The 266071-nt window shown below is 41.3% G+C and overlaps 1 protein-coding gene, 1 non-coding gene and 1 pseudogene across 2 annotated transcripts; 1 reads left to right on the top strand and 2 right to left on the bottom strand.

The window, feature by feature from the left end:
• Positions 1–62060: 62060 nt before the first annotated feature.
• On the bottom strand, positions 62061–62238 carry LOC127691899 (40S ribosomal protein S29-like; annotated as a pseudogene).
• A 48355-nt stretch (positions 62239–110593) lies between these two features.
• Adam23 (ADAM metallopeptidase domain 23) lies at positions 110594–264207 on the top strand. Its single transcript, XM_052193578.1, has 26 exons — positions 110594–110795; positions 112056–112276; positions 142669–142745; positions 182204–182267; positions 195786–195868; positions 197443–197506; positions 201574–201646; positions 202368–202441; positions 204232–204297; positions 210230–210301; positions 212527–212690; positions 213515–213599; positions 214450–214540; positions 216458–216506; positions 218470–218569; positions 221997–222068; positions 222656–222745; positions 224039–224119; positions 230356–230406; positions 231109–231172; positions 233600–233705; positions 234831–234950; positions 237862–238030; positions 240753–240864; positions 253343–253433; positions 260587–264207. Exons 1-26 carry the CDS (start codon positions 110594–110596, stop codon positions 260633–260635), a joined length of 2490 nt encoding a protein of 829 aa, XP_052049538.1. The 3' UTR covers positions 260636–264207.
• On the bottom strand, positions 243371–243477 carry LOC127693095 (U6 spliceosomal RNA). The gene has a single exon (XR_007979577.1). It is a non-coding gene; the product is annotated as a U6 spliceosomal RNA (small nuclear RNA).
• Positions 264208–266071: the final 1864 nt, after the last annotated feature.

Here is a 266071-nt window from a genome sequence, read left to right as displayed (position 1 = left end):
GGCTGGCCTCGAACTCAGAAATCCACCTGCCTCTGCCTCCCAAGTGCTGGGACTAAAGGTGTACGCCACCACCGCCCAGCTGATATCTTTTCTTGATCTCTGGACTTTCCAGTGAGATTTCCAGTGAATACAGAGTTGATCACAAGCATTTTTTAAAGCTAGTTGGTTGTTAGATTGTCCAGTTTACTTAGACAACCTTTTCTAAGATTTTTCTCCCATTCACAGCAGATGTGATGCAGCTGTTGCATCTGTGTTCATAAGAGTCCACAAAGCCAAGCAGATCTTTAGTTGTATGGCACAGTCTTCAGTTGTTGTCTATCAAGGCGGGAGTGACAACGACAGACAAAGGGAAGGGCAAGGCTGGGGTGCATCAGCTGGAAAGAGAGACAAGGCCTCACTTGACGTTATGTCAGATCCATAGGCTAGCATCTATGCGGGGCCTGTAGGGGAACAGCTCGACTCCAACACACCAGCAGCTTTCACATAGTTCCATGTGATATGTAAGCATGCAGACAAAGGCTTGAACCAAAGGGAATCACAGCCTTGGCAGAAGTTTTTATTCTACCAGAATACAAGAAGATGACCAGCTCTCCTGGCTATCATCCATGAGTTTCCTCCTTCTTTAAAAAAAGATAAAAGTGTTTTCATTTATTCTTTGAGAAAATACAGTAAATGTTGGGCATATTCTTCCCTCACCCAGATCCCGCCTAACCTTCCTGCCCATCGAACTTCATGTTCTTTTTCTTAAAAAACAAAAACAAAAAAATGCAGACTCCAATTGTTGCTGGCCAACTACTTCTAAGCATGGAGCCTGCCATGATCCACGAGGTTTTTGTTGCCTCCTAGGATACTGATGAAGTGTGAAGTTTTCTATCTCATGCATTTATTTGTAATAGACAGACTTTATAAGCAGCCTTAGCAATCTAGAATTAGTTTCCCATGAACAAGTTGTCCCAGGGCTTGTGTAGTCAGTCAGCCCTTTTGTTTTTGAGTCACCCATTTTGTTGTATGGGAAAATGACCCCATGAAACTGGAGCTTACATCAACCCTCCATATATGTAAGTAATAAACTGTCTAAATCTCAAAAGACCCGTGTTTATCCTGATTGAATCAGGCAACTGGGCCTTAGTCATGCCTCATTTGCTTCCGAGTATTGTACACAACTCCCAGAATGGGAGTCCCGTCAATCCAGACTCCTCTCTTTCATCTGGATGTCACTATCCTTAAAACCTACAGAGTTTGAAATCCAGATGTTACTTCTTTTTCCTTTCTGATACACCTTCAGAGAAATGTACATAGAAATAGAGAATTTCAATTTATATATGATAAAATTTAAATATTATACACTGGGATTCTGGAAGGGTTAATCTCTTGCCAATTCCCACACAGGTTTTGCCTTCTTAATATGCAGAAGAGGATTTTTTTCACTGAATTTCAGGGGATTAATTCATGCCCATCATGACAGGGATCATGGCAGTAGGTGGGAAAACATGGTGCTGGAGCAGTAACCAACCCCCAGTGACACACCTATTCCAAAAAGGCCACACCTTCTAATTCTTCTTAAACAGTCTACCAACTGGAAAACACATTTAAATGTATGAGTCTACTGGGGCTAGTCTCATTCAAACTACCACAGAGAATGTCATACAATCAGTGTGGGTTGTCACCTGTGAAAAGATTGGTCACAGACTGCCATACAAGTTTGAGAAAAATTCAACTTGCCTCCCAGGAGTTTCAGTATAATAATTGTCCATCTATTGTTTGGCTGTGGGTCTCTGCATCTCTTTCCATTGACTGCTGGATGGAGCCTTTCAGAGTCAGTTATGCTAGGTTCCTGTCTGCAAGCATAACAGACTATCATTAATAATGTCAAGGATTGATTCTTTTCTTAAAAATATTTTATTTATTTATTGTATATGAGTACACTGTAGCTATCTTCAGATGCACCAGAAGAGGGTGTTAGATCTCATTACGGATGGTTGTGAGCCACCATGTGGTTGCTGGGAGTTGAACTCAGGACCTTCGGAAGATCAGTCAGTGCTCTTAAGTGCTGAGCCATCTCTCCAGCCCCCAAGGATTGATTCTTGACCATGAGTTTGTATTTCAATTTGGGACAGTCATTGGTTAGTCATTCCCTTAATATCAGCTGAATTGTCCCTGCACATCTTATAGGCAGGATACATTTTGGATTGAAGGTTTTGTGGCTGGGTTGATGCTGTTATCTCTTTACTGGGAGTCCTTCCTGACTACAGGAAGTGGCCAATTAAGGACCCATATCCCCCAATGCTAGGAATCTTTACTTAGCTAGAGTTGACCCCCCCTCATAGACCTCCTGAGGCTTGCCCCCCATCCCAGGTCTCTGACACATCCTAGAGATTGCCACCCCCATACTGATTTCCCTTCTCTCTTCCCTGCTATCCCTATATTTGATGTCCCCCACTCTCCTCCTCGTCCCCCTCCCCTCCATCTACCTTCAATATCTATTTTATTTTCCCTTCTGAGAAAGATTCAATCATCTTCCCTCGGGCTTTCCTTGTTGTTTGGCTTCTTTGGGTCTGTTGATTATAGCACGGTTATATCCTGTACTTTATGGCTAATATCCACTTATAAGTGAGTACATACCATGCATGTCTTTTGGATCTGGGTTACCTCACTCAGGATATTTTCTAGTTCTACCCATTTGCCTGCAAAATTCATGATTTTCTTGTTTTCTTTAATAGCTGACTAGTATCCCATTGTATAAATGAACCACATTTTCTTTATCCATTTTTCAGTTGAGGGACATCTAGGTTGTTTCCAGTTTCTGACTATTATGAACATTGTTGACTAAGTGTCCTTGTGGGTTGGTGGAGCATCTTTTGATTATATGCCCAGGAGTTGTACAGCTGGGTTTTGAGGTAGAACAGTTCCTAACAAAGAGAAAAATAATACAAAGAATCAATGAAACTAAGAGCTGGTTCTTTGAGAAAATCAACAAGATGGAGAGAACCTTAGTCAAACTAACTAGAGGGCAGAGAGATAGCACCCAAATTAACAAAATCATGAATGAAAAGGGAGACATGGGTGTAGGGAGTGTTTCTGATGCTAAGGTCCTGTTCCCCAATTGGTTCTTAATCCTTCAGTAAAGAAAGCCATGGGCAGAAGGTACAGTCAGGAATTCCAGGTCCTGAGAGAAAATGGGGACAAAAGAAAAGAGAAGGAAGGTCACCATGCTTTGGAGAGAGAACTAAGAGCCATGTGAGATCTCAAGAAGGCGTGGCCACACAGACTGCTCCTATAGGCAGGTGTTGGTGGTGCGGGGCGGGGGGGGGGGGGGAGTTTATCAATTGAAGTTTAGGGCAGGTGGGAGAGATGGAGTTAAGAAATTGGTAAGGGCATGCCTTTCTAGGTGGGAGATAGTAGTGCCCAGCAAGTATGCCAAGAAAGCAAGTTGAAAAGAAACAACTGTGTGTGTGTGTCTTTTATTTGAGCATTCAAAAGAAGCCAGGTGGGGGCTGGTGGCGTGGTCTGATTCTAAGAGCAAAGGAGGTAGATCAAAACTATATGCCACACATACAAAAAGACACTGGGTAATCTCAAAGAATCGTTAGGTCTGACTTCAAAAGCCTGAACTCCATAAAATTGGAAAATCTAAATGAAATGGGTCATTTTCTAGACAGAAACCAAATTACCAAATTTTAATCAAGATCAGCTAAACTATCTGAATAGCCCTGTATTAGTCAGGGTTCTCTAGAGTCACAGAACATATAGGAATTTGTTGATGACTTATAGTCTGCAGTCCAACTCCTCAACAAAGGTCAGCAGAAGCTGTGAATGGATGTCCAAGGATCTAGCAGTTGTTCAGTCCTACAAGGCAAGCAGGAGAAGAAGAGAGAGAATAATTCTTCCTTCTTCCAAGGTCCTTATGTAGGTCTCCAGCAGAGGGTGTGGCCCAGATTAAAGATATGTGCTATCATGCCTTTAATCCCAGATGAACTCAGAGATCTCCCTGACTTAATCTTCTGGAATTCATAGCTACTATGCTTCAAGATCTCCATGCCGGAAATCCAGATCAGAAACTTGTATCTCAGAGTCTCTAGATTAGGATGATAGGTGAGCCTTCCAATTCTGGATTGTAGTTGTTTCCAGATATAGTCAATTGACAACTAGGAATAGCACTACAATCCACCCCTTGTCGACTTGACACAAATAATATCTCATGCCCACATGAAACAATAACAATGTCATAAATATGCCCAATATGATATAATTATTCCTCCTACAATTTCAAACGCATTTGTAAATTTACAATGGGGCAATGCCCCTTGGGAACATTCTTTTAGTATATCAGCTTAAATACCAATTGATATTTAAGATACTGGAAGACAAATGTATTCTTAACAAAATAAGACAGAAACATTCATATTACTTTGTAATCCTCATTTCTGCAACTGGTTCGTTCTGTGGCCTTAGCTAGTATTGTAACTACCTTCCTCTACTACCCATTCTGTATTTCCTTCACCCTCAGCAAGCACCTCAGCAGGTCTTGGCTCTTTTCCTGGAGGATTGACCCATACCTTCATTCCTGGAGGGTCTGCATCCTTTGTCATCCTGCTTGGATTAGGCTGTTGTAGTTTCCCATTGAATTTAATCACAGGACATAGTAGTACTAAGAGACGCCCTAAGGGATCTCCTACACTCCAGACATAATCCTGTTTACCTCCATTGTAGAGAGGCAATCCAATTTCCCCATGGTAATCTGGATCTATCACCCCTCCTAACATTGTTACTCCTTTTTTAGCCTATTGGTTTAAGGGCATTAGAAGCCCAAAATGGCCAGGGGGAAGTCTGAGCTTCCAGTTCAATGAAATGTTTGTTGTGGCTCCTGGTAGGAACACTCCCCTCCTCTGGAACCAAAACTTCTAGGCCAGTGGAACCTAGAGTTGTTGGGATAAGAAGAAAAAATATTTCTAGAGGGTCACTAGAAGTGATAGTGAGTGGAACTATTCCCTTTCCCACTGCTTGATTCCTGGATCCATGGATTCTGGCTATAGGAGAAACTGTACCATATATCAGATGCTGATTCAAAGCATATACTGCTTTCTGAAGAACTCTGCCCCAGCCCTCCATGCTGTTGTCACCTAATTGGCACTGTAACTGTGTCTTCAAAAGGCCATTCCATCTTTCTATCAGACCAGCTGCTTCAGGATGATGGGGAACATGGTAAGACCAGTGAACTCCATGATCATGGGCCCACTGTTGCACTTCTCTGGCTGTGAAATGAGTTCCTTGGTCAGAAGCAATACTGTGTGGAATATCATGATGATAGATAAGGCATTCTGTGAGTCCACAGATTGTGGGTTTGGCAGAAACATCATGTATAGGAAAGGCAAATCCATAACCAGAATAAGTATCTACTCCAGTAAGAACAAAACATTGTCCTTTCCACGGAGGAAGTGGTCCAATGTAGTCAACCTGCCACTGGGTTGCTGCCTGGTCACCTTGAGGAATGGTGCCATATCTGGGGCTCAGTATTGGTTTCTGCTATTGGTAGATCTGGCATTCAGCAGCAACTGTAGCCAGGTCAGTCTTGGTGAGTGGAAGTCTGTGTTGCTGAGCCCAAGCATAAGCTCCGTCTTGGCCATCATGGCCACTTTGTTCATGTGCCCATTGGGCAATGACATGGATGACTGGGGAAAGAGGCTGACTGTTCACAGAACGGGTCATCCTATCCACTTGATTACTGAACTCCTCCTCAGCTGGTGCACATTTACATGGGACACAAATATGTTCGCACCCTTTGTCCATTTGGAGGGATCTATCTACATACTTCTTTCCCAGATGTCTTTCTCACCAATTTTCCAATTGTGATCTTTCCAAGTCCCTGTTCATCCAGTCAATCCATTGGTTACAACCCAGGAGTCAGTGAACAATCATACATCTGGCCATTTCTTCTTCTAAACAAACTGCAGTACCATATGTACTGCCCAAAGTTTTGCCCACTGTGAAGATTTTCCTTCACCTCTATCTTTCAGAGTTGTCCCAAAAGGGGTTATAATGCTGCAGCTGTCCACTTTTGGGTGGTGCCTTCATAACTTGCAGAGACATCAGTAAACCAGGTCCTAGTCTTCTCTTCTTCTGTTAGCCTATTGCAGAGAAACCCCATGAGGTTATAGGCACATGCTTGGCAGCAAATGGCATTGTAACAAGAATAGAAACCACAGGCATTTGAGCAACTTCTTCATATAACTTGCTTGTGCCTTCATGACCTGCTCTGGCCCGATCATGTATATACCACTTCCATTTGATAATAGACTGCTGCTGTATATGTCCTACTTTATGACTTGGAGGGTCTGATAACACTCAGCTCATGATGAGTAGTTCAGGTCACATAGTAACTTGGTGTCCTATTGTCAAATGTTCAGTTTCCACTAAGGCCCAATAGCAGGCCAAGAGCTGTTTTTCAAAGGGAGAATAGTTGTCTGCAGATGATGGTAGAGCTTTGCTCCAAAATCCCAAAGGTCTTTTCTGTGATTCATCTACAGGGAACTGCCAGAGGCTACAAACAGCATCTCTATCTGCCACTGACACCTCAAGTATCATTGGGTCTGCTGGATCACATGTTCCAAGTGGTAGAGCAGCCTGCACAGCCTGGATCTGTTGAAGAGCCTTGTCCTGTTCCAGGCCCCACACAAAGCTAGCAGCTTTCTGAGTCACTTGGTAAACAGGCCTGAGTAACACACCCAAGCAAGGAATGTGTTGTCTCCAGAATCCAAATAGACCCACTAAACTTTGGCTTCTTTCTTGGTGGTGGGACACAACAAAGCCACTCTAGCATTGCAATTTCCCTAAGCCTTAAAGTTCCTTCATCAATACTAAGCCAAGGGATATTAGGCATCTCCAACTCCTTTTCAGTAGGCCATCTTTTGATAAATACTTCAGTCAGCCATTCAAACTTCTGACACATTTTTTTTTAACTGTGTGAGCTTCCATATTTAACCTAAAATCTCCACTCAGAGGGCCCATGTCAATAAATTCAGCCTGCTCTAGTTTTGTGTTCCTTCTACCATTATCTGATACCCTTAAAATCCATTCCCACACATGTTCCCCAGACTTCTGCTTGAATGAATTAGCAAACTCATTAAGCTCCTTAGTAGTTTCCTCATGGACTACACTTTCTACCTTCCCTCTAGGGGTCTGTTTTGCCTTGAGTCTGGTAATAGGTCTAGAAGAAACTATTGGTGGGCCTTGAGAAACAGCAGTATTGTATTGTCTGGCATTTTCTTCAGTGAAAGTCACTGCTGGTTTATCAGGCTCTGAGGGATTAATTTCTTCATGTGGGGCAATCATTATTTCAAGGGGTTGGGCTGAGGGTACTACTTCCTTGGGTGAGGCAAAGCCTTGAGAATCTGAAGATTCAAAATTCTCAGCTTCAACAGATTCTTCCCACGCACCCCATCCCAAGTTATAAGATCCCATTCTTTGCCAATTAATTCCCTTATTTAACTACTGACACCCTCTGAGGCCGAGACTTGGTTTTTCTCTGTAAATCAGCCAACCTTATAATGAGGGCTTCAATTAGATCTTCTGCAACTTGAGCTCTATGGCTGCTGGAAAGAAGATCCTCTTCAAGGACACACTTAACAACTTTTAGATTGTTCACTTGCGTCTGGAGCCATTCTCCTTTTTCTTCACTGTTTTTTTCCCAAGATGCTAAGAACAACCAGCCAACAAAATCATTTTCCATTTTTCCCCAACTTGTAGAAAGTTTTGTACACCGAGTCACCTAATTCACCAAGAGAATCAAAGGCATTAGCTTCTTTAAGCTTGAAATATAGTTTCAACCATGGGTCTTTAATATTCTCCAAGCTCCCAGGAGGGAGAGAATCTGGAGAGGTTTCAGTAGTTGAAGGTGCTGGTGAATTATCAAACCAACTTCAGATTTTTTTAAAAGATTCATCCTTATACTTCTGCTCATCTAGAACCACTTCCAGTACCAACTTCTGTATTAGTCAGGGTTCTCTAGAGTCATAGAATGCATGGGTAGTCTCTAAATAGTAAGGGGATTTGTTGATGACTTATGGTCTGTAGTCCAACTATGTTCAGCAGCAGCTGTGGATGGAAGTCCAAGGATCTAACATTTGCTCAGTACCACAAGGCAAGCAGGAGAAAAAGAGAGAGAGCAAATCTTCCTTTTTCTAATGTCTTCTTCCAATGTAGGTCTCAAATAGAGGGTGTGGCCCATATTAAAGGTGTGTGTCACCATGCCTTTAATCCCAGATGACCTTGAACTCAGAGATCTCTCTGTCTTAATCTTCTGGAATTCATAGCCACTATGCCTCAAGATCTCTATGCTGAGATCCAGGTCAGAAATTTGTATCTCTGAGCCTCCAGATTAGGATCACAAGTAGACCTTCCAATTCTGGATTGTAGTTCATTCCAGATATAGTCAAGTTGACAACCAAGAATAGTTACTACAAGTCCTATAACCATTAGATAAATAGAAACAGTCATTAAAAGTCTCCCAACCCCCTCCTCCCCAAAAAAAGTCCAGGACCAGATTGTTTTAGCACAGAATTCTACCAGACTTTCAAAGAAGAGCTAATTCAAATTCTCCTCAAACTATTTCACAAAATAGAAACAAAGAAATGCTGCCAAACTCATTCTATAAGGCCACAGTCACCCCGATACCTAAATCATATAAAGTATCAACAAAGAGAATTTCAGACCAATTTTTAAATGAACATTGATGTAATACTCAATAAAATACTCATAAATAGACCCCAAGAACCCTTTTGAGATCATCTACCATGATCAAATAGGCTTCATTTCAGTGATGCAATGGTTCAATTTCTATCAATGTAATCTACCATATAAACAAACTAAAAGGAAAAAATACACATTAGATGCTGAAAAAGCCTTTGACAAAATTTAACAGCGGTTCATATTAAAAGTCTTGGAGATATCATGAATACAAGCCCATATTTAAACATAATCAAAGTGATATACAGCAAGACAATAGCCAACATAAAATTAAATGGAGTGAAATTTAAAGCAGTTTCACTAAAATTGGGAACAAGATAAGGCTGTCCATTCTCTTCCTACCTCTCCAATATAGTACTTGATGTTCTAGCTAGAACAATAAGACAAGTAAAGGAGATCTAGGGGATACATATTGGAAAGGAAGAAGTCAAAGGATTGCTATTTGCAGATGATATGATAGTATATGTAAGTGACTCAAAAAATTCTACCAGAGAACTCGTACAGCTGATAAACACCTTCAGCAAAATGGCTGGATTTAAAATTAACTCTAGCTGGGCAGTGGTGGCATATGTCTGTAATCCCAGCACTTATGGAGGCAGAGGCAGGCAGATCTTTGAGTTTGAAGCCAGCCTGGTCTACAGAGTGACTTACAGGACAGCCAGGGCTACACAGAGAAACACAGTCTTGAAAAAAAAATTAACTCTAAGAAATGAGTAGTCCTCCTGTATACAAACAAAAAACAGGCTGAGAAAGAAGTTAGAGAGGCAATACTCCTCACAATAGTCACAAATACTATAAAATATCTTGGTGCGACTCTGATCAAGCAAGTGAGGGACCCGTATGACAAGAACTTCAAGAAAGAAAGAAACTGAGGAAGATCTCAGAAGATGGACAGACCTCCTATTGTTATAGATTGGTAGGATAAACATAGCGAGAATGGCCATATTACCCAAAGCCATCTACAGATTCAATAGCAGGGCATTCATTGTTGGTCACGATTGAACATAAAATATATTTTTCTTTTATTACTTAGTCTTCTCATTGCTGTGACAAAATATGTGAGATAAGAAACTTAGGGAAGGGAAGGCTCGTTTTGGTGTACAGTTAATTGCTATAGTTCATTATTGTGAGGAAGGCATGATAGACTCTAGCTTGAGCAACATTTAATTTAGTTCAGGACTCTAATTCTTAAGGCATTGGTTCCTCCATTCAGCATGCATCTTCCCTCATTTAAGCTCTTTGGAAATCTAGATATGCCAAGATATATACCTGCTAGATGATTCTTAACCCAATAAAGCTGACAATGATGATCAATATCAGATTTCACCCCTTATTAATTTGACACCCAAACACATAATTTTTAAATAAAAATCTTCCACCCTTGGCCATTTAAATGTATATGTTTGCCCGCATATATGTATACCATGTGTTTGCCTGGTGCCCATAGAGGCTGCAAGTCAGATCATCTGGCATTGGAATTAACAGATGGTTGTGAGACATTTAGGTGCTTGGAATTGAACTCAGGCCCTCTGCAAGAAGAGCAATTGCTCTTAAGTGCAGAGCTATCTCTCCTGATTCATCTGGACAAATTCTTAGCTGTGAGCCCTTATAAACATTTTAAATGTTATATACTACTACTATGTAATAATACAGAGTAAGTACCTCATTCCAAGAGGAAGGACTAGAGGTGTAGTAAGGAAAGATAGGGCCAACATAAGACCTAAATCCAGCATAGAAAACACCAAACCCTGCAAGTACATGTCCAATATCTGGGGTTTGTGGAATGATCACCTGGGCTCCAACAGAGTTGGGTTACCATACTCTATAACTCTGCCTCCTGTAGCAGCTGTGACCTCTCTCTTGGGCCAACTCGATTCTTCATCTTAAGCCGTCCTTGGCAGATATTGCATGGTCTGGAATCTCCAACATTCTTGGGTATCTATTACAACTTAGCTTGACCTTCACAACTCTACATGTTTGTCTCTTAGGATCTCCTTTTTAGGGAAACCAACCTTGCCATATCTATCTAGTGAAGAGGAAACTTAAGGGTTTTTTGGAGAGTCAGTTGTGTTGGATGGTGTTTTACTGGGGCAAACACCCCAGTAAAGGAAGTGTTTTCCTGAAATGGACACAGGTAAAAGACTAAGACAGAATGATGAAGGAATATTTTACTGAAACAGATACAGGAGAGAGGATGTTCTGCTAAAGCAAGCACGTGAAAGGACGAGTGATAAGGGATTCTTTGCTAACAACACACATGTATTGGTCTGCTTTACATTTCGTAGTTGAGTTCCATTTGTCGGGACTCCTTGGACTCAGGCTGATTGGATGAATGTGCTGAAGCAGGACCATGCTGAGGCAAGACTTGTGGAAGACACAGATGTTTATTGGGTATAAATAGGACTCAATGGAGGGACAGAGACGGAGCTTGTCTTGCTGGTCCAGCTAGCTGTGCAACACTTGTGGGTCTCAGAGTCTTCACTCATCTTTGCTTCCCCGAGAGAGGCACAGCTGCGAACTTCTCCTGGTGTTCCTGCTGGTCCCTTCTGCTGACTTGAGCTGAGGCTGAGGCCTGGCTGTCTTTGCTATGTCATGTCACCACTGTTGCTAACCTGACTATAACAAACTGGGCTGCTGGTGTATCTGTGAAGTGCTTGTGCACGGGTCGAGCTGCAGCCACCTGCTAACCTGTGAACTAAACTGCCAATTTCCAGACAACACAGATGGGAGTTACTCAAAGAACCTTTCTGAACAGGTCTACTTCCCTCATATCCTTTCTTTCCCACTACCTCTGGTGGATGATGGGCTGCTACAAAGGAGGTTAAAGTATTTAAGAACTATCATTAAAAATAGGATTTGAAAAAAATTAAAGTTACAATCTAGCCTTAGAGGCTTTCTCTACTCTTGATGGATGCCCCCAGAATCCTGTATCAGTTTTGCTTTTCATGCCCACAAAACAAGTATGTGGACAATATGGTCAAGTTCTGCTGCCAGCTCAGGATAGTCCTGATGCCTTCTACAACAGTCATAATGGCTTTTGTATGCTATTGTGGCTGAGCCTGGGAAAACTTCCCTGTACAGTTATTTTGAGCAGGGAATCTTTTCAGTGACATTCCCAGTTTGGTGTCTGTCTGTTCAAATGTGTGTCTTTTTATGAATGGCAGCCTTTGATAAGCAGGGTCTCACCCTTGGGGAACCTTTGCTATTAGCCCAGTGAAGAGCCCAGGTGCTATTGTGGTTTGAATGGGAAATGTCTCTCATAGGCTCATGCATTTAAATACCTGCCCCCCACTACCTGGTGGCAATGTTTCAGAGCATTGTAGAACCTTTAAGATTTGGAGACTTGCTGGAGGAGGTCAGTCCCTAGAAGTGGGTTTTAAAGTTTGATAGTTCGTCCCACTTTCTGTTTGTTTTATTTCCTGACCACAGATGCAATGTGGCCAGTGCCTTATGCTCTTGCTGTCATGACACAATAGGTTGTATCTGTTCTTAAATTCTGTGCCAGAACAACTCCTTTCTCTTTAAGATTTTTGCCTTCTGATATTTGGAGACATCGATGGAAAAAGGAATATAGGTGCTGATCTCATTAATAATTACAGCTGCTTTCTCTGTGCTTGACTTGTCTGTGATCAAGAACTCCCTCGCATGCTTCTCCTTGCCAGACTGTGCATTCTTTATGTATTTCTGCTCTCTTTCACTATAGACCTGACCAAGAGCAGTAAGCAATTACCATGCCACAGCCTAGAAGTTATGCTGTCTGTAAAGTTTCTTTGCCAAATTAGTCCACTACCTCTGAATTCAACCTCAGTAAAGTTTTCAGAACCCAGGTAGGAAGCAATCAGAGTTATTTATTTATTATTTATTTATTTATTTATTTATTTATTTATTTATTTATTTATTATTTATCCTTTGCTGGAATGTAACAACATGGACTCTGGGCTAGTTCTGAAAGCTTGTGAGCACAGTCTTTGTTTTCTGCCTTTCTATTGCCATTCTGGTCCTCCATCGTTCTAAGGTACTGCTTGTCTTCCACCAGAACAGACTATTAAGTTCGACCTACAGCATCCTATGCTTTCTCTAACCCCAGGTTTCAAACCATCCCACTTTCTTCTTAAGACCCAGTCCCACAGACTGTCACACAGAACATGCAGTCAGGACAAACCCACTTCTTGGTATCAATTTTCAGTATTTAATTACTTTTCTCTTGCTGGAAAAAATGTGACAAAAGCAGGTTCAGGAGGGCAGGAGAGCTTATCTGAGTTCTTCGTTCCAGTGTCCAGTTCATCCCAGCAGTAAAGGCTTTGTGCAAGCCACGCAGAAGCATGAAGCTCACGGCCATCCTGCCTTCGCAGCGAGCAGGCAGAGAAGGAGGAACGTTGGTCTTGCAGTCAGGTCTCCAGCATACATTCATGCAAAAAATAATCAAATTGCTCCTTCCGGCCACTCATTCCTAACAATACTGACTCTGAGACTAATTATTTAGGAATAAGCTTCAGCTTATTCTCTGGCTTGCTCTTTTTTTTTTTTTAATTTTTTTATTCGATGTATTCTTTATTTACATTTCAAATGATTTTCCCTTTTCTGGGTCCCCACCCCGCAAGTCCCATAAGCCCTCTTCCTCCCCCTGTTCCTCCATCAACTCCTTCCCACTTCCCTGTTCTGGTATTCCCCTATACTGTTGCATTGAGTCTTTCCAGAACCAGGGGCCACTCCTCTGTTCTTTTTGGACATCATTTAATATGTGGATTATGTCTTGGGTATTCAAAGTTTCTAGGTTATTATCCACTTATCAGTGAGTGCATACCATGACTGATCTTTTGAGACTGGGTTACCTCACTTAGTATGATGTTCTCCAGCTCCATCCATTTGTCTACGAATTTCATGAATTCATTGCTTCTAATGGCTGAATAGTACTCCATTGTGTAAATATATCACATTTTTTGTACCCATTCCTCTGTTGAGGGACATCCTGGGTTGTTTCCAGCTTCTGGCTACTACAAATAGGGCTGCTATGAACATAGTGGAGCATGTGTTCTTATTACATGCTGGGGAATCCTCTGGGTATATGCCCAGGAGTGGTATAGCAGGGTCCTCCAGAAGTGCCATGCCCAGTTTTCTGAGGAGCCGTCTGGCTTGCTCTTAACTTCCTTCCTTTATTTGAACCCGAGTTCAGCTAGGTGCTGGTTTATGTCTGTCTGCTCAGCGTTCCAGCTTGAATCTCTCATGCCTGCCACTATTTCCCAGAATACTCTCTCTTCCTGCCGGATGTCCCACCTCCTTTTTTTTTTTTTTTTTTTTTTTTTTTTTTTTTTTTTTTTTTTTTTTGCTTCAGCTCCTTGGCCATAAGCGTTTTTATTGACAGGTGTTACTTATGTGAGATTCTTTCTATACATTCAGGAGGTATCTTTCCTCCTCGGTTAAACCTCTGGAAAAGCCCTTACTCATTTGCTTGGGCAAGTTGTATGTTCCCTAGATGATCAACCATCACGGTCACCTTGATCATGTCTTTCCTACGAAACCAATGTCTACGTGTACTGGTTGGTAGAAGCTCCCGATGCCTTTAATACTCAAGGTCACCTCTGACTGGAGTTATGATACAGTCACCATTTATTTCTTGCTTTGACACACAGAGCTAAATCATTTATAAATGGAGTTTAGTTTTTCTCCTCTTGTTTCAGCTGGTTATGTAGAAATCTCTAGGTGGACAGTAAGGAGAAATATTAAAATAGGACTCTTTACCTCCTCCTTCTCATGTTGCTTATGTGTTCTGTCCAGTGCTGCCTGAGCTGAAGCCCAGTTGCACCTTCTCCAGTTTCTGAGGGACTTCTACAGGACAGTTATCCATTACAACGAAGCTCCTAGTACTTCAGCGACCCATAGAAATATTACTATTAGTGAGTCACTGTGTGATGGCCTCTCCTCCTGTCAGCCTGAGCTTGCGGTGGAGGACTGCCTTGAATTCTTTAGTGATGCTGGTTTTTACTGCCATTCCAATGTTCTCCATGACTAGAGTGTCACTTTTGTAGTATAATGTTCTGATTAATCTGATGGTCTAAACAATGTATCAATCCCAGAATGCTTCATTCCTCAAATCTTTTAATTATTTTCTTCACTGCCTCCTAAGACAACTCTTGCATTTCAAGCTTACCCAGCAAAGGCTATTGTTTCCTCTAAGGTTTTAAAGACACTCTACCCTGTCTGTCTGTGTCCTTGCCAGAGTGTTAAATCCTGTGTTCTGAAAGAGTGGCTTTACGTCAGTAAACCTATGCTTGGACAGGACTTGATGGAGCATACTTGAAATTCAATCCTCTGTGTCTTCTGCTAGAACATCCTATCTAATCTCCCCTTATCATTTTTAGCATGCACACACAGTTGTGTTGGGTTGGGCTTTAGACCCTAGTAATTGATTTGGCAGATGAGAAGTGGGGGTAAGCTTCTGGGAGCAGAGACAGTTGCCTTGCAAGGGAGCTGTCTTTGTAGCATTTATCGCTTGGGGGAAGTGCAAAAGCCAAGCGGTTAATTTGGAAGGGTAGGTGGTTCAAGGCTGTTCCAGACCCCTAAGAGCCTTAGCAGTTGGGAATCTATCCCGGTCTCATGCTTCAGAGTCCTGTACTTTTTAGACAGAGTATGGGTCTTCACATACGGCTAGTCTATGAGTAGTCAATCATTTGGGAAGTTTGGCAATCCAGGATTTGTTTCACAGCTGCGTTTGTTCTCTCACTACAAGAGATAAAGCTTCTCTGGAAGCTGCCAGAGAGGCCCTTTGGTCCTCACATTTGGGTTTCAAATGTTTGCTAACTGCCTTCATTTCCCCATTATCTGTTGTCTGGCCTCAATTGTTCAGTAAAACCCAGCGGGTTCCATTGCCTTTGTATGCATTTGTTCACTCTCACACACCTGAATTCTTACACTGGCCAGAAAAGTGGCCTTTCTCCTGATCCATCCATCACAAACAAATTTAGCATCAAGGTCTCCACCTTGTGCCTAGTTGCCTGGAGGTTATCTATATCACTGGGGCAAGGAGTGGGGTCATTATTTTCTGCTGATAAGGGAGTAACCTAATCCTAGTTCATCCTGCTACTTCCTGCCTGGGATCACTCTCAGTATCAACAGGCAGAGTCACAGTCACCTGGGAGGAAGATGCCAAGCTGAAGTTGGCAAAGCAAAAGCTTCCAGGGGCATAGCCCTGTGAAGTGAGAAGGAAGAACAGTAGAGATATCAACTGAATTGAGCAGGAAGTGCTAATTTTTCCAGTGGGAGCTATGGCACAAAGGATACTGGTAAAATGGCGCTAGGGTGAGCAAATGTCTAATCCCTTAAGTACCTCGATACTCTATTATTGGTTTGAAGCTGCCCAGAAAACTTATAGCTTCAATTAAAATAGAGTGGCATAGCCTAAAAGTGCTGTGCTAGGGCCTGTCAGCCAAGCACACATCTTAATGCTGTCTTGACGGGAAGCCCAGGTGCATACATCTCTAGCCAAGAAGGCACATTAGTTACTTGTTAATAAACTTGCCAGTGATAGGTCAGGAGGATCTAGTGATCACTTCTCCTGCAGTGTGACTATTTAGTCATGTGAGAGAACAGTGTGTGTAGGGGCAAAGGCATTGCCTGGGTTTCATTGAATGATATTGATGCCAATCAAATGGATAACAAAAAAATGAGCACAGCCAGTAAGCTGTAAACCTGCTGTGCTAGGTTGATGATTCTCAAGGATATGTCCTCTTCTCCTCTGCATAGCCTGCAAATGCTACCTTATCTATAAAATGGATCTTTTTTAGATATAATTAAGGACACTGAGATGGTCTGGTGAGCTCTATATGTCACCATAAAAGTTCTTATTACAAAAAGGTAGAGAGATGGGGGATTGGGGCAGAGGAAAGAGGGTAGTGAAAGGAAGATCTGGCAGAACTGAAGAAGCTCTAAAGAGAGAGCAGTCTTTCTAAATCTGACCATCTTACTATTGAAACAATGGACCCCAAAGACAAGGGAATTCCTCCAGGAGTCTCATGCAGGGAGAAGGAGACCATTCCAGTCAGAGGGGAGCTTGCACTTCTAACAACTTGTCAGACCACCTCTATTTTTGTTTCAAGTCTTGAGAGAAACCGTGAAGATATGGGCAGAGATTAAAGTGCCCTGACCTTGGGTGCTAGTCTATGTTCTTAGTGTCTCCAGAAGGAGTGGAGCCCTGTTAATGCAATGACATCAGACTTTTGGTCTACAGAAGTACAAGGAAATAAATACCCGGTGTCTTTTTTGGGATGCGTATGTATGTATGGGCTAATATATTTTCTTTTAAAAACTTTTTACTTTTCACTTTTATTGAAAATAGATTTGTTTGCCTGGTGGTGATGACATACTCTTTAATCCCAGCACTGGGGAGGTAGGCAGAGGCAGAAAGGGCAGGGGGCAGGAGGCAGGGGGCTTGGGGCAGAGGGAAGGGGTACAGGGGATATAGGGGATATGGGGGAAGTGGGGAGGAGGCAGGAGGCAGAAGGCAGGAGGCAGGAGGCAGAAGGCAGGATCTCTGAGTTCAAGGCCAGCCTGGTCTATTGAGTGAGCTCCAGGCCAGTCAAGAATTTGCCCTGTTTTGGGAAAAGGCAAACAAACAAAACAAACCAAGAACAACAACAACAAAAAGGGAAGAAAACAGACTTTTCCTCATAAAACATTCAGATTACCATCTCCCCACCCTCTACACCTCCCAGTTCATACCCACCTCCTCTCCCATCCAGATCTACTTCCTTTCTGTCTCTCATTAGAAAACAAACATGCCTCTAAGAGGTAATGATATAATATAATATAACAGGGTAAAAACTAACACAACAGAATTGGATAAAACACACAGAAGGAAAAGAGCCCAAGAGAAGGCACCAGAAACCGAGACCCGCTCATTCACCCAGGAATCCCATGAAAACACTAAACCAGAAGCCATAATACAAATGCTAGGGAATTATAGGGTAGAAATAGAGAAGGAAGCCGGGCTGTGGTGGTACACGCCTGTAATCCCAGCACTCTGGGAGGCAGAGGCGGGTCTACAGAGTGAGTTCCAGGACAGCTAGGGCTATACAGAGAAACCCTGTCTCGAAAAAAACTAAATCCAAAAAACCAAGAAGCAAACAAACAAACAAAACCAACCAACCAAACAAAAAGAAATAGAGAAGGAAAAACAAAACAGCAATAAGATAAAAAAAACGAAAAGGAAAGGCCCAATGTAGGCACCAACTTGACATATCTATGCTCAATGAATTGCATATGCGTTTTCAGCAACAGGGCCTTGCTGTCAGTTTGTGGAGAGCAAACTATATAGCCCTGGCAACAGCCTGGGTTGTTTGGGGGGGGGGTCCCCACGGGACTTTTTTTAGCCAAAAACTCAATGGCATGTTATTCAATCATGTAACTGGAAGTTTTATTTGGTGACAAGAGATAGCCAGTGTGGACTCCCCGATTATTTGACACTTTCATTTAGATTGCCTTTATAAGTGTATATTTTTTATGAAGCCTCTACTATATTAAGTTTTTATACTACCCCTTCACATGCCCCTTAATATTAGTTGTCTCTCCCCATATTCCCTCCCTTGTGCCCTCTTCCCTTCTCCTCTCTACTTGATCCTTGCATTTCAGCCTGCCCTCCTCAGTCCATAACTATCTATTCTATTTCCCTTTCTTGGGGAGAGCTATTTGACTCCCACTAGCTTCTTACTCTACCCCAATATCTGTGGTTCTACAGATTGTGACTATCCTGGATTTTTTGTGTTTCCATAGACAGGGATTGCATTACATCTGTAGAGTGCTTTTGGAAGGCTGGCATTTTACTAATCCTGCTGATCTGTGAGCATGGAAGATCTCTCCATCTTCTGATATCTTTAATTTCTTTCTTAGATGTCTTAGACACTTTATCATACAAGTCTTTCACTTGGTGGTTTAGAGTTACTCCAAGATATTTTACATTTTTTGAGGCTGTGGTGAAGGGTGTTGTTTTCCTGATTTCTTTCTCAGTCCATTTGTCATTTGTATATAGGAGAGCTACTCATTTTTGTGAGTTAATTTTGTATCCTGATACTTTACTGAAGGTTTTTATCAGCTATAGAAGTTTCCCTACTGAATTTTTTGGTTCACTACATATACTACACTATCAAATCATCTGTAAAGATTCCCTGACTTCTTCCTTTCCTGTCTGTATCCCTTTTATCTCCTTCAGTTGCCACTATCAGTTGCCTATATTTTGCTAAGACTTCAAGTATTATATTGAATAGGTATGGAGAGAGTGGACAACCATTTTTTGCTCCTGATTTTAGTGGAATTGCATTGAGTTTCCCTCTATTTAAGTTGATGTTGGCTATGGACTTGCTGTAAATAGCCTTTATTATGTTGAGTTATATTCCTTGTATCCCTAATCTCTCCAGAACTTGTATCATTAAGGAGTATTGGGTTTTGTCAAAGATTTTTTTCTGCATCTAGTGAGATGATCATCTGATTTTTGTCTTTTGGTTTGTTTATATGGTGGATTATGTTTATTAATTTACATATGTTGAGCCATTCCTGCATCTCTGGGATGAAGCTCACTTGATCAGAGTTGATGATCTCTTTGATGTGTTCTTGGATTCAGTTTGCAAGTATTTTGTTGAGAATTTTTGCCTCTATGTTCATAAAGAAAATTGGTCTTAGATTCTCTTTCTTTGTTGGATCTTTATATGCCTTAGATATTAGGGTAACTGTGGTCTCAGAAAATGTTCCTTCTGTTTGTATTTTGTGAAATAATTTGAGGAGTATTGGCATTAACTCTTTTTTGAAAGTCTGATGGATTCTATGCTAAAACCATATGGCCCTGAGCTTTTAATTTGATTTTATTTTTGGTTGGAAGAATTTTAATTACTTCTTTCATTGCACTAGGGGTTATATGCATCTGCTTAAATTGCTTATATTATCTTGATTTAATTTTGATAAGTGGTACCTATCAAGAAAATCCTCTATTTCTTTTAGATTTTCCAATTTGGTGGAGTAATGGCTTTTAAAGTATGTCCTCAAAATTCTCTGGATTTCCTTGGTGTTTGTTACTGTGTCCTCCTTCTCATGTCTAATTTTGTTAATTTGGATATTCTTTTTCTGACCTTAGTGAATTTTGAAAAGGGGGTTGCCAATCTTATTGATTTTTTTAAAGAGCCAACTTTTTGTTTCATTGATTCTTTATATTGTTTTTGCTTATTTTATTCTATTTTGTTGATTTCAGCTCTGAGTTTGATTATTTCTTGCCGTCTACTTCTTTTGGGTGTGATTTCCTCTTTGTGTTTTAGAGCTTTTAGGTGTGTTGCTAAATTAGTAAGAGATCTCTCCCTTTTTTTATTTAGTGCTATAAACTTTTATTATGTCAAGTAAGTTTGGATTTGCTGTGGGTAAGTTGTCATTTTCATGCAATTTGGTTTCATTTTAAATTTCTGTCTTGACACATTTTTCATTCAGTAGAAGTTGTTCAGTTTCCATGAGATTGGAAGCTTTCTGTTGTTCCTGTTGTTGCGATCCAAATTTAATCCACAGTGGTCAGATAGTATGCAGGATAGTATTTCAATTTTTTTTTGTATTTTTGAGACTTGCTTTGCATCCAAGTATGTGGTCAGTTCTTGAGAAAGTTCTATGAGGTACTGAGAAGAAGGTATATCTTTCTGTGTTTAGGTGAAATGTTCTGTAAATATCTGTTAGGCCAGCCAGCTTAACTTTAACTAGCAAGCCTCAGATCAGTGAAAGACACTACCTTAAAAACTAAATAAAAAAATTAAAAAAAAAACAAAAAAAACCAAAATAAAATAAAATAAAGATGAATAGCATCCAAGGTTGACCTATGGCTTCTACATGCATGTGCATACACACACAGAGATTACTCTGCACACACATGTGCTCTTGTACAAATGCACTTCCTAGCGTGTGTGTGTGCGTGCGTGCACACACACACACACACACACAAATAAAGTAAATCATTTTTTTAAGTAAAATCATAAAAACATGAAGATGATACAGAGTAATGTAGTCCCATGATATTTTATTAGGTAGACATGAGGTATAATATTTAGGTCAATTTGAATAGGACTGGCGATATAGCTCAATGTCAGAGTGCAACAGAAAAGTAACTATGACTCATGTCCATATAAAAATTAAAATGTAAAATTTGCATATGAGATAGAATGCACAACATTTGTTCTTTGCTGTTTGTTTTACCTCTTTTAATACAATTATTTCCAGACCCATCCATTTTCCAGCAAATTTCATTCATCTATATAGATATATAAAATTCTCCAGTGTGTATGGACCCCATTGTCATTATCTATAAATCTATCAATGAATATCTAGACTGGTTCTATACCATGCTACTGTGAATAAATGAGCATCTCTGTTGAAGTATTTATAGTCCTTTGAGGAAATAACCAGGAGTTCCATAGCAGGGTAATCTGCTCTTCTACTTTTCGTTGTTTGAGAGCCTTCCATATTCAGCCCCACAATGGCTACCCCAGTTTGCACTCATACTAGCAAGGAGTAAGGCTCCCTCTTTCTCTGCATCCTCATTTACTAGCCTATGTTTTCTCGATGACAGCCATTCCAACTGGGATTAGATGTAATTTAAAAGAAGTTTTAGTTAGTTTGCTTTTCCCTAATGACTAAAGCTATCAATGCTTTAAAGAGAATTTTGAAGACCTTTTTGTTTGTTTGTGATTTTTTCCCCCTTACTGGTCTTTTGCTTGTATACTCTGTGTTTCTGATTTTGAGTTTTTATGGTGTGTGTGTGTGTGTAAGTTTAGACATTTATCCATTTTTCTAGGTTTTGTATGTCTGAGAACATAAATTTTATTTCTATTTTTTCCAAAAAGATTTATTTATTTATGTTATGTATATGAGTGCTCTACATGCATGAATACCTGCATGTCAGAAGAGGGCATTAGATCCCATTGTAAATGGTTGTGAGCCACCATGTAGTTGCTGGGAACTGAATTCAGGACCTCTGAAAGAGCAGCCAATCCTTTTAACCCATGAACCATCTCTTTAGCCCAGAACATAAAATTTCAAACTGTTCCCTACTGTTCTCTAGATTTCATAAGACTCCAGTGTAACAATTCTCTTCATGTTTACACTTGCTAGTTTATCTTTCTTTTGGATAGTTTGGATAGGAGTTTGTCAATCTTGTTAATCATTTCAAAGAACTGACTCCTTGATTGATTGTATGTTTTGTTCTTTTATTTTCTATTTTATTAATTTCTTTCTAATCGATATTTACAGGTATTAACATTGACCTTCCCTCGTGTTTTCGGTATTTGATGCTGTTAGGCAGTGGTTCTCTGATCATGTCCATTTGGGTTCTAAAATGTCTCTATATTTGGATGTCCACTTCTTTTTCTGGGCCTGGAGCTCTTCTGTAGTCATTTCATCACATAAATTGTCTCTCTCTGCCTTCCACCATTGTCTCACATCCTCCTTCTGTACCAGAGATTCCTAGGTTTGGTCTCTAGAATGTATCCCAGAGTTTTTGGAAATTTGGTTATGTTCATTTATTTTTTTCTTTATATATTCTGAGTGTATGATTGTTTCAGCCTTGTCTTCCATGTCTGACATTTGTTCTGCTAGGTGTTGATGTCTGATAGAGCTGTCCACTATGAGGGTGTGTGCATGTGGTGCGTGCATGTGTGTGCGTGTGCATGTGGTGCGTGCATGTGTGCGTGTGTGCATGTGCGTGCGTGTGCATGTGTGTGTGTGTGTTTTAAATTTCTAAAATTTCAGTATGCAGTATGGTTCTTTTTCAGATCTCAGTTTCCTTATTTTTTCTCTGTGTATTGGGACCTCTCTAACTTGCTGATTGTTTTTTTCTACTTTGATGCCTTTCTTGTCTAGGTCTTCAATTGATTTCCTTACCTTATTCACCTTCTTTGAATCGTCTATGTGATCATCGATTTTTTTTTAAAAAATAGGACTCTCTTTTCTTTTTCTGGCTTTCCAGCTTCCTTGTTGCCCCGAGTAGTTGTGAGCATGTGGAACTGTCGTAATGGCTTGCGCCTATCATATTTTTGGCATTTCTTTGTTGCGCTTGGTACATCTGTCGGAATAGATGTGCCTTTCGGCTTTTGTTTGTTTCTCTTCTCTTACATGCATCCTCCCAGTCATGACTTTCACTTGGTACTGTGTTTCCTGCTGCTATTTAGAGAGGAGGTTGCTGCAGTTTCTTCTAACGATTTCCCAACGTTCTTGTGTTTGAAGGAGACACTTTTATATTTATTTGTGTCCCCAAAAAGGTTCAGAGACTGGTACTTCAATACTGGTCAGGGAAAATGTAGTTTATATAGTTTTAGAGGTATCAATTTTTGAGTAGCTAAATAAGTAATAGCAAAGGGGGGGGGGGACAAAGGGGCCAGGTATAAACGAGAACTGAAAGTATATGGGCTGGAGGTATGAGGGGGTAATGGAGAGGCTTTTTTTTTTTTGACACATGGACTCACTATGTAGCCTTGACTGGCCTGCAACTCACTATATAGACCAGGATGGCTTTCAACTCAGAACTCTGCTTGCTTCTGTGTCCTGAGCAATGGGATCAAAGGTGTGTTGCCACCACATCTGGCCAGGAAGACTTTTATAGATATAGAAATGTAGAAAAGAGGTGAATAAAAAAGAATGGACAGTCATTAAAACCTTTCTTTTTTTATTTATTCAATATATTTTTTATTTACATTTCAAACGATTTCCCCTTTTCTGGCCCCCCCACTCCCCGAAAGTCCCATAAGCCCCCTTCCCTCCCCCTGTTCTCCCACCCACCTCTTCCCACTTCCCTGTTCTGGTTTTGTCCTATACTGCCAAATTTGTCTTTCCAGAACAAGGGACCACTCCTTCGTTCTTCTTGAACCTCATTTGATGTGTGGATTATGTTTTCATAAAACCCTTTCTTAGTGAGACAGACACAAGTCAAAACATAATAATTTTAACAAAATATAAAATCACAAATAACAATCAAAAGCACTAAACAATAAAAAGTTTAAAAATTAAAATAATTAATAACACTAACAGAAGGTATTATGGCCTCTATTAGTATTTTTCTTCTTTTGAGAGACTGTGGTTTCTCCCTGTTCTCGGACTGTCATCTGTATCAGTGCCAATGGGTGGGACAAGGACGACTGGTCTCAGTAAGGCAGGTTAAGTCAGTGTATTCCTCCAGATGGCAAGGGTGTCTGTTACTGACATATACCTTTGGCTGGAACCCATCTCACTTGCTATTGTCCATGGTACATGTCCACCTGTGCAGCCTCTGCTTGCTTTTCAACAACCTGAACTTTCTTTGGCACTTGTAGTAGCAATTTGAGGTGGTTACAGATAATGCTAGTTAGAGGGCCAAGGGGTAGGTAGGAGCCTCTTCTAGCTAGTTAAAATATTCAGTCCACAGCTGTCTCTAGTTGTTCTACTGTGCAACAGCATGCCAGACCTTCTGATTCCTACAGCTTAGTGCACTTTCAACAGCCTGTCCCTCTCCTTCCTTCCTTCCTTCTTGGGTCCTCAGCCTCTGATAACCCCTGTTCTGCTTCCAACTTAGCTAGTATTTGTCTTTCTGTTACTAAGACAACTCCCAGACAAACCCTTTAGCTTCATTTGATCTGGGTGATTTAGAGGTCACTAGTTTTGGAGGTGACACAGCTGAGCAGCGTCTTATTAACTTCCCAACAGCTTTGCTTCCCAACACACATGATTGCCTGGGACTTGATGGCAGTTTTTGTGGACAGCAATGTCTCTTCCTTTAGGCCTACAGATGTCTGATAGGGTGGCTGGAATGGTTGCAATTACATTTAAGCAAGTACCCCTTGTTGAGTGCTTTATGACATTTCAAAGAACTAAATTCACAATGGCTTGGAAAGGCTATTAAAACACATTCAAATGTATAGCTTTGTGAAGCCAAATTTTCTTCATAGTTCAACCAAATCCATATATTGTATTCTGTGGAACACAGAAAATAAGAGAATCTAACAGTGAAACAATGCCAGTCTCTTCACTGATTTTTTTTTGTTTTCTTAAGTATAACTATCTTTCATCAAAATGTATCATTTATCTTAACATATAATGAGATTGTTACTGCTATATTTAATCGAATTAATAAAAAATAATTTTAAATTTCAATATAATTGATGTAGATACATGTTATCTATGGATATGGATAGATACATACCCATATGAACAAAAGGAGTTTGGAGTATGAATTTTCAATAATTTTTAAGAAAATGAAGAAGAACCAGATTTAATGGTGTATAGCTGGGATCTCAGGAACCTGAATAAGGAGTTCAAGCCTCACCTGCACTATGTAGTGAGTTAGAAGTCAGCCTGGCTACATAGTGAAATTCTGTCTCAAAAATAAAAGGGAAAGGTCCCTAAGCACCCAAAGCTTGAGGGCAATCTCAAGGTGATGACATATCTACTTTCTATAACCTAGCTTGAGTTTGGGTTTTGTCACATACAAATAAAGTTGGAGGTTATGTAGGAAAAAAGGAGTTGACTCCAAGACTGGAGCCATGGGAACACAAGGCTCGAGGATGAGCAGTAGCATTCAGAGCAAGGACAGCCATCAGCAACGCAGGCACAGGAACAAGGTGACTGACGCTGTAAGTCTCCTTCATGCTCCCCCTTAACACCCTGTAGAAGTCAATGGGCATTCTAGAGTTTCCACCAGTTTCAAAATGGGATTTGTTCAGAATATTAAAAAGAGATGATTCAAATTAAATTCTGGGTAACACAAGACTAAAATAGAGATTTTGTCCTATACAGTTTGATTTCAAGATGCCCTTGGATATACAACTATCCATAAATATATTAAAAGTGATCGATATCATGAATTTTCAAGGAAATGAAAGCAACACCAAAACGAGATGCCATTTAGAAAGAGCAGCTACTATCAAAACCACAGGAAATAGCAAACACAGGTACAATGTGGACAAAAGAGAATTCTTGCACTCTCGTTGTTTTACATTAGTAGGAAAATCCATTCTAGAAAATGGAATGGACGGCTCCTCAAAAATTGAACTGCTTTGTGATATGGGACCCTAACTGCTGAATATATACCCAAAGAAAATAACATCGATATGTCAAAAATACATCAAAGTCATCTGCACTCCTATTTATTGAAGCACTATTCACAGAAGCCCAGAAAGTAGAAATGATATAGGCAGATAAAGAAAATGTGCTCCCGTGGAAAACTATCCAGTCATTGAAAAGACTACCACTGTGATAGCATGAATGGAACTGAAGATCATTATGTTAGGTAAAATAAGCAAGTTGTCAGAGTACAACTGAGAAAGGCTTGGATTCTGCTGCCTAGTGATAAGGTAGATGATTCATCAGATGGTTGATGGAGGAAAATGCTGCATAGTGGCCAAGGAAGAAAGAAAGGACCCTCTGCTTGAAATCAGTCCCTCAGCTCCAAGGGACAAAGAGTGATGGTGAGTGGAGCCGAGAGGAGATAGGCTAATGGAGAAGAGACACATTGCCTCCTTTCCTCTTGTCACTACCTTCTGGAGTCTCAGTCGTAGTCATGTGGCTAGTAACTGTCCTTAGCCAAAGGCGAAGACTCCATATTTTTATTTTTTGTATTTCAGTTTCTCTTCCTGTTGTGATAAAATATTCTGACAAAAGCAACCTTTCCTCTGCATAACACATTGGTTTATCTTTATTTTTATATTTTTATTTTTATTTATCTTATTTTTTTTGTTGTTGTTGGGTTTTTTTTTTTTTTTTTTAATTTGGTTTTTTGAGACAGGGTTTCTCTGTATAGCCCTGGCTGTCCTGGAGCTCACTCTGTAGCCCAGGCTGGCCTGAAACTCAGAAATCCACCTGCCTCTGCCTCCTAGAGTGCTGGGATTACAGGTGTGCACCCACCACCACGCCAGCTTTGATTTATCTTTAAATTCAACTTTACTCAAATTCTCAGGACAGGAGCATAAAGAAACCAGGTCTTTTGTATCATAGGAATGAGCCATATTCCAGTCCCTCATAGATTCTTTGTTCTCCTCTGGAATGTCATGACCTGTGTGTACTCTCTATTTCTTTAATATTCTTGTCCTCCAAGTACTTGCCATAGCGGTTCCAGTAAACTCTGCTTCCACCATGCTAGGGCTTTTCTAGCCCAAAGTTACAGACTCTTCCACATGGTCAGACTTATCACAGTGAAGGTGTCGTTTCTCAGTATCAGTGTATATACCTGTATGTGAGTGTGTGTGTGTGTGTGTGTGTCCACAGGACTAAAAGGGAGGGACCTTATATGAAATGCCTGACAGTAGGGAGAGGGAACTTCTAGAGCCTACCTTCAGCAGGAAGACAGGGCTTCAAATGAGGGAGAGGGGGGCCATCCCACAGTCATAACTCTGACCCATAATTGTTTCTGTCTGAAAGAATTACAGGGCTGGAAATGGAGAGGAACCTGAGGAAAAGAAGATCCAGCAACAGGACCAAATCCAGCTCAAGGAGAGGTCCCAAGGCCTGACACTATTACTGAGGCTATGGGGCACTCAAAAAAGGGACCTAACATCACAGCACTCCGGAAGAACCGACAAGCAGCTGAAAGAGTCAGATAAAGATATTTGCACCCAACCAATGGACAGAAGCAGCTAACCCCTCTGTTAAATTAGGGAAGGCTGAATGAAGCTGAGGGTGACCCTGTAGGAGGACCAGCAGTCTCAATTAATCTGGACCCCGGGGACTCTCAAACACTGGACCACCAACCAGGCAGCATACACCAGCTGACATGAGGCCCCTAGCACACAGAGAGGACTGCCGGGTCTGTGTTCATTCAGAGATGATGCACCTAACCCTTGAGAGACTGGAGGCCCCAGGGAGTTTAGAGGTCAGGTGGGTGGGTGGGGGGTAGGGACATCCATGTGGAGACAGGGGAAGGGGAGTAGGTATGAAGTGTGGAACAGTCTGAGGGTGGACAGGTGTTGGCAGGGTGGGGAATAAAATATGGAGTGCATAAAAATAATTAATAAAAAATTCTCGCAAAAAAAGCAAAGATAGACAAGCTGATTATTTACTGCTTTACTAAAGGCATTTAGTGAACTCCTCCCAGTTACATTTCTGTGAAGAATATAATGACCACAAATGCATTTTGGTGCTATTTTCTCAATATGTGTTTAGGTATAAGCAGTTTTATTCATTACCATTTTATACTATCAACAGAAATGATTCCCCCAAATGATATCATAGTAATATTTGGAAATTAATTTCCTATCTCTTGTGTTTTTGGTTGTGAGACTAGCCTTTAACGGCAGAGCCACCTCTCTAGCCCTTAATTTCTTATCTCATTGATCTCCTGAGAAAGTCTCTCAGATGCCAGCGGTCTGTGGACTGTGCTTTCATGGTTGTAGGGCATCTTTGTCTTTATATGCTAAATCCTTCAGGGCAGGCATCCTTGGGGAGGCTCTGAGAGTAGAAGTAGGGCTTCAGACAAAACAGTTTGTCACTGAAGCTAGCCACAGACAAAGAGGCTTTGATGTAACCTACAGTCATCTATCATTGGACTGTTTACTTATTTACACCATTTGGTTCATACACTTTGTAAGTCACAGTAATGAACTTACATCTATGGAAATTCAGATATATTTTATAGTTGATGTGCGATTGATGACATAGGAGGCCATACTTCAGCTTTACAAAGAAAGTTGTTTGGGCTCTGAAGAGCTCTAGCTTAGTCAAGGACAAAAGTCATTTATGAGAACAGGAAAAAGAGCCAAAATCAATTTTAGTGTCTCTGCAGAGAAAGCACATTTTCACGTCCTAAGTTTAATTATCGTTAGAGCAGGAGCTAAGAGGAGAGCGCCATCAATATGAACACTCATGAGTTCCTGTTAAAATTGGGTGGCATTCACTGACAAGCAAATTCACAGGACACAAGCGTCTCTAGTGTTTAAGCACACATTTCAATTTAGGCCACTTTTATGACAAGCAAATTCACACAACACGAGAGTCCCGATTTTTTTGTAAGCACACATTTCAGTTTAGGCCATTTTCAGGCTAATAACAGGATGAAGAAGCTGCCCAGTGGGTAGAGAGTTATACTGAAAAGGTTTCCAGAACGACCATGGGAATGTGTAAGAAGAAAACGTCACCCAGCAATTAGAAACAATGAATTCACAAAATTTTTAGGCAAATGGTTTGATCTGGAAAATATCATCCTAAGTGAGGTAACCCAATCACAAAAGAATACACATGGAATGCAATCTCTGATAAGTGAATATTAATTAGCCCAGAAGCCCTGAATACCCAAGGCACAAATCGCATAACAAATGACTCCCATGAAGAAGTATGGAGAGGGTCCTGATCCTGGAAAGGATTGATCTAGCATTGGAGGGGAATATAAGGACAGAGAAAAAGGAGGGAGGTGATTGGAGAATGGATGGAGAGAAGAAGGTTTATCGGACATATGGGGAGGGGGGATCCAGGAAAGGGGAAATCATTTGGAATGTAAACAAAGACTATAGAAAATAAAAATATTTAAAAAAAAAAGAAGAAAACATAACTGCCTTTCTGGAAGCAAAAGGACTTGCTTCATTCATTAGTAGACAATGAGAAAAAAATATCAGAAATTGTAGATACTGTTTTTTCAAGAGACCCAAGATACTCAATATGCAGAATAAGTGGAACATCTGATCAAATCCCTGTTAGACAAAATGCCTTGCTATAAGGGTGACCTAGTACATTTAGCCAAGTGTCTCCCTGAAATTTGAAAATGGAGGACCTAATTTTATTCTAGGCACAAGTGAAAATCGCATGTATGTTTCCTACATACTTGTAGGAATCAATCAAAAGTTTAGTGATAGTTTAGGACACAGAGGTACACTCTGTGAGAATGGAGCCATGGCCTGAAGTTGTGTGTACATACACAAGCTTGTCGCTGTCTTCTGACCTTCATCAGCTTCGCTAGCTTACCCTTCATCCTCCTCTGTATTTTAGCCTTTGCCTGCCGCCAAGGCATTCCATCCCTTTCCCTTTTCCCTTTTCCTCACTTATTCCACGAATGTTTCTTGGGCATTGCTCAGAACCAGCCTTTTGCTAAGCACCAAGGACACCACCAAGTCACATAGCTCCATTGGACGCTTACACTCTAGTTCACCAAACAGCCATTCAACAAGTATTTGCAAACAAACAATTACAGTTGTGGTAAGTCGTACAAAGAGGGAGCGAGGAATAGAAGCTGATTTACTCAAGTCTAGGGGGTGGGGACTTAGATTTTGCTAAGTTTTCAAAGGACACAGTCCAATTTCTCAGGTCAATGAGCAATTGTGGAAGCCCAAGAGACCAGGGGACAGAGAAAACCACACCAGGGTAGTTAACCACTCAGCTTCATCTGGAACTGGTGTCCCAGGTGTCCCAGGTGTCCCAGGAGGCCCTAGGATTTTTTACTTTCAGATACATTTACTAATTCTCTGAAGGTTTCATACAATGTATTTTGAGACTCTCCAACCCACATGCTCCAGCTCCAACAGGATGCATCCTTTCTTCCCTGTCTGGAACCTGGGATGTCTGAGTGTTAACAGTGGTGAGGTCCTGGGTAAGCTATGTCAATTAACCTTGTAAGCCCCTGCCAGGACATTTTCTATTCAGGGAGAGGCTCTATATTTCTATGGACTTGAACTTGGAGTCATACAGAATGTGTCCTCCTTATAGGACTACAGGACTGATCACAAAAATCTATGCATTTGGCCCTAGCAGGTCTCTGTCAGAACAAGAAGTTGGTTTGTTATAGCACTGGAAATTTCTGGTGGCCCAAAGCTTAGTAAGTTTTTTTCCCCCTTTTTTCAATTACAGCAGGAGCTATGGTTAAGTGACTCCTCTATTCACATCTCCAGCTTGAAAGCAGCGATGATGCAGGTCTGGTTTCCTTGGCAACAGACTCTGAGAGGGAGACTCTGTGGCAGATGATTTATTAGGACTTGCTTTTAGCAGCGAGGAAAGCAGAATTAGTGGAGAGAAGTGGAATGGCGGAGCAGCCTCAGCCTGGGAGCAAAAACTCAGATGAACCTGCAGCCATGGAAACAGAGTCTATTAGTCACCCACTGCACACAGGTTACCTTGGAGGAAAAGGCATAACCTTTTAGCTGTGGACATTTTCATGAAGCCGAGACATTGAGTATATTTGCCTCTCTGTATCTATGGAGGATTGATTCTAGGATGGCCCAAGGATACCAAACTCTGTGATGTTCAGGTTCCATATATATATATATATATTTACATATACATCTACACAATTCATAATATATATGTTAAAATTTGGAGCAGTGTCTCATTTATCCTGAACTGGACTTGAATCTGTTATGTTGTTGAGTGTCACATTGGACTCCTGATCCTCCAGGTTTCCCTACCATGTGCTGGGATCTCAGATGTATGCCATCATGCCTGAATCTCCTGTATACTTAACCTCTAGATTATTTGAAATACTTAATATAATGTAAATTCTATGCAAATAGTTTGTATGTTGTATCTGCTTAGGCATGAAAGATAATCTTTACATGCTCAGTATGAACCCAGATTTTTTAATTATAGAAAAAGTATGTAATTAAAAATTAATACTTTAAATTCATGATTGACTGAACGCATGGATGTGCAATCTGTGGATATAAAGGCCACCTGTATTAAGTCCTTAAGGGGGGGGGTCTCTGAATAGCATACGGTCTAGCACACTAGGCCATCAGGTTTCAGCTCAATGTTTTCGATTAAACCATGTGCTACCACTTATCACGAATTGCCTGTAGACATCTGCAAGCTTTTAATTTAGCATGTAATTGAAAATTTTTCCTGGCTCCAGAAAGATGCTGATCAATAATATAAATCCCCAGAGCTGTTAATAATGAATGCGTCTGTGGATGCAGATGGCGTGTAATCACTGGGTAGTGCTTTCATTGAACAGGCATTGATTATCTCAGGTGGAAGTTGATTTTCAAAATGTAAATCATGTGCCCATGAGTAGGAAGTCAAGCATTCCTAGAAGACTAGTGTTGGCCACGATAACAGAGGGCAGACGTCTTTGCTAGTCAAGCAAGTAAGTTTTTCTACAGATATTCAAGAAATTTTTAACACAACATTCGTAAGAATTGAGTTATATTTAATAGCATAGTTTAACTGATAGCCTCACACCTACATTTCATTATATAAAATTAGTCTTTTAAGGACTGAGTCATTGCAAACAAAAAAGTGAATAATTGTTTTTTGGCTTGTAAATTCTGAGTGGTAAAATTACAGGGTACTGCAGCCTGCTTTGAAGGCCTCAGGAACATAAGGACATTCTTAAGTTAGAAGCTTGATGAGGGAGAGCCTCAGTGTTTGAGCCAAGCTCCCCAAATAACCTTTGTGCAGCCTTCCAAGCCTGGCTTAGTGCCCTCCTTTACTGACACAGAGAACAGCTTCAGTCATGCGCTCTCACATGTTGTTGTAGTTGACTTTTCAGTTTTTACTGTGATAAAATATAACACACAAATGAACATACTAGTCAATATATGTTTGCTGCTCAGGGGCGTCAGGCAGTTCCAGCACTACACCCATCATTACCTCCACTGTCCCTCTTTGGGACTTTTTCATCTTCCCAGATGGGCTTCCTCTCTATTTAAGCAACTCTGTGGTTTCACCTTCCTCTCATACTCCAATATTGACCGTTTTGTTTTCTGTCTACTTAGTCCATTCTAGCTTCCATGTGTAGGTGGAGTCACTCAGCATGTGTTCTTCTGTGACTGGCTCATACCTCTTGCTCTAACGTCCTCAAGGGTCAGCCATGTTGCTGCTTGCCAGAAGTTTCTTCGCCTTTTGAGGTAGTTCTATTGCATACCTATGGCGGATTGTAAATGACATTTGATTTGATTTCCACCAGGATATTGGGGGTATGGCTACCTGAGTCCTTGCTTCTTGTTCATATAGTATCTGTAGCGGTAGTTTTGGCTACATCACTTTGGCTCCCAGGGGGGTTGCATGTACATATCTGCCCAGGAGCTATCTGGACACACACACACACACTATGCTAATTAATTTAAAATGCTCCCTCCTACCTCCTTCCCTCCTTCCTTCTCTCCCTCCTTCTCTTCTTTCTTCCAATATCTGTTTTGACATAAACTCACTCTACAGCTCAGGCTGGATTCAAACTTGTGATCCTCTTGTTTCAGCTTCCTGGGTGCTGACCTCACATTTTTTTTCACAGTTGTCCTAATACATATGGAATGACAACCAGTAGTTTTAGTTGGTATTTTCCAAATGATTAGAGATTCTGAGTATTTTTGCATTGGCTTTTGACTATTTGTTTTATCTGGGTGAGATTATATTTAAGCCATTTGCCCATTATTTTAGTTAACTATAACTGCAAGAAGACACCATGGCCAAGGCAACCTACAGAGGGAAGAGTTTATTTGGGGCTTGCAGTTGTTAAGAGGTAGAATTTATGGTGGCGGTGCAAAGGCATGGCAGCCGAGACAGCTGAGAGCTCACATCTTCATACTTAAGCATGAGGCAGAGATGGAGACACCGGGCACTTCAAAACCTAGCTCCAACCTCTTCAGAAATGGTCACACCTCCTAATCCTTCCCAAACAGTTCCACGACCTGTGCACCAGACCAAGTATTCAAATAACCGAGTCTATGAGGGACCATTTTTTTTTTTTTAAAACTATACATTTAAGAAAGTGTATAGTTTGTTTCCCATTTGGAGTCAGAAATTCTTTGTGTCCTGAATATCTATCTATTAGAGGCACGATATCCATTTCTTCCCATGCCAGTTTGTTTCCAGTGTTAGCAATGTCCTGTGAGATGCAAGTGTTTTATGTTCATCTCTATCTTTTCTTTTGTCTTATATGTAAATGTATATATACATACATATACATAGATTTCTATTTCTATTGCTAACATTTTCATGTCAGATCCAGCAAATGACTTTTGAATTTGATATCATAAAAGTTACATATTTACTTATATATGTATATATCCATTTCTTCAATTAATTTAAGATATAATATATATATCTTAATTAATTGATTTTGAGACAGAGTCTCTATACAGTCTTGACAGTTCTGGAACTTGCCATGTAGACCAGGCTGTTCTTAAATTCACAGAGATCTGCCTGCCTTTGACTCCCAAGTATGCCACCATGCCTGGCCTCACTTTGAAATAACTTTTGGTAATTCAGTCTGTCTCTGTCTCTCTGTCTCTGTCTCCCTGTGTCTCTGTCTCTGTGTCTCTGTCTCTGTGTCTCTGTCTCTGTTTCTCTGTGTCTCTGTCTCTGTCTCTTCCTCTCTGTCTCTCTGTCTCTTGCTCTCCCTCTGTCTCCCATCCCTCCTTTCCATCTGCGTCTTTCTCATTTTGGTCCACTTGCCTCAGCCTCTCAAGAAACTGAGATTACAGGCACCCACCACTGTGCCTGACACTTTAAATATTTGTATCTATAAAGATATACATATTTAACCCAATGCATATCAACATAGTATAGAGATTTATAGAGGCAGACGCTGTAGGTATTAAAAATTTAATCAGCTGTAGTGTCAGTAGAAGGATATCTAAGCAGTCTGATAACAAGGTTCCAGGCACCAGGCACTAGCCAGAAGTGCCAAGTTTATACATTTTCTAGACAATAATCAAATTAATGAAAGGATTGTAACACCGAGGATTTCAGGTGTATGTCTGGTTGTAAGTGTAAAAATGAGGGGTGGGGATGGGCAAAATGGATCACCTGGTATCCTTTGAATAGCACTATATATGACCATTAAAATGTGCATTTCTGAACAACTGAGCGTGAACAAGCACTATCTCAATAGGAGCCAGGAATTCATTTGCTTCTATTTCGTTTTGTTTTTCAAGACAGAGTTTCCCTGTGCAGCCCTGGCTATTCTGGAATTCACTCACTCTGTAAACCAGGCTGGTCTTGAACTCAAGAGATCCGCCTGCCTCTGCCTCTGCCTCTGCCTCTCGAGTGCTGGGATTAAAGGGGCGAGTTTAGGAGTTCTTGCTTTAGGAAACTCAATCGAGTTGCTTGTGTCAGGGCACTGGCATGGAGGCCTCCTTCACACTCCGGTCCACAACGCCCTCCCCCCCCTGCCGTCGCCCCTCCCCCCGCCCTTCCCCCCCTCGGCTTCACGCTCTGGTCTCCCCCCCTCCACCCACCTTTGCTAGCTCTCCGTCTCTTCTTCATCCTCTTTTTCTCCATTTGCCTCCACATCTGTTGGAACTATTTTCAGAATTCTTTGTTCAAGCCAAGTCAGTTTGACATAACTGGCAGGTTGACTCCTGTGACTGGTTAAATTAATCACGGGTTAGAATCTATCATTATGGCGCCAGGTTGAAGCTATCATACCGGAAATGTGTCTTTTGAACTAATTCTCCTCCCCTTGTTCCCAGCTTAACATCTCATTTGCATTTTAAATGAGAGCTCCCTGAAGCTGTCTTTTTGACATTGTTCACAATCCAGGTTTAATTCACGAACTTCTTTGCTGAGCTGAACGGAGTTGGACTAGTTCCTCTGTTTTGGAAGTGATAGAGAATGGTGAGATGTGATTCAGAATTAGAGTAAGCTTTGGCAGGATGTGCCTGGTGTACAGTAAATGAGATGATTAAAATCGTCGTGTGGACTCACAAGCTGTTCAGATACTGATTGGACCCTTGTGTGGGCAAGGATGCCCGGTCTTTGAGCATCTGTGGATTCTCTGGTCTCTCTGCCTGTCATCTTACCGTTCCAGTGGTAAGAAGCACACCAGGATTACAGATGCATGCTACAGCAGCTGGCCTTACATAGGGTCTTGGGATTTGAACTCAGGTCCTCATGCTCGAGCAGCAAGCTCTTTACCCACTGAGCTATCTCCGTAGCTTTGTTCAACTTCGAAAGCCGGAGGAGCTTTTCTTATCAATACCCTTTTATTTATCAGTGATTGGTGTATGTAGTGTGACTTAAGGTTTTTTTTTTTTTTTTTTTTTTTTTTTTGGCCCTGAACCTCAGTTTTTGCCTTTCCAGTTTGGTACAGGATCTGAAATCCTCAGCAGGATAACCACCTCATAGCATATTTACTTAGAAAAGCACAAGAACCCTGGCCTAGCACTTCTGCCAGGACCTGCTACTGTTTATCTGCCCATCCACACTTCCTCATACCTAACCACACGGCGGTGGCCACTCTGTGGGGCAACAATTGCACAAACCTCGAAGCAGGGTCGAATGCTTCTCCTCACGTCACTCTATGCAGATAAGGGATTGTAGGTATTCATATTTTAGGTCCCCCTACAGAGCTCTTGCTTGAACATCCTGTCCTCTCCAGGGTTTCCAGCCCCTCTTGTGGGTAGCACTCCTACTTTGGTGGCTCTATGAATGCTAAGATGATTCTGTTGCCTCCTGTGCTTTGACACACCTTAGCCTCTGCTTCAGTGGAATCAGGCTCTCGCAGAAAGGATCTATCTTCATGGAAGTCAACTAGACTCAAAAATTAGACTAGAATTCCAAGGGCATCTGCCGGTGTAAAAGCTAGACGCAGGCTGAAATCTCAGTGTTAGGACATGAGAGGCACTCTAATATCTCTGACTCCCTCCCTCGCAAAACAGAGCATGGCTAGACATTATGGCTACTAGATTGACAGTGACTTCTCTAGATGAAAGTAAAGAAAATACAATGGTTGACACAGTGATCGGTCCATGTGGTCACCTCTGGGAGACTCGACATGCTGCCGCCATGTCCCTGGGCTTCCAGGCTGGACCTTCTATTAGACAGTACCATTTGAGATGGTCCCACTGCTGCTGCTATGTGCTTGTGTTGTGTGCTATCACCTAGGCTGCCAAGCCTTCCTTTCCTAAATCGGATAGGTCCTAGAGAGTCCAGATCCATTTTAGCATCTACCAACTGCCAGTCAGTAGGGCAAGAGGGCAAACATTTGCTCTGGCTGTGGGTCCCTGGAACAGAAAGTCCTGGTCAGATTTAAACTGCCTTCACCATGAAAGCCATGCTCAGCCTAAAGAGCTTGTTACCAAGGCAGAAGCAGGCAATTCTGACCAGAGTTCTCAAGTAGATATGGGGTCAGCACAAGGCTGTGCTGTGTGTGTGTGTGTGTGTGTGTGTGTGTGTGTAGCCCATGTCATGCTGCACATCTGGAGGTTAGAGGAGAGTTTCCATAGTTGATTTTTCTCTTCCTACTGTGGGTTTCTGGGCATAAATTCTGGTTTAGCTCTCTTACCTGCTGAGCCATCTTACCACTTTTGTTATATTGTAGTGAAGAAAAAAAGAGACTTTCCCCCCTTAGGATAGAAATAAATGCCCACGTGGTTAGTCAGCTATCAAAAAGCCTAGGTACAATCTTAAAAGCGTAATTTTCCCGAGTCCTTTTGCAAACCTCAAGTAACCCCACCATCCCAGTGGAAGGCCAGGAAGCCATAAAGCCTGTGCTCTGAAGCAGTGTCTACTTAGTGCTACTAAGTCTGCTCCTCACTGGGGCTCACTAATACCACCCCCAAAGGGGAATCATCTCTTTAGGATAGGGAGCTGAAGAAAAATAGTTTTCTTAGCAATTTCCAAAATTTAGCAGAAGAGCAAGATTCAAGGAAAGAGAGACCTGGTCGGACGTTAGTTTTTTATGGTTGCTGTCTGCTCCAACCAGAGAACTCTTCCTTGCTGTGACACTGCCGACTTCATCATTGCTGACAATGATGACTTTTAGCTTTGGGAAACAGGGCCATGAGGATATACTTGTCTGTCTGTCTGTCTGTCTGTCTGTATGTCTGTATGAGTGAATGATGTCTCTATCTGTATATAGCTATGTATGTGAGGTAAGTCATTACCAGAGCCTGGCATATAGCATAGTGCCAGTTAGAAAGTTAGCTGCTTTCAATAAATGGACTTTTAATATTGGTCTTTAAATTAATAGAACGTGGGAAATAAGTCTTATTTCTTCTCAGTACTTGGAAACATTCAGGAAATGCTGGGTCTGAGGAAGAGACCACAACTCATCTTGTGTCAGTGGATGTGCAGGGCTCTTGAGTGTCCCCGATGCTGTGGAGTGTCAAGAGTGACAGGTTTGAATGAGAGGCCATTGCGCTCTCTTAGCACTTCTGTGACACCAGCATCACCGGTTCACGCCTCAGGTAAGAGCTCTTACCACGGTTCTGCCTCGGTGTGTCCACAGTTCACACACACAGCTCCAGTCACCTCTGCCACTTGAACGCACCGTTCTCAGTCCTGCATGTGTCTGCCGTTTCTGTTTAGATGGCAAAGCGTGATCAATCACCAGCTTCCTGATCCTTCCATACGGTTGACTAAAGTTCTCTTATAACTTCTGTTTTCAATGTCTCTGTGGATGGTTACAGTATTTAAATTGTTTCTTTTTTGATTATATTATTTTCCTCAACTTTCCTTAGATTCTTCCCACCTCCCTAATCACTGAACTTCATGTTCTCTCTCTCTCTCTCTCTCTCTCTCTCTCTCTCTCTCTTCCTCTCTGTCTCTCTCTCTCTCTCTCTCTGGAAAAAAACCCTTAAAAGTAAAGGCTAAAACAAATAATCAATTAGACAGAAAACCAAACCAAAAACCAAACCAAAAACCAAAACAAAAACCAAACCAAAAACAAAACCAAACCAAACCAAAACCCAAACCAACAAACCGAAAGCATACACACAAAAACATTGAGTCTGTTTGTGTTGGCTAACTACTCCTGGGCTTGGGGCCTAACCTGGAGTGTGGTTGATATACCTAGTGACATTTTATTGGGGAAAACACCTTGATTCCCCCTCCACACATAGCAGATATTCAATGTCAATAGCTTGTTGGTTAGAGGTGGGACTTCTGTGCCCACTTTCCCATTTCTGTGCGTGGATTTTGTCTAGTTTGGATTTGGGCGGGTCTCCAAGGCTTCCAAGGTTTCCATGAGCTATGGCCTGCAGTGTCTGGAAGACTCTGTTTCTTTGTGTTACTCATCCCTATGGCTCTTACAGTCTTCCCACCTCCAATTCTGAATAGATTCAGAAGTTTCTGTTTGTTAGAACACAAGACTTCATGCATTCTGGTTGAGTGCTTTATCACTGAGCTACACCTCTCAGTGGTATAACTTTTCTTCTCAAAGAACGACAAACAAACAAACAAAAGAAAACTAACAAACCAAAAAAGAAATATGTGACTTTAAGCTTTAATGAGGCGTGTATGTGAGTGTGCGTGTGTGTGTGTGTGTGTGTGTGTGTGTATGTGTGTGTATGTGTGTATGTTTGTGTATGTGTGTGTGTGTGATCATGAGGGGCTACACTCCCAGTTGATAGCTAAACTACTGATGAATCTTTCTGGGAATAAAAACATGCTAGTGGCTTTTTATGGGACACTAGCTCTTCCATCATTGTGAGGATCAGACCTCTCCACTTCATCTCCAGGAATACCGACTGCATTTCCAGCCTGCATACAATTGAAGTGGGAAAGATGACAGGGACCAAAGTGATGCATTTTGACAGATGGCATCACACTGGAGACTGGCAGAAACCCATGGGGACATTTTTTTCAGAAAATCAGATTTGTGAGATAAAATGTAAAAGAGTCAAACAGAGAAATCATGCATAAGCTTTAGCACTACGGGAAGATCCCTATGCACTGATAGTAGACCAAAAATCTGAGGATAGGCTGGAGAGATGTCTCAGTGGGTAAACGCTAGTATGAAGGCTCCAGTTTGATCCCAGAACCCAGGTAAGAGCCAGATATGGCAGTGTACGTCTGCGATCCCAGTGCTTCTGCAGAGAGGTTGGAGGGAGGGAAAGGAGAATCCTGGAGAGTAGGATAGCTAGCTGGCGTGTGAAGCAGCCATCAACAAAGATTTTGTCTCAAACAAGGTAGACAGAGAACCAACATCCGAGTTGTCCTTTGACCCCCACAGGTGCATCTTAGCATGCATATATGAACACCTCCCCCCCCCCACACATGCACATGTGCATGCACACACACACACATACACATACACACACACATACATACACACAAACACACCATTCTTGGGATAGAACTGTACTCATTGAAAGCTTGTAACTGCAAACAGACTTTTTCGATTGTCATGCTGGGTAGCTCCTGTTCCCATTGATACATTTAGAACTCTCTTCAAGAATTATGCAGCGAGAGAGTAATTTTACTCCAAACAACGGGACTTTTTCATTTATTATTCATTAACAATAATTTGATAGAGAAATGCAGGAACAATGAGGTTAGCAACTGTGTGCTTAACCAGGCATTTGTTCAGTATTTGAAATTTGAAGTTCCCAAACCCACTGTTTTTTTTTTTTTTGCAGTTTTCTGTTTTCTTTTTTTCTTTTTCTTTCTTTCTTTTTTTTTTTTTTTAGGAATTTAGCCACCGGAAGTTTTTGGGTCTTGGTTTCTGTGTCTATTCCCAAAGAAGGCAATATCTCATGGGGGAAGTGGAGTGCATTTGGATTGCAGCTCCTCCCTGGCTGCCTGAACATAGAACCACCAGCCCCATGCCCTTCTTTTCTCTTTTCTCCTTTCTCCTTTCTTTCTTTCTTTCTTTCTTTCTTTCTTTCTTTCTTTCTTTCTTTCTTTCTTTCTTTCTTTCTTTCTTTCTTTCTTTCATTCTTTCTATAAAATGTTGTAGAATGGTTCACAGTTCAAGATGGCTAAAATTTGATTTCCTTCTCTTTGGATGTTATCTAATAAGTTCCTATTGGCTTGCAGAGACCTTGTGACTAGTGGTTAGAGTCTGGGCCAAATGCCTCCAGGTCAGGTTCTTGGTCTTTTATTCAAGGGATTCAAATAAGGTTCTCACAGATTTATACAAGTAGCAAGGTAACGTTATCCAAAGGAAAATGGTAGTACAGATCAGAAAGACACTGTTAACAGTGACAGCATGGTTCAGGGAGGAACTTAAGGGTCCTGGTAATTGTCTGAGGCTTTCTTTTATGCCTTAGGGGAGGGGTTTGGTTGCCAGGGTATGTAGTGTTGTGGTTCCCCATCTTGATTGACAGATTAAGTTACATAATCATCTCTCTACTGCTCATGTCCATTCCCACAACACATCTGATTTTAGTCATGCCCATGCCTAACTATGTGTAGGCATAAGATGGCAAATAGGGAATTTTCCTTAAAAGTTCATTCTTGAGGACATAGTTTGTCTTATTGCACACGCACACAAAACTAGTGCAGGCTAGATGGGCTCATGGTCCGTAGCCTTCAGATGTATTAAAATGTATTGGGAATATATTAAATAGAAAGTGTCCAAGTTTGATGGTCATTAAGGGGAGGAAAATTTATTCCATATTTATTCCATTGTCCAGAGTGGAATACATACACACACACACACACACACACACACACACACACACACATATAGCTTGCAGCTGGATACAGTGGGGGGCTCTATGTTACAAATGGCTGCTAGGTGCATTGTTCAAAGAGAAGTGTGTATGCACATCATTCGTACAGATAATGGTCTCTGACTATTAAATACATTATTAGAAGGCATGTATATCCCAAACCAAGTGAAGTCCCAGGTTTCTAAGCTATTTCCTAGGCTTTCCTGCTTCAGCTTTGATTCTGAACTCCCTGAGTGGTTCCCACATAAGCAGGCATATACCTCTTTTGGGGTCATTGACCTCCCCTAGGTTCAGATCTGCTCCCACAGGCAAATCACTAGGAAAGTTAAGTGCCAAGGCCTGACTTTACTGCTGTAGTTTGATGCTGAATTGCCTGGCTTAGAAGAGCATAGGCATGTGACATAGGCCATTTCTTCCTCCTCTTCCTCTTTCTCTTCTTCTTCCTCCTCCTCTTCCTCTTCCTTTTTCTCCTCTTCCTCCTTTTTCTTCTTTGATTTTTAAAGACAGATTTTCCTTTGTAGCCTTGGTTGTCCTGGAACTCACTGCACATCAAGGCTGGCCTTGAACTCACAGAGACCCACTTGCTTCTGCCTCCCAAGTGCTGTGATTTTTGGCTAGTTTTTACTTCTTAGGCAGTTTCTAACCTTTTTGTGAAGAGAATTGGAAGAGGATGTTTGTGAATCATTGAGTCCCCTGTGTCGGTGTGCTCTTGGCAGACACTGAAGAAGCTCCAAGACTGCAGGACAAGAAGTGACAGAAAACAAGAAGGTAGAAACAGGGATGACAGACCCCTTCTGCCAGCAAGAAGCTTCCCTGGAACTCAGCGCAGTGGAAGGAAGTATGGTCAAGACACCTTAGAGTATTCATAAGGCTGGGTCAGGAGGATCTTGAGTTCAAGGCTAACCTGAACTGTATATTACCAAAGGCTGGGTATATAGCTCAGTGGTAGAGGACTTGTCTAGTATATCCTAGGTTTGACATCCACCTGTCAAGAAACAAGCAAGTAAGCAAGCAAGCAAGCGAAGAAACCAAGGTGATTCCTTGGTGCAATGAATACAGTAGGAAACATTAGAGGAGGCATGGTCATAGGTTAGAAAAATAGGCTAGTAAAATTGTTTTGGAAGGTGTTCCACATTTGGTAGTTTTACATGAGACTTAGGATCTTTAACACGGGTAGGATCAGAGGTGAGCAGGATACAACATCTGTCCCAACACTGGGAATTACTGGGACCAGTGGGATCCAGGCGAGTTCTGCTCAATCAGTGGCATGGGTTCCTTGTGGTCTGTCTGGGCCAGTGCCCTGAGGAGACCTTGGGCGGAATCCCTGCAGCCAGTCCCACAGCACCCGAGGAAGCTTTTACAAACCCAGGATCATAGGATCCCAGGATCCCAGGAACTTGGTCACACCAGGATCTCAGGGTCCTAGAGGCGGCTTGACTCCCAGGAGCTTGGACACACCCAGGATTGCAGGATCACAGGATCACAGGATCACAGGATCACAGGATCATAGAGACAGCTTGACTCTGTGGAGTTCTGACACAACCAGGATCACAGGAAGGACAGGTACCAGTCAGATAAAGGGAGGGCAGGTAGCACTAGAGATAACCAGATGGCAAGAGGCAAGCATAAGAACATAAGCAACAGAAACCACTTGGCATCATCAGAGCTCAATCCTTCCACCATAGCAAGTCCTTGATACACCATCATACTGGAAAAGCAAGATTCGAATAAAAAGAAAAACTTCTCATAATGATGATAGAGGACTTTAAGAAGGACATTAATAAGCCCCTTAAAGAAATACAGGAGAACACAGGTAAACAGCTAGAAGCCCTTAAAGAGGAAACACAAAAATTCCTTAAAGAATTACAGAAAAACACAATCAAACAGGTGAAGGAAATGAGCAAAACCACCCAGGATCTTAAAATGGAGCTAGAAACTCTACAGAAATCACAAAGTGAGACAACCCTGGAGCTAGAAAACCTAGGACAGAGATCAGGTGTCACCAACAGAATACAAGAGGTAGAAGAGAGAATCTCGGGTACAGAAGATACCATAGAAAACATTGACACGACAGTCAAAGAAAACACAAAAAGCAAAAAGCTCCTAACCCAAAACATCCAGGAAATCCAGGACACAATGAGAAGACCAAACCTAAGGATAATAGGTATAGAAGAGAGTGAAGGCTCCCAATTTAAAGGGGCAATAAATATCGTCAACAAAATTATAGAAGAAAACTTCCCTAACCTAAAGAGATGCCCATGAACATACAAGAAGCCTATAGAACTCCAAACAGACTGGACCAGAAAAGAAATTCCTCTTGTCTCATAATAATCAAAACACCAAATGCACTAAATAAAGAAAGTATTTTAAGATCTCCAGGTCCTGCAAGAGGCAAGAGGGGCTTCCGGGCGGCCAGCGGGGAGAAGTCGGTGTGCTCTGGTGAATCCAGCGGGCCCCAGGGGGAGCCTTCGGGTGTCTGCTTCGGGATCTGAACATCCTGGGCAACAGCACCCTGTCTCCAGGCAGTGCAGGAGGTCAGCTGTGCACCGGAGGCCACCTGGGAAGGGGCAGCTTGCACTGGTGAGTCCAGCACTGACAAGACCAACTAACACCAGTGAGAACTAGATGGCAAAAGGCAAACACAGGAACATCACTAACAGAAATCAAGGCAATATGGCAACATCTGAACCCAATTCTCCTTTACCAGCATGTCCTGGATACCCCATCACACCAGTAAAACAAGATTTGGATTTAAAATCACTGGTCATGATGCTGGTACAGGAACACATGAAGGACATACTTAAAGAAATTCAGGAGAAAATGGATCAAAAGTTAGAAGCCCTTGCAAGGGAAACATAAAAATCATTGAAAGAAATCCAGGAGAATACAAAAACCAATAATGAGGAAATGCAAAAAATACTTAAAGAGATATAGGAGAACTTTGATCAACAGGCTGAGGTCATGAAAGAGGAAACACAAAAATCCCTTAAAGAATTACAGGAAAGCACAAACAAGCAAGTGAAGGAGCTAAGCAAAACCATCCAGTATCTAAAATCAGAAGTAGAAACAACTAAGAAAACTCAAAGGGAGACAACTTTGGAGATAGAAAGCCTTGAGAAGAAATCAGGGGACAGAGATGCAAATATCAACAACAGAATACAAGAGATAGAAGAAAGAATCTCAGATGCTGAAGATTCCATAGAAACCATGGACTCAACAGTTAAAGAAAATGCAAAATGCAAAAAGTTTGTAACCCAAAATATCCAGGAAATCCAGGACACAATGAGAAGACCAAACCTAAGGATTATAGGCATAGATGAGAGTGAAGATTTACAACTTAAAGGGCCAGCAAATATCTTCAATAAAATTATGGAAGAAAACTTCCCTAACCTAAAGAGAGAGATACCCATGAATATACAAGAAGCCTACAGAACTCCAAACAGACTGGACCAGAACAGAAATACTTCCCGTCACATAATAATCAAAACCCCAAATGTACTAAACAAAGAAAGAATATTAAAGGCAGTAAGAGAAAAAGGGTAAGTAACATATAAAGGAAGACCTATCAGAATCACAGCAGACTTTTCACCTGAGACTATGAAGGCTGGAAGGTCCTGGGCAGATCTCATGCAGACTCTAAGAGAACACAAATGCCAGCCAAAACTACTATATCCAGCAAAACTCTCAATCACCGTAGATGGAGAAACTAAGATATTCCATGACAAAACCAAGTTTACCCAATATCTATCCACAAACCCAGCCCTACAAAGGATAATAGGAGGAAAACACCAATACAAGGAGGGAAACTTCACCCTGGAAAAAGCAAGATAGTAACCTTTCATCAAACCCAAAAGAAGTTAACCAATCAAATTTAAAAAATAATGTCAAAAATGACAGGAAGTAACAATCACTATTCCTTAATATCTCTTAACATCAATGGACTTAATGCCCCAATAAAAAGACACAGACTAACTGACTGGATACGTAAACAGGACCCTACATTTTGCTGCTTACAGGAAACACACCTCAGGGTCAAAGACAAACACTACCTTAGAGTAAAAGGCTGGAAGACAATTTTACAAGCAAATGGTCTCAGGAAACAAGCTGGAGTAGCCATTTTAATATCAGATAAAATTGACTTTCAACCCAAAGTCATCAAAAGAGACTCTGAGGGACACTTCTTGCTGGTCAAAGGAAAAATACAACAAGAAGAACTCTCAATCCTGAATATCTATGCTCCAAATGCAAAAGCACCCTCTTTCGTAAAAGAAACTTTATTAAAGCTCAAAGCACACATTGCACCTAACACAATAATTGTGGGCGACTTCAACACTGCACTTTCCTCAATAGACCAATTAGGAAAACAGAAACTAAACAGGGACACAATGAAACTAATTGAAGCTTTGGACCAATTAGATTTAACAGATATATATAGAACATTCTATCCTAAAGCAAAAGAATATACCTTTTTCTCAACACCTCATGGTACCTTCTCCAAAATCAACCATATAATTGGTCACAAGACAGATCTCAACAAATATAAGAAGATCGAACTAATCCCATGCCTCCTATCAAATCACTATGGAGTAAAAGTGGTCTTCAATAGCAACAAAAACCCACATACACGTGGAAACTGAACAATATTCTACTCAATGATACCTTGGTCAAGGAAGAAATAAAGAAAGAAATTAAAGACATTTTAGAACACAATGAAAATGAAGACACAACATACCCAAATCTATGGGACACAATGAAAGCAGTGCTAAGAGGAAAACTCATAGCCCTGAGTGCCTCCAAAAAGAAAATGGAGAGAGCATACATTACCAGCTTAATGACACACCTGAAAGCCCTGGAACAAAAAGAAGCTATTTCACCCAGGAGGAGCAGAAGGCAGGAAATCATCAAACTCAGGGCCGAAATCAATCAAGTAGAAACAAAGAGAACCATATAAAGAATCAACAAAGCCAGGAGCTGGTTCTTTGAGAAAATCAACAAGATAGATAAACCCTTAGTCAGACTGACCAAAGGGCACAGAGAAAGTATCCAAATTAACAAACTTAGAAATGAAAAGGGAGAAATAACAACGGAAACTGAGGAAATCCAAAAAATCATCAGATCCTACTACAAGAGCCTGTACTCAACACAACTGGAGAATCTGGAGGAAATGGACAATTTCCTTGACAGATACCAAATACCAAAATTAAATCTGGACCAAATAGATCATCTAAACAGTCCCATAACACCTAAAGAAATAGAAGGAGTCATAGAAAGTCTTCCAACCAAAAAAAGCACAGGACCAGATGGTTTCAGTGCAGAATTCTACCAGACCTTCAAAGAAGAGTTAACACCAATACTCTTCAAACTATTCCACAAAATAGAAACAGAAGGAACACTACCCAATTCCTTCTACGAAGCCACAATTACGCTGATACCAAAGCCACACAAAGATCCAACAAAGAAAGAGAACTTCAGACCAATTTCCCTTATGAACATCGATGCAAAAATACTCAATAAAATTCTTGCCAACCGAATCCAAGAACACATCAAAACGATCATCCACCATGATCAAGTAGGCTTTATCCCGGGAATGCAGGGTTGGTTCAATATACGGAAATCCATCAATACAATCCACTACATAAACAAACTCAAAGAACAAAACCACATGGTCATTTCATTGGATGCTGAAAAAGCATTTGACAAAATTCAGCATCCTTTCATGCTTAAAGTCTTGGAGAGAACAGGAATTCAAGGCCCATACCTAAACATAGTAAAAGCAATATACAGCAAACCGGTAGCCAGCATCAAACTAAACGGAGAGAAACTTGAAGCAATCCCACTGAAATCAGGGACCAGACAAGGCTGCCCCCTTTCTCCTTATCTTTTCAATATTGTACTTGAGGTACTAGCTCGGGCAATTCGACAACATAAGGAGGTCAAAGGGATACAAATTGGAAAGGAGGAAGTCAAACTATCATTATTTGCAGACGACATGATCGTCTACCTAAGTGACCCAAAGAACTCCACTAGAGAGCTCCTACAGCTGATAAACAACTTCAGCAAAGTGGCAGGTTATAAAATCAACTCAAGCAAATCAGTGGCCTTCCTATACTCAAAGGATAAGCAGGCTGAGAAAGAAATTAGGGAAATGACCCCCTTCACAATAGCCACAAACAGTATAAAGTATCTTGGGGTGACTCTTACCAAACATGCGAAAGATCTGTATGACAAGAACTTCAAGACTCTGAAGAAGGAAATGGAAGAAGACCTCAAAAAATGGGAAAAACTCCCATGCTCATGGATCGGTAGAATCAATATAGTTAAAATGGCCATTTTGCCTAAAGCACTATACAGATTCAATGCAATACCCATCAAAATCCCAACTCAATTCTTCACAGAGTTAGAAAGAGCAATTCTCAAATTCATCTGGAACAACAAAAAACCCAGGATAGCTAAAACTATTCTCAGCAACAAAAGAAAATCTGGGGGAATCAGTATCCCTGACCTCAAGCAATACTACAGAGCAATAGTGTTAAAAACTGCATGGTATTGGTACAGTGACAGGCAGGAGGATCAGTGGAACAGGATTGAAGATCCAGAAATGAACCCACACACCTATGGCCACTTGATCCTCGACAAAGAGGCTGAAAACATCCAATGGAAAAAAGATAGCCTTTTCAACAAATGGTGCTGGTTCAACTGGAGGTCAGCATGCAGAAGAATGCGAATTGATCCATCCTTGTCTCCTTGTACTAAGCTCAAATCCAAATGGATCAAGGACCTCCACATAAAGCCAGACACTCTGAAGCTAATAGAAAAGAAACTGGGGAAGACCCTTGAGGACATCGGTACAGGGAGAAAGTTTCTGAACAGAACACCAATAGCGTATGCTCTAAGAGCAAGAATTGACAAATGGGACCTCATAAGGTTACAGAGTTTCTGTAAGGCAAAGGACACCATCAAGAGGACAGATCGGCAACCAACAAATTGGGAAAAGATCTTCACCAATCCTACATCAGATAGAGGGCTAATATCCAATATATATAAAGAACTCAAGAAGTTAGACTCCAGAAAACCGAACAACCCTATTAAAAAATGGGGTACAGAGTTAAACAAAGAATTCTCACCTGAAGAACTTCGGATGGCGGAGAAGCATCTTAAAAAATGCTCAACTTCATTAGTCATTAGGGAAATGCAAATCAAAACAACCCTAAGATTTCATCTTACACCAGTCAGAATGGCTAAGATTAAAAATTCAGGAGACAGCAGGTGTTGGAGAGGGTGCGGAGAAAGAGGAACACTCCTCCACTGCTGGTGGGGTTGCAAATTGGTACAACCACTCTGGAAAGCAGTCTGGCGGTTCCTCCGAAAACTGGGCACCTCACTTCCAGAAGATCCTGCTATACCACTCCTGGGCATATACCCAGAGGATTCCCCACCATGTAATAAGGATACATGCTCTACTATGTTCATAGCAGCCCTATTTATAATTGCCAGATGCTGGAAAGAACCCAGGTATCCCTCAACAGAAGAGTGGATACAAAAAATGTGGTATATCTACACAATGGAGTACTATTCAGCCATTAGAAACAATGAATTCATGAAATTCTTAGGCAAATGGATGGAGCTAGAGAACATCATACTAAGTGAGGTAACCCAGACTCAAAAGGTGAATCATGGTATGCACTCACTAATAAGTGGTTATTAACCTAGAAAACTGGAATACCCAAAACATAATCCACACATCAAGTGAGATACAAGAAGAAAGCAGGAGTGGTCCCTGGTTCTGGAAAGACTCAGTGAAACAGTATTTGGCAAAACCAGAACGGGGAACTGGGAAGGGGTGGGAGGGAGGACAGGGGAAGAGAAGGGGGCTTACGGGACTTTCGGGGAGTGGGGGGGGCTAGAAAAGGGGAAATCATTTGAAATGTAAATAAATTATATCGAATAAAAAAAAAGAATGGAAAAAAAAAAAAGAAAGGCAGAGTGGCCCCTTGTTCTGGAAAGACTCAGTGAAGCAGTATTCGGCAAAACCAGAACGGGGAAGTGGGAAGGGGTGGGTGGGAGGACAGGGGGAGAGAAGGGGGCTTATGGGACTTTCGGGGAGTAGGGGGCTAGAAAAGGGGAAATCATTTGAAATGTAAATAAAAATATATTGAATAAAAAAAGAAAAACAAACAAACAAACAAAAAAAAAAACAAAGAAAGTATTTTTAAAGCAGTAAGGGAAAAAGGTCAAGTAACATATAAAGGCAGGCCTATCAGAATTATACCAGACTTCTCACCAGAGACTATGAAAGCTAGAAGATCCTGGGCAGATGTCATACAGACCCTAAGAAAACACAAATCCCAGTCCAGGATACTATACCCAGCAAAACTTTCAATGACCATAGATGTAGAAACCAAGATATTCCATGATAAAACCAAATTTACACAATATCTTTCCACAAATCCAGCCCTAAAAGACAGAAAACACCAACACAAGGAGGAAAATGACAGCCTAGAAAAAGCAAGAAGCTGGGCAGTGGTGGTGCACTCCTTTAATCCCAGCACTTGGGAGGTAGAGGCAGGTGGATTTCTTGAGTTCGAGGCCAGCCCGGTCTAGAGTGAGTTCCAGGATAGCCAGGGCTACACAGAGAAACCCCATCTCAAAAAAAGCAAAAACAAAAACAAAAACAAAAACAAAAAACAGAAAAAGCAAGAAAGTAATCTCTCAACAAACCCACACAAACATAATTCCACCTCTAACAACAAAAATAACAGGAAGTAACAATCATTTTTCCTTAATATCTCTTAATATGAAAATTAATATTAATTTTCCTAATCGATTGAAATTCAAAAACATGAGGAATTAGAAATTTGTTGGCTGTCACCCAGTGATCTCTCTAATTTGGTAATTGGAGAAATATGTCCAATATTGTATAATCCATATATACTTTCTTCATGTTTGTATGTGACAGTGTCTTGTTGTGTACCACATAATGGTCTTGAAATCATGCTTCTCCTATCTCAGCTTCTTTATTAGTAGGATTGTTTATTTGATGTTTTTACCCTATACTATGATTTTCAGAACAGCTTACATATTTCAAAATTATTTATTCCGCCAAAAGAAATATAGACAATGTGTGAGGTGGCTTGTAAGAGAACAACAAAGAGTGAGACTGAATATTTTGCTTGATATTTATAATTATTGTATTAATTTTGAAGATGACCTTCTAAGTTACTCTTTTTCTGAGATGAATGCTTTTCAAAATCATCACAGCCAATGAATCAGAATCTTACCCTTACCTAATGTCTTTGCCACCCTCCAAGTAGAACCATTGTTCATTGAAACAGTTGATGAGGGAGGCACAAGCAGGTGGATTTCTGAGTTCGAGGCCAGCCTGATCTACAGAGTGAGTTCCAGGACAGCCAGGGCTACACAGAGAAACCCTGTCTTGAAAAAAAAAAAAAACAAAAAAAACAAAAAAACAAATCCATAAAACCAAAAAAAGAAAGAAAGAAAGAAAAAAAAAACAGTTGATGAATGACTTCACGGATAGACCATCTTAATACACACACCATTTCTTAAACAATGTAAGTTCCCTGTAGGCTGAGAATTATGACAATCATTCAAGTCAAATAGCTTTGACCATAACAGAAAATCTATATCCAAATAATTGTGCCTACAATTCATTCCTTGGTGCAACATAACTGTCAACCCTTAGCTTATTGTGGAGGTAAAATCCTTTGGTGATATTAGGGACATTGAAGTACAGCCTTATTACAATGAACTACAATGGCTAAAAATTGTTTTTATTTTGGGTTTGTACCACAGTAAGAGCCAAGATTTTAAGCTCTACTAAAACCAAACCAAACCTAACGAACGAACAAACTAAAAACTAAAAAAACCCCGCAGTTATGTTATGGGGATGTGTTTCTGTTTTAAGCCCAAGTATAGGATATGGGACTGCTTCAGATATGAAAAGGAATCTGTGGAGGGGGCTAGTGATTAAACTACAAAACTGTCTAACAATGAAAAAAAATAGAATCTTTAATACCTGGGGCAGACTCTGCAGCAGCTGAATTAAGGCAAGAATACAGGAGCTAGTTGTGAAAATAAGCATTTCTAATATTCAGGAGAACATCATCGGAGGAAAGCAGTTCAGACGGACATGTGAGGCGCGCAGGAAGTGTGCTTCCATTTATCTTGATGAATTCTCATTCCTGCCTTATCCCCAAACAGCCACAATACTTTAGCTCTTGGCAAATTTCCACAGATATGAAGGATAAACCAAATTAGGCAAAACTACATGAAATAAACTGCCTCTCCTCTTCAGCTCAGTCCCCTTGCGTGGTTATTACTCCCATTGGCTGAGTAAATTGTTGCTATGGAAGATAATTAGAGTTAATATAGCCAACCATCAGAGTTTAAGTCAATATATTTGTGCATTTGGATTTCAAAGGCAAGCCTTAATGATTTTAAAATAGATATTCGCCTTCTAGTTAGTTATAAATGGACAATTTAAAACAATGTCTAAAAATTACCTTTTTTTTTTTTTTTTTTTACTTAAATGAGAGGGAGTTCTAGTGCAACAGCTATTATTTTTAGGCCTGAAAACGGTCTTAAAGGAAATTTAATCTAAAGCTGTATGAACTATAAAAAGGCATTAGAGCTCTCTAGAAGGTGGGCGAATAGCATGACAATTAGCCATAGAAAAGCAAGCATGGCCCATTTTTTTGCAACCAGAAATGAAGCAAGGAAAATGTTTTACTTTGCAGAATGAAAGCTTAGATGTAAATATCTTCTGGGCATTCCAAGCTTTTCCTTTTACTTGAGGATTTATGCACACGACTCTTGTGCATCCTGTAGCAAGAGGTAAATAGAAAATCACCTCCTTGGGCCCTCTGTTGCTATAGCAACCTCCAGGCAAACATAGTGGAAAATGTATGGTGCCTTTTAAGTGAGAGGCAGAGGGACAATCTTCACAGACATGCATTTGTTTCCTGTGTCTGTGCTTCATTCCTGGTGGTCAGGGGGTCAGGACGCCTCCCTTCTAGTTTTCAGCAGATCCTTAGAGTGGGCTCTTAGATCACTATGAACCCTGTCTAGCTAGATCTAGGTAGGAAGACAGGTCCAACTTTGCAGACACAGTACAGTTCTGATTATGTCCGTGTGTGTGTGTGTGTATGTGTGTGTGTGTGTGTGTGTGTGTGTATGTGTGTGTGTGTCTGTGTGTGTGTATAAACAGACTCCACATTTGCTCTCATCTACCCCTGGTAAAAATGTATATTTGAGAATGACCTTTCAAAATTTTGCTAATTACATTCTAAATGCTTAGTATTTCTTTTAGTAATGACTCACATATATTGGTGGCTTTTCTGCAGGTATTTATGCTTGCAATGGAGCAAGGTGTATGTGACATCAGTTAGTCTTGTATGAATGTTTTCAAGACAGTGGAGGACAGTGGGCTCTACCAGTGGCTTTGCAGGGAAAGAGCTAGAAAAACCAAGACATTTGGGATGCTTTTAGGAAAGCTGCATGGTTGAGTCTCTTGGGAAATATAACAGCTCTGGAATCAGTCTTTGTGAGCTCAAATCTCAGGAGAAATATTTACAAATGACTTGGAGGAATAGGGCTGTGTGGTGGTTAATATTGTCAACTTAATAACATCTAGGTCACCTAGGAGACAGGCCTGTAGGCATACCTGTGATGAATTGTCTAGATAGGATTAATTGAAGTGGAAAGAGCTGCCTTAATTGTGAATGATAGCATCCAATGGGCAGAGGTCCTGGACCATAGAGAAAGAGGAGAGATTGAGCAGATTCCCAAGACTTATCTCTCTCTTCTTCCCGACTACAGATGCAATGTGACCACCGGCCTCTCGATTCTGGTGCCATGACTTCTGAACCACAATGAACTTTATTTACCCTCAAATTGTAAGCCCAAATCAGTCCTTTCTCTATCAAGTTGCTTTTGCAGCATATATATTACGGCAATGAGAAAAATAACTTAAGATGGGCAGCACATGGAGCTCCCTGTGGTGCGGCGTCTTTTTGTAAACCCAGGATTGTAGCAATGAAAGCAATAATCAAACACAGTGATCACAAAGCATCAAGCTTCAATAGACACCAGAGCCCAGACAGTCGTGCATACTTGTTTTACCTCTGTAGTAAGGAAGAAGGCCAGTGCTCATCTTAATATATGTCTGACTTGGTCTCTATACTTAAAAACAGGAGATAATCCTTATTCATTGACAGAGATGAGGCAGTCTACAAAAAGGATATAGCATGTTACTAGCAAAGACTAGGTTAAAACATGGTAGTTATTATTATTATTATTGTTGTTGTTGTTGTTATTATTATTTTGGAGTTGTGCCAGGTACTTTTAAAATTCTCATCTCATTTGAACTTTTAGAGACCCCCCCTGTTCTTTTCAGTAGGTACCCATCTATAGCTGAAATGTTCATGATTTGTCCATAAGTTGTGGGGCTGCCTCAGGTCTGTCTTTCCATACTCTGGATTGTTCTTACTCCCTGCTAAGCTAATACCATTTGATGTTATTAATAGACATTGATAGTCTCATGTTATCCTTCCAAGATGACATTCACATTTTAACAAGAGTTCTCAAGGCCTTGACTCAAAGGAGTGAGTAATGTGGTTATTTTGGGCCTCCTGGCAAAGGGAGCTAGGCCTTGGGCTGGGAGAGATTTCCTAAACACTAAATTTACGAGTCGGCAGCTGTCCGCTCTACTTTACTCAGGGTATGATGTGGGAGTTATATTGGTGATAAGGGAGTAATTTAAATCAATTAACTAATAATTTTGTCACCAGGAAGTGTATTAAGTAGAGTGGGAAAGACTATGAAGATTAATCTTTGTTTCAAGGAATCTATAATCGAGTTGAAGAAATTAGGCGTGATAAATGAAAGGGCATCCTCATTGCCTCCACCAAGGTAGACCCGAGAGTGTCGCTTACCTGTCAGCATCCTCTGTGAGGCCATGAGGGTGGAACTGGAGGGAGGTTACTCAGATATGTGCTGTTATGATTGCATCACTCCAGAGTTCAAACAGGACCAAATGCTCAGATATGGCGCAGACTCCTTGGCAGAAGGAAATGATGCAGAGATTGTGTGAACATTGAGGAACTAAGAGCTGAGTGCCTGGGTCCATGATGGGTGCTTGGCAGGTCTAGATGGGATGATGGGACTTGGTAGAGGAATCTCTTATGTAACTTCTTGTGTGCCATTTGTCTTCTTTAAAAAAAAATATTGAGGGCTGGAGAGATGGTTCAGTGGTTAAGAGCACTGACTGCTCTTCCAGAGATCCTGAGTTCAGGTCCCAGCAACCACATGGTGGTTCACAACCTTCTGTAATGGGATCTGGTGCCCTCTTCTGATGTGTCTGAAGACAACTACAGTGTACTCATATACATAAGATAAATGAATAATTCTTTAAAAAATTATTGGTTCTTTGTGAATTTCACATCATATACCTCAATTCCACTCATCTTCCCCTACTCTCATACCTGCTCTCCATCCTTGTAACCTTCTCTCAACAGGGAAAAATCTTGTTTTGTTACCTGTAGTGTGTAACATTGTGTCCCATAGTATAACCTTCTGTCCACACTTCTTTATTTGCAAATGTTCATTGCAATTACTTGTTTTCTGGTATGAGGCCTTTGGCATCTGCTATTCTATCAATACTGGAACCTCACTGGGATTCCTCTGCTGTTTCCTGTGTCGTGGAGATGCTGTAGTTTTGGATCTGTAGAGCTCACCCCTTCATGCACTCCAGCAGTTTATTGATGGGGTAAATGTTGGGGTGAACCAATTCAAAGCCCTGGATATGGGACTGAGAAATAGCTTATCTGGGCAGTTCAATGGCTCTTCAGTCCTCACACTCTCTGGGGCTGGCTCACCAGCAACCCCTGAAACCAGGGCCAGAGTACTCTGTTGCCCAGGTGAGGTGCAGGATCTGCTCTCCCCATGTCGCAGTTGGTGAGAGGCAGGGACAGTTCTCCTGCTCTCATGACCCCAGGGCTAACTCTCTGTCCTGCTATGAATAGTGAGGAACAAGGGAGGGTAGGAGGGAATCTCTTCTTCATCCATGCCATTGTCCAGCAGACAAGAGGCAGGACAGGCTCTCCTGTGCTCAAGCCCTCAGGGCCAGCTCACCTGCAACCCCCACATCCAGGGCCAGCTCTACTGTGCTGTCCAGGCGAGGTGCAGGGCCTGCTCAGCAGGTGAGGGACAGGGCCAGCTCTCCTGCTCTTACAGCCCTGTAGGGGCCAGCTCTCCCACCAGCTGCCACTGCTATTGGTGAGGGCAAAGGGAGAGGATCTGTTTCATTGTCTTAAAGACAAGCAGCTGTGATATGTATACATATACATGTATAAATATGTGTATATGTTTTTGAGACAAGGTTTCACTACATAGCCTCGGCTGCCCTGGAACTCACTATGTAGACCAGGTTGTCCTCAAACTGACAGAGATCTACTTTTCTCTGCTTCTGGGATGCTGTGATTAAAGTTGAGTACCACCACAGCCGGCCTGATCTTCCATGACTTAGATCTTACTTTGCTTCTTGTTCCATCTCAAAATAAGATCATGAAGCATTTATCCACAGAACGTTACATCTCAGAGAGAGTCAGTGTCTATTAGCCCCTTAGCTATCTCAGTGGTCTCCCAATTGTTGTTAGGCCTGAAGGGGTCCAAGGCTCTTGTCTGCTGTGATTTGTGTTTTTGGTCTCTCTGACTTAGTCAGACCCATGGACTCTTCTTGTATGACTGGGAACATGTTCTGATCCCAATTCTGTGGAAACTTCTTGAGGAAAGGTTAGATTCTCATTTGGCTCTGATCTGAGGAGTCTACCCCTGAAGTACCTGCTTCCCTGACTAGCACTTTTTCTTCTACGCACCCCCCCCTTAGGTGTTCATCTCTAATGGACTCTTCTCCAGGCCTGTGCTCCAAACTCTGCTCATCTCCTGGTTTGCTTTGAGAAGACTTTGGCTCTAGTGGGTAGTGGCCCCCAACCAAGAAATGGCATTTCAGATACTCAATACAAAGACTAACAAAAGCTTTGATCACAGAGGCCTTTGATTTATCCAGGTGTTATTAAGCTCTTTTAGCTTCTTTCAGTAACTGTATCCTGGGAGTCTTCCATTGATAACTTTGCTAAATGACGGTGACTTAGTGGTGAATGGCCCAGACACTCCCCAGTCCTGCAGTTTATAGAGTAATGAAAGGCTCATGACAAAGAGGTCAGTGACAGAGTAAGTGGATGTGCTATGGGTTAAATAAGTTTCCAAAATGTTCATGTGCTGGGAACTTGGTCTCTAAAGTCACGTGTATGGTATTTGGAGGTAGGACCCTTGGAGGTGGTTGAGGTTAGATCAGTCATAAATGTCGATGCTCACAATGGTACTAAGTGACTCTCTAACAAGAGACAGAAATACACGCTCCCTTCTCCTTACATATGCTACTCTGGAACACTGCCAGCAAGACAAATCCTCCACTATAAAATGCTGGAGATGGAATGGCGGGCAGAGGGTGGGAAGATAATGCCTTGAATCTATACCATGCTCGGTGGCTATCATCCTTTGAGTTAAGTGCATCTCTCAGTATCACTCCAGGCTTCCATAGTGATACTGCTGTGTATTTCCACTTTACATAAATTTTGGGTTTTCACTGTGCCTAGTAAGCTTTGGTATATTATATATTTCACTCACTTCTCAGCATTTAAACATTTTGTCTTGTGATTTTTCCTTGGATACATAGATCAAGTCGTTTTTCAATTCCACAAGTTGATGAATTTTATTAGTTTCTGATGTCTTACTTTATCTCAGTGTGGTAGGAGATACTTAGTTTGTTGTTTGTCTTTTAAAATCTGTTGAGAATGTGCGGCCTCATATAAGGTATATCTTGGATAATAGCTCATATGGTGATGGTGTTTTAGCTATAGATGCTGGTTAGATCTAGTTAATGAATTGTGTTGTTCATCTCCTCCTCTATTTCCTTAGTTATCTTCTGTCTGGCTACTCTGTTCATTATTGAGAGCAGGCTACTGCCGGCTCCAACTGATACTGTGTTGCTATCTGCCTCTTCCATCCTGTCACCACCTCAGCTTTATTATGTTATGATCAACAAATGAAGATTGTATATACTTATGCTGTACGACAGGATATTCACACCTACACAACCACATTTTCTTTATCCATTTATCTCTTAAGCGACACCAGAGTTGTTTCCATATCTTGGTTATTGTGAATGATGAATGCTTCTCTCTAACATAGCAGTGCAGATAACTTCTGAGGTGTGGCTTTCATTTCCTTTGGATTTATGCTGGGGGATGGGATTGCTGGATCACATGGTATGTGTACTGTGCTTTCTGAGGACGCTCCGTGCTGTCCTCCATAAGCCCACAGTAATTTACATTTTTATCACCTGCAGACAAGGGCTCTATTCTCTCTGCACATCCTCATCACCACTATTTCTGTTGTCATTTTTATAACAGCTATTTTCACAGGTATAAGATGATATCTGGGGTTTAATACCATTTCCCTGATGATTTGTGGTGCTGAATATCATTTTTCATATACCCACCTGCAATGCGTGCTTCTTCTTTTGATATGCCTTTTGCCCATTTTAAAATATGAGTATTTGTTTTCTCCTTGAGTCAAACGCTTTGCGTATTTTGGATATTAACACCAACCTTATCGGGTGCACGGTTTGTGGAAGTTTTCTCACATACATATCGTATCACGTAGAGCACAGCTTTTAAATGACAATGTAATCGTCTTTGTCTATTTTTTAATTTTGTTGCATGTCATTTTAGTTTCACACCCAAACAAAATCAATGTGTGGACGACGAACAAGAATCTTTCCCCAGGGGCCCTCATAGGATGTTGGTAGGAATGTAAATTAGTTCAGTGACTGAGGAAATCTGTATGGTGGCTTTAGAAGGAACTAAGAATAGAGCTACCGTGTGGCTAAGCTGTTATACTACTCTTGGGTACAAATCTGGAGAAATCTAAGTCAGGACATGAGGCAGGGACCTGCTGTCCTGGTTACCTCCCGTTGTCAATGTGGCACAGCCCAGAGTCATCTGAGACAGGAGCTTCCACTGAGGAATTACCTGGATGACACTGGCCTGTGGGGAGATCCTCTTGATCATTAGTTGGTGCAGGAGGGCCCAGCCCACTGGAAGTCACCCACCCTTAACAGGTGGTCCTGAGCAGTGTAGATCACTGAGCTTGGGCCGTTGAGGGAGCCTAAGCGAGCCAGGAGGCAGCATTCCTCCACAGAGCTAGCAGTTCCTGCTCAAGTTCTGTTCCCGACTCCCCTCAAATGATGGGCCCTGACTTAGAAATGTGAAACAAATAAATCCTTGCTTCTTGTCAGGGTTTTCTCACAGCGGCAGAAAGAAAATGAGAACATCTGCACACACATTTATCGTGGCTCTATTCTTAGGAGAAAGCCGATGAAAGCAGCCTAGGTGCCCATTAATGGCTGAATAAAGAAAATGTAGTGCATAAACACAATGGAGTTTTATTAGGCCATAAAGAAGAATGAAATTATGTTATTTTCAGGAAAATAGGTGCAGCTGGAGATCATCATATTAAATGAAACAAGCCCAGATTCAGGAAGAAAAAAAATGTCACGCTGTCATACATTGAATACAAAAAGAAAAGATAAGAAAGAAAGACTATTTGGGAAAGTCAGGCTGAGTGTGTCGGGGAGCGGGAACATGTGCAGGGGAGTAATGGAGGGGCAGCTACATCAAAGTATATTATGTTCTATCCATGCATGAAAATATTATGATGAAATACATTGTTTTGTATAATTAATATGTGCTAATAAAAAGCTTCTATTTGAAAACCACAAGCGAGTTCCCGTTTTTCTCCTAGTAGCTTTTCTGCTTTGTTCCTTTCATGCATTTTGGATTGATTTTCGTACCTGGCATATGATCATTTCACCCCTCTGCACACAGATGCTCTATTTTCCCCACATCACTATTGAAGATCCTGTCTGTGGTGGTTGGTTTAGTGCCAACTTGTCACAAGTCAGAGTCACTGGAATAGGGGCCTCGCCTGAAGCAATAACCAGATTACTTAGTTAGTAGTGGAAGACCCAGTCCAAGTGTGAATGGTACTTTCTTGAAGCATCCCAGATGGAAAAGGACTTGAAGGTCTGGAGAGATCACTCAGCAGTGAAAGAATGCTGGATGCTCTTCCAAAAGATGCAGGCTCTACTCCAGAGCCCACATCTCTGTAACTCCAGTTCTAGGGGATGTGGCCTCTTTGGGCAACGTATGCATAGAAATACATGCAGGCGAAACACCCATGCACATTAAAAAAAAAATCTAAGTCTTCAACAAAAGGGCCCAGTAGAAGGAAGACTATTCACCATGCTGACCTTCCTCTTGCCTGTCCAGCCTTCTCTTTTGCCTCCAAGTTGATCGATTTCTCCCGTGCTGTTGTTGCCAGTCTCCCACTGACATCAGAAGCTGTGTTTCCAGGCTTCCACCACTCAGGATCAGTGGCTCTCCAGGAACTTTCCAGGTTCCTGGTGCCAGACTGGAACTGCTGGGGCACTCAGTCTATGGACCCAGCAACTACCAGGTTCTTGGCCTCTTAGGTGTGTGCCAACTTGTGGCTATTTTAATGGCAAGCAGATTTAATAAACAGTACAAACACACACACACACACAAACGTGTGTGTGTGTGTATATATATATATATATGTATATATATATATATACACTGTATCTGTTCTGTTCATCTAGAGAACTAATAAACTATTCTTTTCCAATTGTTTATTACTGGCACCTTCATCAATGGTCCTCTGACTATATAAATGCACAGATTTATTTCTGTGTTCCCTATTCTTGTGTATGTCTGGGTTTTGTTTGTTTAGCTAGCACCATACTGTATTAATTGCTAGCTTATAGTATATTGTGAAATTAGGTAGTCTAATATCTAGGGTTTTTCCTCTCTCCTTTGCACTTTCCTTTTTCTTTCTGTCTCTGTCTCGTGTCTGTCTCTGTCCGTCTGTCTTGCTTCCTGTTGTGCTGGGGATTGGACTGAGGGCCTCTTGAATGCCAGACAAGAGCTCTACCCTGAGATACAGCCTCAGCTGGTTGTTTATTTTTACTCAAGTTTCCCAGGCTACTGAGGGTCTGTTATGGTTCCACAACAATTTTAAGATTGTTTTTATTATTTTGGCAAAAGCCGCAATTGAAATTTAACACCCTAAGAGTGTAATAGTCAAATTTGAACTTTTCAGTTTGACACCAAAATTACAAATAACATCTGCTCCTTTATATCTTCGTCCCCAAATCTTTCAGTTGCTCCTATGAAAAAATTGTATATTTATAGGCTGTATCACAAATCTTAGGCTAATGCTTAAAAACCATATACCTCAAATTAGAGAGAAAATAAGAACAAGGATTTAAATGGGACCTAGACTAATAATTTTCTAATTTACTAGTGGGAAAACAAGTGTAAAACAGCAGCAGTGGAATCAAAATATAGCTGCAAACATTCTGCTTTTTATTATTGCCTGTTTACCTTAACTGTCATTTATATTTCTTTAATTTGTATGGTTTCAAGTCTTTCCCTGGTAGAACCTTTTTTTTTTTTTAAATATTTACTTATATATTATATGCAAGTACACTGTAGCTGTCTTCAGACACCAGAAGAGGGCATCAGATCTCTTTAAGGATGGTTGTGAGCCACCATGTGGGTGCTGGGATTTGAACTCACGACCTTCGGAAGAGCAGTCTGTGCTCTTACTCGCTGAGCCATCTCTCCAGCCCTGGTAGAACCTTTCTTAAAGCACTTCTTTCAGGGCCTGCCTACAATGGTAACAGATTCCTTTAGCCTTTGTTTATTTTAGGATATCTCTCTTCTTCTGGGCGTGTATGCGCAGGTGTGTGTATATGTGGTGTACGTATGTGTGTGCACATGGGGATACCAGAGGTCGATAGTGGGTATCTTCTGCCCTTCTCCACTTTATTTTTAATTACACTTATCTATCTGTCTGTCTGTCTCTCTGTCTGTCTGTCTATCTTTTCTCATATATTACATTCACACAGGCTTCACACATGCTTCTTTTATTGTTTATTTTTCTCTCATATATTACATTCCAACTGAAGCTTCTGTCCCTCCCTTCCTTCTTGTTCCTCCCTCTACCTCCCCTCTCCTCCAGATCCACTCCTCCTCTGTTTCCCTTAAAAAAAAAAAAAAAAAAGAAGCAGGCCTCCCAGGGATATCAGCCAAACATGGCATGCATGGCATAATAAAATACAGTAAATCTGGGTGGTGGTGGCGCACACCTTTAATCCCAACACTTGGGAGGCAGAGGCAGGTGGATTTCTGAGTTCAAGGCCAGCCTGGTCTACAGAGTGAGTTCCAGGACAGCCAGGGCTACAGAGAGAAACCCTGTCTCGGAAAACAAAACAAAACAAAAAAAAAAACCCCAAAAAACCAAAAACCAAAAACCAAAAACCAAAAACCAAAAACCAAAAACCAAAAACCAAAAACCAAAAAACCAAAAAAGCCAACCAGCCAACCAAACAAACAAAAAACCCAAAAAACAAAATACAGTAAGACTAGGCACAAACCCTCATACCAAGGCTGGACAGAGCAACCCAGTAGGAGGAAAAGGGTCCCAAGAGAGAGCAAACGGGTCAGAGATACTCCCTACCGGGAGTCTCATAGAACACTAAGCTGCACAGCCAAGGCTATGTGCAGAGGGCTAGCTCAGACCCATACATGGTCTGTGATTGTCGCTTCAGTCTCTGTGAACCATAATTAGGTGCAAACACAGGTTCTTATGTTGGTACCACGAGCACTTTACCCACTGAGCTATCTCTTCAGCTCCCACTGTTTTCATTTGTAAAGGACATATCATCAAATATAAGATTCTTGTTCAATAATGTTCTTGTTTCATTTTTTTTAAAGGTCTTCACATTTTTAGTCTTTGTGCACAAAGACTACCATGATTGGTTCCACTTGGTAGACAGCCCAATAATCTATTCAAGGTCGCTTAGTACAACTTAATGAAGCCGATGTCCTTCGTGTACTGACAGAAGCCCTGATGACACATGTTCAGCCCGTATTTACGGATCAGACCATGGCGGTTAGAGCACACGGCAAGAGTGAGAACTCTGGCCGAACCTTTGTGGGTGACTTCAGTAGAGCTGCTGGTGACTCATCTTGCTTTCAGATGCCCAATGAGGAAAAAAGGCTTGTTTCATTTTTTGCATTTCTAATATATCAGGTCCTTGCCTTCTGGCATCTAAAAGTAATATTTTTTTATCATCTTAATTTAAAATATTTTGTAAATTTATTTGTTTAGTGTGTGTGTGTGTGTGTGTTTATGTGTGGTGTAGTGTGGAGTATGTGTGAGTGTGAAAGTCTGTGGTGTGTATGAGTGTGTGTGTGTGTGTGGTGTGGTGCATGTTTTAGTGTGTGTGTGTGGTGTGTGGTGTGTGCGTACATGTGTGTGTACATGTGTGTTGTATGTGTATGTGGTATGGTGTGTGATATGTGATGTGGTGTGTGTGTTAGTGTGTGTAAGTATATGTAGTGTGTGTGTACATGTGTGTTGTATGTGTATGTGGTATGGTGTGTGATATGTGATGTGGTCTGTGTGTTAGTGTGTGTAAGTATATGTAGTGTGTGAGTACATGTAAGTGTTGTGTGTGTGTGTGTGTGGTGTGTGATTGTATATGTATGTGGTATGTTGTATGTGTATGTGGTGTGTTGTATGTGTATGTAGTGTGGTGTGAGATATGTGGTGTGGTGTGTGGTGGTGTGGTATGAGCTAGTGTGTGTTAGTGTGTATGTTTGTGAGTGTTATGTGATGTGGTATGTGTGTGTGGTGTGATTGTGTGTGTGTACATGTGTGTTGTGAGTGTGTGTGCACTCTCTTGAGTGCAGATCCCATGCTGTGCATTTAGAGGTCAGAATATCTTTTGGGAGTTGGGTCTCTTTTGTACCATCTACCAGATCATCAGCCTGGAGCAATGGTGCTTAGGCCCTGAGCCCCCTCACCGGCCCTGCAGAAGTTCTTAGGAAAACTAATGTTTAAGACTGTAAGATTATTGTATAGTTTTGAGCATCATTTGTATGTGATAAGCTGTTTCCCTGTTGTGACTTTCAGGGTTCTCTTGGGTTTGGGCTTTCAGTAAGTTGTTTAGAATGCTTCTCCACATATGTTCTTTTGAGTTCACCCCACACAGATGTGTGTGTGCACATCTCACCATATCTGAGAAGTCTGAGCAGTATCTGATAAGTTTTTAGTCAGTTTCTTACCCTCCTCCTGTCTCTTCCTTGTGTGGCTTGTATGATATGTCCCAGGTTCCCTAGGCTCTGCTCACCTTCCTTTAATCTTATTTCTTATTTCTTTCTGTTTGTGGTTTCAATAACTTCTGCCTGATGGAACATGCATTCAATTCTCTCGAGTGGTTTTATTTTTGTGATTATTTTTTGTCACAGTGTTTTTTACTCTCAGACTTTCTTCTTGGCTTAGTGTTAGGTGTCCTATCTGTTGACATTTCTACTTTATGCATCCACTAACTCCCCAATTTTCTCCCTTTTCCTTTGGTTTTCTGGGTGTCTTAATTTTGTTTAGTTGTTTGCTTTGTTGCATTTGGAGAAAAGTATGTATCTTATGCTGGCTTGGAACTTGCTGTGTGTCCTAGACAGGCAATGACCTCATGAGCTTCGCACCTCTACCCAGTGTGCTCTGATCCTAGGTTTGTACCACCATCCCGGGCCAACTTGTTCAAGAAGCCTTGACTGGCATATCTGTCTTTACATGTCTTTCAGGGACAGTTTCTATTCTTTAACTTTTTATCTTTGCATGACCATACATTCCTGTCTCTTTGTGCAGTTTCAAGTGCATGTGGTAGCTCTAGAACCCAGAATTTTCTTCTTCTAAATCTTCTGCTTCTTATTTTATTTTGTGTTTGTTTGATATAGGCTCCCTCTGTGCCAGTTACCCAGCTTTGATTGAATAAGTTTGTCTTCATTTTTTGTTGTTGTTTTTTTGTTTTTGTTTTTTTGTTTTTTTCTGAGCCTGGCCTTTCCTTGAGCATGTGTGGTGGTTTTTTTCCTTTCATCCATGGATATGGTTGCTTTTGAACATTGTCATGTAAAATGTTTGGCTCTCCATAGATAAAAGGACAGAGTTAAAATGTGTGTGTAAAAGAGAGAGGGGAAGAGGTTGGAGTGTAATATGCACACTCAAAAACTCCCTTCAGTTATGGGAGAAGAGGTTACCACAGTGGAAGGGAAGAGAGGGTAACCATGGAAACCTGCCTCTTTCTCTGCAGTTTCTATGATCCGAAGCATGGCACATGGGCACCAGATACGACTCCGTGGGTTGATTTGGAAAGGTTTTACGTAGGGTAGAAGGATCGTATAGAGAGACTCATTCCGTTTCCCTCGTTGTTCAGTCTCACTACCTGGAAGCAGTCTGACTCGGGCCCATCTGTGACTCACAGGACTGACAAGGAGTAGACACTTTGAACCCAAGCAGCAGGCAGTGTGTAGGGGTGCTGAGAGTCACAGAGCTATAAGCCAAGCCTTTCAGGCCGCTGACAGAGCTGGAGACAGCCTGGACAGGCAGTGCTTAAGAGTCACTGTTGCTATGGTCTCACATAGGCTCAGGAGCAGTGAGAAGGTTTTTGTGGTATTTTAAAGGTGGAAGTAGAGAATGTCAGTCACTTTATTACTTTCCTGTCCACCCACATTACTCATCGGCTTCCTACATTCGCCTCCATGAGTTGGATCCTAAGGTCAAGATTTTCTCATCAAGGCAGCTGTCAAAATGGTAGGAAGGCCTCGTGACAGGCCTGATGCCACGTCCCATTTTTTCTAGGCTGCTGAACTACCTAGAAACCCTGAGGTATCCCTTATACTGGAAACTTGGCCAACTTCCCGGAGAAGCAAGGCCCAAGGAAAGCCATAGCCTTGATCCTGGCTGTCTGTCTGCAACCATATTTAGCAATTGCGATCCTTCACTGGTTATCTCTGGGCAGAGCAGCTGTAGCACCAGCTCCTTGACTCTGCATGTGTGCCCAGAGATGAGCCACCTGTCTCCATATCTATATTTTCTTCCCGAAGAGCTGAGTGATTGCCTATAACAGCTGTGGATATTTCTGTCTTATTTTTAAAAGCCCTAAGCAACCAAGTGAAAACCGAAGCTGATTATGTCATTGAGTCCTTTAATATGTATGAACAGGGAAGCAGAAAACTGAATTAGCCATACCAAGCACAAGGCTTACATTAGCTGCTGGATTATATTGGGGGGGGGGGGGGAAATCTATGAACAAGAAGGCACAATGTTTGAGTTTTGGAGGAAAGATGATTTTAATTTTCTGCATGTTAATTCAGGTACATTATCTTTACACAGCAGCTCTTGAAATCTTGTAAGTAACGGTTTACTGTCATAAGACATGTGGAGGGCAGGCTACCTATAAATCTGGAAAACCATACAGGTTTCCCTCCAGCTTCTCCCACACATTTGTTTGTTCTTTACGGTTTAATGAAACTTCCTTTCTTTCTTTGAATTCCATGGATGTCCGATGCTAGTGGAAAAAGTTCGCTGTCTACTCTGAATTTTATTTGTAGCATCAAAGCATTAAGCTAAGCATCTAGACAGCTAGGGCCAAATTTCTGGCACCCATGCCAGATGCCACAGGGTCTTTGGCTAATGACTGTCATTGAAGAGTGGTTAGGTCAGTGTGAGAAGGTAGTCTTATTTAGTAGTGTGCGTATCAGGTTTGAAATAGCAAGTCTTTTGAATTCCAAATATTACGTTTTAGTGGTGGTGATGGGATTGAATTTAGTTAAGAGGAATTTCTAATATTTATATAAAAATGAATAAGACCACACCAAAAAATTGTCACAAAATTTAGGACATTTTTTTTTCTGGTATTCTCCCTTCGTTTCACTTCTTATTTTGAAGATAATCTAGTTTATCTCAGTTACATCTTTTGTCTTTCATTATATAATATTGTTTTAAAAATTCAAAAATAGTTAGACCAGGGAGATGGCTCAGGGAAAGGCACCTGTCCCCAAAGCTGATGGCCTATGTTCAGTCTCTGCGATCCACATGCTAGAAGGAAAAAATTGACTCTCAACACACATCCTCTGAACTCACCCTAACCACACAAAATAAATTCATTAACATCTAAAAAAAAAAAACAACCTTTGAAAATACGGAAAGTTTAAGAAAAATAGTTCACTCAAGGGCAAATGTTTTTTAATGCTATTTTTGTTAATTCTTTGAGAATTCATACAATGTATTTTGATACTATTCCCCAAACTCCTATCAGATTCACTCCCACCTCCACCTATATCCCCACCCCATTTCATGGTCTCTCTCTCTAATCTACTAATCCCAGTCAGTGTTGTGTGTGGGACCTTCCCTGCAGTGTTGTTGCTAGACCAGAGGTCACATCAAAGAAAACGGACTCTCCCTTTCCTAGCAGCTATCAAATGCCAATAGCCTCTCAGCTAGGATTTCAGGCTCACCTCCCTGACTCCATGCTGTGGTTTTGTCTGGCTGGAGCTTGTGATTGCTGTCATAACACCGTAAGATCATCTGTACAGCTGCCCTGTCATATCCAGGAAAGACTGTTTCCTTGAGTCATCTACCACCTCTGACTCTGGTAATCTTTCTGTTCCCCACTTCCCTGAAGAGCCCTGAGCCTTGAGGGGAGGGGTGTGATCTAGATGTACTGTTTATCAATGAGCAGTCTGAAATCTCCTATTATCTGCACATTGCCCAGCAGTGAGTTTCTGTCTTAGTTTCCATCTACTGAAATAAGAAGCTTCTCAGATGAGGGGCGAGTGATACTCATATCACAAAGATATCAGGAGTCATTTTACTGATGTGTCTATTTAGCAGAATAATGCTAGTAGGTTCTCCTTTAGGGACTAAGACTTATCTAGCCACCAGTTCTTGCCTCATTAACAGTGACAGGTAGGGGTTCCATCTTGTGGAGTGGACTTTAAATCTAAGCAGACAGTGGCTGGTCACTCCCATAACATTTGTGCCACTAATGCGTCAGTGGGCATATTTTGTGAGGTTATTCATTTACTGTAACTTGAAGAGTTCGCATCTTGGTGACACTGATGGTTACCCCTCCCACCTCAGCAGTGTGCATAGAACCTTCCAGAGCTATGAAAGCTAGCCAGGAAGGATGACTCTTCCGAGGCCATACGCACAAGATGTCTTCAAGCTTTTGACTCAAGTGCATGCTGTCTATAGCAAGAGGGTCTTACCATGAAGTTCTAGAGGGTCACCAAGAACATTAGCAGTAGCCTATAATGTATGGGAGTAGATGGGATCCATTGGCCACCAACTCAAAAAGAAGTAACCCGTTCCTGGTACTGGGATTTTTAATTTGGTAGTGTGTGGTATCTAGTTGAATATCATGCCCTCCCAAAATAAGGTAATTCCATTTTGATATATGTATGTGTTTTTAGAAAGAGTCTACAATAGTCGGTTTCCATATGGCTTTTTCCAAGGACTTTAGTGTTAGTTATCCCAGTCCATATTTCCTCCTCCAGCTTGCCTCCTATCTTCTATCTCATTTCATCCTTTGTATTCCATTGTCTGCCCTCCCAGCTATAACTCTGTATTCTACCCACCCTTTCTTGAATGATCCTGTCTTCCTAGAACTGCCCTCATCATGTCCCATAGATTTTTGGTATGCTGTATTTTTATTTTCATTCAATTCTAGGAATTAAAGTTTTTCCTTCCTGACTTTTCTCTTGACCCAGTTCCATTCAGTGGTGAGCTGTTCAGTTTGCTCAAGTTTGTGCGCCATCTGGGGTTTTTCTTGTTGCGATACAGCCTTATTTCATTGTGGCCTCACAGAGTTCAGGGTGTTATTTAAATTTTCCTATATTTATTGAGAGTTTGTGTCTTCATATGTGGTTACGTGTGAAGAAGGTTCCATGGGCTGATGAGAAGAAAGTGTATTCTTTAGCCTTTGGGTGGAGTATTCTGTAATGTCTTCTGGATTCATTTGATTTATGGTGTTTAAAAACGTCTGTTTAGTTTTCGTCGATGATATGTCTATTGGTAAGAATGAGATATTTAAGTCACCAAATATAACTGTGTGGAGGGTCAATCTGTTCAATTTTTAGTTCTTATAGTATTTCTTTTATAAAATTAGGAAGGGAAACATTTTAAATCTCTCTCTCAGTCTGGCCTGGAACATTTTCCTGCCTCTACTTCCTACCCATGTTAGGGGGCTCAAAACTCTCTGTGACTCCAACTCTAACAGATAATATGATGCTTTCATCTGGCCTCCAAGGACACCTGCATACACATCACACACACATACACACATACACACAGACACACAGACATACAAACACAAATGGAGAGAGAGAGAGAGAGAGAGAGAGAGAGAGAGAGAGAGAGAGAGAGAGAGCTTAAATAAATAAAAATTAAGTCTATTGGAGAATAAGTGACAAAAGATTGATTCTATCAGGAAGTCTGAGCTTGGCAATAATCACAAGGATAATGAACATGAATGGTGAAAGTGAATGAGTAGAACTTTATGGAGAATATATATATATGATTTTATAATATTGATGAATTGTAAAAGGAGAACATTCATGATTTAGGGATTTTGCAGATGCTGTCTTGGCAACAAGGGGCTTTTGCAGATGTGGCATATTCCCACTGTCCCCATGGTTTCAAATGTCAAGGCTGATATCGCCAAACATGGAGAAAATGAGATTTAGTGTTCTCAGACTGAGATTTTCTGAGGAGAGGGTGGCAGGACCCTAGGGGGTCTGTGAATGGCCGAGAGAGCATGGGGATGGTGGGATTTAACTGTTTGCTTGCTTTTGAGACAGGCTTGGCTGGCTTGGAACTTGTTATGTAGACCACTTGGGCTCTGAACTGGCAGTGGTCCTCCTCCATCTGTCGCTTGAGTGGAGGGACTGCAGGGGTTTGCTGCCAGCCTTGGCTGGCTTTCAGCGATTATTGTGTTTGATGGGATGGGATGGAAGAGGGGTTCCAATTGTGGGCCAGGCCTGTGTAGCTCGGACTTCCCACCAGCACTCAAAAAAAAAGAACACCTGGGCTTTCTTATTAGCTTGTTCAAATGTGTGGCCGAGGATGAAGTGAAAGGAGGAAGGACTGAGAGCTGTGAGGTATTAGCAGTCACATTAACAAAACAAAACAAAACAAAACAAAACAAAAAAAAATGGACTAAGAGTAGCCACCATTAGCTGTCATGTTCCATCCCACAATGGCAATGAGAAGAATACATCTGCGAGAGTCTGGAAGAAAGCGCATTACCTGGGTCTGATTATGAGATTCATCAAACGAATCAGGCTGGGAGGTAAGAGCTGTTTTTCTCAGCAGGCCTGGGGCTGTCTTTAGAAAGACGGCTGCCAAGACTGGATCTTGGTTGGCAGCTGGGAAGTTGGTTACAGGAAAGCTCTTACCATAATAACCAAAACGAGCCGCCCACCGTGCTTAGATAATTTCTCCAAGGAATGTATCCTTTGCTGAATACCCGCTTTCTTTTCCAGAGACTGGAATTTTGGCATTCATTAGACAAAGTGCATATGATCACTTCTGGTGAAAGTCTCAGCATGGGCATCGAGTCTTTAGAAAGTTTTCCCTGGCAGGCAGCATTTCACAGATATTCTTAAAGTTTTGAGCTGGGGGAGTTAGGCAGGAGTTAGGCTGGTCTGGTAGACTTCACTAGAGAGGGCTCTCAGGAGTTTGCACTTGGGGCTCTCTGGAGTTTTACCCATCATGCTCTGCCCTTTCGCTGATTTCTGCTTTGTCTTCCCTGTCTGTAATGAACTTAGCCAAGAATACAACTATCCAGAGAACCAGAAGAATCCTCCCAGCAAATCATCAAATCTAAGGATGGCCTTGGGGACTCTGACATCCCACAGTGAAATACGTTCTCTAAAAATGATTGTCCCATAATCTTCAAAGGTTAAGGACATGAAAGTCAGAGAATCTAACAACTGGGAACAATGTGTAATCTTGAACTGGATGGGTCCTTCACTTCTGAAAAGGCTTTTACTGGGACAATTGGCCAACCTTGAATATAGTCTCTGATGATGGATTTGAAGGAGTCCTTTGTGTCTTGCAACTTTTGATTTTATGTGTGTGTGTGTGTGTGTGTGTGTGTGCTGGGATTAAACTGAGGGCTCCCCATATGCTAGGCAAGTGCTTTACCTCTGAGCTATATTCTCAGATAAAAACACTGCTTCAATTGACTGCATAATCACTACTGCATAGTAATCAGTCACAACGTCCTTAGTCTAGTAGCCCTAGACTCTGCTTCACATGAGAACTCCTGGTGTAGTGTTAAATACAATATTCGGCCAGGTTTTACTTCCTATGAGATTTTGTTTTTTGTTTTTTCATAGATTTTGATGTGAAACCCAAAGGGAGAACCATTAAGCCAAGGAAAACAATGGCAGTAATTCATCCCTGACTGTTCCTTATTTAGGTGGGCTCTAGTCTATCTGTAATATTGCAGTAAAAATCTTTGTGCATAAACCTCCCCGATTTGAAAACTAAGCTCTGACATGATTTTTTTTTCTTTTAAAAAAGACCAGAGGGTATTTTTTCAAACTGTTTTCAAAAGTAAGTTGTTCAGTATTTATTTATTTATTTATTTATTTATTTATTTATTTATTTATTTATTTATTTATTTCTGCATATCCAGGCAATATTTAAGTCCTTAAAACCTCTTTTTTAAATTTTTTTTTAATTTTCTATATTCTTTGTTTACATTCCGAATGCTTTCCCCTTTCCAGGTTCCCTCCTCCCCATCAGTCTCATAAGCCCTCTTCTCTCCACCCATTCACCAATCACCTCCCTCCTTTTTCTCTGTCCTGGTACTACCCTACAATGCTGGATCAAGTCTTTTCAGAACCAGGGCCCTCTCCTTCCCTCTTCTTGGGTATCATTTGATATGCTAATTGTGTCTTGAGAAATCAGAGCTTCTGGCTAATTAATATCCACTTATCAGTGATTGCATTCCATGTGCATTCTTTTGTGATTGGGTTACCTCACTTAGGATGATATTTTCCAGTTCCAACCATTTGCCTAAGAATTTCATGAATTCATTGTTTTTAATTGCTGAGTAGTATTTCATTGTGTAAATATACCACATTTTCTGTATCCATTCCTCCATTGAGGGACATCTGGGTTTTTTCCCAGCTTCTGGCTATTATAAATACGGCTGCTATAAACATAGTGGAGCATGTGTCCTTATTGTACGCCTGGGAATCCTCTGGGTATATGCCCAGGAGAGGTATAGCAGAGTCCTCCAAAAGTGTCATGCCCAGATTTCTGAGGAACCGCCAGACTGATTTCTAAAGTGGTTGTACCATCTTGCTGTCCCACCAGCAGTGGAGTGTTCTTCTTTCTCCACATCCTCGCCAATACTTGCTGTCTCCTGAGTTTTTAACCTTAGCCATGCTGACTGGTGCAAGGTGAAATCTCAGGGTTGTTTTGATTTGCATTTCCCTAATGAATAATGACGTTGAACATTTCTTAGGTGCTTCTCAGCCATCCGAAGTTCTTCAGACGAAAATTATTTGTTTAGCTCTGTACCCCATTTTTCAATAGGGTTATTTGGTTCTCTGGGGTCCAACTTCTTGAGTTCTTTGTATATATTGAATATTAGTCCTCTGTCGGATTTAGAGTTGGTGAAGATCCTTTCCCAATTTGTTGATTGCTGTTTTGTCCTTTACTTTACAGAAACTTTGTAATTTTATGAGGTCCCATTTGTCAATTCTTGATCTTAGAGCATAAGCTATTGGTGTTCTGTTCAGGAACTTTCCCCCTGTGCCCATGTCCTCCAGGGGAAACCTCTTTTTAAATAGGATGGGCAGAAGACATTGTTTTGCTTTAATTAATATTGAAAAGATCTCACTGGAGAGTGAAGGAACTCCAGTGTTGGGAAATAAGCTGACGGCTTCAGATAATCGTCATCACACTTATGAGGAGCACTTGTAATTCGTCTTTGCATTTTGGTCATTTTATTCTCTGAGAAAGAAGTGTGTGTGTGTGTGTGTGTGTGTGTGTGTGTGTGTGCTGTTGTTGCCCCAAGAACAGCTACCAAATTAAATTAAAGGCTTGTTCTATACCTGGCCAGGGTCTTCAACCAGGGGAAGAAGGAAATACTGCAAGCTATGGAGAAGTGGATGTACGTTTTGTGTTCCTAAGACAACTAGAGGTTTTGGGAAGAAATGGGATTAGTTCTGTTCTGAGTCATAGGACTAAGTGCACTTGTTCAAGGGCTGCATCCACAGCCAAAGATAGACACTAGAGTTATTTGTCTCCTTGGTCATAGGGATATTTGGAAAACCAGATAAAACTAAATAAAAACTGGTTCAATCGGTCTGCATAAGAAGCTTAGTGTGGGTTGACAAATACAGGCACAAGTAAGCACATTGAACTGTCTATTATTGAGAAAACATTGCAGGCTAACCTCAGCCACAATTACTCTGGTATTCAATGTTTATAGCACTCAAAAACTCTTGTGTCAAAATGTTACTACCGAGATGCTATAAAAAGCATATCCATAGAGGATAAGTCCATATCCATAGACTTGAGGAACTAGCCGGAGAAAACTTATTAGCCCCATCAGGGTTTGTGAAAAGTTTCCGCCACATGGGGGCGCTCCCATCTCACTTCAACTGTTACCCCACCCACAAAGGGTTTGCCCTCTGATGGTAGATTGGTCAAGTCTAAGAATATAGCTTGGGTCTGGAATTTGTGCTAAAGGAAAGATTGACCTTGGTTCCTGGCGCACATTTCTTTGTAACTTATGTGGGCTTCTCTCATTGATTAGCTTTTTAGAAATGGGCTTCAAGCCTGTTCTATAACTGTAAGGAGTTCATCTTTCTCTTTTATCAAAGCAAAATAGCAGAATGACCGAGGACCAGGCAAACCCTCAGGTAATGACAGAGAACTGTGTGTTGTGTGTTAGGAATTAATTCCAAGGGCAAAGGAGAAATTCTTTCAAAACACAAGGCTCTTCTCTGAGGTCCTTGTGGGTCAGAGATGTTGTGCGACAGGAGAATGACCTTTAGTTTTGCCTTCCTTTTTATCTATATCTCCCTTCCTTTCAGCGTTCACCAAGATGAAAGTCTGGCATGGATTTTGGAGGGCTGTAATGTTCCATTAGTCAGGGTTGTGAAATTTATCACAAAGCGGGTGAAGAGGGGACAAGCATATCTCCTTTTCCCCCTCCATTCTCAGTCCTTCCTTATGTCCCTCTGTCCCTCCATCCATCCATATTTCCCGCCGATCCTCTGTCCATCCGCCCCTTTCTCCCTCTTGTCAACTCATTATTCTTTTCATTTTGGATGTCTAAGATAGGTAGTGATACTAATTTTCCCATTGATGATTAATCCCTAGTTATCTGAGTAATTCTAGAACCTTCCTCCTGGGTAACTTAGACATTAGAATAGAGTAGTTTCGGAGCCACAGGAGCCCAATTTCCTAGGAACAAATTTTCCTTTACTGCTGATTCACTGGCTGGGCAATGCTAGGCAAGTTACTTGACATTTATATGCCTAGGTTTCCTTATCTGGTGAATAAATGTTAACACCTATGTCGTGGAGTTTTTTAAGGATTGCACTTAGTAATGTATTTGCAGTACCTGTGGTGGTATGAATAGGTATGGCTCCCATAGCTTTATGTGTTTGAATGTTTGGCCCATAGGGTATGTGACACCATGAGGAGATGTGACCTTGTTGGAGTAGGTGTGGCCTTGTTGGAGTAGGTGTAGCCTTGTTGCAGGAAGTGTGTCACTGTGGGGTGGGATTTGAGATCTCTCTTTTTTTTTTCCTTTTGTTTTTCTGAGACAGGGTTTCTCTGTATAGTCCTGTCTGTCCTGGAACTCACTCTGTAGACCAGGCTGGTCTTGAACTCAGAAATCTGCCTGCCTCTGCCTCCCAAGGGCTGGGATTAAAGGCGTGCGCCACCACCGCCCGGCGGGATTCAAGATCTTATATGCTCAAGCTACACACAGTATGGCCCACAGTCCTCTATTGATGTCTGCGGATGAAGATGTAGAACTCTCAGCTCCTTCTCTAGCACCATGTCTACCTGCCTACTGCTATGCTTCCCACCATGATGATAATGGACTAAACCTCTGAAACTGTAAACCAGCCCCAATTAAAAGTTTCCTTATAAGAGTTTCCCTGGTCATGGTGTCTTTTCACAGCAATGGAAACCCCAAGACAGTACCTAAACACCGTAAGGCACCACAAAGCACTTTAGCAATGATGACTATCTATGTTATTTGGCTTTCCACTGTGACAGACTCTTCTCAGCCCCTACAGGTAACCCCTGTTATGTTTTCACAATATCATTTTAGTGTTGCTTGTGTGTGAGTGGCAACATGCATGTGTGTTTAACAATAGTACAATGTATTATTATTATTTTGGAACTTTCTTCAACCATATTGTCCATGTATGTACATCCATTGTAGAATATACCTTTCAAAACAATTTATTCAATTTTATTTTATGGGCATTGGTGTGAGGATGTCACATACCTTGGTACTGGAGTTACAGACAGTTGTGAGCTGCTGAGTGGATCCTGGCAGTTGAACCCAGATCCTCTGCAAGAGCCAGTGCTCTGAACTGCTGAGCCATCTTCCAGTCCCTAGCATGTACCTTTCAACTGTTAGGCAATATACTACTGTGCATACATAACATTTCTTGATCTGTTTCCTTGGTGATAGTTGGTGTGATTTTGTTCCTTTTACACTATCTGCACAGAAGTTTCACACACACACACACACACACACACACACACACATCTTATGTGTATACGCTAGCATTTTTTTATGAGTAGAAATCCATGTGGAACAACTGCTAGGTTTCAGGGAATGGACAATTTCCTTTATCAGTTTATACCTCAAAGTATCCTGTATCTTAAAACCTTGAAAAAAAAACACTTCATAACTCCCTTGAGGCCAATCTCATGGAGACACAGTTGGAGTGGGACATTAAAGGTTTAACTTGTATTTCCCTGCCTTAGTCATACAGGGCATCTTTTCAAATCTATTAGCTATTTGCATTTTCCCTTCTGGGACTGTCTGTTCATAATTTCTGTTCACACTTTCTCTATATCACTTGTCTTACGGATCTGTGAGATATGCTGCCTGGATTCCCTCTTCCAGTTGGTTTTGCTCTGCAATTTCAACTCTATTTCTGGAATCTTCTGTTATACAGGCTTAAATGTATTAGGATGGCATGCTTATCAGTGTTTCCTCTGGTTTCTTTTGTTTGTGTGTTTTTCATTTTGTTTTCAACACCTAAGAGAAACCTCTTTACTACATGGTTTTACAGATTCTCTTCTGCCTCTCTTCCTCCATGCTCCCCACCTCCTTCGTCCCACAATGTAGATATTTACAAGACCTGAGCATATGTCTTCTTGGAAAATAGCAAAGGTTCGTACCAGAACCAGAATGCTGTGGAATAGCTTTAAAAATAGATTTTTTTCTCTTGAGATCAAGTGGAATCAGAGCATAGCAGGAAGTATGACATTAGTCAGAGCGACAGTGTAAGCCTACATGCTGCGGAGGAGGACTGAGGCCACCTTAGGAACAGGTGGAATTTTGAGGACGAATGAAATCTACCTGCAAGAGATAGGAATTCCTTAGGGAGAAGTCGGAATGGATTATGCCGTTGGAGTTAGGCTGTGCAGCTACGGAACATGGGCAAGACAGGGATGCTTTTGTTGGTGCGAGAGACAGCTAGAGACTGTGTGAGAGATGACATGTTGCTTTTTTTCCCCCTGTACCACTCAGGACTTGAGAAGTGTCACCCACAGTTACTCTAGTTCAGAAATGTGTTGATGGGTGGATTCTCAGCCTGGAACAAATGTCAAGGCAGAAGGGAAATCGAACATAGGAAGTGTGGTTGTTGTGAGAGAAAATCTGCAAAGTTTGAAAGGGCAGGGTTCTTAGCATATATGACATCATTGGGCTTCACAAAAACAAATTAAACTGGAGAGATAGGGTGGGAGGGTGGGGCAGGAAGTTAAGCCTCTTAGGAGTTAAGCAAAGTCCTGTCCTGAAGTGGGTATGCCACTCCCTTTGGCATGTGGACACAGATAAATGCAAATGAAGACATTTTAAATATGCAGAATGAACACAATCAGGGACAAAAATACCTGAGAGAGCCCCAAAGACTAGTGAGTTACTTGAGACAGATCTCTGCATCATGCAGGAAGAGGCTTCTAGACCGTCTACAGCAGTGATGAGGTTTTAGTGAAAAATTGATTTTAGCACCAAGTTGATCTCTCGGTTACTGTCTTAGGGTTTTATTGCTGTGAAGAGACACCATGACCATGACAACTCTTATCAAGGATAACATTTAATTGGGGCTGGCTTGCAGTTTCAGAGGTTTAGTCCATTTTCATTGTGGTAGAAAGCATGGCAGTGTACAGGCCGGCATGGTTCTGGAGACAGAACTGCAAACTCTACATCTTGATCTGCAAGCCACAGAAGGAGATTGCATTACACTGGCATAGTTTGAGCATATATCATCTCAAAGTCCACTGACGGTGACACACTTCCTTCAACAAGGCTGAGTATGAGTCTGATCTGGGCTGCAAAACCCCAAATCTTATCAAGTTGGTAAGACCAATCATGGCAACCAAGCTTGAGAAATGTACAACTAAAGATATATTAAAAAACAAAAACAAACAAACAAGCAAACAAATAAACAAAAAAAAAAACCCACCAGTCAGGAGACAAACAACCTTAGTGAGAAAAAAAATAATGGAAAAGAATCAGATTTTCAATTTTTAGAGAAATAAAAAATAAGACATGATTGTACAGATCTCGGCAACAAAGGTGATTGGTTTCTATGATTTCTAACTTTAAAAGCCACAGAGGGCTGGGGAGAGGCTCAGGGGATAAAGTGGGCGCTGGGGTGGAGTCCCAGCACCTGCATAAGAAGCTCGGCAGCAGCTTCCATTGCAGTCCCAGCGCTTGGGGACAGAGGTGGGGCGACCTTTGTAACTTCTGGCTGGACAACCTAGCTGAGTGGGTAAGTCTCAGGAGGAGGGAGGGAGGGATGGAGGGAGGGAAGGAGGGAAAGAGAGAGAGAGGGAGGGAGGGAGAGAGAGAGGGAGGGAGGAAGGGAGAGAGAAACAGACAGAGACAGACAAAGACAGAGAAACAGACAGAGACAGACTTAAGACAGAGACAAAGAGACAGAGAAACAGAAAGAGAGACAGAGAAGCAGAGAGAGACAGAGACAGAAACAGAAAGAAAGAAAGAGAGGGAAAGGGAGGGAGGGAGAGAGTCAGAGATAGAGACAGACAGAGACAGAGAGATAGAGAACAGAGATAGACAGACAAGACAGACTAAGACAGACTAAGAGACAGACTAAGACAAAGAGATAGAGACAGAGAACAGAGACAGACTAAGACAAAGAGACAGAGACAGAGAAACAGAGAGAGAAAGAGAGGGAAAGGGAGAGAGAGGAGAGAGAGAGAGAACGAGAGAGAGAGACCCTGTCTCAAAACACTGAGGTGGGCAGCTCCCGAGGAATGACAGTCAAGGTTGACTGCTGCTCTGCACACACATACAGGAAATGGAAAAAATAAATCAGACCTTTCGGTTTTTGTATATATTTAATTTACTCATTCAATAAATTCTGGTTCTGATCTTTAGTGTTCCAAACACTGTTCTAGGTGTGTGTGCTAGACCAGTGAATAACACAGATTCTCATGCCTGTTGAAGTCGCAGGTAGGGTCTGCAGTTTCCTCAAAATGGTGAAATCATCAAAGTGGTAGACGTGGAGGAAGGAGGAAGACAAGTGGGGTAAAAGCAGCAGGCTCTGGAGTGAGGAGCAGCAGAAGCCGTGCTCATCAAAGCATCCTAAAGAACCGTAGCTCACAAACCCTCAGGCTCAATTTAAGTCACTATATGTATGTTGAAAGGAAAACATTTCGTTTAAGAAGGAATTCCATATTTTCACTCTCCATGTGGGCTGGGCTTAATTTGCCTGACTGATGTGGTTTCAACGTTTACTCACTTTTCAGCTGAGAAAAGTTCGTTGGAATAATTTTTGACTCCAGAAAAGCACGTATGTTGCTTACTAATGTACACTTGCGTTTCTTAGCTCTTTAGACTTGTTCAAGCTGCTTAAACAAGATCAACTCATAAGGGAAGCTACAAGGCAGTGTTCTAAAAAATGACTAACGAAGCTGATGTTCTCCCTAGTTGGTGACTCGAGGAGACAGGATGGAGGGCGGAGACCCGTGTGCAGCACCCATGAGCTGGATGTAGAACACTGGATTTAGATGCAAGGGTTCTGGGTGTGAGAAAGGGTAAGAGAATGAGGGCAAAATCGTGATCGGATCCTCTGGTCTTGGGTTTTGGAAAGGGAAGAACGTCTATGAGCTTCTTCTTTAGTCTGGATGCTATATTTATAGCCTACAAAAACAATTTATTAGCCAGGTGAGGTGGCTCATGCCTTTAAACCCAGTACTCAGGAGTCAGAGGCAGGCAGTCTCTGTGAGTTCAAGGCCAGCCTGATCTACATAGAAAGTTTCAGGTCAGCCAGTACTACATAGTGAGCATGTGCCTCCAAAAATAACACCAAACAGTTCATAATGCTCTCTTCGATGCAAATTGAATGTGAGAATTTTAAACAGAGCAATTCTTCTTCTTATTTTTTATTAATTATTTTTATACACTCCATATTTTATTCCCCACCCTGCCAACACCTGTTCACCTTCCCACTGTTCCACATCCCATACCTCCTCCTCTCCCCATGTCTCCACATAGCTGTACCTAACCCCCACCCTACCTGACCTATAAACTCCCTGGGGCCTCCAGTCTCTTGAGGGTGTATCATCTCTGAGTGAACACAGACCCAGCAGTCCTCTATTGTATATGTGCTAGGGGACTCATATCAGCTGGTGTATGCTGCCTGTTTAGTAGTCCAATGTTTGAGAGATCCCAGGGGTCCAGATTAATTGAGGCTGCTGGTCCTCCTACAGGGTCGCCCTCAGCTTCATTCAGCCTTCCCTAATTCAACAGCAGGGGTCAGCGGCTTCTGTCCATTGGTTGGGTGCAAATCCCACAGTCATAACTCTGACCCATAATTGTTCCTGTCTGAAAGAATTACAGGGATGGAAATGGAGATGAGCCTGAGGAAAAGAAGGTCGAGAGTCAGGCCCAATGTGGGATCCAGTGCAAGGGGAGGTCCTAAGGCCTGCCACTATTACTGAGGCTAAGGAACGCTCACAAAAAGGGACTTAATATGACAGCACTCCGGGAGACCCACAAGCAGCTGAAAGAGTCAGATGCAGATATTTGTACAGAGCACATTCTAATCTGCAGTGGGATAGGAGACTCTGGGGGTGGGGTGGGTAGGCGGGGCAGGGCTGAATGATCCTGCTGTGGGCAGTTGCTTGCTTTCCTGCTAGAATTTGATCAACATTATATCCTAAGGGTGAGGGTGACAGGAACTCATTTGCTTCTGGGATGTGTCAAGTGTTGGGCACCCTCATGGCATCTTGGGGTCAAAGATGTTTCCTCATTAATTTCCATTTTGTCTGAAATTGCCATTTGTTTAGGTTCCAACATTTTTTTTTTCTTGGAAAGTCTATGTTAAAATGCAGCCATTTAAGTAAGAATCCATCTACGGGATAATTTAGAGGATAAAACACGGGATCTAATGAGGTCAGGATCCTGAGCAGGAAAGGACAGAGACAGGTAGGGAGAAGAAAATCCCTAGGCAAATCCTAAAGAGATTGCCAGGATAATGGCTCTCTGCAGGGTTGGAGTGAAACTTTACGACCCATAAGGGGATGTGGACAACTACACAAAAGGGACATTTAAGGCTAATTTTTCTAACATTGTACGTGCATAGATAACATTGTCTTAGTCTGTTTTTCTTGCTTCAGTAACAAAGTACCATAGATTGGGTAACTTAGAAACAATATGAGTTTATTTGGCTTATAATACTGGGAGCTCACAATGGAGGGTTTCGTCACCGAGAGTATATCTTTCTACTTGCTGTCAGAGTCAAGAGTTGGTAAGAAGTAAATGGGTTTATTCAAAAGCCATTGAGAATATATATATGAATATATATTCTCAATATATATACCTTTAAAATCATCTCTCAGACAGTGACCATCTTAGGGGTGTCAGGTATATGAAAGGTCTCTTTTTATGCATAGACGAGGCAGCATCCGGGACAGCAGACAGGAAGGCCATGTGCTGTGCAGAATCCTTATCACCCAGGGCTGGTGTTCTCTCTTTTCTTTTGCCAGAAAATCCTTGAGATTAACTTTCGTCTCCTCGGCCAGTCTCTATAATTCTTTATATAAATACATTGTTTTCCTGAAAGTTAAAGATCATCTTACTTTTAACTAAAGAGCAAGGTTAGCAAGTCCTTATCTCCTACTTTGATGTTAACAAAAGATCATCAGATGGCTCTGAAAACCATAAACAAACAAACAAATTATAAGATGACTTGTAAGGGGGTCTTGGGACCAGTATTTATCTATTTTTGCAGACATATTCTGGTGGAAGAGAGGATATGTTGCAACTATTTTATCTGCCAAAATTGTGCATTTTTCAAAGGATCTATTAAAAAGATGAATAAAGTCAGATATCATAAAAGTGAGAATATATTTCTTCAGTTTTAATATCCTTTCTTACTTCTGGCTGCTGAGCTTTTCAGACCCCAGGGAAGCCTTGCCTGCTTTCTGGTTAAATCCAGTCTCAGCGTCTCACCAGAGCTGTTTGTGTTACTTATGGTGTGTTTAGATCTGTTCAACTTTACACCAGAAAGCTCCCTTATTGCTAAGTAGCTATGCGTGCTTTTTAAAATTTTTATTTATTTTTTATTTTATTTTTCATGGTCAGCTTGACACAAACTAGAGACATCTAGGAAACAGGAACTTTAACAGAGAAAATACCTCTGGGTCGATAGCTATGTCTGTGAGACATTCTCTTGATGAGTGCTTGTTATGGAAGGGCCCAGATAATTATGGACAGTGCCACCACTGGGCAGGTGGGTCTGAGTTGTGTGAAGAAGCCAACAGGACAAGCCAATAAGTGGCGTTCTTCTTGGTCTCTGCTTCAGTTGCAGCTTCCAGGTTCCTGCCTTGACTTCCCTTTTACGATGGACTATAAACTGTAGGCTGAAACAAACCTTTTCTTCAAGTTTTTTTTTTTGTTGTTGTTTTAATCCCAGCACCAAAAAGCAGACTAAGACACCATGCCAGCAATTGACTAGATGTCATTTTTCATTCGTGACAGATCAAATAGTTGTAAGAGTTACTACAGACACTGGGGAAGGATAAGAAACAAGAGGTACAGAGAGGGCATGTCCATATTCTATATTAGAAAATGACACTTCTGTATTTTATAATATAGCAAGGAAATGACACACATGGGCTAATTGTTTGCTTTGAGTTAACCTTTAACCTAAGTGACAATTTAAGAGGAACATAAGGTTCAGTGGCCTTGGGAGAATGTGAATTTCTGCCACACAAAGAAATCTGATTATAAAGGAAAGTGCAAGAGGAGAAACACTGCTAACACCAGGAGCTCCAGCCAAGGTGGACTGCCTGCCTGAGGGATGGAGGGATGTGGGGCTGGAGTGATTGATCGATCTCTTTGATCTCCACTCTCTGCACACTGTGCCAGCTGGAGAGGAGAGAGGAGAGCAGATTTGGGGTGTCAGATCTCTGTCCTTCCAGATGGGTGGCTCTGTGAATAAAACACAGCTTGAAGAGTTAATTCCTGTCTCTGCTCATTGGTGTTTGTGGTGACAGGTAATAAGGATGATGGGACTCTGGTTAACTATTTCTTTTTCTGCAGTATTAAAGTATAGCAATAACCTCTCAATCAGTCATGGTGAGTTTTCTTTAGAACTTAGTACCTCAGACAAAGAGACTTAAAACAAAGCAGAATAATTTTTTCAAGAGACAACTGGCAAGGTTCAGGTACTCTAAAACATGGTGGTGTAAGTTACAACAATGTTGCCTTTGTTGCCCTCGACAGCACAGTCTATGTGCAAAATTCCTGTCTTCTCCTTTCGCTTGCTCCACCCACCCCCTCCCTCTTTTTGAGACAGCCTCCATAAATAGCCTTTGGCCTGGAATTCTTTATGTAGATCAGGCTAGCTTCAAAATGTCTGCCTCCCGATTGCTGAGATGGGGAGCATGAACCACTAGGCCCAGATTCTTGAATGTTTCTTGGACCCACATAAAGGAAATTTACATATCAGATGATTGCTAGGGGATGTAGGTGTTGGAAACTTGAGAGTGATTAGGAAACGGGGATGATCAATTCTTTCCTTAGACTTTCGGTTGAAATATTAGTGGGCTTGTCAGCCCTTAGCGTGATGGAGGACTGTGAGTCAGCCGAGCATGAGTAGACCAGGCAGCAATCAGAGGCTGGCCATTTGCGCAAGAATAATAGATGTCATCATGTGCTTTCAGAAAGGCAATTTTTTACTTTGGAGTTTGTAGAATGCTGCAGCAGAGAGTCAATAAATTGTTGAAGTAAATATCCATAGCTGCTTTAAAGTGACTTTTAAAAATTTAAAGCGAAAGTTCTACGCATGTTTTGATGCAACTTACCCCTCTTCTTATGACTCCTTTGATTTGATAGATGAAAGGCAGAGGGAAGAATGATGGGTTTGGGGGGCTTTTCTGGGAACCAGAGCAGCTACCCCAGCTTTCATCTTCTTCTCTTTGTCCTCCTTTGGGAGGAAAAGAATTTTTATTCTATCCTTGTATCGTCCATGATGGGGACTTGCAAATCGATGTGAGACAAATGAACAAGAGGGAAGAGGTTTGCTCCTGTGCTTACCGAGTTAACAAAAGAAGTAGTTGACAAATGGCTGAAAGTCGAAATTTAAATACCTAAGCTAGCAAGGGCGAGGGCAAGGACAAGGGGAGAGACAGCTGATGTGCAATGAGAAGAAGTCATACATTTCTTTATAGAAAGACAAATTGATTTTTAAGGACAATAAGGGTAAGATAAGAAAGTTTGTGATGCTTACTTGCGAAGGTTCTTCATGGCCGTGAAACTCCCAGACAGGAAATTGATGCAGCCTCCTTCCCCAGAAATTGCTGCTTTCAGTCAGATATTTTGAGAGCCCATTTCTACATCTGCTGAACCTCAAGTGCTTTTATGTGAAAGCAATCTTCACGTCAATTCTGGGGTTCTAAGTGGGTCCCCAAATCCTTTCAAATCTTTGTCCAACCTATAGTGACAACTACATTTTCTTATACGTTAGAATGTTTTAAAATATTTTCATAACAGGGTTTTAATTATAATTACATAAAAGCCAACACCAAAACCAGTAAGTGTAAGAGAAAATTTATTGATCTAAAAAGTAGATGCTTATCACCACATTCTCTTTGTCTATCAGCTCCGCTCCCTTTGTTGGCTTCTTTTTCAAATAAGTTCTCCTTTCTTAGTAGGATGATGGACAGGGATCTTTTTTCTCATATGCTCTAGAAAATATCCAGAATTAGCCTTAATTGCTTTAATTGGATGGCAGACCTACCTTTGGACTGATCATGGCTAGTAGGGATATTCCTATTGGCTAATCCTATTAGTCCACTTCTGAACCAAGTAGTAAGCTCAGCTTCATCAAGCATCTAAAGTAGTTAAAATGTGGTTCCAGAATAACGTGCTTACCAGAAGGTAACAACTGATTTTAGCATTGCAAAGCAACAGATTCCCCATATGATTAAAAAGAGCACTTTGGTATATGGCAATGCTAAGGTTCATGGTAAAGTTAGTACTGGCTGGATATTGGAGATGCAACATTGTTCAGTGCCAAGCTGTGAAAGAATATAGTTGACAGTATCAGAATACCCCCGAGAAAGAGAACAATAGATACCAGAAGATAAACACATGGAGTAAGAAGGGGAATTAGTTCTGGAGAATGAATACAGAGTGTGGGGCTATAGTTAATACTACTGCATTGTGCACTTAAAACCTACTAAGGAAACACATCTGCAATGACCCTGCCAAAACAAAACAAAAACAAACAAACAAACAAACAAAAACAACTGTGAGTGAGTGATATGTAATCAGGCTGATTACAATAATTATTACAAAATATATACATGATCAAGCATCGTATACACTCTAAGTATATAGAATTTGTATTTGTTACCTATGCCCCAATCAGGCTAGAGAAATGGAGCTATATTCCCTGAATATTATCCCCTCTAACCCTGCAAACCCAACTGAATGAACTTCTATTTACATTCACTTGTGTCATCTGCCCTGATAACAGCTTTCCTAGTTATTACTTGGCATTAAATGGGTTAACTGATGGAAGGGAGAAACCGATCTGAGCAGAAATTGTGAACTATATTGGGATGTGGGCAGGGACCCACTTCCTAACGCCTTATCAACGTTGAGTCCTGGTGTTGGGCATTGTGAGATCAATAAGGTTTTATGGACCTCTGCATGTCAAGCTGGGTGTTATGCCAGCAACCCCAGGGAGCTCATTAAGGGAGGTCTCAGGAGAAGTCACATAATTAACAAGACCTTTCTGAACTTAGCAAACTGGCTCTCGATGTGTTTGTGTTTGTTGTCATGATCTGTCACTTGGATAAGGTGACGGTGTTCTGCTTAGCTTTCTGTGTATGGAAGGTAATTGAAGAGATGAATTGATGCCTGTAGCCACCCAGGACCCTTTGCCACACTTTTCCATCATTGATTAAGCGTTTTACTGGACACACTCCCTCCTCTGGTTCGAGAAATAACTTTAATTAATGAAAATAAGACTACTTCTCTGCACAAAATCAGATCTAATTTCAGCTGAGATGACTCATATTTTTAGCCTTAGTATTTATTAATGACTGTTTTCATCTGGCATACAGCAATTCAGTGTGACTTAACCATAAAGAGCTAGTCTAAATAATGGCACATAAATCTATTTAATGCACATCTGACTCCAGTTGCAGTCATTATAACTTATTCATTTATCTCTGATTGTCATCGTATTTCTAAGCAAGTGCTTAATGACCTGCTGTGTACGGTGCACAGTCCTAGGAACCACAGATACAAAGATGATTAAGATGTGGTCTTTGCTTGCTGTGATAAGTCTTAGAAGAAGATTTGTATATGCATCCCGAATGTCTGCAACAAGCTTGTGGCTGCTAGATAAGATAATTTCAACCATTTGTATGTGTAGATTAACAGCCTGTCTCACCTTATTTCAACCTTTCTTCTCTTTCATATCTTCAAATATGAGTACTTTTCTTCTCTTATAATTTATGTCAACAGCCACTCTTCGTCTCCCTTCTGTTTTGCTGCCTTCCCTCATTTATCACAAGAACTATATCTTTTGGCTTGACTGTGTTGATGTCACCGAATGTCTCTTGCTTGTCAGGCTTGCATATCCAAGGGTACTAACCTGTACCCACCTTTAGCGATCACTTCATTCTGTGGTGTGTTGATACCTTCTTTGCCTTACTCTTCTGCAGGATGGTGATGTGGGATGGAAGTATGGGAAGGGAAGAAAGAGGGTATCTGCCAGTAGAATGGCTGGGGTCCATGGTAGTGTTATTGTTATACTTTTTCTTAGTAATCTTTAGTTTTTGACAGTCTTCTCTTTTTGCCCTCTTATATAGAGATATATAGTTGGGTTAAGATGGTTAAAATTGAGTCTCATTTGATCCCAGAACCAATGCTTGCTTTTATTGGACATTAATGAATTCATGATTGTGGCTCACTACAAACAACTAGCTTCTCCCTTCTAGGGTTTGGCCTATAGGCTGACATAGATTCTCTCAATGAGACATAATCTATACAAATGTGTCTTTATATACAAATATCTATATGTATATCTTTATTCTATAGAACTATGTAGTCTCTCTTCTCTCTCTTTAGATATATACATATATATTCATATATAATGCATACTGATACCAGTGCATGGCTCAGTCTAAGTCTGAAAGTCTCTGCACCCCAGAGGCTGTTGGTTTGAGTTCTGTTTTTATGCCAGGTAGTCCCTGGAGTTCTAATGTCTGGGACAGGAGAATGTCCGTGAAGACAGTGTCTCTGGTTTCTCTTCCTCTTTGTGTCTTCCTGGCTGCTCTGAGGGGAACAGCTTTTCTGCATTGTGCCATTCCACTGAGATTTGGTTGTCTCGTTACTCTCCTGAAAACCATGAACCCCACCAGCCGAGGACTAAAATCTCTGAAACAGTGGCCCAAATAAGGCCATCCTCCTCTTGGATATCTTTCTCCCTGCGACAGTGATGGGGAGCTGGCAAACACAAACCACAGGATGTAGTCCACTCAGAGTCACATGCTAATTAGATTTGTCTCCTAGGCCCTACTTCCCAAAGTTTCTATGACCTCCTAGAACCACCTTGCGGACCAAGCCTTTAGTTCATGGGCCTTTGGAGAAAGACAGTATTTATATTCAGACCATAGAGACACATATATTGAGGGTTATGAAGCAATAGGGTCCATCTTTGGACAGCACCTACTGAAGCTCCTACTTGATTTTGAGGATGGAATCTTAGAATATCTGGGCCTTTCCTTCTTATTCATGTTGGCTCAGGCCTATGCAGTTGACATGTTCCCCTATCTAGTCTCTCTACCTGGGTATCTGTTTCTCATATTATGTGACTTTGGATGTCCAAATGGAATGTCTCAAGAGGAAGGAACCAGAACCAGCTAGTTATTTTAAAGGCTGCAATCAGTATTGTATCATTTTGGCCACATTTGACTGGAAATCCAAATGTATTAAGGCTGTTGCAAACTGGGAACTGGAGGCCCCACAGCAAGCAAACTCACTTGGTCAGTTGAAGACACACTAATAATAATAAAAAGCAGAGGAAGATTAATTCAATATGAGCATATTGGCAAAGGAACAAATGGAGAGGGCCAGTGACCCTTATGCCCATCTTCAGAGGTCTGGTATGAAGTTGGGTTTAGAAGGCAAAGACAAGGTGTATGCATAACCAAATATTCCTGTCAGGGTGTGGGCCCCTATCATTTACCTGTTATTAACATTGCATTGTGTCTAGTTCTAGCTCCCCATCTGTCCCACGAGTTGTCAGCACATATAAAATCTGTTCCTGGGGAATCAACATCCTTTCAGTTTATCACCAGGGCCCCAGCCTTTTCCTTCCCAACATGAGACTCCTGGAGAAGTGTCAGTTCTTTGTGGCTCAGTTCTTGTGGCCTTAAGAGTTTGGCAGCTAAAGGAATGGGCACAGGAGTCTCCTTAGAAACTCCCTCTGGTGAAGTCCTGTTGAGAAGGTTACAAGGTTGGAAGGCGACCATGCAAGGAAACAATGCCATGTATGGAAGCCATCACTGAGGATTAACTATTATTTAGGATAATGGCAATTTGGAGAGAGCAAAGAGAGGATAATAATGCTTAAAAATTCCTAAATATGAAAATGCCTACATAGAAAACTCTCCTCCAATCATCTAGGAGCCTCCCTGCATTTATTTAAGACTACTTGTAAATGTGTGGTGAGACTAGGTGTTTGGAAATCTGAGCATGCGTGTAGTCATTGTCTTCTGAGGAAAATTAAGAGAGTGCTTACTCTTTGCTAGGTGCAGGAATGAGGGGACCATGGAAAGTATAGGAAAAACGAGATTCTCCATCTCTCTCAAGGAGGGCTATAGCATAGTTGTGTGACCTTGAACAGGTTCCATCTACTCTGGCTTTTAGTGTCCCACCTGTAAGAGCTCTTTCTTATTTAAAAGAAGTGTCCTAGGACACTGGTCACATTATTTTATTCTTAGGCGATTTTCAAGACTGAATTGAAATGTTACCTTCTCATGCAATAATTTGATATGGATATTATTGGATGAATGGTTGCCAGGTGATTTTACTTCATCATTGTTTGTGTCCCCCTCTACTTATCTCTATCCTCTCTCCTCCTTATGCATGTATGTATGTATGCATGTATGTATATATTATGCATATGTATGTATGCATGTGTACATATGTATGTATATATAATTATTTATTAAAGAATGTATCTTATTGTGTAGTCCAAGCGTGCTTAGAACTCACAATGCAGTCCTAGCTGGCTCCAAACTTACAGTAGTTTTCCTGCCTCAGTTTACCGAGTGTTGCAATTGTTGGACTAAGCTGCCACATCTAGAGATTTAAAAAAAATAATCCTGGAGTGCTTCTCCATTTGATTGGAAAATAAAGTGAGAATTGCAGTATTGTTCACAAGACATTTTTGAAGTCCAGATTTAAAACCAATGCTCATTTTCCCCCATGCATTTTATTGGTCAGAACTCAGCCATGTGCCCTCTCGTAATTGGAAATGTAGTCACAGAGAAGGGATGTTGGATATTTTTGAGTAATTAGTTCTTTGTCTTTAGCGACAATGTCTTTTCTCCTGTTTATCATATTTTGCTGCCTTTGATGTCTACATATCCATGTGTTCTTTCTGTTTTTGTATTTTAATGTTTATTTTATTTACCTATTTATAATTCTGGTTTTCATTTTAAGTTTAAAATATGTGAGTAGAAATAACCGAGACAAGTGTTGAGACAAACTTGAAAGACTCCCTCAACATGTCAAAGAACCTTTGTATGTGTGGTAAAGTCGCTCAGGGTTACAGCCTCAGGGTAGGAGGCAAAAAGAGGCCTTTTGGTAAATACTTCTCTCATGTACTCAATGCTTTATTAGAAAAGATCAAGCAATAGTTTAAAACCTGTTATCGCCAGATATAATACTGTTTGATAGAGATTGCTTCCTTTTCTCTCTCGTCATATTTAAACCCAAAATGACTTGCAGGCTGTGTTCTGGAAATGAGAATATCCTCATTTTGAGAATATTTGAATGCTTTTTGCGGCTTGCTAGTCCCCTTGTTTTCATTATGTTTCCCTGCCGAGTAGCTGGTCATTAGGAAACACAGCTGCCTATCCCGGAGCTTACTCCGGGCAGTTCCTGATAGCTTTAGGGCTTTCTGATGGCCGCGCTGTCAGACTAAAGGTGCTGAAGGAAGGTACTGCAGAGATGAGAGCACCAAGGTACTGCAGAGACGAGACAAAACTCATTTCCAGGGAGGAAACAGCAGGCACATCGCCAGATTGTGTCAGCTTGGTGGAGAAAGACGGTCTCCCTGACCGTGCGCTGGGGCTGTACCCTGCTAGACTAAGCTCTCCCATCTGTCGCTGTTTGATAAATGATTTTTAGTAAAACACATGAGGATAGAAAGGGCCAGGAGACACCAGAGTTTAATAAAACTTTCTGTCTATCAGACTGTGTCTTGTTTCTGGAAAAGCTTTGGGTTTAATAATTGGCTTAACTGTGAGTTATTGTGATGAAGAGGAAAGCAACTGTCTATAACAGAGGAGTAAATGTCAGAGTTGAACTGGAATCTTAAGCCCAACTGTGATCGCAGACTTAGATTATGAAATGGAGTTGAAAGGGGTCTTTTCAAGAGTACAATGAGGCTGTTTTAGTCCGAAGGATGGTTTCTGTCAAAGATTTCTCCCAACACGATAATTTGATCTCCTCTAATTTAGTCTTACTTAATCTTTCACTTAAAAATCTCTTCCAAGATTAGCTAACAAGCTGAATTCTGAATTAAAAGCTACAGCATTTTAGCCATTATCATAAAAATCAATATATTCTTATTGTGTAAAATTGTATAATGCTGAAAAACAGGAAAGCAAATAAGAATGATTCAGTGTTGCCATGGATAGTCAGTCACCATTTTGGACTTCGCCTTTCTTAATACAGATTCAAATTATATCAAAGTTAAGCAGTTACAGCTACACTATATATACAGTTACATTTTTCTTTTCTATTACAAACATTTTTATTGCTACACAATTAAGTCCTGAATTTCACTACCAAGAGTCCAGAACACTTTAAATCTCTCTACAGAGTCCACTGACATGATTTGAAATAATATTTTATGACTTTAAAACTAAAGCACTGTGCCGGGCAGTGGTGATGCATAACTTTAATCCCAGCACTTGGAAGGCAGAGATAGGCGAATCTCTGAATTTGAGGCTAGCCTGGTCTACAGAACAAGTTCTAAGATAGCCAGGACCACACAGAGAAACTCTGTTTTGAAAAAAACAATCAATCAATTAATCAGTCAGTCAATCAAACAAAAAGACTATTTCTGTAGAGAATGCAGACATTATAGAAATACAAAGGGAAGGGACACTGACAGCCTATGATTTCATTATTCCCTTCCATTTAATTGTTTTTTTTAAATATGGATGAGTGTAAATTTTTAATGGGTAAATTTGTAACTAATATACTGATTTGTATTTGTTTCTAGCACCTAATAATGCAAGGGTGAGACTTCCCTATACTATATAAAAAACTCCATAAATAGGGCTGGAGAGATAGCTCAGTGGTTAAGAGCACTGGCTGCTGTTCAGAAGACCTCAGTTTGAGTCCCAGCACCCAGATAACAGCTCAAAGGCACTGTACACCCTCTTCCAGGGTGTACAGTTCCAGGGTATACCCTCTTCTGGCTGTACTGGCCACACTGGAATACACACAGTGAACAGACACATATGCAGGTAACACTTATGTACATGAAAAACAATCTGTAAATGAAATAAAAAAGTTATACAATTTTATCATGTAATAATTTACCCAATGTTCTGTTGTATAAAGTAATACAATATTTGGATTCAAGTATATATATGAATATGTATAATATATATCCATATATGTTCATATGTAGCAACCTAAGAGTCCAAATATATGAGTCCAAAAATTATATATAATACATCATATATTTTATATATTGTATATAAATATTAAAACATTTACACATAAATATTATATATATATATATACACACACACACACACACACACATATATTTGCAAGAGTCCAAATACATGAAAATATGGTTCACATTCTAGAATACTGGCACTTGTTTGCCCTTTTATTCTTTTCTTTTCTTTCCTTTTTTTTCTAACTCCAGTAATGAAGGCGTGCTTGGTTCACACTGTTGTCCTGCATTATATTACTTTAAAAAAAGGTCTCCTGTAGATGAGAATCAATGTTAAGTTGTTCGGATCAGGCTGATTTAGTTAAGTCAGTCCAGTATCCTGTCAATTTCAGTTCCTTGAATCCTCTGCCCTCTGCCCTCTGAGGTCAGAAGAATGCTGCACGATCTTGTCTATCATTCAATAAACATCTCTTCCTGTGACAATGCTCTACTGGGACTAGGAAAATAAATATAAATAAATTATGTCTTCTGAATTTGAGGCAGAATTTTATTAACAGGCATATCACTCTCATATGCATGTATATGTATGTGGTCATGTTAGGTTTTTGAGTTCTTGGCCTTGGGTGATCATGACCTAAACTGATGAATTACTGGGCTAGCTACCTCTGGCCAGGAACTTAGTTAAAACCACATTATTTTTATGCAGTCATTTCAAGGAGACTTTAAAAATGAGAGTATCCATTGACATGCTAAATGAGAAATGGGCAAAATCTCTCAGCATCCTACCTCTAGATAAGAACTGCTCAGTGAGGGAGAATTATTCTGTCCCTAAGTGCTAAGTTGGTTACCCAATGCAGAGTTGTTAGCCCTGAATCCACATATACACAACAACAAAAACAGACCCAGCAGATTGTATTTATATATTTGTGATTATATATATATATTAATATATAATAAATATATATTAATAATATTAATATAATATTATTATATTATTATATATAATAATCAAAGAAAATGAGACTATCAATTTGGGAGTGGGGGGCATGGGAGGGGTTGGAGGGAGGGAAGGGGAATTGATCTAACTATATTTTGATTAAAAATATATACAAAATAAAAATAAAAAGAGGACATAAAATTGGTTGTGAGTTGTGATGGGGAACTGGGGAAATTAGAGAGAGGTTGTGGTGGAGGGAGCAAAATATGAGCAAAATACAGTATACAAGTCTCTGAAACTTTCAGAGAGTAAAAATACTATTAAAAACAACCCAAAACACATAGTATTCAAGCTGTGAGAACAGTACATAGTATTTCATGACCTCATATCCCCTTCTAAGGAAGGGCAGAACACTTGCCAGCTATATATAAGATGGTTGTATTATGTTTTGTGGAGCTGCAGCCTTTCTTTGGAGAGCAGTATGACTTGAAGGTATTTGTATGTGTAGCAACTTGACAAGAGGTGGGCTTGTGATGGCTAATTTTATAGGTCAACTTGATTAGGCCATGAGTTGAGTTGCGTAGATAATTTTGGCTGAGCACCATTCTGATGTGTCCATGATGGTATTTCTAGATGAGTCTAAATTGAATAGGTAGACTGAGTCAAGCAAAGTACCTTCCCTTTAGACCTCACATTACTCTATTGCTGGACTCTGCCGTGAAGAAGGACTCACATCTGCTTGTCTACCTGAGCTGGCACAATGGTCTTTCAAGGCTTCAAATTTGATCACAACACTGGTTTTTCTGGTCTTGAGGCTGCTGCATTCCAGATAGTACAGCGCCACTGGCTCTGCTGGCTTTCAGTCTTTTGACCTCTACTGGACCCATATGTTGGTTCTCCTGGCTCTCCAGTTTACTAGCTACAGATCACCTCCATAATCATGTGAGATGACTCCTTAACCATGGTTCTGTGTCTCTGAAGAACCTTGACTCTACCACAGTTCTTTTTTTTTGAGTAATGAAAATTGCCAAAGCAGGAGGAACACAGGTTAGAAGCCAGCCAGAGTGACACAGTGGGACCCAGTTTCAGAAAACAATTCCCGAACCAAGCCAAATCAAACTAATCAAACATGCCAGTAACAAAATGGGCAGAATGCCAGGCCATGAGACCACCTTTATAAAGCAAATGAGTTAGAGGTTAGGTTCTTTTTGTGTATGTGTATATGTGTGTGTGAAAGCACAGGAAAGCGCGTGTGCATGCATCTCGAGGCCAGATGATAAGCATGGCTGATGTTCTCCAGGTGGCATCTATTTTTGTTTTTGAGAGTTTTGTACACTGCCTTTAGATCATATTTACTTTCTCACCCCAACTTCTCTCAGATATATCCCCTTTCCTATCCACCCAACTTGTGCACTTTTGGGGGGCATCAAGCCTAATTTGTGCTATCTATATATTCTTGGATGTGTGGCTTTTCAGTCGATGTACCTGGGACCACACCCTTAAAGACAGTGACGTTCTCTTTCCAGCAGCTACCGATTGCCAATAATTTCTCAGTTAGGAGTGGATTTTATGTCCCCCTCTCCTCTCTATCCTGGAATAATTTGGCTTGTGCTTGCACGGGTCTTGTGCATGCTGTGACTACTGCTGGGAGTTCATATGTGCAACTACCCTGCTTTACCCAGAATACCCTGCTTCCTTATAGTCATGCCCTGCTTCTGACTCAGTTAATCTCTACCCCTTCATTGGCTTTGAACCCAAGTAGGCTAGACTGGTTGGCTGGCAAGCCACAATCTACCTGTTTCTATCTCCCCAATGTTGGGATTACAGGCAGTGGGTACCATTCTACACTAGACTTTATTTTTAAATTCGGAACCCAGGTTCTCAATCTTGCAGGCAAACACTCCTGCCAACCAAGCTATTTCTCCAGACCAAACTTAGATTTTTTTTTTAAATTTTAGTTTTCAATGAGTAATAAGAATATATAACTTTCATAGCAAAACATACAATTGGTAATTCTGAATCCATGATGAGAGTTGTGAATTTTGTCTCTCATCAACGAAACCATTTAATGATTAGTTTCATTGGAGATAAATGATTTAAAGAATTTCAAGAGTTAAAGAAAATTAGTCTAAAATTGGTAGTAACAGGTAATTTAGGGACAAGTAACTTAAATTTCTGGGACCCACTTTTCCTATCTGCGATTCATGGAGAGATTGTAAGAAATGTTTTCTAAGGGTACTTTTGGTTAGTGGTCAGCAGTCTTTCAGAATCTCTTGAATGAGGAGAAATATGTGGATTACATCCTTCAGAGGACTCAATAAACAGCTCCCTAGTTCTGCAACCACATTCTGTGCAAGTTGAGAGACAGATGGTGGCCAAAAACATCACCCTATTATGGTTGGAGATTTTGCTCCATCTGATCTCGGTGGGGAGCACAATGCTGTAGAAAAGAGGAAGTCGCAAAACAAGGGGGGACACTGATGTGAGCATGCTCAGTTTGTGCTTCTCCAATTTAGCCACCAGATAAATCATCTCTGTACCCCAGAGGTGTGAAAAGCAAGGGGACGGAGAAAATCTTGATGTAGAATGTAATAGATTTTTCCCCCTTGGAAAGAAATGCTAGGGACGGAGGAATCATTTCTGCTAACAAGTTGTTAGAGCAAAAGGAAGAAACTGGGAGATTTAAATGGGCAACTGGAGGCGAGTCCCACATACACTGTAAATGAAAATCAATAGTTCTGTAGGTTCTTGAGAAGCAGTAAGGTGGAAATAGTTGAAAGAAAATCATAACCAGGAGATCAGTAAATTAAAAGAAGATAATGTGAAGCGAATTGATGGGTTAGAAAAACAAGGTGTAACAAAGGCTTAGACACTGCTTTGAACACTATTTCTCTTTTTTAAATGTAGAATTACATTTATGACTTTCTAATTAATTGTCTCTTAAGCATCAGTTTTTGAGGACAAAGGCCTCAATTACTAAATCTTATAGATCTCTCTTGTGCTCTAATCATGTGCTTGTCTGCAAACCACTTTTTGAAAAGAAACCCTGGTGTAGGAAGAGAGTTTAATTGGACAACAGTTCTGTGACAATCTGTGGAGCATTTTTCTGTAGTGTAGGCCATCACTTGTTCCTATATTCATCATTTCTAAGAACCAATGAGATAGATTAGAAATGACTTTACTCTGTATACTTTGTATAGCTTTTGTATTTATTCCTCTTTTTACTACAACCTACTTTTATTATACTTAGCCATTTATGATAAAATAAAATATATTTACATCATTTACACCTTTCCTTCCGTTAGCCTCTCCCATGTTTTCCCTGCATTCTCAAATTAATAGCCTCCTTTTTTTTTTTTTTTACTTATAATTGCTACACACACATACATATACAAATATATAAATACAACCTGCTGGATCCCATTTGTTGTTTGTGTGTGTATGGTTTCAGCAGTGACTCAGCTTTGTTGACAGCTTTTGTAGTACTTTCTGGTACTTTGGAAGCTAGACTTCAGGAGGATTTTGGCTTAGATCTAGCTTAAATCACCTGAGTCCTGTGTCCAGAGTGTGATGTCTTCACAAATAGGGACTTAACCTTCAGATTCTGAGAATCATCCTAGGGCAGTGGCAGTAGCTTATATTGCTTTAGAAATTGCCTGGATTGCCCTGAACATCAATTCGAAAGGAGATGTGCTGGTCTGAATAGGTAGACTCCTGTGCTCCTGTGTTTGAATGCTTGGCCCATAGGAAATGGCACTATTAGGAAGTGTGGCCTTATTGGAGTAGGTGTGGCCTCGTTGGAGTAGGTGTGGCCTCATTAGAGGAGGTGTGGCCTCATTGGAGTAGGTGTGGCCTCGTTGGAGTAGGTGTGGCCTCGTTGGAGTAGGTGTGGCCTTGTTGTAGTAGGTGTGGCCTTGTTAGAGTAGGTGTGGCCTTGTTAGAGTAGGTGTGGCCTCGCTGGAGTAGGTGTGGCCTCGTTGGAGTAGGTGTGATCTTTTTGGAGTAGGAATGGCCTCACTGGAGTAGGTGTGACCTCGTTAGAGTAGGTGTGGCTTTGTTGGAGTGGGATGGGCTTCGAGGTCTCTTATGTCAAGCTCTGCTCAGTGTGGCTCACAGTCTTATTCCGCTGCCTGCAGATCATGATGTAGAACACTTGACTCGTGTGCCTGCACACTGTCATGCTTCCCATCATGATGATATGTAAACCAGACCCAATTAAATATTTTCTTTTATAAGAGTTGCCTTGGTCCCCGGGTGGTGATGGTGCACGCCTTTAATCCCAGCACTTGGGAGGCAGAGACCGGCTGATTTCTGAGTTTGAGGCCAGCCTGGTGTACAAAGTGAGTTCCAGGACAGCCAGGGCTACACAGAGAAACCCTGCCTCAAACAAACAAACAAACAAACAACAAACAAACAAACAAACAAAAAAAGAGTTGCTTTGGCCATGGAGTCTCTTCATACCAGTAAGACTCTAAGACAGGAAGCTTCTCATGCTTCTCCCGAGGTTTTTCTTAGTGTATGGCTCTTGTAGAGAAGCATTGTCAGCGCAAGTGGCAGAACTTCATTTAATATATAACACATAAATGTAATAGATAACATATACATATGCATATACACGTATACATCCATGTATTATGTATAAGTTTAGGTAAATTTAAAATACTATGATTCCTTGAGGCTTTATCAACCCCCCTTGGTGTTATTGTCTTTCCTTTGGCACTGATTTCCATTCTCCCCCAGTTGGGCCCCTTCTTTGGGTTACCATTTCCCCCATCCTATTGTCTGTATTGAAGGATACTTTAACAATAATAAAGGAACTCCAGGAGCCATTGTGCTATTCCTTAGGCCATAGAGTGAAAAGGGGGAAGTTGTGCTAATACTGGTTTTGTTTCAAGCTAAGCAGGAACTTGGACTTAAGCTGCTGAACTATGTATTAAGTTTCTTATAACTGAAAGTTGGAGAGTTTATCTAGCCTTATTTCATCTTAAATGTGATGAGGTCCCTTTTGTAACGAGCCATTTTTGTTACATGGCTTTCCATTGTTCCAGAAACAAAGAAACGGGAGACATTTTCATCTGGCCATAAACTCAGAAGTAGCTAACATGCACAGTATAGGGCCAGTCCTAGGCTAAGTGGGCAGCGGGCCAGATTTGCTGGGGCCTTCCTATCGTTCCCTCAGCAAGCCTTTCCACAGATCCCAGGCTCCCTTGCTGCCTGCTCGCTCAGCAATGTTGTCCAGGCTTGCCCTCCTTGTCGCCACTGTGCGCTGCCGCACAGCACACCATCAGAGTCCCTGTTCACCTTTTGAATTGCTTATTGTGGCTTTATCTATGAGCAGTGAACCCCAAAGCCGTGTCAGATGGGTATACTCCTCGTAGTCAACCCATGGAAGTGACTGATAAATTCACGTAGCAACAAAACAGAGGACAGTATTTAAAATATGGCAGAGACCGAAAGAAGACACTTGAGTCAGAAATACTGGAGCACTGAACTGTATTTAGAAATCTAAATAACTTCTTCAGTGAATAAGTGGGAAGGGGGTGGGGTGGGGTGGGGTGGGAAGAGAAGCCCTAGAAGAATGGAATTCAATGAACAGGCAAGTCCACTGCTGGGCACAAGGTGTTTGCTAGAACATTGTTGCTAATAGAAAAGGGCGTGGCTAAGGCAAGGATTTTAAAGCCGCTGGTGGTGAGCCAGATGGTCTGCCGTGAGAGCTGGAGCTGATGCAGGGAGTGTTAATTACAACAGAGGAGCGCGCTGCAGACTGGGTTTAGGGTAAAGCTCATTCATTCCGGCTTCCAAACACCGGAGTCGCTTTTCAGTAGAGTCTGACACTGGGCTAGCAGATTATTACTCTGTGTTTACCACTCCTTATCGATTGAACATATAGCTTCTATCTCATTTCTTTCCAGTAATTGACATAAACCGACAGAAGGGGTGAACCCTTACCATTACATGAAAGGGACCTTTTATTTCGTGAGGAGCAGAGACAGAACCATATAATATATTGCTATGTATGCAGAACTTCACCTTGTGGGATGACTGTTTGGCTCACAAATGCTGCGCCATCTCTGGGAAATGTTCTAGAAGATGGAATTGGGTCTATGTTATTACCTGTCAACAAATAATAACACACGATCCACTTGAAGACACAGATTACAAAAGAGCATAGTTTTCTTCCAGGACAATACCAAATATTAGGTCTATGCCAAGTTGGCTATTTCCCTTTAATAATGTATATTGACCTAATAAACATTTTATTAAATACAGAAACTGACAATTCTGCAACGAGGCAGAGTTTCCATGCCACTGCTTTTTAAAGCCCTCTTATTGCTGTGGTGAGACATGACCTTTGACCCTTTGATTCTGAATCACGGGCTTCTGCCGCTGCCCGGCACTGCCTTCCGGCTGCTCTCAGCGGCTCGTGACTCTTGCTAAAATGCATTTCCTGTAAACCTTTCAGTCAAGCAAATCATCACAAAATGGACTGCAAATTCCCACGAGAGCTATGTTATAATTGAAGGTTGCCTCTTGACTTTGAACATGAAATATATCAAATAAATAAAAGATTGACTGCCAGTATTTCTTTTTAAAAGGCAATGAAATTAGATACCATAAAAAAAGAAAATGAATATCTCTAGGTGTGGATTACACAAGGGTTCAACTATCCCATACAACATATTGAAAACTCAGAAAGACTTGAGCAGTAGTGTATCATAAATGTGACCCACCTAAAGTGAAATTCTTTGAATTTGCTGAAATCACCATCTGTTACATGTAAGACAGAACTTTCTATTTTAATGTAAGATAAGAACTCAGTTTTTCTTTTTTTTTTTTTTTTTTATTTGGTTTTTTTCGAGACAGTGTTTCTCTGTATAGCCCCTGGCTGTCCTGGAACTCACTCTATAGACCAGGCTGGCCTCGAACTCAGAAATCCGCCTGCCTCTGCCTCCCAGAGTGCTGGGATTACAGGCGTGCGCCACCACCGCCCAGCTAAGAACTCAGGTTTTACAGTGGCTGTAACTGTTGACAGTTAACTGTTGGGAGCTGGAGAGTTGGTTCAGGAATTCAGAGCTTTTACTGATCTTGTGGTGGACCCAGGTTCAATTCCCAGCTCACAACCATCTGTAACTGTAGTCCCAGGGAGAACTGATAATCCTTTCTAACCTCAGAGGGCACAAGGCATGCGTGGAAGGATGCCCACACAGGAATGGAAGCAAAACACTCAGGCACAGAAAATAATAAAATAATTTAACAAAGAAACCTTTGCTTATGTAACTTTAATCAAGTTGGAGTTTTTTTTGTTGTTGTTGTTTTGTTTTTTCTTAAGTACTGGGGATTGAACTTATATGATAAGTAAACATTTTATTCATGGTTCAGAGCCAATCCTAAAATCTATGACTTTACATATGTAAAATATGCATACATATTTAAATACATATATTTATAGATATGATTTTGAAGTATGAATGTGTGTTCATGGGCACCTACCTTTGTTAGTGAATGCCCACGCGTGAGTGTCGGAGTCCTAGGAGGCCAGAGGCACTGGGCTTTCCTGCAGCTATAGTTATAGCTGATTGTAAGATGCTCCATATGGGCGCTGAGAATCTTATTTCAGGCTTCTGCAAAAGCTTTGTGTGATCTCAACTACAGAGCCATTTTTTCTAGCCTTTTGTGGCTTCTAACAAAATGGCCAACTTTCAAAAACGTGCAACATAAAAGGTCTACTCGTGTTCCCATGCTCCTTCATTTAGGAAAACCCATAACTTATTGGGTCACTTCTGATAACATGAAATCACTGTGGATACTGTTCGAAACACATTAATCTGTTCATTTGCTTGTTTGTTTGTTTGTTTGAGGCATGTACCCAAGCTGGACTGGAACTTGTTAGGCAGCCAAGGATAGTTTTAAATGCCTGATCTTTCTGCCTCTACCTCCTGCATGCTGACAATACATGCTAATAACAACATCCGAAGGCTTTGAAACAAATAAATATCCTCTCCCCTTCTCCATTGTACAAGTTGGGTTTGCTCTTATTGTTTTAGGTTCTTTTTGGTGGGTCGTTTACAATGCTTTCTGCACAGCATCCAGCTTTTGCCTAGGGCTTGTACACCAAGGTGTGGTGCAGTTTTGACAATCTTTTCTGTTTGATCCTAACATTGTTTTGTTGGCAATTTAAGATGAAATTCTTTTGTTTCAGGATCAGTTAGTGTAGACACCACTGTCTGCTTCAAAGCTGAAAGCAAGTATTTAATGTCTGATTGTGTGTGTGCATGCTTGTGTGTGTGTGTGTGTGTGTGTGTGTAATAGTGCCAGCTGTCATTTGGATCTTGTGTAGTGATGTTTTGAGGTGGGTGGTGTGTCTGTCTATAAACAGTTTGGATTACTTTTTCCAAAATGTACTTTTGACATTAAAACTCTTATCAGTTTCTGGCCATGTAATCCTGCCTCGTAAAAATCTGTTTACAGGCTATCCCAGTTCACCCAAACATTTAGTGGGAAATCAGTGCTTTCTTCCAGAAAGGGCATCTCACCATATGGTCTTTCCTTTTGATAACTTATCAAAAGAGCAAAGGAGAAAGAAGCCTTAAGCATGGGGAGTTTCTGGGAAATCCTGGGATTTATTTCTTCTTTCTGGAAACGCTCTTGTTTGTTTCTGCCGTTCTGTTCTGTGTCTAAGCCATGTCCATATTCATGACGTGAATAATCAACTCCCATGACAATGAAGAGAAATAATACAGCAGGTCAGCACTGCTCTGTACAACTTAGGGCACTAAGTAGCAGGAGATATGCAAAAGCATGTCCTGTGTTCTAGCACTGGCCTGTCCTTTTGCCTTAGAACAACAGAATAAAAACATTTAATGAATTCTGCCGAGGGTTTGCGCTTTCCTAATTATTTTCTCAGAAATCTAAACATCTTAATATGCCAAAAGCTAATGTCACTGGTACGGGTGAATAAATGTTGCAAATTATAATTAATCATATTAAGCAAAACACAATAGGTGCCTTTATTGCTTAATTTAAAATTTAGAAAAAGAATTAAACTCACTGTCAAGTAAAGATCTTGTAGGGTGGACTCTGTTGTAAGAAACATCTGGGCCACAATTAGGTTTTTGTTTCATAATTCTACAAATAATTACATATAATGACTGGATTTCAAAAATCTTTAATATGAAATTAGGAACACAATTTAGAACAGAAGTGTGTGAATAAATAATCTAGTAGTTTTAAATAGACAAAAATAAAATTTAAGAGCTGGCAAGACTCAGCAGGCTAAGGCATTTGCCACACAGTCATGTGGCCAAGTTTGAGCCCCATATTCCACTTAAGTGGAAGGACAGAAGTAACTCTATAAAGTTGTCCTCTGACCACACTCGTGGGCCATAGCACAAGTGTGCACCCAGCATGCACACACAAGTACAACAACAAAAGTTCAAAAGTAAAATATAAATTGTATTTCTAGTTAAGTACACATTTTCAAGTGTTATTGTTCTTTGTAGATACTGCCTCAGGTACTTATTTTGAGGTTGTGGTCTAATGGACTATCCACGATCAACACAGTTTTCAATTCTAATTCTAAACACAATGAAATGTTAAAAGAGAATGAGTAGAGAGAATTGGATTTTTGTTTTTCTCTTTCTTTCTTTCCTTCCTTCCTTCCTTCCTTCCTTCCTTCCTTCCTTCCTTCCTTCCTTTCTTCCTTCCTTCCTTAAACATATTCTTTAAGACTTCCCTAGGATGTTACTTGACAGATTGATAATTATTTGGTTGAGAATTAATGTTTTTGCATTAGGCAACTATGAGCTCCCAGCCCAGCCTGCTTCTTAGAACTTAGACAAGCCATGCAATCCCAATGTCACCAAGCCTCAGCTCCTTTATCGGTAAAAGTGGGGCTTATAATAGTCAGCTTTTCATTACTGGAATGAAATATCTGAGATACTCTATCTCAGATGTTTATTGTCTCCTAGTTTTGGAGGGCTGAAGAATCTAAGCAGTGTGATGTCACTTTGGTAAGCACACCCCAGTTATATTACATCAGAACAGGACAGATGACATCACGGTAAGAGAGCACACAGTAAGAACAGGATCAGATATATGTTTGTATATATGCCTGGTACCTCTTCAGGTACCAGGTTCATAAGTGGTGCATATATACAAGAAAGACACCCATGTATATTAAATAAAGGAATGAATTAAATTTTAAATTTCCTACATTCTTTCTTATCCAATTTGATAAAACATTCTCTAAACAGAATTTTAAAAGTTTTAAATTTAATTTGTAACCGTGTGTAATGACACACACTTGTAATCTCAGCCTTGGGAGGAGGCTGAAGCAGGAGGATCATGATATTGAGTCCAGGCTGAGATACACAACAAGATCCTGCTTTTACAAATAGGCAGTTATTTAGTTTGGAAGATATATTAATAGCATTGTAAGAGACTCACTGGGTTCATAACTTGTCCCTTGGACATACTCGAGACATGAACAGTAAAAGAAACAAGAGACAACGCAGAATCCGGTGGTGGTTATCAGGGGAGGGAGGTAGAGGAAGGACTGGAGAGATTTAGCTTCCAAGGTACAGAGCTGCCTTAAGTAGGATGACTAAGTCTAGAGATCTGCTGTGTGGTGTGAACTGTAGTTAGCAGCAGAGCAGGGCATCCTGAAAAATTGCCAAGGGTGGGTTTGAGGTGTTCTTACTCCACAGAGAAGCTATGGTCCATAGGAGAGGATGGCTAGGTTAGGTTGCTTGACTGTGGATCAATGATTTACAGCATCCAAAAAGGCAGGGGAATTAAGAGATGGACAGACTGGGGCTCTTCACCTTGAAGTCTGGCTGAAGTCTCTATTACTTGAGAGCCACGAATTATGATTAGTAAAACCTGCTATGACAGTTGCCTCTATAGGAACAATATTAATTTTGCGTAGAAGTATTTTCAAATTAGAATGTTAAAGCCAATGAACCATGCTGGGGCTGGAGAGTATATGATCTACTCCTTTCTTGGTTATTGCTGGGAATTTCACAAGGAAACTATTGACTTTTATTTATGATGAACACTTTAACTCCCTCTGTACCCTATTGTTTATTTTGTTTTGTTTCCAAAGATGGGGTTTCTCTGTGTAGACCTAAATATCCTAAAATTCACTCTGTAGACCAGGCTGGCCTCAAATTCATAGATCCATCTGCCTTTGCCTTCCATGTGCTGGGACTAAAGGTGTTCGACACCACCACCCAGTTCCTCCTATGTATCTTTTCTGTCCTGGGGGGGTTCCACCTTACATGTACAGCTACCTGTATCATTTAAGGTCCTTAGCAATAGCTTCAGGTCTGACTTTAGAAGCCACCAAAGTAATCTCTCCATATCTCTCTCTCTCTCTGTACATATATATGTATGTATGTATGTATGTATGTATGTTTGTATGTTTGTATATTTGTATGAATGAACGATCTATTTTGTATTTTTATTATATTCATATACACTAAACAAAAATAAACAAAACTATACATATACTATATGTATAATGTGTATGTGTGTGTGTGTGTGTGTATGTGTATGTGTATGTGTAGAGGCAGAGGCAGAGGCAGAGGCAGAGGCAGAGGCAGAGGCAGAGGCAGAGGCAGAGGCAGAGGCAGAGGCAGAGGTATATATCAGACTCTTGAGACTTTCTCTTTAGAAGTTCATACCACACATAGTTGAAGGGAGCAGATAAAGCCCTGCGTTTGTGTGCTTGATACAAACGCCGCTGTGTCAAGGACCCTAATGCCTCAGACCTAGGGGACTGGCAAATTCTTCCCCCAGGTCAGACTCTGGGAAATGGCCAAGCCCTCCTTTTTTCTATGTGCAGATGCTGATAGTTTATGAAAAACCAGAACTTCCTCCTTCCACCCTGAGACTGCACCCTTATAGACTTCCTCCTGTGATTAGATAAGCCCACCTCTTGGATCAGTGACATGTAATAAACAAGGTGACTTTCTGGGCTGCTGGTACATCTCCCGATTCCAGTCTCTCTCTCTCTCTCTCTCTCTCTCTCTCTCTCTCTCTCTCTTTCTCTCTCTCTCTCCCTTTCCTTCTCTCTGTGTGATTTTTTTTATTTCCTCCTTGTTTAGGCCAATTCCTAAATCTATGTTAAGATGTTTTTCTAATAAACTTTAACTTTGCTTCATACTGTTTCTGAAATTCTTTTCTGCAGCAAAAGTGAGAATCCCAATTTTATCCAAGCATCAGTCTGCAGAAGGGGTTTTGGAGGTTGCTCAGGGCTGCAGGGTAAGGCTGTCTCTGCCAGGCACACCACTGCCAGCCACTGATGATTTTACTAGGTGTATCAAAATATCAGGTTACCCAATTTTAAATAAGAAGCTTGTTAGGTTAGTAAATGTACAACCTGGTAAAAGATCACTGCAGGATCATACCTGTAGGCCCTGGTGGGCCTTAACCTAAAGCGAGTAGTAGTTAGGACCTTCTTGAATTGTAGGATTGAGCTTCCCACAGAAGAGTACAGATAAAGACGCTGCATTGTATAAATACACAGTAATTAGAAAAGCTGCCTTATTTAAGGTTTTCAGCAATTGTTATTATGTACAAGGAAGGATTGTAATTAGCCTATTAGTTTTGTGGCTAGAGTTCAAACCTTTTCAGAGAAAATTCAGTTTCTGTCTCTAAAAACAGTTGGGTTCCCCTGTCTCCAGTTCTTGCCATCAGGCCCTTGCTGCAGACATTCCCCAGTAAGAAAAACCCAGAGAGGCTTTGAGCACCATTTGACAACTCAGTGGCTATGTCTAACCAATACAAACTATCATCCTGGCGTCGTTGTTTAGTCCTCTGTACCATGGATTGGAAACGTACTCAACTATGGCACAAATGACTTTAACACTTGCCAAGTGAGAGAAAAATGAACTGTGTTTTCAATTTTATTTTGTTTTGCCGGACAACTCCAGTTAAACTGCATTTAGTATAATATCCTTTAGAAATTTAGCTTTTTTCTTATTTTTTATTTCTTTAATCCTTTTTTACAGTCCAGTCTTTATCCCTTCCCGGTCTGTTCCCCCCCTCTCCAACTGCTCCCCATCCCATACCTCCTCCCTTCTCGTGCTCCCCCTTCTTCCCCCCATCTCCAAGAGAATCCCCTCCCCAAGACCTTCCCACTCCAGGGGGCTTCAAGTCTCTTGAGGGTTAGCTGCATTTTCTCTCACTGAGGCCAGACCTGGCAGTCCCCTGCTGTATTTTTCAGGGGCCTCATATCAGTTGGTATATGATTCCTGGTTGGTGGCTCAGAGTCTGAGAGATCTCAGGGGTTCGGGTCAGTTGAGACTGTTGGTCTTCCCATGGGGCCCACCCTCCTCCTCAGCTTCCTCCAGCTTTTCCCTAGTTCAACCACAGGTGTCAGCAGCTTCTGCCCATTGGTTGGGTGCTAGTATCTGCATCTGACTCTTTCAGCTGCTTGTTGGGCCGCTCAGAGGGCAGCCATGCTAGGCTCTTGTCCACAAGCACACCACAGCATCAGTAACAGGGTTAGGCCCCGGGCCTCCTCTTGAGGTGGATCCCCTTTTCCTCACTGGGCCTCCCTTTCCTCAGGCTCTTCTCCAGTTTTGTCCCTGCAGTTTCTTCAGAGAGGAACAATTCTGGGTCAGAGCTTTTGACTGAAGGGTGGCAACTCCATCCCTCCACGTGATGTCCTGTTCCTCCATTGGAGGTGGACCCCACAAGTTCCTCCTTTGAACTGTAGAGCACTTTATCTAAGGTCTCTCCCTTTGAGTCCTGAAAGTCTTTCACCTCCCCTGTCTGTGGCACATTCTAGAGAGTCCCCCCACTTCCTACCTCCCTAGGATGCCTGGGGGAAACTTAGTTTTTTTTCAGTGAGCATATTTTTCCAGGTATGTCACTACGCCCCACAGCTCCATGTACTTCCTTATAACTGTTCCCAGTGTCCCTTTAGTGTGAATTCTTTCTCCTTTTCCTAGGGGTGTAGGAGTCAGTAACATCGTGACTTCTGAATCTGTGACATCCTTCAGAATAAATCTTAGCATACCTTTAAAAGTTCAAATTAATTGATTTTTAAATTAAAATTTAAAATAACAAATTAATTAATCAATTTTGAGGCAGGTTCTTCTGCATCCTAGGCTGGCCTCTTACTAGCTAAGTGACTTAGGATGACCTTGAACTCTGATCCTTCTGTGTCTACCTTCCGTGGGCAGAGATTATGGGCGTGTACCTCCATTCCTGGTTTTATGTTGGGAAATGAACCCACGGGCTGAGCTATTCCCCAGTCCTTATGCAGCCGGGTCGATAAAGACTTGCTGACCTCTTTTCCGTAAACTTGCAGGTTTTATCTGGCATCCTGTGCCCCGAGCACAAACTCACTGTCCTTCATCTGCTCCCCAGGACAGCGCGTGAGGAGCGTAGGCAGTTCAGAGATGGTAACAGGCTGCAGAGGGGCTGCACAGCACGCGTTACCCTGTTTTCTGACTCTGTAATGCATTCAACACCTCTTCACTCACGAGAAAATACGGTTTGGCACAAGAAAGGATGAGTTGGGGACATTTTCAATATCTGTATTATTTTGGTGAATAAATTCTGATACTTGTCCCACTAAGTCCTGGGAATTAGCCCCAAAAAGGAGATGTGTTTTTGCCTTAGAAGTCCTTTCAGGTTCTGAACATTTTTGAAGAAATTAGTGACTAGTTACTGATACCTGCTGATTAAAAAAAACAAAAACAAAAACAAAAAAACTCAACTGAGCAGAAAGAATGATCAGATTCATTTATTTATATATCTAACCACATTATATGTACATGTACATATTATACAATCTAATACATAAATAAATATTATATACATGCATCTATATCATATACATACATATCCCATTCATATACACATACATATTACATATGTGTTACACACACACAAACATTTCAGGAGGTTTTCCTGTCCAGGCCAGAAAGCCATTTCTGCAAATCCTTGATTGTCCCCTCCGGATGCTCCTTGTGTTCACTGGTGTCCATATTGCATGGTATGGTTTTCCCCCCACGGATCCCCACCGCAACCATTTTCTACATCTGGTGTCCTGACCAGATTTACACTTGGGGTCCTCGGATGACCACAGCAGCCCAATGTGCCTTTGTGACCAGACTCAGCCTGGCCTTCTGATTTTTCGTTTTCTTTACTCCAGCCATGCTTACTACATCTCTCCTGTTGCTCCCCAAATATGCCAAGGACCAGCGTTGGCTTGGGGCAGCTCTGAGGGAAAGAGTGTCTGGGCGCGGCGGAACAAGGGCTCAAAATCAAATCGTGGATCCAAGCTGGCGGCCTGTGTTCTGTTGGAGACGGTTTTCCAGCCTGCTTTCTCTCTGTCCTGCATTCTTTCTTTCTGATCTGCTTTCGCTGGGGATCTCCAGACAGCTCTTTCTCTCTCTGTTCTGCTTGTGACAGCACTCTAAGTGGCTCTCTCTTGCTATCCTAAAAAATTCTCTGGATAGTTCACCTCTTGCTGATTATAAGCCAGGGCTTTTATTTTACTTACCAATCCAGTCATTTACTTCAGGTTTCCTTTGGTTTTCCTAAGAATCTGCATCTGGTGGCCCCAGCCTCTTAATTCTTAGGAAACGGGAAGCGTACATTTTCTTTTAACAATGCAAAAGAATTCAGAGATCTGCCTGCCTCTGCTAAGCAGAGACAAGAGCCAACTGGGTGGGACCCTGCCCTGAAATTACTATTTCTACCACACCTGGGCCTGGACTCAGTGTGTCCCAGGCTGACCTTGAACTCAGGAATCTACCTGCCTTTGTATCTTTCTGGCAAGCTGGCTCATAGTGTAGCTATCTCTGTTCCTTTAGGTTCATGAAGCCCCTCCCCCACCCCCCAGGATTCATATTACATCCTTCTGTTTTGCACAATTGAAAAATTCTATATTTTTGAACTCATGTTTTTAGAGTTCTTTTCCACAGCCTTACGGGCTGTCCTGAAGGTCCCAGCATTTACCATTTTGCTAAGACATTAGCCACGCCTTCGGCCCCTGGACTCATCTCATCTCTGATTATCATGGAGTCATTAGCATTAACAGGGAGGACATTCCTCCAAGGAAGAATGTGAAGTATGACATTATTACACAAACAAGCCCTATGCTATGCCCAGGACAGCCATACACTCTCAGAGGCCCACATCTGCTGGCCCTGTCCCAGGGGAAGGAGCCCTGTCCCAGGGGCAGGAGCCATGTTATTCTGTCTCCACCAAGGCCATGCCTGACTCAGCACAAATACAGTTGTCTTTTGACATCCTCATGTGCTATGGCACACACACACACACACACACACACACACACACACACACAGTTTTTTGTGTGATGCTGGAATGGACTTGGACTACTCAGGGCCTTTACATGATAGATAAACACTGCACCCCCAGCGCCTGTTTTTACCATGTTTTGATAGGGAAAAGCTGATTTGCATATGCAGAGTCAAGGGTAGCAAGCAGGAAAGTCACTAACCTCATGCACCATGAGGGCAGAACTGGGACTATTTAGAAGTAAACTCTATTACAATAAAACATCTTAAACTACCTAAATGAGAATAGTGGATAAATATAATGAATTGGCCAACTAAAGAATATATGACTCTGTTTTTTTACCTTCATTTCAATAGAGAGGTTAAGGAACAAAGCTCAATAAATAAACTCTCCTAGATGTTTACTCCTTCCTGCCTCCCTTGCCGCTGCAGTCTGGCTGCCAACAGCAGCTGTAAACATTCCATTTCTGTATATAAATGCTGTTTTTCCACTATACAGTGTAAGTCAGCAGCCTTCTTTATAAGTCAGCAGCCTTCTTTATAAGTCAGCATCCCCACGCCTCATTAGAAACTTAAGCAATCTCATCCTGTACCCCACAAGCATAGGGGGGTGGGGTCTAACTGCTGGAGATTGGTCAGCCCCTCTCAGCTGGTAGGTTTATTTAGAAAGTACTAAGAGACCATAACTCAATTGCAAGAGATACCTGTGAAATAACTTGTGCCAGGACAGTCTCCTCACTCACTGCCTTCTCTCCTTTGAAGCCCCCATCCATCTTCTTTCTGGCTTCTGGTCTCCCAAACCCGTTTTCAGGATGTATATTATATGAAATATAACTTGAGGCAATCTCCTGGCTTTCTCATTGACCATGTACTATTCAAGAGATTTCCCTGGGCCTTAGATAGCACATTAGGACTTAGGGCTACAATATGAATGAAAACTGTTGCAGATCTCATATGGTGTGTGTGTGTGTGTGTGAACATCAGTTAATTAATTAAATCCATGTGCCCAATAAATACTCCTGCTCAGATTTGGAAAGAAGAGGTTAACATTAATACCCAACAGCTCACCAGCTCGGCAGTGCGAGGTCTGCCTGCAGGCCTGTCATCTTTGTCTGTCTCCAGAAGTTCTTTCCGTGAAGCTCGGGTAGAGACGGCGGCCAACAACCTTGACTGGATGATGGTGATGTAAGTATAGCTTCTTTCATTTTAATCACACACTTCTAGAACCTTCCCTGGCCCTCTCCCAGTAGATATCCTTAGCTCTATTTTAAATATCAATAATAGAGTAAGACACCATTTTTATTACCCAGACCAACCTTGGGTGAGTGAATGAGTTACTGTTGGTGTTGTTACCAGAGTCCGGTGGTAGAAATGTGCCTCAAATCCTAATTTGGAACCACCAGAATTAGTAGCGGCTGCTAACCCACCCAAACCAGGGAACTGACAGCACTGAGCGAAAATACCCCCTTTCTCTGCACAAGATACGACTGGATCTCAAAAATAGAAGTGTGTTCTCAGAAATGCCTGCCCACCCCCCAGGCTGGTTGACAAACGATAGATTTCCCAAGATAGCTGCCACGGTGGTGCTTTCTAATCTCTGTATTTCTTCTATTCCAGAATATGGCTCGTCATACTTTCTGAATTTAGCTTTCTTCAAAGCCCATTGGGCTCAAGGAGGAAGGACCCACGACCCTGCAAGGGGATCCCAGTGGCTCGGTGCCCACAGACGCCAGCCTGCGGATGCACCACAGTGCTTCCCACTGTCATCCCACTCGCTGCTGTGAGGAGCTATTTTTATCTCCCTGGCTGCAGCCCTTTATATTTATTTGAAGGAAGGAAATAAATAAAGGTTTGAAAAGGAAAATGCAAAGTCTCAGTTTTCTCTGCGCTGGACAGGCTTGGTATAGGAGTGGGTGTTGAGGATGGGTCGCTTTCCTTGGCAAGTTGTTGCCACATCAGGCCTGCCCCAGGCCTGGAAATCCCTGCACTTTCCTCTTCGGGGTCACCCCTGACTGGAAACTTCTTTCTCTCCTACCCCCATCTTTGGAGGTGCCACCATCTCTTTTGATGCTGCCTGGGATGCTGCATCACTCTGCACCCCCCCCTCTCCCCACACCTCCCCAGGGCTACCACAGTCGAGCATGCGCAGCGCGGCCCATGCAGGCTACAGCATCAGCATCTGCAAGAGCATCAGCATCCGCACCCGAAACCCCGTTCGGGCGCGCTCCCGGAGGGTGGGGTGCAGTACCGCGCTGCGCGTCCCCGTGTATCGCGCCCGCGCAGCGCGTCCCCGCGCCGCTCGCTCCCGCGCGCGCCTCCTCAGCATCCTCAGGCCCGGCAGCAACCCCCGCAGTAACTGGTGCGGCCGCGCCCGCCACTGGGAGGGTGCAGCCGCTGGGGGGAGGCTCCAAGTTGGTGGAGCGTCGGGGACCCCCTCTGCGGGCCGCTCCCCGAAAGGCGGAAAGAGCGGAGGAGGGCGCGCCGCCGTTCCCGAGACCCCAGCCCCTGACCCCTGCCCGCGGCCGCAGCATGCGCGCCCAGCCGGCGTGACCGGCTCCGCCCGCAGCCGCCCCGCAGCCCAGCCCGGCGCTCTCGCGGGTCACTCGGACCGGCGCCCGGGAGCGATGAGCCATGAAGCCGCCCGGCAGCAGCTCCCGGCGGCCGCCCCTGACGGGCTGCAGCCTGCCCGGCGCCTCCTGCGGCCCCGGCCGCTGCCCCGCCGGCCCGGTGCCGGCCCGCGCGCCGCCCTGCCGCCTGCTCCTCGTCCTTCTCCTGCTGCCTGCGCTCGCCGCCTCGTCCCGGCCCCGTGCCCGAGGGGCCTCTGCGCCCAGCGGTGGGTATGGCCGGTGCCCTTTGCGTTGCCTTCCCCCCGCCCCGGGGCCCTGGGGAGGAGAGAGAAGGGCACGCAGGTGCGTGTACCCCGGACAAGAGGGTCCCCAGCCTGGCCTTCAAGCGCCTCCCTGTCGACCTCTCCACCCTTGTCCGTCCCAAGCCCAGGTTCATGCTAGTTCACTTTTGGAAGTCCGTTTCTGTTGCATTCACTAAAGACCCATTCCAGTGACTGTGGGTTCCACCCAGAGGTATTTGGTGGTTCCTGAGTCCTTTAGCGCTCTCTATGTAACTTCCAGTGACAGGAAGATGCAGTGAGCTAGCAAGTTGCTTCTTGCCTTGGGGAGGGGTGGGGGGCATGCAATAATAGTGGCAAATGCTTGATCCCTCAAATTCCCCACCAGGTTTAATCCCTGCCTTTGGAACTAAGGTGAGAGAGGCATCCTTTCACCTTTTGAGAGAGGGGACCAGAGAATGAAAGTCTCCAAGACACTCTTTGCGAATGACCTTTGGCTGTGTTTTCCCAAAATGCTTGTCATAATGAGCAATCAGAATAATACAATGTTGAGCACACTGGTGATTGGAAGTCACTGAAAGCAGAAAGCTGGCCTTGGCAGTAAAAAAGAATTTGGAAAGTTGCCAGCAACTATAGCCCTTTATGGCAAAACAGTTTTTTTGCTCATCTCAAAGTTAGAAAGAAATGGGAATCATATATATATATATATATATATATATATATATATATATATATATACACACACACACATGCATACATACACATATATTTGAAAGTATCACTTTATATTCAGTGTCCATGAATTCAGCACCCAAATTATGTCTGGAGTGTTCTTAGCTCTCAGATGGGGTGATGTTAAGATGGGTACAGTTGAGTTTCTGCATTCTCTGAAGGGGGAGGGGACGAGGGTCAGGACCCTTGAGCATGTTAGTTGCTGACTCTTCTCTAAGCCCATTTGCCCTCTGGACCCCTCACAGTTCAGCCGTTCAATCTAAGAGTGGGTGGAAAAGGTATCCATGAGTACAGTTCATGAGTGTATCCGCTTCCCTGGCTACACTACTTACCTATCCAGTCCAAACCACTGTTACAATAACTTGCCTTTTGGCGTCTCCACTTTCTAACTTCTTAGCAATAGAAAACGTTGTTAATGTAATTAATGGAAAGATGCATCTTAGAACTTACATATTTACTGAATGTATATGTGTGTGTTTGTGCATATTTGTGCTTCCTGTCCCCCCACCCCCCCAGCTCCGCATTGGAATGAAACTGCAGAAAAAAACCTGGGAGTCCTGGCAGATGAAGACAACACATTGCAACAGAATAGCAGCAGCAGAAATACCAGCTACAGCAGTGCAGTGCAGAAAGAAATCACACTGCCTTCAAGACTGGTGTATTACATCAACCAGGACTCAGAAAGCCCTTATCATGTTCTTGACACAAAGGCCAGACACCAACAGAAACACAATAAGGTAGGCAGGAGGCTGAGTTTGCCCAACTTGCTGCTATGAAGAGCTCTCTTTCCATTTGATTTTCTGCCAGAATCTGATTTCACAAATTTTAGTGAAGCATTTTATTAAGTAAGCAATTACTATGATGGTAGAAGAGAAACTAGAGGGAATTAACTTGGGATTGACCAGGACAGAGTTTACTGTTTGTTTGACTGAAATGGAAACTGAGCATTTTCAGATGTCCTGTGACAAACTGGGTCCCCGTGTCTCTCAGGCATCTTGGCACTAAGCAATGGAGTGAACTTGTTTTCTTTTTTGACTCGTTTCTGGGCGCCTTTACATAAAGGTGCAGGGATCTACCTCTCAGGAGATAGGAACTCCTGGCAGTCTGTACACAGAAGGCCTCTCTGAGAGGTGGTGTGGCTGCACTTTCCCCAGCAGGCTTTCCATGCAGAACTTTCATTTGAGTTTACTTTATTTCTTTAATTGGGCATTGGGGGGTGTAAACATTACTGTGATATGTTGTCAATAAACAATTCAGCATTTCAAGAGACTACGAAGAACAGAAAACAATGACTTATATAATCTGTAGACCAGTTTTGATTGACATCATCCTTGAGGACATTCTACATCAATGGTGAACATTTGCTTTTAGGTTGATTGTGAAAGTGGCCTGGAGCTTGAGCAAGATTGTCAAACAAAGACAGAAGTATCTAAGGTTCCAAGAGTTTAAAGAATCCCCTCTCCTGGGTCTTAGTGTTTGAACCAATGATACTTTGCGTCTGAAGCAAATCTCCACAGTGAGGTAGTGGGAACTTTGCTCTCTGTTAGGCACAGAAAACAGGCTGTTCTGTTTGTGGGTGTGATTTCACTGCACATGTCTGACTTTATGATAATAAGGTTACACATTTGCTTCTGAACTGTCCCTGTTCAGTTGGCAAGAGCAGGAGCTGATTAAACATGTAGAACTTAGGCAATGCTTCTGTGTTTTGCATCAGCGTATGATTGGTTTTCTGAAACAGAGGTAAGGACTACCACGCCTCTCCCCATTTCATAAAGGGGGGAGGGGGGTTTAGGGATATAAGGTCTTTGTGTGACTCTTCTCAAGGTTTAAAGCAGCTATTAGGTTTGAACAGTTAATTGCTACTATTTTTAAAACAAGTGAAGTCCCTGAGAAAAAGTGTCCCTTATACTGAATAACTTCGTTAACCTCATTAGCCTTCTTTGTGTGATTTCGAAGGGGGTGTCGCCCACCATGGCTGAGACTGTGAGCTCCTTCTCTAGCAGGCTTTTTGCTCAGCAGGTTTTCTGTAACTTAGTGGAGTAGCTAATACTTCATGTCTTAAGGATAGAAGGAATAGCTATAGTCCTTAGGAAGAGATGCCCAAAGCCCCCTTGATAACATGCAGTGAGAACTAGCTAGCTTCCCTTCTGAGTGAGTGATCTCTATGTTAAGTTGGGGATGGTTACTTGTTTACAGTTCTTAAACTCTAGGGCCTTTGTACAGGGTGCTGGAGGAAGCCCAAAGCTGCCTCAAAGCCTGCTTTAAAGAAGGTCTAGGGCCTCTACAGCTGAGATCTGAAAGAGATTTCAGTGCAACTTCTTTTTAACTTAGGCATTGGATGTTTTGACTAATGCTTGTCCTATGGTCTAGCCTCGGATGGCTGCTTTGTTTGTGGGCGTGATTCACTGCATATGTCCGACTTTATGATAACAAGGTCTGTTGACCTTTTACCTGTCACTTACATAAATGAGTGGATTTCTGCCGTGGAGTACTGGCTTGCTGTTGGAGTGACTACGTTTCTTGACTCTCCTCACCCTGATAGTCTGGCTTCTTTTCTACTTTTGAAAAGAATGTTTAGACAGAAATGCTATTTGAAAGTCTGTTTCTTTTCTTATTAATGCAATTCAATAAACATCTGTTGTATATTTCTCATATGCAAAGCTGTATGGTAAAGGCTCACAGGTAAGAGATGATAGGGGAGACACAGAGATGGCACAAGCAAGATTCTGAGGCTAGCAGGGTTAGATTTTATAGTACCTATCTGATTTGGTGGCACCCTGACTTTTCCTTTTGTGGTCTCCAAATTCCTTTTCCCCTATGCCTTTAAGCTTCTGTAGGATGTTTTCCACTGGATCCTAGGATGACTTGCTTAATAGCAGATATACTTGCCAGCTCAGCTGCTTTATAAAAGTTACAATGAGAAAGTGTAGAATTCCTCCATCCTTGCTTTTTTTTTTTTTTTAAAGAACTTTTGATTTTAATATCTATGTAGTTGGACCGTTCCTTACTCTGGTTCTACTGTGTGCAAGCACATTTTAATGAACGCCTTAGAAATGCTGAATCACTGTGGTTCTCTCCCAGATCCCTGTGATTGGGGGCAGATTTGGAATGGGACATTTTCAAATCTAGGTTGCAAGGCCACGCTCCACATTTATGTCTGAAGAAGTTTTGTAATCTTGTGTGTGGACAGGTCCTTCATACTTAACAGCCATGAAAGTTAAGATGCTTATTAACTCTTCCATAAAGGGGGGGGGGGAGGTTGAAGGCTGGATGTGAGATGTACCTCTGTATATGGTATTGGTTTTGAAAGCTTTAGCATTTCTTTGTCAAGGAATGCTTAGGATTTTTGCAGGTTAGTTTTTTTTTCTTTTTCTTTCTTTTTGCTCTGTTGATTTGACACAAACTAGGATCATTGGGACAGAGGAAATCTCAGTTGAGAAAATGCCTTGATCAGATGGCCTGCAAACAAATCTTTTGGACACTTTCTTGATTAATGATTGATGTGGGAGGTCCCAGCTTCTGTCGGTCAGTGTTACCCTGGGCTGATGGTCCTGGATTGTATGAGAAAGCAAGCAGAGCAAACCACGGGGAAAACGCCAGTAAGGAGCACTTCTCCATGGTGTCTACCTCAGTTCCGGTCTCCAGGTTCTTACCTTGAGTTCCTACTCTGACTTCCTGTAGTGATAAATCATGACTTGGCATGTGTGAACCAAATGATCCCTTTATTCCCATGTTGCTTTGGTTATAGTGTTTTATCACAGCAATTGAAAGTGAACGAGAACAGGAATCATTTCTGTTTCTATACAGAGTGATACTGAAGAAACAGTTGCCTGCATGGCTCCATTTTTGAGAGAAGTGAACATTTATAACTATGCCAGGATAGGAGGCATAAACTAAGCCAGGCCACAGTGGTCAGGAAATAAATAGATACCTTAGCTTTTCTTTTCCTTTTTGGTACTTTCCCAAATTAAGATTTCTAGATAGGCAATCTTGTTATCTGATAGTTTCTTACAGCAATCTCCTTATTACCTAAGACCTCAGTGTACTATTACATAGCAGTATCAGGGCATGTTAATGAAGAATTTTAATTTTATGGGATTCTGGAAAATATATATTTGGTGTCATCCCATTTTCTGTCACACAGAATCTTGAAATCAACAGAGTGCTGAGAGGTCCTTTCTTGGGATAATGCAGCCATGCCTGGTGGCTGGGCCTTCTAAGATTATTTTTTATATATTTTTTTAATTTTATGATAAGAGTCTAGTCACTAGAAAGATCAAGGTGTGATTGAAAGGTTGGGACTTTCTGCCTTGACCATTTGGAAAGGACCTTAAGATATAGTTTATCATCATCGTCTAGTGGCATGATCAACCACACTTATGAAATGAAGCGTCCCTAAGTTTCTGGTCCAAAAGTATCAAATTCTGGGTGGGGCAGGTGGGTAGGTTCAGGAGCTCACACCTTTCTCCCATACCTTGACTTATGCATCTCTTCCACCTGGCTGTTTAATCTGTCTCTTTTATAATGTCTGTTATAGCGACTAGTAAATGTTTTCTCTGAATTCAGTGAGCTGCTCTTAGCAAGTCAGTCAACTCTGAGGGAGTGTTGAGAGGCCTGATTTATAAGCCTGCTTGCCGTCAGCTCAGGCCCTAGCTTGGAGCTTGTGATTGGCATCTGAAGTCTTGTGGGACTCAGCCTTCAACCTGTGAGATCTAACACTATCTTTAGATGGATATTGTCTGAATGAAATTGAATAAGAGGACCTGGCTTGTTCATCATGGGGAATCCTCAGATTGCTAGGTGTGTGGGAAAGAAGGTCCGGACAGCTCATGCCAACAGTACTGTGTTGAGCGTTGAGTAAGATTGAAATGGAAGAAGAGCCTTGCATTTTCTTATGTGTGTTTGATATCAAGACTTGTTAGTCTTTATGAGTCTATGTGCTGTTATGTGATTATTACACATAATAATATATTACCAATGCTGTATACGGATCAAATGAACAATAGACATGAATAGTTAGACTCATTCATCCTTCACTCATTCACTCCTCTTTAAGATGATGCTGGGAAGTCTTTTCCCAAGAACATCGATCAAAATTTACTTGTCTTTTATGTTGTCTCTCGTCTGATTGGGAAGGAATGAGAGAGGGACATGAGGGACAGTTTAGGGTCAGGGGAAGGTAACCTAGATATCATTGGAGTCACCCAAACAAATTACCTCTTGTCACAAGTGACTTTTAGGTAAACAGGCTACTCCCTGTTCCCCACAATTCCAGGTTAAAGAGAGAAAAGGGAGAGATTAGTAAAGTCAGTTTCCTTTGTGTGTGTGTGTGTGTGTGTGTGTGTGTGTGTGTGTGTGTGTGTGTTGGGAGTTGAATCCAGAGACTTGTGTACTGAACATATATCTACCACAGAGGGTCATGTCAGCTGTAAGTGAATTCGGACTGTAGTGATTATGCTTTTGAGTTTGGTTTCTTAGTTCTTGATTTTCTAGAAGCCAGAAGCTTCGTTTTCCTTAGTATGGGACTACAGAAAGAGTAGTAAGGGATACAGAAGTCCCAAGGATTTCCTCCTTCAAGATGTTCTTAGACATTTTTAGAAGTATGGAATATATGTTTTATGATCCTTATTTATTTAGAGGAAGTTTCACTATTGTGGGACATGGAGCATCCACATGTAAGAAAATGTATATAGAAAGAATGTATATAGAAAATGTATATAGAATGTATATAGAAAATATATATAGAAAGAATTCAGCGATTGCCAGACATCTCATGCTATAATTATACTGAAATTAAAAACAAATAGCCTACAGATTCTTCTAGATAATTTTTTTGTGCTTGACTAGATCATCAGGAGTGGGTAATTGTAGTCTTGAGTTTTGGCATTGTGTGAGTTGCTAAGCGTATGTTTATACTGTTTAAACTTGCAAACACACCTCTCTGGTGGCCCCTGCTTCATTTGCAAGTTTTCTTTTAGGCATTTCAGTTAAGCGTGATTTGTGAGTAAGAAGAAGGATCAGTACAGGACATTAGGTGTTTCAGAGACCAGGGATGGGAGTGTGGCTAGTAAGAAAAAAAGCCCTCCATAACTCCTGAGAAATCTAGTGACCAAGCTTTATTTTAGATACAGAAGTTGAGATTTATCATTGATGTCTTCAAATAGGACTAGCTAGGGAGCTGCAGACAGAGCCAGGGTTCGAATCTACCTCTTTCCTGGGCAGAGCTCTTAGTGGAGAGAGATAGTGAGTGTCAGAAGAAGTGGAGGCTGTACAGACAGGAGAGGCAGATGCAGGGGTTTGATGTATCCCATGTCACGGGGTGAGTCATAGGAGGGGGCTCAGGAAATGAGCTTGGTGTTGAACACCAGTCCTGTGGCTCACGGAGCACTTACCTTCTGAAGGGGGTGGCTGGAGGGACACAGACAAGCCTCCTAACAACACCAGCCCATTGGTTAGAAGTGTTGCCAAGTGCCTGGAAAAGGAAATGACAGAACATGGTATAGAATGGTAGTCTCCTTTGAAGGGCCGAGTGGGCCTAGACTCTGGCCATGACAGGTCCACTGAGTATTAAGAAGTAGCTCCTATGTAGAGAAGGTGGGTGTATGCTCTAGGTACGGATAGGAGAAAAGGCTAGAGAAAGACAGCAACGTTTAGTCTCCACTCTCTCCTGGTGCAGAGTAAGAACGGCACTGTGGTGTGTCTGCGCCATTGCTAGCTGTTGGAACAGAAGGTGGTAGACAGGCAGAGGAGGGAGCCACCTCTGCTCAAGGAAAGCAGAGAGAAGAACCGGGCTGCTTCCTAATTCTGTTTTCCTTAAACTGTACTTTGAACCTGTTCTACACAATTTTGTGTTGGAAATGCTATTCTCAAACTCATACAGTAGTGGTATGTGGTGGTGCAGTCCTTGGGAAGTAAGTAGGATGGGAGGATGTCATGCTGGGAGGGGCCCCATGATGGCATCAGTAGCTTTGTATGAAGAGCAAGAGAGACTCCGGCTCGAGCATTTGGTTTGCCATGGGATGCTCTCAGTCTGCTCATGCTGCATCAAGAAGGTCTTTTGCATATGACAGTGCCATGACCAGGGGCTTGCAGCCTCCAGAATCACCAGCTAAATGCACCTGTGCTTTTTCTAAGTCTTCTAGTCAGCGCTATTCAGTTATAGCAGCAGACAACAGATGGAAGCACTCTCCTGCCTCAGTTGTACCCTTCTTAATTTCTTCTGGTTGCTTGGTGTCTTTGGGTGTTTGGATTTGAAACCTTGTCTTTGATTCTTTTCTTCTATCAAGTCTAGAGCAGTTTTTTTTTTTTTTAAAAATCTATTGGAGTAGCTCACAGCTGAGCCGTGCTGTTGACAGTCTGGCCTCGCTGTGGCCCTGAGCAGTCTTCCTGCTCACAGCCTGCCTCGTTCTTGCCAACCCTATAACTGCTGGTATCCTCTTGCCTTCAAGTCTTGGAGTTAGTAGTTCACGGCCCCTTTCTTCTGCCAGCCAGAAAATAAGCCAGGACTCTTTGTCTCATGGTGTTGCCCAGGTTTAGTGGCGTCAGCCAGCTTGAAGTAGTGGAGAGAGCTGTCCTCACTGTCCCTATTTTTTCTCCCTGGGACTGCTGTCTCTCAGCATGGAAGAGTGAACTTGGGGAGTGATCTGTGACTCTTCTTTCCTTCATTTCCTGCCTATTAATAGTCACTTACCAAGTCTTGATGCTGCTCCCTGAATCCACCCCCTCCTCGCCGCAGTACGCTCTTGTCTCCTTCTCTGTCAAGCCATCAGTCCCACCGCTGACAGATTAATCTCACCGGATCACTTATTTCCTCACGTGACTCCCTTTCTCCACATGCAGCAAGCATAACTTCAGCCAGATAAGTTTTCCTCGGGCAGAGCACAGGCTGTACACCTCTGCTTCCCTCCTACACCACGGAGCCATTGTGGTCTTTCTCGTTTCAGCATTCTTATGGGCCACGTATAGGGGAAGTCTGTGGGCATGATTTCATCCATATCTGTCCAAACTATGACGCTACTTTCAGAAAACCCCCGTGCTCCATGGAAAGAAATGAATCCATCACTAATGTGTCCTGAGGATTTGAGGTCCAAATTCCATTCATTCCTACTTCTCTCCGAGGGTCTTGTCATATCCATCTTTAAAACCTGAATAATTAGTTGCTCCTAAGGTTTAAGTTTTCAAAAATTGTTTTCCTTTCGAGAAAGTTCATAAAGCATGAAGTACATAACCATAAAGTTTTATTCACCTAAAGTTTTCAGTTCTCAGTGAATGAAGATACCTTGTAAGAACTTTAGCACAATTTAGCGAACACTCAGGCAACGTCTGGGTTTTGCAGTGTTTCTGGGGAGTCTTTGTGCTTAGAAATTATGTATATTTAGTACAACTTTAATTAGGTTAGTGATGGAAATCCTACTATAAAGGGGATCTAGTTATCATATTTATTTTGGAATAATGACCTCGTGTCATTGTGTCAGGACAGATAGAAGTCTCTATCCCTGGGAACCCTGTCCAGTGCAGCTGTGAGTTAGTTCAGTTTCTCAAAGTTTTGTTAACATCTTGTTTGGCTAGAGAGTGTACAGAAACACATTTCCCCTGGAAATCTCCTCCACTTGGAATTCTTCTATGGTGTGGTGCACTCACTTGTTAATGAGCTTGACCTAAACAGTAAATATTTTCTAAGGGTTTGATGAAATGGGAAGGACGGGACTGTGAGAAGATCCCCCCTGCCCCCATGATAGACACTATCTGCAGAGTGGTCAACCGTGAGGCTGCTATGGAGAAGTATGAGCAGGCCAGGGCGATATATTACTCTTGGGCTTAAATCTTTCAGCTGTGTAGCAGTGTCCTGTCGAGGGATGGTCTTGTCGAGCTTTAGATCCTAGGTGGATAGTGGCAGCCCGGAGATCGCCTGCTCCTGACTTTTTCCTCTGCCCTGTAGGATTAAAGGTACATGTAGGAGTAGTCTGACCTAAGTGTGGACAGAAGCTGATCTTGAAAAACAAACAAATAAACAACCCACAAAACAAAACAAAGCAAAGCAACAACAGCAGCAAAAACAACCAGAAACAAGATAAAAGCGAACCACCCCCTTCCAAGAGGGCTGGAGGTGTGGGCAGCTAGAGAGGGCTTGCCTAGTATTTGCAAGGGTTTGGGGCTGGTCTCTTAAATCTCTACAGAGGAGCACTAGGGAGCCGAGAAACAAGGAGCAAGAGGCACTGGCTTGGTTCTTCTGAGTGTCTGCGGAGTTCCAGGATCTCCCTGAAGCTTGCTCTCCTTCAGTACGGACGTGCTAAAAACTCCCGTGGCAAGTTGCAGTCTGACTCGCTTAATTGGGTGCTTTGTGCTGTCTTGTGTCACAGGCCTGCCAGTACATATGAAAGCAGTCGCGTAGACGGGCGCTACCAACGCTATAAATCAAGCCATGCGTAGACACTTCTTTCCCTCATGTGTCTCCCAGCTCTTTACTTCTTCAGTGAAGTAGAACACATTAAGTTATTTGCACCTCAACTCTCCAAAGCTTTGTAGCAGCAAATACAGTCTGTAGCTTTTGTATTAAACGTCATTGTTTTATGGAGTCACAACCCTACCTCTCACCCACAGTCCTCATTGCAAAACTACTGAGATGGTGATCGTGTCTATGTTCTAGATGTGGAGCCTTGGTCTCCAGACATCCAGTTTCCTGTACTACACTTCCATGGTGGGACATAGAGAGCTTGTCATGCCTTTGAGATAAAAATATTTTAAAATTATTTATTTAAGGGATGGTGAGATGGGAGAGCACTGACTGCTCTTCCGGAGGTCATGAGTTCAAATCTCAGCAACCACATAGTGGCTCACAACCATCTGTAATGAGAAAAAAAACAACCACCCACCCACCACCACCACCACCACCACCACCACCAAAACTATGGACCAGAGTGAGGGGCCCGGTGTGTGTGTGTGTGTGTGTGTGTATGTGTGTGTGTTAGGGGAGCGAGTAGGGCCAGAGCAAGAGAGAGAAGGGAAGGAGAAAAAATAATTTTAAAATTTGTTTTCAAAATACTTATTTTTAAATTAGTGTGTGTGTGTGTGTGTGTGTGTGTGTGTGTGTGTGTGTGTGTGAGTGCAGTGCCCACAGACACCAAAAGAGGGAGTCCTATCCCCTGGAGCTGGAGTTAGAGACTGAGCAGTCTGGCATTGGCATTGTTGCTGAACTCAGAAGAGCAGTTCATGCTCAGTGGCACCTTCTCTGTAGCTCAGATGCTTGTCTTCTTGATCAAAAGTCCTGTGAGCTAATGACACCAGAGCTGTGCCCCTTCCTGCCACCAGCATTTCCTTGCATTGAGTAGGTTTGTTGGTCTTTATTTTCCTTCCTCTACAAGTGTCCTTTCTTCCCCTTTTCTCCCTTCCCCTTCCTTCCCTCCCACTTCTTCCCTTTCTCTCCCTCCCTCCCTCCCTTCCATTTGTTCTTCCTTTCCTTCCCTTCCCTTTCCCTTTCTTTCCCTTTCTTTCCTTTCCTTTCTTTTTTTTTTATTTGTGAGACAAGTTTATATTATGAAACTCAGGCTAGCCTTGAACTTACAATATAGCCCAAGCTCACCTCAGACTTAAACCACTGTTGCCTCAGCTGCCCACATTCTGGTATTGCAGATGTGTCTCACCATGTCTGACATCTTTCCTTATTTGCCTTTAATCTTATTTTTTTTTCTTCTCTCAGATTTTCCTTCCTTATGGAGAGAGGGGGTGGGTAGAATTGTGTTTGGTGTTTCCAAAGTATATGTCAGACATTTGACTCATTTTAGGAGTAACTTCTTTTCTTGGGAAAGTATTCTTGTATACTTTGTAGGAGCTTACAGCTTAAAGAGGTGGGCGTCTGAAGCAAGCAGATTTAACAAGAATTGGTAAAGTCACCCTTTATATAATTTTTTTTAGTAGCTGAGGGATAAAAAATAGACAGAACTCCCAATTTAGCACGTTTGTCTGCACATGGAAAGTAGCATAACTAGGGACTCAAAACGATGATGGTATTTCAAGTCAAAGCAAGGAGATGACCATCTAACAATCTGCTATATCTGTTTATCTGTGGAACATATGTGATTCTAAAAAATTTGGCCATTGTTGTGGTTTCAGCATGAAATGCCGCCCCCCCCCCCAGGGCTAGTGGGTTAATGGCTTAATCCCCAGCTGGTGTTACTATTTTAGGGTGGTGGACACATTAGGAGGTGGGGCCTGGCTGGGGGAAGTAGATCTTCGGGGCTGTCTTTCACCCTGCTGTTTCCTGGCTACCATGAAGTGAGCTGTGTTTGCCACATGCCCCTGCTGAGCCAGCTGACTATGGGCAGAAACCTCAGAAAGCATGAGCTAAAGGGCCCTTCTTTTCTTAGGTCATGTTCCTTGGGTGTTTGTCAGAGCGGGCCCTGTGAAGAGGGCTGCTTAGAATATCAGAAAATGTTGTCTGTTCCTGCCATCCTTGTTGCTGCGGAGTGAGGAACAGCCGAGGGTTTTCAGAGTCTTCTTGGTTTGAGCTGCAGATGAGTTGGATTCAAGTCAGATGGAAGAAGGCTTGAGCCAGGTTTGGGGGCACAGACTTACCTCAGGTCTCAGGAAGCTGGTGGTGGGATCCTGAGAAGGAGTATGAGAGGGTGTGTGTGACACCTGATGAATTAACTATCTGTGGTCCTTGCTGAGCCATGCTGGCAGCTAGAGATGATTTCTCTCAACTGTTGTTGATAACCAGGACATTTGGAAAGCAGGCATTTTAGTGAGTTATAAGGCCAACCTTTTCTTACTTTCTTGGCAGTGTGGGAATAAAACCCAAGGTCTCTATGTGCCAGGCCAGTGTGCATGCTACTGAGCTGTGTCCCTAGCCGAAGGGGGCTCCTATTCCCTCCTCCTCGAGGGTATTGGCAAAGCCCCCTCCCCATACTTGTGCTACGAATAACACAGATCTTAAGATTGTTTTCCCAAGAACTGTCCCAATTAGCAAACTCATTTACTTTTCTTCCCTTCTGCCAAGTCTCCCAATGAGGCCAAACTCAAGAAAAACATTGATTTGCCTTGGAAATGAAATATAGAAAGGATGAGACCATGGCAGATAGAATGTGTCTACATCTTCCAACTAGAAAGAACCCAACAGGACGAGAATATCAGATACACAGCTTGCTTTCATTTTCACATTGGGATACAATTGAACAGGCCAGGGCCAGCTTGTAAAATCTATGTGCAGGTTTGCCAGAAGAGCTGGCACACTGATTCTCCTAAGTTTATAAATGATGGCTTTGTGGTGAGTTCTCACTAATTACTTTGCTAATTGCTGTAGGCTATCCTGTGTGACACAGTGGCCTTTCATCTCGGCAGAATGTCCATACAACAGTTAGTTGCATTCATCTCTGTTGGGCTGTGTGACCACCATCTCTTGTCCCCTTCAGAACCAGTGGGACATCCAAATGATGCCATTTGTATTGGCTTTTGTTTTCTAATGGCATGTAAAATTGTTTTCAGAAATGGTTAATCATTATTCCTTTCCCTTTTAATTAATCTAATATATATTGTTTTCATTATATTTATTCTTATATTTGAGTGGCATTCATCCTTTCAAGACCTACTGAAGCATTTAATATTGTTACTCAAGCAGTATATCCATAATCTATCCTGCTCCTTCTCACATTCTCTTCATAATTACCTCTGAAACTGTCTTCTGTTTTTAGAAAATAAATTCTTTATGCATAACTAAAGTCTAAAAATCTGCCTACCATAAATTTTAAGTTTGTCTTTTCATTTAAGTTTTCCGAAGTTTGAGGATTCCCCTGGGATGTTTCTATACCCTAATATGTTAAACATTTATGAGCTAAACTGACTCACTGTTAGGAAACGCTTGCTTTCTGTGTAGTGTCTGGGAGTCTTAAACCTTTCCTGGAAGGCTATTCTCACCATAGTTTTGAAGACTGTTATCCATTTGTTTATGTTTTGACATGGGATAGACAACCCAGGCTTACCATGTTTAAAATGGAACTTTTAATCCTAACATCTCCTGTCCTAGCCTGCCCTTCCCATCTTTTTCCCATGTGGGTAATGGGAACATCATCTTCCAGACAGCTTCTCAGGCTAAGAACCTTCTCTCGCTCTTTCTCCTACAGCATCACTAAGTCACCAAGTCTCATTGCCCTTTCAGAGCTGATCATTTCGCTCCAATGCCGCTCTGTTGGGTTAATGCACCATCACCTTTCCCTTACATTGTCCCTTCACTTTGTCCCCTCTCTCCTCCCCAGTCTTGTCATTTCTGTATGTACCAGGCAAATTGATCCTGCTAAATTCCGATTTGGATTATTCAACTAAAACAAAACAAAACAAAACAAAACAAAACAAAACAAAACAAAACAAAACAAAACAAAACAAAACAAAACAAAACTACCTCCAAGAAGAGCTTCTCATTTTCTCTGAGTGATTTCCACCCTTCTCATCATAACGCTGTGGTCACTGAAGAAAATTAGGTGGTTCCTTTTACAGTTGGGTAGACAGAAGTGCTTTGCGTGTTTACATCTTTGAGCATAATTTAGAAAAGTGAATAAGCCTTAAATATCAGTTTTACAAGTGATTTGAAATATAATAAGGTATGTATATTCTAATTTATAGAATTTGTTTTCTTACAGATACTAATTCAATGTAATTTAATTCTTTTTTAAATTAAAAAATTAAAATGTATACTAAAATAGCTAGCTTATGTACTTCGATCAATACATATTTTAGTAAAAAGTTTTTATTTTCCTAGCTTTAAATCCTAGACCATGCTATCAAAGTGAGTTTTTTAAATGTTAGCAATGGAAGACAAACACGTCATTTCAGTACATTCACTGACGTAACACATTAAAGGGTCTCTATCCAGAAATGCTTGTGTAGGTCAGAAAAACACAGCAAAAGTTGATGCTTCTGTGTTCAGCCAAGGGAGGGTGGTGCAATGAGGACGATGATTTTCAGTTTCATAGAAAGGGACACTTTCTTCTTGGTATCTAGGGCCCAGAATGGGAAACTCTGTAGTGAAGACAAGAGTCTTCACAAGATTTTGGGGGTAGGGCTCCTATGGAAATAGCTATTATTCAACCTTTGGGCTTCCTGGGCAGAGAAGAGAGGACAAATCACTGTATAATTGTTTTATAGCAAAGACCCTGTGCTACATTCTCACCAGTACTGTATTTCCTTGCTAATCCTCGCTATCTCAGCTTTTTAATTTCGATGATCCTCGGAGGTGTTAAGTGATAAGTCCTCATGGGTTCAGTTGTGTTCCCTCAATGTTGCTAAGGCTGAATACTTTTTGATATTCTCATTGATGTCAAATGTATTTTCTCTGGAGAAGTTGCTTATTCAATCTTCCCCCCTTTCTGTTTGTTTTCTGTTGTTGAGCTGTTAGAGATTCTTCATACATTCTGAGTATAAATTTCCAGTCTCTTGACTTGCAATGTTTTCTCCCATCCTATGTGGACTCTTTCATTCTGTTGGCATTGCTGTCCCCTCTCATTGGGAAATGGACTCTATGGCATAATAGACCAATAGAAAGGATTCTACCATCTTCCTTTCTTCTTTTTATTTCCAGACAAGATGGTAAGTTTCCTAGTTCCTCTTGAACTCACTCTGTAGCCCAGGTTGGCCTCAAACTTGCCACCTTCCTGCCTTAGCTTCCTGTGAGTAGCTAGGATTATGGGCCCATGATAGCAGGCTGACAGTGATGTTTAATGTACAAAGTTATCAGTTTTTTGATGTCTCATTTAGTTTTTCTTTTGATGCCCATGCTATAAGTGTCATATTCATGAAGTCATTACCAAGTCCTGTGTTATGAGGCTTTCTCCTCATGTCTTTTTTCCTGCTCCCATGTTTTCTTCTGGAAGATTTATTATTTAAGGCTTAGATGTAGGGTGTAGGTCCTGGGTGGACATTAATTGAACTTTCCTAGGTCATGAAAGTCAGGTTACACATTTCTTCCTTCCTTCCTTCCTTCCTTCCTTCCTTCCTTCCTTCCTTCCTTCCTTCCTTCCTCCCTCCCTCCCTCCCTCCCTCCCTCCCTCCCTCCCTCCCTCCCTCCCTCCCTCCCCCTCTCTCTTCCTCTCCCCCATCTCTCTCATATCTCTTACCTGTGGATATCCAGTTTCCCCAGTACCATGTATTGAAAAGACCATCTTTTCTCCTTTAAACTGTCTTGGTATCCTTGCGGAAGATCATCTGACTCAATTTGCATGAGGCTTCATAATCTACTCTGTTGGTCTTCCTGCTGTCCTCTACGAAGAACCACACTTTGATATCACATCTTTGTAGTAAGTTTTCAAGTCAGTAGGAGTCAGATGAACTCAAGGGCCTCACGCCTGGTAAGCACATGCTTTATCATGAAGCTATACCTGTAGCCTCTGGTCTTCACAAGATCAGTTCCGTTGTTTGGAGTTCTTTGAGATTCCATTATAAACTTTAGGATAGATTTTTCTGTTTCTGGGCTTGGATGGCTCTATTGATTGCTTAGAGTAGTACTGCATTTTTTTTTCTGTTTAGTTTTTAAATCCATGAACTCTGATGGATTTCCATATATTTGTGGCTTTAGATTTCTTTCATGTAGTTTTGTGATTTTAAAGTTACATCTTTTGCATCTTTAATGATTTTATTCTTCATTATTTTATTGTGAATGGGATTGTTTGGTTAATTTCATTTCCAGCTTGTTTACTGCTAATATGGGAAATCAGGCATTATTTTGTGGCAGTGGGGACTGAGCCCATGGTCTCACACACCCCAGGCAAGCAGTCTACTGCAAAGCTGCCCACTCAGCCCTTCACCTTGAATCCTGAGTGTGGTTTTTGCACTCTGCAATTTTTTTTAAATTCATTTACTATTCTTAGATTTTTTTTTGTAGAGTTTTCTGTATATGAGTTCATGTCATATATGGACAGATGATTTTCATGTCTGCCTTTGGATACCTTCATTCCTTTCTTCTTGCTTAATAACTTTCCATTATAATGTTGAATAGAAGTGGTATAAATTGACACCTTCAATTTCTCTCTGAACTTAGTCTTTACTATTCATTGTCATGTTAGTTATGGTTTTGATATAGGTCCTTTGTTATTTCAACAACAACAACAACAATAATAATAATAAAAGATAATTTATTGTATTAATTTTGTGTGTTTTTGTCTCACATATTTCTTTTAAAAAGATATCAGACTATGGGGAGAATGATTGATTAGTAGGTTGCCAATTTTGGATAAGTTATTTGTCTGGATTGAAATTCTGTCATTTTAAGCCCAAGAGGGTTGAGTTTGGAATCCTTTAGTGTATTTTAGATAAACCTGGGAGGTTGCAGAAACGATGTGTGAGATTTAGTGACTTAAAATTGTTATGTGTCATTTCATTTTGACATGGGAGAGTTCATTCGATACAACACTCTGGCCCAAAAGTTCTGTGAAATGTCCTTCCAAAAGAGATATGTTCCGTAAAGTTAAGGATCTGTCATCATTTCCAGGGTTGGCTCTATCTGCGGAGTAGCTGCCATCTGCGGAGTAGCTGCCATCTGAAACCGGGGTGTTTGACAAAGCGTAGGAGTGATAGATTATGGATATTTATCTGAAAATGGAACAAGGCAGAGTAGGAAGAAGGTTCATTTTAGCAGTGTCTGCTGAGCAAGCTCGAAGACTTGAGTTCGGATCTATAGTCACCCACATAAAGAAAAGCTGGTTGTGGTGGCTCATGTCTGTCACCTCAGAACTTGGGACATGGAGATAGGTAGATGCCAAGTGCCACTGACTAGCTGCTCTAGGTGAATCAGTGAGCTGCAGGTTCTGTGAGACATCTTGCTTCAAAACATGGGGTGGAGTGCATTGAGAAAGGCATTTGATGCCCTTGACCTCTGCACACATTGACAGCTTAAGTGTACTCACACATGGATCCACACCAACATGTAGGACCGAGGAGGCTGAGGGGAGAAGCTGGCTTCAGGAATGAGTGGGGTAAAGTGACTCAAAGTGGAAAGAGTTTTTGAAAAATAAAGCAGAGGAGCGGCTAAGGAGTGGTTTTAAATAGAAGCACTGCTGCCTGGATCATGCTGCACCCCTGACTGGTCATGAAGTCCTTAGCAAGGCATTTCTGTGTCTTGGTTTCTGGTGATAGAATTCCAAAGAGTAACGTTGGAACTCCAGGGCAAAGGAACGTTCCGATAGGTGAAAACCTAACAGCAGGTCTACATGAAGAAGCACATTCCCATGTGTGAAGTTGGCATAAATATGTCATGCGAAATTCATGGTTACTTTTACATGTTTTCCAATGTGGTCTAAGAATTCAGAGTTCATGGTGGCACAAAAATGAATAGCAAGTCTCTTTCCTAGCACTCTTCAAAGGCTGGCGAATTTCTGTTTTTAGTTCTTATAACATTTAATAATTTATCTCTGACCTATTTTTAGATACCCATCAGCCTAAGATATTATCTTTTCTCCGCCTCAAGCAAAGGTGAAAGTGTTTCCGTAGACTGTGCTCCTTTCTCCCCCAGCTCCTGACTTTTACTTTTGACATATTTTTCTTTCCTTTCTTTTTTTGTGATTTTAGCAAGCATTATACACTTAAAATGATCTTGAAGGGATTTAGTTGTAGAATTATGTGTCAGGTTGCAGTCTTTGGCCTCTGGAGAGAGAGATGAACTTGGAGACCCAGGGAGAGCAGCTGGAACAAATTATCCCTCTCTGAAGGATCGCCAGGAGCGCATGCTCAGCGTGCAAGGCCTTGGCAGGTTAATAGTGAAGGACAGAGAGACATTTTGTGGGAAAAATGTTTCATATTTCCTGCTGTGTTCTTTGCTCCAAGTAAGAAAGGACCAGAGGACAAAGGTCTTGTTAGGATTTCTTTCTCATTATGTTAGGAGCATACTAAAGTGTTTTAAAGGGGAAAGAAGGTAGTATTACCTGGTTCATATTTTAAAAAGGTCATCTGGCAGTCCTATTCAAGGTGGACAGTTCTAGGGCAAGAGTGGATAGAGGGAGACCACTTGGGGCTTGCTCATAGTTGTACAGAGCCAAAACCAGTGTGGTCTGAGAGATGAATAGGTAGATACATTTAGTGATGGAACGTCTAGCTTTCTGGTGATTGGGCTGGAACAGGAAAGGAGCTGTGGTAGAATCCTGTCTTCCCCCAAAGCTGTCCACATCTGTATCTCCAGAATCTGTGAATATGGCACCTTCCCCGACAAAAGAGATTTGATGGGTAAACAGACGGTTGTGGGATGGGCTGGAATGCATGTGGGTCTTCTGGGTGGCCTCACGTGAGCACCAGGCTCAGGCCATATAGGGCAGACTAATAGAAGAGGATGTGACTCCACAGTCACATGCAGACGCTTGCTTGGAGGGACCCTTGAGTCAGGGAGTGTGGTGGTTCCTGGGATTACAGAAACCAAGAAAATCGGTTCTCCCTGCGGCTCCACAGATGGAACCGTGGTCACTGACACCTTCACTTTAGTCTGTCGCCTTCGATTTGGACTTTTGACATTCAGAAGTGTTAGCTAACAATTTGTGTTGTTTGTAGCTGAAATTTTTATAGATATTCAATAGAGCAGGCATAAGAAACTAACCCAGAAGCCTGGAAATGCCTGGTGGGCTTGTTTTCCTAGGGAACTGTGAAGGAAGTTTAGAACCAAGAGGAGAGGGCACCCCAGTCACAGAATGACTGGTGACCTCTGTGAGTGACTCAGCTGTGGTGTCAGGGACAGGTCGGAGTGGGATGGAAATATGGGGGCCATCGTCGAACAAATGACATCCAGGGACCATGGAGTTTCATACACCATGAGGATATTGCCTCAGCTGTGGAAAGACAGCTTCGTAACCTCCGAACACAGGCTCCGCTCTGACTCTGCTCCCTCTCATTTCTGGCTGTTTAAATTACAGTTGTTTTCTTTTGAGTCACCAAATGACATTTCAAAAGATAATAAGAAGCTGTCACTTCGGGAGGAGAGAAAGTAATTTTAAGCATCCTTTAAAAAAGATTGAAATTTTGGACCATGCACATAGTTGCATTATTGCTTTCTTTATTATTTTTTGAAGGATTGTTTGACAGATTTAAGCCTGTACTTTAATTTAGAGGAATCTCTATGGGTGTAAAAATTTAAAACTCCTGCTTCTCAGGTGGCTTACTCTACCTGTAGAAAGAACCTAAATGTTGTCTTCTTGTTTCTCAGTCACTTCCTGTTTATTTGAAGGGCTTTGTTGATGGTTTCAAACAGACTTTGAAGATAACAGTTAAAGGACTCTGTGTAATCTAAATTCACACAGTTCCTGCATTTATGAAGTAGGGATTGTTACTACTTCAAACAAGTTTGGGCTCATACAGATTATTCAGCAATGCCAAGGGGTGTTGTCCCACGCTGAAGATCAGGTGCTGGTCATTTGTGGGTAGAGGCTGGCTTTGTGGATACCTACCCCATTCCCTACCAAAGAGACTTCCAGCTCAGAGTGTCAGGAGGTTGAGGATGAGAACCCTGGCCAGAGTTCTGCAAACCTATAAGCTAGGAAACAGGGAACTGTCAATGACACATAGTCACTTGACTACCAGAACTTTCCTATGGAATCTGTAAGTTTTGGACTTTGTAGGGAACTAATTTTTTTTAATATTTTTTTATTTACATTTTAAATGATTTCCCCTTTTCTGGCCCCCCTCCCCGAAAGTCACATAAGCCCCCTTCCCTCTCCCTGTTCTCCCACCCACCCTGTAGGGAACTAATTTAGTGTTCATTTAAAAAGAAGGGAGAAAGAATATGCTATAAAGTCTTCATTTAAATGGTACTTTTCTTTTTGTGTGTGTGTGTAAGAAAAAAGTTTTACATTTATTATAAGCTTACTTTTAGAAAATGCATGTCCTCTAAGTAGGCTATATATATATATATATATATATATATATATATATATATATATATAATATTGATAGCATTGTACCTTCTTCAATCATTACTAACTAAATTTCACCCCAAGTAGTTATTTGCTTATCTCAGGTAATAAAACCACTTGAAATAACTAGAAATAAAATAATAAAAAATTGAAAAATTACCTAATTTTTTTCTTATTTGTTGGGATTATTAACTATCTTGAGTCATTGTGGTTTAAAACGAAATAGTCACAAAAAATCTGCTTACTTTCATATGCTGGCTTAAATATCAGCCCTGGGAATGGATGCAGGAAGCAGAGCTTTGTACAGTGGTCTGGAGGCTGTTTTGCTCCTACATTTCTCAATACAAACTTTGTGTTATTAGTGCCAGTGAGCTAGTGCATGCACACACACACACACGTGTGTGTGTGTGTGTGTGTGTGTGTGTGTGTGTGTGTGTGTGAGAGAGAGAGAGAGAGAGAGAGAGAGAGAGAGAGAGAGAAGCAGGGAGGGAGAAAGACAGACATGTAGACAAGTGGAGGTTAGTGATCAGAGGACAACTTTGGGCCCTCTGATTCCACTGTGGATTAGGAGGTTGAACTCAGACTTTCCCACCGAGAAATCTCACCGGCCCCCACAATACAATCCTTGGTGACTAAACTAAGTTAGTAGAAGACCTTTAGAAAATGACATTATTTAGTAGGATGCAAAATCTATCTTAATTTCTCCAGTGTAAGTACAGGCCTTTGAGATGGAAGCTATAGATGGTGAAATAAATTCCATGAAGATGACTTTCAAAATCCCCAAAGTCTGTGACAGTGCGTGTCTGATTGTGACAAATTTGAAATATTGAGAGTAATGATAGAGAACTTCTAAAATATGAAGAGCTACTTTAAAAAATGCAAAGGTAAATATTTTATTATTCCTTGAGAATCCTTAACATCCACACAAACATGAACGTGACCTTTGTGGTTTGTGACAGAGCTAAGATCTGACTGCTGAGGAGGATGCTTTTGAACTGAAGATTTCCTTTTTGAGGAAGCAAATTTTACAGTATATACCAGTTCTTGGGTTACAAGATCACTAGTGTGCTTGAAATGTTGATTTTTAAGCCCGAGTAGAGTTGCTTTCTGTTGATTTTTGTAGTCCCCCCCCTTTTACCTTAGCTTTATACTTAACTCCTAGTTCCTTCACAGAGCATATTTTCTGCTGAATTTATTTCTTTCCTCAGATCTTAAAAAAGTTCTTTATTTTTTTAGAGGCATCTCACAATGGGACTTTTTATTCAAACAGTGATATATTATAGGTCATCTGGGGGTGTGGTGGGGGGACATGGTTCCATGATCTTTTTTTCATTTTTTATTGCTTTTTTTAATTAGATGTATTCTTTATTTACATTTCAAGTGTTGTCTCCTTCCTATGTGTTTTGCCTGTTGTATGTCATCTGGACACCACGTGTGTACCTGGTGCCAGCAGAGGTTAGCCGATGTCCTGGACCTGGAGTTATAGGTGGCTATTTATATCCTAGGGATATAGCTGAGAATATGAGTCTGTTCTTAATTCCTGCCATAGCAGCATATACTCCCCAAGTAATTTTTATAGTAAGTTTTTATTTTTTTGAGAATATAATAATAGCATCATTTCCCCTTCCTTTCTAGTCACCAACCTCTCCCATGTGAACCCCCCTCCCACCTGGCTCTCTTTCAAATTCCTGGGCTTTTTTTTTTTTTTATCTTTAATTATTGGTATGTCTGTGTGCCTGCATTTCTAAACATGTAAGTATATCCTGCTTAGTCCATATAATGAGACATGAACGTATCCATGTTTAGGGCTCATCATTTGGTATTTGATAACCAATTAGTTATCCTCATCAGCCCCTTCCCCCAATAAGTTCTTTTACTGGAGCTGTTTTGTATCCCAAAGGTTCATTGATTTGTTCATTAATTCATATGCTGGATCGCTGACTTATTTGTTCATTACTTCTTAGTTTTCTTAGTCCTTTAGTAGACATTCACTAAAGGTTTGCCTTTTGTCAACAGCAAGGGAAGGGGCCTTGTTTCTAGCTGTCCTTTCTGCTTCTCTGCTAGAATATCTAATGCACATAACAGATGTGGAATGGTTGGCAAGTTCCTGAGTTCCCACCTTCTTCCCTAACTCAGGGCGTTTTCTGCTCCCTTTGATTTCTCAGGACAAATGCTGTGTGGCTTTCAGTGTCCTTTGTGTCATTCATAACTCATATCAATCCTGTGAGCAGCGTCCATTGACCGCTACAAGAACCCGATGACTTCTGATCAACTCTACTGCCCACCCAGGTCCAACCCACTAAACGCCTACCTGGATTATTGCTGTGACCTCCCTTTAGACCCTTTGCTTCCTTTCTTGTCACCTGACTTCTTTAGTCCATTGTTAACACCATACCCTTGAGTGAATTGTTAAAATGGAAGACCCAAATCCTGACTTTGTGACTTTATTTCATTCAAAGCACAAGGCAGTCATCTCGCCTTGCGTGTAGGCTCCTACACACCTGACCCTCATTACTTCACAAACTTCACAGCTTTAGCTGTTCCCTGTCACTCCTCTCACTGGGTTTGGCCTTTTTTGCTCTTCTTTGACATATGCAACATTTCTGTGTTAGGACTTCCATAGGTAGCTGCTTCTTCCTGGAATTCTCAATTCCTAGGTATGTGCATAAATTAAAACTTTAAATAACACTCAGGTCCTGGTGTGGTTTGAGGAGTGTAATGACACCTGCAGCTTTGTAAAATGGGGGAAATCTTTGGCAGGTCTTCTAGTTTGAAAGTTATTCTTGCCATCCAAAGGGGCAGAAAGAAATGCATTGGTAATTGTAGACGAGGACAGAGTTCAGAGGCAAAGGGCAAAAACAGCTATAGCCAAACCCTGGAAAGCCCTGAGAACTTCATAAATTTAAGTGAGTTCATATAGAGAAAAAGAGAGGCTATACCACAAGTGTTAGGCAGCTTGTGACATAAATCCTGTGGAAAGTAGTCAAGGCATCTTAGGAACACTGTAGGTAAATAGCTGCACATTTAGGATGAACTTGGAGCAGTCTCCTAGGCAAAGCCTGGGAAATGCATGCAAACAGAAACAAGAATTGTGTGGAGAGTTGGCTAGAGTCATTGGGAAGAATGATATGAGAGTCACCAGCTAGGGTTTCCAGAAAAAAATGTGTCTTCTCTAACTTGCTGTGTAGACACATCTGCTGAGTCTCCTCTTAGCTACTTGTCTTTAGTGTTTTCTTCATGAGGGAGAACTAGAAATGAATATTTGGATCCACACTCTATCATCTATGGTTTGCCGGATATAGTAGTGCTCAGGTGAAATGTGTAATTACTTAACCTTGACTCTCATTTTGCATCTCAGATTAACTCTTAACTAATCCTCATGTGGCCACTGTGAGTTAAAGAGCCTTCTGTCCCAGAGAGATGCTGAAGTTGAAAGGAGCTCACTGAGTCATAGGACTGGAGCAGCAGGCTGGGACGTTATTGGGTGTGGTGTTCAGCAGACTAGCTTTTAAGATAGCACTACTGTTACATAAGCAATTCTGGAAAAATGGTATCAAGTCACAGACAGTAAGCATGAAGCACAATTTATTCTCTTCCCAAAGCTTGTATCTTGTTCTCCCTCTTCCCTTTGTCCTTTATTTCCCTCCTCCTTTTCCTTCCTCTCCTCCCCTTCCTTCTTTCCTTCTATCTTCTTGTTCAGGGGCTGGGTATTGAACCCAGGGCCTCATGCATTCACCAGTGCTCTACTAATAAACAATGCCTTCCAGACTCTCTATTCTTTTCTTTCATTGAAATTATTTAGTGGGTATTCAGAATTCTGGTTAGAGAGACAGACTGTGTTCTTAGTTTAGGACAAAAGAGTTGGAGCGGGAGGCCCTTTTGAGAGTTGTACCATTAGGTGATGTAGGAATTTATGAGGAGAAGGAAGAAGGTGGGTCGCATCTCGGCTACTAGATTAATGCATCGAATTAAATGTTACCATTCAGGAAGGCAGCAGAAAGAAACTGCTTCCATGGCAACTGTTGTCATAGTTGGATTCTTACTCGCCTTTCACATACTACTTGAAAGCCTAGGAATACAGCTGCTGCGATGCTGGTCCTGCTTCACTCACCTCTGAATAAGATTGCTCTGGAGGCTTGTGATTTTGTCTGTCTTGTTGGCACTGTAAGTTGGATACACAAAAGAGAGTAATTACCCAAGGTTAGGGTATTGAAGACATTTAATAAACATGTCCAAAGAGTCTTTGCCAATGATGTATTCATAGAGCCCCGAAGGGCTGCTGGATAATCACCAGGAGTAATTTTTCATGCTCCCTCTTTCCTCATGATATTACATATGCCTTCTTGTCTTTGTCTCCTGTTTAGAGATTGCAGAGAAAGTTTCAGCGCTCATAAATCATGGAGCTTGCTTATTGGAATGTTTGCTTGGGTCATCACTGTCTGTTGTGCCTTTGTCTCTTTTGTTTCCCTGTTTTCTGTATCAGACTTTCAGAATGCCTCAGGCTTAAGGACGGTGAGAAATGAGAAGTGGATAAAACCGGGGTCTCTTTATAGATGGATAATTTGGAAAGGAGTTCTTGCAGAAGATTGGCCAGAAGTTCCATGGATCTATAAGGCCACGGTTTCCTTTCTCTGTGTCATCACATCAGTAATTGAACACTGGCCACGCTTCTTTCAGACTCCGTGCTCCCTCTTTCTTGGTGAGGTTGGCATAGAGACCAAAGTCAAGCAGTGGCCTGCGTCTTTCATTGGGGGATGCTGATCTGCGTGCGGCCTGTGAGAAGAGTGCTTGGCTGATGTATTGGTCTCCTTTCTGTAAAACAAAAGGAGGCAAAGGACACGGCTTCAGCTTTCTAGTTTCTGCTAAAGATAAATTGCTTATCAAAATATATTAGCATTTTTGGGTTTATATATATTTTTATCGCATCTGTTGATATCATGAAATGCTTTTTGATACATTGTCAATTTTGATTCTCACCACAATCTAAACTGCATGTTAACACCCGAGTATACACTGTGTTTTGCCTTAAAAGCATGTTTCTGATACATCTGTTTGTTAGCAAGCATTAGAGACATTTATTAATTACATCCTATTAAATGCTGGAGCTATATAAATTCTACTTGCTGAGACTCCTCCGTAAGCTATTGTCACTTATTTCTGCCTCCAAAACTCCTCCTCTTCAAATTCTAATATGCTTGTCCATACCCCAAATCTGATGATTAACCGTGCTCATATGTCCCATGATGACAGATAATTTTTTGTTATTATTTAATTGGTACATTATATTTTGCACGCAGTTGTTTTTCATTTCATGTCCCAGATGGTCATCTTCTTAAATGTGAATCTTAATTTTTCTATAACCGTACATTTTCTGCAGTAGCTCATCCATGGTAGATTGCCTATTCCAACTAGTTAATGGACTACCTCATAATACTGTGCATTAGAACACAATAGAAGAGCACATGATGATATTCTCTTCCACGGACTACCTATTTAAGTGTACCTTGGCAGGAATTGTTCAGCAAATTACCTTAATTTGCAAAGCTGCCTTCGTGATCCGTTTGCAGCTGTTTCTCTTCTCAGGAAAATGATTCATATTGTTTCAAAGACACAGCACTTGAACAAGGTCACAGCATAATCTGTAATGGTAGTGACTAATAAAAATATAACATTTTTAAATTTTGCCAAATATAAATGCACATTGAAATTTGCTAGAAGATAACCAGATATAGTGGGAGGGAATTTTGAGGTAGCTGGCACTTGTACCCTTTCTAAAATGTTAATATATTCTCTTTTTTCCCCCTTCTCCTTTCTCAGTCTATGTTACTCTTTTTTAAATTATTAAGCCTTTTCTATGTGACCAAGCTTTTCTAGAAAGTTCCTGTTACATTATGGTCTAATTTAATCCTCATACATATCCTTGTGGTAAGCTATTGTTATTTATATTTTAGTGACTAGGAACTGATGAAACTTGACGATTTAAGGGCTTCTGACTCCTACGTGGCTCTTTTCACTGAGTACTTTGTACTTCTCTGATGTGTGACCTTGGACAAAGAATGTCCCTTAATCTTCTAGCCCTTTAAAATGTTTTTCTTCCTTATGTGAAAAGTAAGAACATGTGTCCTGCCCCCTTTCTGTGCATTCTGGGTAAATATGGCGGCGGTTTGAGATGATTGAGAAGCGAGAGGGGGCTCAGTATGTCGGTTCCAATTATTTCTATTTTAAAATCATGTCTGTGTACGTGTGTCTCCGTGTATTTTGTGTACATGAGAGCAATACCTGAGGAGGTCAGAAGGGGACATTGAATCCCCCACCCCTCCCCGGAAGTTGGAGTTACCAAGGGGTGTGAGCTGACTGAGAGACTCTGGGAACTGAACTCAAGTCCTCTATAAGAACAGCAAGTCTCTTAACAGCAGAGCCATCTCGACAGCCCCTAGTAAGTCACCTTTAATGTTTCCTTTATTACTTGAAGGAGCGTCTCCATAAATTACAATATACTTAAGAGAAAACCACTTCCAGATTGTCCTCTGCTTCCGAAGCCACATATGGAGTGGAGCATCGCACCTGAGAAACGTGGAGACTGATGACTCAGGCTTTCTGGGCTGCAGCTTTCTCAATTTTTTACCGAATTCTGAAATTAGGTTTTGTAAGTGGGAAAGTGTAGACTTTCTATCTCCCAGTTTTAATTACAGTGATAGGCACACTATAGAGAGCTCAACTCCCACAAAACGTAGGCAATACTGTTTGAAACATGGTTTCATGTCAAATATGCATGTGCTCAAATGACCGTTTTACATTTTATAGGTATATATTATATATATATTTTATAGGTGATTCATTTCATTTTTATGTCTATTAACTGTCTGTGAATATAAATCTCAAGAACAGCTTCCTCTTCCTCTTCAGCATACGTTGTGCGCCTGATACAGGCTGCCTGGGTTATACCACAGCATTGTGTGATGGTAGAGCTTACAACTGCACCTGGCCTAGGGTGGGGACAGGCTTTTAACGTTGCTTAATGTGGTAGCATTAGATGGCGTCTACTAGACAGAAAAAAAAAGGAAGAAAAAGGCCAGACGAACAAAAGAGTACTTTCAGGCTTGTGAATTGTCTCTCCGCGAAGGCCGGCTGTGTGTATAATCGCTTGTAGTTGTTCTTGTTTATGGAGCGCCTGCAATTTCCCTGGGCCAGATTCTTATTCAAAAGAAAAGTACCAAAGTGCTGCAGCAACAGCTGTCTCCAGTCCTTCAGGGTGCTAATTCCCAGCCCAGAAATGTGCTCTTCCTTGTCAATCGAAGCTTCCTGGCTATAAAACGTTTGTGTTCTTCTCCAGTGCCTTTACATAGAGCATATTATAAAACCAGGCTGTTTAACAGACCTCCCGAAGGGTAAAACAACTGCCCTCCTGTGGGGTTCACCAACCCTTCTCTGAAGTAGTCTGAGAATCTCATTTTATACAAGCCCCACCGCTTCGTTCCTCCTTTATAAGAGAGGCGCCATGCTGGAGGCGGTCTTTGTGTTTTCAGAGGTGTGCAGCATCTTGTCAGTTCTGAACACTTGTTAGAGCAATCAGAAGGACTGTGCTGAATTACACAACGCCCTACTTGTTTCTGCTAATTTACTATTATTTGGAAGGTGTGTTTGTGTGTGTATGTAAAACCATACATATATGTGTGCATGCATATATTTATATGTGTGTAAATAAAAATGTATGATTTATCCTGCACTGGCAGGAATTCAGGCCAGCCTCAGTTCCTTGGTACACGAGTCTAGCCTGACTGCTTAAGAACCTGTCTCAAAGCTGGGCATGGTGATGCGTGGCTTTGACCAGCACTTGGGAGGCAGAGACCAGCAGATCTCAGAGTTCTAGTGCAGCCAGCTACATAGAAAAACCTTGTCTCAGAAAAACAAACCAACAAACCAACCAAAAAAAAACTCCCTCAAAGATAAAAATGACCCACATAAATAGACATGCACACAGAGTAAGGAGGACTCCCTTGACTTGATTGTCTTGTGTATTTCAAATTTAAAAAAAACAAACAAACCTTAAAACTATATCATTTTGTTAACAAAATCGCATAAATTGAATGCCCTAGCTGAAATTAAAGTCTGTTTAGCTGTGGTATCAAGGGCAGCACAGGGATAACGGAAGGATGAGGAAAGAAGCCCCTGTCAGCCGTGGCTGAGCGTAGAATCCGTGCTGTGCATACCGTGGCATTGTGAAGAACGGTGGGAAGACAGACACACAGGGTGCAAGAAAATGACATCATTGAAAACAGATGCAGCTCTATTAAGTTAATTCACAGGGTTTTTTTTTTTTTAATAATATGAGCAAAGAAGATCAGTATGTAGAAGAAATCTTATTTTATACAAAAATGTGCAGCCTGCCTATTAAAAGTGAAGTGAGTTAAAATGTTAAAACACCTCTGTTGATACAGATAACAAGCTAGATTTTTTTAACCCCCTGTGGAAAACAGGCATGTTGTTGCTGGTGTGACTGAACCTCAGTGAATCCGGAGGGTAATTAGTTCATATGTTTGGAGGGTGATGGTGATGATGATGGTGATGGTGATGATGATGATGATGATAACAATGATGACGATGATGACAGTGTGAAATAGATGCTGCTGAGTGAATGCTAGGAATGAGCATTTGGAGAAAAGGTGGCCATCTTGGCCCCATGTTCACATTTGTCACCATATGTCACTGAGCACATCATACAAAGACTTCTGGTGGGCAACTCACCTTTCCAGGCCCATTGAAGTTTACTCTGCAAGTTACTTGTCCACAGGGCACACACACTTTTTAAAAACTAAAGAGGTCTCTATTTCCACTTTCACTTTTTTTTACCCTATTTTTGAAAATACATCTTTTGTTCCCCTCATAGGTGGATTCTTGTTTAACCTTTGAAACGTTATTCAGGTAGCACTTTGTCAGAGAAGTCTTTCCATAGCTGCTGTGCTGGGTGTGCTGCCTGGACTGTGGCTCAGCCTTAGCAATGGTGCCTGCTTAGACACTGAGGTCTCTGGGACTGTGTCGTCTAGCAGCAGCCGTCTTTGCCTGTAAAGCTTCTTCATAGAACTTCTGCAGTGAACTTCCTGGAAGGGCGGACGGCAAACCCAGTGCCATTTGCTAAATATTGCCTTGGATTCTGCAACCCTGAAGCTTGTCATGCTGACTTGGGGTAAACTCAGCGCAGATCAAATTGTGTAAGTGCAAGCAGTTGCATAAACAGATGTGCTGTGTTTACCACTAGGCTACCCTGCCTTCCAAATGGATCCCCGTGGTGTTTTTATTTGTTTCATTGCTTATTTGCTAGAAGAGAAGCTTTCTCTGGGTCGATATCAGGTTCTTAGAGTTTATAAGGAGGCTTGTTAGGAGGTCTTGTGGATCAGACCGATTAAGCCCAGTTGCCACAAGTGAGCAGTTGCCTGTTAGAGATTTTGTTTGTTTGTTTGTTTGTTTGTTTTTTGGATTTGGTTTTTTCGAGACAGGGTTTCTCTGTGTAGCCCTGGCTGTCCTGGAGCTCACTCTCTAGACCAGGCTGGCCTCCAACTCAGAAATCTGCCTGCCTCTGCCTTCCAGAGTTCTGGGATTACAGGCGTACGCCACCGCCACCACCACCAGGCTTAGAATATTTTTATGAGGAAAATATCCTTAAGTACTTATATTCCCAGGAAATAAATTTTAGATAAAAAAGAAAGCTTTTGCAAACCATAGCTGAAAAATCTTTTATTTATTCATCCCTATAAATGTCTTCAAGCAAAAATTGATTTTGTGAGATACAAGATAAATTCATATAAAGATTATGTAGTTTCTTTTGGCTATGTGGATGGTGTACTGCAGGTGAGAGAGACCACACCTGAGAAGACAGTTGCTTCTTGTTTTTATGTCTGGATGCAGGAACCTTGGACAAGCATCTTGTTCTATTTGGTTTGGATTTTGAAATGGCGACTGATGGTGTTAGGGTAGGAAGAACCACTTATTGGTTTGTATTTGAAATTTAGTATGTGTTAATTGCCTTTAAAATTCTATTTACTGAGTTTATTGAGTAACCAGCAGTTGTGAATTGACTGATGTAAAAACCATAGTTTTATTGATGGCCTTTTTATGGCTGTGGCAAGGTGATAGCTTTGACAATAAATGTTTGATGAATTATTTGAAGGTTTGTACAGTTGGGGGGAAGGGTCATTAATCTACAATCACTTGCAAAACTCCTGTGACTTGTGGTGCTCAGGCCTTGGAGGGAATGGAAGGACGCAAACGTCCCACCAGACAGAGGAGGGGAAATAGTGTTCCTGTGCTCTGAGGACTAGCGTTCTTTCCGAGAGTATGCGTGATGGAGGATGAGTGGGATGTCTTTGAAGGATGGGGGGCATTTAATAAATAACAATAGGATAGAGGGCTGCAAGGAGCCTGGAATGGCAACAGAGGGGACTGGGAATATCAAGTCTTTAGAGGATGTTTTTGTTGGCTGCCAGTTACCAGGCAAGGGGCAGTTTGCCTGTTGTTTCTGCCTCAGGTCTTTGCCTATATCCTTGTTTGTTTTTTTTGTTTGTTTGTTTTGTTTTTTTTAACTTGATAGGATAACAAAGGAACGCTTTATGTTGGATAGTATACTTTGACATTTCTTCATTGATTTGTTAATTTACATTATTCAGGGCACTTCTTTGACCTGTGCTTCTCTCTTAACACCTGCTATATAGGATTCTGGTTTAGATGGGATTATTGTTGGGTTTCGAATGAAAGCATCATTTGCAGATGCATGACTCTTACAAGGGGGTGTAAACATAGTCTTCCTAAGCGGCTACACTTCAAATCCTTTCAGAGGTCAGAAGGCTGTGCCATCACATTGTATTGGCCTATTCTGATGATATTTCACATAGCGAAAGTTCCTCTCCCACAGAAGAGCAGAGTGCTGATGTGATTTCTCATTTAGGTGTGCAGGAAACTCTATCTGGGGTGGGGGCGAGAGAAACAAAACAGTCTAAAGTCAAGCTTTAATTTGAGTTCTGTACAATTTATCACGATCACTTTGGGAATCCAGCAGGATATGCTTCTGAGTCTCACCACAGTGGCTTTGTTTTGGAGGACAGTTTTCTTTGAGTGGTTCTTTGCTGCTCACATGGTGGGTCTTCTAAGCAGAACCAAGGTGGCATGCCCAGTCTTCCAAAGAGATGAGTTGATACATAAAAAGTCCACATGAAATGCTGGTCCTGTTAAATATCTCTTACGGCTCCTCTGTCCTTTGCCTCTAGGCTGTCCATCTGGCCCAGGCGAGCTTCCAGATCGAAGCTTTTGGCTCCAGGTTCATCCTTGACCTCATACTGAACAAGTAAGTATACAGCAACTCCTCCTGGGAGGCAGGGGCAGCAGAACCTCATCTCTAAGATGCATCAAAACAACGTCTGTGAGGAAGCAACTGATATTTTCTAGTACATAATTTGACAAAGAATACTTGAAGAAGAGAGAGAAGACTGAATAGAAGGTGCATCTTTATTTTCCTTTCCTGAAATAAGACATTTAACATGTTACCAAATAGGGAACTTACATATTATGATTCTTAATAACTTTTACTGAGTTGTCGATGATTTCAAACTTTCATACACATATAAGGAATATTCTAATTACTGTAACCTCACTTTTTCTAATCTCCTTCCCAACTCAGATACCCACTCTTTCCCATTTCCCCTCAAGTCTCCTTTCATATCTTCTTTTCTCTTCTTTATTTTGAGACCCACGGAGTTTAACCAGAGTTGAATGTGTGACCATGGAGTTTGAAACTATCCACAGGAGTCTTGTGGACATATCAGTTGGTACACACCAAAGACAATCACCACCTCTCTCTTAGATCCATTAATAACTATCAATAGTTCAGTAAGGAGCGGTAGGGCCTTATGAACCTGCTTTAATCTATGATTGATTCTTGAGGGGCCTAGTCTTGCCATATTATAATTTTAAAAAGGATAAATATTTGAAGTAATGCTAGTTAATTAAATGCTAGCTGTAATAATTACTATATAAGAAGCATAGCAAATTACTAACTGAAGCATAATTAGACTTAAGTCTAGAGATTTCTTCCATTTTATTTTTTATAATGCAACACACATATCTTTTGTCGGAAGAAGAAAGCAAGCGATGACTCACATGTACCTAGTTTGAGAAGGTTCTTTGCTTCATAATTCCCCACTGATGGAACTTCTTTGAAACTTTGTACTGATGAAAATTTATCCCACTGTCTCTGTGCCCATGTTTATGTTGATATTTAAATGTTTTTTCCTAAGTTGGAACAATTTGTACAGGTGTTCCTGTGCAAAGTGTGAACAAGCGCTCTTACCTTTGGTGAAGGTGGTTTCCCATATGAGTCTTTTTGCTTATAGCCACTAGATAGGATTTTCAGCTCTCATCAATAGTTTAAACAGGACTACATTTTATAAGAAATAATTACTTAATGCTACCAGACACTGTAATGCAGGCGACCTAAGCCAACATCTGAGGAACAGCAGAAGACTATTAAATTTCTGGTATGCCAAATTCTGTCATCTCTGTAGAAAAAAGTTGCAGAGTAAGCTTAGGTGTTCCTTACTCAAGTATTATTGCAGCTTTAAGTCAGGATGAATCAGCAGAACACACAGAATTTCTGGGTTAAAGATACTGCAGGTTTTCTTCTTTGGTTGAGTTCCAGTTCGCCATGCTATGTCAGCAGTGTGCCTGCATAAGAGATTGTCTTGCCAAGTAGCAGGCTATGTTGAGTACCAAGATGAGGCTAATTTTAGTTTGTCTCAGTCCTCTACATATTTGATGCTGCCTGAGGTGGAGGTTGCAGTCAGTACTGCAGTGTACTTTGGAGGGCAGCTCTGCTTATCATTGCACCATTACTGCTGCACCAACTGCTGTGTATTCTGAATAGTAAAATAGCATGACCACAGCAGAGCTTTCCAAAGAAGTGATATTTGAGAAAGGGTCTTATGGGATGCCCAGGTCCTTAGAGTTATGAAGGCAGACCAGAAACTATTCATTACCTAACATTTAACATGCCGAAGAATCAGATTGAATACCTATTATGAATATCCCTGCTTGAGGAATCGAGTCTAGTTGGGGACGTTTGTAGAGAGATAAAAATAACTTTAGAAGAGTGTGGAGTGTCTTGTGCTAAAGGTTAATGTGGAATGCTATAATAGTGTGACCAAGTCTGTCAGGATAGTCAGTGAAGAAAGGCTTCTTACTTGTAGCCAAGGACAGTACTGGGAATAGATTAACTGCTCAACAGGCTCTTTGCACACAGAAAGCTAGGGATTTTATTGGAAGACTCGTGCATATTCCTGTTGGAAAGCATTGTCTCATCACATGTAGACTCTCTCACATTCATGAGCATGTTCAATAGGAGACATTGAATAAACTTTTTCATAAATCACATGTTTAAAAAATGGTGGATGGCGGAGCCAAAGAATATAAATTCTCATATACAGTATTTAGCATTATAATTAACAAAGTTTATACTTTGGTTACCTGGAGTAAAAGTCAGAAGTTTTGCTTGGTTTAAAATGGTGCCTTAAATGATCATAATAACAAAACATCTTAAAAGAATGCCAGTAGGCATTTGAAGGGACAGCATCTTATTTCACATGCACCTAAAAGTTTCCCTTTTGCAGCTAACTGACACACCAAGGAGAGGCAGCTCTTCAGGCAGGAGGAATATGAAAATACATGTTAGAAGGGTAATGTTGGAGACCTACCTTGTAAGACATGATCTGCATGTCTTACATCAGCAAGGCAAATGTTGAGAAATGGGGAGGGGGAGAGGGAGATGGAGAAGATGGAGAAGTGTATCCAGGCATTGAAAGGTCAAGAGAGACAGTAAGATGGATTATCTTTTTGGTTAAGATATTTATTAGAGGAATCATTAACACTACAGATAAACAGATGGGTAATGTGGGACTCTGCAGACAGTTGAGAGCCACAAGGCTAAGCAGGGGTCCCTTCTTAAAGGTTTCAGAGAGTGGGGGGAAATCCATGGTAGGAGGGTGAGGGTTGTCCCATAGTTGTGCTTGCAATAAGGTTGTTTCTGATTCTCAGGCAGAAAGAGAATTGGGAAAGCTTAAGTCTTTAGTTAGTGTGTGCTTATTATACAGGATGTAATGTGCTTAGCCCCTGATTGCTAAATGTGCTTGGTAAAATTCCTTTGGGGAACTGAGGATTGCAGACTCACAGACAGCGTGGCAGGGTGCCTGTCATTGCTTTTATAGCAAACAAGAGGATATACAGAGAAAGAAGCCTGGGTAGCACCTAGCCCCAATTGAACAGATCTGTAACAGTATATGTTAAGAAGGCAGGGGCAGGTATGCAATGCATGAAGGGAGTTTTGGCCCTTTGTTGAAATTTTCATAAATTACAAGGGCAAGCAGAGGAAGATAATTCTGATGATTGAAACCAAGGGGTAGCTCAACTTGTTGGGGTTTGTGACCCAGGTCTAGAGGCTCCTGACATGGAAAAACCAGTACTTAGGAGACAATTAAAGGGCTTACTCCGTGGTTAAAGAATGGGAAAGAGGGAACTTTGCTCACAAATCAGTCCTTGAATTTCACAGAGTTGAATTATGGATGCACAATACTGAGGGAGAGAGAGAAACTATATAAAGAGTGATAGTCCTGAGAACAAGTGAAAAACGTTCAGGAATTCAGTGCCACCTCTTTCTACTCCTTTCGAAGTCTGATATTTCTTGATGTGGAGCTGAAGGAGGAGGAAAGAGATTAGGTCAAATTAGGACAAATCATTTCTCATTGATCAGCATGTTTGTTTACTGAGCTGAGTAGAGTCAGATCCAAAGGTTAAGATAGAAGAGGAGAAGGAGAAGGAGGGGGAAGAGGAGAAGGAAGAGGAGGAGGAGGAGGAGGAGGAGGAGGAGGAAGAAGAGGAGGAAAAAACCCAACTAAACAACCACCAAGAATAACAATAATAACAGTAAAAATTAACAAACTTCACACAATATGAAGAGAAAGATGCCAAGCCTTTTCATTTTTTTCCAGTTACCCAAGAGGGCAAACACAGGTCCCAGTAAAGAGTCAGCAGTCTTAAAGTTCCTTAAAAAATAACCCAGGGAACCACTATGATTATAGCCCATGTAGCCGAGATGTTATCCACGGGGGGGGGGGGCATTAATAATGTGTCACCCCACTGCCTAATGTTCAAAATTAATGATCTTGATGTTGACTAAAAGCAAGTAAAGCTTGAGCATTTAAATTTTTTTCTTTGATAAAAACTCATGAATGGGAGCTGGAGAGATGGCTCAGCATTTAAGAGCGTTAACTGCTCTTCCAAAGGTCCTGAGTTCAAATCCCAGCAAACACATGGTGGCTCACAACCATCCGTAATGAAATCTGACTCCCTCTTCTGGTACCTCTGAAGACAGCTACAGTGTACTTAGATATAACAATAAATAAATCTTTAAACAACAACAAAAACAAAAACCTCAAAACTCATGAATGGTCTGGAACTTATGCTCAAGTACTTGGGAGTCATTCCCAAAGTTGTAAAAAGTCAAGGGTACTAAACGGAAGCAATGCTAAGACACACGGGGAGGGGATACTTATAAGAAGTCTTTAGTTAGTAAAAATCATTAGAATTGTCTTGATGGGGATGACTAAGCAGAAAAAAAGAGTTAAAGCCTACAGAAGTGTTTTGATTAGACAGATTGTATCTAGAGGTAGTTTAATAAAACTAGTGGAGAAATTCGAGCTGGAGGGAGTCACCTCACGAGTCATTTCTGTATAAACATTAATGACAAATATGTCTTTAAATGGAGGAGGAGAGGCAGAATAAAGAGAACCGGGAGATAGACAGGAGGTGGGGAGAGGAACCCGTGAGAGAGACAAGCAACTGCGGAAGTGGGAGGTGAATCTGCAGAATACTGACGTTGACAGTTTCAGAACTGAAAGACGTGATCACGTCATTATCCGCAGTTGAATGCTCCGGTCAGTGAAGAACAAGCATCCTTTGGATTTTCCAGTTGATTTATCACTGGTGGTTGTGAGAGAGTGGTTTTAATGATGCTGTGGGTATTGGGGGGGACCAGTTATATAATGTGGGGGCAGCAAATGGCCACTGAAGGGTGAGTGCGGAGGAACTTTAATCAGCAATATAGCTGCTTTGGCAAGGGATTATATCCAAAGATGCGATCTGGCCAGAATGCAGACACACCCTGGATTACAGTATGATCTGGCTGGAATATAGACACACCCTTAATACACACATTTAATTCCAAACAATGAAGGTAAGGTTAATTTGTAGAGGAAGCAGCCATATTTGAAAGTGACATTTGAGGGGCAGACAAACTGACAAATCAGGGAGATTTGACAGCATGAGTCAGAGATAGGATATGCCCAACTCTCACATGCACAGCAGAGGCAGAGAGGTTACATACGAGCAGCAAGAAGGAGAAAAAGAGAGGTGTTGTGTGTGTATGGGCAGGTTCACTTGGACAGTTTAATAGAGACAGGATACAGAAAGAACAAGCACACACGTGAAGACAGAATGAGTCAGAGAATGAGAAGGAGCCAGAAGATTAGAACAAATCGCCGGAGTTACTATGAGGCCAGTTGGATCAATTCAGTCAGAAGCTGAGAGAAGGCACACTGTCATCTTGGAAGATTAGATTGTGTGGAGGCTAGAAGCTTTCAGGCTTAGGCCTAGGGATAGTTAGATTAGAGAAAGAAACACTCTGGGGGCCTTCCAATCTGTGTCTCTTATCATCTCATCTGAGGAAACAAAAGTGACATTTATAGGTGACGGGAAGAGTTAGAAGAACGCATGGTCTCTGTTTTTGTGATGATGGAGCAAGTTGATAACCTGAGAGATGGAGCTGGTGAGGAAGGGTTGAGAGTCTATGGAGCAGGTACTTAGATGCTATTCCCCATTGCACTGGAAACATACTGTGATTCATGAGCCAGGGTTCCTGTTGCCCTATAGCTGCTCACCAGGCACTAGTTTAGAAAACAGGATTTGGAGGCCATTGAATTTTTGGATGCATAAATCTTCATGCCATACGACTGGCTACAGGTGACTGCCCAGACTACCAGCATGCTCTCCTGTTTATTTAAAGGTACTCACCGGTAATCTCAGCACTTGGGTAGCAAAGGAAAGAAGGATCATTCACACATTCAAAGCCAGCCCTTTGGCCAGCTAGGACCATATAAAAAGACCCCGTGACACATAAACAACAACATATATGCTTGCCCACTACTAACTTGCACACAGGCCAGAGAAGGAAGCATTCTCACTGTGTACCGATGCAAACTTTCTACGTTGTTAATCGGGCAGGGACCTTATTCTGGTGAGAGTCTTGACAGTGCTCAGGGAGAGCTGTGCTTGGGTGAAAACTGTAGAACTCAGTGATAGGTAGCTGAAACCTAACCGTGGGACCTGCAGATGTGGAATGTGGGACTAAGAGGGTTGCTTTGTTAGTAACTGAGTGAGCTGAGAGAAGGGACACAGTTTGGACTAGGTGGGGCAGTGCTGAAGGCTGTAGTTATAGCAGGCACCAGAGAAGAAAGTCTATGTGGGATGGTCATTGTACCACACAGACCCAGGGTAACATTCTCCTGTGTATAGAGCATGACTTTTGGCTGGCTCTCATATTCTTTCTCTTGGGGAGAGGTGCTTCTCCTGGGGGGAGGAGCTATATGGGTACGTCATGAGAAGATGTGCAGGGGTGTGGTGCATGGTGACAGTGTGGGGACAGATTCAGATGGTTTCAGGGCCTTAAGGTCCCTGCAGGGATGGGAATGGCCCCAGTGGTGAGTTAGGAAAGTAGCGAAAAACAAAGAGCAGGATTTTTAAAAAAAAAGTGTTACTATACTATATCCAGGAAGGTAGTTCCAGATTTAGAAGAGTTCTTTGAATTTTCTGAAACTCAGGGTTGTTTACATGAATATCTAGAAAACGCCGATTTACAGAAGCATATGCACACAGTAATTTGCTGATTAAAAGCAGTTCATGCTGTACTCTTGGAAGAAGAAAACAACCTCACTAAAATTACTTCAGTTAGGTTGACTAAAGAACTGACTTTCGTGCTGACTGACATGTTTAATTCATCCTTCAGTTCGTCAGCACACTGAGCATGTGGTTTGTGTAAGACGCTGTTGCTGAGCAGCATAGAAAATTCAAAGCTGAGGAAGAGATTTTTTTCCCCTTCCCAGAGAAATGAAATTAAAATGTACACAGACGATATTAAAACATGATGGATCAGGGAAGAACACACCAGTTAGCTATACAATACCAGAAAATGTACGTACAAGAAACATTGTACAGACTGAGAGGGCTGTCATTATAGATTAAGAAACACCCCCCCCCCCCGCCGCCCACACACACACACCAGTTAAAGGAAAAGAGGCAACAGATTCGAAAGAGAGCAAGGGACAGATTCGAAAGAGAGCAAGGGAGCAGGTTTATGGGAGGGGTTGGAAGGAGGAAAGGGAAAAATGATGTAACTATATTATAATCTCAAAAAGTTAAAAAGATATTTACAAAAACCAATAACAAAACCATGGCGGAGAGTGCCGACGGCGCCTTGGTGTGAGAGAACCTTCTGCAGGTGAGGGGACCTCTGAGGTTCACAGGGTGCTGTTGTAGAGCCCAAAGGGAGGATTCCAGGAAATCATGGGAAATGGTAAGGTGAGGCTGAGAATAGAAGTCTACTGAAGTGAGACTGCTCGCTTTCTACCAACGTCTGAATGTCTTGCCCTTAGGAATCCTGGAACTCCTCTGCATACTCAGATCACTGGGCATATTAGGCTCCTCCCAAAAAGCATCAGATTTTTAAAGGATGTCTTTCCACAGAGTTGAAGTTGGTCAGTGAGTGAGGGAAATGGAAAGACACTGACTCTTGGAGTCATGGGTAGGAGATACACAAACTCAATAAATGGCAGTCCCAAAGCCAAGAGCCTTCTGGACCTTTCTTCATTCTAAAAGGGAGTCTCAGCTTTGTTCTGGTTAAGGTATTTTTTCAGCTCTGCAGAGTTTTGATGCTTAGCCTTCACTTTGGTTTGGAGGAAGGAGCACGTGAAGAAGAAACTGGCCTCCTGCCTCACTTTGCTTCTGTGAATGAAGCTCAATGGGCTTGTGCTAGGGGCAGCAGGAAGCTGACTGACCTGGGCCCGGCCCCAGCCTGGAGGGACTCCTGTCCTAAGTTGGCTGCCTTGTGTTGTGGCATGCAGGTTTTCCCTTCCTAAGATGGCTGCCTAGTGATGAGGCACCCCAGCTTTCTCTTCCCTCAGCATGCTAGTCTCCCTGTTCATTTCCTTTCACGTAGTTGAGGGAGTGCAGGGAATTTGGAGTCTAGACTTTCCATCTTATCTCTGCAGCAGAGGTTACCAGCTGACCTACTCTCAGGGTTGTAGTCTGAAGAAGTGAGAGTAGCTAACCCATGGAACCCATTTCTGGATTCTGTGACTTTAAGTTTTGCTATTTAGGGCAAATGCTTCTTTCCTAAATTCAAGAGGTCCGCAGAAGGAGACTTTTGAACTATACTAATGATGGTGTCATAGACCTTCACCTAAGCCCATTACCCAAATCATGTACATACTCCCTTACTCCTTAAAGGAAATGTGTTCATCTTCTCTGATTCCGGACAATCTGAGATCTGTCAAGACTCAGTTGCAGTTTGGAATTTCAGTCTGGTTTTCTGATAGAGCCTCTTCTTCTATGGCGATTCAGTCATTGCAGCACTGAACTGTTAATTTCCTAGTAAGCTGGGCATGGTTCTCATGATTTTGTATGTTCATGTTGATTGACAGTATTGACCAATTTTTGGACATAAAGGACATGCATAAGGTTCCAGTTGCATTTAAAACAGCCCCATGCATTGAGCATGGCCATCTATCATGAGCTGACCTTTATCTCGCTAATGCTAATTAAAATGCTAAATTTTTATGAACTCCAGTACCTCATGTAGCTGTGGTTGGAATAAGGTTTTGAGAAAGATAATTAGACTACAGATTTTTGAGGGAGACCAAAATTCAGTATGACTTGTTTCTTCATAAGAACAAGAAGTCTGAGCAGTCATGAATGGACACAGAGAAACCATACAAAATCAAAATCAAGAGACAGTGACATCCATAAGTCAAGGAGAAGCCTCCAGAATTTAACCAGCCCTGCTGATACCTTATCCTTGGGCTCCTGAGACCAACGAACTTGTTTGCTTGTTTGTTTAAGTCGCCATTCTGGTACTTTGCTTCTGGTTCCTCAGCCTGCAGACTCACTATCCTGATCCACATTAGCCAGAGATGCAGTGTTAGAGCTGTGGTTAGTTAAGGGAATGTTTGTCTCCTACAGATGATTATCCAATTGCTAATTTCCAAGTGCAGGTTTGAGACTGTGGTCTCTTTTGCATTTAGATATTTTATGAAGATTGGAACTCTTTTGGTAATTTCAGAAAAGGTTTCTGTAACAATAAGGAACCTTAAGAAGCAGCTTCCAAGAGTATAAATCCTGATTAGATGGTGCCACTTGTGCTATGATATAGTTGATTTCATGTACATGGCCTGAAGTCGCTGTGGGAAAATTCCTCCTGCCAGGCAGAAGGAGTTGCTAGTTGGTTTCACCTCCTTAGACATTATCTCCTGTTTAGCTCCGAATACTTTGATTCTAGGGATCCAGATAGCTCTGGTTTTTGCCATCTTTGCTCTGAGTAGGTAAGAACTTACCAGGTTTCACCCTGGACATTTCTGTTTGGAGAGCTAAGCCCATATTGGATATGTTAGATATTATTTGGTTCTGATGATGAGTCATCTATTTGTTGGTGGATGAGGTCCAGATACCATGGAAAATAGAAAGTAAGTATTCTCTGCATACTAGCAGGCTCTAGTTTTAGCTACGTACAATGTTTATGTCATTTACTTTAAAAGGGTCTGATAATAGCTTTCACAATTAAACACAATGATAACAGCAACATTAAAATAAAATCAGAAGCACTGTAGCACACACTGTTAACTCTGTACTCAGGAGGGGTCAAGGCAGGCAGATCTCTGAATTTGGGGCCAGCCTGGTCAATATAGAGAGATTCAGACTAGCTAGAGCTACAGGACAGAGAGACCCTGTCTCCAAAACCACAAAAGAAAACCCACAATCCAAACATTGATATTTCTCTCTGCACCCTCCCTGCCTCCGATATCTCAGCTTAAATCGGGGCGTTGTGCATGTAAGTCAAGTGTGCTTCCTGGAGTCTGTGTATTGATTTTTGATTTCCACAGATGGACAAGATCTATCTGAGGTTTGACTTCTGCTTATAGTAAGAGACCCTTTGGCCCCAGGTCGTGTTGTCTATTGACAACTATTGTCATGGGAGAATCATCAAGTCCAAGAATATCAAAATGGCCTCAGGAAACTAGCTTTAGTTTTTTCTAGATTCCAAGGGGTAATACAATCGTGCTGTCCCTGAACAGAGAACCTGGAAGCCACAACAGAGAGGAAAGTGTGGCAGCAAAGAATTTATATCAAAATCAAAAGAATCTAATTGCCTATCAGCGGTATCTCTGGGCACTTGTTATCCAATACAGGATATAAAACACAAACTTAGTGAAGCAAGGAACTATTTCTTTCTTTCTTTTTTTTTAAAGGAAAGGTTGCGTGCGCGCGTGCGCGCACGTGTGTGTGTGTGTGTGTGTGTGTGTGTTATCTGCGTGTATACCTGCATTCGCTTCGAGAAGAGGGCATCAGATCCTACTACAGATGCTTGTGAGCCACCATATAGTTTCTAGGAATGGGACTCCAGACCTCTGAAAAAGCAGTCAGTGCTCTTAACCACTGAGCCATCTCTCTAACCCCAAGAGACTATTTCTTGACTTCTGGATAAAGGGAGACCCCACTCAGGAACCCAACTTGAGGTGGAATACGGCCAAATAAACCAGAACTTGACGCATTCTTCAGCGCGCTTATTCATTTTTGAAGTCGAGATTGTATAAAAATTATAGCGGAGGTTAGTCATGACACGAGTGAGAAGCACAGAGGGCCCTGCATGACTAGGCACTGGGGATGAGTTAATTGCGGCAGTTACTGAAGCTAGATCTTAATTTTCTGACAGTTGACTGAGAAAGGCAATATCCTGGCTTATATTAATTTTCACTATCTTGTAAGAGTTCACCTGTCTGTCTGCAGATAGAAATATTTCCTGCCAAGGAGGAACTTAGTCATTTGGTCCTGGAACAGTAAGACATTTATTAGCATTATGGTTGGCATGGATACCCATCATTTTACAAAAGAGCAGCAATAAGACTTAGGTGGGCTTCTCATACTGACCTTCTGTATGAACCAAGTACATAAAGTTCTTTCTAACATCAGTGAGATGACCAGTAAATTTCCACTGATGGGAGGAAGCTTTTCATAAACCATGTCCAGTACTTTTATTTCATGATATTTATTGAATGTCTGCTATGTTCCAGGGATAGAGGAATCTTCTCCTCATGAAGCTTACGGGGTGGTGGAGGAGAAAGATAGTTTCACAATCTTTTAGTGGAAGTCCTAGAAGCGCTAAAGAATACAGGTGCTTTACTCAGTAGGAAGGGCTTATACTTATCTGGTCTTTGCTACTTTGTGGGTTCTTTTTCCTTCCCTTTGTCCTCCTGGCTCCTCCACCTAACACTTGATGGGAGAGAAACTAGGATAGAGGGGTTAGAGGAATTAGGAAAATCCTTGAATCTAATTTATTTCCTTTTGGTTCTTCTTTGACCATGGCTATTAACAAACCATAATCAATTCCCTAAACGACTAACACCCTACCACTGACTCGTGGAGCCCTAGCATTTATACACCCTCTGAAAAGTTCCCAGAGTTCCAAACATCACACAATCATAGACACTGTCTGCAGCTGGCAAAACCATGCCTCTGATAGAGCACGAAACAAGTCATAGGCAACTGCTACGGACAGTTCAAAACAACCCCACATCCTGACGCCTGGATTTAAAACAAAAGCACATTTTTATAATATTTCTGTGTTGTTAAAGGAAACCAGAATTCCCAAATTCTCAAGATTGTCACTACAAATGTAAGTTAGATTAAGGTTAGGAGTGGCTATAGAGCTAGATCTTCGTGGAAATCTATGTTCCCAATTAGACCTGAAGCTTGTTTTTAAGAATTAGCTAGGTAGATATTTGAAAGTGGAGATCTGTAGGCTTTGATAAGAGTAAATGGAGGAGGGCTAGAGAGAAGTTTCAGCTGTGAAGAACACTGGCCTCTCTTGCAGAGGGCTTGGGTTCAATTCCTAGCTCATAAGTGTGCATGACTCCAGTTGGAGGGGATCTGATGCACTCACACACATATATGTGCCGGCAAAGTACCTGCATACATAAAAATGAGTATTTTTTTTTTAAAAGAGATAAAATGGACATGAACCATATAAGCAAGCCTCACAGTGACTTCTAATGACACCTGGAAGCAGAACCGGGGACTGTCTATTGTCAAAGCCTCTGGGAGCTGAGAGATTACCTTAGTTCATTTGTGAAACTCTTGCAAAATGGCCCAGAATAATAGAAACTTATTCCTGCAGTCCCGGGGGTGGGGAAGTCTAAGACTAAGAAGAAGATTTGAATCTGGTAAAGGATGTCTGCTTCATGATGTTTTTGTGCCCACAGGGATAGAAAGACACAAAGCACGTCCTCACACTGATGGGGACGGAGAAGGGTGGCAGCCGACTGAAGCCTGCCTTGTCCTGGTGGTGAGGTCATTGTGTGTGGGCAGAGCCCTCGTGCATGGCTTTGCCATTGCCCCAGAGCCCACCCACAACCTCATGCCCTCACCTGGAGATTAAGTTCCAGTTTGAGTTTTAGAAGGACACATGTCAGATGTGTTTGAAACTCCCTACAGATGTGAACCTCAGAGAAATGAAACAGCATACACCATGTCTCTCACGTTGCTTTGTTTTTCCATAATTTCTATTCCATGCATAAATCTAACTCTAAACAATGATTTATTAAACTTTCCTCTTGATTGTGTATGGATTTATTTAAAGTCACAGCTTGATACGAGATAAAGTGACTTATTAATATCCTTGGTGATTTTTTTTTGTTGTTGTTGTTGCCAATAAAGATTGCGTTGCTTCTAGCATATTTCTTTTGGTGATTCATAGACAAGATTCACCATAGAAAGTCATTTCTCTGCTCTTTTTAAATTAATTATAAATTAGAAGCCCCAATATTAGAATCCTAACTACAGCTGGTTATAACTTGTTTATTAAAATGCAGGCTTCAAAAATGTCAGTTCTAATTCATCTTCCTTGATGACATTCATGTGCTTTAATGTTCAGACTGTTTTAAAAGGAAACAACACACAGAGGCTTAATTTTTCAGTGAAAATGTTCAGTCTAATTTAAATAATTAAAATTGCATTTACCTTTTTATAGGGACGCATTTCATTAAGAGGCTAAAAGTCTCTACCACACCATGCAGGGCACTTTTTTTTTTCTTTTTCATTTGTCTTCTGCCCAATCAAGTCTACTCATATACTAAAACAGATGTTCCAATGTGACTAAATTATTCTTATACCACATAGACTGTATTTTTCCAAATCTCTAAGAGTTCAATTTTAAACATCCCTTCTGGTTTTATTGGGATGTAATTAACCAAACTATACCTTTTAATACATATGGTATGTTGTTTTGATGTCTGTCTCTATTGTAGGTAACTACTATACTCAAGCTAATGGACATACTAATCGTGCCACCGCTGACATAATTATCATTTCCTGTTTCCTGTCTTCCTCTTCTTCCTTTCCCTCTTCCCATCTTCCTTCTCTTTTCTCTTCCACTTCCTCCTCCTTTTCTTTCCTCCTTACACTCATCATTTTTTTTTAAATGTGAGAATGAGCAAAAATCTTCTGTCTTCACAAACCCCAGGACACAGCACAACATTATCATCTCAGCTGTACGTTAGAGTCTTAGAGATTCTTCAGCTTGATTAGCTTGCTTTTTCTTTTTTCCCATCCCTTCCCCTGCCCTCCCCTTCTCTTCCCCTCTCCTGTCCTCCTCTCTCCTTTCCTCTCCTTCCCTCCCCTTCCCCTTCTCCTCCCCTCCTCTTTCCCTTCCCATCTGCCTGCCTTCCTTTCTCTCTCTCTCTCTCTCTCTCTCTCTCTCTCTCTCTCTCTCTCTCTCTCTCTCTCTCCTCCTTTTCACTAAGGAAGGATTTCCTAGAAATGTGACAGTATAGGGGGCTCTTGCCTATTGTTACAGATATGACCTGGCCTTAAGAACATGCTCTGTTTTTTGAACACCATCCAGGCAGTGGTACAGGGAGTCTTCATTTGACTCTTCCACTCACTTCCCTTCCTTCCACGTTCTACACAGTGTGTGGCTACAGGACAAGAATGAGACAAAGTTCCAAGGAGCCCTCGGTTTGGGATTGGATCAGGCAAAGGAGGGGCTTGGAAATGCAGTATTAGGCTGAGTAATTCAAGGATGACTAAGTTGTTCGGGCAGGAAAATAACTCTCTGAGCACTCATTAATTTTCTGAGATGAGTCACCAACCTGCAGTCTTTATTAACTGTACAAATGATAAACTGTTATCTGTTCTGCATCCTGTTTTTCCTAACTGATGTCTCTCCTCATACATCTTCAGCAGTGTTTTATAAGCTGCAGGAAGAAGTTTGGATGTTTTAGTGGCATTAGAAACACACCCATGTCTCGTTAGCCTCTTTCCTAGGACATCAGTCATGTAGTCTTTAATGTAGATATCAAAAGCCAGCAGCTCTTTCAGGAGCAGCTAGTCTCTCTACCTCTTCATCGACCTTTGCATGCCTGGATTTTGAGTTAGTGCATTGTAGAAAAAGAGCACACATGCCTCAAGAAATCCTTAGCTGTTCCTTTTCTTAAAGGCATTTTGCAGCTCTGTGATTTATGGTAGGAAGCTGTTTCTGCCCAACATCCTGGACAAATGACACTTCCCGTGTTTGGGATGGGTATTGTTCCCACACTTCCTCAGGTGGAAGATGACGGACATATCCTTACCTTGGAAGAAAACAGGGTCCATCTTGTCTTTTGAGAGCTGGGATTTTTTTTTTTCATCAAAGCATATTTCCTACTTGGTGGTTTTCTGAGTTTAAGTCAGCCTATACAGTTCCCTTGTTAGTCCCCCTTATCTGAGTGGAAGGGCTCTGTTACAGGAGCTGTAGACCATTGTTAGAGCTGGCTGAGTGTGTCACTTTTGAATCTCTTCTTTGAAGGTGGAAGGGTTCATAAAAGCCCAGGGTAATGAGAAGAACCTTTGTTAAGACGCGTCAGCGCAATAATACTGCATCTGCTCATGTACTTCCTGTTCTAAGGACAGCTAGCCTTTTCTCAGTAGACTTCTTTTTATCATGAGAAGTTGGGGTTAAACTTTGCAAGGCCCCACAGGTTTGCTCCCCAGGTGAGATAGTCCTTTTTTGTCCAACTGAGAAGCCTGAGGGTGAATCAAGAAACCCCCTAGGCCTGACAGGACTGATTCTTAGACTTGATACTTGCTTCCTGTTGTGTGTGTATGTGTGTGTGCCTGCGTCTCTCTCTCTCTCTCTCTCTCTCTCTCTCTGTGTGTGTGTTCCCTGTTTTGTACTTAAAAGCTTCTCACTCTTGGACATCAGACACTAGCTGTTTACCAATACCTTTTGGAAAATGGTCCCTGAGATTGCTATTGTCTCCAAGAAAATAGCCAAAATTTTGTTCCTATATGTTTAGCCAAAGCACAGAAGGATACAGTGCCTTTTCCTAGGAGAAAAGAAAGTTTCAGAGAGGATTTTTCTAGTACATGAGAAGTCCACACTTCAAGCATGTAAGTCCCTATTTATAGACCTCCCCTGCAGTGTTCAGTACTGTTGAACAGCAGGGCATTTTTTGTGGTGTACAAAAGGCCATTTTAAAGTCCTTAAGAACTTTCTGCAAGGGTGAAAGCCATCTCAAGTCTGATGCTACTAGCATTGCTGTCTCAGTGTCTCACAGACAAGATAAACTTAATGCACTCCCTTGTGAGAGGACCATTCAGAGATAAGCACTGACAGACAGCTGAACACACCGAATGGCACTAATGTGAATGAGGGTATACCAACATTCTGTTCAGGATTATGTCATGGTAACTGAAATACTTGGTTTCTTCTTCAGACAGGATATTAGGCTTGACGCTAAAAATTAACCTGCACCTGAACCGATTGTATTGGTGAGAATATGATTGGTATGCAGTGACTTTTCCTTTGTCTTAATTTTAGAAATGAAGGTGCTATGTTGAAGCCATTGGCGTGACATACCATACCTTTCTTTTTATTGTTTATTAATTATTTGTAACACATCTAACAAGCAGTTAATTCAAATCAAGTCACCCCTTGATGACTTTAAAACTTCACATATAAAAATTTTATAGGTAACTGTAGCTATTTTCTTCCATGTTAACTGTCAGCCAGTAGAAACTTCTCTCTTAAAAGAATGTTCTAGGCTAGCAAGGTGGCTCAGCATGTAAAGGCACTTGCTATGCAAGCCTGGTGTCCTGATTTTGATCTCTAGAACTTACATAAAGGTGGAAAAAGGAAACCAACTCCTGTGATCTCCATATGCGTAGCATGGCAAGTACTTACACACGCACACGCACACTCACACGCACACATGCATGCATGCGCATGCGCGCACACACACATACACACGGACACACGCACATACACAGACACACACATGTACACACAGATAGATACACATGTACACACAGATAGAGACACACATAGACACAAACACACACAGAGACATACACATAAACAGACATACACACTCAGACACACGCAAACACATACACAAACACAAACAGATATAGACAGACACAGACACATACAGACACACACACACACATAGACACAGACACACATACAGAGACACGGACACACACATAGACACACACAGACACAGACACACATACAGACACAGACACACACACATAGACACAAAGACACACATATACAGAGACACAGACATACACAGAGGTACACACACATGCATACACATGCATAAATACTAAATAGGTAACTGTTTATTGAATCTTTAGTATATTGGTGGTAGAATCAGCGTTCTTTTGTTTGATTTTTAATTGACTTTGAAGAACAAGAGAATCTAACACTTCTATGAAGCATGTTTTGCAGATGTAATATGTTCACCTTTGGATTTCAGACGAACCTTGGTTTGGAAGGCTGTGTTCACTATCCCCACTAACAGCAACATGACTGGCCTGTGCAAGTTCCCGGTATATTTTTTAAGTGGTTTTCTTATCTATTTCCTTCTTCCTCTTTTTCTACCTAATTTCAGAATGTGTTTTACATAATCTTTTATTTGTGTATGCTCTTCTAAAGCATATATTATAATTTCATAGGCTTTTCCCATAAGTGATGTTAGCTGTAGATTTCTCCTCAACCTGGTATTTAAAGATCTGTAACTGTGCCTATCCTTCCATGATATCTAAGCATGGCAGTGGATCTTTGGAGTGCATCCAGTTCCCACTCATTCTCCCAGGGAGAGAAATCTAGATTCCCTTTGGCTCTGTGCATCCATAAGCCATATTCTAATGTGTTTGTATGAGTCAGTGTAAATATAGCCCATAGGCCTGTGTGGGAACCTCTCTAATGTGTACTCAGACTTGCTGTTGCATTGAGGGCTTATCCTCTCGACAGCCTACACTTGTCTCCTCTTGAGCAGAGCTCAGGGCTCCACAGTGCATTCAAATCCCTCCTCACCCATGTGCCAGACAAGCTGGGTTGAGAATTCTATTGATAATATTTGGTAGATAATACTTTCAGGGCTAGAAGATTAAGCCTATGCGAAGTACCATCTTTAGTATGAATTAGTTCCCAAAGAGCCTGTGTTAGTTTGTTCAGACCACTGTGATCCTTAGGGGAGTGGAGTTTTACTCTTTCAGTGTACCTGTGATGTCCAATGTTATTGTAATGTTACCTTGAATATTTAATGTGAAGAGCTGGATTCATATGTATTCAAGGCCATGTGTCATACCACCAGCCAAGAGGGCCTTGGATGTAGAACAAAAATTACAAAATTGGCCAACCTTTGTAGATGATATCTGGGAAGGTGCTGGTTTGAAACTTAGGTGGCAGGAGGGATGGTGTGGGAAAGAAACAAAGGACAGTCAGCCCCAGCACAGGACTATGTCCCCAGCCAGGCAGAGTGTCAGCCCAAGCCTGGGTGAGTAAGTTGACAGTGAGCTATCACAAAAAGTGAGCTTTAGATTTGGAGAAAAATACTTCCCGATGTTTTCTGATTCTGTCCTTGGGGCAAATTGTGGGGCTACTCAGCCCCAGCTCATTGACCTGCTCACCTAGATTGAGGGGCGCGCTCCCTGAGGAGCATGGTATGAGAGGGACCCACGTGTGTGCGGCACACTTAGCAGTGTTTGGGTCCTTTGACAAAGGACACTTGGTACACCCTGGCTGCTACTCGGACTCTTTCTGCAGTTATTCCGCACAAATTGGTTCAAGTCTTGGCTTTTGTGGTATAAAGGTGTTTAGGCAGCTTCTAGTTCTTTCTTTCTTTCTTTCCTTCCTTCCTTCCTTCCTTCCTTCCTTCCTTCCTTCCTTCCTTCCTTCCTTCCTTCCTTCCTTCCTTCTTTCTTTCTTTCTTTCTTTCTTTCTTTTTTTGTTATTCATAGAAGCATTGAAGATATTGTCATATTCTATTTAAAAGTCTTCTTAAAATGATCAGAGTTGTACTTATACAGCCGAATAGGCTGTGACTATGTAAATTTTGACCTATTTTTTCTCTTCACCTAAAACATATAAAGATCTATTTTTAAGCGTCTGTATTGTGAAGCCTCATTTGCACAGGATGGAAGTGGAGTGTGTTCTACATTGAGTAGTTTTTCTAAATAACAATATTTATGCCTCAATTTGTTAAACTGAATTCTTCAAAAGATATAATTATTGTATTATTTTTTGTGTGTGTTTGTCTGTATGTCCATCTGTATACTACATGAGTGCCCATGGAGGTCAGAAGAAGATATCAGATCCTTTTGATCTGGATTGGGATTAGAGTTATAGATGATTTTGAGCTGCAATGTAGTTCTGGGAATTGAACCCAGGCTCTCTACAAGAACAGTAAGTACTTTTTAAAAACAAAACAAAACAAAACAAAAAAACCACTGAGCCACCTTTCCAGACCCAAAATGTTAAAAAAAAGAAAAAAAGAAAAGAAAAGTCATTAAATCTGGGTCATGGTTTACCTGAGTAACTGCAACTCTATTTTTCTGACTTTTAGTTACTTCTGACCAGCAGTGTAGTGAGTTTATGCCTCTTTTCCATTGTTATCCATACTCATGTCCTCGGTAGGTCTGCCATTTTGCCTGGTTCTTAGTAATTTGTCTCTCTTTGGTGTCTTAGTTCTAGAATAAGAAATAATCAAAATTATTAGCCTTTTATGGAAAGTCAAGAGGCAGTAACATCAAATAAAATCCTGGTATCTCTTCTGTTCGAATGTTAAGAGATATTTTACCTTTGGAGGCTGGAGAGATGGTTAGTTGTCAAAAGCTTTTCTAGTGTACTTTGGTTCTAGGACTGGGGTTCAGTTCCCAGCACCTAACATGGTGGCTCACAACTGGCTATGACTTTAGTTCTATGGGATATGACACACTTTGGTGGCACATATATGCATGCATGTAGGCAAAACACCATCATACATAGATAAAAATAAATAAATCTTCATATAAAAGGAGATGCTCCACCGTTATCAGAGATTTTGAAGCTTGACAGCCTTCCTGCTTTGCGCTGTGGAAGCTGGTCATGTTCCAGAGTGCTTCAGAGGACCAGGAGCCAAAGTCTATACAGAAAGGGTTTTCCTCTACTTTAGAAATGTGACTGTTGGTTTGACATGTAATTTGGAGCATCATGGAACTGGTACCAGATTTCATCATTTATAGAAGTGTTTCCCAGGCAGGGGCATTATTGAGAGGTGAGTAGATTGGGAGGCACCACCTGACCCTCCCCTCCCGTCCTCCTCCCTAGCCCTCCCCTCCTCCCCCCTCCCCTATTCACTCTCATGCATTTCTTCCTCCCTCTGCTTTCTGCCTCTCTCCCCACTCTCCTCTGCCTCTCTTCTGTTCCTTCTCTTCTCTGCTTCCTTTCTCCTCGCCCCCTGCCCCCTGCCCCTCTCCCCTCTCCTTTTCGCTATCTCCATCTGCATTTCACCTCCCCTCTCCATCCTGGCTGCCTGGAGGTGAGCTTGCCCCCTGCCCCTCTCCCCTCTCCCCTCTCCTTTTCGCTATCTCCATCTGCATCTCACCTCCCCTCTCCATCCTGGCTGCCTGGAGGTGAGCGGCTTTTCTTCTCCACATCCTTCTGCCACGATGTTCCGCGTCACCACAGTCCCCTAGCACCTGAGCCAGCCAGCTATGGACTAAAATCTCAATAACCTTGAGCCAGAATGTATATCTTTCTTCATTTTAGCTTTTGATCTCAGCCATTTCATCACAGTGACAGAAAAACTAACCAGTAACCAGATGGAGACTCTGAGATTCAGTAAGGGACAGTTTCTTTCAAGGTCACCACTGTAAGGTGTGCTGAGGCCTCAGATCAGGCACTGGAGTTCCAGCCCACTGCTTCTGATACTGACTGTTGTTACATGGAGTGTCCTTCTCTATGCTAGCTACGAATTATGCATGTAGAATTAATAAGCTGTGTTGTATGTGCCTAAATATGGCAGAATATCTCGCCAGTTGAGATTCAGTGGAAAGAAAACAAAGTGTACAGGAACTTTGACGAGGAACCTGAGATGGAGAACTTAAGATTGGAAGCTAAATGTCACAGACCTCATTCTCATAAGGTCTCATTTCAGGAGTGGTGGAGGCAGGCGGGTATTTTACAGGAAAGGAAGGGACTACTGAGGTGGGAGACATGACTCAGTGACTGTTACACAAGTGTGAGGACCTCGATTGTCCTTGGCTGTCCTTGGTTGTACAAATCAGTAACCTCAGTACTTTCAGGTAGGCAAGAGTGGATAACCAGAACCTCAGGCCAGCTACTCTAGCCAGCCAGGGACTGCTGACTTGAGGGAGAGATCCCATTTCAAAAGATACTGATCTCTGTCCAAAGACACTCACACAAACACACATATACAAACTGGACGCACATACACAAGAAGAAAGAAGGGACTGTCAAACCTACCACTCAATGAGTGCTAACTAGAGTTTTCAACAATAGAACTTAAATCTGATTTATATCTCTTGAATCCACCAGCCAAGAGGATGTGCATTTCAGCTCAGGTAGACTGCGGTGTTGAGGCTTAGAATTTAAGCAAAAATAACACGAATGACAGACTTACTGAGCATGTCCGGTGATCCCTGCAGTGTCCAAGAGCCTTGTATGAACTAAGTCTTTAATCCTCACAGTGACTAAGGATCTAGTTACTATTATTATTCCTGTTTACAAATAACAGATCAAAGGCATGGAGGAACTGAGGCCTCACATTGAGGTTTATATAGCTCATCGCTATGAGATTCGGTGCGCCCCGCAGCTCAATCTAGCTGCAAGTGCACTGGATAGTTGGATGTTTGTGGGGTAGAGAGGGATGTTTGACTACTATGGTCCAGCTTTCCTTCAGGTTCTTTTTTTTTTTTTTAGTTTATTTTTTTTTATTCGATATATTTTTTATTTACATTTCAAATGATTTCCCCTTTTTCTGGCCCCCAACTCTCCAAAAATCCCATAAGCCCCCTCCCTCCCCCTGTTCTCCCACCCACCCCTTCCCACTTCCCTGTTCTGGTTTTGCCCTATACTGCTTCACTGAGTCTTTCCAGAACAAGGGATCACTCCTCCATTCTTCTTGTACCTCATTTGATGTGTGGATTATGTTTTGGGTATTCCAGTTTTCCAGGTTAATATCCACTTATTAGTGAGTGCATACCATGATTGATCTTTTGAGACTGGGTTACCTCACTTAGTATGATGTTCTCCAGCTCCATCCATTTGCCTAAGAATTTCATGAATTCATTGTTTCTAATGGCTGAATAGTACTCCATTGTGTATATGTTCTTTTTTTAATATATATAAAATGTTAACTACATTAAGAAGAGTCAGCTTTAGAGCTGGGAACCGTAGTTCACCATGTAACTTTAGTACTTGGCAGGCAGAAGCAGGAATTGTCACACATTCCAGGTGGGCCTAGGCAAGGGCCTACTTTTCGCTCTTCTCAAACAAAAGAAGGGATAAAGTTTAGAGTTCCAGACATTCCAGACAGAATCTCTTCTTTGCCCTTAAATTCCCATGTGCCTCTCGTACCACTGGAATTTCTTACCAAGACGCTAGAAAAACCACTTGTTTTTCTCTCATTGTTACCATCTCGCCTAATAAGAGCAGGCTTCTTCGACAAAGCTATCCTTTGTAACGAGTGAGAAAGCTTTGCAGAGTAATTCATTACCCTTCGAGATAGGGTTGGGAGCCATGTGGAAAGACCATGCAAACAGTAGCATATGAAATTAAGATATGATCGCTGGCCTCTTTCTCAAACATAGCTGAGCGGCTATGGGGTCAGGGTCGGGGTCGGGGTGAGGGTGGGGTTCTTCTTTGAAAGCCCTTCAATGTTTTCTTCAGGGTTACCCCATCCAGTCACAGTACAGGCTCTCATGAACCCCATACTCCTGAGCTCCCATTCTCTGGCCTTTACTGTTTGTACCATTTCCTTAGTTAGAGATTGAAGTCTATATTTGCATGTGAAAGCTGACATGTGACCTTCAGTCAGATTTTTTTTCCCTTGGTGGAATGTGGTCCTAGTATGTGCAAGGGGCTTACTGAGTGGAAAATAAACTCTCCAATGTTCTGTTATCATTTGGAGAACATTCTTACCCTTGTTGGTTTTCACAAAAGAACCCCATTCTTGGACAGATGTCGAGTTAGCCTGTCCCTCAGCTTTATGTAAGTAGAATGAGAAAAATCTTGCTTTTCAGTTAAATTATTCTTTTATTTTGACATCGAACAGCAGGCATTTGTCAAAATTAATGGTTGTGTAAACTTAGAGGTATAAATGAAGAGTGGGAAGGTTGAAATCATTTAAAAATGTAAAAAGGTGATCACAGGCATTGTGGGATCAGATTGTGCCTTACCCTGAAATAAAAGGAGACTCACGTCTATTTTTAGGTCTCTTGCATTTTGTAACTGACACCCCCAAGAAATAAATGAAAGGCTATTTTCCTCAACTCTCATAATGTGCATTTAAAATTTTGCTTGTGGATAAAGTCATGGCATTTTGTCTGGCAGGATGAAGTCGGAGCCTTGTTGGAGGATTTATTACATGGTGGCTGGTTTCCCCTGTTGCCCACTTCAAGAGCACATTCTTTTTAATAAGATTTTTGTCTGAAGGTCCAGTGCTCAGGATTTTGGTGCCATAGGTCTATGTTTGTGTTTGGTTCTATGGATATAAAAATTTCATAAATCTGTAGTTTTCACTTCGCAGGCGTGTTCTGTCTTTCTGATCGACTTGATTTCTGCCCTCACAAGAACTTCTGGGAGCAGATGGGGGTCTAGAGCACGGACTGCAGAGCAGCGGAGCTAACTGCACAGCCGCGTTGCTCTTCTGTCACTCCTAGGTCTGTTCTCTAGGAGAGCTCAGGGTGATATGGATTGGTGAAGAAGAGATAAACAGTCCCTCCGTCCCCCTGGATTCATGTCCATTTAAGTCTTCTATTAGGCTTTTCTTAGTGGTTCTCTGTCTTTTGCATATCATTTAGTAAGTTAAATGAGTTAGTAAGTTAAAGATGAGTCCTTTATCATCTACACCCTTCCTAGGCTATTTGCATCTTGCTTGATTGGAATTAACTGAGAAGTAGATTAGTCAAGGTAGAATTTTGAGTGCTGTCTCACGAATTAATTTTGACATAAATGCTTATCTGCCATCTTTGTAACTGAGGAGTAATTTGGGCTGATGTGTAACACTTAAGCCTTTTCCCTGAGATATTTCAAGAATGGCTCTCTGTGGACTTGAGAATTCCTAGGAACAAGTCTCAGACAATGGGGGTTCCTCTTCAGAGGAGATATCTTTATTATTTTGAATATTTGTTTAAAAACTTTTCATACCATATTTTGGTCATAGTCTTTTCTCTCCTCCCCAAGTCTGTCCAACCTACCCTTCATAAATACCTCTTTTCACATTCTTTCTCTCTTTTAAAAAAAAAACAAGCCAACAAGCAAACCAAAATCAAACCAAAACAGCCAAATACTCCTGAGTGTGTTGCCTGCCCTAGGGTATGGCTAACATCCGAAGTGTCAGAGAGTATGTGTTTTTACTATAGGGCTTTCCATCATTTTCCTCATCAATAACTACCAGGATTAATAGCACCATTCATCAACACTACTGCCTATTGATTTCTCCATGAACATGATTTGCCTTTTGGAATTACAAGTTCATTGTATTTTTTTCTTTAAAAATTATTAAGATTTATTTATTTTATGTGTATGAGCATTTTGCCTGGTATAAAGATGCATTATGTGCAAGCCTGATGCCCATTCATGGGGGTCCGAAGAGGGCATTGGGTCTACTGGAACTGCTTGTAAGCCGCTATCCATTTAGGTGCTGGAATCAAACTTGAATCCTCTGCAAGAATAATAAGAACTCTTAACCACATAGCCAACTTTCCAACTTCATTGTATTGTATTTTCTTGTTTTTTCCCCTTTTCCATTTTTAAAAAAACTATTTCTGGACCTTACCAGCTTCATACATACGTACATACATACATACATACATACATACATACATACATATACATATATATAATGATATCTCTTTGACTTTCTTTTAAAGAAGTTATTTCTAAAATTCCCTTGAGGCCACAGTGTTTGAGCATCCCTTCTGTTTTCCTGTGATACATACCCTTCATCTCTCCAGGTCTTAAACACTTGGCTTCTTCTTCAGTGTCTAGATCTAGGACCCTATGTTTTGGTTAGGATTAACTGGTGCTTGGAGCAATCTGCTGAAGCAGACTGTGATGAAGAGGGTCAGGCACCACAGGAGGGAAGGACATGCTAGCACCCTTCAACTAATTTGGAGTTCGTTGGTTTGGTCACTTTTCAATGGGGTGTTTCTATCCTTCTAGAGACGGGCATCTCTCTTGGGGGCCAGTCCATGCTTGGAGCCGAGGAAAGCATGTCCTAGGAACTCTTGCCGAGAGGGAGTACATGCAGTCTTCAGCTCACCGTCTCTGACCTGAGCAGGTTCTAAGCTGACAAATGTTGACTCAGATTTGCAATACTTAGCTTCATGCTAGTTTAAGATTAGATTCATTTTTAAATGATGACTGCATGTTTTTGTTCTTCTTTTAGAATCTGTTATTATTTATGAGGAAGTTAGTGGCATAAGGTGTAAAAATTCATTACAATCTGAAAAAACTGGAAGAAGGAAAACATTTTTCCATCCTTTGAAATACCTTTTTATCACGATGTATTGGTCTGTGCATGTTTCACGGGCAGGTGACTTGTACTTCAGAGTGGAGAAGGGAGTTAGGAGCCACGAAGGGCCAAGCAGTAAGGTTGCCCCAGTTACCAGGTGGAGATACTGGTCGTTTAGAACTTACAGATTCATCCCACTGATACACAGGAGAAAGACTGGGTGACTTTAGGGAATCATAACTCCCTGGGATCCAGGTGCTTATCTCTTGTGGTCATAGAACGTGTATATAGAAGGTAACAACATTGATTTACAAAAAATATGAAAGGACAGTAGAGAGGAAAAAGGAGAGGAGGGAGGGGAGACAGAAACAGGTTAGAGAACAGGCACAAAATGTACAGTTCTTCAGGCGTGGGCACAGAGACTGACTAGAGTACATAAAAATTCATTATGTGTCTTATAAAGAACCAAAAGGACAGATTTCAGAGGTTCCTACCACAAAGGACTGCTAATGGAGAGGGACATTCAGATCAGCCAGATTTGCCCATTTTAACAGAATTCAACATTGTACCTTATTAGAGTGTGATTATACATCAATTAAAAATAAACACAAAATTTAGAGTTTACTTTTAAACTTCCCAAACAGTCTACTTTTAAAAGATAAGCAAAGTAAAATTTTCTTCTAGTTAAGAGTTACACAACTGATCAGGCACAAGGCACAGAAGGGGGGGGGTCTCATTAGGGTTCCTTCACTCATCCTCCCTGATTTTGGATTGTCATTTTGAGTGGGCGTTTAAATTATTAGCCATTTCAGAAATGTCTCTGGTTTTAGATATTATTAATCATCAGAAAGGCTGTTAAGTGCCATTACATGGCCTTAGGATTTTAAAAATTATGCATATAAGCAGAGTAATTTAAAATAGTGACCTGACCCTCTGATTATGCATTTTAAAAGACTCCTAGAATAACCCTCTTCAGAATTATTGGATGCTCTACATATTCACACTGTAACACACTGTCTGATGAAAAGGTGAGAATCCTGCCTGAGCAAAAGCCTGTGCACACGGGGCTGTGTAAGTAAGACCACTCAGTGAGATGTGGCTGTGTGCACATGGGACTGTGTAAGTAAGGCCGCTCAGTGAGATGTGGCTGTGTGCACACGGGGCTGTGTAAGTAAGACCCGCAGTGAGATGTGGCTGTGTGCACACAGGGCTGTGTAAGTAAGGCCGCTCAGTGAGATGTGGTTGTGTGCACACGGGGCTGTGTAAGTAAGGCCCGCAGTGAGATGTGGCTGTGTGCACATGGGGCTGTGTAAGTAAGGCCCGCAGTGAGATGTGGCTGTGTGCACACAGGGCTGTGTAAGTAAGGCCGCTCAGTGAGATGTGGCAGTGTGCACACGGGGCTGTGTAAGTAAGGCCCGCAGTGAGATGCAGCTGTGGCTGTGGCCTTGTTTTCCCAAGATGTCCTTGATGTCACCATCCAGGCATTTCAACTTTTTCAGTGCTTCTCAACCTTCCTAATGCTGTGACCTTTTAATACAGCTCCTCATGTTGTGGTGACCCCCAACCATAAACTTACTTGATTGCCACTTTCATAACTGTAATCTTACTACTGTTATGAGTTGTAATATAAATAATATCTGCTATGTGACCCCAAGAGGTCATGACCCCACAGGTTGAGTGGGGTTATGTATTCACGTATTATACTCGTTATTATGAATTCAGAAGTATGTTTTTAAATGCTTAGGACAATGATCAAGATCAATATTTTCCAGGCATGTTAACTTTGGTGATTAAAAGTATGTTGGCCTTTTCTTCCCTTTTATGCCACATGCAAGGTCTTTGACTCTTCCAATGAAAGTAAAAAATAATATCACAATCTTTAAACATTTTAAAAATTATATGTGTATGGGTGTTTTGCATGCATGTATGTCTGTGCACCATGTACATACCCTGGGCCTGCAAATGCCAGAAGAGGGCATTGGGTCTCCTGAAACTGGAGTTCTAGATTATTGTGAACTGCATGTGGGTGCTGGGAACCAAACTTTGGTCCTCTGGAAGAACACCTGTGTTCTTAACCACTGAGCCAGCTCTCCATCCCCAGAAAGCAGTCTTGATGGTTAAGTCTTTTTGAGGTCTTCGGGGACGAGTTCATGTGTGTATAACACCGCAGATGAACTTTGGAGTTAGGTAGCTTATGTAAGGCTTCCTGCTCGTGCTTTGGGCTTCTGTTCCATGAGCTCTCCTGGTACAGGAGGGTACTAATGTAGTTCAGATCTTGTCAGTCCTGTGCGGTGGCGTTTCTAAATGCCTCTCCTCTGTGCTTTGCTATCCTGCAATAAATTCCTTTCCCCTGTCAATATGCCCTCTTCCAGCAGAAATGGACTCCTGTGTGCACACTGGAGTCTGCGAACAGCCCAAGTACTGCTGTTTCTAGAGGGAAGGAGAAAGTACCTTTTCTTCCCCATGTTTTTACTCTCCCACAGGTTCCTTAGTTTCTCCTCTCTGGTCTTAGTGGTGACAGCTTTCTGGTTCTAGATGCTTTTGCCATGGTCTCCTTCTGGCTTCGTTTGTCTCGTAATCCAAATTTTTAATGTCAGAACTAGACTAAGCCTTTCTGTTTCTGTCAACTGCAGTCATTCTGAGTTCCTTTTCTTTCAGGGCGAGGCAGGTCAGTGGATAGAAAACTTGTTTGGCACACACGAGGCCTCGGGTGTGACCCCCCAGCACCAGGTGGACATGGTAGCAAATGCTTGCAACCAGAGGACTGTGGAGGCAGATCAGGAAGATCTGAAGTTCAAGGCCATCCTTGGCAAGTTTGAGGCCAACCTGGGATGTATGAGACCTTGCCTCAAAAAAATAACAGCAAAACTAAATGCACATTCCTGTATATTCATGGCAGTATTCAGAGCAGTGCCTTGCTGTGGTTGACAAAGAAGATATCAGTATCTTAGATATCCTCTGTGTGTCCCACATTGCCATTTGTCCTCTACCACCTTCTTCCACCACACCCGTGATTGTGTCTCATGAGGAAGTTTAGGTAGTAGATTTGAGAATTTTACCCCAAGCCAAACAAAGCCCACCAAACAAACATTCACCTTACAAAATGTGGCGGTAACAGGAGACTGTGATATCTTAGCAGTTACGAGCACGTGCTGCTCTTGCATGGGACCCAGGTTCAGTTTCCAGGATCCACACCAGAGCTCATGATCATCCCTAACTCCAGTTCTAGGGGATCTGACACCCTTTCCTGACTTACTTAGGTACCAGGCATGCACCTGGTACACGTTTGTACATGCAAGTAAAACACTCTTACATATAGAACAAATCTCAAAAATATGTAAAAGTTATAACAGTGGAATTCAGTACTTACAGTAGAACAGATTCATGTTTATTTTTAATATTCCATTAAGAAAAGTCTTGTCTAGAATTAAGAGGAGGCTTCACTCTTTTTTTCAATCTGCTTAGGCTCACACTGACAAAATGTCACAAACTGAGCAGTTAATGTAGATGCCCAGAAGACTCAGATACAGGCGAAGCCTTCCTCTTGGCTAGCATACAACTGTCTTGCTGAGAAAAAGAGCAAGGGTGCTCTCTGGGGTCTTTCACTCTTGCTTCCTGCTTGCTTTTTCTTCTCCCTTTGTGCTGGATGGAAGACTTAGGCCCTTATTCATGATTCATGCTAACTGGTTTCTGCTTAAGTGAGCACCAGTCCCATCCCGCTAGTTCCATGTAGTGACCTTCCCTATGGGCACTGCGGTGGGTGCACGTGCTGTGGGATGGTAGGCTGGTGAAGCCTACGTGCTTTTCTTTCTTTATTACTATATTATATTTATTACGTTATATTATATTCATCATTGTTTTGCCCACATGTATGTCTGTGTAAGGGTATTTGATCCCTTGGAACAAGAGTTGCAGACGGGTGTGACCTGCCATGTGGGTGCTGGGAATTGAATACATGTCCTCTGGAAGAACAGCCAGTACACTCTTAACCACTGAGACATGTCTTCAGCCTCTGTGTGCTTTTCTTGGGCGGGGGTGGGGGGAGGGGTGGGGGTGGGGTGGGCATTATTTAGCATGTTCTCCAGCATTTGTAGACATCTCAATTCTTGATAATTGTCTAGGTCCAGAATTTTGACTCTAGCAAATTAACGATTTTTGACATGGCTTTCGTGGATGTGAATCAGGTAATTTAGAACTCATCTCTTTCGCTGCCATCTCTAGTCCTAACCTCTCATGGTCTTAGAACCTGTCTTGATACTTAGTAAATTCATTGCTGTGGATCATATACAGTTAATTCTAGAATTTATACCAGGGCACTAAAAATGTCTGGTTTTTAAGATTAACCTATAAATAGATCCCCCGAAAGACCCAAATAGAATAGTTTCTCTTTTTTTTTTCTATGTCAGTCTCTCTGGGATTTATCTGCTTCTGGAATGTTACAAAGGTTTTGCTTTTGATCCACATATTGAGAGTCACTTTGTGAATGTAAGATTGTTGACCCGGACAGAAATTTTAAGAGCATGCAATGAAAGTTGTCTGGCTGTAGACATTTATAGAGATTGTTTTTAAACTCTGACCTATAGACCTGTTCTGAATTTGTAAGCCAGTTGGGTTTTCACTTTGTTACTGGCAGGCTGCATCAATATAAAAGAAGGAATGTATTTACCTCTAAATTATTGAAAATGATTTTAAGATACATTTTTAGAATGCCATGCACAAACAGTGCTCTAAATAGCCTTTAAAAGACAAAAATCCAGTTTTAATATTATGCAAAATGTCTAGACTCTATAATTAGACTGGGATAGATTAAATTACTCACTTCTAATCACTATTTTATACACGTCTCTCAAAGTGACATAATTGCTCTCCGATTTGCTAATTATAAGATAGTCTTGCAGGACGGGCACTAATTTCTCCCTGTTATCCTTGGATTTTAGCATTTTTATGATAAAGCATGTTAATGTGACCGTGAGGCTTTGGGTTTATTTCAGTCACAGTGAAGTGATGGTTTTGCAGCCCGGTTAGATTAGTTAACACAAGCGTAGCTTTGACAGGTCCTGATTCTTGGCCTTCAGATTTGTTTTTGTGTAAGAGGGTGTTTTGTTAGTTATTAATCACATCTGTAGAAAGAGTATCAGATGATATCTTGAGAATGGAGGGATTCTCTTTTGGTTGAGGTATGTAGAAATGTACAGACTTGAGAAACTGTAAGCACACGTGTAGTTCACGTGGACGAAACTGTATTTTTTTTTCAGCATCTTCTGGGAAAGATTGGCCTACAGGCACCCGAGAGTTCCCACACAGATTGACAGAGTGTACCCACTAGGCAAACTGTGTGCCAGCAGCTTCCCATGCAGCAGCCTTTGTTTGTAGGGGGTCTATTAGCTACTCCTGTGTTACTGGCAGAAATGACTTAAAGGAAGGAGGGTTTATTTTGGTTTATGGTTTCAAAGGGTTCCATCCTGTCATGGTGAGGATGGCATAATGGAGCAGCCTAGTTGATAGAGGTAAGATTTTTTTTCCCCTGAGGCAGGGTTTCTCTGTATAGCCCTGACTGTCCTGGAACTCACTTTGTAGACCAGGCTGGCCTCGAACTCAGAAATCCGCCTGCCTCTGCCTCGCAAGTGCTGGGATAGAGGTGAGATTGTGTGGCAAAGGCTCTTAACATCCGGAGGAAACGGAGCAGGAGGTAGTACCTCACCTTAGGGGCCCACTTCTACCAGTTGGATCTCCAGAAGGTTCCAGAGTTTGGTAGAGTATAGCCAGCAGCTGGGGTTGCCTTTTCATATTCAGACCATAAAATCATACAGTGATGGAGAGTTGGAAGTTTCTTTAAGCATCCTGGAATCCAGTGTTCCTGGTTTTTGTAAGGGACAAAGTAGCTTCACCAGTGTGAGGGACTTCTCCCAGACCTCAGAGCCTGCTTGTTTCAGGATGTGTTTAGTTAAGGCTTTCTTCAGGGACTGAGGCTAAACCCTAAACCTAAAGATGCGAAGCTAGGCCAGCTAAGGAATGACACTAAGTTTCAAAATCCTTTCCAGGGGGAATGGATGCTTCCTAAAGTAGTTACACAAGAATGGGCACGGTTCTAGCAAATTCCTTCTGGAAGTCTGTTGCCTTACTAATATTTTGAAAAGATCCATCTGGGAGAATGAAAATTGCCCTTAGAGAAATCAGTCCTGCTTTAGGTAAATCATAAATGTTTAAAAAGCAATTCAAGGCCGATGAATAATTTTTTGATGTTACGGTTGTACTCAGGGATTAGAACTGCCTGAAGGTCATTTTTCTGAATAATAATTAAAAACCTGTATGTTGTGTGTGTGATAGTGCTTCAGTGTTTGTGTGAGAAAGCTGTGGAGGTCACTCTTTCCTTCCCTAGAGCCTCTTCTCTCCTTTTTCCTATATTGTATTATTTGTCAAAATGCTGTGCTCTTACAAATAGCGCCATTGTGACAGTTCCGTCCTCACATGTAGGAAGGACCTCGGCCATACTGTCTACATGTCTCTGTCTACATGTCTACATGTACAGGGAGTCCATGTTTGGGAAGAACGCTTCTTTCTGTGTAGCACAGGTAGATGGCTTCAAATGATCTTCCCTTGTGTTGGGTAGTGCTGATTCTTCTTTCTTAGTCTTTGTGTCTTGAGAATTTGTCTGTGAACATTTTATTCTCAGTTCAGATGTGCAGGCTCAGGTTGTGGTAACCCAAGCAGAAATCAAGGGCTAGCTTCCCTAGGTAGAAAGAGAGCCCCTAAAAGACAACTGTGGATGCTCTACAAAAACTGTTTTTTTTTTTTGTTTGTTTGTTGGTTTCCTATTAAACTGTTTACTGTTAAAACAGGACAAAGCTGCAATGTAGAGGCTAGAGAGATGGCTTAGGTTGCAAAGTGCTTGCTGTATAATCCCCAGGATGGAGGTCGACTTCCAGGGCCCCAGTATAAAGGCTGGGGATAGCAGTGTCCTTATAATCCCAGTCCAGGGAGGTAAACTCAGTTGGATCCCTAGGGCTTGCTGGCCAGGCGGTCTAGCCAGTCAGAGAGCTCCAGATTCAGTGACAGACCCTACTTCAAAAAATACGGTGGAGGGAGACTGAGGAAGACACCCAGTGTTGACTCTTCATCTCTCTGTCTCTCTGTCTCTGTCTGTCTGTCTCTCTCTCTCTCACACACATACACCTCCCTGCCTATACCTCTAAATATAATTGGCCTTTGCCTAATAGATTTTTCCAGTATATATATGTATGCATATATATTTAATTTCCAATAAAAATTAAAGAAATGGGAAAATTAATTTTTCATTTCTCTTAATTGTAGAATCCTTTTCTTCCCCCTGCCTCATCCAATCTCCAGCAATTAATCAAATGAGTGAAGGAGAGTTTCAGCTCCAGGGTCTTATATATGATAGACCTTTTCCTAGCGTGTGTGCTGGTTTCTTGCAGCTCTGTCCCGCTGCTAACATTAATTACTTTGCTGATGGCTCTAATTGACCCAGTAAAGGAGCTTCTCTATGTTAAGCCCGTCCCAGGTCCTAAAGACCTCGGATTCTCTGTGGACACAGGAAGTAATGCTTGTTGTCAGCTTTTATAATAGCTTTCCAAGTTCAGGATCTCATCCATTCCTTTGCATGGTCCAAGCCCTTGCTTGATTTAAGTCTGCATGTTGTCCCAAACCTGCTTTTTACCCCCACCCCACCCCACATGCTCAGGAGAGGCTCATGCTGGCCAATACGGAACAGACCCTGGTTTTCTTTTGTTGTTTGTGTGTGTATGTGTGTTGTCTCTGTTTTTTGTTTTTCAAGGAAGAGAAAGAATGTGACATTGTGTGGGTGGATGGGGATCTGGGAGGAGTTGGGGGAGAGGAAATGGTATGACCAAAATATACCATATGCAAAATTGAAAAACTAAATTAAAAAGTTTTATTTGCTAATGTTTTAGCTACATGAATACAAAATAACCTTTTTTTGCTTTTTTGTTTTTGTTTTTGTTTTTTGAGACAGGGTTTCTCAGTGTAGCCCTGGCTGTCCTGGAACCCACTCTGTAGATCAGGCTGGCCTTGAACTCAGAAATCTGCCTGCCTCTGCCTTCTCAAGTGCTGGGATCAAAGGCGTGCGCTACCACCACCCGGCTCAAAATAACATTTTGCAAAATTGTTTTGTTTTAACTTTGTAGGTAAAGAATAATTAAATTGACAGATAATATACACATAATTGCCAGATAATGTACTTTACCACCAAATTACATGCATCATAATTTTTGGCCCAATATATAAAGCTTCTACTTTAGTGTCTCATTGGATAGGTAGTCTGGGTCAGGGGTAGAGTTCTCACCTTAAATTCTAGAACTCAGGAGGCAGAAGCAGGCAGATCTCTGAGCTCCAGGACAGTCTGGTCTGCAGAGTGAAACCCTATCTCAAAAGAAGAAAAGGAAAGAAAGGTCACCTATCATCATTGAAGAACATTTTGGTAAGCAAAAGACAGAAAGGAAAATGATGGGAATTTCTGCAGGAAGTAAAAGCTGGTGATGACAGTTTGGAGTAGAGCTTCTTGTAAGGGTTTCTACTTGTGAAGGAATGCCTATAAACAGCCGGAAGATTTTCATGCTGATTCTTTTCTTTGATTATGTGATAATCTCTCTATGTGACTGCGAACACCTCATATCTGTGTAAGTGTGTGTGTGTGTGAATGCGAATATGCATAAATGTAGGTGTGAGGGGGTGGTAGTGGATATATGGGAATGTATTGTGTGTGTGTGTGTGTGTGTGTGTGTGTGTGTGTGTGGTCAGTGTGAATGTGCATATGACTGTGCATGTAAGTGACTGTGAGTGTATATAAGTGTGAGTATGGGTATGAATGTGAATGAGGATGTGTGTGACTGTGGATGTATGTGAGTGTGTATGATGTATATATGTATGGGTAGGTGTGTGTGAGAGAGAGCAACTTCTGCTTTAACCTTGCTTATTTTCCTCATCAAATCTTCACAGGATTAGCAGGTGAACACACTGTAGGCTTCGACATCCTTTGCCAAATGGCCCTCTGGAATGTTAGTTTTCTAACAGCCGTGCCAGCACTTCCTACTGGCATTCAATTTTATTTTCTAAAAGGATTGAGTAAATGTCCTCTTACATTATTTAAATTTTCAAGTCTTTCATTGCTATTATAGTTGTATATTTGTATATGATTGATCACTCTTGGCATTTCACGTTCAGTTTTTTCATGAGCTGCTTCTTGAATATTTGATTTTGATTTTGTGGATGCCTTTTGTCTGCTTTTCTCTTGTTCTTGTTTTTTTTTTTTTAAAAAAACCTATCATGAATGTATGTACATCTTTGTTTTTAAACTTGTTTTGCAAGTATTTTTTTTATCCATTTATTTTGAACTGTTAGTTGGTTGCTTTAACCAAGTATTCCTATTTTTGTAGGGTTTTTTTTTTATAGTTTTATCTATGCTTTTGGGTTTAAGGTCATATATTCAAATACCTCCCTTCAGTGTTTACCTGGATTCCTATACTCAATTCATGACTCTTGTGATGGTTTGTATATGCTCAGCCTAGGGAGTAGCACTATTAGAGGGTGTGGCCCTGTTGGAGTAGGTGTGTCACTGTGGGCATGGCCTTTAAGACCCTCATCCTAGCTGCCTGGAAGTCAGTCTTTTGCTAGCAGCCTTCAGATGAAGATGTAGAACTCTTAGCTCCTCCTGCACCATGCCTGCCTAGATGCTGCCATGTTCCTGCCCTGATGATAATGGACTGAACCTCTGAACCTATAATCCAGCCCCAATTAAATTTTGTTCTTATAAGAGTTGCCTTGGTCATAGTGCCTGTTCACAGCAGAAAACTCTAAGACAGCTCTACTTTAAACAATCTTAATAAATAGAGTCTTGGTTTATACGGTATGGGATGCCAGTCTATTTTCCCCAATACTATAAGTAACTGTAGTCTTTACTCCTTTTCTTTCTGGACTTGTCTCCGGTCTTATGGCCTCCTGATGGCTTTCAGTCTTGCACTCTTTGTAGATTTCTTCGCCATTCTTAACCCTAGGATGCTCTCATCTGAACTCAAGATTTTCTGACATTCTTCTTTGCCTTTTGGGCTGAAGACCAGGCCCCTGTTCATCTTCTTAGTTCTTGCAGTGCTGACACAAAGTCCTGCTTTTGTTATTTTATTTGAGAAAATGACATACATTTTTCTTTAAGATGAACTTTAGAGCCACTTGTCATGTTAAAAAAAAACTCTTGAGATTTTGTTTGGAATTGTATTAACATTCAAGTAGGTCGAGGGTGGTGGATATTGTTACAACATGGGCTATTCCCATGGGGAATCAGGGGGTTGCTTCATTCAGTTATGACTTGTCTTATGGTTTATTTTATTTTTTAAACTAAGGATTTGCTATTAACTTCATGTGTATTTTTCTTCATATTTATTTATACTTGCTTATTCTTAGGGTATTTAAGTATTAACATTTGTATGTAGGTTATATATATATATATATATATATATATATATATATATATTTGTAAAGTTTGATATTACTCTGGAAAGTCTCTTCCCATACTATCTCTAGATAGTTTTTGCTGGCTTCATCTTCATCTTGTACCTGACCATCTTACTTAACGCTTACCTATGTCTGATAGTTTCTTCCCTTGGCTTGTTTGCTGTTCTTCCGGCCATTCCTCCCATTCCTCTGGAATGTAGTATGAATGAAGTGCCAGTTTCAAAACAGGCTGAAAGTAAAAGAAGCTGGGAGTTCTCTCCCTAAGGCTGGTAAGGGCTCCACTTGGAAGATCTGCTGCTTCTGGAATGCTGTAGGTCAGGCTGACAGCAGATCCTGGCTCTTGGAGGCACTGCTAACCACAGAACGATTTAACTGCTCCATGCGCCCCGCAGCCTCCTCCTCAGCTGGGAGTCGCATCATGCTGGTTGGTCAAGCTCGTGGAGTGGGGGTCCTTTCCCTTTGCACTACACACCTAAGCCTGTCTCAGATTCTCCATCTAACTCTTCTTCCTCTCACCCTCCACTGTGAACCCATGGCCCCATGTTTCTTGTTCTCCTCATTCTATGGTTTCAAAATGGCATTATGGCCCACGGACTCCTCTCCTGAGAGCTAAGGAGCACCTGTGCTGTGAAATTTCCAATATGACCTCTCACGTCTTTAGGAAGTCATCAGGCCCCTGTTATAACACTACAGTGTCTTAAGCCCTTCCTTTTTCCATCCTCTTGCTAGGGTGGTCCTCTTCCTGCAGCTCTGTTGCTGTGAACTCTGCCCATACCCCTCATCCTTTGCCTAGCCGGCCATCTTTGTCTAGCTTCACACAACGCCTCTATTCAGCCTGTAATTCTTTTTACCTACCTCATGTATCACTGCTCCAGTCTTCAATCCCAGCCTCGCCATGCCGCTAGCTTTTCTGTCAACCCTTATTTTATTGCCCCCAACACGTGATAAAAATAGCAACTGACAAACCATTTCACTTCCAAGTCTAAAAAACAAATAAACAAAAACAAAAAACCCAAGGCAGTAAAGAGCAGAAGCATAATTGTAGGTAACAAACTACAATTGTTTGGATGTCTTGACCTAAGTGACTGTGATTGTCTTCGTTACTGCTTAAGAAAGTAAACATTTGATGAATTAAAATTATCACAAGTTGGGGTAGGAGATATCTTGACAGGGAAATTTCTTGACTTATAAGCAGAAGGACCTGACGTCAATCCCTAAGACCTATGCAAAAACAAACAAACAAACAAACAAACAAAAACCTGTCCGAATGGTGGCACATACTGCAGGAAGTGGGGACCAGAAGATTTGGCAACCTAGTTGAGTAGTGAGCTCCAGATCCCAATAAAGTAAGGTGGAGAACTCTTGAGGGAAGAATGAGATCAACCATTGGCCTTCTCCTTCTCTCTCCGTCTCTGTCTCCCTCTTTCTCTCACACACATGCACATCATATATATATAATATATATATTATATATATACATATATCATATATATGTATATATATATATATGTATGTAATGAGAAAAAAGAGAAAGAAGCTTCTGGTAGACAGAGAGATCAGGCGTAGGGTCTGCAAATTTGAGGATCTGCCTGGTGACCAGCGTTGGCTGCCATGACCTAATTAGTTAAATGAACTAAAAGTTCTAAAAACTGGTGGGAATTGGGGGAGAGAGAGTTTTTCGAGGAGTGGTCATTTGGGTGAACATGAGCACATGTTTAAGTATAGACACTGTCTTAGCTGTCTTTCCGTTCCTGTGACAAACCGCCGTGACCAAGTCAGCTTAGAAAAGAAAGCTTTTAACTGGGATTACCGTGTCAGAAGCTTGGAGTTCATGATGGTAGCGTAGTTGCAGCAATAATTGTAGAGTAGTGACAGCAGTGGCTCAGAGTTTACATCTTGCTCTGCAAGTCGGAGTGCAGGGAAGGAGAGGGAACTCACTGGGAATGCATATGTGCATGTATCTCTTGAAACCTCCAAGCCCACCCCCAGGGACCTCCTCTAACCAGGCCATCCTTCTCAGTTTCACCAACTGGGACCAAGTATTCAACTCTATGAGCCTAAGGAGACCATTCTCATCCAAACCGCCACAGACCTCCATTATTTCTGTGTTGTAAAAGCTGTGCTTCGGTGCACATAGGACATGCAGGGGAGGCTCCTGATTACCCTTTTCCAAGCTTCCTATGAAATGGCTGTAGGGTACATTGGACATTGCTCTGAAATATATGTAGAATCATAGTAGTTTGATATTTTCTTACAAGTAAACCTACTGTTGAGTGACTTCTAGAAAGTCAATATGTCTGAGCAGGAATGGACATGAAGAATCATCTTTTGTAGCCCTTTATTTTTGTAGAAGGAACAAAGACCTATATTTGGAACATATAAGTGGTTCAGGCATGAGTTCATGCCTCCCAGATGGAGTAAATGGCCCATAAATGTGTGTTGCCACCTCTCTCATTAGTCTTAGTGGCAGATCTGGACAGAAACCCAGGTGTCCTAACCCAGCCCTCTGCAGTGGGTGCAGAGCACCTTGCACTGTACTTGATTCTGAAAACCTGACTGGGAATGAAGACAAATCAGACACCGAGGTGTACCGAGCAGGTGGAGCCAGGTGTGCCATGCTTGCTCTGATGGAAGAGCATCACCTGCTCAACAACCCCGAACCTCATGGTGCTTGTTAGCATCTGTAGCCCGTAGGAAGTCGGTTAGGTAGTCTAGGTGGGAGGTCTCTGTTAGAGGCACAGCTCCAGGCAGTAAACCACCTGGAGGTGCCCACACTGTCAACACTTCCAGGCAGGCCAGAAGAAGGCTCTGCAGTTCCCATGGGTCTGAGGCATTGGTCCTTACAAAGAAAGTTCACACTCAGGTCTCCCTCCATACCCACAACCAAGAGTTTATTACCCATGTGTACAGTGGAAGATGCACTTAAAGTTACAGCGGTGATAGTCACAATGCTCAACCCTGAACACCCAGTGCTGATTTCTAGGCTCAGTTCTGCACAATTCTGGTTTAATCAATTTAATCTTCACAGTGTCCTGTGACTTTCACGTTTTGGATAGTCTCATTTTACACAAGTTAGTAAGACTTGCCTGTGTCGACACCTCCATTCATGGGCTGTGCTGGGTCTAAACCCTACTCTGACATCAACGTTTATGTTCTTGATTTTTAAATTCAAATTTATTTTTAGCATGATTTTGGATATGACGTAAATACTGTGCATGTGTACACATACATGCTTGTAGCTCAGAGGACAACTTTCAGTCGTCAGTTCTCTCCTTCCACTGGGGGATCTGGGGCTCGAACTCAGGTTGTTGAGTTTGTGATGGCCTTATGCATTTTTAAATGGATTTAAAAATTCAAAATGATATTATTTCATTGTACATTAGAACTGTGTGAAATTAAAATATTCATTCTCCATAAATAACACTTTACTGGGACACAGTCACACTCATTTGACTATATATTGCTGATGGCAGAGTCGATTGTTGCCTCAGGGACTACCCAGCTGGCAGAGTTGCAGTGTTTACTATCTGGCCTTTATGGGAAGTGCCTGCCAGTTCTTTTCTAAATTCCTTCCCACTGATCCACACTTAAAAAAATTTCCATTGGAACATTAATTGTGTGTGTGTGTGTGTGTGTGTGTGAGTGATAGGGCTTGTCTGCTACATGCAACTTAGGTTGATAGTTTTGATTAACATGTCCACTGCGTGCGGAATCTGAGGTGTCCTTTCCATTGCCTATGTTTTATGTTTCTGAATCTAGATGGAAGATTTATTTTTCTTTTCTCTTTTTGCTGGATGCTGTCTTGAAACTTGCCCACAGCTCCTTAGTCCAGACTATAGACTGCAGACCTGTGGCTTTCATGTCCCTGTCAACCATTTATTGAGGTATTTTTAAACCTCTAACATTTGGTTGCAGAAATCACTTTCTCTCCTTTCCTTTGCAGTGGTTTGCTGTCATCTGACTATGTGGAGATCCACTATGAAGACGGGAAGCAGATTTACTCTAAGGTATTGTAAATTGGCCGGATCTCCTGCAGCATAAAGTACATTCATCCTACAACTGGCCAATGCTCACTGCACTGTTCTGATGCCGGTCAAGAGGATCCCTTGCCCTCCTATGCAAGGGAGCTAATTTACCGAGGAAGCTGAGGCAGTATTAGATTCTGGTTACTCAGGTCATACGGGAATTTTATTGTTTTGATTTTATACTCATTACCTTATTGACTAGCCAGATGAGCTTTATAGTCTCATATCAGCACTGAAAATACCCTTTAAGTATTCCTTACTTAAAAGACTTGGGACCAGAAATCCTTTGGATTTAAACTTTTTTAAAAAACTATTTGCCTATATACAGTGATGCTTGGAGACAGGGTTCTGGTTTAAACAGAAAATTCATTTATATTTCACCTATACCTTATACACACAACTTGAAGGGCAATCTTGTTCATTTTAGATAATTTTGTTCATGAAACAGTTTTGTGTATGGAATTTTCCACTCCTGCTGTTAGGCTGGTGCTCCAGAGTTTTGGAGTCTTTTGGATTCGGGATGCTCAGCTAGGATCATGGCTATGGAATCAGAATTATAAGGTTGGGTGACTTCTTACAGTGACAGTTTAGTGCAGGTAACTGTTGCCCAAGGGTAGAAGGCAGATTTTACAATGAGACCTAGGGGATATTCTTCTCCTACCCCTTTTCTGAGGGCCTGTAACCCAGTGTCCTTGTTAGAGTTTCATTGCTGTGAAAAGACACCATGACAGAGGCAACTCTTATAAAGGAAAGCATTTAATTGCTGCTGGCTTACAGGTTTAGAGGTTTAGTCCATTATCATCATGGCTGGAAGCATGACAACATGCAGGCAGACATGGTGCAGGAGAGTAGCTGAGAGTTCTACATCTTGATCCAAAGGCAGCAGAAGAAGACTTGAGTTACAATGGCCAGATTTGAGCATATATGACCTCAAAGCCCCACCTCCACAGTGACACACTGCCTCCAAAGCCACACACCCTTCAATAAGGCCAAACTTCCTAATAGTGCCACCTCCTATGGCCAGGCATTCAAACACATGAATCTGTGAGGGCTGCACCTATTCAAATCACCACACCCAGGCTGGCCACAAACTTGAGGTTCACTTGCCTTAGTCTCATAGGCATGTGCTGTTATACCCAAGTTCGTTTCTTTATTTAATTTTATTTGTTCTTGCTGGGGACCAAACTCAGGACCTTGAGCATGGTAGGCAGTGTTCTACACTGAGCTGAAGTCCTCGCCCTTTCCTACTTTGTCATCACAACGGGTCCATGAGGTGGGTATTCTTATTCCTGCAGCAAAATGAAAGATACAGAGGTACAGAGAAGGGGGGCAAAACTGTTCATGGCCATCACAGGCTGTTACATAAAGGTAATTTTATATACCTGAAATTCTTCAGAGGGAGGTAATCTTTTCTTCTCACTAGGAAGGACCCATAAAGAAAAAAATGGGATTAAAAGAAAGCAAGAGAGATATTATTGATAGTGTGTGACAAGCAGTAATTTCCATGAGTCAGGCAGAAAATCCACAGAATGGGCACAGAAAAGAATTTAGGACTTATAGTGGCTGTCCAGGTAATCTTCAGTAATGCCCATGTAAACCATAGACACTGGGAAGGAAGCAATGAACAAGTAATAGGGGGAAATGTAATTTGTATTTTGCTGATGACTACTGAATGTCAGCATAGCAGTGGTAACTTTCACATGCAGACCTGCATAGCTGTGAGCCAGGGAGACCTGGGTTTCCTACCTCACATCCTCTTGGCACATGCTTCTAAGTAGCCATCATTGGAAACACTGCTCACGGCCATGGCGTGTCTCAGGTCTTAGGTCTGTCTGATTAATGGTGGGTACATCTGCCATGTGTTTCTTACGACAGTCAGCTCCTTCCTCCAGCTGCATCTGGAAGTTTCGAATTTCCCTGAGACTAACGCTATGGAAAGGGACCATTAGTGCCAACTCAAGTGCGGGAATGGTGCTTGCTGGCATTTGTACAAAACCACGCTGCTGTTGGCTGTGCCAGTACTCCGAGCACTGTGTGCTGACTCATGAGCCTGGAGGAGAGGAGATCACACAAGGACTCTCCAGACTCAGCAAATGGGCCACCTTTGGAGCCGCAGTAACCTGACCTAAACCTTTCTCTAAGAAGCTCAATATAGTATTTTTTTTTTAGAAGTACAATAGCTAATTGGTGTATGGAGTTCATTTGAGGTACCCCAAATGAGGCCTGCTTATTAATAAGATATTTCAAGCCTCTTGTGGTTGTAGCATATTTAAAGCAAAGCTACATCAGATCTGAAGGGATTTTCACTGTAGCTTGATTTTACATCTATCCCTTTTCTTTCATTTCCTCTAAAACAGCCCTATGCCAAAATTTACTCATCCATAGATAATGGATTAATGGCAACATCCTGATTCTTACATATATGTATGCCCCCAAGCATATGCTGTGCACACATTCTGTGCAAGACTTACAAAATCTAATGATCATACAAATACTTTGGAATTCTAAAATATTTGTTATTATTTATTTAAAAATATTTTAATATTTAGTTTGTTTCCACCCTTGCCTAGTATGGAAACTAAGGAAACACTTCCTAAATGGGGTCTGAACACAGTCTTAGTAATTGCTGCAAGTGTAATTTTAAGAAAAAGACTCTCTGAATCAAAGAGTCATATGTGTTTTATGACTTTTGATCACAATGAAATTTTTTTTGCTTCTTTTTTTTGTTTTGTTTTTTTTAATATTTCTTTTTGCTTCTGAAACTACGAGAAATTTTCCGTTAAGTTCACATTCCCATTATATACATACATTTGAAAGCATTTTAAAAAAGAACTTTACAAAGATTTGCTTCAACGATGTTTAAGGAAGCTTTGGTGAGGAGCACTAGAAAGGGAAGTAATGTATAGGTGTGTCAAGGTTTCCCATTTGTAAGCTGATTTCTGGCCCTGGGATGGAGAAATAGTCTGTGTGCTGTTAATTGACTAGAGGTGCTTGGAATAAACAGCCTGTGAGGGCCTTGAGATAAAATATAGATATGGATACATAAGTACTCTTGAGAGTAAATATGAAAATCTTGATGGATAGGTACCTAAGAGCAAACACAGTTCCATTTTACTGTGCCAAGTGCCCACCATTTATATATATATATATATATATATATATATATATATATATATATATATATATATATTACTGAATGAAATTGTAGTAAAAAGACAGGAATCAGAGAGACAAAACTAAAAACAAACAAACAAACAAACAAAATTCAAAAAACCCAAAAACCAAAAACCCAAGTTCATGGTCTAGGTACCTGGTAGATGTCTGCTCTTGCACATGACGCAACTTTTTCTATGTACCCGGGCGAGCAGATTTTACTGCAATTTCTTCCACTATCCCTTGCACAAAGTATGATAAAATATACAATAAAGCAACTTTGTTGATTTCATTTTGCTCATTTAAAAGACTACTTATTTATGTTTTCTTTGGTTTAAGCAGGTTTATTGGGGCATAATTTATATACTGGAAAGTACACAATTAAATTGTTTTTACTGTATTTGCAAAATTATGCATCCATTAACATAATCTAATTTTAAAACATTTTTCATCACCCTGCAAAGAGACATCTTAATCTATTAGCAGTCATTCCCTAGCGACTTTCCTTCCCATCACAGGTAACTGCTAATCTACTTTTCTGCCTCTATAAATTGCCTATTTGGAACATAAATGAAATCCTATAATATGTAGTCCTTTGTGAGTGCTTTCTTTTCCCCAGCTTTATTGAAGTATAATTGGAAAATGCAAATTATGTATTTAAGGTGTGCATCTTAGATTTTATACATAAAAACATTACATAGCTGGGTCGTACCAAGTGTCATGCTTTGATATGTGTGCACTGGGGAAGGATGAGAACATTGAAGCTGATGATCACATCTCCACTTCCTGTAGTTTTCCATGTGAGTAAGAACATTTAAAACTCTACCTTATAGCAGATTTTATTTTATTTATTTATTTTGGTTTGGTTTTTCAAGACAGGGTTTCTCTGTGTAGCCCTGGCTGTCCTGGAACTCACACTGTAGACCAGGCTGGCCTCGAACTCAGAAATCCACCTGCCTCTGCCTCCCAAGTGCTGGGATTAAAGGCGTGCATCACCACTGCCTGACATAGCAGATTTTAAGTATACAATATAGTAACTGTAGTCATTGGATGGCAGTTTCTGTCTCTGCAGTATATTCCACTCACAGAACTAAAACTTTGTACCCATTGGCTAACATCTCTTCATTTGCCAAATTGCCCCTTCCCCTGACAACCACTGTTCCGCCATCTGCTTTCTTGAGTTTCGCTCTCATGCAACCTGTGAGGGTTTGTTCAGCATTTGTCTTTCTCTACTGGACGCTTCCATTTAGCAGTGTCCCACCATGTTGCCATAGTAACAGAATTTCCCCTTTCCAAGGCTGGTCAATAGTCCATGGCGAACACATTTCTCCATTCATGCATCCATCAATTTTTCCAGGTCAGCAACACAAATGAAGCTCAGATGAGCTTGCTCTGCAGTTGTCTCTTTGAGATTCAGATTTCCTTTCTATTTTTTAAATTTTCTTTTTAAATTTTGATTAAGATCTTCATTCTTTCCTTGGCCATGCCAATCTGTAGTTCTACCAACAGTCTACAAATACCCCCTTTTCCCCCACAGCCACCCCAGCATGCATTCCTCATCTTTTTTCACAATAGACATTCTACTACTAAGTGTGTGTTGGGTGTGTTTCGTGTGAGTTAAAACTTATGTCTGTGGACCCATGGAGATGGCTTAGGGTGTGTCCCAAGGATGCTTTCCTACAAATATGAAGACACAAGTTTTAATCTCCAACATGCATGTAAAATGTCATGCATGACTATGCAAATGAGCAAACTTCCGGGTCAGTGGGAGACCCTGTCTCAAGCAATAAGGTGGAGAGCGATAGAAGGCACCTGTGTCCTGCTGTGGCTTCTGCATTCTTGTGCATAGGCTCACACACATTTCCTTGCCTATATCACACACACACACACACACACACACACACACACACATAGAAAGAGAGAGAGAGGAGAGAGAGAGAGAGAGAGAGAGAGAGAGAGAGAGAGAGAGAGAGAGAGAGAGAGGAGAGACATGTTCACATACAGGCAGGCATGTCAATATTTACAGCAGCATTATTTACAGTAGTCCAGAAATGCAAGCAATTACAGTGCCCATCAGTGGATGAATGAATAAGCAAAGTATGGTATATTCACAGACACCTAGGACACAAATCCTAGCCAGTGGTTAAAGATGAATGCCAGGTTCATTCATGAGGTCGCCAATGGTGGTATCTCCATTTAAAGGCTGAATACTATTCCGTTGCATTTATATACATTGAACTAATGAAGATACAGGAAGAAAAAGAAGGATTCCAAAGAAGTCCGACACTGAGGAGTAGAGCAGTAGTTTTTAGGGTCAGGGGCCAGCAGTCACATCAGGTACCAGAGATACAAATGGAAAGATGTAGGTCAAAATTACACATTCTGAGGGACGTAAGTGTAGAATCTCGTGTGCAATATGAGGACTGTTGTCAACAACACTGTCACATGATGGAAATTTGCTGAGAGAGTACATTTTCAATTTTTTCCCCCTTATCCACAAGAGAAACTATATGCAGGTGAAAAGACATGATGGTGTTCTTGATCAATCATTTCTGTACCACACACACAGACACACACAGATACACACATACACCCCCCAACATGTATATGAGCTCTCTATATACATATATATGTACATATCCAACAAAAAGTCAGTTCAGTTCTTATTCTGACCTAGTTTCTGGTAAAGCGCATACATCAATGAGCCAGAGACATCCCTGCCCTGTGGGAAGAAGGCTCTATACTCCCCTTGTCCCTTTCCTAGTCACTGTTAGAATCTTCCTCATCACATGAACTTGGGTTGGCTGAAGATCATTGTGCCTATGAGGGCTTTAGCAGCAGAAGGGCAGGGATGCCACCTGGGTGAGTGGGTCCTTGATAGACACAGCTCCCGGGTGGAAGTCGAATCAGTGTAGAGGGATCTGGAGAGGGAACGTCCTGAGGACCCTGACCATAGTCATCCCTTGCTATCCTGGAGGGATTTCTTCGAGGATCCCATGGAGGACACCCCTATCCATGGATGCTCGGGTTCCTTGTATAAAATATGGTTGGGTTTGTGAGCGCCACACATCCTCTTCCATCCTTTAAGTCATCCTTATGTTACTTACACTGCCCAGTGCAACACGAAGTTTACTGTTTAGAGAGTAATGGCAAGGAAGGTGATTTGTACACGTTCATCATAGATATAGTTGTTTTTGCTGAGATTCTTCATTATATTATGGATTGACTCTGCAGATGCTGACCTTCAGAGTGCTGTAGACTGTGTGTTCCCGATAAGAGGAGGCAGGCATTGCCACCATCTGTTAGAGTTGAGCTGGGGCACCTGCACCAGGCAGGACAATTTCAGTCCTGTGTTTTCTTCTCTGGTTTCTTTTTCTTTCCCTTTTTCTCCCTACTCCGTTATCTCTTTCTTTATTATTTTTTAATGAATTTTCTCAGACTATTTTTACCATCTATTTTCAACCCCTCAGCCATATTTGGAATTGAAAATTCTTATTTTTATGTTCTGTTCCTGTCTTAGTTTGGATTTCCATTGCTGTAAAAAGACACCATGACCAAGGCAACTCTTATAAAGAAAACATTTAATTGGAGCTGGCTTACAGTTTCATAGGTTCAGTCCATTATCATCATGGCGGGAAGCATGGCAGTGTGCAGGCAGACATGGTACTGGAAGATTCAAGAAAGAATTCTACATGTTGATCCACAGGCAGCCTTGGAAAGACTCTACTGCACGCTCTTCCCTGCACTGGGTAGAGCTTGGGTACTAGCAACCCTCAAAGCCCTCCTATACAGGGACAGACTTCCTCCGATAAGGTCATATGTATTTCAACAAGGCCACATCTCCTAATAGTGCCATTTCCCATGGGGCGACCATATTAAAACCACCACAGTTCCTAACCCAAAGGTTCAGATTTCTACTCTTACAGGAATTTAAATGGCTCTTTTATTACTTGTATATTCATTATAATATTTTGTAGCCTTTAAATTAATAGCTAGCTTAAAAGTTGCTTGCCATTAGATGAATAAAAAACAATTTAAGTAATAACAGAGAAAGAATACTTATGAGAGAACTTCTGTATTAGATATAAGATTAAGTTATTACAATTTCTAGTTTAAAGTTAAGCTTGCTATTGTTTATCATTCAAAATATTGCCCTGTCTGACAGTATTCTGGAAGTATTCTAGAATATGAAAGGAATATGGAGAGACAGAAAGCTATTTTAAGTTGAGACACTACAATTTATATGAAGTATTTAAGTTATATGACATTGACAGAGCTGAAGTGGTCCAATACTCTTATCAATACACGACTGGAAGAACTCTTTTTCACTCCTGAATTTAATGAAGATAAATTATTAAACTGGTCTTGGAATTTCAAATTCTCCAACACTCTGAATACAGTTTTTTGCTTTCTCATTCTTCAGGAAATCTAGACACATGTAATCAGATATAGATACAGACCACCCACTTTTCAAAACAGGCTGGTATGCTTGGTTAGTAGGTAGATTTGTAAAACATAAAGAAAAACCCATAATCACTTGAGGGTGGCATCTTCTTTTTAGTATGCCCCAAGCCAACCTCCTGGTACACACATTTCTTCAGGATGGACGATCTCACTTGTTTGTAAATGTTTACCAGATCTTCCATAGCCAAGTGACAGATCTCACCTCTGAGGCACTCCAACCATCTAGGTTTCCCTGAGTGTCTAAGACTGTGAAGCTCTGACTGATTGAAAATTACTGAAGCACTTGAGATAATTAAGAAGACACAAAGGTTGAAAAATTAACAAAATTTAATTGTTGGCTTGTTTTCTTTGGTTTCACTCCCAAAAGCTCAAATCCAAGAGGGTCACTCCACCAACCTGGTGTCCATCTCCTGCACCTTCACAGGCACTTAGCACTTCTGACTTCTCTCTGCCCCTATTCCTACTGGATATATGTGGGCTTTTTTATATCACTGTTGTTTGAGTGGGTTACTGTGAGAGCAACGATGTTTCTTTTTATTTGAGTGAGTGGAATTAAATAGTGCCTGTTAATAGAGCAGTGATATCATAGAATAGACTTTTTTTCCACTTTCAAATTGTTTTCATTTGAATCCCTATGTTGCTTTCCCCACTCATTTTTGATTGGGAAATGTTTTAAGAGATGAGGATCACATGGGTTGGGGAGTATAGCTCAGTGATAGGATGCTTATTATGTACCAGGTCTTGGGTTCATTCCCTAGCACCACACACACACACACACACACACACTCCCCCACACACCCCCTCACACACACACAGTCCCCCCCACACATGCAGACACACACATGGAGATGCATATACTCATACCATGAAGAATAGGCAGACCGACAAGTCCTCAAGTAAACAGAACTTATAGCAAATAACCCTCCCCACCTGTGAGCAGTAACAGAACAGTGCAGGGTGCACAATGGTTTCCAGTAGAATTCTGCATTTGCTAACTTTATGCAGAAGTAAGTTACTATGTGAGCATGTCTTAGCTCTTGGAGTCCTTGGCTGTGAGGAGAGACATGACTGAGAGAGAAGGGAGGGCCCTGACTAGGAATTTTCATTTCCTCTGACTACCAATAGGTTCTGCTCCTCAGAGGATCTATTTTTGTTGAATTTAAGTAACAGAACAACAGTTTTGGATCTGAAAATGTTGACATTGATGGGGACACAGTGGCTCAGCCCTTGCTGCTACTTGTCTAACCCCAGGTTTGTGCCCACTCTCCGAGGTCAGTGCTGACGAATCTTGAGCAGTCTGAGGCTTTCTTACCTGGAAGAAGAGATATTTAGTGGAGGACTTGAAGATGTGACATCCAACTGGGCCTTTCTTGCTACTTTTGGCAGAGCTTTTACTAGATGCTGCCCATCTCCTAATCTGCACATGAAGATTATGGTCATTAGTGATTGTTCAATATGGCATATTCATGGGGCAGTCCCCTGGAGCCAATGGCTCTGTGTCACAGGGAATGAAATACCTCACATGTGCCCTTTCTGTCCTGACCAACAACAGGAGCAACATGGGTCAGTAGAGTTGACAAGTGATATTTTTCAACACTACTTAAAAAAAAACTTGCTATAAATTTAACAATAAACTCAGAAAACATTCTAAGATTAACACTAAAATGGGAATCACCAAACTACTCGTAGTGCTTAATCTATGTACTTTAGATATTAAAGCTGAATACTGTGTCAACACCGTGGACTGAGTGCTCCTCCACTCTTAACGGAAGATTCACAGAACTTGATGACACACAGTCAAATATACTGTGTCCTACCTTAATTCACACAGGTAGCAATTATCTTTCTAGGCAGAGAATCAATTTCCACTCATCAGTGAAAGTGAATGGAACTTACATATAATAAGGGCTGGTGATATTTTATGGGGAAAAATAATAATATTGAAAGGAAAATCTGAAAATAGCTTTTCTTGGGAAGGCCAAGTAAATATGAATATTTTCTGTACACTTCTTTTGACCACTTGATTAAGCCAGCTTTTTGTGTATGTGTGACATGAATTGTTAAATAACAACTTTGATAGAATTCAAAGTTACTGTATATTTGTTTTTAGAAACATGAAGAGTTTGACATGTGATGGTTATATATTGACCTGGATTCTCAAGTTGCTGAGATGTGTGGACCCATTTATTTTTATAGGTTTCAGTGCTAAATACACAAATAGAACTTGGCATACTATATACTAGTCAATATTTATAAGCAACATTGCTATTTGAGAACATGGAGGAAGCCACATAGATAGCACCTATGTGATTTGTCACATGCCTTCCCAATAACGTATGCAAAAGGAAAATAAAGCCACTGGGACAAAATCAAGTAAAGGCAGCAGTAGGAGATGAGCATGCAATTTCAGGAGATGGGCAGCAGGTGGGCCAAGGACTCTCTCGGGCCTGAACTTCATCTGCTCCACTAAATGCATTTTTAGGGAAACTGGAAACAGCAAGGCAACTCATGTTAGCAAATCCAGAAAGACCTGCACAGGGGGTGGTGGGTTGAAATGTGTACTTGGGGAATAATTAAACCCCTGATTCACGACTCACCCACATAGCTAGGTGGACACCCCATCTCCAGTTGGGTGAAGTAGCTCGGTACATGAAAGAGCTTGGAGAAGGAATGAGCAGAGAGTTACTAAAGGCCTGCTTCTCGCATGGAAGCGCAGGAGCTGTTATCAGTTACTGGGTGAGCTGGAGTACTTAGTGTGATGGGTGAGGAACATCCACACAGAGACGGAACACAGGACTGCATGGACAGGGAGTTGAATAGGAGTCCATGAAGTCCTCTTAAAAGAGTTAACAGTGGATATAATAGATGCCGGATGCTGGGATTGTATCTGAATTAGCATCCTCAGACACTAGAAGACTCTACAGGCCTCTGAGGTGCCAGGATGAAGTAATGGACAGTTTGGCATGTCTCCCCAACCTGTGGCTCTACGGTGAGGGCTGAAATTGAAGGGTTTACCCTCATGAGTACTTGCTAAACTTATCAGTCATAAATACTTTTTAATAAAGTAGCAGACACTGTATCTCTAACAGGAGAATGGTGGTGGTAACAGTAAATGAGGAAGACAGGGAATGTAAGGTCCAATGTAGAAGGCCAAGAAGGAAAGTCTTTCCACCACTGTTCCGGGAAGTCCTGAATGGTATCTGTCAATGGCACCCAGAAGTCAGTAGGCTGGTCTGAAGCATGGGGGTGGGGACTGCGGCAAACTAAGCATCTTTGTCTTCAAAATAAGCATGCCGCACTGACTTATTAGGAGGAGTTTTAGATCACTGTTAGAGGATAGGGATGCTAATTACATACACAAGCAAAGATACAAAACAATATGTCCCCTCAAATTAAAAATGTAGAAAAACAGAAAGTATAATCAAATGGTAACACCTTCTCAAAAGTCACAACATAAACATCAAATAGCAGCCTAACCCACAAAGGGCCGTGCATATCGAAAGGCAGGAGAGGATTTCATGATCCTGTATTAGGGAGCTACTTTTTTATTTCTTTATGGTTTATTTTAATATCAAATATATATATATATATGTGTGTGTGTGTGTGTGTATAAAACACAAATACATTTGACTATGTTCTTTTATGATTTCTTTCTTTTTTAATTGTATTTTTATATTTAAAACATTTTAAAATTTAAATATATTCGATCATGTTTCCCCTCCCCCGAGTTCTTCCAGAGCCTTTACCCCTCCCTACCCACTCAACTTTAAGTTCTTTCTCAAAAACCTAAATAAACAACAAAGCCAAGAAAACAAGATAAAACACCACCCCAAAAGACAACAACACTAAACTGTAACCAAATAAAAGCAGACAAAAAGTTATGGAGTTCATTATACATTGTTCAACTACTCTGAACATGAGGAGTGGTGATGTACCCACTGAAAAACAAGATAAAAGACCACCCCAAAAGACAACAACAATACTAAACTGTAACTAAATAAAAGCAGACAAAAAGCTATGGAGTTCATTATAGTTGTTCAACTACTCTGAACATGAGGAGTGGTGATGTACCCACTGCCACGCCATGGAGAACAATGATTGTCCCTCTTCCAGCAGGTATAAATGACAGTTCAGTTGTTAACCTTTATTCTAGGGACTAGGGTCTCACTTATTTATTCATTCTTTAAAACAAAATAAGAAAATGAGATATAAGATAAAACAAAAACTATCCATCAGAGTTAGACAAGCTAAATCAATAGAAGGAAAAGAAGAGAAGGAGAAGGAGGAGGAGGAGGAGGAGGAGGAGGAGGAGGAGCAGAACCTGAAGCAGAAGCAGAGGAGGAGGAGGAGGAGAAGGAAGAGGAGGAGGAGGAGGAGGAGGAGCAGGAGCAGAACCTGAAGCAGAAGCAGAGGAGGAGGAGGAGGAGGAGAAGGAGGAGGAGGAGGAGCAGGAGCAGGAGCAGCAGCAGAACCTGAAGCAGAAGCAGAAGCAGAGGAGGAGGAGGAGGAGGAAGGGGGGGAGGAGGAGGGAGAGGAGGAGGAGGAGGAGGAGGAGGAGGAGGAGGAGGAAGAAGAAGAAGAAGAAGAAGAAGAAGAAGAAGAAGAAGAAGAAGAAGAAGAAGAAGAAGAAGAAGAAGAAGAAGAAGAAGAAGAAGAAAGCCCAAGAAAGGGCATAAGAATGAAAACTACTCATGCATACTCAGGAATTTCATACAAGCACTAAACCATAATATAAGCACAAAGGACCTGGTACAGACTCATGCAGGCCCTGTCCATGCTGCTTTAGTGCCTCTGAGTTCATAAGCTCTGTTCATGTAGATTTAAAAGGGCCTTCTGTTTCTTCTTCATGGGCTCTGCGGGGAGGGAGACATCACCTGGAGCTGACTATCCAAGGTCTCTCCCTCTCTGTGGAATGTCTGACAATGCACCTTTATATTTGTTCCCACCTGCAGCAGGAGGAAGCTTCTCTGATGTTGGCTGAACAAGACATTGATCTATAAGTATAGCAGAATATTATTTAGAGTCATTTTATCATTACATGTGTTCCTTTTTTAGATCAGTATTATTTGATTTTACTGTAAGCCCCTGCACTATCTAGTCTCAGATTCTCGATTACCAAAGCAGAATCAAGTATGGGTTCCACTTGGTGGAGTGAGCCTTAAGTCAAGTCTGTTGCTAGTTGGTTCCTCCCACGGCTTTGTGCCACCATTGCCCTAGCATATCTTGCAATTAGAACACCACTCTAGATAAAGGGTTGTGGTTGGCTCGGTGTTTATGTTTCTCTTTTGAGAACATGGAGAGTACCTTAGGAAATTAATTTCTGAAGTGGGGTGAATCTGATAATAGCGGTATAAAGATTCTATTTAAAATGCATATAAACACAAGAAGAGTCATGGTGTGAGAGAGAAGAAACTTCTCTCTCTGTAACCACACCTGTTTGTAATTACTTTTTTGTTGTTGTTTTTGTTTTGTTTTGTTTTTCAAGACAAGGTTTCTCTGTGTAGCCCTGGCTGTCCTGGAACTCACTCTGTAGACCAGGCTGGCCTTGAACTCAGAAATCTCCTGCCTCTGCCTCCCAAGTGCTGGGATTAAAGGTGTGTGCCACCACTGCTCTGCTGTAATTACTTCTAAAATGCATGCTTAAGAAGTGCATGCAGACTTTATTGTTTACATTGGTCTTATTCCCTATAAAGCCCCTTTCTCTTCCATTAAACACATGCAAACTTGTTCTGTTTAATGCTTTTCCAGCCCTATTTTTGACTTCAAATAGGAGTTTCTTGTGTGCATGTGTTCTCATCATTGGAGGCCTCTCTCTACCAAGCTATCAGAAGCAGGGCTATCAGTGTATCACATACAATCAATAAAACATTCTTTGTTTTGTAGGGTGGAGAGCACTGTTACTACCATGGAAGCATCAGAGGTGTCAAGGACTCCAGGGTGGCTCTGTCGACCTGCAATGGACTCCAGTATGTAGGAACCTTCTTGGGTCCTCTGACCTTCAGGCCTGCTCATACCCATTCATTCTATGCAGTTTTTATTTTTCAGATATTTTATATTAGTTACTTCTATGTCAGTGATGTGTTGAGGACTAAATATAGAGCAGTTCTAGAGAACTGCTAGACTTTGCCAAAACTTAGAAATCAAATAAATAATTACATAGATTAGTGATGCCCATTTTGGTTAATTCTTGAGGGAAAGGATGGGGGTGTATTAGTTAGCTTTCTGTTACTGAAACAAAAATCCCTGAGATAATCGACCGATAAGAGAAAAGGACTATTTTCACTCAAGCCTTGGAGGTTTGAATCCATGATGGCTTGACCCCATTACATTGGGCCACTGGTGAGGAACCACATCATTGTGAATTGAATATATGTTGTGCAGCAAAACTGCTCACTGTGTGGAAAGGAGAGCTAGAGAGAGGGAGACTGAAGTCCCACAATACCTCCCACCCCTGCCATGAGTAAAGACTTCTTACAAAGATCATGGTGATTACCTCATGATGATTCCACTGCCTGCCAGGAGTATCACTCTGAGGTGAAATCAGATCCTTAGTAGTGGATCTGTTGAGGCACTTAAGACCCAAACTCTAGCCAGAAGCTTACAGAGTGATTTGGTCTAGTTGACAAAGCACTACAGGAATAGGGCCAAGGTCATCAGTTGGATTAGATCTAAATCTAATTAGGCATTAGCTTGGGATGGATGGGACGGTAAGAGGAACTCATCCATTGTCTGGAGGCAGACTCATTGAAACCATGCATAAACACATTTCAGACCCAAATCAAGTGATACCTAGGATGAAGATATCCTTAGCTTTAGACATGGGATAAAGAGGGTCTAAAAATTCCTTCAAATGTTATTTTAAAAGACTCTCATGTCTCCCCAAGTTAAATGCTTTTTTAAAATGATATACTACTTTATAGGAATTTACAATTTGCAAGTGTAAAGATACTTCTGCTAGCCTCTTCAGAATCAAGATGGTCTTAGAATATTCTTAGACAATGGGGTGTTCAAATTTCTTCTATCCGATATATAATTTGCATAACAAGAAATTTGTGCTAGTTTCATATAGTTCTGAAACAAGCGATTTTTCCCTACCATGTGAGAGCTCTTGTTCCAGATCAATGCTGTCGTTTAAGTTTATTTCTAAAAATGAGTTCTATCTTGAGTATTCAGAGCTTCTGGGCTAATTAATATCCACTTATCAGTGACTGCATTCCATGTGTATTCTTTTGTGATTGGGTTACCTCGGAAAGGGGAAGTAATTTGGAATGTAAACAACGAATATAGAAAATAAAAAAAAATTGAGTTCTATAATGTAGCATTTGCATGCTCTGGGGAAATGCTTTACTCTTTTGTGTTTGCAGGCTGCCTAGTAGAGTCCTTGGAGTTCTGAGACTGTTCTATGCAGCTATTGGGAGTCTGTCTGGGACTGTGTGAAGACTTCTGCTCTTAGGCACTCTTTAATGACACTGTTGAGATACTCATTTGCCTGTTCTCACTATCATATTTGCTGACTCTCCTCCTGTGTCTTGTCTTACAGTGGCATGTTTGAGGATGACACCTTCATGTATATGATCGAGCCACTGGAGCTGACTCATGATGAGGTGGGTCTGTGCCACCAATTTTTTTATGGTATTTGGTTTTTCCAGCATCAAAACCATTTATTCATGTTATGTGATGTCACACTTAGAATGGCACAGTAGGCCCTCATGCCAGTGAGGCCACATCAGAGGTATGATGTGAGCGATTCTGAAGCGACCCCCTTCTTTCCCGTCTTCAGAGGGAACAGGGAGGGCTTTCGTTTTGCATTGGGCAGCCTGGACTTCATTAGAAAAGCCTTCGTTTCTACTTTTTCTTCAGATAATTGTGTAAGAATGTACCTACTTTCTGTTACTAGAAACACTTAGTGGGGGAAATCTGCAGTCTAAACAGTGTCTACGTGACACAACATACAGTTGCAGATGGAGAAGAAAGTAGTGTTTCATCCTGTACGGGACAACGATCGTAACGAGACATCCTGTGTTCCTACCATTCTGTTTACTGACAGCAGTCTTTACAGTCTGATACAGAGTTGTCAATATTATATTGAAAGCTTACTGCATTTTGCATTCATGATAAGATTGATATCCTGAGACTCCTTCCTGATGGGGTTACAAAAAGTCACAGGTGACCTTTCAGATGGTGACATCTGCAGAAGAGAGCAAAGAGCCACCAAGGTGAGGGGAAGTCTTGAGTAAGGCCACAAGGGGATGAGAACATTCCCAGAACTGTGAGGATACAAAGCTCTGGCCTGGGTGAGATTGGCAGGTGAAGACACAGGGAGGTCACACTCGGGGGTGGGGTGGGGGTGGGGGTGGGGAGATCCAGGGAGGGAACTTTAATGAGAAAAAAAAAACATTTTTTCAGAGTGATGATCAGAGTACTGCAGTCATTGGATAGGGAGCAGAAAACAGGTTTGGTGGGGCACACTGGGTCGCCATGCAGCCCAGGCCTCATGAATGTTCTGTGTGTACTGCCATGCCCAGATGGAAACATTAAAAAAAATCTTTCTTTGAAGAAAACAGTAGTCACCGAGACTTAAAATATGCACACACATACATACACACATATATAAACACACACACATAGATAGTATATATTATAATATTCTGTTGATTGATTGATTGATTGATTGATTGATTGTGTGTGTGTGAGTGCTCTGTGTGTTCTGTGTGAGGAGCTCAGCAAAGGGCCTCAGAGCCCTGGGAAGTGGAGTTACAGATGGCTGTGAATAGCCATGTGGGTGCTGGGAACTGAGCTTGGGCCCACTGCAAGGGCAGCAAGACCTCTCAACTGCTGAGCTATCTCACCAACTCTGACATTTAGACTTTTGATAATAAAGGCAGCCTTTATTTTCTTATCTGTATTTGTGTCACATTTATATAAAATATATAACATATCTATATATTTATATAATATACATATTACATAAATGTATATATTTTATTTATAATATAAATATATAATGTACAAATGGAAATAAATTTATATATTTACATATATGTATGTATATATATACACTATATACATATATGTGTGTATATATATATATATATATATATATATATATATATATATAAAACTATGAGGTAACTTTTCAAATTTGAGGCAGAAAACACATTAAATTATACATGGTGATGGCAATATTTGAACAAGCCTGTATGGGTTTTGATGAATAACTTTAAAACTTTCCAGAGAGTGATGACAGTTTAGCCTCGATTAAGACATTTTGATGAGTAAAATATGCTCCCTGTTCCATGGGCAGGCAGATCGTAGCAAAACTGCCAGACAGACATTCAAACATTCAGCAAAACACCAGATTATTGGCTTTGAATAACTGTTCTCTTACCTCCCTCACCAAAGAAACCCCCAAAGGAAAACAGCAACAATAAATCCAAAGTAGTTTTCTAAGCTTTTGCATTTTAACAAAGTGTAAATGGGGTAATTTCCAGTGCATCCATAATAAGACAATTTTTGCAGATGGGGTGAATTCATAAATGTGTTTCAGTGTCTGCTAAACTGCTAAAAGGGTTTATATACATATAAACTCGTATTATCACAATGTTTAAGGAACTGGCGCTTGGTTGCTGGAGCTGTAATTACACTGCTGGGGGCTGATGCTTAGGTGCTTATTATCTCCTCTCCCCTGCCTGCCCGCCTCCGACTGCCTCCCTTTTGTTCTCAGATGGATTTGCTCTCATTCTCCCTGTGGGTGGGGGCAAACCAGCAGAACTCGGATCTTTAATTTAGTTGCAAACATCCTGTTGCAGGTTCAGGGGTGAATATCACTATGCTAGGTATCTTTTCATCTCTTTCCAGAACAAAGAAATGATTAGATAGAATTTGGATTTTGGATGTTTATTATTATTATTATCACTATTATTATTATTATTGATTTTAGCATGCTTGGTAGTAAGTCAAGAGTATGGACAGGATAGTTCCAGTGAGAATTCACATTCTATTGCAAGTAGAAAGCAATTAGCAATATTCTTAATTATAGTTTTCTATCAAATCTAATAAGAAAGGTCTTTTAAAAAGCTTTTATGATTATAAAACTAATATGTTGATTGAGTGTAGTACTATATGCCTGTGATCACAGCTACTCAGGAGACTAAAGCAGAAGGCTTACTTCAAGGCTAATCTGGGGAATTTAGTGAGACCCCATCTCAAAAAACAAAACAAACAAACAAACAAATAAAATAATAACACCAAAACAAAAAACAAACAAACAAGAAACAGAAAACACCTAGGCATTGCTGAGTGGAGCAGAACTAATTTAGTATACATGAGACTCCAGGTTCAATTATCAATGTTGCAAAAGCCCCCAAATCTAGTAACATGGTAAAAAATTTGAAAAGCAAAAATAAACAATTAAATAGTAATTATCCATTATACCATCCCCTAAGATAATTTATCACCTTTTAGGAAATATTCTGCAATTTTTCCTTTGCATATTTTTATATATATTTTAAATAAATCGATTGTTTCATAGCACAACTTAACTCAATTATGTATCTTTCTGAATCTCAGTATTTTTGTTCGTTAAGTAGAAATGTGATGGTTGATCTTGGTTGACAGCTTGGTTCACCCAAGAAGAGAGAAACCTCAGCTGAAGACCTGTCTCCATCAGAATGGCCTGAGGGCATGTCTGTGGGTCGTTTTCTTACTGCTAACTTATGTAGGATGGCCAGACCCACTGTGGGTGGCACCATCCATACACAGGTGGGATAAAATAGGTATCCCTGGGCTGTGTACAAAGATCGCTGAGCATGGCAGAGGAGCAAGCCTCCTCCACGAGCAGCGCCTCCTCCAGGGTCTCTGCTTCAGTTCTTGCCTCTAGGTTCCTGCTTGAGTTCCTGCCCTTATTTTCTTCCATGATGGTTTGTAATCTGCAAGTTGGAATGAACTCTTTTCTTCTCAAGTTTGTTATGGTCAGTGTTTTATCATAGCAACAGAAAGCGACTGGAACAGGGATAGAATACAGACTACATGGATTTCTTTTTGGGGGGGGCGGAGAATAATTTGGACAGTACACACGTAAACAGTGGCTGGCAGAAACTAAGCCCTCAGCACTCAATGCTACGTCCACGTCTCATAATGTAATAAGCCCGTGTAATTTCTGGGTCAAAGGATATGAATATTTTCAAGGTTGCTTAGGGAAATTATTAAAATCTTTCTCAAACCATGTTACCAGTGATGGATGAGTACAGTTGGCCTTGCAGCTGTAATTAACTATGGATGTCATAATTTTTAAATCATTTGTAAGTTGATGAGAAAATTGCAGTTTCATCTTTTCAAATTTTACATTTGAAAAGTATATGGGAGCACCGAGGTTGTCTCATGGTGGTGGACAGGCGTTCCTTTCCTACGCATTTCCCACTCAGGGCTTTGAAAGAAACTGAGATTCAAGAACAAGTGACAGGACAGTGCTTTGATCTGAAGTGGGGCAGTTGGAGGGCTCTTTTTCATTAAAATTAAAGATTCAACAAGGCATACCCTCTTCCTTCTAATGTCTCACGTCCCTGTGTAAGGAAGGATATTAGAAGAAGCACTGCGCAGGCACAGTTGCGTAGAGTCATAGAGGTGTCTTCCTGTCTTACTTATTAATTTCCTGCAATTGTTTTTGTTTCAGAAAAGCACAGGCCGACCACATATAATCCAGAAAACCTTGGCAGGACAATATTCTAAGCAGATGAAGAATCTCAGTAAGTCTTAATTAAAATAGCCGTGATATGTGTGGGGCTGTCTGTAGCGAGGCAGGCTTGTTCAGGAGGGAAATTGGTCTGAGAGCTCGGGTCAGCTGTGTGGGTGGGGAGTGCAGGCTCAGCTGAGCCCTGCGTGGGATGAGGCTTGGAGAATTGCTTCAGTGGAGATGACAAATGAAGCTCCAGGGTGTAGCTGGACTTGGAACCTGAGTGTGGCCAAATGTAAATGATTACTGTGGAGCCAGGCATTAAAGCAGACTTTCTGGTTTGTTCTACCCCAGCCCTTCTGCACTACCTCCCCCATTCACCCTGCCCCTGAAGCATCTTTAGTATGCTGATGTTGGCAAAGGCTCCTTTTGGTTTCCTGCAGGCATGTGATTCTATTCCTATATACTAATGCCCCTAATCCTTCATAATTTATACAAAGTAAATTGGGCACACATAGAGTTCTTAGGCTATTGTTAAACAGTTGTAGGTCAAATAACCGTCTTCTGATTAACCCTGGGCAACTCACATTTTTCACAATGAGAAGAAAATAGCGTTTGAACTGTCTTTGTGAGTGTGAAATGTTGAACAATCAATGCACTGTTTCACTGTAGGCTATTTGGGCTCGGTGATGACATTCATTATTAATGGCACTGTGCCTTCGTGTAATATTTGAAGACTATTCTCAATGGAACGCTGTCCGCATCCATTTGATGTTAATTTCCCTCTTACACAGGCACAGATGGCAGTGACCAGTGGCCTTTGCTACCTGAATTACAGTGGCTAAGAAGAAGGAAAAGAGCAGTCAATGTGAGTGTGGCCTCAGGCAAGGCTCCCTCCCACTCTCCACTCCATCTAAACTTTCCCCTTCAAAACAAAGGCAGCAAAGAGAAGCTCTATCTCTTGAGGATTTCCAGCACAACAGAATTTTTATTCTTCTCTCCCTGTTAAGGATCCAAACTGATTAGAGTGTCCTGTGAATCCTGATGTCATGGTAAAAAGTGTTCTTTTAGTTCTGTCTTCAATGTGTTTTTCTTAGGGAAGTTGGAGGACATTTTCCCCCCTATGAAAAAGCACTGTAAGGGCTGGTAAGAGGGTTAGGTAGGTGACACTTGCTACCCTGAACCTCATCCTTGGGACCGCCTGGCGGAAGGAAGGAGAGAACAGATTCTAATAGTTGATCTCTAGCTTCCCCATGTTTTCAACCCTCCCCATACAACCAAACCAAACCAAACCAAACCAAACCAAACCAAACCAAACCAAACCAAACCAAACTAAACTAAACCAAACCAAACCAAACCAAATCAAACCAAGCCAAAAGATACAAACAAATAATAAAGAGACTGCACCACAGCTTTAAAGATAATCTGGCTTATACAATGTCATTTAGAACATTTCTGTTAAAAAAAATATTGGCTAATCAAGTTTATTTGTATTTCTTACAAAGGAAAAACTCTATTTTACCAAACTGAAACTGAATGTGTTTTTCAGACCAGAATGATACTATGTCATTCCTCTATTGGCAGTATGGCAGTGGCTAAATAAAAGTCATGAGGACTGCATAACCAGTAACTGTTGCATGCTTTTTTATGACTGATAAACACACAGGAACATTGTAACTAAATACATAGTAGATTAGAAGGCTGTAGATTGGGACTGTTTAGTAATTACATGGTGAATGCCATGTAACCAAGAATTAATTCTATTGCTTATAGGTTACATAGTAATTCACTAGATGACTTAATGAGTAATTATAGCACAAATTATACATTTTAGATAATACTTAGTTGAATGTATTGTGTGTATGTGTGTGTTAAATGAATTAGACCCCCCAGTGATCTGAAAGTTAGTTCAAGTTTGAATCATCTTCTTGCACAGTGTACATTGCCATTATGGTAATCACGGATACAAATCTTATGTTTACTTAATTAGAACTCTGTGCTTACTCTGGAAGATGCAGTTGGCTTACTTGACTTTCCTTTCACTACAGTCTACCCCGTACCTAACTGTTACTCAGTACACAATGAGGAAGCACGGTCATCATTACCTCTTCAGCTGTGAGAGGATACGTGTGACTGAGAAGTAAAATAGTCTTTATTCCTAAAGTGTTATCTGTCAGTGTTTGTTCCTTGTGAGGGACTGGAAATTGGAACTCTGTCAGATGCCTTTTATTCCAGACCTCTAATTCTTATTGACCACCCTGATGTGATTTCGGAGATGCCTGCTGTTCTCTTGAGATGAATTTAAAGTGAATTCCCTTTGACATTTTAAGTAAATGTGAATATTTTATCATTATTACCATAGAAAAGGAAATTTATTTATTTTTAGGTATCATGCCATGCCTTTTTCTTTAGAGAAATTTTACATGGAAAACCACACAGAAACCCTATGACCTATTTCTCATTTTGGTGAGTGGAGATAGTGACACTGTGTTTCTCTAGCTTCTTTGTTCAGTGACACTTTACGGTCACATATGAGCATTTGCTTTACCGGGCATTTGGGTATCTATTCAATAGGCAGTGAAGAGTCCTGAAACTCAAGGCTTTAGAGATACTTTCTATCAACCCCTGTTCTAACCATGCATTTTTAATTTTCTTTAGCCATCGCGTGGTGTGTTTGAAGAAATGAAGTATTTGGAGCTTATGATTGTTAACGATCACAAGACGGTAAGAACATAGGATTGTAGCTGTCTTAGTTACTGTTCGATTGCTGTGAAGAGACACTATGACCAAGGCAACTTTTAAAAGAAAGCATTTAATTGGGGCCTTGCTTACAGCTTCAGAGGGTGAGTCCATGATCAACATGGGCGGGTAGTGTAATGCAGCAGCAGCAGGCAAGCATGGTGCTAGAGCAGTAGAGGCTGAGATGGATGGACAGACAGGAGAGAGAGAGAGAGAGAGAGAGAGAGAGAGAGAGAGAGAGAGAGAGAGAGAGAGAGAGAGGGAGGAAGGGCCGGCATGGGCCCACCCCCAGTGACCATCTCTTCCAAAGAGCTCATACATCCTAATCCTTCCCAAAGCAGTTCCTCCAGCTAAAGACCAGGCATTCACAGATGTGAGCCTATGGGGCCACTCTCATGTAGCCAGCACAGAAGCCCGATAGCTTGTTAAACATTTTACTTTGAGTTAACTATTATTCATAACTTAATAAAGTCCAGATGTTTAGACACAATCATTTGGTGGTTCTAAATGAGCGCCGTGTTTTTAGGTGAAGAAGAGACAGTGACTTTATGGAATTTTGACAGCTCCAAAATTACCTCTTTAATAGAGATTTATAACAGGCAGATTTACCAATACCATGTTTTTCACTTGTCCACATTTAAAATCCCTCTTGTGCTCTACCTGTCACACCTGTGTGCTTGACCACTGGTTCACTATTCTATCCCATGCTTTTGTTATGAAAACGAAATCATTCCTGAGGCTCTGGGTTCCATTCCCCCTTCCCCCAACCCCCCAACCCCGCACTGAACATACAAACAAACAAATGAAATATATATCTAAAGAGACTGTTTTAAAGGAGTGGGGGTTTTTTGTTTGTTTGTTTGTTTTTTTACTAAATATTGATAATATAAACAGCGCTGTGTTCCACCTGTGGGAGTAACACGCGCTGCACTCCGGTGATGCTCAAGAGAAGTGTGGACAGAAACACCATACTCTCCTGTGTCTGTTCCCTGCCTAGCCACTCCCACTGTCAGTCAGCACTTGCGCATCCTGGGTTGAGGCTGTGCGCTTCTGTGCTTGGTCCTCGTGGTGTGCTGGCAACCTCTCAGATACACTTCTCCAGCGCTAGCTCATCTCTGGTGAAGGTGTGAAGTGAGACCATTAACTGAAGCTAGGCATGGATGTGGACAAGTGGTTCTTTTGAGCCTTTTGCGTTTGTCCCCACCATGGCCACAATCCCAATCTCATTAGACCAGTGATTATTTTGTCACAGCTATGCAGTTTAATTCTAAAACTTGCTCATTAAGAATAGTTGATTTTATAGTGGAGTTGTATTTTTAAAGACTCCATGATTAAAAGTCAGATATGGGTAAAACCCTTATAACATATTAGAATACAATTTTAGGCTTCATTAAGTCCTTGTTATTTTAAGGAAATCAAAGTTAGTGAACTATATGATGAAATTGTATTTTGAACTAAATTGACAATATGAAATTCCAATCAGCTTAGTTTGCTCAGAGAAATACTTGAAACTGTATATTACAAAAGGTTTAATATATATTTAAAAGTTTGTTTGAGTCTTTTACTTTATTAGATATTTAAACTAATTACCATTAGTTACTAAGTAATAATTCAATTGTGTTGAAAATTATTTTCCCACCTGTGGAATTCTTTTTATTTTTTGTAGACAGACTTAACTTTCTGTATCAGCCTTTAAATAACTTTCTTGAGATATAAGAATAAGGAGGAACTTTTTTTGGGGGGGAATTACATATAACTTCTCTGTTAAGGAAAACCAAATAAATGTTCAGGTGGCAACTTGCACCTGAAAGGCTTAAATCTAAGTTTCTGATGGGCATTGGTGAGGCTGTCTTCATCTGAACTGCTTTTCTGCCTGAGAATTTTCCAACTACTTTTCAAATCCAATGATTGTAGCAAGTTGTGAAATTATGTCTTTAAAAGCCTGAGCTTTTTCTAACATTCATTATATAAATCTTGTAATGTATAGATAACTATACCTTATCTATACACAATATGTATCTGTATACAACATTGTTGAACATGCAAAGTGCAGTTCTTCCAGATAAGTAGTTGAAAACATTATTTTATTTACTATTAGTGTGAGTGTGTGTGAGTGTGAGTGTGTGTGTGTGTGTGTGTGTGTGTGTGTGTGTGAGAGAGAGAGAGAGAGAGAGAGAGAGAGAGAGAGAGAGATGGGGAGCACAGGTGAGAAAATGCACAAAACAGTGCCACAGTATACCAATTGTACAAATAATGCAATAGTACCATTTTCAAAAATATGTTCTCTGAAGAGAGAAAACTTTATTTGCTCATAACACCTATTTTGTGATAAAAATCATCTTACTTGGGGTACTGTATCTTTTAATTTAAGTTGTTTTAAACATTTATTTAAACATCAATTTATTATTGTGCATATGTGTGTCTGATGTGTATAGTTGTAGCCATTCATAGTGTGGAGGTCAGAGGTCAGAGGTCAGAGTTATTGAGCCCCTTGTTTCTGCTATGCTGTTCTTCAGGCTGGCTAGTGATTCTATCTCCATTTCCCTTCCCATCTGAGCATCCAGGTGCTGGGGTTGCAGAGACATGCCACCACCTCGGGCTTTTCTTTTTAATATGGGTTAAACAATTGCATCAGCCTTGCCTGGCAAGTGCTTTTTCCCACCAAACCACTCACCAGCCCACATCTTCTAATTAAAAAAGAAATCCAAGTTTTTAAATGAACAGCATTTGATTTCATTATAGTATAGCGAATGAAAACTGAGCATGATATTTTAATGATACATTTTGGGGAATTGGATTTTAAAAATGCAAACAAACAAATAACAAACCTTGATTTTTTGAATGGTGATAATGCCTAAGATAGAATAAAACTACTGGGGAGTTTCTAGCATTTAAAGAATCATTATTTTTGGGCTAAATAATCCCTTTGCCATAAAACCAGATTACATTCGGTCCTATAGTCGTATCAAATAAATATTCATTTTTAAGACCCATCATTAGCATTGAGAAAAGCCCCCCCTTTTCAGGTAATCTTTCTATAAGATGAAGTTTTAAAATATTATCGCTGCAAAGATGCAATAAACTACATGCAATGCAGTGGCTAAAGAGCAGAACACCTCGGTACTGCGAGCAGCCGGAGCTAGGATAAGTGAATACGTCAATTTCCAGTGCCTGGAGATTTGCTGCTGGGCTTTAGCATAATCATCCCACCGAGGAGCCCCATCTCGAGGTGTTTGCACTGTACGAGCCAGCGGGGTTTTATAATTCTTACCTTTGGGTTGAAAATAAGGTTCAGCTTTAATTGTTTTCAAAAGGGCACATTTCTTAAGGGGCCCATTTATCCAGGAGGTGAAAGCCAATTTGCAGGCTTAAATGGAAATGGTTTTCAGTGATCAGAAAATGTGAAGGTAAGTTTTATCATAAATGGAGCTCGCACATTTTTCTTTATTTGCCAAATTAGTTCTCATTCATGCAGGAAATGGAAACATTTTGCCTGCATTTGCATTCGAGCTTCCCTCTCTAATATTGGCCGCCTGAAAAATTGCACCTCTCGTGTTTTGAACAAGCAGCCCAATTATCAGAGGCTTTCAATTAGAAAGAAAAAAAATCTCTCAAATTTGTAGAAAGCATCTTGGTAGCTAGCTGGCAGAACCTAATTTGTGAGCAATTATAGCTTGATAAAAGTCTGCAAACATTTCTTTGAGCTGCTTAAGCTAAAAATAAATATTAAAAACTGCCTAATAAAAATTGGTTGAGAAATTTTAAAGTGCATGTAAAGCAAGTGTTTTGCTTGCATTACTGCTGCGTTATTAAATATGAACCAATAAGGTGCAAATCAGCAATGACTCAAATATTTTTTTCAATTAAAACCTCATTTGGTTTTCCTTATTTAAAATACCACTGTAGTTTTTAATGGACCAAACAAATTACAGATTTTCATCAATAATCCTGACTTGTTGGGGAGAGCTATATAATAAGCAATAGTTTATAATTATTTCATAAGAATTATTAACTGAGTAAGTTAATTTCTTCTTCTAGCCCAGAGTAGGACAAACATTGGTTTCAGCCCCATAATCCCAGATATTTGAGGATGATAAAGCTCACTTCGTGGAGATGTGAGGAGTGGATATTTGTTCTGCGGGGGACATAGTTTCTCATAGAGCCTGAGTACCCAGCAAGTGGAGCTTCCAATTAATAGAAAGTGTTGTTTATGGGGCTAGAAACTCAAGATTTTCTGCTTATTAATAAAGTACACAGAGCTTCCTCCGTAGCTTTGTTCTGCCCTCCCTTCCTCTCTTACCAACACAGATGACCACCATCACAACCACCACCACCACCACCACCACCACCACCACCACCACCACCACCACCACCATCACCACCATCATCATCTGAGAGTGGTTTCTGTGACAAAGTGATTCTTCTCTCTGCTATTATAATTGTTAAATATCTGACGCCTTAGATCCCGTTTGGGAACTTGGCTCAGGGCTCTGTTGCATGCTCTCTTCCTGATTGACAACTTTCAGTTTCAAGCTCTAAGTAGGATCGTGACTTAAGGTCTCTGATCCCTTACTTTAGAGCTTTAGACTTCTGAGTTCCATCCTGTGAACTTGGTGTCTTTTCTTTGGTACTGAATAGATAGCTCACATTTGGTACGTCTAAATCACAGTTCAAAGTTACTGGACTGGTTCCAAAGTGTCTTTTGAAATTCATGTGTTAGGAACTGTTCTCAAATTCACATGGTGGTGGTATTCAGAGGTAGGGACTCTGAGAAGGACTTAGGATTATGTGAAGAGAAAAAAATGTGATTTTTATTGTATATTAAATATTCTTAATCTTTCTGAAAGATAGGATTGATTTAATAAGTATAGTTGAAGACAAACCATGTTTTTCTTTTTCCTCATGGTTATAGAAAGAACAACAGCCTCATGGCACAGTGTAGGGCATGGTGTTCCTGCACTTGACTTAAGCTTTCAAATGTCTCTTCTTCAACATATGTTGAGCAAAGTGTCTGACTCCTTGATAAAAACCCAGGCCCTTAGTGGGGAGTTCCGCCCAGTGGCGGCGCACTCACTGTACAGTCGTGGAGTATGAAGTCTTAGACTGTGTCTCCTCCAAACAGCAACCTCTCCCTAACCCAAACCAATGTCCCTAGATCTTTTGTTCTGTTCTTGAGATTTATTTTCAGGTCCTTAACTCTTTCCTAAGCAGTTTCCCAAGTGCTGGTGTACACCTCAGCTCCAAGCCCACAGATTGACATAGAGAACAATTTTGATAGGTTTTCTTAAATAGTTTTACACAGTCATTATTTTCTGGCATACTTCATTTTCTTTTTTGACTCCTTTTTGGCTTTGGTTATCTAGAATAAAGGCTTGCTCTAGGAGTGGCATCCTCAATGGGAAATTTACTAAATGCAGAATAAATACACCCTGTCATGGAGTGCTACATACTACATGACAAGAGATGATCTTGACTTGTGCTTGGCCTTGAGTTTAAAGTGAGGAAGTTGTCCAGATGAGACTAGTTTTTGGTCTAAGCCCTTTGTTAATGGTAAAGATTCATTTTTATGAAAGCAAAAGAACCGAATAGTATCTGTTAAGACTGAATTAAAAGTTGACTTCGAGGGAGAGAATTTCTGTGTATACAACTATAGGCTCCTTCAGGTCGTGGAACATATTCTAGAATTTTGATGCCTGGGTTTGTAAGGAGAGGAAAAAGACAAACACATAACAAACAAACAAACAAAAGCCAAAAGCATCACTGTGTCCAACTTGGCGCAAACCAATTTCTGATCTTTTGAGCCACGTTTCTAGCATATTGCAGAAGTTTCTGTTTATATGAAAATTTTGACATTGAGGACAATTAGGATTTGGAAGTGACTGGTCCATCTTTTTTTTCCCTCCCCCCCCCTCCACAGTATAAGAAGCACCGCTCTTCTCACGCACATACCAACAACTTCGCAAAGTCTGTGGTCAACCTTGTAGATTCTGTAAGTAGCCCGGGTTCTTTGAAATTTCTTTTTGTTAATCCAAAAGGCCCGCTTCATATCTCTTTCTCTACACTCGGTGATAATGTTGGCTATTTCTTGGATGAAATGAAAAAAAAATGTACTGATACATTCCCCTGGAGAAGAAACTGTTAGAAGGAGAGCTTTGTAAGAAAATGCTCTCTGAGCTTCAGGATTCTCAGACTTTCCAAGAAGCTTTAGCACTGTCTCTTTCTTCTAAGCATATTGACTTTCATTAATTATCATTTTAATTCTACGTATCTGTGGGGTGCAGTGATATAATTTGATACATGTGTACGGTATCTAATGAGCAAATCAGAGTAGCTAGCCTCACCACCTCCTTAAACAGTGAGAAATTTTTATTAACCTGCAGTAATTGTATAGCATTGCCTCTGTTATTACCAGAGTCCATGGGGGATAAAGTGCAACGGAGAAAGACCGTAAGGCCTGGAAATTATTCTCAGTAAATGAGGCTTTATTAATAACTACTTGAGCTTTTCCTAAATATTTTGCGTAAGTAGAGAAGTCCTAATGGATTGAGGCAGCGTGTGCTAAGAGGATTTAGATAGATGAAAATCTCAAGGCTGTGGATTTATTATCTTAGTTCTCCCAGGCTGGAATGCTTCAGACTTACTTTCTAGTATTCTGGGTGATAGAATTAGGTGTCATTGCCACATAAAATAATTTAGAACAATGAAATGTCTTCTTTCTTCAGAGGGGTGTGACCCTACATATCCTCACTATTAACATTCTTTCTCCCTCGTGCCACTTCATAAATTCCAAAGAATGATCGATTAGATTTTCGTCATGTTCCCTGCCTTAGGTTGCAACCACCCAGGGCTGGATTTCATACATTATATTCCAATAAATAATTAATTCAGTTGCACATATTAATTTATATATTCTGATGTGAAGTGCTACTTTGTTAAGCTAAATATATTTCTTTTATCTTGTATTTATTGTATGGTCCCTCTTAACTGTGAAAAAAAATCTTTTTTTTTATAAATTGCCAAGCATCTAAATGCTACTCACTCTGAAGATCTGCCTTTTAAACAGCCCCAAACCACCCGTCATGTAAATATTCATAACATATTTTGTGCTCCTAGCATATGTTATGTGCCTCATAGGCACAGCTGACAAAATTGTAATATGAGTTGATGTGCATAGAATATGTAATATAAAATTAAGGTTGAACCCCTGAGAGCCGGTTTACATCTGCCTTATTACTTTTCTTTAATTTCAGCTCTTGTCAATCTGCTCACAGGAAAGCTATAACTGGATATGGAAAAGAGAATCTTAAATACATCTTCTCCCATGCAAAAGCTATTTATTAGACAGCATCTCTGCATTAGTCATTTTTGTGTGATTGAATAAAATCATTCTTTGCAAAATTTAATTTTTAGTTTATGTTATATTTATAAAATCCTGGAGCTGATTGTTCATTGCAGAAATATATTACACTTAACTCATTTTTTGTGTAAAGCCATTATAGCTTCAATTTGATGCTAATTTCTTTATTGACTGTCTTCAAAGACTGTTCATTTGTTTTTCTTAGATAGCTTAAAAGTGAGGCAACTTGGCAGTTCTCGTTGAAGTTGCTTAATTCCGTGAGTTATTTATTTGGCCCAAAGTACTGAGAACTGAAGAATAACAGGATGTGTGTGAGTGATGCCACTCTGAAGTGAGAGTGAGATTGGTGACTCAAATTTGTGCCCCCCCAACCCCGCACTTGGCCTCAGCTCTGTGATTCTCTCTGAGAGTTATTATATTGTGTAGCAGGGCAGCTGTACTGTTTGATGAACTGTCCCAAGCCTGCAGGTTATATTACACTTAGAGTCTCTATGTCATGCTCCAGCTTGTTGTCTCCTATGGGGTTTGGAAAGGTTATTTTGCTGAACCCTGTTGACAGTGCAGGTCCTGACTTGAGAACCTTGACATCCCTACATTCTCATAATCTACCGGGCAACTGAAAATGCTGAGGTGGGGGTGGGGATGATCTTGAAGGAGAGCGGAGAATACAGAGTCGTGTGATTTTTCGTCTTTATTTTGACTCTGGGGAAAGAAAGCAGAAGCAGATTCTGTATGATTAGCTAATTCTGACCCCGTGTTCTCTCCCCTCCCCCACCTCCCTTCCGCTGACTGACTCACTGATTGTGCATGTTTGACCCAGTGTTTTCCTCCTGCACCTGTCCTGTTGTATACCCTAGATTTACAAGGAACAGCTCAACACCAGGGTGGTCCTGGTGGCCGTAGAGACCTGGACCGAGAAGGATCCGATCGACATCACCATCAACCCGGTGCAGCTGCTTCATGAGTTCTCCAAGTACAGGCAGCGCATCAAACAGCACGCCGACGCCGTCCACCTCATCTCGTACGTGTTCCTTCAGGCTCTCACCGCGGTTTTGGCTTGACGTTTACCCTTAGTCCCTTATTGTATCAGCTAGCTCACATACCAGGGGGCAGTGACTTCTACAGAGTAGCCCTTGGTCCTCTTCTTTATTTATAGAGGTGAAATGCCAGGGCTGGGACACTGTACTTCCATGGCCTCCAGCTCTACTGTCCAAGCACAGAGCTATCCTTAAGGTCAAATCACAACCCAAGGTGCCCCTGGCACTGTTGCCTTCCCTACAGGCGGCAGGAATGCTTTGCTTGGACAGAGGCAAGAGGGCGCGCACCTCCTGTAAGATCAACACCTGTAAAACAGGTTTCCTGAAGGCTCCTGTGCATTTGCTTCGCACAAGTTGGCCAGATCATCGTCATGTGACCACACCTAGCCATAGGAAGTCCAGAAAACGCCTTTTTAGACAACCATTGAAGGCAGGTGTGTTTCTGTCACTAAGGAAGAGGGTTGTCCTCTCTTCTCACTCTTCCCCTTAACCCATCATGGCCGTTTTCCAATCTCCCACCTTGGTTCTGTCCTGTAGTCAAACCAAGCAACACATTCCCTCCCTCTGTCTCACCTTTACCCTGTACCCACCTCCTCTTTCAGCCGTTATCAATTTATAATAGTCAGCAATAGATATTCCTTAGTAGAAAAAGAGTCAATGTGTTTATAGATGGAAATCTATTTAAATACAGGTTGGTTTGTTTTTTAAATTCCCTGTTGGGAGTGGCTCTTAGGGTGTCTGGTGTGGGAAAATTCATGTTTTAGGAGTGTTTATGTGGTGTTTTCTGACAGTGCCTTGTTTTCTTAAGGCGTGTGACATTCCATTATAAGAGAAGCAGTCTGAGTTACTTTGGAGGTGTGTGTTCTCGCATAAGAGGGGTTGGTGTGAATGAGGTAAGTTTCATGGTTTCTGTAACTAAGCTCCGCCTCTGTCACTGACTTCATTCTTCATTAAGGCCTCGTGTATAACCCTTCTCCCTCAAGCCTTCAACGATGACATTAGGGATATAGTGTGAGTGGCTCAGATAAGTAAATGGAGCCCTAAGTTCATACTGACAGCTTTGGATACCACCATGGAAGTTTTGTACTCTTACGGTATAAACATTACCTGAAAATTGGCTCAGAGATTTTTAGGTCTCTAGTTGAGATGTTGTTTATAAACTTACCGTTTTCCTGTGACTTTTTTTTATAAAGTTTTTAATGCTTTCCTGTTTAGAATTAGCTCATTTAAATAAAAATTTTGCAGATTATATTTTATCTTTCTATATAAGTTTTCATTTTTATATCTTCTACTCAAGTTTGGTAGGGATTAAAACAAATGTTTTTATAGAATCATTGCTTGGGTACCTTTATCACAAAAAAATTTTTTAGTTGAAAGAAGCACTCCAAAGCCTAGCCAAATATATCAAAGTCCTGGCGAGCACTGGAATCGGTCTCATTAGGCAGCCTCACTTGAGAATGCTGTCAGGCAGTGGGAGACCTCTCTTGACATGTTTGAATATGTTGAGCTGGAATACAGTTTGGCCACTTTCATCTTCTGTTCCCACGCGAAAACTTCCTATTCTGAAAGATGCTTGTGGGGCAGTCTCAAGGAGAAATGATGTAAAGAGCGTACACCATCTTTAGATGTTGTAAGGCTCTACTTAGGGACTTGAAATGATATTGATAACAATGAAGGAGTCATAATTACCTTTGTTGTACTCTCTCAAATGTTCCTCAACCATTTTCAACTCTGAAAACCCAGTACGGTCTTCCAATGGCAGTGGCACAAGTGTTATCGCAGAGCCTGGCTCAGAACCTTGGAATCCAGTGGGAACCTTCAAGCAGGAAGCCAAGTATGTACACCGACCTCTTACTCCAGCCCTACCTCCTGTCATTCTGTGTGTATAATGCATGTCCAGTCATTGAGAAGGCTTTATTTCTACGCCACTGGTTTAATCATAGTGTGTCTCATGCCTTAAAAAAATTAAACTTGAACATTTTGAGATCATTATTAGGTTATTTGAGGGGAAGACATTTCTCTTTCAAAATCCATAAGCTCATACCTGGTCAGCTCTTTCTTACATAGAGAATGTTGAGATGAGATGGGGTAATGGTGGGACTGATATGTTCCTTGGAGATTTAACCATTTGAGCATAGACACAAAATGGCAGCTACAGTTCTGTGGAGAGACTATCACAGATGCAGTATGCTGGGAAGGAGATCTACAGCATATAAGGAGCTCATATTTAAATGCTAGCAACACTTACCCACAAGGTCACATCCAGAAGGCGAGCCCCTGTCTCCCCTAAAAGCAAAGCCTGCCTCTGACCCTTTAAGCTTGGGGTGCATGGGAGAGGGACACAATTGTCCTCTGGTGCAGAGGTAGGTCTAAGGGGGAACTTATTCATGGCCCTGATCTGTGCGGAACCAAAGTAAGATAAGGGACTGTTGGGGCCACTGTTTTCCTTGATCTGATGAGAGAAGGAAGGATAGGACTAACATTTCAAGTGGGCCGAGTACTGAGGGACCATCAGATATTTCGAAACCCATGGAAATATCTGGTTCCTTTTAAAATCAGGATAAAGTCCATATCTCATTTCTTTTAAAATTAGGATAAAATCCGACCCAAATTGCAGCCCCCTTTGTGTGAGCACGGTAGTCAAATATAATCTTTGTACATTTTGTGGAAGAAAGCAAAGCCTCACAATGGGACCTTGTGGAGAAAGAGAGCAGCATGTTCATCATTGTTCATTTAATGAGAAAATAAGCTGAAATCTTCTCCCTCTCATTATGATCGTGAGAGCTAGGAGTAAAAAAACCCTCCGGTCTCACCCAGGCCTTCCCAGAAAAGAAAAGAAAAATGCATTATCTCGCATGTTGTCCTCTATGTGATTGATATATAGTGCTGTGGAGAAATGGAGGGCCATCCGGATCTATGCTCCTGCATCCCTTTGTGGTTCATTAATGGCCAAGTACGCACAGGCATGGCAAGCACCCAGCAGCATTTTACCAATCTCTAGAAGCTTTCAGTGACTAAAATCTTGCTGAGACTATTTGCTTTCTTAAGGAAGTGACCACCCCACTTTAAAGTTTCAGAAGCTGACCCAGATAGCTCAGACTCAGGAAGAAGAACATTGGGTTCCATAACTTAGTTGAAAATCCTGGAGGCCAGTGCTGGGGTCAGCCGAGATGTTATTGGATTGAATGGTGCAATAGCATGGGATGAGATTGTTCCACGTGTCTGGCTGGTCCTGGCACTGACTCCAGCAAATTGAATTTTATTCTTTGGCTGCCCCTGTGTCTGAAGGACTTCAGTGACATTGTGTAGTATTCATACAGATTGTCTGGGAATGCCCTCTATCCGTGTGAACCCTAAAGCCATACTGGGAGATAGGTAGACATCACTTCCATTAAAGCAGACCCCTAACACTCCCCCAAAAGGAAACGCTGAGTGTTTTCTCTATGAGACTCTTTCCTTGATTAAAAGGTGGACTAGAGTTCAGCTTTTTGTGTCTAGCCAATGGTACTTCTAACTAAACATTGGATTTTAGAAATCTAATCAAGGTATCTGAGTAATAAAGATGAAGAGAGGCCCAAGGTTCCCCACCCCCTTAGGAAGCAAGCTATACTCCAGGCATAAGGGCCCATTGACATAAAGGAAATAGGGAGTCTTGACACTCTGTATTGAGGAAGTTTTGCAGGAGCTGGTGCAAACTGAAGTGGTGACTTTGTCTCCCCTCCCCCCTGCTGCTCCTGTTTCTTTGGGCTAGAATGTGAATGCATAGAGTCCTGGGGAGGCTGCATCATGGAAGAAACAGGGTAAGTCTGCATGACTCCTGCATGCAATGTATGCCTGTTGCAAAAATGGCTGCATATATAATCATTAGAGACACAGTCTCTCAGGTACTGGTCTTTTAGGCTAAGCACTTAGTATAAATTCAATAATTAATTGTCTGATATTTTAAAACTGACAGTGCTAATTCACTTTATGTTTTAATTTTTAATTTAAGGTTGGGGAGAAAAAGTGAAATGTATTAGCTACTTCTATTTATTAACCCTTACAGGAATCACATGACTAAAAGCTTCTGCATTTGGTGGAGGCATTAATCTTTTAATATACTTAGAATAAAAACAGATGGTCTACCTGAAGCAGCCAGTGAAAATCAATTCAGTCATCCATTTACATTTTTAGGAACTTATTAATGCTCGTTTAGGGCCATACATTTGAAGCATACTGTTTGTAGAGTCAATAGAGCTTTTTTTTTTTTTTTAAATTAATTCAGAGTTATAATGCCCAAACAAAAAAGTCGCCAAATGGTAGACAGTCGCCATTACTTTGCTTGTCTTCCTGTTCCATTGCACTAGTGGCCTGAGACTGGCACCACTGTGATTTCCAGGAGGCTCCTACACTGTGTAGGCTTTTGCCAGTAGGAATCGATCGTAATAGTGGTGAGATTTTTCTCTCTTACTGTCTTTGCACAGGCCAGACACTGGGAATTTTTGGTCCTACCATTGTTCTGCACTGATACTAATGAAACCATCTCTTTCCCTGGGGGCCCTCTCTTCTTCCATGGAGAGGAAAACGTTCGTGCAGTTAGCCATTACCTCTGCACCGCCAGAGCATATTTCTTGAAGTGCAGTCTAATCTTGAAATGCTTGCCTTCCCTGGCCACGTTATTTGTGCTCCATACTTGAGCCCTTTATGATGATGCAGGCTTAATAGGTGTCACAGTGAAGAGTGCCATTTATATGTTGCTTTTGTATGGCAATATTATTGCCTTATAAACTGTCAATTTCTAAATGAGTTTTGGATTGAATACTCATAGGATATAATAAACTATTTGAAGTTAATGTATATTTTCTCAAAGATATATTTGGTATACTTCTTGTAAGATATTACTGTCAATAGAGGTGAGTTTTAATTCTAAATATACCCTCATACATAAAACTATTGTATTATGCCCTAGAATGGCCTATTGCAGACATTCCTGAGGAACCAATGTGTGTGATTTAGCTTATCCTTGACGTGTGTATGATATCCCCCTGTGTGCTGACATAGGGGTCTTAATTTGATTGAATAAATCACAGAGAGCTTCATTTTTATTCATGCTAAATCATGAATATTGCTCAATAATTGTATTTGAAATGAAGAATAAAGAGTGATTGCTCATGGGAGCATTCCTTAATTCTTTTTTTGCTGTGGGCACACACACTAATAACATATGCATGTATGATCCCGAATGATCCCCCGCATCCTTCAGGGTTTACTCATTTATTTACAGTTTGGATTGTTGAAGTGTGAGTAACACTGTCTTTAATAAACTGACCTTCCAGACTCTTCTCTGAAAATCAAGGTCTGATAGGCTGCTGGATCCCTTTATTGAGGACAGAGTAAGAGGAAGTAAGGTTGCCTCTACTGAGACATAGCAAATAAAAACAATCAAACCTAGCCTTGACTTAAGATTTTGCAGCAAACCTTTCAAATGACGTGTTTAAAGACAGACTTCAGTCGGGTGTGGGGGGTGGGGGCGGGGTAAGGGGGTTGATAGCTTGGGAGTGACCAAGCTCCTAGTCTGTTCTGGTTTTTATTTTCCTTTCGTCTACAGACTCCACACCATAAATGTAGCAGCTTGTACCCAAGCATCTTGCCAAATATTTGTATTGATCCCTCTATATCCAGAATGAACTTTCAGTGTTTTTTTTTTAAATTTTCTTTTCTGATGATTGCTTTTGTGAATTTATTTATTTATTTTTTTACACAATTGGTTCCTTGTCTGTTCAGGGTGTCCCACTCTCGAAAGTTCTCAAAGTGCAGCATTTTGGAGTACAGAGACTTTTTACAGAGAGGAGGCGGAGCGTGTCTTTTCAATAGGCCAACTAAGGTTAGTGACTTGATTTTTCCAAGAGTAAGAATGTGCCAAACCTCAGAGATGTTCTCAGAAAGCAAGTCTCTCATCACACGGTTTAATACATTACTACAAACAGTCTCCCTCCCTCAGCTTCCCAGATACTGGAAGTTCAGGTAGGAGCCACTAAACCCAACTGAGAGGTGTTCAGTTATGGAGAGCCCCTGCATGCTCAAGATGGAGCAAAAGATCAAATTGGGGGGCAGTGTTCAGTGCTCGCTTGCAGTTCCCTGAAATGCAAAATTCTCCAGAATCTTATATTGGTGTTTTCACTTTTAAGGCATAGGGGGTCAAAAATGGAAAGAACTTTTACTTCGATCCCCTCTTTGCTCATTTAACCTTGACATTCCTTCTGGAGGCTCAGTTTTCTCCTCATGAGAGTTTCACCCACCGTCCAGCTCCAACATGTCCACTTTCTGGGGTGATCTGGTTCCAGACAGAACGTATTACCCACATCACCCAAGCAAAAAGTGATCTCCGTCTAACATTTGCAAGTTCCATCAATGTCTCAAGTGTTTCTACTACATAGTTCCCTTCCCCTGGAAGCCCGTGCTGTCATTGGTGTTTCCTAAGAGTATGTATAAACAAAATTGCAATTCCTCAAACACAAATTTAAAGAAAATTATACATCTCCAGAAGAGTTTTTTTTTTTTTTTTTTATAGGAGTTTTCAGAAAACACATTTGACAGTAAAACTAAATTTTGAAAATCTTCATTTGGCCCTCATGATATAAATATTTATTTCTTGCCATAGAAGCATGAAATTGTTTGATTATAAGATGTGCTCCAGTCCCCTTTGACATAGAACACAACCAATCATCATACTTTCCTAAAATTCAACAGAGACAGAAGTCTCAAGCTGACAGGCTAACGCTTTTGCAGAAGGCTCTGTGTTTTTATAGGAGTATGTTTGGAAATGAAGCAGGCCAGCAGTTGAAAACAGAACTAGCATTATTAGCAGATGGTATTGGAATTCCACCACAGGGAAAAAAAATTCACTTTTCCTTTAGAATAACACCTCACGTGTCAGATAGAGTTCATTTGTATAGAAAATGGTCAATACTCTGCAAATTTAAAGACTGGCAATATTGTGTTGACCTTCCCTCTAAAAAAGAAAATCGGTCACCAAGGCAAACAACAGATAGACTGATTTATTCCATACTCACAAGTGATGCAGCTGGTGTCGGAATGAAAGCTTAGAACCTGACATCCCTGAGAAATATCAGCAAAGCCAAGGCTCTGCAATTCTCAAGAGAACTGAGACTTAGAAGTTGACTTTGCTCCATTAAAATAGGGTGCTGGTCTTTCCTGGCTGTAAGTGACCTCTGGACACAGAAACCAGAAGTCTTCAAGGCATCTGAAGCGAGTGAGATCTGTAATGAAGAACTCATGTGGACTGCTGGCAGTTTTGAATTACCGGGCGCATGGCTAGTGTTACCTCGCCTCGCAGCTGGCAGCTTAGCTGTAAGCACTGTGCTTGAGGAGACAACACTCGCTTGTTTGGAGAGGTTAAGGTCTCTGGGATATACACAAAGATCCGTCATTACATTTCTCAGATTACCTGTAAACAGGAAGAAAATTATCCCGGTAACTTGGGAATATCACATAAAAAAAAAACAACTATGTTTACATATTCAATTTCAGAAGTTAGGTTCAGGATAATTTCTCTTTTAAACCACAAATTACAATGATCAAAAAAAGAAGGTTCCATGAATTCCAGTGGAGTTGTTTGTATGTATATGCCAAAGAACTAGATTTTATCCCTAGTGTTCTTAGTCAATGAATATATGCATAGGCATGAGTTGCTCTTTATTTTCAGTTTATATGCATATTTTCTCTGCTTCAGAAATCTTCCTAGTTGCTGTGATTTATATCTTGTTTGAAATAGTGACCAATCTCAGGAAGGGGAAAAAACCCAAGAACTAAAGGATGGGAAGTCTGGTACCAAGTGTTGGCCATCCTTCCACTGCCTGGCCTCTTTCTGTGTTCTCTTGCCTGCCAATCAAAGTAGCATGGAGATAAATTAATACTGTTGACTCCCATCCAACTCAGCTGGAACATTTCTTTACTTCTTATAAAGAGTTCCTTCCTGGAAGTAGTGGAACCAGGTCTTTCTTGTAGACTCAGTGGAAGATGACTGTTGCCCATGGTGTATATGGCTGCTGGGGGCGAGCTCTTTCTCTCATGGTCAGGGCTCTGAGCATTTGTGTTGAGGTGTGCTATTCCAGACTCCCCTCCTTCTACCACACACACACTCAGAACTGATAACCATATTAGAAGAATTCTGCTCCAGACAATACAATATAGATGCATTTGTCATGAGTAGGCAACTTTCTCAATGATCCGTCTATAATATTTTTATTCAGAAACAAGTTCATGGCACCACAGGAGGGGGTGTATTCTAGAAACTTCTCCTATCAGAGCAGCAATGACTGAGAGATTCTTATGGATTCACATGTCTATACATTAACTTAACATAATTTTTTTCTTTATGAAACTAAATTGAGTATTAAGAAATTGGGTATTTGCACATAGTTAATTTATTGAAATTCCTAAAAAAAATTCCTGAATTAATGTTCTTTCTACTCAGAGATAATTCAGGAAATGCAATGGTGGGACTTTGTGCTAGACAATGCAGATTTCTTTTCAATGAGTGATGGATTTGAATCTCTGACAACATTGTTCTAAGCTTATTGGCATCTCCGTAGTTGTACATCTCACATTTGGTTTTGACTAAACATATTTATCTTTCTGACAGTTTACATGTCTTCTTGGCTGCCTTTAGTTAAGTCAGCAAACTAGATATCTATGAGTCTTATTAGTAATACATTTTAGCTCCATTAGAAATCATGGAAAGCGATCTATTTCTCTTGACAGCTTAGCTCCATAGTCTCTCTAACACTGGAGGTTGTCTCTCAAGACCCCACAAAGGGCATCCCCAGAAATACCACATTCTTTCCAACATGAGTTCTAAGAGTGCTATTAATAAGCAAATAGTATTTCACTATATATATATATATATATATATATATATATATATATATATATATATATATATATATATATGATGCATAGTAATAAATAAGAGGCTGGAAGGATGGCTCAGCAGTTAAGAGAACTTGCTCTTTCTTCAGAAGACCGGAGTTTGGCTTCCTGCACTGACACTGGGCAGCTTATAACCATTTGTGACTCCTATCCAATGTTCTTTTCTGGCCTCTGCAACTACCAACATACATGTGTGCGTACACTTACATAGCTATACACAGAACACACACGTAAAAATGAATATAGAGTAATAATAATAGAAGAATCATATGATACAGTCATGCATATGTCCAGCTCGATGTATGGATTTTCTGCAATAAATCCAAATATCTTTCTTTGCATCCTCCAATCTCTTTCAGCTGTTTGAGCCCACAGAATGTGGGAATGGATATGTGGAGGCTGGAGAGGAATGTGACTGTGGTTTCCATGTGGTAGGTATAAGAGACTGTCTCTACTTTTAGCTCAGTTCATCATTTGAGCTAAGAAGAAGAGCAGCAGAGAGCAGACATGCTATCATTCATTGTGGGGGTCACTGCCTTCTTTTTTTTCCTGATTGCTATGATCAATGCTTTGTTCCAGCTCAGACACGTAAGAATTAGTCATGTTGTTGTTGCAGCCGTGTCTGAAAAGCTTAATGGATTGTTCTAATCAAATTCCTGACCTTTAAAAAGTTAATTCCGAGCTCATATCCATCTCAGGCCCCTTGTACAGAATCATGAGCATTTTCCCATGCTGCGTTGATTGTTTCCTTTATGAAGAAAGACCTGGGTCTTAAGAACATGGTACAGTTACGGAGGCTTGTGTGGGGGTGCCTGTTAATGAATAATCATACTCTTGGGAGCTCACTCTGCTGAAAAACATGGCAGGAGTCTGTCATCATTTAAAGTGATTGATCTCTCTAAAATGTTAACGTACTGTTTATAGAACTCTTGTCATCTGATGCATGAACTGCACGTGGAGGGAATACTGAATGGGCAGTGGTGTGTTCCTGGTTTACTCAAAGGAGTGTTTTCTCTAGGAATGCTATGGAGTTTGCTGTAAGAAATGCTCACTCTCCAATGGAGCCCACTGCAGTGACGGTCCCTGCTGTAACAACACCTCGTGTCTTGTGAGTCCCCTAGAAGTTTCATCTTTCTTCTTCTTCCTTGACTAGTTAGCCAGCCGTGTCAAGTATGTCTGTTGAGCTTTTGAGTGACTTGATACACATTTATGCTTGTTAGCTCAGCAATACTGGTAATTTTATCGAACTTCTGTGGGCCACAGCATGCGTCTCTTCTGCTGTTCACTGTCTGCTTTCTTAACGTCCCAGGCCTCCTCTAGAGGGTGTACCCACCCCTACAGCCTCCAAACTAGACAAGTTACCCTGTTAACACAGATGGACAGATTAAGTAGTAGGACAGAAGAGGAACAATTCTGTTGGTCTTTTAAAGTGCACAACCTATTTCCAACATTCATTGTTTTAAAGCTTATCCTAATTTGCTTTAGACACATAGTATAACAACTAGTGCTTTTATCAACCATCAGGCTTTTTGAATTTTATAAAGTCAAGAAAGCCAGTACTTACATGTGTGTATGTGTGTGCTTGCATGTGGGGTGTGTGTGTGTGTGTGTGTAGTCTTCCACCTTCAGTGACTGACAGTTCTTTTCAAAAAGTCATTACCCCTTTATCTCATATGTCAGATCTATGACATTTCGAATAACTATAAAAACTACATGATTTTATTGCTTTTTTCAATACCAAGGGAGGTTCTACATCATGATATTCTAAGAGATTTCAACTTAATTTGTGCTTGCTTCATATTACCTACCAAATGATAAATTGCTTGTGGCTAATGAGACTTCATATTGCGCCCATCCTTTGCCAGACAAACCAAATGTTTTGTTCATCATAGGCAGTCATGGATGCTTCTGAAGGTGATTTATATGAATCCATTGTAATTTTGTTGTGTGTATTTATCTATCTAAAGCAAGATTAATACTCAAGCTAATGGACAAATTAGTTATGGCTGAATATATATATATATATATATATATATATATATATATATATATATATATGTTCTGTCCTTCAGAAGAAATTTAAATGTTTAACAACAATGTTTTGTTCCTTTGTGTTAAGCTAAACCAGTGTTTCTTCTTTACATAAATTTCATCGCATTGTTTCTTACCTCAGTATGTGGAGAGGGTGGGCTTTACGGTCTGCATACTTAGTGCCTGTTTGCTGCTCACCTCAGTGTAGGATGAGCATCTGAGCCTCATTTCTAACCTGCAATGATTTGACAAACTGTGAAGCAGGGGGCTGAGGATTATGATTAAGCCCAGACTTGTTGGCGGATGTAGGAATGGCAGCTTTGTCGAATACAGTGAATGCTACCTCCTAATGCGGTGTTTTGATTTGTAGTTTCAGTCACGAGGGTATGAATGTCGGGATGCTGTAAACAGCTGTGATATCACCGAGTACTGCACTGGAGACTCTGGCCAGGTATGGAAAACCACATTTTATCTTTTATTTGTGCAATGCATTTTTTAAGTCCTTCAATAGAGACCGCGAGTGCACACCTATTTTAGTTTCTTTATTATAGATTTGTTTTCTAGGTATTACTAGCTCTCTACCAGACTACTACTTGAGGAAGTTTGGTATCATATTTTGGGATTTTCATCTTTATCTATCCTTTTTTTCTTTCTTTCTTTTATCCTTTTTTCTAAATTCTCCTTTCATAAATATCTTTAGATGGTTTATACTCAGTTCATAAGATTTTTCTCCTTAGTTTTCCACATCTTACATGCTGTTTTCAAACATTTTGAATAATATTTTTAAAAAAACCAACAACTTTTGGAAGGGAGCTGATGCAGGAGACTGGCAGTAAGCAGAACCACCATGTTTGGGAGCAGGCCTGCTTCTCGCCTTGGTGATTCTCGCCTCTGTTCTTTGGCATGATTTTGGTCCATTAAAATGATTATAATGCTGTAATTAATATTGACTTCTTGACTCCCTATTATGTAATTTTAGTGCTTTTTATTTATAGCATGTTATTTTTTGGCCCTATTTGCCACTCTAATGAACATTTGTTGAGTTACTTGCCAAGTGCTGGTGTAAATGCTAGGATATGGAAAGGAACATGATTGTTGAGTTCTTCCTCTAGTGAAACTTAGATTCTGTTGTGTGTAGAGAGGCAAATAAGATATATATGTGTGTGTATAAATACATGTGTGTATATATGCACACACACATATATACAGATATATTTTTATATTATAGATGATAAAATAAGGTCCCGTGGAAAGAAGAATGTGGTGGGATATTAGGTTGGGATAGTAGTTGTGGAAGGAGTTCTTTTCTTTTTCTTTTTCTTTTTATGTATACAGGTGTTTTTCTGCCTACTCGTCTGCACACCAGAGGATTAGATTGCATTATAGATGGTTGCAAGCCACCATGTGGTTGCTGGGGATTGAACTCAGGACCTCTGGAAGAATAGCCAGTGCTGTTAAAGGATGAGCCATCTCTATAGCCCCAGAGTTAGTTTCTAAGTAGCAAGCATAGAGACATGGTTTCTTCAGGATGCAGAATGAATGCAGGCAGAGCTGGAGGACAGTAGCAAAGTTTCAAAGGATGTCAGGGCTCTGCCGAAGGGACCTGTATGAAGGCCCCAGTAAGGACTTGGGGTTTCATTTGACTTTTGCTTTCTTTCTGTTGTGTCTTCAGAAGGTTTTCCTGTGCTAATACCTTGTTTTATGATGGCATAGTGCAAATTTATCAGTTGGGTTATTTTTACCCAGAGATTTCCTATTAGATTTCAGTAATTTTTCATTCTTTTATCAGTATAGAAGTAAAGATTTTTGTTCATTTGGAGGAATATCTCTCCTGCAGGGTTATCTCCCTGGATATGTTCCCAGGCCTGGAGTTGCCAACTGCAAGGTAGACTGGTGTCCACTGGGGTCATGATGAATATAGTGCAGTTTCAAGCCAAAAGATCATGCTATAAAAACGAAAATGACCAGCTTGAATTAGAGCCTTAACTTAATACAAGGGCCATGTGTGTCTTCTAAGAGATCCTGGTTCACACTGTAGCAGGTTGCTGACACAATGGGTTCCAGCATGGCTTCCTTGCAGAGGCAAGCCCCTCCATCGCAGAGAGCCTGAAGACACAGTGGACAGTGCTCGCTTCCCCCACACTAGACTGTCTGGCTCAGAATGCCTAATTATGCCTCACCAGCTTATCAACCAATCAGTACAGTAATGGGAGAGCGGAGTGCTTGGCATTGTACTGAGTTGCTGGAAGGGAACATGAGAAGAGAGAAAGAAAAGGTGTTAATTAACCTTCAGGAAGGTCTTTGTGCAATTACTCATGGCTCTGTTAATGATATAGCACATGGAACTATATCCTGACTTTATTTATATGTCACTCTTGCACATATGTTCCTCATATTTAAGTATGTAAACAGATTCCTTTGTAATGACAGAGTACAAGAATTGTGGATTCTGTCTTCTATAAGTATAACAATTCTGATATACCATTTGACTGTTACTCTGTTACTTTTATAGCATGGCATTTTTTTTTTTTTGTAACTGCAATATATATGTCCTCGGTTATCATGTTTAGCCTATTTTTTTTGAAATATAAGTTTCCATTTCAAATTTTAATTCCAGAATTGCTTAGGAGTCTGATGGAAATAGTCTTTTAAAGTAGGGATATTGGGGCTGGAGAGAAACCTCAGTGGCTAGTGTTTGCTATGCAAGCCTTAGGACCTGAGTTTGGATTCCCAACATCCCCATGAAAAACAGATGTAGTGGCACATGTCTGTAATGCAGGCATGGGAGGCAGAGACAGGAGTATCCCTTGGGAATTAGTCTAGCTAATTGGTGAATTTCTGACTCAATGAGAGACTCTGTCTTAAAGCATAAGTATGAGAGTGATAAGACGATATGCGATATCAACCTCTGATATCCATAGGCACACATGGGTCATACACCCACATACATATACTCACACAGATATACTATATATATATTCATATACATATATAGATTCATATACACTGTGTATACACTGCACATACACTACTCACACACACATATACACCACATGTATATATGTATATATATGTATGTATATGTATTCATATACATTACACAGACCAACAAAAAATAAAAGTACACTGATAGATAAATAGTGTGAGAAAAGTAAAATAAAATAGGGACTCTTTCCTCAACCTATTTTATTGTCTAAGAAATGCAATTGTTTTTCCTTTTACCTCAAGTGTCTTTGGTGAAAATTGTATTGTTATTCTTTCAGTGGTACATTAGAATAGAATGCTGTTTTATTAATAATTTAAAAATGTCATCATCAGAATAAAACCAAAGTAGGTGGTTGAAGTAAAAGGACCTAAACTCCATAATTTTTCTTTTGTTTTGTAAGAAACAATGAAGTTTGAATTTATTGATATTCAGAGTTTTTATGAAAACAGAACTCTATATATGACCTACCTGGCTATATTAGACCCTTATTTGATTTTACTTTGTGTTTTTAGTTAAGTTTTATATTAGCATTTACTGATATCTCTGAACTCTGTTTTTCTTTTCTTTATTCAAACACAACAAAATAAAATATAATAAGAAAAAACAAAAACTGTCATATTGAAGTTGGACAAGATCAGCCAACAGAAAAATAAAAGAGCCTTGAGACAAGGGGCAAGATTCAGTCCTATACACTTTTCGGGGTCTTTAACTGACCACTCTAGAACCCACAGAGGATTAGCTGCAGATCCTGGCAGGCCCTGCCTGCAGTTGCTGCTTCAGTCTCTGTGAGTTCATATGAGCTTTGTTCAGTAGTTTTGTAGGGTCCTTTTCTCCTGGTGTCTTTCATCCATCCCCCCTGTCTTCCCCATTTCTGCACCTCCTCTTCCACAAGGTCCCCTAACTTCTGAGGAGAGGGATTTGATGGAGATATCTCATTTAGAGCCATGTTGCATTTTCTTTTTCTATTGCACAGTTTATGACAGAATAATCAATACTTAAGCAACTGAAAGAAATCCATAGCAAACGGGTGGTGACATAGTAAAGATATTTGGAAGCTGCGATAATGGCTTTCACTCCTTTCAGCAAGCTCTGGACATTAATGGGAGATTCCACCACTTAAAATAGGCACCACTGAAACCGGCTTCAACTGAATCTTCCTGCACGCAGCGCATCTGCAGTGCTGTGGTGCTCAGAAACCACGGAGCATCCCTGTACACAGCGAGTGCCCAGATTTGTTCCTGTTCTCAACATCCTAGGAGGATGTTAAGAACCTCTGGGTGGTTAAACATTGCAGTGATTGGCAACTAGCCTTCATGAGTATTTATTTATCTGTCATTTATTTATTTATTTTTGAGGCCTGGTCTTACTTTGCAGCCCAGCCTGGCTAGAATCCTTCCACCACAGCCTCCTGACTGTTAGGATTCCAAGTGTCTCAATTACTTTTCTGTGGCAATGACAAATGCCACAGAATAAATAAAACAACTTATAGAAGACCTGAACAGCTTTACCAACCGGGAACCAAAGTATTCAAATATATGCACCCGCAGGGGGCATTCTCATTCAGATAAGCACCGCAGGCGTGCACAGCCACATCTGTCTAACAACTGGCTTCCCTTAGCCTAAACTAAAACCAGGTTGATTAGAAATCATGGCACACGTACCTGTGACAGTTTATAATGAGGGCTATTTTTTTTTTTGTCAGTAAAGCATTCTCCCCCTTTTCTATTCCCTTCCTTAAGAAGGAAGTGATTTGCCTCTTCTAGGAGCACCCCACCCCCATTTCCATTTCCTCTGGTTGTACTGGTTTTAGGGTAAGTGAATAATTTGTGATAGTTGATTAATGAGATAATGATTACATTCCGAGGGAATGGAGAAAGATGGAAGAGGCCACCGGGAGGGATCTCTTTTGTGCGGTTTGTTTACTGTCAATTGTTGCATCCCTGGGATACGCAGGACGCGGTGAAAAGCTGGGATGCCTGCATCTGAGAGGGGCTCCAGCCTTTAGGAAGAAGATGCAGGACAGACCGACCGACCGGCATTGTATCGCCGCATCCTGTAGTGTGTCACTGCTCCTGAGAAAGCTACATGCATCCTTCATCTCTCTTGTGATGAGCTCAATAACCGCCCCTATGCGTGCGGCATAAAATAACTTCATTTTACCAGTGTGGGTGATCCATTCATTTTCTGAGTCAGCTAGTAGTAATTGAACACCCACCACATCCTGGTGTTGTTTTGTGCAGCAGGAAGCCAAACAGAAAACCCTGCCTGCATGCAGCTCACATAACCGTGGGGGGCAGAAGCAAGCAAACTAGGGGAATATATGGGTTGTCAGGTGGTGTTAAGTGTGGTGGAGAAGGGAAATGTAGGAAATGGGGAACAGAGGATGCATGGGAGGGAGCTACCGCTCTAAAGAACATGGTTAGAGAAGGTTGGAGAGGGTGAGTAGTGCACAATCCCTAAAGATGGGATGAGCCCAGCATGCAGCAGGCAGCAGGCAGCAGGCAGCAGGCTGGCAGCGTGCCTGGCATCTCGTAGGGAATCACATCAGCCACTGAGCGCATTGGAAATGAGGCCAGCCAGGTGATGGGGTGTGGATGGGAGAAGCAGTTCACATGAAACTGGGAAGGCTATCCAGAATTTTTGGGCAGGGAACCAACATGATCTGGTGTCCACGTTTTAACAGATCTCTCTGGGAATAGGGAACCAGGATGGAAGCAGGGAAGTTTGGGTCGGAGATTACAGTCCAGGTTATAATGTTGGCAGTGTAGACTTGGGGTTGAATGGTAGGAACAGAGGCGAGGAGTTGACATTTTAAAGTACGTCTGAGGATTTGCAGGCATACTGGATGGCGTGTGAGACATGATGACAAGCGGGGACGCAGATGAAGAAGGACGGAATCTCTGGTTTGGGACCTGACATGTTGATGGGTTGAAAAGCCATTTGCTGAGAAAATGACGAATGGCAGGGACCTCAGTGAACTTCCTTAAGCTTTCTCCTTGTCCCATGAATATTTTTCTTTCATATTCGCTTTCAACTTCGTGGCCCCTGGTCTTTCCCCCACTCTCCTAAATGTTTAAAAAGTGTAACTGGAGTTATTCTGGATAACTTCTGGGGAAAATGAGGTGAACTTTAAAATGGCGTCGTAGATGGTTTGGCTAAAACAGCAGTGGCAGCGGCAGCAAGCCCTACTTCAACATAGATTATTCTAGTAACAAGCCTGGCTTTGAGAGGTCAGAGTGATACTGCACTTACGCTGATTACACTGTGCTTCAAGACTGTTTCTTTTGCTTTTGCAAAAATGTCCCATAGGCACATGTCACAGTGTCACATGCAGATTTGACATTTACAAGGAGCTGCGCAAGGTCTTGCAAATTAGTTCTTAATGCGTCCACTCCTCCGCAGCAAGCAGACTCATTCTCCTTGCTGCCCGTGTTACTCCTTTCTGCTTATAGCTCCTTGACAGGTGAACATTATTTGCTATCCAGCCCATCACCTGCTAAACAGAAAAACATAAAAAGAATTAATAGCATTAAACTTTATTCATTAATGATTAACTTAAGTAATCCATTAATGGCATTAAATGTGTCTTTCTAAATGTTCCTAATTGTACACTTACTCTCCCTCTTGTTTTATTGTATTAAACACATTTTCTGAAAATTTTTATGCATCTGTACATCAACTGAAAATATAATATTTTTCAGTGCCCACCAAACCTTCATAAACAAGATGGCTATTCCTGCAATCAAAATCAGGTATGTGGGGCTCTAAGATTTCAGGGTAATTTAGAGAGGATTAGTGTCATTTTCCCCCTCCCCACATTCAATATATGTAACTTGGGAAGAAAGTTTTCCCAAGTAAATTGCAGTACGGCGCTGGCTTACATCAGCATTATGTCCTTCCAAATGTTGCCTCTGTTTAGCCAGTGACAAATTGTCCAGATTGAAGGAAAGGGAAAAGACTGCAATGGCTGAGGAAACTGGGAGTCTCGTTTGCTGAGTTGTAAACATCCTTAAATAATTTCAGACTTTCTATTTAGTAAAAAAAAAAAAAAAAAGAAAGAAAGAAAGAAAGAAAGAAAGAAAGAAAGAAAGAAAGAATATTTCATAAGCCTTTTCCCAAGTCAGTATTACTATTCTCAACATACACATTTAAGAGTAGCTGGGTCATTTTGGTATCATTTGCCGACTGGTACAATGTTTTGTTCCCCCATAAAAATGTAAGTTTCAAGAATTATTTTACATTGAAAGAGACGTGCTGTGCAGTGAGCCCAGAGCTTTACATTTTAATGTGGTGGAGCTTTTCCTTCTCTGATAACTTTGTGTTTCTTATTGGCCACCGTGAAAGGGTTGAGGAGAGCTTTGTGTAACTCCCTCAGAGCAGGACTTTGTAGTCAGGTTTTGGGGACAAAGGCCCCTGAGCCTTGTGACTCACAACGTGTGTGTTCTTTCTTGCAGGGTCGCTGCTACAATGGCGAGTGCAAGACAAGGGACAACCAGTGCCAGTACATCTGGGGGACAAGTAGGTGGCACCCTCTGGCCCGATGGCCACACACAGTTTCTTTCAGTGGTTCTGCTCTCCCGTCTGTGACAGAGATACACAGCATAGAGTGAGGCGAGAGAAAAGTCCAGCAAAGGAGGAAAGTAAAGAGATGGCATAAAAGTTAGGCACAGGCCCGCAGGGGCAGTGCAGGGGCAGTGCAGGGGCAGTGCAGGGGCAGTGCAGGGGTAGTGGCCATCAGAGGCTTTGGATTCCGTTTCTTTCCCGATACACCTCAAATAATGCTGCTGCCGCTGCTGATGCTGGAGTGGATATCCAAGTGAGAAATCGTCATGGAAACCGAAGTGCCTTTCATTGACAGTGGCTGTCAAATCTGCGATGTTGTGCAGCTACCTGAGACAACAGGGTTGAGTGCCCTGGTGCTAGCAGCTGCCTGGCCGCTTGCTGCATTGCAGAGCTTCCTTTGTACCTTTCTGGTCTACCTTGTGAGAGTAGCAGGTGGGGTTTTGGTTTTTTGAGGGTTTTTGTTTGTTTGTCTGGTTGGTTTGTTTTTTGTTGTTTTATTTTGTTTTGCTTTGTCTGTTATTCAAGGTCAGTGATGACATGCAGGAATTTCTTTGGTAGCCTGCAGGATAATGGTGACGGAATTCAGACACTGCCTGAAAGTTACTGCACACATCGACTGACTGAGATTCAGAGTGACGCAGAGTCACTTTCAAGTGACTTCAGTTCATGAGGGCCACACATGAATTGACCCACTTTGCTTTCTGATAAAAAGCACTGATAAAACCAACTTTGGGGAGGAAAAGACTTATTTGGTTTACACTTGCATATCACACTCTATCACTGAGGAAAATTAGGGCAGGAACTCACAGCAGGAACCTGGAGGCAGGAACTGAAGCAGAGATCATGGAAGAGTGTGTCTTACTAGCTTGCTCCTCAAGAAGGGCTCAGCCTGCTTTCTTTCTTTCTTCTTTCCTTTCTTTTTTTGGTTATATTTTCATTTGTTAATTTTGATAAATATATTTATATTTGTATATTGAAAAATTATTCATTTTTATTTGTTTAGCTATATCATAATTTATAAAATTTATTCTACTTTTATTTTACTTATTTACTCTGCAGCCCTCTCACTGCCCCCCAGTCATCCCCTCCCACAATCCTTGTCCCTCCCGCCACCCCCTCCCCTTCTCCTCTGAGGGCGTGGGGTCCCCCTTGGATATTCCCCCACCCACACTGTCAGCCTGCTTTCTTATACAACTGAGCAGCACCTGCCCAGGAGAGGCACCACCAACAGTGGCTGGACCTTCCCTCATCAAGCATGAACAAAGGAAACCCCCCAGATTCGCTCAGTGGCCGGCCTAATGGGGAAAATTTTTCAATTGAACTTCCTTCTTCCAGGCTGACTCTAGTTTGTATCGAGTTGACAAACTCTCCCAGGACACAAAAACAGAGAAACAAGACTCACTAGCTAGCTGAAACTGGCTCTTCCAAAAATGGAAGGAAGGACACAGAAGAGGTCCCGTGAATAATTTCTGTGTTTGGTGGGTGTTGTTCATGTGAAACATTTGACTTCAGTGCTTCATTTAGGTAATGATAATAAAGACATGAAATTCTTCTTAAAATTTAAATATCAAAACTCAAGTGTTGATATGAAAATCTTAGCAGAGCCAGGCAGGTTGGTTCATGCCTGCAGTCTCAGCATTTGGGAAGTCGAGGCAGGAGGATTACTTGTAGTTATAGGTCAGCTTGTAGTACATAATGAGTTTCAGGCCAGCTAGGTCAAAAAAAGTAAAAACTCTGTCTCAAAAAAGATTTAAAAAGACCTAACAACCTCAGGGGTCTGAAACTTTAAAATCAATCCCTGAATGTTAACATAAACAGGACTAAGATGGCGGGAGAGAAGGCCCAGCCCTTATGAGCACTGACGGCTCTTCCACATGGTAGCTAACAGCTGTTAGTAACTCCATTTCCAGATCTGATGCCTCCTTCTGGCTTCCTTGGGCACTGCATTTACATGGTATGCAGCCCCACTTCTAGGCACAACACCCGCACACATAAAACATAACAAAATGAAACAGGATTAAGAATACAAGCATGTTTATTAAGGGTGTACATGTTGCTGCTAGTGATCTTATTCACTGCTCACTCTAAAACTCAGCAGCACGATCCGGTTAGAGACTGCTTACATCTCAGACTGGGATGTGCTGGGGCATTTTTGCACCAGCTCACAAAAGCCGCAGAAGTTTGGAAGTTTTGATAAATCAGCAAAGGGCACATTCAGAGCTTGAAATCAGAGCTTGCTTGTTTCCACCGCTGGAACAGGCAATCAAGGTTCCTTTCTGTCCTCTTTCAAGAGGAGGTTGATAGGCAGGTTTGTGGCACCCCACTGAGTGTGAGTGGCCCAGAGAATAAAATGTGTTTTCTTCTCTCCTCCATCTCTGATAGAGGCTGCGGGGTCAGACAAGTTCTGCTATGAAAAGCTGAATACGGAAGGCACGGAGAAGGGCAATTGTGGCAAGGATGGAGACCGGTGGATCCAGTGCAGCAAACAGTGAGTGGGCGGGGCCCCCTCCCAGACGGATGCAGAAGTAGAGGGAACAAAAGTGGGGAGTTGTGGATGCACACTGCGTCCCCGTAAGAACTGTCAAAGGGTTAGCTACAGATGCTCTATTAAAAATACAAATAGATAAAGGTGAAAAAGAGAGAAAAAGCATAAAATGAACCGTACCGTTCTGGACTTTTTTGTACATGTAACCTATGTATGTTGACTCTCTCTCTCTGGGAGATGTACCTAGCAAAACGATTGCCAGGTCCTGTGAATGCATATTTTCATTGTTATCAGATGACTTAAATGGTGGTACACTGGGAAACTTTCCTGTAATGTATGCTGTCTTTACCAATATGCGTTCTTACCAGATTTATAAGGATTATCAACTCTGGTGGGTGGGAACTGCTTTCTTGGCGTGGCTTCAATCAGCCTTTCTCAAGCTCCAAGAAGCATGTACGCATTTCCATGCCCCATGGGCTGTGGACTTCCGTCCTGGCGACTTGACACTTCACTTGTTTGTCGTCATTCTGTATGACTCATTGTTTACTGAACAGCTAGGCTAGGCTGGAGGTGGAGGCCTCCTCATGACAGGTGAGTCATAATGTCACCGAGGATCCAGACCACTGCCCCCCTTCTACTTTATGGTGTTGACTTCTAAATTCTTAACTCTTGTGAGCTCACAGTTGCAAGGTGGATGCAAAAGCTGCCCCTTCAAAGGTGGATATTATTCATGCTCTGGCTCTTCTTCACACTCATTTCTAGGCAGGTTGTGCTGCCCTCAGCTCTAGAGTGGGGAGGAGGGATGCATAGGGCAAGGGATGTGAGGAACAGGAGCTCACTGCTACTTTCAGTGGTGCACACTTTATTGCCATGAGTGAAGCTGTGGTCCTTCAGGCAAGGAAGTGGAGCTAGCATAGCCACGACAGTGTCTGAGTGCTTTTATTCTGTAATGAAGAGACTATTGAGGAATCCAAAGGCTGGAGATAAGGCTCTATTGTAGATTGCTTGCCTGGTATCTGAAAGGTTCTGCATTTAGTTCCCAGAACTGTAACATGTAAAAACTGATGTATGTGTAATGGTGTTTTGAGCTGGATTCTTCCTGTCTTCTGTCTTCTCAAACCCACGCAGTGACGTGTTCTGTGGATTTCTGCTTTGTACCAATCTGACCCGAGCTCCGCGTATCGGTCAACTTCAAGGAGAGATCATCCCAACTTCCTTCTATCATCAAGGCCGAGTAATTGACTGCAGGTAACATATAGAAGTCAGGAGACCTAGGAAGGCATGATGATCACAGGTTTCAAACAAGAGAAATTTGAAAATATCGAAGATCAAAGATTCAGTAGTTCCATCTTTTTCTTCCACGTGAAGAACCACTTTAAAAAGTAGTATATTGATTTGCAAATTTCACTGCCTAAAATCATAGTGGTTATCAGTAGTAAAGACCATTTTCCAAATCACAATCTTAGGAATGAAGTTATACTCCAAGTTATAACCCATACACCCAAAGCTCAAGGTTAGAAGTGCTCAGATTTCAGACTGTTAGTAAGCACACCATGAGGGAGCATGAGCATGGAACCCAAAACTAAGCATGGGATTTATTTTTCATTTATACCTTATACACACAGACTGAATTTTAATCATTTGTGCATCTATTCTATTGCCATAGGAACCATATATATTAATTGAAACACCTCTACCGAAGCATACAGCACCTACTAATTACGTCCCACCACAGTCTCAATCCCTACTCCTCTCTCTTCTACCATTAACTTTTTAAGGTTGACATGTGTAAGAGGGTGTGTTGTGCTTATCTTTCTATGTGTAATGTTGTTTATATCTATTCTGAAAATGGTAGACTTCATTCTTCTTTGCGGCTAATACTGTTACGATATACCTTATCTCCTAGATCTATTTCCATTGATGGTTAGCTGGATTGATTCTGTATCCTGGCTATTGTGATAGTGCCACAGGAAATATATAGTAGTACTATCTGGTATCTGAAAGAATCCCCTACTCAGTTCTGCTGGAGGCTGTACTAGTTTATGTTCCCACTCACAGTGTATTAAGGCTCTCTTCTCTCCTGACTCTAGCCTGAATTTGTAATTATTTTTTAAATGACAACTGCTTTAAGTGAATTGAGATGACATCTAATTGTGCTTTGAACTGCAGTTCCCTAAGTCATTTTGAACTTGCCTGTATTTATTGGCCATTTATGTCTCTTTGTTTGAGCAGTGATTTTTTTTTTTTTTTTTTTTTTTTTTTACCCAGTACCTTTAATGTGCCTGCCTTTTAGCTGGGACTGGGTTTTGAGTCAACATTCCCGCTCACGGCATCCTGTCAGTACTCATAAAGTTTCAGATTTTGAAACATTTCAGAGTTCAGTGTTTTGGATGAGGTATACTCAATCCTTGTACTCATTTCATCCCTGGCTAAAATTTTGAGCATTGCAGTATATCACTGTTTGAATACTGTGCTTCATTTTTCATAAAACATCCAGTTTAAGCAGTGCTGGCTGGTTTAGATGATGCCCTAACAAATAATCATGTACAGATAATAGGTATTAAATATTTTTATTGATGTTAACACAACCTCCTCCCTTTTTTCATATCCATTTGTCTGTGAGTACATAGCACATAGACAAGAGGCTTGTGTTTTCAGCCAGGAAGCTATATTATGTTACAAGTAATTACCATTGCCTTCAGAGTAACCATGGTTCTGTGGTGGCGTTCTCTTGTCCAGAGGCACTGCTGTTAAAACACCTTTGGAATCCTACCACAGAACTAACACAGCATCGGCCCTTTATTTTCACTATGACAGATTTTCAAACCACCTTTGTATGGGAGTAAATAAATGTTTGAAATTACTCAAGAGTAATTCTGCCCAGTTTCATGATGTCTTGGTCAGATAACTGCTACTTTTCCATCTTGTTAAATGGCTCTGAAGGTAATTTTAACTAGGCCTTAGAGAATAAGCCTTTCCCTGGGAAACATCTGTAGTGTTGTATCTAGACCTTCCAAGTACACAAGCACTCTTCCAGCGTGTATAACCTCACCTGTCTTTAATAGCCTTGCTGAATTATAAGGCTATATTACAAACTACCATATTGGTAAAACATTCAACAAGATTCTGTTAATAATTATATCCAACTTCTAATTATCATCCAAATTCTAATTACCCCTAACGTCAAAACATAAAAGGTTTGCACTAGTAAAGAAGACCTGACTTTCTCTTTTCAATTGTGATAGCTCAATCCTTTGAGGTAATAATAATAATAATTTTCAAATACCTTGCTTTGCTGTTTTTTGCTCAGCATTATTTCCCTCCCATATTATCTATTTCCCACCAGGCCTTGGAGAGTCAATGACACACTTTCTTCTCTGTCTATGTAAACATCTTTCATTTATCCTTAATATTGAGAACACCCAAAGAGTTAGAATGTTTCCTGCTGATAATCGTTGTTCCTGATGATGTGTGCTGTAAATGATAACAAAAGGCAGTTTCTTTCCTGGACTTTGATTAAAGATAGGTGGGAGGGAGGAAGTCTTCAATACAGCCTTGCTAACTGTAACAGTCTCTCTGTTTCATGAGTGGCAAGCCTTGTTCGGGCTGGCACTGTGTTGTTGGACAGTGTGGTGCTTGTGTTTATGTGGACCACTGTCTTCGCCTGGTCTTTTGCTTTGTATTATAATGCTGAATACTGGTCCTGGTTGCCCCCATGGATGAGGAGATTCTTACCTTGCCCCCCCAAGTTAGCCCTGATTAGTGAATAAAGATGCCTACAGACTATGGCGGGGCAGAAGAGAGTAGGTGGAGTTTTAGTTTCTGGACTTGGGGTCTGAGGCAGGAGACCATTGGAGATAAGGAAGAAGGTAGAGAGAGGAGAAGATGGCATTGGGTAGGTGAGTCATGAAAACATGGCCATGAAGGTTGTCCAATTGGAGACAGATCACAGAAAATTATAACTCAGGGTTATTGATTAGGAAGTAAACATTAATAGCTTAGAGGGCAGATATCTGCACAGGTCTGATGCTTTATAGGCTTCTCATAAACATAAAGGCTTGTGACTTTCATCTGGAACTGAATGATCAAAGGCGGGGTAGAACTGCCCCCCCCACTTGAGTTGAAATATTTCTTATAACAGATCCCTTTCTGCTTTCAGTGGTGCTCATGTAGTTTTAGACGATGATACAGACGTGGGTTATGTGGAAGACGGGACTCCATGTGGCCCCTCCATGATGTGCTTAGATCGGAAGTGCCTACAGATTCAAGCCCTAAATATGAGCAGCTGCCCGCTTGACTCCAAGGGTAAAGTCTGCTCAGGACACGGGGTAAGTAGCCATCAGTGTTACGGTTTGACTCTTCATTGTCTGGGACCCTGAGTTCACAGTGACAAGGTAGTCAGACACAGCCATTTCTTACTGAGGCTATGGCTGGTTTCTGTGCCCTGATTATCAGTATATTCTTAGTGCCTTCATCTGCTAAAATAATAATGATTTTAGCATTATAATAATCATCATTATTATAAATTAGTTTGACTTATTTTGTTTATTTCTCATATCAGTTTTGGTTATGTGTATTGATCACTTTCTCCAGATATGACTAGACATCTAGGTTAATCAATAGTCTGTAGAAGAGTAAGATAAATCTGTCTGTCCATCCATCCTTATATCTAGCTATCTGTTTAAGATGATTTATTATGGATAATGGGCTCACATGATTATGAAATCTGTGATGCCCACTGTTGACTATGCAAGCCATCGATGTGATTCATTATAGTCTGTGGACAAGAGAAGATGCTGATGTTCTGGGAGTGGAGAAGATGAGAAGAAGTGTCTCAGTTTGAACACCAAAGGGGGAAAAGCTCAGGCTTCGCTCAGGCCATGGTGGGATCTCAGTCAGCTCTCTGAAGTTTACTCATTCAGATGTCGCTCTCATTTGGAAATGCTTTCATAGACATGTCTAGAAATGATGTTCAATTGGGCACCCCACAGCCCAGTTAACTTGGCATGTGAAATTAGCATGTGACATCTTAACAGTTGGAAGAAAATTGATATTGTTCCTAGGGGACTGTAGACTCTGACAGTATTTTTTTTTTTGAATAGCACAAAGCAACATAAGTCATATTAGTGATTGACCTTCATCTCAGATCACACTGAGCGGCTCTTCACAGGAGAGTGGATCACAGATGACATGCATACTTCTAAAGATGTGCAGATATACTTGGATTCAGCCCCCCACAAAGATGCTATTTATATTCAAACTTGTGTGTAGCTTTAATTCTGTAACCGAAGTATTTGAGAATGTTGCCTTTCCTGGAAAATCCAAGCTTAACAGCAATAATTAAAAACATTATAACAGTAATTTAGATCGGACTTAGCAAAATGAATGCATTTCCAAATTTATACAGACTTCAGAAATTAGAAAAATTGTCACGAAGAAACAGTGAAAGGAAAAAGGGGAGATGCTAGAACAAAGGTAGAAGGAACTCAACATAGAGGGATAGGCAGGTGCTCTCTGCTCAACAGAGAGGAGATCAAGGTGGACAGGACCAGGAAGCTTCTCTCCTGGTGATGCTTGGCTAAAGCACAAGCTCTCAGGGAGGCCAGGTAGCCTGGCATGCTGGTCACTTTGCTTGTTGACATCATAAAATATCCAACATAAATAACTCCAGAGAGGAGGGTGTAGCTTGGCTCATGGTTCAAGGGGGGCACAGTCCAGTGTGATGCGGATGGTGTGGCAACCAGGAACTTATTCCTCCTATTTGTCAGAGCAGGAAGCAAAGGCAGGGACCACAGGTGCTAGCTATCGTCTCCTTTTTTCTTCAGTCTAGGGCCCCATTCCGTGGGGTGGCACTGGGACCCACACTCAGGCGAGGCCGTTCTCCTACAGCTGATCCCTCAGAAACACACTCAGATATACCCCCAAAGGTGTGCCTTACTCATGCCCTTTAGGTATTTATTAATCCCAAGAAGATGACATTGATGTCAGTCATCCTATCTAGTGACTTAAGAACATGGATTCGGGGCCTAGAAAGAGTTTTGGATTCAGGTCCCGGCTTCGCTTCTTTATGTCTTAGTGACTCTGGATGGGTACCACCTTCGCTCGACTGATGATGGCGTATGGAGTGGATGAGAAGCTCGTCTTGATGTTCTCAGCAGAGGAACTTGACACATAATGAGTGTTCAGTACAATTTCTATCCAAAATAAAATCACCAGGCAGACTTTTTAAGCGTTTTAGTCGATACTCTAGAAATAAGAGACATAAAGCTCTTTGCTGTTTTCCCTTGTCCTATCTCATTTTTCACCATTTTTTAAAAGCAAAGTTCAGTCTTATTAGTCATAACCATATATCACAGTATCTCGGATTTAAAAGCATTGGCATTTGATTTTATCATTTCTAATGGTGAAAGGGTCTCGGCACCTTTCTTTCAAGTTTGTGGAGTGTTTTATTTGATTCATGTAAATTGCAAGTCCGTGCCATTTGCTGCTTGGTGGAGGGTGTCAGCCTGCTGACTGGAAAAGAATCCCTCCATAGATGGTGGGAAGGGTGGGGAAGCACTTGCTGGGCAGGCACAGTGCCACCAGATGCGTTGGGCATGGCGAGATCACATAGTGTGTTAGTGATTGTGTCTCTGGGTCTTTTATCTTGAAGATTGCCCCCGGAGCCGGCTCCCTCTATTTGGCCGGGATTGTTTGAGTCCCATGTCTGACAACGTACTGTATTACACATGTATATTTTTCATAGCTGTTCCTAGAAACATTTGCTTCAGGGGGAAACAAATCTACTTTGTTGGACATTTATATATCTAAATATATCTAATATTGTGAATAATATAATTTTAAAAAGTTTTCTTCACCTCAGTCATACTTTTCCATAATTACTAGAAATATATTCAATAATTTGACCCATGAACCTAGTTCTCAAAGCCGTGGCAATGTTTTGGAAGCCCTGTAAGTGATTTTGAAAGCTCCTGCCATGCACCTCAAGTTTAGATTATGTTTATCATCAGTGGTCCACATTACTGTGTCTCTCTTCTATCTCCGTCCCAGGTGTGTAGCAACGAAGCTACCTGCATCTGTGACTTCACTTGGGCAGGCACAGACTGCAGCATCCGGGATCCAGTTCGGAACCCCAACCCCCCAAAGGATGAAGGACCTAAGGGTTTGTATGATTCCGGTTTCAGCTCATGGCAGACTGTTCATTTCCCCACTCCCACTGCAGCAGTCAGGCCCTTCCACGGTTTTGGAAGGAGACACACAGGAATGTATCCTTTTGCCATGAAGATGCACCATCCTGTGTGTATCATATTTTCAAAAGCATATTTAAATTACCTCTTAGCGTAGAACTGAATTAAGACAAGTAAATATACTGGCTTCCTTTAATCCAGTTTCTTCTCTGCCCTTTAAACCTTACACTTCCCTCCACTTTCCCAAAAGCCAATTATTTTATAATTCACCTAAGATGCTCCATTTTCAAATAGGTACAATCTTTGGGGCTGACACAAGACTTTTATCGCTCCTCCATATCAGATTCTCTCCAGAGGAAAGTTGTAGTCTTTTATGCCCCGTTCTAACAAATTCTTTTGATTTGGTAAAAGAATCAGTTCTTCAGATAGCTTTAATTTTTCAAAGGAAATGTAAAAGGTCTGAAGCTTTGTTCTAAGCAGCTGCTAAGAGAAGACAGAGATTAGAATTTAGCATAATGAGTCTGTGGCAGCTCATAGTCGCCATGTGATGTTGAAAATGAGAATGCTCAGGCCCCGAGGTCAGGTGACATGCCCGTTACCCAGGCAACCAGAGGCCAAACTGGGAGCACGCTCGGTTTCTACTGCATCATTTTATAGCACTGCCTATGTAAAAATGAATATGACAGTCATTTTCTCATTATTTTCCCCTCTCTCACCCCCTCAGTTCATTCCCAAAGATCGTGAAAAGCTGTCAGTTACAATAGGCTTTATGTAGCATCTAAGTCTCGAGTTCCCGGAAAACAAACTGTGGCTAGTGCCAATTCTGACATTTGGCTGTGGCATTGTACCTCAGAATCTTTTTTAAATGGTGCTGCTAATAGTACCCTGTAAGTTAACTCCCAGGATGTTTTCTTAAACATATACGACTAGCATTGAGTTGATCAACCTTGCTTTGGATGAAACATTTAAACTCTGAACATTAGTGTGGTCCGTATGGGAAAGCATGACCCTAACAGCAGACGCAGCTCCCTAGATTACAGCTCCTACAGAGACGTACCCTAGTTTGGATGCACGTGAGTTGTTCCATAACACTGAGAAGGTTAAAACACACTTCCTTCCGAGGCTTAATATGCCTGCAATATTAAGATTCTATAAGAATAATTATCACACCGTCACAATCTATTTCTGTTTTCCCTCTGTTTCTAAAAAGGAATGCACTCCACTTCTCCATTCAGTCTTTTGTTACTTTAAAACTAGAACAAAACATTCTTGGATCCACCTTCAGGAGTTAGATTTGGAGATTTAGGCCCTGAGGAGAGAATGAAGCTCCTTCTTCAAACCCTCCCGCATAGCACGGCTCTCAGAGTTACCTCGGCCAGCTGGCCGGCCGGCGCTGTTTGCGTCTGTCCGTGAGAGCTTATTTACATTCTCCTGCTCGTTAGGTGGGATGGGGCCTCGTTAGCCATTTCTGCTTGTCGTTTCTTCACCTGCTCATTCACCAAGAAATGTCAAACTCGGCCGGGTTTTTTTTTTTTAATTATCTTGTTCTCATTTTATGAGGTGGCAATCTTCATTATAGTTAAAAAAAATTCCCCCTTTTATGGTAATTCAAATCATACATGTTATTATAAAAAATAAGCACAAGGAAATACAAAAGGGCTGGAAAAGACAGTAAAAATTATCTACAGCTCCACAACTCAGAGGTGATTAGTGTGCACCTCAGGCTGCTCGCCTTCTGGTTACATGTTTTCTTCTTTCTGCTCCTGCTGAAGGCAGCAAGTCATAGGTGCCAGTTGGTTAGATAACAGCTAAAATCAGTGTGAGTTTCTAATAATTTTGATTAAGCAAAAATGTTGTTACTTCGCATAAACGAAAACCAGCTATTTTGTAAACAAATGTCCAGATAAATCAAGACATTTTAGCACAATTAAATAATACCTCTGTTTTGGGACTGGAGAGATGGCTTAGTGGTTAAGTTCTTGTAGAGGACCAGCACCTACATTTCAACACTTGGGAGGCTCAAGCAGGATAATCTTAAATTTAAGGCCAGCTTGGGCTGCATAAGAGGTCTAGACCAGGCTAGAAAGTGAGACTACCCCTAAAACAAAACAAAACAAAACAAAACAAAACAAAACAAAACAAATCCAAAAGCTTTGTTTAATTATATCTTTGTTTAGTTGTGTTCCCCTGGAATGGCAGAAAAATCTAAGAAGTGTAATGAAAATATTGCCTCTTTTTTGATGGTATAATACCACTTATTTTTATTTCATGCTGATCTCTCTACCAACTTTTTTTTAATCTTATTTTTAATATTTTTTTTTTTACAATCCAGTCATTATCCCCCTCCTGGTCTGGTCTCTGACAGTTCCTCATCCCTTTCTTGCTCCCCTGTCTCCAAGAGGACGCACCCACACCCCCCCCACACACACACCCCGACACACACCATCAGGTCCTCTTATTCCCTGGAGCCTCAGGTCTGTCCAAAGTGTGGAACACCTCATGAGTTTGCATGCCATTCTTACCCAGAAGCCATGCTGATCTTCTCTGCACCCTTCCGATTTTAGTATATGTGCTGCTGAAGCGAGAACAAAAATACTGCCTTTTTAATCATGAACTTGGCATAAAAGATAGATGGTGCTCAACTACAGCCCTTTGGGTTGAGACCTTACTGGTAAAGGCAAAAGTCTACAGATCCCTTTCTGTTGAGTTGAAGGTATCATAAATGAACTTATTTATTTTGGATATTTTGAAAATTAATTCACAGATAAACAAATAGGTAGAGACTTAACATGAATACTGTGTAGTCATCAACTTGCTAAAGTTGTCTATGGTGGACCCACAGTACAGCAGTTAGGTTAGTCCTGTGAGACCCCCTTGCCAAGCCAAGGCAATTGAGAAAAAAGATCTTGAAATTTGCAAACCTTGGGGATGAGAATTCCCTCCCTCCCTCCCACTCTCCTCCTCTCCCTCTTCCAAGCGGTCCTTCTTTCTGCCCCTCTTTTTTCTCCCCTTTCTTCTTCCTAACCCTTTGGCTGTCAGTGGACCTCATAGCCTCATGCATGCTTGGCAAGTTCTACCACTGAACTGTCTTTCCAGCCCCCGGAGAAGGATTTTCAGAAAATTACTTTCTGTTACATGTCATCCATCCATACTTTGCTATTAATTCTATATTTGTAAACCCTTTGAGCTCCTCTTCTCTCAAGTCCTTTCTGTTGAGATCATTGAAAGGAATTATTTTCCTTTATTATGCAAGGATAGAATAGCCTCTATTTCTATTTAAAAGAATGTCCAGGGGCCAAGGAGATGGCTCTGTAGGAAAAGAGCTTGCCTGAAGACCTGAGTTATGGTCTAGAGCCTCTGTGGTGAACTCCAGGTTCAGTGAAAGCCCCTGCCTCAAAAAATAAAGTGGGAAGTGACTGACAGGGGTGCCTGATGCAGGTCTTTGGCCTGTGCAGTTACACTTGTGCCCCCCCCCCCAACACACACACACAAACGCAAACACACACAAACACACACAAACACAAACACCACACACAAACACAGAGGGGGGAGAGAGGGAGAGAGAGAGACAGAGAGAGAGAGGGAGAGAGAGACAGAGAGAGAGAGAGAGAGAGAGAGCCTGCCATTTATTTTCTTAATTTGTATCCACTTTGCTCAGTGCATATTATGGACTGTGATGGCGTTTTCTCATTAGGTGGCGTTCATGCCATCCCTGTAACAAGAGAGAAAACAAGAAAGTGGGTTATATCACTTACATTGACTTGTGTGGGCAGGGATAGTAGCCTAGGAAGGTTGGACCAGACCCTTTAATGAGGACCATAGTCATCAAATTAGAGATAGAAAAGACCTTGAAGGCAATTTGTCCAGATCTGCTGCTTTACAAACGGGAAAACTAATTATCAGTGTTAACAGCTAATTAAATAAGATGTGATCACATGAGCTTAACCTTGGTGTCTTTTCTGCTTCTGCCTCCTTTAAAGCAGAACGCTAAGTCCCTCTGTTAGTTCTTTGTGTATAAGGAAGAGAAGGAATGGCGGTAGCCAGGCAGTGAGTAAGCCCATTAGAGGGTCGGTTATTTACCAGCAGTGCTTAATATGTCTCTGAAGAAGTGAAGTATATCGTTAGAGTTTATAGCTTTGAAAACAGTGACTTTAAACATTTATAATATACCAGATATTATTTATTGCCTTTGCATATAGCCTTTCGGGGACTTTTATATGACAAAGCCTTGATTTTATAGTTCTGATCACTAAATGATTCTTATATGTGAGTATGAAGTGCTATGTTTAGTTATGTCAGGCATTTTTTATTAATCACAGACCCATCAAAGATTAAGGATTCACCATATTCTACAATATTTTAGTACCTATTTATTTATGGAAATACAGAAAAGCCTCTGTATTTTTGATAATAGTATGAATTACAGTATTTGTGTATGTATATATATATATATTTTTTTTTTTTGAGACAGGATTTTGCTATGTAGTTCTGGCTGATCTCAAACCCATAATCCTCCTGCCTCAGCCTCCCAGCTGCTGGTATTTCAAGTGTCTGCCATCATAGTCAGCTGAAATAATGTAGAGGTGAATTAGATTGCTTTGACTCCCAGTAGGTTGCTCTTCCAGCTATCAGCCCAAGGGCTCTCTGGATTTGCAAATGAAAGACAGCCGCATTTGCCAGCTTAATTTTGATATGCCTCTACTAGCTCAGTGGCTGGGCACTTCTAACCCTCCGTGCAGGCAGCAAACATTCCCTTAAGGTAGTTCTGGCTTAACATCTCCTAAATCCACATTTCATCTTTGCTTTTCTGGCTCCTTCTCCTATCTTTGCTGCCCATCTTTGCTCTTTACTGATCAATCAAAAACCAAATGGAGACAGGACAAAGCATTAGAACCAACACCCAACAAAATAATATTTGTCATGAAATAGTGTGTTGCATATCCTTCCAGACATGTCTCCCAGTATACTAATATTGAACTATTTTTATTACATGGAAAGGGGATATGAATTTATGTCTAGCACACTGAAATTTCAAACAAGATAAAGATATTTTTTATAATATCAGCATTATGCTGTTAAATAAAGGGATTTACTTAGTATTTATTTCTAACCTTGAGTTTAGTAAAGCAAATATATGCAGGAAGAACTGTGGCCTAGAAGTCACCAGTTTGACTTTGCTGCCTACTGTCTTTGAAGTACCAAGGGTGGCACTCAGGGTTGGCCCACCTACTTCACAAAGGCGGAGACACTGCCTCCTCCTAATTTAGAAACTAGGAAAGGAGCACTCACTTGTGTGAAGTCTAACGTACCTGTGCTGGAATTCTACATGCAAAACAGAGACTTTTTTTCCCCTGAAGGAGAACATTTATAGTTTGCATCTTAATATTACACTCTTATCTTAAGTTTTTATTTATTTATTTTTTTATTTTTTTTAGGACCAATAGACCTAGAGAACAGGAAGCAAGATTGAAAATAATAAACACACAGACACAAAGACACACAGACACACACACACACACAGAGACACACACAAACACAAAGCTACTGAGGTAATGACCGTGATCTATGGCACGCTGTAAAGAAGGACAAGTGTGTCAGACAGCGAGGGGACAGCATCAAGCTTTCAAAACCAGGATTGTGTTTATCATCTGTGAGCCTTGGGAGTATCATGATCAGGATCATAAGAGAAACTTAAGAAATGTCGTTTTACCTACAGCATAGAGTCTAGGAGTAAGAGAGGCATTTGCAGATAAGGAATGAATATGAATGAAATTAATGAACAAAGACAGTTCCTTAAGAAATCAACGGCTGTGGAAGTAAAGATACACCAGGATCTTCTAAAGTCCCAAGGAAAATATTTTCAAATTTTTCGTTGTGGCTGCGTTCACTAATGTGTCCCCTGTAAAACGCTGCCCACCCAAGGGTCACTCAATCATTCCTGCCAAACAGATTTGGAAACAGTCCGAGTCTGGATTTAAAGAGATAAAACCCTGTTCGGGATCATAGCAAGGGACCTGGTGGATCTTTATGTGTGCCTGGAGCTGGCTCTGTGACGGGCAGTACACAAGAGATGAGCTCTGAGAAAGCTTTCTCCACCTCGTCATCTCATTTGCTTTATGTTGAGAGCACTTATCTGTTAAGAATCTGAAGATAATTATTCTTTCTCAGCACTGATTAAGGCTCATCATCTGCCTGCTTGGAATACGTGCTTGAAGCATCTGCAGGATTTTTTTTCTTCTTCTTCCCTGATCAGGTTTCTAATACATGCACAGTGGGCCCCCTAGTCCTCCTGCTTCTACAGTGAGGAATTACACAACAAATGTAGAAGAGTTTGCAAAATCGTTATCCATCTTTCGTGTGGTAGTTATAATTTTTAAAATTAACGAATATTAAATTAACATCACATTATATGGGAGAGCAAGGAAATGTTTTCCTATAATTTATCAGATCTACCTCATGTGAGAGTTAAAGGGAAGGTAGGATTGACTGTTGTGTTTTGGCTCTGAGAACCGGTACTTAAAAATTAAGCCCCTTTCCCCCTCTAAAAGTTAGGAACTAACATATTTGTTAATTTAACATTCTGAAACCAGTGATTTTATTTAAAAAAAAAAAAAAAACAAGTCAAGTTTTATGTTTGGAATGCCTTTCCTTTCTGGTCTTTGTCTCTACAGTTTGGAACTCTGAGATGTAATTTGAGTCATTTTGAGTGGAAATGTGGGCTTCAGGCCATGGGCCACCTCCTGTCCCCCCTCCCGTGCTTCACTAGACTTTCTCTGTTTAATGTTGTGTCTCCATCTTTTTAATTTTACAGGGATATCTCTGGTTGTGTTTAGTTAATAGCCTCTAGACTCTCATTTATATTATTTACCTTGTGATAAAATGAAGTTACTGTAGAATTGCTAAGCAGGCTTAGAGATCCAAGATTCTCTCCCTTTGGGAGTGATATCCTACTAAACGGTCCATGAATGCAACAGGAAGCCTTAAACAATTGTGACCATGAGTCTTAGTACTTGGTCCTGTTCCCCTGTGTTCACAGAATACAATCTGTCATAGAATACATAGAATACCGTCCTTTTGAAGTGAAACTGTTCTCATCCGGAAGGTCAGTTTCATTCCATACCTTCAGTTTATGTAAAAACAAGAGCTAGAGTGTCTGAGCCGGTTCCCTTTCACACTTACAGACATGACTGACCCTAAATAATATTCCGTACTATTTTAATATCTGACTTTTTGTAACCCATGTAGAGGACATGTTGGGGATCTTGACCTGTTCCAGGTCTATTTCCCAACATTGGAAAGCTTTGCACAGAAGTGATGGTGTACGGCTGTAGAGCATTTCTTCTCTGCACTAATGAGTGCTTGGTAGTCTGCAGCAGCCTCTGCAGTCTTCAGAGGCTTTCCCTTTCTCTCAGCACACACACAGTTATACACCGGAATGTATAGTCCAAGAATTAAATGTCCATTTCCTATGACAGAAGTCCAGACCATGCAATTATTCAAAATATGTTTTCCAATAACATACCAGGTAAATTACACAGAATTTTAAGCTACTTTATTGGGTGTTTATGAATTTTCACAAAATTGAATGATATATTTTCTATTTAAATGATGTTAAGCATATTTTGCAGTTTGAAAAATTTATAAAGCATGCATCAATGGTTAGCTTATAATTAAAATATAAATTTGCTATAGTGCAGTTTAAGATTTACCTTATACTGCTAGGAGCTATAATTCAGAACGGATTACTTATAAGCCTAAATGTATTTATAAGACATTACATTTTAAAGTAGAGCATGTAGAGTTTGGAGATAAAAATTATTTTAGTATATTCTTTGATGTATGCCCTCTCTGTTTCAAATTTCTGAGCAAAAATATCCATACTTAGCTAACTTTCAAAGCATTTCTTGGAGAGGTTGTTTTGTATGATAGTGAAAGCAGTGTGTGATTTTTCTCTGTTTTAAAAACAAATCTTCGTTTCCCTCCACACAGTGAACATGGTCACAAGCAGGCTCATAGGGGCCGTGGCTGGCACCGTTCTGGCCCTGGGGGTGATTTTTGGAGGCACAGGGTGGGGCATAGAGTAAGCATCTTCCTGAGTGTCTGCGTGTCTCTCTGTGGTGTGTGAGGTGACTCTGGCCTGGACTCTGACCCTTCCATGTCTGTCCTGTCGATTGTTTCCCGTGCTGGTGTCATCTGTGGTGTGATTTGGATGTCTTGTGTCTTGTGACTTGTGATGTGTCTCGTGCACCATAGAACCTTCTCCTGTCTGGAACAATGTGGGGCATAGAACAGTGTTGGGTGCTTGTTCACAATTAAGCCACGAGTCCAGGACTCCCTTCGCTCTCCTGCTTGCAAGACTTTCAAAGTACAGACATTATTATTAGTTTTTACTATTAATTGACAAAGTGCTTTTATGCAAGTGTTTCATAGAAGCATTTTAACGACTTTACTTCACTGCTCAAATAAATCCATATATTCAATTAGGAATACCAACCACTCTCACACTTTAAAGGTAGCAAGAATGAGAGCACATTAATGCTTTTCTGAAAACTTAGACTGACAGGGTAGGCTTCAGCTCCATCTGTCTGAGGATGAAACCAAGGAAGACAATTTATTTCCTTTTTTTTTTTTGTTGCAAAATTGGTTCAGGGTTCAGCTTTGAAGCAAGGAACATTAAAAATGAAAATATATTAAGTTCAAGCCTGCACCGCCTTAGCAACAGCTGCAGTTCATCTGGTGGCTTTGTCTTTAAGACGCCCAGTGTCTGGACCAGTGTGTTGTGATCACTTGCTCATTAGATTCCCAGAAACTCACTTCTCCCGATGCTCTGGTTACCCTGCTCAGCGCTTCATCCTTGACCTCTAAGAGCTGAGATTGCTGTGTGCAGACTAGCTTGTCAGGAAGCCTTTTTTTTCTCTTCAGCACCCAGAGAGCAGAAGTCACCCTTCACACCCTGTGTTTTCTGTTTACTGAGATTCTGATAACACTTCGTAATAGCCCTCCCTTCCCTCACTCCCCCCCAAAAATCAGCGTCTCAGGGAGATACCAGCTATCCTGGACTCAGCTCAGAGAAGGGGCGTGTACACTGTCAGCATAGCTCTCAGTTTCCACTCATTAGGGACACATCTGCTCTCCTTACATACCTGAGACAGGCAACTTAGGTGCCAAGATAGCAGTAGGAAGGGAGCAGGCGTGTATATTACACAGGAAGCTCTTCTTCTGTAGCTGCAAGGCCTGGCCAGCCTTGGGTCTCTTTACAAAGGTTTTGGAGACAGGGTCTCACTCTGTGGCTTATGTTTATCTAGAACTTAACTGGGTAGACTAGGCTGGCCTTGATCTTACAGCAATCCCCCTGCCTCAGATTTCTAAATGCTGGGATTATGGTATGAGCCCTCATACCCAACCTAGCCTTACTATGCTCTTAACTCATGTCCCCTTAGTCTAGTCTGAGAAGCATCTTGGATCAGGAGGAGGAGGAACTCTGGAATGGGGCTTGAGTTTCTCTTTACCTGTGAGAAGATGAAGCCATGGAACCATGCTAAAATGTCTGACCGCAAGAACTTGGTCCTGCAAGTTGCATCTAGTGAGTGTTGGCCAGATGTTCCTATGCCAGGCCAAATTCTAGACATATGTTCATGTGAAATTCTCCTAAGAGGAAAGACAGTTTTCCAAAGATCTCAAATATGTCTTTTATATTACTTAGAGGCCATAGTTTCAGCACCTTCAGATATAGCTGAAGACATGAAATTTCATCATCCACCCAGTCTTAGAGATGGACAGGATCAAAAATCTTTATTGTAAGCAGTTCTGTTACCTTTGTTCCCATCCATCCTTTCCAGTGTGGCTGGTGTGTTGCTATTTATGCTTGTGACAGGTAAGTGTATAAATGTATGCTTTTTTTAAAAAAAAAAACTAAAATAAGTCTTGATGTTCTTGTTTGGCGAACATTTTCTCTATGGTTTCTTAACTTTACCCACTTCACGTTTCACTTATTTGTAATTGATATATAATGGGCATTTAGAAGAAGAGAGTTGAAGTTCATGTAGTCTTGTTGGGAATATGGAAAAGGAAGAAAGCCACAGGACTGCCTGGACTGCCACAGTTCAGTGTGGGAAATCTGGATGATTCTACACATGCAAAAATGACTTGATGTTTCTATATAGACATTTGTACCAATCCATCTTGAGCTGACTGAATGTTGTGTGAGAGCCCTTCTCCAAAGTAGAGGTGGAAGGTTCTAGTTTCACCACACATTTTATAAACACATTTCCCTTTTTGAATTGGCCTATAGATTGTAGGTCTCTTTTGTATATAACCTCTATTCTTTTGCTTTAAAAAAAAAAAAGGTCTGTTCATATTTAAAGCCCTATATTAGTCAATGATTTGTGTTCAGCATTATTTGAACCATTTGCCATTAACAAAAGAGAAATACTTATTTGTGTTTTTAAATAAAACTGATAGAGAAAAAAATAAAATAGAATCATATAGTACAATATAGTTTTAATGCTTCCTTGTTTAATTGGCAGTGTAACCTGTTCATGTAAACAATAAGGTTTCCATGGACAGATTGAACTTTTACATTGTAATATGTAGAATTTAGACACATATACCAGGGATTGCTTTTCATGGATTCCATATTGAATCTGATCCTATCCTATTCTGAACCAACAAAGTAAATCTGCTTAAGTGTGGGTGCAGACACGGTACTATGAACATATTTTTTTTTAATGCTTTCTCCAGATTTCACTGTGGAGAGATGGAGACAAAAATATGTGGAATAGAATGGAGTTTCCTCGAAACAGTCATTCACAAACTTCCTATAAAGAACGGGTGTAGTTTTGTCTTCCAAGCTATAGAATTTCTCAACAGTGCTGTCAGTATATATGCAAAAAGTCATGGTGGTGCTGCAGTAAAATGTCTTTACCCAAATAGATAGTGAGACCAGATATGGCCTGTAGGCTCCAGTGTTCTGATCCCTGATTTATAAAACAAGTCTTGAAATCAGGCAAGTCCATGTTTGCCTCTTTTTTCTACTACCTATGAGCTTTAGAAATGTCTGGACCTTCATCTCTTGAGCAGGATGGTCCAAATTCCACCTCGCATGTTCCTTTGTGAGGAAGATTCAGTGTGATGATGTGTCAGATGTTCAGAAATGAGTGGAGTCCGTCCTCACTCTACAGTCTCTAAAGGGCATTTGTCATTCTCACTGCTGTTGTCCTTGAAGGATCTCCAAAAGCCACTGAGATTCACGCTCTATAGATCCTCTGTGATTTAAGAGCATGTCAAAACCCAGGAACCAGATAAGATCCCCATCCTGGGACTCTACTGTACCACCTTCCATCCACCCACTTACAGTTCTAAGCAAAATCATCCCCCACTCACATGGTATCCACTTTATGTGAGGAGAAAAGAGATTATTCTGCTCAGCAAAGAATGAATTTCTGTTAAAAAAAAAACATGAGGGTTTTAGGAAAACCAGCAAAATTGACTACTTTGTGACTTATAGGCAAGTGTGTGTAGGTGGCACTTAAGGTATTTGGTTTTTAGGAGGCACTGCTTTGCATATGCATAGTAAATTCTGGAGGATGTGAAATTTATTCTTTTATTTTAACTATGTATAATTGTCTTGATTGTTAAAGGCCAATTGAAGGAGAAAACTGGAGTTACTGTAATTCATTACCAACTGTTAGCAATGGTGGTCTTTTCACTGCACCATATCATTCCTGATTTCTTCTCCACTCTTTTTAAATATAGTACCAGATATATTTAAACATATTTGGTCTCAAATGTCTCTCAATGAGAAATTCGAATTCAGCGAATATAAAAGATATTATTTTTCAAGTGGAATGTAAAGACTCCTTTCTTCCCCATTTCCTATAAATTGCTCATATAAATTTAAGGTCTCCTATATCTGCAAGTTCATTTGGGGGGCTAACACTGTAGAAATATCTGAGAAAAAAGTTTCAAAGCCAGGTTTTTACTGGTATGCCTCTTCTGACTAAGTTCGCACTGTCTCCCAGTGCAGAACAACCAGCGTTGAGAGTGTGGTCTGTCAGGTGGGGGGACACTGTCATGGGCTCCTTTCTTTATCTTATGTATGGGGCCAATGCTAATGGAGCCCTGTTGTTTATTTGTACAAACCTGTTTGATTTATGATACGGGTTGAGAGAAGAAGGAGACAAAACACATATATGAAGCAAGCAGTGCTGATTTATTTCAAGTTTGGAGGAAGATAGACCTGAGTTTAAGATCAGTAGGAAAGAAAGGGCAGATTTACAGACAAATAATCCAGCCAATCACTGATAGAAGTATCTGACCTTAAGCTAGGATAAGAAAGCATCAGGAACCTTGCACCGCAGGGTTTTGCTTCCTGAAGTTGCTTACCTGCCTTTCCATTGTCATAATGAAAGCAGTTGGCTCACATGACTTTCTTCCCATGATCCTCTGTCACAGGTCCTAGCGCCACCAATCTCATAATAGGCTCCATCGCTGGTGCCATCCTGGTAGCAGCTATTGTCCTTGGGGGCACAGGCTGGGGATTTAAGTAAGCAACGCCGCATGTCTTCTTCTCTGTGGCTCGGGCAACCTCTCTTTTCTGCTTACATAACCTGGTTTTGAGTTCCTGCTACGAGACTTTGGTGTTGATAATACAACCACAACAACAAAAAATATGTGCTTTTACTCAGAAGTGGGTTAGAAACATAGGACATGGAGCTTTGAATGTCATCTTCAGGCAAGCAGGGAGGCACGAGCTGTGGAAGGAATTCACTTCAGTTTGAAGCCCAAGCCTTTAGAAAGTAAAGACATTCTACCCTGGGGGAGCAAGTCTCCTGGGTGCTCTCATGTGCACTTAGGTGACCAAGGAAACATGTTGGAAATAAATACACTTGAATACAGAATTGGTTCTGCTAAACACTGGTTTATAGTCCATTGGGGTTTTCTGTAACCTCAGTCAGCACATAACCATTGTTTCTTAGATGCAACTTTCTGATTTGAAAAACCTTCATTTTTTTTTAATACTTAAAAATATTTTAATTGAAAGCAATGGCTTCGTGGCTGTTAACATAACATTGATATAACTAAATGGCCTGCTATGCTTTCATGATGACTTTTATTTTGGGCCATACTGGATAGTTACAGATAAACCCTACTGTGTTTTAAGTCTTTAAACCCGATTTATCTAGTTTGGATATTTTGTACCTCTGATTCATTATAGAATCACTTTCAAGCATTACATTTGGGCCCTGATGACTTGATTTTTAATAGTTGTAGATAAACCTTCCTCTGCCATGTAGTCTCTTTCATAAATTAAGTAAGTTTCATCGAGATTAATTGGGATGAGTTTAAGTGGGAAATGAAGCCCGCAGTCAAGCCAGGGCCCCCACTTTGCTATCATCCCGCCACTCCATGGAGAAGCTTTGTCATAAACAAACTGTGTAGTGGCCTTCATTAAAACCAGTTAAAATGTTATTACTAAAAGCTGACTGTGAAAGAAAAAAAAAACCAAGATATAATCTAAATAAATCAACGTTTTCTGCTAATTTGTTATGGTGTTAGGATTTAATGAGGAAGCCTGTAGCGTTTGAAAAGCTAATTGGAAACCTGTATTGAACGGTGCTTGTTTCCCACACAGACATCTATAAAGTTGGACTTGTTTAGTGAGATAATAATTTTGGCATCCACATTCTTGCAGAAACACACAAACGGAATAGGTATTTGGATTTCTCCTCATTTGAATGAGGTGTCATCCAGCCTTGGAGCACAGAAGGGACCACCCCAGAAGCCATATGCTTTTGTTTGGGTTTTCCTCAATCCAGAGGAAAACTTTTCTTAGTGTTCCCACTACTGTGAAAAAGTCATCATATATTATAGGAAGTCTGTATTCTATTTATGATGCTTCCTTTTAAAAAGAAGTAAATGTGCCCCAGATAAAGGAACCTGGCCCACTCCACTGCGCACCGCTCCTCAGCATTAAGAAACGTTCATCTCAAAGGCCCAAGAATCTGTCTCCTGTGCGTCATTGCCACTCGATGTCTGGTGATGGCAGATGTACCATTTCTTTGTTCTCTGTGAGAGCACACTGTTCTGTAGCAGGACCTCGAAACAGCAGCCTGGCTAGCTCTCAGCTTGAACTGCATGTTTTGGGGGAGAAGCCTTTGTCACTGTGGGTAAGTGGATTAGGCTCTGTGCAGATGATTCACATCTGAGAGATGTCCAGTCGTCAGACGAGCAGGGCATGAGGTGAGGGGTGGATACAGAGGTTCAAACCCAGCTCCGCTGACTGGGCATGGTGACTGGGACCCTTCTGGATGAGCTCAGTTAAAGCCCCTCCTTATTTCCTGTGGCTGTAGTATTTCCTTTTTGTTAAAACGGAGAAAGGCACAATACCATGCAGTAAATAGTTTCACGCCTTGAGGATAACAGGCCAAGAATGTTTCTCAGATGATTAGCTTCTCCTTTGTGTGACTTCTGGAGTTGGAATTTAGAGACTGTTGTACTCCACCCCGCACATACATTGTTGTCACACTGTTTGCTTTTAGATCTTAATAGTAGCCGGCGGTTTGTATTAAGCTGTGAACTGTTACTCCTGCTTCAAAATGGAGGGCTCTCTGTACTGGGGGGGGGGATGGAGAGCTGTCTGTGCTCAGAGAAGAAGTGCTCGTTCCCCTCCACTTGGGCAGTTTTGAAGACGATTAGAGATAATTTGGAAGGACTGAGTTGGAAGTCCTTCAGAGCTTCACTGAGTTCAGTATAAATAAAACCAGTTCCCCTTAGAAGCAGAAAGTGGAAATAGTTGTTTAAAAAAAAAAAAAGACTGTTTTAGAAGGAACTGTTGGGCATCCATCCTGAAACTGGGGCACGATTCCCAAAAGTAGTCGCCTGCAGCCTTTGAGAGCTGGGAACTTGAGATGAAAGGAACAGGTACAACTGATGGGGGCAGGGGAACGTTTTCCTGGTGTCACCGTCCTTTAGATGAGGTATGCTCAGTGATTTAGATGAGGAAGAGGGTCCTAACCATCCTTGACCTGCACAGATATACAAATACAAGCGAGAAACACGGCTATGCTGTCAGCCGGCACTGTGTTTTCTGCTTCTTTCCCAAGAGCACTCTTCTTCTGAATTAGGTGCTAAAAGGTATTACTTTGGGAGAACATGTGGATATGTGTGAGTGGGTGCACTTTCCATGTAGCAAGGTTGTGCTAATGTATGAAAATTATTGTGATTTAAAAAGAACATTAATTAAGATTACTTCTTTTTAGTCAAATAGCTGAGCCTGAAGCTTTTGGTTAATGTGTGCAAGCTTTCCATATGCAAAGTTGTAGAATTCCTAAAAAAGGGACGGGGGGCGGGGGCGGGGAGTAGTACTCTTCGGTGGGATTCTCACCATTGCATTCATGTATTCTGTTATACTGAATCGTGTAAAAACCTAGTAACATTAGTTAAAGCCATACTCCATGTTCTAAAAGTCCGAGGCCCAAAGGGATGACTGAGCAGATGCATTTGTTTCCAGGTGTTGAAAATCTTGTACTTAATTCTAAGGTGTCTCATGGAACCCCATCTGCATTGCCACATACTTTTCCTCTTCACCTGCAGGATGAAGTTGTGAGCTGTGATGAGGGCACCACTAACTTCTGTCATGCACAGCTGACTCATAGAAACTCCTCCTTCAGACCGAATAATACTGGCACTCAGTTAAACTACCAGAGTTACTATTTTAATTGGACACCAGAGCAAATGAAATAGATGATTATTTTAGTAGCATCTTCCTGAAACTGTTAGGGTAAAGTGGATAAAAAATTTTACATATGCATTAAAAATAGGTTCGCTATTATTACTTTCAAGAAAACTGTTTGGGCAACACACCTGTCTTAGTTAGAGTTACTGTTGCTGTGATGAATCACCATGACCAAACAGCAACTTGGGGAAGAAAGGGTTTATTTGGCTTACACTTCTATATTACAGTCCATCATTGAAGGAGACAGGATAGGAAGTCAAGCAGGGCAGGAACCTGGAGGCAGGAGCTGTTACAGAGGCCATGGAGGGGTGCTGCTTACTGGCTTGCTCCTCATGGCTTGCTCAGCCTGCTTTCTTATAGAACCCAGGAGTACCAGCCCAGGTGGTCCCACAATGGACTGAGCCTTCGTCTATCAAGCCTTAATTAAGATTTATCTATAGGCTTACCTACAACTTCATCATATAGAGGTATTTTCTCAATCAAGTCTCCCTCCTTTCTGATGTCAAGTTGACAGAAAGAAACACTAGCCAGTACAACCTCCTAAATTTGAACACAAGAATTTAGATGTGAAGTTGAGTGCACATAGTATTTATCTATGTCACAAGTGGTAGCAATGATGGCAAAAAATGACGTAAAAGTGGCAATGACAACACCACAGGGATGCCGGGATGAGTGTGGGTTCTTCCACAATCATCGGAATCCTACATCATGCCCCACTCTCCTGCCTGGTCTCCATGGGTTCCCGTGGCAAAGTGGATTTCCACCCTGCCAGTAGAGGCCATAGTAACCTCTCAGAGTGGTTCTTGATAAAATCTTCTCTAAGAGCCTGCAGTTGGCACAGGTGGTTGTCCCACTGAGATGCCATTTGCGCGAGCACCTACCTTAGCTCCAAGCCATTGGTGGCTAGCCTGGCTTCCATTCTGCTCCACTTCTTCTCTAAAGAAAAGACTGTCACAGTTGGTACTCATTTAAAATGACAGCCAAAGGGCTCTGGCCAGAAAAATAACTAAATGTTGGTGAGAAGGTGAAGTATTTTGATTTTAAGGTTGGGATGCAGTGGAATCAATTTTAACCAGTTTCAGTATGACAATGGTAACCAAGTGGTTGCTTCCCCCTTGTAATTTCTGTGTCATATTCCAGTGCAGAATAAGGAGCCACGTTACCTTACTGTCCAAGACTCTTGGGCTAGGCACTTTCTGCTCCATACATCACCATGATGCCAGGCTGACCAGGAAGACACATGTGCTTCTTTGGCTCAAACTCTCGAGGACATAAGCTCAATCTAAGTGGCCTAGAGGGTTGGTGTGTATAGAGGGTGGTGTATGCACGCGTGCACATGCGTGTTGGTGATGGACATGTGTGTGCCCATGTGTTGGTGATGGACATGGGGACTAAGATGAGAGACAGTAGGTGACTACAGATGGCTCTGCAGTTAAGAGCACTTGGTACCCTTCCAAGGACTGGGATTTGGTTCCCAGTACGCACATGGTGGCTTGCAACTGTATAAAACTCTAGTTCCAGGGGATCTGGTGGTCTCTCCACTAAAGTCCAATGGAATTCGGCATGCATGAGTTCACTTACATACTTGCAGGCAAAACGTATATACACATAATTTTTAGAGGATGATAATCCTAGTTAACTCTACATCCTCGTTAGAAGGCCCGTGGTAGCTATTGTTACCTAGAGATCCTTACTGATGTATGTATGTGTATAATACATGCATTATAGGCAAAAGCTTAGATTTCCCATAGGTATCAAACATTGAAAAAATGGTGTCATTGTGAGGCTAATGGATTGCACAGATATTTCACAATGATCCAGAGATACCGTTCTGATTATGCTAACAAAGTTGCCTTCATGCAGTGAGCAGGGGTCACTCAGGTTACATGGTTTGGAAAAGAATCCAACAAAGACCTGTCTATTGTAGGTTTTACTCTCACATTAAAACAAAGTCTTATGTTCATATAGAAAATTCAGGTCAGACAGTGCTCAATGTCCAGTGACCCACAGTGGATGTATGGTTTACCTGTAAGGGAACAGCACAGAAGCCTTGTAGAGCTATCCTTCTCTGTTCATCTCTGGGCTCCTTCTTCCCTGGACTTCAGCTTGCTTTCTTCACTGCTGGGACTTCAGTGGAAGAGAAAAATGTCCTCTAGTCTCTGTCAGTACTGTTCAGAAAATGTGTGGTTCTATGGGGCAATGACTTCTTAGTCTGACCAAAGAACTTAGTAATCCTTTAGAATATTGTTTGATGGGAAAAACTCAATCTAAGATTCAAGTTTGACTTTGGAGAGGAAACACTCTGGAGTTTCCTGGGTGTCAGGCTGAAGTAGAATTTTAGTTCTCTCTTTAAAAATATGCTACTTGGCTCTTCTGACTTTGGACATACCCTGTGTTTGGGTGAAAGAATTTAAATATGGGTAATGTGATGTTGTCCTGATCAGTGGGTTTGTTCTGTCCTCAACATTTATATTAAAGAGACATTTGCTTTATATTTCACCTGAATTGCAGTAATGTACATCTGGCTTAGATAGGTTCCCTAGTCCTCAAGTTTAGGCAGTCGGTGTTTCTTTCCCCCAAGTCTTTAGAAAGGAAATATCACTCTTAGACATCTTCTCAGAGAGCATGAACTTTAATGGGAGATGCAGGTCCTGAGCACCCCCTGCAATGGTGACAGCTACACCCTGGGGATGTCCCATTCAGTCTAACCTATGCTCTTTGTATAGTCAGCAATGCCTGCTCGAGAGACCATTGTTGACTTCAGAGGACTGGGCAGTAAGTCAGCAAGCTGTTTGCTGTAGTGAATTAAGTCACTAGGCCAAGGCAACACGTGTCCAGCCTTTCGTGAAGGTGTTTCAATGGAGGTTTAAGAAAAAAGAATAGGGAAACTTTTGTTAAAGATGTTCATACTTGATATTTCAAAAGAAAAGCCCCAAAGTGGGTCTTCTGGGAAAGTAGGAACTTTGCAGGACTTTTCCTGCATATTTTAAGCTTTGGTAGTGTTTCTGTTTTGAAGGACATGTGGGGGAGGAGGAATCTGTTATAAAATCTTGGCACCTAGGGCCGGTGAAGGTGCTCAGCTGGCCCTGAGTAGGTGGGCAGGGGAATTAGGGAGTGAGGGCTCCTCAGCCTCCAGTTTTGCATGATGCCTTGGTGGCTGCGGAGTTGTGCCCGCCAGTATGCAGACTAATGCATGAGCCCCTTGCTTGATGCCCCACATGAAGCCAGACCATGGGGAGGTTACAACCAACTCACATTGTTGCTGTGTTGTGTCTTGCTATTTTTTTCTTTCTCTTCAAGCACAGGGATCACTTTTTAGGAGACTGGACACTGAGAAAGGCACTTGAGCCTGCTTCTCTCCACGGAGCTAAACTGCGTTTGCTTGGCTAACCTGGGCCCGTGTCCATGCTCCTGAGTGTACCACTTCCCTGTGCACTCTGTCTGCCAACTTTCCACGATGAAAAGTGCCTGTCCCATAGAGGAGTAAGACCGCACACACCCACGGCAGAAATAGCCAGGAGGAGCGGGGATTTTGCTCTTGTAGTGAGAGCCTGTCCCTTGCTGCAGAATTCTGGGGGCTTGGGGGAAACAGCTACAAGACCTTCTGAGTTTTTCCTAGATCTCACAGGTGAAAACTACTACCTGTAGTACCTTTCATCTGGTGAATTAGCAATGGTATTTGCTTCTGAAATTAGACCAATTTGTGGTTGAAAATGAACGATTCCAAGTTTCCTCTGATGTTCCCCAAAGTGTATGGTCTCAATGGGGAAATGCAAAGATGGTCCAAAACCTTAGCTGCTCCACGTTCCGGTTCCTCGGAGACTGCCTCTGTGTGAGCGGGTTACTCTGCTCTGGGACTGGCACCATTGTCCTTAACAGCATCTGTCTCTCACTGTCATCTGATTAATATTGTGGCTTCTCTTTTCCTCTTCCTGCACCTTCTTTTGACGTACCCTGGAAGAAACGTCAAGAAGAGGAGATTCGATCCCACTCAGCAAGGCCCCATCTGAATCTGCTGCACTGGAGGAGTGCCACCTTGCTCTGTTGGGTTCTGGGAATGACATGTTTTCAGCCATGCTGCCCGAACACTTAAGTCTGTAAACAAGACCATTGGGTGGGAATGACTACAGAGCTCAAATCTGAGAATAGGCATGGGGTGCAGGACTATGGTCCCTTTTGGAAATAACTTCAAGTAACCCCCCCCCATCATCTGTCAATAAAGGGGAGGGGGCTAAAGACCATGTCATTAAAAAAAAACGCTTCAGAATCCTTTAATTTTTTCTTTTTAACTAAAGGAGAAGGGAGCAGTAACAAGTGCAATAAAAGAACAAATAGCAAATGACCCCCGACCCCAGCCTGCTGGCACTTAATATCTTCTAAATGATTTGGCATGATTTTTTTTCCTTTTACTATCAAAGATAAACTCCAGTGGCATGAAGATCCAATTTTGGAAAGGGTAAAAACTGCATGGCATATATAACAACAAGCTAGCAAGCCGACCTTCAGCAAATCCTACAGTGGAAATCCCGAGGGGAAGATGACAGATGACCACACAGACGCTGCCTGGGTCTGGATTAATGCCTTCCCACCCTCCACGCACCCCGCCCTCCTCCCCAGCCAACCCTTTCCCGACATGCCCCTCGGCCTACTCCAGACCAGTCCACGGCAGCACTCATCTGGACTGCATTCCTGTTGATCCTCAGAACCCATCACTTCTCTCCTGGACCGAGCCTCCCTCCGGAAATGGGAGTTGGAACTTGTGCAATGCTGTTGTACAGTTCTAAATGTAGAGATAGAAACGAGATTTCGACATGCCGTTTCCGCTGGTCTGTATGGAAATGTTTTCCTTGCAAAGATTCTCTCTATACTTGAGTTGGCTGCTTACACCACATCTTCCTTTTCTTTCTTTTCTCTCATTTTCTTTCCTCCTTTGTCTCTGTCCTCTCTTTTAACACGTCCACCGATTGTTGAGCTTGCTTAACAAGACAGACGTAGCCATGGATGCAGGGAGTTTGGGCACAAATCTAGTAGGTACTAAACCAAATATTAAAAAAGTGGGGGTGATATACAAAATAACCCATAACTAGAACACAAAAGATTATGTAAATGTGAGTGTATATGGACTGAGTAACATATTTGATGTCATCATAAGCACATGTATAGACTGTAGTAAAACAGAGACCCTTTTCAAATTAATCACAGAAGTGCCAAGCTCATCACTTTCGTTTCTGGTTTCGACAGTTCTCTTTCCCTGTCGTTAAATGTGAAAGGAGGAGAAACTTAAAGCCTTAAAAAATTAATAACTTTGAAATGTTGGAAGCTTGGAGAAAGTTAAGCTTTCCATTCTGCTCATATGCTTTTTTTTTTTTTTGGATAAATTTCATTCTTGCTTCATCCTCCTGCCTCAGCGCCTGTGTGGCAGAGCCCCAGTGTGGCGAGGCAGAGCAGCAGGTCATTTCTGCTCATTTCAGCTTGTCATTCTGCATGGTAATTTTGGGAACTCGCCCGGCCCTCAGTGTTTTGCTGGACCACGGACTCCGGGTTGCGATGGGATTCCGCTGTGTATGAATCTACATGCGCCTTCTTCCTCCAGATAGCTGGGGAGACAGTCTTGGCATTTGCAAGACTGTCTAAGCTTCCCTCATCTTCCCCCATTTCTTCTTTAAGTATTGCCATGAAAGCTTCCATTGCAGTTCTAAGGGAACAGGCTCCTGAGGAAATCCTCTCCCAGCTTTGTTTTAGACATGCAGATGTACCGTGAACACCCATCAAAAATTCAGACCACCAGAGAGCCCCCACTTCTCCACTGGCCCATTTTTAGCAAGAAAACCTCCAGATGAACTATGCATTTCTTCCAGGCATTGACTTAACGTTTTACATTTAGCTCTAAGCCCCTCTCCTGCAAGACTCATGGCTTAAGTTTTACATTTTCCTTGACTAGAAGGGAGGAGGATTTTTTAAAAGTAGACTGCATGAACCTGGACTTTCCCTCCTCCCCCAAAGATATCTTTAATTGTTGGGTTCTCACCCCCACAGAGCAGAAACCTTGACTGCTATATACTACCCCAGACCATAACTTAGCATCTTAACCTTCGGATGGCTTTCTGAGAAACAGGTGCTATGCAGGTATGCAGTCTTTCGCTTGAACTTGCTGTTCGTTTCTATAGTAATAACAGGGCTATCTGAAAGGCTTGTCAGCCTTATTCCTGGTCCCATAGGAGACAGGTTGTACCCCTTTATTTAATGGCAGTGGCTCAGCCTGGAGAAAGGTCAGAGGAAACTCAGATGACTTGGTATCTCTTCTTGTTGTTGCAACGTTTCGGGGTCCACTTCACTCTGAGATACCAAGCAGCTGCCAACCTCACCCAACTCATTTCATTACTGTTTTTGAGGCACCATGGTGACTTTATCCGACATAAAACCATGTCAGTTACAAACCAGATCTCTATTGTTAACTTTTGAACATTTCACAAACAACATTGTAAGTGTGCGATGTTATGTTTTAAATCAGACCACAGTGGTCCCCAAATACTATGTACATATGACAAATGTCAGTGTAACTTTTTGTTACATTGACAGTTTCATAGGTAAACAAACCTATGCTCCAATGTTAAATTATATGTGTATATGTAAAATACACAAGCATTAGGCTATGTGTGTTCGGAAATGAGGGTAGTGCAATTGTACTCTACGGAATGGGTCGGAATCATTTTCAGTGGTGTTAGGTTATGTAGTTTCAAAGTCCATGCTGCATTTTCTCCTGTACATGCCATCCATTTGCTTATTTTGGGGTGTGAGTATTCCTTCTTATTAATTTGAATTCAAAGCACAAGCCTCCCATTGTTCAACATTACCCAACAGGAGTGTCAAGTGATGGCCGAGTTCCCATTTCACCTGCTATACTTTTACTTCAATAATTAATGACACCTGGATGAGGAGGCGTGCGCTGACTTCATTGCTCGCCCGGATAGTGCATGAGCCCACTGAATTAGAGCTACTCTACCAGCTAAGAGAGCAGTACACATAGGTGCATGTCTGAAACATGAATTACATAGAGCTATGGAGGTTTGCCAAGTGAAGTGTTTTCTTCCTTTTTCTTTCTTTCTCTCTCTCTCTCTCTCTCTCTCTCTCTCTCTCTCTCTGTCTCTCTCTCTCTCTCTCTCTCTACTATGCAAAGATGGGAAATGCACAAACTTCCAAGACATGTTTGAAGAACTTTACAATACTTGAATTTTTTCTTTAATCATCCCATCACATTTTACGGCCATTGATGCTTCCATTGTTATTTTTCTTTTGTTCCCTTCCACTTTAATGGTTTGTAATTTTTCAGTGCACAACCTGAACTTTTGTTTGAAGTTAAATTCCAATCCTATTGGCTGCCTGTGAACGGAGATTCCGTCATCCTTACCTGCATCTTTTAGTTGACTGTGCATTAAAAGTTTTATTAACGTAGGATGTTGTAGTTTTGTGCTTTGACTGGTTTTTCTTAACTCTTGTTTCTGTGTGTTCTTGCATTATTGGGTAAGTGGCTATGTGTCTGCTATCATCTGGGTTTTGGCAGTCACAATCAAAGGTTCACTGCAAACTGAAGCAGCCAATGGAACAAAATAAACTCTTTGGCTAATGGTAAACATGTTCTGGATTAGGACTCAGTTTTATTCGAGTCATTGGGTGTTCTTTGCCTCATATGAAACAGAAATCAAGAAAACAAAACAAAAAATAGGACAAGAATCACACCACTGTTGATTTTATTTTGTTTTGAGTGTTTGTCCTCTGAGTTTAATGTGGGCTAGCAGTAACATCTACACTTTGACTTGGTACCAAATTAACAGTGAAAGTGTGCACATGCACACATGAGGAAGGGGGAGGAGAGAGGGAGAAGGGGAAAGGAGATGAAAGTAGGAGGTGACAGCATCATCATCTGGTTATGGACATCACGTCATCAAAAACATTTAAAGTTAGGGACCCTGATAGCTCATATAAAATTAGCCAACCATTTACATGCCTCATGGTGAACATCTTCGCTATCTCTTCCCTGCACCCTACTGCCGTGCCTCAGTTATCTATGTGATACAGCGCAGACACACACAGACGTTCTCTGCACTGCTGTGATCGAGAAAGTCCTGCAGCCTTCTTCATTTCCTGCAGGGAACCTTCCAGACTCAGTAATGAGCCTGTGTGCTGCTGAGCTCATGACCTCACTGGCTTGATTGTCAAGTCTAACTGACTCTCATCTTGCCTTAGTCATCTTAAAGTTCCCCTAAAGGAGCCTATGCTACTGAGGGCTGAATAATTTTCTCAAATTTTATGTCCATTATCTGTAATTCTTTTGTTACTGTGTAATTTCATGTAATAAAGGAAATGCAGAAACACTTAAATAGCACAAATAGCATCCTTTAGAAAGTAAGCATGGTGCCATTTATAGTTAACTTTAAAGGAATGATCTCAAGCAATCCTTCTTTTCAAGACAAGGCTTCTCTGTGTAGCCCTGGCTGTCCTGGATGTAACTAGCTCTGTAGACCAGGCTAGCCTCGAACTCACAGAGATCTACCACCTCTGCTGCTCTACCACCACACCTGGTAGAATGATCTGGATTTCTGATACGATGTCCCTTTGGCCTATACTGTTTTTGCGGCAGCATATCAAAAGTCTGGAATGTTTCAGAGCCTAAGCACACAGGGATGACATCTCCATTTTGTGAACAAAATGTGACCCAATGGAACTTAATTCATTCCTAATAAACGCCAGAGGAAGATAGGAGGAAGGCTATTTTCCTGCTCTTAGAATTCGAAAGGTTTCAAAAAGAATTTGGTATTTGAGCAAAAGGCTGTTCCTGTGACACTGGATCTAATACCATGTTATAGTCAACAACATTTTAGTGGGAAAGTTCTCCCATAAATTCTGGGTGTCTTGTTTGTGCCACTGTTAGAACTTTATATTTTTGGGTTGTTCCTCACTAGGGTGCTCATCATGAACCTGCCTACTCTGCATGGGATGATCAGTAACAACAAAGACAACTGCTTTGCCTGAGCTGTGAACCTTGCAGTATTTTTTCTTCCCATAAAGATTGTGGCTAAGCTCGATCAGGAGTGAAGGGGGTTGGAGAAGAATCATAATTGGTTAAAACACCATTTAGTAAGTCTTCCTGTTAATAAAAGGTCAACATCATTTTCTAAGAGCAGCCATACTTTCCGCCAATGAAAATTAGGACTCGTCTCTCTGTTATGCCTTGGAGGGAAGATTACCCTTCCTTAACCTTTAAAGAAACATATTAGCAGGTCTGGCTCCTTGCCTGTAACAAGTCTGTAGGCACACACGTGACTCCTGAAAACAAAGGCAATACTCTGGTCCCTTGTCATATTGAATAGCTGTTTTAGAATCTGGGGACAGTCTCTCTCTAAGTGGTTGTGTATACACATATATGCTCTGTGTAGCTGTAAAGACAT

This window comes from Apodemus sylvaticus, chromosome 9 (assembly GCF_947179515.1).
Source record: "Apodemus sylvaticus chromosome 9, mApoSyl1.1, whole genome shotgun sequence".
In the NCBI taxonomy this organism is placed as follows: Eukaryota; Metazoa; Chordata; class Mammalia; order Rodentia; family Muridae; genus Apodemus; species Apodemus sylvaticus.
This window is presented reverse-complemented; position numbering and strand designations above follow the sequence as displayed.

What these genes read in the sequence shown, in the direction of transcription:
- Adam23 (XM_052193578.1), top strand. Translation starts at nt 110,594, where the DNA reads ATGAAGCCGCCCGGCAGCAGCTCCCGGCGGCCGCCCCTGACGGGCTGC. An exon ending in TTGTTAACGATCACAAGACG is followed by an intron (nt 204,298 to 210,229) that starts GTAAGAACATAG and finishes CCCCCTCCACAG; the next exon opens with TATAAGAAGCACCGCTCTTC. An exon ending in TTTTCAATAGGCCAACTAAG is followed by an intron (nt 218,570 to 221,996) that starts GTTAGTGACTTG and finishes AATCTCTTTCAG; the next exon opens with CTGTTTGAGCCCACAGAATG.